This window comes from Balaenoptera ricei, chromosome 11, assembly GCF_028023285.1.
Source record: "Balaenoptera ricei isolate mBalRic1 chromosome 11, mBalRic1.hap2, whole genome shotgun sequence".
In the NCBI taxonomy this organism is placed as follows: Eukaryota; Metazoa; Chordata; class Mammalia; order Artiodactyla; family Balaenopteridae; genus Balaenoptera; species Balaenoptera ricei.
Genome location: NC_082649.1, coordinates 43,852,784 through 44,141,141, shown reverse-complemented (window position 1 = coordinate 44,141,141; position 288,358 = coordinate 43,852,784). Strand labels below are relative to the sequence as shown.

At 37.6% G+C, this 288,358-nt stretch overlaps 1 protein-coding gene and 1 pseudogene across 3 annotated transcripts; both read left to right on the top strand.

Annotated features, from left to right (window-relative positions):
• The first annotated feature begins 33,426 nt into the window (after positions 1–33,426).
• LOC132375301 (ubiquitin-like FUBI-ribosomal protein eS30 fusion protein) lies at positions 33,427–33,853 on the top strand (annotated as a pseudogene).
• Positions 33,854–62,656: 28,803 nt separating this feature from the next.
• COL21A1 (collagen type XXI alpha 1 chain) lies at positions 62,657–255,715 on the top strand. Of its 3 annotated transcripts, XM_059938999.1 has the most exons (30): positions 62,657–62,990; positions 114,019–114,144; positions 119,248–119,799; positions 134,219–134,387; positions 134,479–134,695; positions 137,704–137,877; positions 138,964–139,041; positions 140,813–140,821; positions 141,122–141,205; positions 148,323–148,385; positions 161,748–161,801; positions 161,893–161,946; positions 172,514–172,567; positions 173,064–173,119; positions 173,698–173,749; positions 173,874–173,927; positions 199,259–199,312; positions 235,237–235,281; positions 237,443–237,496; positions 239,109–239,162; positions 242,036–242,089; positions 243,713–243,784; positions 245,466–245,501; positions 248,236–248,280; positions 250,719–250,751; positions 251,333–251,479; positions 251,569–251,623; positions 252,131–252,331; positions 253,141–253,218; positions 254,546–255,715. In XM_059938999.1, exons 2-30 carry the CDS (start codon positions 114,057–114,059, stop codon positions 254,731–254,733), a joined length of 2,874 nt encoding a protein of 957 aa, XP_059794982.1. In that variant the 5' UTR covers positions 62,657–62,990; positions 114,019–114,056; the 3' UTR covers positions 254,734–255,715. The 3 variants fall into 3 exon arrangements, with proteins under 3 accessions (XP_059794982.1, XP_059794980.1, XP_059794981.1); XM_059938997.1 differs by lacking the exons at positions 62,657–62,990; positions 114,019–114,144; positions 119,248–119,799; ... (3 more) ...; positions 138,964–139,041; positions 140,813–140,821 and having other exon boundaries at positions 141,185–141,205; positions 148,323–148,377; XM_059938998.1 differs by lacking the exons at positions 62,657–62,990; positions 114,019–114,144; positions 119,248–119,799; ... (4 more) ...; positions 140,813–140,821; positions 141,122–141,205 and adding an exon at positions 151,704–152,034 and having other exon boundaries at positions 148,344–148,377.
• The last annotated feature ends 32,643 nt before the right edge of the window (positions 255,716–288,358 follow it).

Sequence of the window (288,358 nt, the reverse complement as noted above, 5' to 3'; positions counted from 1 at the left end):
TCCAAAAACAGCAGATTACACTTTCTTCTCAAGTGCGCATGGAACATTCTCCAGGATAGATCACATCTTGGGTCACAAATCAAGCCTCAGTAAATTTAAGAAAATTGAAATCATATCAAGCATCTTTTCTGACCACAATGCTATGAGATTAGAAATCAATTACAGGGAAAAAAACGTAAAAAACAGAAACATATGGAGGCTAAACAATACGTTACTAAATAACCAAGAGATCACTGAAAAAATCAAAGAGGAAATAAAAAAATACCTAGAGAAAAATGACAATGAAAACACGACGATCCAAAACCTATGGGATGCAGCAAAAGCAGTTCTAAGAGGGAATTTTATAGCTATACAAGCCTACCTCAAGAAACAAGAAAAATCTCAAGTAAGCAATCTAACCTTACACCTAAAGGAACTAGAGAAAGAAGAACAAACAAAACCCAAAGTTAGCAGAAGGAAAGAAATCATAAAGATCAGAGCAGAAGTAAATGAAATAGAAACAAAGAAAACAATAGCAAAGATCAATAAAACTAAAAGCTGGTTCTTTAAGAAGATAAAGATAATTGATAAACCATTAGCCAGACTCATCAAGAAAAAGAGGGAGAGGACTCAAATCAATAAAATTAGAAATGAAAAAGGAGAAGTTAAAACAGACAACGCAGAAATACAAAGCATCCTAAGACTACTACAAGCAACTCTATGCCAATAAAATGGACAACCTGGAAGAAATGGACAAATTCTTAGAAAGGTATAACCTTCCAAGACTGAACCAGGAAGAAACAGAAAATATGAACAGACTAGTCACAAGTAATGAAATTGAAACTGTGATTAGAAATCTTCCAACAAACAAAAGTCCAGGACCAGATGGCTTCACAGGTGAATTCTATCAAACATTTAGAGAAGAGCTAACACCTATCCTTCTCAAACTCTTCCAAAAAATTGCAGAAGAAGGACCACTCCCAAACTCATTCTATGAGGCCACCATCACTCTGATACCAAAACCAGACAAAGATACTACAAAAAAAAAAAAAGAAAATTACAGGCCAATATCACTGATGAATATAGATGCAAAAATCCTCAACAAAATACTAGCAAACAGAATCCAACAACACATTAAAAGGATCATACACCACGACCAAGTGGGATTTATCCCAAGGATGCAAGGATCTTCAATATATGCAAATCAATCAATGTGATACACCATATTAACAAACTGAAGAATAAAAACCATATGATCATCTCAATAGTTGCAGAAAAAGCTTTTGACAAAATTCAACACCCATTTCTGATAAAAACTCTCCAGAAAGTGGGCATAGAGGGAACCTACCTCAATATAATAAAGGTCATATATGACAAACTCACAGCAAACATCATTCTCAATGGTGAGAAACTGAAAGCATTTCCTCTATGATCAGGAACGAGACAAGGATGTCCACTCTCACCACTATTATTCAACATAGTTTTGGAAGTCTTAGCCATGGCAATCAGAGAAGAAAAAGAAATAAAAGGAATACAAATTGGAAAAGAAGAAGTAAAACTGTCACTGTTTACAGATGACATGATACTATACATAGAGAATCCTAAAAATGCCACCAGAAATCTACTAGAGCCAATCAATGAATTTGGTAAAGTTGCAGGATACAAAATTAATGAACAGAAATCTCTTGCATTCCTATACACTAATGATGAAAAATCTGAAAGAGAAATTATGGAAACACTCCCATTTACCATTGCAACAAAAAGAATAAAATACCTAGGAATAAACCTACCTAGGGAGACAAAAGACCTGTATGCAGAAAACTATAATACACTGATGAAAGAAATTAAAGATGACACCAACAGATGGAGAGATATACCATGTTCTTGGATTGGAAGAATCAGTATTGTGAAAATGACTATACTACCCAAAGCAATCTACAGATTCAATGCAATCCTTTCAAATTACCAATGGCATTTTTTACAGAACTAGAACAAATCATCTTAAAATTTGTATGGAGACACAAAAGACCCCGAATAGCCCAAGCAGTATTGAGGGAAAAAAACGGAGCTGGAGGAATCAGACTCCCTGAGTTCAGACTATACTACAAAGCTACAGTAATCAAGACAATATGGTACTGGCACAAAAACAGAAACTTAGATCAATGGAACAAGATAGAAAGCCCAGAGATAAACCCATGCACCTATGGTCAACTAATCTATGACAAAGGCGGCAAAGATATACAATGGAGAAAAGACAGTCTCTTCAATTAGTGGTGCTGGGAAAACTGGACAGCTACATATAAAAGACTGAAATTAGAACACTCCCTAACACCATACTCAAAAATAAACTCAAAATGGATTAAAGACCTAAATGTAAGATGAACACTATAAAACTCTTAGAGGAAAACATAGGAAGAACACTCTTTGACATAAATCACAGCAAGATCTTTTTTGATCCACCTCCTAGGGTAATGGAAATAAAAACAAAAAACAAATGGGACCTAATGAAACTTCAAAGTTTTTGCACAGCAGAGGAAACCATAAACAAGATGAAAAGACAATCCTCAGGATGGGAGAAAATATTTGCAAATGAATCAGTGGACAAAGGATTAATCTCCAAAATATATAAACAGCTCATGCAGCTCAATATTAAAGAAACAAAAAACCAAATCCAAAAATGGGCAGAAGACCTAAATAGACATTTCTCCAAAGAAGACATACAGATGGCCAAGAAGCACATGAAAAGCTGCTCAACATCACTAATTATTAGAGAAATGCAAATCAAAACTACAATGAGGTATCACCTCACACCAGTTAGAATGGGCATCATAAGAAAATCTACAAACAACAAATGCTGGAGAGGGTGCAGAGAAAAGGGAACCCTCTTGCACTGTTGGTGGGAATGTAAATTGATATAGCCACTATGGAGAACAGTATGGAGGTTCCTTAAAAAACTAAAAATAGAATTACCATATGATCCAGCAATCCCACTACTGTGCATATACCCAGAGAAAACCATAATTCAAAAAGGCACATGCACCCCAATGTTCATTGCAGCACTATTTACAATAACCAGGTCATGGAAGCAGCCTAAATGCCCATCGACAGACGAATGGATAAAGAAGTTGTGGTACATATATACAATGGAATATTACTCAGCCATAAAAAGGAACGAAATTGAGTCATTTGTTGAGACGTGGACGGATCTAGAGACTGTCATACAGAGTGAAGTAAGTCACAAAAAGAAAAACAAATATCGTATATTAACGCATGTATGTGGAACCTAGAAAAGTGGTACTGATGAGCTGGTTTGCAGGGCAGAAGTTGAGACACAGATGTAGAGAACAGACGTGTGGACACCAAGGGGGGAAAACCGCGGTGGGGGGGGATGGTGGTGTGCTGAATTGGGCGATTGGGATTGACATGTATACACTGATGTGTATAAAATTGATGACTAATAAGAACCTGCAGTATAAAAAGCAAACAAACAAACAACCAAAAGAACTAATACTAAACTTTCTTTGGGTTATTTGTATGGAAATATGTTAATATAAATGTTTCACACATTACATGAAATTTCTAAAGAAAAAAAAAGAGATGTGACATCACTATAGATGCTACAGAGTACATATATCAAAATGATAATAAAGAGATATTATGACCAATTTTATGCCAATAAATTCAATACCTTGGATGAAATGGGCAGCTTCTCTGAAACATACTACTAAAGGTCACTCAAGAAGAAACAGATATCCTGAATAGCCTTATGTCTTCTAAAGTTTTGAATTTATAGTTAAAAACCTACTTACATTGAAAACTTCAGGTCTAGGTGGTTTCACAAATAAATTATAGAAAACTTTTAAGGAAGAAGTAATACCTAATTTTACCCAATTTTTTCGAGAATGCAGAACAGGGTTAATACATCTCAATTCATCCATTCACCCAACTCACCCAGAATTACCCTGATACCAAAACCAGATGAAGATATTACAAGAAAAGAAAACTACAAACTAATATTACTTATAGATATAGAAGTAAATATTGTATAGAAAATTTTAGCAAATTAAACGCAACAATTTATAAAAAGGATAATGCACCATGGCTATGTGGTTCAACATTAGAAAACCAATGTAATTCACCAAATTAATAAACTAAAAAAGGAAAACAGTATTATCATCTCAGATGCAGGAAAAAGTATTTGAAAATATATAACTTCCATTCCTGATAAAAATTTTTGAAAACATAGGACTGGAATGAAATTCTCTGAATCTGATAAGGTGCATCTATAAAAAACAGTTAATATTTCTCTACTATTTCTCTACTATTAAGTAGAGAAAGGTTGAATGATTTACCCCTAAGATCAGTCATAAGCCAAGGGTGTTCACTTTCACTACTTTATTCAAAATTGGACTGTTCTTGCATTGTAAGTCATCTAGATTGGAACCACAAGTCTGTTCTCTATGTCTGTGAGTCTGTTTCTGTTTTGTGGATCAGTTTACTTGGCATACACAAAAATTTTATTATATATTTTATTAAATATTTTTAAGATAGTCCTTAAAGAAACTTGAAACTTGAAATGGCAGTAGATACACATCATTTAATCATGGTAGTGATGGGTAATAGCTCTCATTGTTAGCCTGTACTATGTGCCTGATGCTATTATGAGCAATTTGTAGATAGATGTTGCTTTTCTCATTTTAAAGCTGAGCTTAGAGAGGTTCCATCACTTGCTCTAGCTCACATGGCTGGGATCTGAACCCAGGCTTATTCTGGCCCTAAACCTAGGCTCTGAACTATATGACCCTTCTTTTTTGAAATTGTCTCCTTGAAGCCAGACTCTTGCTGCTGCTGGGGATTTCGATTAGGCTGGCCCAGTAATCAAGGTGGAGCAGCTGTCCCCCCAACAAACACGTGCTGTGGGCTCAGTGAGCAGAGTTTGTTGGTTAGTATTTTTCTCCCTACGTACCATTTGATAGCATGCTTTTCCGTTTTATATTTGAAAATAGTAGGTGGGAAAACGTACTTGAATAGTAGAGATCAATATTTACAAAGTAACTCCTTTCTCTCAAGAATTTGAAAACTTTTTAAGGAAATAATTCTAAACTTTTTAGAGTTGTCATCAATGCTGCAAGATGATTTTGTAGATAAGATCGAAAGTGTTTCTGCCTTTGGTATGTTTGCAAACGTACAGCTTTCATCACACTGAAGGAAGTTTTGTTGTTCTGTGACTCATAGTTATGCTTCAATATGACTTGCCATTCATTCAACGATATTTCCTGGGCTGAAAAATTTGTAAAACATGACAAGCAGAGTCTCTATGTGATTTTTTTTCAGTGCAAAAGACAGATCTATAATCAGCAAATTGTTGATGAATTGTAGCACCTGTGAGTTGTCTAGAGTAGGTGAAGTACTTTATTATGCTGTACCACTCTTGTGATTGGGAATGTCTTAAAACTAATGGCAAATGGAAAGACAATTACACACTGACTTTGGTCATACAAAATCTATTCTGTGTTGTACCTAGTGTTCAGTATGCGTATTGTCATATCAAATTTGAATTGGGTTAGATAAAAAAATACTTGAGTTTTTCATTGAAAAGAACTCAAATTTTAAAAAATAGTTGACCTTAAATGTATTTGCAGCTGTTACCGTGAAGACAAGTTTATATACTTGGTTTATACAACTATCAATTTTTTGGACTCATTTAATGAAAGATCTAGAAATAATTCATGAATTGTTCTGGGGGGAGGTAAATCGTGAACCCTTTAAAATACGAACATTAACATGTTTGTTCCTAAAGGCAGAACATGAGTTACACTTTGAATCAGAATGCCAAGTGTCTGCAGGTACTCAATTAATTATTTTCCATATTTGATGTTGAAATTGGGGGGTAGGAGAGAAAAAAGAGTTTTCACACATAGAAGATAAAGAGGAGCATTTTGCGAAGTTTGATCCCGAGCAGAGCCTAGTCTGTGCTGAGAAAGGCATGAAGCTGTCTTTCCAAATAAGAAGTCATTAAAGCCCATGGCTTAGGCTGAGCAGTTTGTAGAGGATGGAGGATCTAATGAGGAAATGTTCTGGATTTTGGTGGAGGAAGGGGTTCTGCTGTCTGGAAAGCAATGAGTCTGCTTAATTTAGACAAAGCAGGACTTAAAGACATTACATGAAGTTAGGGCTGCTAGCAAAGATGACTCATACTACTTCTTCAGTCACTTTCTAAAAATCATGTGATGATTATGCATCATAGAAAACGAATTATCAGTGTAATGATGTGACTAGAACCAGAAAGTAGGTTGGACAATTTTCTGTATTGTTAACAACCACTGTGTTGAGTTTCCAGGTGTCCTGTGGAAGTAACTTTGGGAATAGATTTAAGTGTGCTTGTCTAGTCTCTATTAGCACTAAAACAGACCTCTGTTGCATACCATCACTTCTGATCACTTAGAAATGAATATGTGCTTTTAACTGAACAGATGATTTGAATCAATACTTATTTTATTAAGGGTTTTTCAGAATTTCTTCTCTAATTTAATCAAAGTAGTTACTTTGTTGTTCATAAATGTTTTGAAGGATTCTAAGAATTGTTTCAACTGATCATCATGTAAGATTATCAACCAGCAAGAAAAACAGGGCTGTCATTTTGACTTGTGATGCTATAATGTCATAATTGTGATGCAGTATCACTAGATTACAATTAGATTAGCTTTTAGAATCTTTCCTCTGGCAAGATTTGAGAGCCTAATTAAATTAGGAAGAAGGCAATTTTATGCAAGGGAGAAACAATGGGTATGCTAGAACTATTGATACATGGCAGCTGTTGCCGCTATGTTCTGACTTGGAGAATTGCAATTATTCTGTTGCTTCTAACTCAATGCATTTTTATAATTTCCCAGGCTGTTTGAATTAGTATATGTGAATTACAAATTATATTTTTAATATAATAAATGTAAACTAACTGAAGAATCCAATTATTCAAAGTTACTGTCATTGGTTACTCCCAGAAAGATCAAAAGGGTTTCAAGACTTAATTATCTTTTCATGTCTTATATATGCACTTAATTAAAATGTGTGAAGAACTTCGATCATGAAAGACAACATATCTAATTAAATATGATATTAAAATAGAACCATGCATTTCCCCAGATTGCTCTTGCTTTTTGTTACAGTTTTTCATCAGTTATCACAACTAATGTTCATTCGATGTCTGTTGGGAGAATGACACAGTCACATAGGGGGTCCAAATTATTGTAGCAATGTGTTAGAGGTGGGTGGGGCACAGTTCCATGGCTGTCCAGATGTGGTGGGGCGTTGGTTCTGTCTTGTTTTCCCTTTCCAGGTGTGGGGGTGGCCTCTGTTCCATGCCACTTTTCTGGCCAGGTGTCTTAGGACCCACTTGCACCTCCAGTTCAGGACCAGTGGATGGAGAGATTGCCCTCTTACAGGGTTGTTAAGCGATGCGTTGTCTTCACTTTGCCCCAGTCTATGGACCAGATGCTAACTGTTTGGGTTAAAGGAGAAAACCCTTAATTCATGATCATTTAATCTCTGAGGGTTTCCTCCTTTAACACAAACAGTCAGTGTTCAGTCCCTGCTGCTTTGAGGAAAGTGCCAGGCCCTTGGACTAGGGCAGGAAAAAAGGGATCATGGGCTGAGACGGGGAGCAGAATGAGGACAGGAGGTTTCCAGCCACCATGGCACAAGCCCAAATCATTGTCCAGTTGCCCTTCTCCTGCAGTCGAGCGAGCAGCCCAAGGATCAGCTTGGATTGTCCGTCAGGAATGACACTCACCTGTGCCTCAATGCATTGCTGAAGGTTCACCTGGCACCTTGGCTTAAATATACACAAAGGGTCAAACCTTTCATCTATAGCCGACTACATGATTGTACAGAGAATCCAATAAGGGGAAACTAAATGGAACACCTGGTAAATTTCATGTTTTCTAAGAATCAGGGATAGAAACTGCTATGATGCAGCACCTGGGAACAGCTTTTCAAGAACTTTGCTGGGGCTGAGATCTACTTGCAAGCTCACAAGTTAGCCTGCCACAGTTTTGGTGATGGTGGCAGGCACAACTTCTGAGTCAGAGACAAAGGACTTTATTACTCACAGCACAGCACGCAGCAAGTTCAAGTTAGATCCCATTGCCCAAAGTTCCATGGGACCAATGTGTTGGGTCCAGATTGTGCCTATACATGTGGTAGGTCTCATTACAGGAGGGAAACCCTGAACTTAGGGAATCCAAACTTTTTCTAATAGGCAACGAGCATGCCTGCCCTTTGTTCTGGAGGCAGATGCCATCTCTAATTTCTAGGACTGATCAGTATACAAATACCCTTGAAATATCCTCCTGTCCTCATTCTGCTCCCCATCTCAGCTCATGATCCCTTTTTTCCTGCCTTAGTCCAAGGGCCTGGCATTTTCCTCAAAGCAGCAGGGACTGAACACTGACTGTTTGGGTTAAAGGAGGAAACCCTCAGAGATTAAATGATCATGAATTAAAGGTTTTCTCCTTTAACCCAAACAGTCAGCATAGTCTGGAGCAAAGGGCAGTCAATGCCTCTGCTCATAACATGCAGGCACACGAGAGACCCATGAGGAACTGAGTCCTAACTATGTCACGATGATGACCTGTGTTTAGCTAGAAGTTTTGCAGTTTCTATCAGTTCTGTACTCCTAGTGGATGAGCCATTTAATGTGCAGTCTATAAAATCTGGTTTTCTCATCTGTAAAATTTAGTCTTCGTTCAGCTAATATTTATTGAATGCTCCCAGCATCCGAGCACTATTCTAGCACTTGGAATAAAGCAATAAATAAAGCAGACAAAAATCCCTGCTCTTATGGAGGTTACATTTCACTGGGTGTATATTGATAAATCTAAAAACTCAAAACTATAGAGTGAGTCATAGATATTCACGTGCTGGAAAAAAAATAAAACAAAGCAGAGAAGATGGAGAGTCCTGGGTGGAGTGTTGGGCGAGAGTGCATTGCCTTTTAGAAAAGTTAACAAACTTTTAAGTGTTTTCTAAGGTGACAATTGAGTAGAAATCTGAAAGAAATGAAGGTACAAGCCATGTGGATATTAAAGGAAAGAGATTTCCAAGTAAAGAAAATAGAAAATGTGAAACCCAGAGACAGGTTGGTGATTGGTGAGTTGTAGAAATCATAAGGCAGTAGGGAGGATGTTTGGCTGGAGTGGATGGAGTCAGGGAAAGAGAAGTACAAGAAAATGTTAGAGAGAGAGAAAAAGAGAGAGAGAGAGAGAGAAAGGGAGAGAGAGAGGGGGGGAGGGAGAAAAGGGGAGAGAGAGAGAGAGAGAGTGAGAGAGGATGAATGGATTGTACAACTGTTTTCATTGAAGTATTTTTGGGGCAGAAGAACTAGAGGGATTGAGCTGGAGAGATAAGAGGGGCTGGTCAGAAAATGCAGTGTTTGTTTGGAATTGAGATTATGGAGAGATTCATATTTGTAATGGCAAACTTGCCACTGGTGTGGCCTTGGGAGTAGAGGGCTGAGAGAGGAGGAAGGACATTGTCCACTGAGGAGAGGAGGGAGGTCAAGGAATGAAGAGTCTGAAGTATTGGAAGAGTCATCCACATGGATTTTGAAATTTCTCCAGGTTATGACAGGAGTAACTGGTGTGTAAGGAACTAAAATCTTCTCACAATGAAGAGGAATTGCTGAGGGGTCTGTTGCTTACTGGTACAAGGAGGCATTGCTGTGGGACAGGGATCCAGGGTGTTTTGGGAGAATTAAAGATATGGAAGCTTAGGAAACATTTTGCCAGGCACATAGTAAGTGCTCAGTAAATCATTTTTGAACTTCCAGTTCTTAGATGTAAAGAGCTTGGAACTCATTACTCCATCCTTGCAACAAAAGAAAGCCGAACAATCAGAAATCAATGGCTTTTCTTGATCCATCAGATAATGGAGGTTGTGGGATGAACCACCACCCTGAGATCTGGAGAGAAATGAATTCAGACAGTCATGACTGGGATCTGCTTACCTGGAGCAGAAGCCACTAGAACTGTGAGGGTAGGAACCCTTAAATGATCATTTTGATGAGTTCCTGGAGGTGGAGTGAGGACTAGTATAAAAGTGAGAAACATCTGGAGGCTGCAGTCTTTATCTCCTAGATGACATTTCTGGAGAAGTAAATGGCCTCCATGAATAGACTGGGCTTGAAATTTGGACAGTCCGTAACCCAGTCTGTTGCTCAGAACTCTTCATGTTAAATCTCTCGGTATTTTTATAAAACTATAATTCAGAAAAAGAATAACTTGCTTGAAAATGCAAGCATGTAATAAAGGTATCATTTGACTCCATCGTAGTTCAAGGACATGCTCATGCAGTGGCAATAGGGGAACAGGTTAGGGACCATGTGCAAAACAAAAACTGGTTCTAGCGACATGAAGATTCCCATGGGTGCGCTTTTAAGCTCTTTTTTCAGAGGGAAGGGAAAATGACTCAATTGACCTAACTCAGATAATTGACAAGATCCCTGCGTAAGAACAGAAGTGAGGAGGATGGGGAGGTAGGGAGGAGGAAGAGGGAGGAAGGGGAGAAAGGGATAGAGGGAGGGAGAGAAATCTCAAACGAAGGTAGGGACAGCTCTACGAGGACTAGGAACGGTAGTTGGGAAGTGGGAAAGATTCAAGACTCAACCCAGATCTAAAGATGGGCCTTTTAAATGGCCCCTCAGGAGAAGGAATCAGAGATCATCACTCTGCATTTTCTTCTCATATCTATTCCTCCCATCAACTGGATGATTCTCTACATAATTCTGAAATAAAATTTCAGAATGAGAGCACCTCATTGGAGCAACAATTCACCCTTGGCCAGGTTTGTGTAGAGTTTTTGTATCAAGCTGTCTCCAGGCTGGTTGGCCTGGCTGTGGGTTATCTGTTCTCCTGGGATCCAACCAAGAAGCGGGGGCGGGGCGGGCGGGCTGAGGACAGAGAGCTGTCACAGGTGGAGGACATAGGCTCCCTGCACAGGGAATAGCTCAGGGCCCTTTGTGAAACAATTGCCCTTAAAAAGGAGCAGAATGGGGACTTCCTTGGTGGCGCAGTGGTTGAGAATCTGCCTGCCAATGCAGGGGACACAGGTTCGGGCCCTGGTCTGGGAAGATCCCACATGCCGCAGAGCGGCTAGGCCCGTGAGCCACAATTACTGAGCCTGCGCGTCTGGAGCCTGTGCTCCGCAACAAGAGAGGCCGCGATAATGAGAGGCGCACCGCGATGAAGAGTGGCCCCCACTTGCCGCAACTAGAGAAAGCCCTCGCACAGAAACGAAGACCCAACACAACCATAAATAAATAAATAAATAAATAAATAAATAAATAAATAAATAAAAAAAAATTGTATAACTTAAAAAAAAAAAAGGAACAGAATGGAGCTGTTCTGTATTGTATATCAGACATCAGGAGGAAAAGAAAAGAAGTCAATTTTTCGAATTTATAATTCAGGCACTTGCCTTGTTTATAGGCAGTCAAAATGTCTACAACATTTATCATGCTAGCATTAAATAATTCCCAGCTGTACTGATTTTTTTTTTTAGTTATATAGTCTGTGTTTTCAGTGACGCCCCATAATACAGCTAGTGCTCAGATATTCCGGTGATTACATCATGTATACAGGTGAGATGCCAAGTACCAAAAATCTCTATCACTGTACTGCCCTCTAGTGGTTTACTCTTGGGTTTACAGTTACTGACCTGCCCTGTTGTAGAACGCAACCTTCTGCCCTAATTCCAAGCTATAAAGGAAACTCTGTTTTGTCCCATTTAAAGACTGCACCAAGAGTCATAATATCACAGTATCTATCTAGTTCTTACCCTAAGAAAATCACAAACTAGGCCCATCAAACTCCAGTAGAAGATCCTGCATTGGAGACCATGGAAGCTGTGTGTTTTGAACCTTAAATGCTTGTCGATGTTGTTAGAATAAAATAACGTAAGGAATGGAACAAAGTTTAAGACCATTGAATCCAACCCAGTCATTTTACAATGAGAAAGCAAGCTCCAAGATTTAAATATCTTGGTCTACTGCAGATAATTTACAATAGAATTTAGCTTAGAATCCAAGTTTCCTGCCTCCCAGGCAGGGAATCTTTCTTTTACAGAACCCACATCATACAATCACACTTATTCAATGGGAAGAGAGCCCAAGATGCAGGCTCAAGATGTTATCAAGAAAAAAGGTGTGATACATTAAAAAAGAAAATCCATCCGTTAGTTGTTTTAAGGGAGGGGAGGATATATGCTCTTTCTCTTTAAGGAAAATAATGCAGTTTAAAAACATTACCTTCTTTATTGATTCCAGAGCACTTTCTGGACAAAGCAGGAGAGGAGGAGAAAATAGACTGAATAGGGTAGAGGCAAGAGGGGGAGGGTATATAAGAATTCCTCTCTACATGTTTCTGACCTCAGGTGCTCTTTCTTATTCAGTGAATAGATTACAAACATGAGTTGGCTGGTGCAACCATTCCCTTCTATCAGGGATCTGAATGGCTATGCTATGGACTGAATTTTATCCCCTTGTCCCAATTCGTATGTTGAAGCTCCAACCCCCAGTTGACTGTATTTGGAGATAGGCCTTTAAGGAGCTAATTAAGGTTAAGTGAGGTTATAAGGATGGGTGGTCATAAAGGTGGGTTCTTAAGAGAAAAAGGAGAGAGAGAGAGAGAGAGAGATCTATTTCTCTGTCATGCAATGACACAGCTAGAAGGCACCATATGCAACCCTGGAAGAGTTCTCATTGGAACTTGACCATGTTGGCACCCTGTTATCATTATTTCATTAATTTTACAAATTTTGGAAACTAAGGCTCAGAAGTTAACTTACCATCCTTGTAAGGGGTGGAACCGCTAATCAAACCAAGGTTTGTGTGATTCTGAAGTCTGAGATCATTCCCTCTGTGCTGTACTTTGGTCATGTTAGCTCTTTAGCAGCTGCCTCCAAGCTGCAACCTCCTCGCCCGCCCCACCTTGAGTAATCCTGAGAAACCAATGGAGATCCACTAAACTTGGTGTAGTAGTCATAACAATTAAAGACATGTGCTGTGGGGTTAGTCTTCCCAGTATTAATGGCTATGGATTCCACTCACTTACTCATTTTTCTGATGTTTTTGCCAGTATGGACCAAGACTCCTTGAAAAGCCCTCTTCCTGTGGTGTCCATGATACCAATTTCTGTTGGCTGCCTTTCTTCCTGACTCTTCCTTCCTTGCCCCTTCAAGGGCGTTCTTTCCTCGACATGCACGTTAACAGCATTGATGTGGCCTAATGGTGTCTATCTATTGTTCTTTTCTTTTAACAATCTCATGTGTTATTGGGTTTTTACTACCACCCATATTCTTCCAAGTAGCTTTCTCTTTCTTTCTTTTCTGTCTTGAAGTCTCTCCTGAGCTTCAGATCCATGTATCAAGTATATGCTGGATATTTCTATCTGAATCACTAATGGATACTTCGATACTAATTATACATCTGAACTTAGATGTTTTCATTCATTAAATGTTCTTACTCAAACTCATCCTTCCCTAACCCAGAAATATCAACAACTTCCCAGTCACCCCAGCAAGAAAGCTGGGGACAAGTCCCAATTTTTTTCTTCTACCCACTCTTCTTTATCCAATCAATCATCAATTTCTATTTATCGCCTAAGTAACCACAAACTCCATCCCTTCTCCCCTTCCCTACTGCCATTACTCTAGTTCACAATCTCTGCATTGCTGGCTTGCATTAACCTTCTAACTCATCTCTCTGCTTCCATTACTTATGCACTTAAATCTTTCCTACCAGAGACAGACTGAATAATCTAAAATGCAAATATGACCAGTTGGAAAGGCAAATATGACCAGTTGGAAAGGAGAACATTCAGTCTCTAAAACAAAGTGCACAGGGTCCTTATAATATAGTCGCTGCCTTTCTTTCCAGCCTCATTTCCAGTCACTATTATATCATACACCATTTTCTAGGTTTGCTAAATTTTTTATAGTTCTTTGTTTACATAAATTCTTTTAGTTCTTTATGCTCTTTTCTCTGTCCATAACTCGCTACCCCTCCAAACCCTCAGCTCTAACCCTCACTCAGCAAGAATGATGCCTATAATTACTTATTTTTTTCAACACTCTGTTGAGGTGTCATCCCCTCCAAGAAGCCTTCCTGATATCACATTAGGCTGGGTGCCCTTTCTTTGTGCTAACAGAATCCTGAACACATTCCTCTGCCCTTGGACCTATCACTTCATCTGTCTTCTCTATTCACTCCTCAAGGGGAGTGGAATCAGAATTCAGCCCAATGCTTAATGGGTCCTAATAAGCATTTGTTAAACTGAAGTATTTTAAGGGCAAGGTTTTTTTGTCAAATTTTTCAGTTTCAATATCTTCTGGGCCACTGTTTTATTTTTACAGATATATGCATATAGGTATCCCCCACTTTTTAAAAGATCTTGTTACACCACTTCACTTTTATGAAAGCCCTATATTAGTACCTGTGTTCACCAGTCAGAGGAAATCTGAAGAGGACGTTTACTTTGGGAAAAATGTGAAAATCGAAAACAGCATTCAGCGTTTGTTTTGCAGCAGCCATTATAGAGGCAGTGTGCACCCCAAACAGTCAAAGTGGTACCACCAAGCTCCTTCCTGGGGACCCACACTCAGCATCTCAGCATCAAGCTGCCAGAGCTTTGAACTGTCTGTGAGCATCTGTGCTTGATCTCGATTTATTTTGTGTAACCTTAGCAAGATGTGTCCCAAGGTATCAAAAACACCCAAGAAAGCCGCTTAGTGTAAAACTAGAGATAATTAAGAGTTTGGATAGTGGTAAACAAAATCAAGACATTGTACATGCTTGAAACTGCCTGCATTTACCATTCATACTGTTTACACAAGAGAAGAACATGGAAAGCTGCCAAGGTTCCTATTGGTTTTGCTAGTATCAAAGTGGCCTCCTTTCATCAGTATCCAGTAATGGAAAAAATGGTAGGTCTATTGCTTGAGTGGGTTGACAGTTATCCAAAGCATGGTGTCCTGTTATCTTATACTTAAGGAGAAATCAATCAGTCTTTTAAATAAACTGAAACAGAAAGCCCTGGACAATGGTGGGGAAAGTGTTGTGAGTGGAAAATGTAGTTAGGGTGGTTTGATTGGTTTTTGAGGAGAGGGAAGCTTCATGGCTTAAAGCTTCCTGGAGGGAGTGTTTCAGCTGATACTGAAGCTGCCAGGAAGTCCGCAGAAGAACTGAAGAAAATAATTACAGAAGGTAGTTACTCATTTAAACAAGTTTTTCAACTGTGATGGAACTGCAATTTATTGGAAAAAGTTGCCAAACAAGACATTTATTTTGATATAAGAAAAGCAGGCTCTGGACACAGGCATCCAAGAAAGGTATGAAGCTGAGTCCGGCCTCTGTACCCCGACACCGAATTAAATTTTGGAGACAGAGTTTTGGGTGAAGTAGAAAAGAATAGCTTTATTGCTTTGCCAGGCAAAGGGGGCCACAGCACGCTAATGCCCTCAAAAACTGTGTGTCCCAACCTGGAGGGGGTAGTGAGGAGTTTTATAGTAAGGGTCCAAAGAGGAAGGTCGGCATGGTCAGCTCGTGGACACTCTTCTGATTGGTTGGTGGTGAGGTAATGGGGAGTCAGCACCATCAACCTTCTGCTTCCAATCAGTCTGCGGTCTGTGTGCTTGTGGGCAACATACAGTTAACTTCTCCCACCTGGTGGGGATTTCAGTATCTGCAAAACAACTCAAAGATATTGTTATGTGTATCCCTTGAGGGGGAACCAGGACCCTGCCCCAAGGCTGCACTATTGTTTCTGGACTGCTCCTCCCTTGTCTCCCTGTCCCCTCCCTTCCCTGATTAGCAACTGTTTGAACCTGCTCCTTGGAACTCAGGGAAGGTCATGGAGGCTGAAGGAAGCCTATTTCCTGTAATCAAGAAAATGTGGGACACAGAAAGGCTTTTGTGTCCAGGAGCCCCACAGGGTTCTGCTCAGTTCCAGGTTTACCCTGATGTCTGTTATCAGTGCCACTTGTGATGCTGCCCTTAGGCACTTACTAGTGTGCCATTCAGAATATCTGAGGGCATTTAAAGACATTGGTAAGAATACACTTTCTGTTGTGTTTTGTTCACATTCAAGCAGTTGGAATATCCAAGTGATTGTTTCTGAGTACAAGTGAGCCTTGAACAACATGAGATTGAGCTGCGGGGGTCCACTTTTAAGCAGGTTTTTTCAATAAATACTACAGTACTATACAATCCATAGTTGTTTGACTCCATGAATGCAGAACCATAGACATGAAGGGCATACTGCAAAGTTATACTTGGATTTTGACTGGGCAGGGTGGGTGTCCCCACCCCCATGGTCATTAAAGTGACCACTGTACCTGAGTGAACACACTAGCCCTTTTGTTGAAAAATACCATAGAGAAAATGACCTTGATAATAGATGTCTTCTGATTGTCAAAATTGTGCTGTTCCTCCACTTGGCATGACCAAGGATGGCAATAACATTTGTGTTGTGATCTTACTGCAGAATATGAGGTTGTTGCTGCAGCCAAGACCTAACAGCCATGATTAAGGCTCACTATTTGCAAACTGAAATGCATTTTTTTGTTAAGTGCCATTGAGAGATAGGGCAACGCTGAAGCATCTTTACGAGAGATCTGAAAAGAAGACAATATAAAATGGGCAATCACCAACCTTGGAGATGTTCTTGGTAGGCTAACAGTCTCCATGAGACATGACTTTTGGAGGAAACTATCCCAAGCAGTGAACGATTTTAAATGCTTCGAACCAGCAACATTAAATAGGACAATAGTGACTTTGGCTACTGAGGCTAGGTTTGTGGACGTCAGTGATGATGATGTTGAAGAGGTTTTGGCATCCCATGACCACGGAATGACAGAGGAAGAGTGGATGAAGTTGCAAGAGGAAAGGATACAAACTGAAACCAAAAACAACAGTGAACAGCCTGAAAGTGAAGTCTTCCAGGGGCAGAACGAGAAGCACTGCATGCGATTTCGCCAGGATCGGCAGTGATGCAAGGATTGCAGGAAAGTCTGACTCTAGTTTTGAAAGGGCATGCACATTCAGAGAGGTTTGCAAGATGTTTTTAGTGCATGCAAAGGATTGCGTGCTAGAAAAATGCGTGGCACTAAACAGGGAAGCATTCTGTCCTGTGTCAAGCCTTCCACACCAGCCACTGCAGACAACGAACCTTGACCTTTGACATCAAGTCAAGAGACAAAGAAAGTGCAGATGTGAGTGACCTGCCTGCCCTGAGGGGTTCAGACAACAATGAAATGAGATGTTAATAGATGACCCTCTTCCTGTCTTTCCTACACTCCCATCTCCTGTACCTCCCGCCACCCCAACCTCTGATGAGTAAGCCTCACACACTGCCATCAGCACCGCTCAGCCTCCCAGCCTGCTAGCTGTGCTCTGGATGCTGGTGAGTGAAACCACACTGCACGTACATTATTTCTACTTTGTACGGGCTGTGTCTTTATCATATCATTTCTGCTTTTACTATATGGTAGTGTTATTTTATGTTTTATGTGCTATTTGGTATGATTTGGTAGGTTATTTTGGGGGTCTGGGAATGCTCAAACACTTTTTCATATAAATTAATAGTAGTTGCTTCTTTATTTTATACCATTTCTACTTACAAAAGTTTTTAGGAACCCTCTACTTTTGGGAAACCAATATATATATATATATATATACAGATATATATATCTGTATATGTATATATTAAGTATAATTATTAATTATATAAGGCAATTATATTAATTATAATGCAATTATTTTGTTATTATTCTATTATTAATATAATTATATTAATTATATAATTATAATACAATTATTAATTATATTAATATACATACATATATATGTAGATGGTCATATAATATACATTTATATATGTATAATGTATGTATTGATAGAGCTATAACCACATTAAATAACTGCTGTCTTCAAAAACACAGTAAAACTCTTATCCAGTTGAAGGAAAATTACTTTGTCAGAGTCCAGCACACTCATGAAAACATGGATTGTAATTTTTCTTTATCCTCATTATAAGGGGTCCCAGCAGCATTCTCCTCAGTGTTCTTTATCCTTTTCATTGTTTATCTGATAAGGAACCAGAGAAGACATTAAAATAAGGAGGGTGGCACTGCAGGGGCCCAAGTGACTCTCTGCCAAGGGGCTCTGATCTGCACCACTCCCATCATTGTATCAGGAACACATGTTTTCAAACAAATGTTCTAATGTAACAACTCATATCCTGGAAAGAGTTTCTACTCACTAATCCAAGAATTGTATTCTCTGGTTTATTCTTTTTACTTGCGATCGTTGTGCTTTTATTTTGGCCAGGAAAAGAGTCATTGTATTTTGTAGAACTGATGCTTGATGGGTTAGCGTTAGGATTTTTTGGAAGTTTTCTTTTTATGGAAATGGTATTTTAAAATAAATTGGCATTTCATTGTTAAACCGATGTCATGTCTTTCAAACACTGATAGCTGTTTATTATTCCTGGCTTTTGTGAGTTGAGTCTATTAATTTGCTACATCTGTGCCAAGGTTCAAAACCCATGTTTTAAATGTCTACTCCTAAAGTGTGCTCATGGGCCAAACAAACAGCCTTCTGGTGAAAGGAAAAAAAATTAATGTCTATACTAATATGAATAGATGTTTATATGGTGTATGGTATATTTTAAATATTCTAAAACAATGTAAATATTAGTAATAGTCAATCCACAAATATATTAATGAATACATATTTCTTCATTTGTTCTGGACATACCCCTTAGCATTGGATGGTAAGGTTTGTGCCGTAAGACTTACTTAACTAGTCAAACACGTTTTTCTGGCTGCAATTACATATTTGTAAATGGCCTCCAAGTACCTTTTATAAGAGTAAAAAGAAAGACCGTTCCAATACCAGCATACATACATTTAAATAAAATTACTGGTCAGTAATGGTTCTATTAAATAATAATGGGGCACAGTTTGCACTGTGGTGAATTGATTTCTACTCCATGAGCCTCCCTGCTTGTCAGACCTTCACATGCCTTTCTGACATCTTGGATCTTGGATGGATATTGGCATTATCTGGGGAGCATTAAAGATATTGATATTCAAACTCTTCTTCTAGAGAGTCTAACCCAGTTGATTTGGATGGGCATTAGTATTTTTAAAAACTCCCCGGTGCATTTTGATGTGCGGACAGAATTGATAATGAAAGGCTGATTGTGATTAACAAGTAATTGAAGGATAAATGGAAGCTTCTGCATCTGCCCCACCCCCCTGTCCTCCACCCTGGCTGAGATGGTAAATCAAAAGCATGTCACATCCCAGGAGAATGGTAGAAATTAATGCCACTCTTAGGGATCTAAAGCCAGGTGGCCCAAGAGAATTTTCTGTAATGATGGGAATGTTCTATACCTACTGTGAATTAAGAATGCCACCTGCCATATCAGTAACCAAAGACGTTGTGGCCATCAAGCCATCACATTACACTCAACCCCCTCCCCACGGCCCCCCACCCCCCACCCCAGGAACTCAGGATGGAAGCAAAGAATACGTGCCATCTAGCAGTCAACTGCTGCAGCCAACACCTGACGCGTTGCACCCTGAGGAGACTCAGAATGGGAAAACACAGGATACTGACCCCAGATAGCTGAGGTGCATATCGAAGGAATGACTTCAGTGAGCCCAGACTCTTGCATTTCAGAAACGCGCTAAATTCCTTAACTTGAGATGTCTTGTTTCTTTAATTAACAGTCATCTTTTGATGTTCTGACTACCTGGTCTTTGTTGCAAAAACTCCTGTATATCCTGGCTCCTCCCCTACCTCTTTGGAGCCGTCCCTTAGAGCTATCTGAGAGGCTGTGTCCTGGGCTTAAGTTCTCAGATTTGTTCACCAAATAAAACATAACTCTCAACTTTTAGGTTGTGCATTTTTTTTCAGTCGACATTATCCTATCCAACAGAGCACCCATTAGTCACTTGTGGTTGTTGAGCTCTTGACATGTGGCTAGTGCAACTGAGAAAGTGAATTTAAAATTTTATTTTTAAAGTTTAAATTTAAATAGCCTCTTGTGGTTAGCAGCTGCTGTACTGGACAGTATGGTTTCTAATGGATGCAGAAGTGGTAAACTCTTCTGCATTTCCAAAAAATAGTTCCTGATGTCTCTGGTTAGAAGTAATCTTGTTCCTATCTGTACTTTTCCTATTGCTGCTGTAACAAATTTCCACCAGCATAGTGGCTTAAAAGAATGCAAATTTAGGATTCTAAGTTCTTAGGTCTGGAGTTTCTGGAGGTCAGAAGTCCAAAATGGGTCTTACTAGGCTACAAGCAAAGTGTTGTCAGGGCCGTGTGCTTTCTGGAGGCTCTAGGAGTGAATCTGCTTCCTTGTCTCTTCCATCTCCTTGAGGTTATCTGCATTCCTCAGCTTGTGGCCCCTTCATCCATCTTCGGAGGCAGCAGTGTAGGGTCTTCAGATCTCTCTCTGACTCTGACATTCCCACCTCCCTCTTTCACTTAGCATGACACTTCTGATTACACTGGACCCACTTGGACAATCCAGAAAATCTCCTCATCTCAAAATCCTTCATTTAATCACACCTTCACAGTGCCTTTTGCCATGTAAGGTAACATACTCGCAGGTTCCAGGGATTAGGCCGTGGATATTTTGGAGGAGCCATTGTTTGGCCTATTCCACCAGTGTTTCTTGCCCCACCTTGCCTGATATATAGTTTCTCGTGTGCTTTCCTATCCACTTCCTTGAAAGCAGCAGGTGAGTCTCAATGATTTCAATCGCTGGGTTAAAGCTGTGTCTTTCATACCATAGGTGCTCAAAATATGTTTGCTGGAATGAATTGATTAAAGAAATAGACATATACATATTACAATATATGATAGATAACTAATAAGAACCTACTGTATAGCACAGGAAACTCTTCTCAATACTCTGCAATGACCTATATGGGAAAAGAGTCTAAAAAAGAGTGGATATATGTATATGTATAACTGATACACTTTGCTGTGCAGTAGAAACTAATGCAACATTGTGAATCAACTATACTGTAATAAAATTTTTTAAAAAAAAGAATGGAATAGGGCAAATAAAAAAATAAAGAAAATAAAAGAACAGAGTATTTGATAGATGCTGACTGAGTGAATGAAGCAACAAGGTGGATCTGATGCAGCAAATTAATTTTGAGAATTTCATGCATTGAAATATTCACCAATCAATCGATCAATGGACCCACAGAACAGATTTTGGAGCAGTATTCATCACTTGCCAATCAAATACAGACTTAAGAATTCTGCCCTGGTCTGTTCATTTCGGCTAAATATGCAGGCATGAAAGCAACAGCCTGTTTGCCTGATTCTCTAGGAATTAAGTCAAGAACAAAGAGGGTGGAGGGATGTCTCCTGATACATTTCATAATATCACCAGAACATTTAAATATTAATACCTTATTTGACAAAGGAAATTAGTATATGAAAATCTATATGATTACTTTATTAAGGCTTTATGTCTACGGGAACAATTTAGGTTTTTTAAAAAGACAGTCCAGGATAGAAAATGTCCAGTTTGATTATTATATCCACAAAATTTAAACATATACAAAAGTAGAAGGATCATATAACAGACCCCATGCTTAGACAACATCACCCAGCTTAGACAACTGTCTCCGCATTGCCCATGTTGTCTTCATCTGTGCTCGTGTCACCTCCTCCACCCCAACCCTATTTTCAAGCAAATCCCAGAATTGTATCATGTTATCCATAAATTTATTCATTTATAAACACATTTGGGCAGATTTGTTAATGAATTTCCTCCTATTCATGCTGGCTTCCTGCACGTTTTGGCCACTCCATCATCTTGCTGACATTTACTGTCTTTTCTTTACCTTATGTGGAATTTTGTACTAAAAGACAAAACATAGCAACTAAACATAGAAAAGGCTAAGTTGGTCAGCCTTGTTTAATTTTCCTATTATTTTAATTCATATTTTAGAAAGTAGCTTACAAAGTGGAAATATGTGAGATTGCACATGAGTTAAAACAATATTTGCATTTTTATTTAGGAGGACAAAGGAAAGGTCTTAACCACAGGGAAAATATGAGTGAAAAACCAAGCTCTGCTCACTTTCATTTCAGGAACATATTAAATGTTAAGGTAAAACATGTATAATCCAGTTTGAGAAGACACATAGAGAGCTCCCAGGATTAGGGGATATTCTGAGGGAAAACTTCTCATAGGAAGAATTAAGTGAAGGCAAAACTAGAAGTGAGAAACAAGATTTTGTTGAAGATGAAAGTTTGGTCAGAAAATATAAAGCTGTATAGAATACAGTTTCATAAAATGTGAAAATACCAAATGTTTCTTTTGGGCACTACAGTATTCTCTTTTTATATATATCTGTATACAGTGATTGTAAGTGGCCTTCCTCAATACATTAAATATGTCAATAAAAGTGCACATCATCAGGGTTGGCTGGCTTGGAGATGATGATAACACCATTGACAGTTGCCTCTGTCTTTCTGCCATTTCTTTCTGTCTTATTATCTTTAACTATCAACCAGAGCTAATTTATCCACTCAATGGACGTGAGTCACAGTACTTTATTCGTAAGGATACCAATTAAATACTTGGAGAATGAAGTAAAATCAATTTCTGCTTTTTCAAATCCAAATCTAGCATTCTAAAATTTATCAAGCTGAAATTCCCTGTTATGCCACTGTTCCAAAGCAGAAAGTGTCTATGCACCTGTTCCATTCATAGACTCATAATGATTTTTAGCTGAATAGAATATATGAGGTGATCTGATTCAGCTCCATGTTTGGACCCAGAAGTCTCTGGATTAAATGAATTGCTAAAGGTCACACAGTTAAAAAGTGTCAGTTCAGAGACAAGAAACCAACTTTCCTGTCTTCCAGTTGGTGTGCCCATCCCATGTATTACAAAAGATGAAGTGACAAATGAAGAAAATTATTTGATTCTGTTAACTATGGTGGTATACGAATCTGTGCTTTAATAAAATGACTTCGAAAAAAAGTTGTTTCAAGAAGTTATGTGAGTTTTAAGGTTCCCTTCAAGCTCTAACATGATGAATTTATCAGAAGAGGTCCTAGTTTGCATTTTTTTCAAAACAAACAACTTTTTATTGAAGTATAGTTTGTTTACAATGTTAGTTTCTGGTATATAACAAAGTGATTCAGTTATATATATATTCTTTTTCAGAATCTTTTCCAAGAAAAGTTATTACGAGATATTGAATATAGCTCCCTGTGCCATACAGTAAGTCCTTGTTATTTATCTCTTTTATATATAGTAGTTTGTATCTGTTAATCCCAAACTCTTAATTTATCCCTTTCTCCCCTTCCCCTTTGGTAACCATAAGTTTGTTTTCTATGTCTGTGAATCTGTTTCTGTTTTGTAAATAAGTTCATTTGTATTGTTTTTTAGATTCCACATATAAATGATATCATATGGTATTTGTCTTTCTCTGTCTGACTTACCTCACTTAGTATGATAATCTGTAGGTCCATCCATGTTGCTGCAAATGGCATTATTTCATTCTTTTTTTATGGCTGAGTAATATTCCATTGTGTGTGTGTGTGTATCACATCTTCTTTATCCATTCATCTCCTAGTTTGCATTTTTAAAAAAATTGAACACTATATTTTTGCATAAACTAACATAATAAAACTTTGCCAAATATTTCCAAAAGATAAAATACAAATAGAGGAAAGAAGAGGAGGTCAGGAGTCTGCTCTGGTCTCTATTTTTTTGATATTAGCGAAGGTGATGATATGTTTATAGTTGTGCTAAGAACATCAATCTCCCCACATCCTCAGCTTTTGCTCTGAAGACTTCCTCACCTCCTGGGCTTAATTAAAACTTGGTTCTACCTTGACTTTACCACCTGCCCATCCACCACCTAGACTCAGAGCTGAGTGTGGAGAGGGTTCTCCTTACTCCCCATGACTGTGTTTAGATAATTTCTCCTCCACCCCAGACCATACATCCAGCTTCCAATCGCACATGTAGGTTTTTTACAGGTATAGCAAAATCAGCTGTTCCCAATGCCCATCTCTCTCATCCCACTGTGGAATCTACCTTTTTCCTATGTTCACTGTCTCAGAGGACAATGCCCCAAGTTTGCAATTGCCCAAGACAAAACCTGGGAACCATACTCGGCCCCTCCCAACTCACCACATTCAGGCAAATTCAAATTCTGCTGATTCTACCAGATAAATATACCTCCAGTCTGTTTGCTGCTCTCCAAACCGATGACTCATATTGTGTCCAGTCACTGTCATTTCTTTCATGACCTGGGGCCACAGCATCCCTCGCCTTTACACTCAGACCTTCCTAGTCTATGTATCTGCTTGGTGACAATCACATGCAAGGTATTTTTTTCTTTTAGCATCCATACTGCTTTCATAATAGAAACTGAACATCAGGACAACCAAAAGATTTGCTCACAGTAACACAACTCTTGGGTGTTAGAACTAGAGATTCTGACTCCTTACTAGGGTTCCACTAACTTCCGGATGGCCCTTCTGCAGGTCTCGAGATGTGTGCATCTCCTAAGGATAAACAGTGCAAAACCGAGGCCTTACCACAGGATAAAATGATAGGAGGCTCTCAACTTCTAAACCCTAATATTCAGCTGCTCAAAGGACAAATTCTGAATCATAATAATGACATTTAGATGCCATCAGTCTACAGTGCTGTGACCTTTTGAGAACCATAACTTCATTGTGTATAGCTTGTTTGTACTTTCCAATATTTTATTTTATTATCATTAAAAATCATGCTTGTTTTTTAAGGACTTTAATTTTCAAATTGCCACCAATGAAGAACTGAGTTATTCTTTGGTCAAAGTTATAATAATCAGTTGCCCATGAAGTCAAATAAAAAGAACTTACAATCAATGAAGAACATAGTAAATATCTTCATTATTCTTGGCTACACTTTTCCCAGGTCAGAATTATTTCAGATATGACGGAACATTAACAAAAGTAAAAATATGTATGTCGCCCCACATACAGGGACCTGCCCATTTTTGCAAGGTCATTGGCTACTGCTTACATTCTAAGGTCAGTGAAAAGTAATCTCACGTTTCACCTGATTTAAGATGGAGAGAGTAAACAAAACAATGGAATGTGTAGAGGGGCATTTTGAGATATGCAGGTTTTGGAGGGGACTTATTGAGCCAACTTCAAAGGGCAGAGAATTACAGAAACTAGTTTTTACTCATCCAGGGTTTTATTCATTCTGTATAACTCAAGTTCATTGTAACTTGATCTATATTCAGTATTTTTTGAAATCAAAGTATGTTGTCATTTTGGCCTATTTTTAATGTCCCCCTCCCTTTAAAATTTAGAAAATATCTGCGTCCATATTGGATCTCTGTGCAAGGTTAGGAAATGCAGTGAGAAATTGGGCTTCATTAAAATTAAAAACTTCTGCTTTGTAAAGAACACTTTTAAAAGAATGAAAAGGTAAGTCACTGACTGGGAGAAAAATCTTTGCAAAGCACATATATGATAAAGAGCTGGTATCCAAAATGTATAGATATCCCTAAAATCTCAACAGTAAGAAAAACGATTTAAAAAAATGAGCAGAAGGTCTGAACAGACACTTCACCAAAGAAGATAAACATATGAGGAGATGATCAACACCATATGTCATTTAGGGAACTGTAAATTAAAACAACAATGAGTTGCCACTACATAACTATTAGAAATGGCCAAAATCCAAAAAACTGACAACACCAAATGCTGGTGAGGATGTGGAGCAACAGGAACTCTAATTCATTGACGGCGGTAAAGCAAAATGGTACAGCCTCTTTGGAAGGCAGTTTGGCAGTTTCTAACAAAACTAAACATACTCTTACCATATGATTCAGAAATCAAGTTCCTTCGTATTTACTCAAAGGAGTTGAAAACTTATGTCCACACAAAAACCTGTATGGGGCTTCCCTGGTGGCGCAGTGGTTGAGAATCTGCCTGCCAATGCAGGGCACACGGGTTCGAGCCCTGGTCTGGGAAGATCCCACATGGCGCGGAGCAACTAGGCCCGTGAGCCACAACTACTGAGTGTGTGCGTCTGGAGCCTGTGCTCCGCAACGGGAGAAGCCACGATAGTGAGAGGCCCGCGCACCGCGATGAAGAGTGGCCCCCACTTGCCACAACTAGAGAAAGCCCTCACACAGAAACGAAGACCCAACACGCCAAAAATAAAATAAATTAATTAATTAATAAAAAAAAAACCTGTATGTAGGTATTTATAGCAGCTTTATTCATAATTGCCAAAACTTGGAAGCAACCAAGATGTTCTTCAGTAGGTAACTGTATAAATAAACTGTCATCTATCTGGACAATAGAATATTATTCAGTGATAAAATGAACTATCAAGCCACAAAGACATAGAGGGGCCTTAAATGCATATTGCTGTTAAAGAAGCCAATCTAAAAATACTACATGACTACAACTGTATGACATTCTGGAAAAGGACAAACTATGGAAACAGGAGAAGGATGAGTGGTTGCTAGGGGTTCAAGGGGAGGGAGGGAGGGATGAATAGGCAGAATACAGAGGATTTTAGGGCAGTGAAACTCATCTGTATGATACTGTAATGGTAGATACATAGTATTCGTTATACATTATCAAAGCCATAGACTGTACAACACAAACAATGAACCCTGTGTAAGCTTTGGACTTTAGTTAGTAATGATGTGTCAGTAATGTATCAATCGTAAGAAATGTATCACATTAATGCAACATGTTAATAATAGGGGGAACTGTATGAATGTGTGTGTGTGTGTGTGTGTGTGTGTGTGTGTGTGTATGTGTAGGAGGAGGAGGAGGAAGGGGGTAGATGGAAACTCTCTGTACTTTCTATTCAATTTTCTGTAAACCTAAAAAGGAAGAGTGTGAAATTACATTTCTTCAGAAGATACATTATGAATTTTTGAATATTATGTATTGTTTCCTTTGTAAAACAACTTTGCTGAGGTATAATTTGTATACAAAGAATGGCACATATTTAGTATATACAATTTTGTGAGTTTGGACCCATGCAAACGCTTGCGATACCATCACCACCGTCAAGATAATAGACATCCAAGACTTCCCAATTTCCTTGTGTCCCATTTTTTTTCTTTGTGGTTAGAACACTTAACATGAGATCTGTCTAGCGCCTTCATAAATATTGAAGAGCACAGAACTGTATAATTAACAATTATAGGCATACCGTTGTACAACAGATCTCTAGAACTAATTCATCTAGCATAACTGAAACTTTATATCCATTGAACAAATCCTCATTTAATATCCAAAATATATAAGATGTTTAATACCTTCTTATAGAATGGGAGAAAATATTTGCAAACCATATATCTGATAGGCATTTTTTTCTAGACCCTTTAAAAGTTCTTGTTGTGTAGAGTTGATTGATTGAGTAAAAAATTTGACTGAAAGGGCAAAAAAGTTAAGCCCTCACACATTGCGTAAACTCACAAGATAGCAGAGACTTGCTACTTATTTCAATCTTGCCCTCTTGTATGATTCAATATCAAAATATAAATTGAACTGATAATTTTATTTAGTTTAGGAAAGCGAAGATAGAAGTTTGTAATGATTATGATTGGTAGAGTAACAAAATAATTTGGGGTCCAATTTTGGTTCAACTAAATTGCTATTTCAAATCAATTTCCTGGTTTCATTTTAATTGAGTTTGATTCACCACATGCAGTTTTACCATACGCACTTTTGCAGTGCACCGGGTAAATTCCAAAAGGAGCCAGCATATTTCAGCTGATATAGTTCAAGTTCAGTTGAAACTTAACACAGTAGAAGCCTTTTTCCTTTTCATCAAAGTTTTTCATGCCTGAATGTACTTTGTGTAATTAGTCAACTGTTTGGAAATTGTCATCTAACTTTCACTTATTTTAATGAAATTTAAAAATCCAAGAAATCTGCTTTTGTGTGTCTTCTCAGTCTTCTTAAATTTTTCTTAATGCTTCTTAGCTTTCTCTGATAATTTTCTTTTTTAAATCCAGAGCAGGATTTCTATGTTTGTTAGTAACTGAATTGGAGCTGCCTAAGGAAATGAGAATATCAGAAGAGTTTTATGTATAACCTCGTGTTTTATTTCATTAATTATCAAAAATTAATGATAAATTTATAAGATGGTATAACACTGGTTTTTCTTTTCCTTTTAATATAGGACACCTGGTTTCTTCATAATGAATGTATGGTTATTGTGAGTTACACTTTTTTTGTTGTTGTTCTCTGAAGAATATCATGTAATATTTTTATCAGCATATTTACCCATCAATTTACTCAAATAAAAGAATTCCAAAATGTCATACGTCATGTATATGTCATGTAGTTTAAAGAACTTGAAGATCTCACAATCCATGCCTGATAAAACTTGTGTGGAAAAATCACCCCATACACAAACAGAAATGATCTGATAAAATCAAGTTGTTTTCTCAAGCCTTTAGCACAAATGTGAACCTTTGAATCAAAATCATTGACACTTTTTATGTTACTCAATTTTTTTTACTTCAAGTGGAAAGAGAATTTTTAATGTTTGGAACTAAAAACTGAACATGTACACATATGTGGAACTGTTAGTGTATCTTTAAGCTATGAAGAATCTCCCCACATTTGAAAAAGGTCATTTTCTTTTCATTCACACTTTCATTAATGTGTTCTCATTATAAAAACATCCTATAAGTTTCCACTCATATAAAATTAAATATGTATGCATATATAGTTATATTAACCCAGATGAGGGTTAATATTCCATTTTAAAGGAAGTTTTAATACACTTATTAGAAGGATTGGCAATTTTCAAGAACAATGACAGCAGAACGCAAATCAATCAGTGTGATACACCACATCAACAGAAGAAAAGACAAAAACCACATGATCATCTCAATAGATGCAGAAAAAGCATTTGATAAAATTCAAGATCCATTCATGATAAAAAGTCTTACCAGAGTTGGTACAGAGGGGACATATCTCAACATGATAAAAGCTGTTTATGACAAACCCACAGGCAACATAATACTCAACAGTGAAAAGCTGAAATGCTTAAGTTTTGAATGAATTAAAAATGCTAGACTTCACAATTCAAGTGTAAGCCTAGGAGTCAGCACATCCACTGGGGGGCAGAAGCGCACCAGGAACGCTCACAAGCAGACCAGCCCTGGAACACAGGGTGATGCCCCCAGAAGATGCTGACGCTCCCAGGGAGGACATTGCTGGCCTGTGACTGTCTCCAGCTATGCCCTCTGTGGGCTCACCCACCTGTTCTCCCTTGTGGCAACAGGGCGCATCTGCAGGGTGCCTGGGAGAGGGAGGCCCTCAGCCTCCAGCCAACAGGGCTTTCTCGGAGAGAAGCTGAGATGCCTCAGGATTTGAGTTCTTGTACCACTAGTGCCCTGGCGAGTTAAAGGACCCTGAGTCTCCTTGAGGGTCCCTCTTTTGTTGATATTAGCTGCACAACTGACGTGTTTGAATTTTACTCAGTCATTTAAGGAAGGCAAAGAAACAAAGGGATGACAAGTTGCTTTTGTTTGTAATACTTTGAAATAGCAGGGGAAAACCAGACAAGGACATACGTTCCTTTTAAGAGAACACAAAGACTGCATTCATCTCTCTCTCTCATTGAAAATACTCTTTACATGTAAGACAAGAAACCACACTGAAATAGTGGTTTGTATCCTTGGCATTAGGGAGTGAATGGCGATTAGTTTAAAGTCGGAGTTGCTGCCAAGCTACAGACTAACTTGGGATAACTTGTCTAGAAGTCAGGATAGATAAAAGAAGTGACCGTCCCTAAAGCAGGACTCTTACTATGATGTGCATGGGGATCCCCTGGGGATCTTGCTGAAATGCAGATTCTGAATGAGTAGATGTGCCCGTGATTAAGCTATGTTTGAGAGCCAGGTATTCAGACAACTTCAGGAGAGAGAAAATAGTCCCATTGTGTGCTTGCTGGGTGAAGAATCAGGCTTTGTTTTCCTTTTAGGTCCTGGAAGTTAACTGCAGTGTGAGGCTTGCTAGTGTACGTACAACCTACAAGGATTCTTTCAGAACCCTACTTTGTCCCATTGTGTATTGTTGGCAAGCACTCAGGTGTCACTCTCAAGAGCGACAGTTCAAAAAAAAGAAGCAGACTCACAGATCTAGAGAACAAACTAGTGGTCACCCGTGGGGAGAGGGAAGGGAGGAGGGGAAATGTAGGGGCAGAAGATGAAGAGGTACAAACTATTAGGTTTAAAATAGGCTACAAGGATATATATTGTCCAATATGGGGAAATACAGCCAATATTTTATGATAACTATAAATGGAGTATAATATTCAAAAATTGTGACTCACTCTATTGTGCACTAGTAACTTATACAATATTGTACATCGACTATACTTCAATTAAAAAAAAAGAATGACTGTTCAAAGTGGAGAGAAAGCTGATCTTTTTCTCTGAGCCTCCTTCTAGCTGCTAGCATGGTACTCAATGCATATCCTTAAGAACTGAGGAATTGGTTAACTTCAGAGAGAATGAATGAGGGCATGCTAATGAAGAACAATTTCCATTGGCTGGACCTCTACTATGTGCTGGGTGCTTTGTTAAGGACTCTACATATATCATTTTTAACCCTTTGAGGGAAAATTTGTTAACTCTGTTGTAAAGTTAGTGGGACCAAGACTTGGAGACCATAAAAAACATGCCAATGTTCCATAGTTTATAAGAGTCAGAGTTTGTGTCACTTCAGAAAAGGATATCCTTGGATATCATTAAGAATATTAAGGATTTCCATCCCAGCAATGATCTTGTGTCAATTGCAGTGGCACAGGCGCTGTGATGTCAACGTCAGAGCTGTAACAGGATTGCTGACGAGCAACCGTAATGCCTTGCATCCCTGTACTGTATCATTGCCCAGCGTTGTGTTTCCCCCAGGGTGTGGGAGCTTCCCCAGGCTCCCACCGCTCTTGCTTGCATGGTACACTGAATCCCCCATGCAGAGATTGAGTGGCCGTGGCGAGCATTTGCTTCCTCAGCTGTTCTCTTGGCTCTTCCACTGCCTCTTGTCCTCTGCTGGCCCCTGGCAAGTGAGTGTGGTGTGCAGACAAGCAGTGTGTCTTCAAAGGCAGCAAACACCAAGTCATTTGAAAGTTCATCTATCTCTAGAGCATGGTTGCAGCAACCATTGTGATGATTCCACCAAAATCGTAGCAGAGTTTCTTCTTTCCTGTTATTTAAACTCTACCAGATCTACCCTTACTTACACCCTAGGGCAGTGTTTTCCATACCAGAAGTGCTGTGAAAACCCTAGTGGGCCATGAAGTCAAATGACCAGCATTTCCTTTTTTGAAAAAAAAAAATGAAATGCACTGGAATAGAATTTGAGAATATCAGAGAGCATTCTGCGCAGTGTTATTTCATGGAACTTTTGCTCCATGAATATGTTTCTATGTGTGGTCTGCACTCATTTCCTGTTGCTCCTGCAACAAATTGCCAAACTCTTTAAGGCTTAAAATAACACAGATTTATTACCTTTTAGTTCTGTAGGTTAGAACTCTCACTGTGCTAAAATCAAGGTGTCTGCTGGCTTTTTCCTACTGGGGCTGCAGAGAGAGTCCAGATCCTGGCCTTTCCCAGCTCAGGAGGATGCCCGCTTTCCTTGGCTCATGCCCAGCCCCCAATTCAGAGCAGCAAAGGTGGATTGAGTCCCTTTCACAGCACATCACTCTGACTTTCTTGTCTGGTCTGCCTCCTTCTACTTTTAAGGCCTCTGTGATCACAATGGGCTCACGTAGCACATGGGTAACGCAGAGTGGGCTCCTTGTCTCAAAGTCAATTGATTAGAGCTTTATTTCCCCTTTGACCTTTAACTAACACATTCAACGTCCTGAATATTAAGATGTAGACATTTTTTGGGGAGCCATTATTCTACCTTCTACAGGACTACAATGTAAAAGAGTTTGAAAAATACAGCCTGATGATGAATTATTCTGCCTCAAACATAGCAGGTGGCTTTGAAGTGCTGTAATGGTAGATCAGGTTCAGGTTCATGTCTCCCATGTCTTTGAGCCTCAATCTGAGGATTATTTTTGGTTTCTACTAACCTGGCTGTGGCCAATCCACTCAGAAGCCTGACTGTCGGCAGTAACTCTCCCCTTTCTATCTATTCTTTTCCTAAGAACAATTAGGATGATACTGTCACATGGAACATGGAGATCAAATCAGCATTGTCTTTGAACAAAAAGTCAAGGAGGAAATGAAACAAGGCTAATGTTTTCATAAAAGTAAATCCAAACTCTCGCTCCTGAGACCCTTCCATCTCTCTGTGAATATTCTTTTCATCTCCAGCCATGAGGTTATGGACCCTTCTCACACTTGCACACACCTTTACGTCATGCACTCAAGGGTCATCAGCTTTGAGAATCCCTGTAACTCTATGAGATAAGCAGGGGTTATCAGCCATGGATTTCAGTTGGGAAAAAATAAGATATTAAGTTATTTGAATAAGGTAGACATACCAATGTAGAAAAGTATGTAAACATTTTGAGTTAACTTGTATTCATTGAGTATTTATTATGGTCTCAGCTGGGTGCCGAGTGCTATGGGAATATACAAGTAGATGCCATGGTACCAGCCTCATGGAATTTATAATCTTGTTTGGCAGGTAAGATGTGCGTGTGTGTACTTGTGCCTGTGTGCACATGTGTGTGCATGGGTACATGGGCCTGTGAAGGTGTGTGTGTGTATGTGTGTGGATGAGTGTGTGCATGTGTGCGTTTGCGAGTATGTGTAAGCACATGTGTATGTGTTTGTGCGAGTGCACATGTTAATGCGTGCCCGTGTCAGTGTGTGTGCATGCATGTAACTGAACGTCAGTGGTAGAAGCATACTCAGGCATGGACATGCAGCTTTGAATCAGACTGACTTCTCCTCAGTTTCTCTTTCAAGGATGTCCTCTTCTCTAACTTGCTTTGAACACTGCCTGTTTAAACTTTGCAGAAAATCATACCACAACCTAGTTAGAAGCTGAAACACTAGCAGGATTTCTGATTGGCCAGTTAATTAAAACTTATCAAGGGAGACTTTAAGTCCTTTGCTCTTTTTGACTTTTCTGTTTCCTCTTGGAAGAGTCAAAAAGGGAAAAGTGTGGACTGCAGGAAGAAAAGAGTAAGCAAACTGTGCTTGGGATGCAAACTTTATTGCAAAGAGTGACTGCACGATGGTGAGAAGGTGGGATGCTAGGGGGGAGGGTGGGGGGTAATGCGGCCCCAGAGGAGGGATGAAGGGCTGGGAAGAGCACTTGGATTTGCGGGATAGAGAAACGGGAGCCGCAGGAGGCTGCTGGCCGAGAGCATTTTCATCTAGATATTACATCATATGAGCTCTTTCTCCTCCGTCTTCACGGGAGCGGCTGCCGTGGTCCATGCTCTGGAGCTACACACCCTCCCGGTGACCGACCGGACATGGTCAGTCGTCTGGATCAAGGCTCAGGTAGCCTGGCTCGAGGGCATTGCTCCAGAAGATCAAGTCGTGCTCATGGCAGACGGGCCCCTAGAGGATGAGGCTGCCCCAAGCTGGGGTGGGGTGGAGACTCTGACACCCTGGAAGTAGCCGACTGCATGCTTGGAGGTTAGGTCCATGGTTCCCTGGCCCGGGCTGGCAAAGGAAGAGGTCAGACTCCCAGGGTGGCCAAACAGGAGAAAAGAAGAGCGTCCAGGCCAAGAGGCAAATGCAGCACAGCCAGCGCTTTGTCAATGTGGTGCCCACCTTTGGCAAGAAGAAAGGCCCCAATGCCAACTCTTAAGTCCTTTGTAATCCTGGCTTTCTCTAATAAAGCCACTTAGCCCCGTCAAAAAAATAAAATATTGCATCACATGGATAATGGAGAAGACTTTTCACTAATTTAATAGAATCACTTTTTTAGCATATGTTTTCTTCCTGGTGTCCTAACCAAAAAGGAATGAGAAGATTCTACTTCCTGTTTAATATATATATAAGTACAATTCCTTCACAAATGACTACACATATATAATATATGTACTTACATTTAACCAAGAATAAAACCATTTGGAAACTAAAGTTTTTAAAAATATGAATTCCTTGTGTTGCCTGCAGAACAAACTCAGAGTTCTATCCTGAGGACATGAGATTTTAAGATCTTTTCCAGATCTAAAATATACCAAGTTCGGATAATGTTAAAAAGAGGCAAGAGCCTCACATCTTTACTGAGTGATACTATTTAACAAGAGGCTATTTAAGATCATGCCTAAAAGGTGAAGGAAAATCCTCGTGGTGATTTCAACGAATTAGAACACATTAAAAAAAATTTATTTTAGTCAAGTATAGGTGATTTACAATGTTGTGTTAATTTCTGCTGTATAGCAAAGTGATTCAGTCATACATGTATATATACATTATTTTTCATATTCTTTTCCATTATGGTTTAACCACACGATATTGAATAGAGTTCCCTGTGCTCTACAGTAGGATTTGTTGTTTATCTGTCCTGTATATAATAGTTTGCATCTGCTAACCCCAAACTCCCACTTCATCTCTCCTCCACCCCCGCCCTTGGCAACCACAAGTCTGTTCTCTATGTCTGTGTCTGTTTCTGTTTTGTAGATAAGTAGAACACATTTCTAATTGAGTTCTTATTCTGTGCCAGGCTTTATGTTAAGTGCTGGGTGGGCAGGAAGGAGGAGGAGGAAGAGGTTAGATGTAAATATGCAAATGCTTGGCATGTAAAAGGCACATAATAAATATCCACTAGACAAGACCCTGCAGTGGATTGACTCATTTTGTGGCGGAGAGGGAGGGGAGGCGCTAGGGAGACATACACAGAAATAAATGGAGATGGATAGAGACTAGATCAGTGGTTCTCAACATTTGCTTGCACATTGGAATCACCTGGGAACTTAAAAAAAACACTAATGATCAGATGCCACCCTGAGTGAGTCTGATTTAGCTGGTTTGAAGGCAAACAAAAGAGGAGGAGGGAAAACCATGCCCGAGGTCCCAGGGACTTGGAAAAGCAAGGCACAGTTGGAGAAGGATGAGTGATTTGGAGTAGGTAAAGTGCAGGATGAGATGATCTTAGCCAGAAGATGGAACTTCTGGACAGAAGATGGACAGGCGGGTAGAGTTCAGCTCCTGAATGGCCTGGGTTGCCATTGTAATGAGATGGATTTTCTTCTGCAGCCATTGGAGAGCCAAGGAAGAATTGTAAGGAAGGAACATCAGGAGATTTGTACTTTGGAATGGTAGAGCTGGAATGGGTGGGGTTCATGGTTGGGGAGGGACAGACATCATTGCCAGGAGGCTATTGCATTGGTCCAGGTGAATAAAAGCTTTGGCACTGGGAATGGAGATGGAAAGCCACATTCCGTAAACACTTCTGGGACAGACTCACACTGTCCTGCTAACCAACTGACTGCGGTTGACAAGGAAAAAAAGAGGATCCCAAGATAACACTAAATCTTCCAGACTATGCTTTCAAATATAAAGATTCCTTTTTAACATCAACTAAGAAACTTCAGGCATCCACATCCTAGTAATTACAGTTTTAGTATCTGTTGATTGAGAAAATCAGAAGAATTGGCAAGTTTGCTCCAGCTGGGGAGGGGTGTGTGTGTGTGTGTCCTGCTCTGCCTTCCTGAGACTGGATCTTTTTTATTGGCATTTCTGAGTTACGGCACTCTCTTCAGCAAGGTTTCTTAACAACATGGTTCCTCCTACAGAAGGCTACTCACATTTGTGTGTGTTTTTCATATGGTTTTCTCTTGGAGAGCACTTACTCCTTATTTGTGGTCCTCTCACTTATCACCAACCATTATTCCTATTTTTCTGTCACTGGGCACCAAGTGACAGAAAGGATTTGTTTTTGGTCTATGTCTTTCTTTAAAAAAATAGTACATGTTCATTGTAAACACTTATAAAAGGTAGAAGAGTTGAAGAAGAATTATTCATATCAGACCTCTCTCATACTGTTAGCATCTTAGTTTCAAGTATGCCTTTGGTTCATGCCTATATTTATTAGTAAAGTTTAGAGATGGCTTCCAAAAGGATTTTTATTCTTCCTATTTTTTCTCTTAACCTTGGATTATGATAATTTCTCCACATGATTATATTTGTTAATGAGATATTATTCCAATAAATCGATTAATAATTTTTTGACTAATGCACCTTTGTTGAACTTTATTTTTTTTTCACTTTTACAAATAATGCTACACTGAGAACCTCGCATGTAAATCTTGCAAATTCTGATTCCCTTAAGACAGCTACTTAAAAGGGGGATTACTGGGTTAAAGTATATTTCTCTTTGAAGATCTTTTATATAGATTGCTAAATTCCTTTTCAAAGATTTTGAGTACATTTACTGAGTGTTAGAATATATTTTTCTTATCTCCATAATATATTTTTAAAAATACATCTTTATTGGAGTATAATTGCTTTACAAAGTTGCATTAGTTCCTGCTGTACAACAAAGTGAGTCAGCTATATGTATACATATATCCCCATATCCCCTCCCTCTTGCATCTCCCTCCCACCCTCCCTATCCCACCCCTCTTGGTGGTCACAAAGCACCGAGCTGATCTCCCTGTGCTATGCAGCTGCTTCCCACTAGCTATCTATTTTACATTTGATAGTGTATATATGTCAATGCTACTCTCTCACTTTGTCTCAGGTTACCCTTCCCCCTCCCTGTGTCCTCAAGTACATTCTCTATGTCTGCACGTCTTTATTCCTGTCCTGCCCTTAGGTTCATCAGAAACAGTTTTTTTTTTTTTTTTTTTAGATTCCATATATGTGTTAGCATATGGTATTTGTTTTTCTCTTTCTGACTTACTTCACTCTGTATGACAGATTCTAGGTCCATCCACCTCACTACAAATAGTTCAAATTTGTTTCTTTTTATGGCTGAGTAATATTCCATTGTATATATGTGCCACATCTTCTTTATCCATTCATCTGTCGATGGACAATTAGGTTGCTTCCATGTACTGGCTGTTGTACATGTCTGTCTGTACCTGGCCTGGTACATGTCTCTTTTTGAATTATGGTTTTCTCAGGGTATATGCCCAGTAGTGGGATTGTTGGGTCATATGGTAGTTCTATTTTTAGCTTTTTGAGGAATCTCCATACTGTTCCCCATAGTGGCTGTATCAATTTACATTCCCACCAACAGTGCAAGAGAGTTCCCTTTTCTCCACACCCTCTCCAGCATTTATTGTTTGTAGATTTTTTGATGATGGCCATTCTGACTGGTGTGAGGTGTGAGGTGATACCTCATTGCAGTTTTGATTTGCATTTCTCTAATGATTAGTGATGTTGAGCATCCTTTCATGTGTTTGTTGGCAATCTGTATATCTTCTTTGGAGAAATGTCTATTTAAATATTCTGCCCATTTTTGGAGTGGATTATTTGTTTTTTTGATATTGAGCTGCTTGTATATTTTGGAGATTAATCCTTTGTCAGTTGCTTTGTTTGCAAATATTTTCTCCCATTCTGAGGGTTGTCTTTTCATCTTGTTTATGATTTCTTTCACTGTGCAAAAGCTTTTAAGTTTCATTAGGTCCCATTTGTTTATTTGTGTTTTTATTTCCCTCACTCTAGGAGGTGGGTCAAAGATGATCTTGCTGTGATTTATGTCATAGAATGTTCTGCCTATATTTTCCTCTAAGAGTTTTATAGTGTCTGGCCTTACATTTAGGTCTTTAATCCATTTTGAGTTTATTTTTGTGTATAGTGTTTGGAAGTGTTCTATTTTCATTCTTTTACATGTTGCTGTCCAGTTTTCCCAGTACCACTATTTGAAGAGGGCTGTCTTTTCTCCATTGTATATTCTTGCCTCCTTTGTCAAAGACAAAGTGACCATATGTGTGTGGGTTTATCTCTGGGCTTTCTATCCTGTTCCATTGATCTATATTTCTGTTTTTGTGCCAGTACCATACTGTCTTGATTACTGTAACTTTGTAGTATAATCTGAAGTCAGGCCGCCTGATTCCTCCAGCTCCGTTTTTCTTTCTCAAGATTGCTTTGGCTATTTGGGGTCTTTTGTGTTTCCATACAAATTGTGAAATTTTTTGTTCTAGTTCTATGTAAAATGTCATTGGTCGTTTGATAGGGATTGCATTGAATCTGTAGCTTGCTTTGGGTAGTATAGTCATTTTCACAATGTTGATCCTTCCAATCCAAGAGCATGGTATATCTCTCCATCTGTTTGTATTGTCTTTAATTTCTTTCATCAGTGTTTATAGTGTTTTGAATACAGGTCTTTGTCTCCTTAGGTAGGTTTATTCCTAGGTATTTTATTCTCTTCGTTGCAATGGTAAATGGGAGTGTTTCCTTAATTTCTCTTTTTGATTTTTTGTTGTTAGTATATAGGAATGCAAGAGATTTCTGTGCATTAACTTTGTATCCTGCTACTTTACCAAATTAGCTCTAGTAGTTTTCTGGTAGCATCTTTAGGATTATCTATGTATAGTATCTTGTCATCTGTAAACAGTGACAATTTTACTTCTTCTTTTCCAATTTGGATTCCTTTTGTTTCTTTTTCTTCTCTGATTGCTGTGGCTAAAACTCCCAAAACTATGTTGAATAATAGTGGTGAGAGTGGGCACCCTTGTGTTGTTCCTGATCTTAGAGGAAATGGTTTCAGTTTTTCACCATTGAGAATGATGTTGGCTGTGGGTTTGTAATATATAGCCTTTATTATGTTGAAGTAGGTTCCCTCTAAGCCTACTTTCTGGAGAGTTTTTATCATAAATGGGTGTAGAATTTTGTCGAAAGCTTTTTCTGCATCTATTGAGATGATCATATGGTTTTTCTCCTTCAATTTGTTAATATGGTGTATCACATTGATTGATTTGCATATATTGAAGATCCTTGCATCCCTGGGATAAACCCCACTTGATTATGGTGTATGATCCTTTTAATGTGCTGTTGGATTCTGTTTGCTAGTATCTTGTTGAGGATTTTTGCATCTATGTTCATCAGTGATATTGGCCTGTAGTTTTCTTTCTTTGTGACATCTTTGTCTGGTTTTGGTATCAGAGTGATGGTGGCCTCGTAGAATGAGTTTGGGAGTGTTCCTCCCTCTGCTATATTTTGGAAGAGTTTGAGAAGGATAGGTGTTAGCTCTTCTCTAAATGTTTGATAGAATTCGCTTGTGAAGCCATCTGGTCCTGGGCTTTTGTTTGTTGGAAGATTTTTACTCACAGTTTCAATTTCAGTGTTTGTGATTGGTCTGTTCATATTTCTATTTCTTCCTGGTTCAGTCTTGGAAGGTTGTGCTTTTCTAAGAATTTGTCCATTTCTTCCAGGTTGTCCACTTTATTGGCATATAGTTGCTTGTAGTAATCTCTCATGATCCTTTGTATTTCTGCAGTGCCATTTGTTACTTCTCCTTTTTCATTTCTAATTCTGTTGATTTGAGTCTCCTCCCTTTTTTCCTGATGAGTCTGGCCAATGGTTTATCAATTTCGTTTATCTTCTCAAAGAACCAGCTTTTAGTTTTATTGATCTTTGCTATTGTTTCCTTTATTTCTTTTTCATTTATTTCTGATCTGATCTTTATGATTTCTTTCCTTCTGTTAACTTTGGAGGGTTTTTTGTTCCTCTTTCTGTAATTGCTTTAGGTTTAAGGTTACGTTGTTTATTTGAGATGTTTCTTGTTTCTTGAGGTAGGATTGTATTGCTATAAAATTCCCTCTTTGAACTGCTTTTGCTGCATCCCATAGGTTTGGGTTGTTGTGTTTTCATTGTCATTTGTTTCTAGGTATTTTTTGATTTCCTATTTGATTTCTTCAGTGATCTCTTGGTTGTTTAATAATGTATTGTTTAGCTTTCATGTGTTTGTAATTTTTTTACCGTTTTTTCCTGTAATTGATATCTAGTCTCATAATGTTGTTGTCGGAAAAGGTGCTTGATATGATTTCAATTTTCTTAAATTTACCAAGGCTTGATTTGTGACCCAGGATGTGATCTATCCCAGAGAATATTCCGTGTGCACTTGAGAAGAAAGTGTATTATGCTGTTTTTGGATGGAATGTTCTATAAATATCAGTTATGTCCGTGTGGACGAATGTGTCATTTCATGCTTGTGTTTCCTTATTTATTTTCATTTTGAATGATTTCTTTCCATTGGTGTAAGTGGGATGTCAAATTCCCCTACTATTATTATGTTACTGTAAATTTCCCCTTTTATGGCTGTTAGCATTTGCCTTATGTGTTGAGGTGCTCCTATGTTGGGTGCATAAGTATTTAAAATTGTTATAGCTTCTTCTTGGACTGATCCCTTAATCATTATGTAGTGTCCTTCCTTTTCTCTTGTAATAGTCTTTATTTTAAAGTCTATTTTGTCTGATATGGGTATTGCTACTCCAGCTTTCTTTTGATTTCCATTGCATGGAATATCTTTTTCGATCCCCTCACTTTCAGTTTGTATGTGTCCCTAGGTCTGAAGTGGGTCTCTTGTAGACCACATATGTACAGATCTTGTTTTTGCATTCATTTAACCAGTCTGTGTCTTTTGTTTGGAGCATTTAATCCATTCACATTTAAGGTAATTATCGAAATGTATATTCTTATTTCCATTTTCTAAATTGTTTTGGGTTTGTTTTTATAGGTCGTTTTCTTTTCTTGTGTTTCCCACTTAGAGAAGTTCTTCTAGCATTTTTTGTAGAGCTGGTTTGGTGGGGCAGATCCATAATGTTTTATAATGGTAATCAAAGTTTCTTCTGACCTACACTGAAAATGTTTTAAACAAGAAGGATTAATCCAAAAAAGTACACCTATGCTGAGAAAGCCATGGGAATAAACAACCATGGGAAAAAAACATGAATAGGCTATTATATAGCCTGGTAAATGGATACAGCAGATTCTTATTTTTTCATATTAATGAAGGGAATCACTGACAAATATTTTTTAAGAAGTAGAGTTTATTAACTCAGTGGCCCTTCAGTAGGTTTGCCCCATGGTTTTGGCTGGTAAGGAATCTTAATTACTGAGTAAGGAATGATCATTTTTGTTGGCGGAACATAATTGTTCATCCAGATAAGTTGGGTCCAGGTAATATCCTTCTTTGAAAGATAATTCAAATCAACCTATACGTTTCTTGGGAAGCCTTGAAAATTTGTGAAGCTAACAAGTGTCTGGATCTGGTTTATTTAATCTAAGACACAAACAATGCATCTGGCAGATGTCTTCATGCTGTGCCTGCCATTCTGACCACAGAGGAGCTTTCCCAACATGAGTTGTGCTGGACACACTTTGAACCATTTATATCATGTATCTGGCATCCATAATTCATCTCTCTGGCCACACATGTTTTGTAATGATAGGACAATAGAAATATGGCTCTAGTCTTTGTACCTTTGTTTGCAATCTTATTTTCTCCCTGGGAATATTTGCTCTAAAGTCATTTTCTCTTATTATGGAAAAACCATGCATTTAGGAGAAAATGAAATCTTATTTTAAAATAAAATTTACCACCATTCCCCAACAGTCACTTATATCTTGTTCACCCTTTCCAGCTTAAAATTTCCCAATTGTTTTCATCTTTCCTTCAGGGTTCCAACAAAATCCTCATTGATACCTATAATACCAAAATTCTGATGGTAAGCAAAATTTCTGAGGTGTTTCTCTAATCTGGGAACACAGAGTTTTGTGTATGGCCTCAATCAGTAGTTCCTTATTCAATATGCCTGGAACTATAATTTGAAGGCACCAGAGCTTTTAGAATATCTACAAAATATTTAGAATGGAAACTTACCACTTAGAAAATAGCAATCCTAAAAACCCACTCTGGACACGTCATCTCCCAAAACAACAGCAATGTTATTCAACATATTGAAGAAGATTTTTCTAAGAGTTTCTAGAATTCAATATTTCTCCTTTTTGAATCCCTAGATTATTTTTATCACATCTTTTTATGACACTTAAACTTTTCTTGGGGTATGGGAATTATTTCACTATAGGCTTTATCTCCCAAGGCCGGGCACCATCTGATTCACACCTCTGCTTAGCCTTCTGTAACTGAATGCAAGTTCCTATGCCCAAGGTACAGTGAGGCTGAACAAACTGAAACGTTGGAGTTTGGATCAGAGAAAGTTTTATTTCAGGCCCACGCAAGGAGATGAGTGGTTTTGCCCCCAAAACCCCATGCTCCCCGAAGGGTTTCAGCAAAGCACTTTTAAATGTAAGATGAGGGAGGCGTGTGGTTAGTTGTTGCAAAGTTCTTGGTGCAGGAATCCTTTGTTCTTGCATCTGTCCATGTAGATCAGGTCAGAGAAGACCAGTGTTATTCTCTGTTCTGCAACTTTTTATCTATATATGAATGGAAAAGTGTTAAACCTTTAAAGGTCATAGCCCTGAGAATGGGCTAGCCTGTATATTTCAGGCTATAGGCAACATTCTTTTACAAAAGGTACAGAGACAGCATGACTAAGCACAGGCAACAGAGCACAAAGGTTAAAGCAAAAGGAACAGATCTAATATGGAGTCAGATTTGTTCTTGCCTATTAAATTTCCATGTAGTCTGTGCTCAATTAGTGCAAGGATTGGGGACTTCCTTAATAATACTGATCTATCATTTCTTATCTTTTCAACCTTAAACCAAGAGGCAGTCACTCAACTCACAGGTCCTGGAAGTGCTGCCCCAGGTTAGCAGCAGGAGGTTACCTGGGATAAAGAGGACATGGATAATTTAGTACAATGATGGCAAAACATTCACTGCCTATGATGAGGAAGAAATCAGCAGAATTGGACATTTTATTTTTACAAAACTCTGAAAGTATTCTTGAAGTCTAGATCTCACATAACATGAGTGCTTGTTTGGGTTGAAGAACCCATTGGTGGTGGTTGGGGATGAAGTTTCTTCCTTAATTTTTCTCATTACTACACTATTTAAAAAAATCTTTCTTAGTACTCTCCCATAGTTTTTACCATGTGTGCATTAAATGTGAAATGGCTTTGTATAAATGTAACTTTATAAGTGTTATTTGATATTGTTGTTATCCATTTAAAGGTAACTATCTTCAAAGACATATAAAGGCTCCCATTTTCTTTCATTCTGTCAGAGCCACCATGACAGGCTGTGGTCCTGCGTCTGAAGTCTTCCCAGCTGCGGACACCTGGGCTGTGAAAGCTGCAGAGAATACAGAGGGCAGGGACACTGAGGTACAAGCATTGTAGGAGAGAGAGTATGGTGTGGTGGAAATATGCCTTATAGTCAGAGAGACTGGGGTAAGTTATTTCACCCCTCTGAGCCTCAGTTTTCTCCCTTGTTGAATGGTGATAACAAAATGTCTCTCATATGCAAGATCACGGGTGTTAAGTCCTGGCCTGGTCACACAATGTGCAAGACACAAGATTTACCATCCTCCTTTCTTAGATACCAGTGGCCTTTGACTGGGTTTCATTCAGCATATTACAGTCACCTCCTAAAATGCTGAGTCCTTCAAGGGTTGGGATTGTCTCTGATCTGCTTTCCATCTCCAGTGACCACTTTAGTTCATGGCAGAAATTTGGAGGCTCTGTAAGTGGCAGTTACACTGAGATGCATTCAATTGTGTAAAAGAATCCACAGTAATATCAGGCATTTGGAGAAGCTTTGGGAAACTTGGAAAGAAGAAAAGAACAATAAAAGCCTGGTCCTGTGCCATTGATTAAAACTTATCTGGATAGTTTGGGGCTTAGTCAATACCTGTTGAATGAGTGATATTAAAAAAAACATTTGTAAGTGAGCCCCATAAGAAAGGTAAGTGGAACGGAGATTAGGGGACCTAGCTGAGTGCTTGACGTGTGTTGGACACTGAATAAACAGTCACTGAATCCATGAAAAAGTGATTAAGTAAATAGAAGACATACAACTAACTCATGGATGGTAGTTAAGTAAGACATTATTTGGGAGGTAATGAGTGTAGGGCAAGGTGGTAACCATTTGTATGTCACCTGCATTGTGTGTGTGTGTGTGTGTGTGTGTATAACAGGGAGAGAGAGGTTGGGGGTGGGGAAGGAAGGGAAGAGGAGGGAAGGGACATCCAGATGAACCATTGAGGGGATTGAGTGATTTATCAGGCTGAGTTTCCTTTCATTGCTGTTAAACATGAATTCAGGTTATTGAAGGAGGTTGGTGGTCTCAGAGACAAAGGGAGAATTCTCACCTGACTCAGACAGTGAGATACAAAGCTATCTTGGTGGACAGAGGAAGAGACTGCCCCTTGTTCTTGCTAGCATCTCTTGTGAGCCCACCTGCTTGCAGACAGTATTGTTCACCAGTGTAAACTAAGAGATAGGAGAAAGAACCTTATTTGATTTTTAAAGCAATTAAATGAACAGAGCTTTCATTTTGCACCTGAGGTCTGTGAGTCATCTGTAAGTATTTCCAGTGTTTTTCCTGCACAAGCCTGTAGTTATCAAATCTTGCAACAGGCTCTGAATGGTTCTCTTGAGGGCTGCAGCAGAGAGGAGTGGCTGCTGCCTCCTGGCTAAGAGAAAGACACTCCTGGCCCTGCTGCTGCTCTAGGTGATTCCAACGACTGCCGGGACCCAGGCAGAGTTGCCAGCAGCCAGCACTGCTGCCAACAAGCCCAGGGATCCCCCTCACCCTCCTTCTACTGCCACAAATCCCTGGCTCAGGGCTAAGAACTTGATTCTCCTGTCTAAGGACTGGGAGATGAGAGGATTCTATTACTATGTCCAGGGAGGAGGTGATTAGAGAATCGGAGGTCTTCAGGTGTTTAGGGGGGCTGTGGAGGTTCACTTGGTCCCCAGGCATTGGCATGATGGGGGGAGTCCCTGCCATTCCCCAGCCTCAATTTCTTCATCTGGATTCTTGTAAAATGTACAGTGCTTTTCATTGTTCTTGTGAAATGTACAAAGTGGTGTGCATGCTCAGTGTATATATTTCATACTGTGCAGATTTGGAGGAAGGGGGCAAGGGCATGGGAAGAGGGGAGCCTCCTGGGCTGTGATCAGGAGTTTGGCCTGTTGTGGGGACAATGGGGTGCAGAGTTTATAGGCTCCTCTGCAGGCAGCACATCCTGAAAGGAAGGGACAAGGAGGGATAAACCTACAAGAATGGACTTCTTTCTTTCTCTCTCCAACACCCACTCCTGTCACACCTCCTGTTCCCTTTTGGCTTCTACACAGGCCCATGTCAGCTCAGATGCTTGTTGAGATCATGAAGTGTAACCCCCAGGCAGTTATTTCAGGGTTTTTCAAACATCACTCCATTGATTCTAGCCTATTCACATCAACGGAGATATGGACTTAATGCCCCAGGGGAGGATGGTGGGGTCAGAATGCTAATGGAGAAGGAAGATGAAAGCTGCTGGGGCTCGTTTAATTTTGTGTTTGCCAAATGGAAAACATACAAAAGAAAACTGCAATCTAAGCCACACCAAATATCCATAATTGTGAAATAAAGTCCAGATTGTGGACAGAAATTGCCACTTTGAACAATATTATCCTTTCATGCTCCAACACATAAAAGATGCTCCAGAGGTCTTTCATTTCGACCAGAATTATTTAAAGACATGAGAATTCACTTAAAATCACTTAAGTAGGATCCCTGTTGCCTTTGTTTAATTAATACAATATCATTCCCTTGTCAGGTGTATAAATATTAGTCCGTGCCTTGTTCATCACCTTCACATCTTATCTGAATTCACAAACAATTATTGGCGTTGCTGTAGTCCATGTGCTTATCTGGAACTTATTTAGTATTCTCTAGTTTTAACAAGGATATTTAATGTCTGAAATGACTTACCCAAAAGGTGATAAAAAGTAGTAGGTGGATTTCTAAGATCAAGGAGTTTCAGGACATTTAAAAAATCTGCTACATGGTTGTAAAGTATTTACATGAATTGGCATATTTTTATAAATTATTGTGTCAATCTTAATAGAAATGACTAGTGCATATGATACACATGACACGTACATAGTGGTGATAATAAAAACCCTCTTGATTAAACAAAATACCTGTTAAAGTTTTGCCAGTTGTGGTAACAAACAAGTCTCCAGGTGTATAATGGGCCAGAGATCACAGAGGATAAATTCTCACTCATGTAAAGTCTGAAACAGGGAATCTTGATTGGCAGGGAGTTCTCTTCCAAATTTTGATTGGGAACCCAGGTTTCTTCCGTTTGGGAGTTCTCCCCTCTTCAGCAGTGGTTTCCCAGGTTGCTGGGCTCATCACCATCAAATCAGTGCAAAGGGAAATAGGAAGGATCATGCACAAGAGTTTTCTCTGGACCAGGAACAATCCATTGGCTAGAACTCAGGCTGTGTCCTTAGGACGAGGAGGATGCAGGTTTGATGAAAAGCTAGTTTTTTGCCACCTTAGCCCATTGTTTTTGCCACCTTAGCCCATTGTTAGCACTCAATCAGTTTTGACTTTTATTAGTATTATTATTTTGAATGTCAATGTAGGCTTTCATAACACCTTTATATTTCAGGAGATATGAAGGATAAAACATCTTGTGTGTATGAATGTGTGCCAAATTGAGAACCAAGATTGGTAATCTAGATCCCTATTTGTAGGAGAAGTTGAAGAGGACACACACTATCTGTTCCTTAGACTGAAGTCAAGCTTAAGTTAACTGGATTTTTAAAGTAACTATATACATTCAGGCCTTGGCTGTATATTATGGAAAGTATATAGACATGACTGCGTCGATAGGAGCTATTAAAGTCAACTTCACAAAGGAAAAGAATGGTGAAATTGTTTCCTTTTCTTGGACATAGTTTGATGGAGATAATCTTCATCAAATACATTCTTTAGGGAATAAAAATGATTCTTAAAATGAGTTAAATAAAACACTGTCCTTTATTATTCATTTCCTTTAGATACTATAAAAGAAAATGTTACATGTGGGTAGAAATTCCTCATATCTATCTATCTATCTTTCTATCTGTGTATGTATGTATGATCTATGTATGTATCTATGTATCTCTCCTCTATGTATGTATGGATGCATGCACATATCATCTATGCATGCATGAATGTGTATATGTATGTATGTGTGCATGTATATATATATATATATATATATATGCATGTGTGTATATATGTATCTATCATCTATGTATGTGTGTACTGTGTATCTATCTTCTAGGTATGTATGTATGTGTCTATGTATATATGCATGTATTTATGTATCTATCTGTCTAAATGAGCCTTACCCAAAAAGGTTCAGGTACTCAGGTACGTTTTCTTTCAAAGGAGAGCAGCCATTTTGGCATAACTGGAGATTTTGCACTGCAGCTGGAGTAGGAGTCAGCAAACATTTTCTGTAAAATGCCAGGTAGTAACTCTTTCAGGCATAGAAGGCCATCCAGTCTCTGTCAGTTATAACTACTCAATTGCGCTATTTTAGTGTGAAACCATCTGTAGATAATATGTAAATAAATCCTTGGGACCATGTTCAATAAAGCTTTATTTATAAACACAGGCAGCAGCCTGGATTTGGTCTGTGAGCCAAGTTTATGGACTTCTTGCTCCAGAAGGTCAGTACTTTCTAAAAAGTTTACATTTGCTAATTTTATGTTAGATGTTTATGACATTTTTGAAGTTGCTATCTCTCTACAGAGTTTGGAATTTTACTTCGCTTTGATTTTTCGTGGGAAGCATCGCCATGATCTAAGATAACATTGACTAATTCACTATGTCTTTTGTCATCAGCATTAATGAAGCTGCAAATCATCATTGTGTTGGATGCTCTGTTAAACCACAGGCCTGGAAAGGCTACTGGTTACCCAGAGTCAAACTGCCCCATTAAAAGCACTGGGAGAAAGTCTTCAGTGACTGCTAGAGAAGATCCCTTTAAGCTTTTCTTATTAAATTTAGTCTTTAATGAAACTTTATTTTTTAAATTATTAAATTTAATTTTATTTAATATTATAGTTGATTTACAGTGTTGTGTTAGTTTCAGGTATACAGAAAAGTGATTCAGTTATACATATACATATATCCATTCTTTTTCAGATTCTTTTCTCATTTAGGTTATTACAGGATATTGAGTAGAGTTTCCTGTGCCATACAGTAGGTCCTTGTTGATGATCTATTTTATATATAGTAGTGTGTATATGTTAATCCCAAACTCCTAATTTATCCCTCCCCCTTTAATGAAACTTTAGTTGTAATATTTGCTTAATTTTCTTCTCACTGGTAGATGGAATTTAATTTTCTTACTTCAAAAGACTTTCACTGTAAGACTCCAGGTAGCATCAGTCATTTTATTTCATGTTTTCAAACTATCTCTGAGGGGATTGTTTCTTAAAATGTTGTCATCTGCAAGTCGAGTGAAAAAATACAAAACAACCCTGTGCACCCGGCAGAAACCCAGAAAGAGACCTAATTAAATGATACAGGCGAAAATAGGCCTACTGCTCACTGAATTAAGATGGTGTTATCTGTCACATATGGGAACCATCAGATGTAAAGTCTTCTTTAAGTAAAGAGATTTGGAATTATGATACCTCTAGCATTCATGTCTAGCATTTCACATGTTTTGAAACTAGACCTTAGTCTTACCCTGCAGTGGGGTGGGGGCCTCCTTGTCTGTCCTTGGGTCAGGCCCTTTTCTAGGTGGGGGTGGGGAGAAGGAAGGGAAAGGACGGTGTCTTTGTTGTGTGTAGCCCTTGAGATGCTGGTTCCTGCTTTTTCTTGGACTAACACTAACCAGCCTCTGGTGACTCATGTGTGAAAAGCAAGCACACTCTGGCTCCTCAGGAAGAACTTGCATGATTCTACGACCTCTTCCAACTCCACATGTAGCATCTGCCCAGGGCAGGCCACCCCAGAGCCTCTGGTGCCTGGGGTTCCCATGAGGAGTTGTGGGACGTCCACTTGACCCATAGGGAACTACACATTCCTTATTTTTCCAAGCAGCCTGAAGACTGTTTCATTGCCAACCCTATCTTAGCCCTATCTTACTCCAGCTGTCTTCTCCTCCTGCTCAAATAAGCACAGTGGGGAAATTGACGAGACCTCTGTGGGAAGCAGACACCCACTGTGAAACGAGATGCCAGCCTCCTCTTCATAAGGCACCTCCAAACTCTTTCAGAGTCTCTCCCTCCCTGGTTGGTGAGAAGTACCTTCCCTTCCCCATGTGTAGAGAAAGGAAAAGATCCATCAAGAACCACTGATGACTCCTGGGCAACACGAAAGTCCTACTCGACATCCTGTTTCAGTGTTGGATGAGGTTCATGGTGGTGGTGAAGGATCGAAGTGGATAGATTAGAAATACTTGGGACATGATATTGACAGGACTTGGTGAGTAGATTAGTAGAGTAGATTAAGTATAGGGAGTAAAGGAGATGGGGATTAGACAAGGAGAACCCCAGAGTAAGGCAGGTTGGGGGTTCATTATCACAAATTCAGGTTTTGGTATGTTGAGTTCTACATGCTATCACAGGCACTGAGATGGAAATGTTACACTGGCAACTAGTTACTTGTGCTTCAGAGGCCAGGTCTTGAAGCAGATATGTGTCCATGAGTCTTGTGAATAAGATCTTCTAGGGAGACAGTCTAGGGTGAAAAGAGATGGTTTAGAATTGACCTTGGAGGAGCTCTGACAATTAATAGTTGGTGGAAAGGGATAGCATTCCAAGGAGATGGAGAAGAAGCAGTCAGAGGGGTAGAAGGAAAACCAGGAGATGGTTTCCAAGGTGGTCAAGATGCTTAAGTCAGAAGGAAGTGCTGGGATCGGGAGTGAGTGGTGGACGGGTGACTTGTGTTTATCCTATTTATGTCGCTTCCACAGATGCAGGAGGACATTAACTAAGTGGAAATGCAAATGCAAATGGAAGCAGTATGGAACTTGTGGATTTTTCGGGAATGTTCATGCTTCTAAATAAAAATTTATTTCAGCTGTTTGCTTCCCATGTGTGTTATAATCAATTCCAGAGAGATTTCATTTATCATAAAGACAATGCTTTATGTATCACAAGGGAAACATTATAAACCGTGGGATAGTCCCATTAAGGAAAATACTTTTATCCTTTATAGATTTTTAAAAATCTTTGGGTGTGTGAGTGTGTGTGTGTGTGTGTGTGTGTGATTCTCTTTATAAAGCTAATGTTATCATTTGATTTCTTATAGTGTCTCTTATGCTATGTGCTGGGTTAATGATCAAATATCAGGAAAATGTTTAAATAACTGCTTGAATTATATAAAGCTTATTATAAAGAGAATGGTAAGCAGCTGTTTTCCATTTCTCCTGATAGAAAACAAGAACACAGCTTCATCTCAAGCCATAGAAACTTGGGTAACAGAAAAAAAATGGACTTTTGCCTAGAACAGAATGAACAATGGCGGGTTCCTGGAGTACAGAATAACACATGGCTTAACGGGACCATGATTTGGGGACTTTCTGGGGCATGTTCTTGGTTTCCATGGCTGTGGACATTGCTACAAGTGGAACTTTCTTTTGAAATACACACAGTTCTTAACTTCTCTCTGCTTTAAGCAAGCATGCATCCTGAAGTTGGCAAAGCTTCTACAGTTTGATAACCATGTACTTTTTAAGCCTTATTTCCCATTTCTCCCTTCGGTTCTCTATTTCAGGAAACCTGCAGTCTCCAAATATGGCCTTTGTGCCACTTTCAGACTTTTCTCTAAATCTTTGGAATATCTGACTCGGATGTCACTTCTACCATGGAAGCTTCAAATAAAATGTGATCCAAAATAAGATCCAAATAAAATGTGATCTCTCCTTCTTATTGATTTCTTTAGTCTTTCTTGAAATACCATTTATTTGAAGCTTTTTCATTCTTTCAATAAATGTTTATTGAGTGTCGACGGTGTCAGGCTCTATATTTGTGATTGGTGCTGGGATAAAGCAGTCCTTGCTTTTCTGGAGTTTACATTCCTGTGGCAGGCCAGTGGTTGACGACTCCATGCTTGGAGACCAGTTTTCCTGGTTTGCATCCTGTTACTCTCGAGCTCTGTCATCTTGTTGAAAGTTTTATATTTCTAGGCATCAGTGTCTTCATCGGAAAACTGGAAATAAATCACAACTACCTGAATTAACCAGACACATGTCTTCACCTTGCTTTCTAGCTGGAGCTGTCCTGGTGACATCTTGTCTCCTTCCCCTGGGCATGGAGCCAGGCTGTGGCCACAACGATAGACCTGGGTCCTGCATAGTGGCTGCTTCTGGTCTAATTGGAGCTGGGATGGACTTTTCAGAGATATAGCAATTAGTACTCTTCTGCCTCTCTTGAGTATCTCTTGATTTCCTGAAATCACCCAGCTTGTTACAAAGACGTGGCCAGCTCTGTATCAACGTCACTCTTATATGTCTCCCTTCTTCCCTGCCCCCCTTGCCCTCTTCTTACCCTCCTGCTTCCCTGGCATTGCTCACCTAATACAGGGCTAGCGTATATATTTTGGGCTCAGGCTGTTTTCTAAGGGAAGCTTGGATGAGGATACCACTTCAGTGGCTTATTGTGAGGATTTGAAGGGAAGTGCCCAGAACAGTACCTGGCATAGAGTAGATGATAAATGCTAGCTAGTATTCTTGTGGGAAAAGTAAATGAGAGAGGAAGGTCTAGGTTTAGGGAAGGAGGGTTCTCTGAGGATCTTCAGAAGAAAGGCTGTCTAAGCCAAGACCTAAAGATTGAGTGGATGGGACGCATACACCAGGTGGATAGGAGATTGGATATGGAGATTGGGATTGACATATACACACTACTATATATAAAATAGGTAACTAATAAGAACCTACTGTATAGCACAGGGAACTCTTCTCAATACCCTGTAATGACCTATATGGGAAAAGAGTCTAAAAAAGAGCAGATATATGTATATGTATAACTGATTCACTTTGCTGTGCAGCAGAAACTAACATTTTAAATCAACTATACTCCAATAAAAATTAAAAAAAAAAAAGCCTGAGGGTAAGAAAGAGCCTAGGTTTGAACTGGATACATTAATAATTAAAATTCATGTCTGTTGTATTCAGTTATGGTTCCTTGTATATTTGCATTTTGCAGGACAGTAAAGTTGATCTTTCCCAGTCCTCTTGTATTTCTGGATAATGACATGTGAGGGTTGACCTGTGTCACTTCTAGCTGAGACAGGGTCAAGTTCAAACTCTTCCTCTGCCTCAGGGATCAGAGACCACGTGCTCCAGAAGGATGGCATATGAGCAAGAAAGAATCCTTTGTTGAGTTAAGCCCTTCAGAATTTGGGGGCCGATTTGTTATTGCAGCATCACCAAGCTTATCCTGACTAATACAGCCATGAATCTTCCTGGTCAAAATGATAGCTCCTGGATCGGGGCCGTGCCTGGGGTGAGACAAGAGAGATGTTCATGGTACAAGATGAGAGGAGGCAATTACTCTCAGGTTTATGCAAGTAAGTGACATCATGACCCAGGCAGAGTGAGCGGGCGGGAGGTGAGGTCTGAGAGGTGTGGCTTCGAAGACCATTGGATCATCTTTGGATTTGTGGTGGAATTATAGTTTACTCCTTATTTTCTATAAAGTAAGGCAAAGAAATTTCAAAAACCAGAAGACTTCATATAGACGTTGAAAACTTGCTTTCATTATTTAAAGCATGGTTGTACTCCCAAAAGGGGCTTCTTTGGGAAGAAAATTAACCTCTGCTTCCACTTTCTAAAACATCCTCACTGGAGATTCCATTTTGTCTGTCGTAATATAATAGCCCCTCAAACTTCCATTGAGTTATTTTCACCTAAGACTTTCTTATGAGTTAAGTCCATAGTTACAGAAGAACCACTCTACCAGGTATAGAGTCATTTCTTGAGGGAGGATGAAAAATAATTTAGCTTAAGCCTAGATTCCTGAATAATATGCTTCTGTTAAACCCTCTTCTTATTTGTTCCAACTCTCTTTTTCACTGTTGTTGAATTTGAAAGAAAAAATTTCACTGTGTGTGTGGTGGGGGAGTAGTGGGTCACGCCTACACTCTGGGTTAGAATCCAAATGTTCATGTGAGAAAGTATGTCATGCAAAATGCCCAGAATGAATCCAGGATATTGCATTGTGGCTTGGAAACCAACAAATGCCAAACTGGCCAAGCATTTCTTTAAAGTTTAGTTATTATGGGCACATATTTGCCATCTGAAATAATTTGTTTTGTGAAAGCTATCCTAAGCAGCAGCAATAGTCTCTTCTGTGTCTTTTGTAGAAACTTGCTTTCGGGGAAAGTACGTATTTTTCTAAGAAGTTACTAACTGACTTAAGGGTCCATGTATAACTGTCCTTGGTGATTGGATAGTTGAAAAATACTGCCAAAAAAGAAACAATAAGGGGCATTCAGAGAAGACTGTATATTGGATGTGCTCAATTCTTAGAAAAATAAATGCAGAAACATCTAATCTCACCACAGTTAGATACATATGTTTTTGCAGATGGAGTGTAATTTTCCAAAAATGTCAGCTGTGTACGTCTCATAAATACTAAAAACATATGCTAATTTTTGACAGCAGCCAAGGAAAGCCACGGGGCCTTAAATTTAAATACACAGTTGGTGAGTGAGCCCTCAGCAATGATGGAAATGTACAAGAGAGATGGCGCATGTGGTGCTGAGTGGGAGATTGTGGAAGGAAAAGCAGCAGGTGGAGAAGGAGGGAGCTAAAGGCACTCAGGGGCCTGGTATAAATGCAAATGGCAGCAGTGCTCAGGCAGCTGGGTGGATGCAGTGGACCCCAGGCCAGGATGTGTCTGATTCAGAGTCTGAGACCATCACAGTCCAATGCAGAATGACTTGAGGGATCCTAGAGAGTATTATCCCATCCCTTCTTTCCAAATCAGCTCTTCTATTGGCCAGGGCAGGATATCCCCAAGAGTGTTCCTTGGGAGTGCAACTTCTGCTAGATGTATCGGATGTTTATGTGTTCCCATCAAAACAAAGGGTGAGGGGTAGGGTGGGGGGAAGGGAGGCTGAAAATAAGATTGGGATACAATGAGTTGAACAAAGTTATATGGGGATTTTTACTTTTGGACTTTGCAAAGCCATATATATATAAATTGTGAGTCTCTGAAATGGAATATTGTACGCAGCATCTCACAAAATGATCTAAACACAGATTATTTTTTTCCCATGCAATATCTCATAGGACAAGTGTTTGTGAAATAAGCTTGGGGAATGCTGGCTTGGATGCCTGAAATTTGCCTGTCAGCTAATTACTCAATTGAGTTAAGATATTAAGATTCCAAACCTCCTTTTAAAATAAATATAAAGCTATTTCCAGAGGTCCTGCAGAGTGAGCCGTTATCTGGTATACACAACACAGTACTGACAGCAAGAGAGTGGTTGCTTGTTAACTGAGTCAGTAACAGGTGAGCTGGAGGTGAGGGAATGGGGCATGCATGTGGGCTTTGAATGGCAAGCCTCTGAGGTCGGAGGGGTGCGTCTGAGATGCTGGGCTTGATGCAGGCGAGGTGAAGAAGTTGGAGATGTTACCATGCCAGGCTGGGGAGTGAGGGCTGCGTGCACTTGCTGGGGAGAGGCGGAAGGGTGTCTGTGGCTGGGAGAGAAATGAAAAAGCGAGGGAGACAGTCTTACTTTGGGGATACGATCTAAGTATTTAAAAGGTATATGCCCCTGAAAATAAATGAATTGTCAGCTTCTGTTGAAAAAAAACTGGTGTTGTTTAAAAGTTATTCCTAAAAAACAGCCTGAGGTTGTCAAGAATTTCAGCATGTCCAGAGTTTCTGAGTAATGTCTAAAGAATGAGAAGAAAAATGAATCTTCTTAGCCAAAAAAGTTCTCCTTAAAATATCATTTTTAATCATAAAATAACATGTACTTATTGTAGAAAAATCCAAAAATATAAAAAATAAGATGAAAAGAAAAATCATCCTTATCATCCATAATCTCTACATCCAGAAAAAACTACTATAAATCTTTTAGCATATTATATTCCAGTCTCCCCTCCTTCTCATCTCTTTACCTCTTTACTCTCCCCATTTCTCAAATTGTGTAGTTTTGACTGATATTGAATATTGAACATAAAATTTTTATAACTTAATTGAAGGGTTGGCAAATCTGGCCTGCCACCTGTTTTTGTAAAAGCCCTGAGCTAAGAATGGTTTTTACATTTTAAAATTGTTGAAAAGAATCAATAATATTTCCTGATATTTGAAAATTCTATGAATTTACATTTCATTACTAAGTTTTACGGGGACCCAGCCACACCCACTTCTTTGCTGTTTCTGTGCTGTTTTCCTGCCACAAGGACAGAGAAGTAGTTGGGACAGAGACAGCAGGGTCTGCAAAGCCTAAAATATTTACTCTTTGGGCCTTTCGAGAAAAATCTTTGCTGACTTCTGGTTTAACCAATCCACAATTTGGGGGCTTCTGTTTGTTTCTTTGTTATTCTTTTGCCCATTATAAATAATATTTTAACTGATATCTTTGCACATAAGTTTTTGCCTACTTTTCTGATTATTCTTTTGGGTATTTTCCTAAAAACCTAATTACTGTGTCAAGAGGTATGAATATTTTAAGGTTCCTGATGTATACATGTCGAATTTCTTTCCAGAAAGCTCAAACTAAGTGTTACTCCCACCGGAAGCATACAAAAGCTGCACAGATTTTCCTTTTGGCAATATAATCTCTGTACTACCCTGCCTTAAACTATTTTCAATTTAATAATGAAACAGTATTAGTCAAGTCCAGCCTTGCTGGTCATGGATTTGCTGGGGAGTAAGTTTTACATGCTTTATAATTTTTCTTTCTCCTTTCAATGCAGCCCTGACTGCTCTTAACACTTTCTGTCGTGAGACCTCATACAACCTGCCTGCTTCTCAGTCACTGTAAACAGGAGTGTTTAATGGAGAAAGGGAAATAGAAGATTCATCAGAATTTGCATCTGAGTCTATGTAAATCTAGGTTAGGTCTCCTTTGCCTGTCTACATGAATGTACTTGTATTTTGTATGATTGATTTTAGAATCAGCCTTACAAATTCCACCTAAATCTGCTCACACCCATTTCTCCTTCAACTGACAAATATTCTTGCCTCCTGCCCAGGGAAACATTGTTAGTTTCACTCCCATGGGGAGCTAAAAAGTGTATAGCTGTGCCCATGCCAAGGGCCTAGTGACCCTCATTTTAATGTTATTTGGTTGGAGAATGGATCTTTAGGCTTCAAAGTCTTAAGTTTAATTTTTACCCATCCTTAATGTGAAACTAATTTATGTTCTAGAGCAGCGGTCCCCAACATTTTTGGCACTGGTTTTGTGGAAGACAGTTTTTCCATGGATGGGGGTGGGGGATGGTTCAGGTGGTAATGCGAGCGATGGGGAGCGATGGGGAGTGATGGGGAGTGATGGGGAGCGGCAGATGAAGCTTCGCTCACTCGCTCACCCACTGCTCACCTCCTGCTGTGTGGCCTGGTTCATAACAGGACGCGGCCTGGGGGTTGGGGACCCCTGTTCTAGAGAGTACAGTTTTTTAAAATTTATTTTTTATTGAAGTATAGTTGATGTACAATGTTTCAGGAGTACAGCAAAGTGATTCAGATATATATATACACATATATATATATATGTATATATATGTTACATTATATATGTAAGTTACATGAATAAAAGATATATATATTCTTTTTCAGATTCTTTTCCATTATAGGTTATTACAAGATATTGAATATAGTTTCCTGTGCTATGCAGTAGGACTTTGTTGCTTATCTATTTTGTACATAGTATTGTATATCTGTTATTCCCAAATTCTTAATTTATCCCTCCCCCCTTTCCCCTTTGGTAACCATAAGTTTAGGTCCCAGGTCCAGCCTGTCTTAGAGGGACTGGGGCTAAAAAGTGTTATGAGACCATTGAATTAATTGCCTCTAATCATTTTATTTTATTATTATTTTTTTACAGCACATCATAGTATATCATAGTATATCATACATAATATGTACTACATAATATAATACATATACTACATTTTAAAAAAATTTTAATTTTTTATTGCAGTATAGTTCATTTACAATGTTGTGTTAGTTTCAGGTGTACAGCAAAGTGATTCAGTTATACATACATATATATATCTATTCTTTTTCAGATTCTTTTCCCATATAGGTTATTACAGAATACTGAGCAGAGTTCCCTGTGCTATACAGTAGGTCCTTGTTGATTACCCAGTTTATACACAGTAGTGTGTATATGTCAATCCCAAACTTCTAATTTATCCCTTCCCCCCACCACCTTTCCCCTTTGGTAACCATAAGTTTGTTTTCTAAGTCTGTGAGTCTGTTTCTGTTTTGTAAATAAGTTCATCTGTTATCTTTTTTTTTTTTTTAGATTCTGCATATAAGTGATATCAGTAATCATTTTAGCCTGGCTTTAAGCTAGTTGTCATCTAGAGAATCTCATTCCTTTACTCAGCAACTATTTAATGGGTTAGTCTCTACTGAAAATACTCTTGAGCCCCTTAACTTTTCCTTTTCAAAAAAATCAGAAAAAAATTCTAGGGAGACTAGAACTATCACATTCCATCCATCCTTACATAGACTCCATCAGTGACTAGATGGGGACCTTGGACGAGGATCTTTCCCTCAGCTGAGCCAAGCAGATCTCCCAGGATCGTCACAGTTCAGCTTTGCAGGGAGCCTGTAGAGATGGTCCTATGCAGGCCTCCCGTCTCAGGGACCAGCTGAGGTGAGGGTGGGGCTGGACCTTTTGTAAACCTTATTTTTAGCAGGTGCATCGTGGCTTTCTCCAGTTCAGGCTCCAAGACATTCTCAAACTTGAACTTTCAGAAGAGCTGAGGGGGAAGCCACATCTCTCCTGTACACAGATTCTAGCAGACGACTGACTCTGCCCCAGCAAAGTAATTTTGAGTAACGGTATCTCTGAAGCTGTGTGCAGCCAGCCAAGTCTTCATCTGGCCCTTACCGCCACAGGCAGCTTCCCAAGTATGCTTTTAGCCAGGGAGAAACCTCAGCGGCAGAGCGTGAGGAAGAGATTTCTCTCCCTGTTCCTTACAAGAGGACGTCATGCAGGCAGATTGCCTAATTTATGATGGCAAGTTCTAGAGAGAGCATCTAATAAAGAAGGCACATACATCCTCAAGAAAAGATTAGCTTCCCAGGGCTCTGGGGCAAAATCTGCACAAACACTAAGTACACACACACACTCTCCCTTCGAAGGACAATGATGGATCTAGAAGGTTAGGAAAGAAAGATTTTATACTGAGCACTGAAAAAGGAAGTGGTGAATCTAGAAGACAGTCTATTAAATTAGCTATGATTTACAGAATACGGGAAGTAGGAAAAAATGCAGGTTATAATGTATGGTTGTAACTATGATGTGATTGTCCCCACAGAGGACACAGAGGTTCAAGCTCTTTAGATCTGGAAAGACAGAGACATCATTTCATCCATCATCCTAATTTTTTCAATGGCATATGATGAAATATCTCTTAAATATGGTCAAAGTGACCTTTATAAAAAGCATTTGGGGGACTTCCCTGGTGGTCCAGTTGTTAAGACTTCACCTTCTAATGTAGGGGTGAGGGTTTGGTCCCTGGTTGGGGAGCTAAGATCCCACATGCCTCGGGGCCAAAAAAACCAAAACATAAAACAGAAGCAATATTGTAACAAATTCAATAAAGACTTAAAAAAAATGGTCCACATCAAAAAATCTTAAAAAAAAAAAAAAGCATTTGGAATGAAACAGAATTAAAATTTAAGAGACTGAGTGCTGAGTCATTTACCTGGGGAAAAAATGCAAGTTGGATAATAAATGACTGATGATGACAGAAAAAAATGTCTAGGGATTATTAGTATGAATTTTGAAGCTAACAGTATAGGATTGTTTTTCTTTTTGAAAGCAAGCAGCATACTGTGGGATGTCTTCTCCAAGTCATCACTGATAATTTCCTGTGTGAATTATTACTCGGGGACTTATGCAGCACTTGAAGAAATCTCAGAGGGGTGCTAAGAAAATGACTGGAGGAATAAAAATATGACCTTTAAGAAAAGTTAAGGAACTGGGATTGTTAGAGTTTTTAGTAAAATATATTAAATAACTTCAATATTTTCAAATATTTCCCATTCTTTCTGTCTCTCTGTCTCTCTCCCCCCCACACACAGACACAGACACAGAGACACACACACAGAGACATACCGACACACACACACCCATTGGAACTTGAAACAATTATTTTGTTATATATTGATATATTAACGTCAAAGTTAATGGAAATTGAACTCTTTATTACCTATCCCAGCCTGTTACTAACAATTTCTATTAAGAATTCAGGGACTTGTAGAGTCCTATTGCTCGGACTCTATTTCCAAGTTTTAATCGTCAAAGGAAAACCAGTCCTGAATATGCACTTTCACTTCAGATACAAAATTTCAATCATAGATGAATGAACCAACAAAGCATTTATTTTCCTTCTACTTTTGAAGATGGCTGTGTATAAATGACTCCAACACAGAGGCCAACCACGTCTCGACTTCCCTCTTCACTGGGAGAACCAGAATGAAGCATCTTTTGAAGAGTTTCTGTGGGAAAAGGCCTCACAAGAAATCATTGGTTAGAAATAGGTTAGTTTCTCACTTCTATGTTATGGTTTAAATCTGAGGAAAGTTGAATTTGCCTGTCAGCCTTAAGATAAAAATACAAGAAATGTGACCCAAACCCTGGGGAACATGAATTCATTCAGTGTTCTCTTGGCCAGGAAGACTTGGGACTCTGAAATTGAGGAAGAAAGAAGCTATAAAATAGAAAGATTATCTCCAAACTCTCTTGGACGACACTTTTGTGTATACTTGTAATTTTCATTCTTGCATCTTTACCTGCCAATGTGAGGGTCTTATAGTTGGATCTAAGAACATGCCCTCAGAAAAAAACATGCAGATAATCCAACCCAATTAGAATATAAGTCAAATTTCCTTGGGTTTTTAAGGGGGCTTACAAAAATATCCATTATTGGTGCTTGGGCTTTTAAGGGGACTTATAAAAATATCCATATTGGTGCTAAGCTGTGATATTAAGCTTTGATAGTATTTAAAGTTATAAATGTAAGCTTAGACATTCTGTTTTCTTAAGGGTCTTTCAGCTCCAGAATTGCTTTGGGTGTTCAATTTAGGGCTCTTCCAGTTGACAGCAACAGAAACCCAAGCCAAATGAGCTTAATGAACACAAAACTGGTTAACCCAGAAGTAAGCCTAGTTTCAGGACCCTTGGTCTTGTTGCATTAGGTTCATTCCTTTGTGCAGTAAATATTTGTTTGTACTTCTCATGGGAATGCACTTTGTAATCCAGGTCTTCATATTGGAAAATTATTAAATTTTCATTGATATGACCCATGAAGAAACATATTTACATGACAACGGACTCTAACAGGAATGTCTGAATGAATGGATGAGGGAATGTGGGAAACGGTGAACATTCTGAGACATTCATGTCTTACCTGAATTCAGTAGAATTCAGTTATTGAAGCAAGGCATTTATTTTTTTTCTGATTTGTATTATATTTTATTTATTTATTAAAAAAATTTTAAATTGGAGTATAGTTGATTCACAATGTTGTGTTAGTTCCTGCTGTACAGCAAAGTGAATCAGTTATACACATAAATATATCCACTCTTTTTTAGATTCTTTTCCCATGTAGGCCATTACACAGTACTGAGTAGAGTTCCCTGTGCTATACAGTAGGTCCTTATTAGTTATTTATTTTATATAGAGTGTGTATATATCAGTCCTAATCTCCCAATTTACCCCTACCCCTCTTACCCACTGGTAACCATAAGTTTGTTTTCTACATCTGTAGAATTTCTATTTCTGTTTTATAGATAAGTTCATTTTTACCCTTTTTTAGATTCCTCATAGCAATATCGTACGATATTTGTCTTTGTCTGACTTACTTCACTCAGTATGACAATTTCTGTTCCATCCATGTTGTTGCAAATGGCATTACTTCATTCTTTTTTATGGCTGAGTAATATTCCATTGTATATATGAATCACATCTTCTTTATCCATTCAACTGTCCATGGACATTTAAGTTGCTTCCATGTCCTGGTTATTGTAAATAGTGTTGCAATGAACATTGGGGTGTATGTATCTTTTCAAATTATGGTTTTCTCTGGATATATGCCCTGGAGTGGGATTGCTAGATCATATGGTAGCTCTATTTTTAGTTTTTTAAGGAACCTCCATACTGTGCTCCATAGTGGCTGTACCAATTTACATTCCCATCTAACAGCATAGGAGGGTTCCCTTTTCTCCACACCCTCTCTAACATTTATTTTTTGTAGATTTGTTTGTAGATTTTTTGATGATGGCCATTCTGACCTGTGTGAGGTGATACTTACAATGAGGTATTTGATTTGCATTTCTCTAATAATTAGTGATGTTGAGCATATTTTCATGTGCTTACATAGGCAGAACACTCTTTGACATAAATTACAGCAAGATCCATTTCAATCCACCTCCTAGTGTAATGAAAATAAAAACAAAAATAAACAAATGAGACCCAATTAAGCTTAAAAGTTTTTGTGCAGCAAAAGAAACCATAAACAAAACGAAAAGACAACCCTCAGAATGGGAGAAAATATTTGCAGATGAAGCAACCAACGAGGGATTAATATCCAAAATATACAAACAGCTCATATAGCTCAATATCAAAAAAACAAACAACCCAATTAGAAAATGGGTGGAAGATCTAAATAGACATTTCTCCAAAGAAGACATACAGATGGCTAAAAAGGAAGGCATTTCTTTGTGAAGGTTCTCCCCTGGGGAGAAATTAATTCACACATTCATTCAGCCCAGATTTATTGAGCACCTACTATATTCCAGGTATGGGTCTAGCTGCAGAGGATAAAGCTGGGAGCAAGACCAAGTCCCTGTCCTCTTAGAGCTCACCTTGAGACAGATGCAAGACACAAGAATGACTTGTTAGTAAAATTTCAGATAGTGATCTATTGAAAATAAAGTGGGGTGAGGGGATAAGAATGGTTGTGAGTGGCTCCGTCTGGAGGGGGGCAGGAAGAACTCTCTGGAAGGGACATTTGAGACATGAATGAAGAGAAGCAGGCACCTGTAATAAGGTCTGGGACAGAGTTTTGGAGGCAGAAGAAATAGCAAGTAATACTAGAACTCACTGCTGTGGATAAGGAAGGGCAAAAAGTCCCATGGGTCGGGGGGAGCAGGGTGAGAAGTGGGGCGAGTGACGGGTGAGAGCCAGCCTCGGCCAGAGCACGTTGGCGGGGAGGGGAGGCGGGGCGGGTCTAAGTGCATGATAGTTAAAGAACTTTCTGGCTGCTCTGTGAGCGATGGACTAAAAGGGGCAGAGCGCAGAGCATCCCCTTATCGGTCACCGTATTCCAGACCTTCCCTGTCACTCTTAAGTCCTCGAAGGTAACTGCCTATTTGAACATGAACTTCCCCTCAGGTTTTCTGGTAGCTTAGGTCAAAGGCAGGTCCACCAGTCAGCTGCTGGGCCGACCAAGAAGTGACTGACCCTGGAGTCCAGAGGCCGGGCAGGGGGCCTCCTTGTATCCACGCAGGTGATGCTCTCAGGTCCTGCTTCCCTCCGCCCTCATTCTTTCCACTTCTGAGTGGCCTTGACCTCTCCTCCTTCCCCTGAGTGCCTCAGCCCGCCTCTCCCCAGTCCTAGCGGGAGAACTGAGCTGACTTCTACCAGGGTTCCCTAGGAGCTTGCACTGAGGATCCAGATCCAAAACCCACCCTCTGGCCGCTGCCCTCGGAAAGGGGGCGGGTGGGGGCGCGAACCTTATCTCGGGCTCCGCCTCCAGGGGCCGGGAGTGTCCCTCGCGCGCTGCACCGGCCGCTGCGGGCAGACAGGCTCCGGGCTCCGGGAGGGCTGCTGATCCGCTCTAGCCCAGGTCGTGTCCGGGCCGCGACCATTCACTCCCGGGACACCACGGGCCCACGCGGAGCGCGCAGCGGCTGCGACGGCACCCCTGACCAGGGACGCGCGCCAGGTAAGGTGGCATCTCCTCCTCCAGTGTCCTCGCCCGAATGACAAACAGGGGACTTCAGGCTGGCCCTCTCGCGGCTGCAGTTTCCAGTTTGCACTCCCGAGGGTGCAGTTTCTTCCCGCGCGCGCGGAGGCGGTGGGTGAACTACGAGGTAGAATCCGCGCCCAGGCTGGAGGCTGGGACGCAGGATTTATCTGGCAAGGTTACTGGGTGGTCATATAACCTTGGGAGCCTCTCTGGGTTCGGATTTCTGTTTGGAGTATTTGGCCTCTGGGAATGAATAATGCGCGGTGATTTACGCCCCTAAGCTCAACCCCCTGGGCCTCGGTCGGTCTTTCTGGAAGGGGCTCTGGTGCCCACACGTGGGGCGCGAGCGCACGGGGCGGTGGGCTGTGCGCGGTGCCCCCGAGGCTCTTTGAGGCTGCTGCCCAGGAAGGTCACTCAGGGGAGCTTAAAAAAATCTGGTACTGCGGCAGCACCCAGATCAATTAAATCAGAATCTCCAGGAGTGGGGCTCAAAACTTCGCAGGTGATTGCTAGGTGGAGTAGTTTGGGAACCAGTGAGTGAGAGCCGTGGTTCTCCAAGGAAGGGCTGGGAGGGTCTCTGGACAGCAGCGGCAGCGTCACCTGGGAACTTTTAGAAATGCAAAATCTGGGGCCGGCTACGGAGGCCTAGACCTCCTGAATCTGAAACTCTGGAGGTAGGGACCCAGCCCTTTGTGTTTTCGTGAACCCTCCAGGTGATGCTAGCACTTGCTCACTTTTGAGAACTCTGGGCTGGATCTCAGTGGAGGGAAGGGCAGACACCTTCGAATTCCCCTTCAGAGGGAGGAGGGAACAAATCCCTTTTCAGAAAATCTTAGGTATTCATCAGTAGGGTTTTGCCCATATTAAAAAAAAAAAATGCCGTGGACTTTGGAGGATCCTATAAAGGGCAGAGACTTAGCCATCATCTCGAGCAATTTTTTGTCGTAGAGAACTTTTTCTTTTTTTTTTTTAAGAGTTGAAGCCAAAGAAGAACTGTACCTAAGAATCTCCTGGCTGTAATAACATGAATGTTTGGCCCCTGATTCGATGCTCCCCATCACCCCTGTCATCAGTGCATGCTACAAGGCTCATATAAAGTATTTTTTTAAAAAGCAATTGGAGGTTTCAGGGATTCATGCCAATTCTCCAGAGTGAAAGGGAATTCAGCATTGCAGGTCTCTGGACTCTCTGAGTGGCTCCTTTTTTTTCTTTTAACAGAGATCTGAGATTTCAAAATTTCGGCGAAGAAAAATTCCAGCTGTTCCTAAGTCATTAGTACAGAAATAGAATGACTTTGCAAATAGGCTTAAATGGATTCAAAAATCTGACGTTGGATAAAAAAGCTAGAATAGGCATGACTGTGGTCCTAGAACATGTGTGCTGGGTGAAGACTGCTCAGTGTACAGAGACTTCCTGCGCAGAGAACATTTATTTTCCGTGCCAATTTGTAATGAGGTAGAGAGACCTTTAAGAGACAGGTCCTAAGCTTGTGTCTAGAGGCTGGCGGGAAATATAGGTAGTGGTGAGGACTAGGAGCCTGGATCTGAGGCCCAAGCTGCAGGTTCAAGACCTACTCTTCTGCCTCTCTGCACTCTGGGGCAGTGGCATAACTCTGCGAGCCTCACTTTCCTCATCTGTAAAATGGGGACTGCAGTAGTACAATGCATACTTCATAATTCTCATGTTGTCAGAGTTAAAGGAAATAATGCTTCCAGCAAGTCAATGAAATATTTGTTAGCTCAAAATGTGCACACACACCCCCCCACACACACACACAAACTAAAAACAAAACAAAAACCTAATCCCCAAACACTTTGGAATGAAAACTGTGTTGATAACATGGTCACATTTTTTTTTTTTTTTTTTTTTTAATATTTATTTTTGGCTGTGTTGGGTCTTCGTTTCTGTGCGAGGGCTTTCTCTAGTTGCGGCGAGTGGGGGCCACTCTTCATCGCGGTGCGCGGGCCTCTCATTATTGCGGCCTCTCTTGTTGCGGAGCACAGGCTCCAGACGCACAGGCTCAGTAGTTGTGGCTCACGGGCCTAGCTGCTCCGCAGCATGTGGGATCTTCCCAGAGCAGGGCTTGGCAGGCAGATTCTCAACCACTGCACCGCCAGGGAAGCCCAATGGTCACATTTTTTATCTACAAATATTTACATACCAACCTCACCCTTAGAATTTACAGTTTTTCCTTCTTACTAGAATGTGAACATATGGATGTCCTCCAATTATCTTCCTAATTTTATTACACGTTTTATATAGAACTTTCTAGAAAAAATTTTTTTAGTAGATTATCTTCAAGTCAACAGCCCAGTTATGTATCTACTCATTGTCTGTGGTAAAGGATTTTACCATCTGGTGGAATTTATAATCTAGTCACATTCAGATTTAAATAGTCTTAAAATCTGGCTCTCCAGAATATCATTCTTTATAAAAGAAAATTCAAATGGTAGGCATGGCATGCTGTATCCCCCAAGAGAACCAGTCTAGAAGTACTGTCTGGTGTTTCCTAGGTACAGAGGGAGAAAGAAATGAAACCTTATTCAGTTACATCAAGGTTTGTTCAAGATAATATAAGAGAAAGCAAATTGAGGACACATCAAGGACTAAACTGGCAAAAAGGGTAGGCGAGGTAGTTCAAGTGTCCTTTTCCTCCTTAAATGCAATAATTTCAAAACGCTTCAAAACCACATACAGAAAAAGCAATTTGATTGGAACTGATCTGGATGATCCTCCTAGGACCAAATATTTCTAGTAAAAAAAAATTTATGGGTATTAATTCCAAAAAAGATGCCAAATGATTCTGTACTTTGAAATGAGTCTTGATTCACCTTTAATTTCAGTTATAAATTGAATATTAGATTTCTAACTTAGGGTGCCTTTTTAGGACTCATCTCCCATCTTTAAATGTAAAAGGTTGTACCCTTGCAGTTTCCAATCTTCTGTGACTTCTAGAAAACTAAACATAATGCAAGTTTCACATATAAACATCTTAGTAACTCCTCCATTCAGGAAATCAGATCTTCATTAGGACACATTTAAAAGTACAATGTAATATTATTAAATTCAATATAATAAGAATGTAAGTTTATTAAATTAAATGTAAACAAATTAATGTAAGTAGGGTTTTCTCTTAGGCTCACTATGTATGAAATGAGGAGTGCCTCTGGGCATGAAAAGGGAAGATCAGAGGCATCTCACTTGATGGAAAAAATGAAGGCGTGTGGAAGCCAATTCAAAGGCTTAGTAATCAAATTATGTATCCTGGATAATTTAACCGAAGAGCTGAGCATCTGTGATGTCGCAATTCAGCGACAAGATGTGGCAGCCCAGTGAGTGGCCAATTAGGAATGATCACTACTGCAATGCCCCACAATGATTTCATGATTCTCCACTTGCAGGCACAAGTCCCGGGGCAGAGACAATCAAAAAGAAGTTAGCTAATTGCATTTGTTTTTCATAATTTGGCTCACTTGGAAAGGCCTTGATGGCCTTCATTTCAGTGCATTTATTTTGAGCGCCCCATTTGTTCCAAAGTTGATGGTTTTACCACTAAGGCCAATCTGGAAAGTCTTGTGAGTAAAAACAAATCACAGGAAAGGGCTATATGTTTTTATTTTGTGTTTATTATCTTTGGATTATATTTCTCAGCATGAGTAGTAATTCTTTAGTTTGATTCATTAGCATTCTTGTGGGAAACAAGTTGAAATATTTATTTCTGGCAAGTGATCCAGTCTCACGCAAAGAGAATTAGCCATGGAGGCTGAGTTCTCAAACTTTCTCCATCTCATGGTTAAGGACACTCGTTCTCAATCCAAAATGCCAAGCCTTGAATCCTGACTCTGTCACTTACTAGTTGTTTGAACCCGGACAAGTTGCGTAACCTTTCTTTGCTTCTGTTTCCTCATTAGTAAAATTGGGGTAATGGTACCTATATCAGTGGGATTATCATGAGGAGTCAATGAGTTAATGTCTCTAACGTTCTACCAACAGTGCCTGGCTCACAGTCAAAGCTTAATAGGAATTTGCTATTCTTTCACCTTGGACGTTAATAAATGGTTTAAGCTGAAGCTCTCTTTTCTCTTTTCACCTCTGAAAACTGGATCCTGAAAAGGCAGTCCTAGTTTAGGTTATGTTCATTTGATGCTTTTTCTGTTTAGCTAGTGGGAGAATTTGTTTCTGAATAAGTGAAGTCCTTCAAGTTTCTCAGAAAATAATACAAGCTTTTGAACAACATTCTAAAGCTTCCCAAATGCTGCTGCTGCTGGCTTGAGACCACACTTTGAGAATCACTGCTTCACTCCACGAGTTCCCAAACTGGACTGCACACTGGAATTACCTGAGATCAGTGTGCTAGCATGTTGATCCTCAAACTGATTAAAAAGTTAACCAGTTGGGTTAATTTACTGCGAAAGTAGTAATCATGAAAAAGAAAAAGAGAGGCTGTGTAACAATACACATTAACTGTATACATGGAATTCCCGTATACTGATAGAATTTTTAGGGATATTAGAATTTGTTTAATCTGAATGAGGAAACAGGGTCTTGGAGACCTTATTCTTGGCTAAGGGCTCAGGAATAGTCAGTGGTGGCACCAGATGACAACAGGTTTCCTGTGTTCTACTCTGTACATTTTTCATTCAACTACCTTGTCTTCTGAAAACAGGTAATGTGACAGTAGCACATAATCCAAGATAGGGTGTCCTGGGAATGCTATAGACCTGCCTGTCTCCCTTGACCCAGTTTGATTTCAGGGTTATTAATTGAAAAGCTTTTCTAAATGAAAAACCACTGATACCAATATGGCCAAGTTGTAAAAAAATAAACCTATAGCTATCAATTGTGAGAAGGATGATTTTTTTCCCACTAGGTTTACCATTTCTAAGGATTCAATTGAGTTTTTCCTCTTTGCTGTTTCTTTAGCATTTTGGCTTTTACTAATGAAAAGCTCAGAGATATCTTTGAAAATTTCAGGAAACGTTGATAATTTCTCAAGTCCAAGTTTGGTGACCTTCTGGGAATCCTGCCAGTTGCTTGTGTTTGATTCATTGTTTAATTTTTGTTTTGACTTGTCGTGTTTTGATCTAGCTCAATATAGCCATGATTGCAGTGTTATGTTACCCGTTAACTGTTTGTTTTTACAGTTATTGGTGTCAAGAAGAAAAGATTAAGGAGCAACAATATTTTCTTTTTAAATTCAAAGTGAAAAGAAGTTCTAGTGAAGTTTGAGCTTTATAGGAAGTTCTAAATATATTTTTCAGAAATTTAGTCTTTTAACTTTTTATTAGGTAACTTTTTATTAGGTAAATAAAAACAAACACTCAGAATATATGTCTTATACTTTTATGTTAACTTTCAAATCCACATGTGATTCAATGATTGAAACAACTTATTGAATTATATACATTTAGAAATGCTAAACCTTGCTGTATATGTATTTTTCTACTTTATTAGGAAGAGAGAGTTTGATTCCACCTCGAGGGCATGTCTAGGCACGTACCAGTACCCAGAATTAGATAGAATATTAAAGATAAGGCAGGGAGGAACATTCTTTGTAAGTGTTCAGCCAATCATCACATAGCGCTGAAGTGCCTACCCAGTGCTTGGCTATCCCAGGGGGATTCAGAGAAGTTGCTATGTTCAGTTTAGTAAGTCTATTAATAGCCAATTGGCAGTTTTCTTTTTTAAATGGAAAAATCCCTTTAATATATAAAAATAACATTTTGTACATATTTTTACGTGAAAAAATGTATAAGGCAAAAATGGTTTTGATTTAAATTTAGAAAAATCAGCAAGCATGGCATGATGTGTCACTTTGTTTCTTCTCAAACCATTTTTGATTCCCATTTAACATAATGTCCTGAAGCAATCTTTAGAAAGGGTTGAATATGAATTAAAAAAAAAATCTCTTGAAATACAGTTGATTTATAATGTGTTACTTTCAGTTGTACAGCACAGTGATTCAGTTACGTATATGTTCTTTTTTAGATTCTTTTCCATTATAGGTTATTACAAGATATTGAGTATAGTTCCCTGTGCTATACAGTAAATCCTTGTTGTTCATTTTATATATAGTAGTGTGTATCTGTTAATCCCAAACTCCTAATTTATCCCTCCCCCCCTTTCCCCTTTGGTAGTCATAAGTTTGTTTTCTATGTCTGTGGGCCTATTTCTGTTTTGTAAAATAAGTCCATTTGTATCATTTTTTTAAGAATTCACATGTAAGGGATATCATATGATATTTTTCTTTTGCTGTCTTACTTCACTTAGTATGACAATCTCTAGGGCCGACCATGTTGCTGCAAATGGCATTATTACATTCTTTTTTATGGCTGAGTAATACTCCATTGTGTATATATACCACATCTTCTTTATCCATTGATACATGCACTGCAATGTTCATAGCAACACTATTTACAATAGCCAAGACATGGAAGCAACCTAAGTCTCCATCGGCAGATGAGTATGACTTGAATTTGTATCTTGGCAAGAAGTGGAGAGGTTATCCCAGAGAGAGGCACTGCAGAGAAGAGAAACACCCACGATCCTGAGAAGGCAGGCAACTCCGTTACCTCCCTGTAGTAACTCCCCCTTTCCCTCGGACAGTTTGCCTTTCCATCCTTTCACAGTTCCTTCGCTTTTCATTCCCTGTTCAAATCACGTGTTAAACAGCACCTCTGGTTTGAAATGAGAGAGAATGAAAGATGCACTGTGGGGTGCAGTGATGCCATGGTAACTGTCAGCTAGAATGGTCTAGGCATTTCCTACTTAGGTCCCTTTGGAATGAGGAGGGAGCAGAGGTGAAAAGAAAAGGTGGGATTCAGAGCTCTTGATGGGATGTGGAGGCACATGGAACGTTATTCAAACTCCTATATATTTAGTGGCAGCAAGCATGTCAGTGTGGAATGTGAGCAAGGAAGTACCCACAACCTAAGTTATGTGTCATTTCTGTTCTACCGTATGAGTAACAGTATGGTAGAATAGCATTTATATATGAAGTACTAAATAAATAGACACCCTCATTATTTCCAAGAAGGCTATGGACCAGGAAATGGGAAACCTGGTTTCTCATTCCAGCCCACCACCAACTTACTAAGTTGGTAGCTTATCAGAAAAGCCTGCAGTAAGAGAGAGCTGGGAAGGTGTGATTGTAAAGTCTTATTTCATTTTGCTGTTCACATATTTTTCTTTTTCTTGGTGAAAAGCACCATTGGAGACCATCATGGAACATGTAAAGAATGGCAGATTAGAGCATCTGTGCCCAGAGTTTAAATCAATGTGGAGTAGCATCCTTTAGGAAATTAGTCTCCTGAGAAATATAGCATTCATTCCTAAAATTCCTATAACAATGTTCTTGAATGTTCACTGAAGATGGACGTTGCTGTGAATGAGAAATAATGAAATAACATCTTTTTATTGCAAGAAAATTGTATTTTCCTTTTCATGAGGCCTAAACAAAAATTTTTTGGCCTCCATGTGGGAATTATGTAAAAATATTCATTGGTCTTTTCAACACTTGAAAAAAAATTTCTGATTCTTAATTATGAGTTTTGTAAGGGGAATCATGTTTATATGAGTAATCAAATTATATTTTTGAGCTCAAAATTGCATGTTTCCCAAAATGTTAACAGTTGCGTTTGGGAGGTAGCATGATAGATATTTTCTTTCCTGCTTTTCTTTGTTTTCTCTATTTTTTAATACATATGTATTACATTTATAATGCAATGATAAATGCATAACTACATGCCTTGTAGAAGGAAACATATGAAATGGTAATTTTGAATTCCTATACAAATGAGAGAGAATGATGTTACAGTGTGATTCATTTATGTTCCTGTAATTCACAAAGTACATGTTGTGCCAGATGTACTTTGAAATACCAGACACACTAATAACAGATAGTAAAATCTGGCTAAAATGACACAAGTAATTTTTCTTAAAATCAGAACATCACTTTATTACTCCTTGTGAATGCCAAAAGAATATTATGTACTCTAATACCTTAAAGCCATTGAAGATTATAGCTGAGATTGGGGTGGGCGTTATGTAGTCGTGGCCCTGACACTTAGCACCTGTGTGACCTTGTGCATGGTTTTTAACCTTTTAAAGCTTAATTTGCCCATCTGTCAAGAGAGGATCATAGGACCTTCTACATACTGTGGTCAGGAGGAGTAAATGGAATAATGCACATGAACCCTTTAGTATAGTGCCTGGCAGGTAAAAGTCCTCAAATTTGCTCAAATTAGTTATTATCATAAGTATTCTCCTTACTTCTAAGCTTGTTCACACGTGTGATTTGGATATCTACCTTGTGGAAAGTGGGTTGCTTCTTCAGATGAGGCTGTCCTCTGGGTAGCCTGGGTCATGGAGGAGAGGCAAATCCAGATTTTTACCCTTCTCTACTTGTGCTGAGAGATGCAGGGGAGGGTATCTCCTGAAGCTAGCAGTGTGCTAGGGGCGATGACAGAGGCTTTGGAGAGAAACTCCTATGACTCTAAGTGTTGATTCTGGAGTCTGGGAGTCTGGCACCCTTTGCCATATGGCACGGTCCCTGGTCACTGCAATTGTTGTGGGGGGTTGAGGGTGTCCTCAGGTCTGTCTTGCAGCTGCAGGTGGTTTTTCATGAGCTCCTGGATTTTAGCAGTTGTAGAGGTCTCTTTGGTCAGGACCCTGGATTGTCTGTCTTAGGCTCTGGGAAAATCAGAAGATCGCTTTGTCTCTGGGCAGAGGCAGCCCTGAGTTTCAGTACCCATTTGCCTCCTCAGCCAGGGGCCTTTGTGCAGCTGCAGCCCAGACTCTGGTGCATCTGTATAGGATATGCATTAATTCATCCGTCTGGCAAACAGTTTCTCCAGCTCTTTCTATAGATTAATCTAGATCCTAGGGATGCAATAAAAAATGACACATTCTGTTTGTAAATTTCCCCATGACTGCTTGGTATGTCAGGGTTGGTTGTTATACCACAGAGCTCCTAACCCTAGTCCAATGCTGCTCACAGTAGAGTGCTTAAAGAGGGGTGAAGTGGTTGACTTCATATGTTAATTGCTCCCACACCCACTAATCTGAAGGTTTATTATTAGGGTCTCTGGTTGGATCTATGTTTTCCTCAAAACTGCGATGAATTTTACATATATAATGTGCATCAGTAAGTTTCTACAAAGTGTTTAGACTAGGCACATAGTCTACCAATCCAAAAACTAAACTAAGCAAAAAACCATGATGAACTGAATTGAATTGACTGAGGTTTGACAGAAGGAAGTTATGGAGATACTGGGAAAATCAGACTCGATTATTTTTAGACTACACATGTCAGAGCCCTGGAAAAAAGTGTAAACATTTTTGAGCTCTGATTCTTCTCAATTAGTTAATTAAATGAATGTCTGGCCAGTTACCAATATAGGATATTGAGAGCCATTTGTGCATCTGTGTTTCCTTAACTGTGCCTCGAAATAATTTTAATTTTTAGCTGGATAGTGTAATTTCACATCGGACACTTTTTGGCCAGACCTATTACTTCATTAAATGCTAAGCTTGAGTAGGGCAATGAGTTTGTGCATTTTAAATGTTTCTACGTTGTCTCAGATAAGGCTGCCAAGTTGAATTCCACATCTTCCTTCTAGTAACCTACCATGTTTTAGATCTTTGGGCCTAAAGCAGTCTAAGTAAGACTAGTGAAGCAATTATGATTTCATATTTTCAAGCTTGATATGAATACTAATGACTTTAATTTAAAAATAAATGTGTGCATGCTTTCCCCTTTCTCCCCTCTTCCAGTTTTTCCCCAAAGATGAGCACATATCATAAAGGTAGCTGCAAGAAGAAACTTTTTCCTTTTCCTTTCTTTCATTGTTTTCATATTGCCAATCCTTAGGCAAGGCCAATCTGCTTTACTCAAGACAGTGTCTTCAAGGAATCTGGTTGTTACAGGACTGCAATCTTCCCAAAATGCATTGAAGAGGAGACATAGCCCTGCTTCTCCAGACTGTAAGACTTTGCTACTATTACTCTAGACTCTAGAGAATTTCAAATTTTGACTTTTTTTTTTCCTTCAAAATCTTTCTCCTGGGATTTCCACTTTCTCAGAGCCGCCTATTGATATGTGCTAAGGCAAAAGGGAAGACGGTGTATTTTATTTTCCGCAAAAGCAGCAAGAATGGGTTTCAGTTTCTATAACCATTGTCTTCATTAGGGAGTTGGGAAGTTTTAAATGCAAAATAAGGAATTTTGATATATCAGGAGGGCAGAGGGGAAACAAGAACTCCCAAGGAAGCTGTTACTGTGTCTTTCATCTCATCACCATCACAAGGAGCTGTTGATAACTGTAAAAACGTTGATTTTGTGCTATATGGGATAAAAGTGATGAGTCAGCAAGTTAAATTTCAATGGCTCCCTGGGTACCGAGTAGACTGAGGTTGGCCATGGTCCCAGGTTGCTTATGATACGGTTGGGAAATGGACTATTTCAAATATAATTTTGGGGAGCAAATAAGACTCTGTAACTGAGCTCCAAATGGTCTAATAGTGGAGGTAGGCACCTTGGAAGATATGGTCTGTTTTTGTGATGATTTGCTTCATGGAAGATGTGTGGCTTGAAGCTGCTCTTGAAATGTGGTTTAGTTTACACACACACCATAGTCAACATAAATCATAGGGCTGGAAATTATCTTACAAGTAATTGTTGTTTATAATACAAATGTTGTTTATACCAATGATGCTTGATGCGTTAACCTCTCCCTATAACAAAACTGATGAGCACATGATCTCCAGTCTGGTCGGCCTTCCCTGGACACACTGAGTTTTGATTCTTTCTGGCCTTTGGTTGCTGAGTAGAAAGGGTGTAGCCCTGTTCTTTTCTCCCTGTAGCCCAAACTAATTTCTGGCAGCCAGCTCACACTAATAACTTCAGTTTATCATTAGCTAAGGACTTTTTGTCTCCTCAGCCCTCCTGCTGTTAGGCCAACAGATTCCTTTTAAACATTCCACAATCCAGATTTTGGATCCCAGGATTTTTATGTGTTTCTTTTGAATTTTGTCTTATTGCCGTTGTCCCATTATTTATCCAGGTGAGATCTTATCCACAGGCTTTCATTCAGTCAGTTAGAGATCTTTCTCAGCTTTGCTTTGTCTAGAAATTTGATTTGCAGGTCATCATTTTCCTCGCTTGAATTGTGAATAACCAATAGACTGGACAGGGCACATGCCAGAATTCTAAAACATCTCACTAGAAACCTCCTGCATCTGCTGTTACTCTCCATGGGGGAGCCATTTGATAAGTCTTATATCCAGATTACATTTATGTGCTTTTACTTTTGAAATACCATTAAGTATAGTATTCTACAGGTCATACTGTACAGCACAGGGAACTCTACTCAGTCTTCTATAATAACCTATATGGGAAAAGAATCTGAAAAGGAATGAATATATGCATATGTATAACTGAATCACTATGCTGTACACCTGAAACTAACACAACATTGTAAATCAAATATACTCCAATAAAATTTAAAAAAAATTAAAACAATGAAATGAAAAAAGTGCAGGTCTGTTTGATGTGATTTATTCTTGGCACTTGACAAACATCGTGTAATGTTTAGGACTCATTCCTTTTGTAAGTTTTTGTAAGTAAGTGCTCACAGACAGGAGTGAGGCTTAGAATATCTAACAACCAGAAAAACCAGGGCATCAACCACCCAGCTCGGGCACAGGGCGGTCAGAAAAGATGGCAGGGCAGCACTGCTTCCTGCCAGCTCACAACTGTTTTAAACCCAGCCTTGGGGGTTTACCAGAGGCATATGTGCTCTTGACCTTCAGAGATATTTCTTTTCTCCTTTCTGTAAGTTCCTGATGTTTATTACTCAGGCCCTGAGCACTGGTTTATATTTCACAAATTAAGATATGTTGTGAAAGAGGCTTAGAACTGGGAATGGGTATGGCTTGTTTAAGGAGCTTGATGGGAAGGGAGGGCTTAGAGTGGGGAGAGTAGGAAATGAGATATTTTGGTACGTGGGGCCTGGAGCCCTTCCATAGAAAGCGGTCACTGAAGCAGTGAGGGTGTCTTTGTTTCTGGGCAAGGGGCAGTGGCCAATTGGCTGAGCACAGATCTGTTAATCACAGGCCAAAAAGAAAAAGTCCAGAAGAAGAAGACCAATCAAGACAAGGGCTATCTTTTAAGAGATAACTGAAGAAAAATTGCCAAGGGCACTGTAAAAGCATTGATTATCTCAAAGAAGAATAACTCTTGTGGAGGGTATGATCTTAAACAGAGGGAGATAAAGGAGCAGGGTATGGGGCGTGGGTGAGGGAAGCCATTCATTTGGGAGATAAGGAGATCATTGATATTCAGGTGAGCATTTCCATTGGTGATGAGGATGTAAGCACAATTTTACTGAATTTTAGAAAAAAATGAATGATGAGCTTTTGAAGCTGTAAGACGTGTATAATAATTGCTTGCAATGTATTGTCAATGGAAAACAGTAGGGAAGAATCAAGAAGGGGCAGATTTAAGCAGAGAAACATAACCTTTCTGCCTTTCTAGTTACCATTACAGTTTCATTGCTACAAAATATTCCTTCATTAAAGAGAATACTTAATATGTCAGTGTGAATGCACGTTTCCCCGCTAAGTACCACACTTGGAAAACACTTGTGGCTCTATTATTCAAGTGCTAATTAATTTGCGGAATATCCTCCAAGTAAAAGTACAAAGATTTGTGTTCCTCCAATTTTAGAAATATTCAGTCCTGGCCATCTCTGAATCTGTGAAGGGGAAGGGATTTTGAATATACAGAAGAAGGAGGGTAGGTATGAGGACGCACCGGAGGAGCTGTCGAAAGTTTTCTGTGGGCCATTGTGAATTCCAAATATGACCTTCCAGATGGTTCTAGGCTATCATTGTACCTCACTTTAATACCTGAGCTACAAAGGGGAAAGGGGGGTGGGGAGAGGGATAAATCAGAGGTTGGGATTAACAGATACACACTACTATAAAAATAGATCACCAACAAAGACCTACTGTACAGCACGGAGAACTATACTCAATATTTTGTAATAACCTATAATGGAAGAGAATCTGAAGTTATCTATACCTATATCTATATCTGTCTGTATATCTGAATCTCTGTGTTGTATACCTAAAACTAACATGATATTGTAAATCAACTATACTTCGATAACAAAATTTAAAAAAAACACCTAAGTTAGAGAGCTCTTCTTCCCTAACATTTGCCTTGTGTTTATTTTATGGAGTTGGTATTCCTATTAAAAGAAATACTGAGAGGGAAGACAAAGGTTTGTAACACATTATTCAGGTTATTGTCAACTCATTCACAGAGATGATACATTTAATAGGGGAGAGCAGAGTCTGGCATTAACTGTGGACTGGTTGGTGTGCATGTTGTGGTTCCAAGCTCCTCAAAAGTGTCTGCGTTGAGCTGGACAATATCACTCAGTTCCCATGTAACCAGCATCCATTTCTCTTTCTGTCTGATGGCCTGAGGGTCTGAGAGTCTGAGGTTCAGTTGGTTGGTGGATCTGTCAGTTGGGTTATCAATTTCACTGCCTCTTTATCTTTCTTTCTTTCTTTTCTTTTTTTTAGAAAAAGTATCTCTAGAAGTGTTTATTATTGTACTATTTGTATAAGATATAGAAAATATCCAAAATGTTCAGTACTAGAGAGAAGGTTGATATTTGCATTGATTATGCAACAGCATTAAAAATGATATTTAACAGTAAACATGTCTTTAGATATAATAGGTAGAAAATAGTAAACAAATTTATATACAGAAATGTTCATGTCAAAATATTCAGAGAAAAATGGATACAGTTTTAGAACTTATTTGTTAGGAAATGGATCTTTTATAAATATGAAATATTCCTTTCTTGGCCCTGTTTAATACTTTTTTGCCTTCAATTCTATTTTACGTTGTATACCTATTTAGTTTTAATTTTATTTATTTTTGGCTGTGTTGGGTCTTCGTTTCTGTGCTAGGGATTTCTCTAGTTGCGGCAAGTGGGGGCCACTCTTCATCTCGGTGGGCGGGCCTTTCACTATCGCGGCCTCTCTTGTTGCGGAGCACGGGCTCCAGATGCGCAGGCTCAGCAATTGTGGCTCACGGGCCTAGTTGCTCTGCTGCATGTGGGATCTTCCCAGACCAGGGCTTGAACCCGTGTCGCCTGCATTGGCAGGCAGATTCTCAACTACTGCGCCACCAGGGAAGCCCCTATTTAGTTTTATTAGCATTTGCCTAGTGAATTATTTTTCTGCCTCTTTATTATCAACATTTTCTGTCACTGAATTTTAGGTGGGTTTCTTGTAAGAAGTATATAGGTGGACTTAAAGAAAGTCCACAATCTGAAATATTTCTGAAATCGAAAGAGTCAAATGTAACTCATTGAATTTTGTTATGATTGCTAATATGTTTCAACTCTTTCTCTGCATCTTTATATTTTCCATGTTTAACATGCTTTCTTATTCTTTATTATAATTGTTACTCTTAGTTTTTCCTTCTTTGTTTGGAATTAATTTTACTTCATTTTCTTCCTCTACCAGTTATTTCTGTAAGTTACATTCTTATTTATATAATAGTGATTACTATTACATTTCTTTATATCAATTAAAACTTGTATTTTCCTACTAATAGCTAGTTGGTATCTATCCCCCTCCCCCAAGATAACTTACTTGTTCTATTTACATGATTTTTATCACCTTCACTGCCCTCCAACCCCATTCCACAACCAGCTCCCAGTTTGAGGGCTTGTGTTTTATTTCCAGAATGTTATTAATATTTTTCTGGTAACGATTTTAGACTGAAGTTTATTTTGAAGGAATGGTTAGCGGAGGCCAGCAAATTTTGTTGATTTAAAAAAAATTTCTATCCCACATTTAGCTCTTTGTTTTATCTTCTTGTAATTTTTTTGAAGAGAGTGAATAGACAGTAGAGTTTTGAAGAGTTCAAATGTTCAAAATATTCAAAAATGAAAGTTTCTTTGGTTAAGTCCAAGCCTATTTCCTTCAGGTACAGCAGAAACTAACACAACATTGAAAGCAACTGTATTCCAATAAACAAAACAAAAAACAAACAACAACAACAAAAACTATTTCCTTCAGAACTTTGAAGATTTTGATCCATTATTGTTTAGCTTCACTTTTGTGATAAGAAGGCTCTAGAAAGCTGAATTTTATTCCTTTTAGATATCCTCCCCATTCCTGCCCCCTACCACTCAGCCTTACAGAACCTCTTAGGATGTTTTGCTTTTTCCTTTGAATTATGATTTTTCACCAATATTTGTATAAAAGGTCTTTTTCCTCCCCATTCAAGCAATTTGGTGATTGTGAGACCCTCTCAATCTGAAGATTCAAATTTTATTTAGCTCCGAAAGCTTTTATTTTACCTTTTCTTCCATTATTTCTACTTATGTGTCATTGTATATTTTTTCCTTCTGAAAACTCTTTTTTAATATTTTGTAAGATCTGTATCCTTTGCATCGTGGTCTGGTAGAATTCTTCAGCTTGGTTTTCCATCTAGCTACTTCCTTCTTCAATTATTTTCACATACATCTCTGAATATATTAATATTCATATTCAAATATTCTTACACATATCTCTAAGTATATGAATGGCATTTAAGCTAGTCTGTCTTCTTCAGACTGTTATTAACTCTTTCTATGGGTGTTAGTTACTACATCTGCTGAGTTTGTGGGCTTCCTCCACAGTGCTGGTTTTTATTGCTCACATCTTTGTGTTTGCAGTTTTGTGTTTACTACCGTACTGGTTTTTTTTCTGTTTACTGTAGCTTACTGCTAATGATTGTGGGTTGGGCAACATACTGGTGCCATGTCATCTGGACATGGCTATTTCCTGTTCCTCCTGGGTTTGTTCGTGGCACACCTAACTGAGACTGGTTCTGCCCATCCAGTCCAAGAGCCCAGACTCATGGCTTCCCAGGGATCCAAAGGAAGAGAGCTGCATAATGTCCAAGAGGCCATGTTCTTCCTCATCTGCACAAATCACTTCCTCAGTCTGAGAGGTATCCATCTCGGTCAGGGTGTTCTTCCTCCTCCTGCTCTGAGAATCCTTTTTCTTCCAGCTCTGAGCAACACTGTTCCTCTGACCTCCCCAGCAATATAGGCAATGGGGTTCTGAAAGGGTCACTTCCAGTGTTACTCTGACAATATTTTAAAGTACCTGTAATTGTGGAAAGGAACAAAAGTCATTTTGGCACCTGGTTTATTACTTCCTCTCTGAAGTGAACATTCTGGACCAAGCAATATCTGGATAGCCATAATTGCTCCTTTGGGCTCTTGGGTGATATGGCTTTAGCGATATCATTTGCAATTTCTCGTGAACAGCATTTGGATGCTATAGAAAAAGAAGAACATCTCCTTTTGAACAATGTCTGACATATTGTAATTCTGAGTCTGCACTTGGCACTTGCTAGAGAAATGTCAGTTTTCCAGCAGGAACAAAGTCCAGTGCAGCTGTTTCTGCTTTCACCATGGAATTTGGAAGTCTGTATAAGAGATTGTAACCAACCATTTTGGGAGTGAACAAAGAGGTATGAGATTTTCCCACCTCATGAGTTTCTTGCATTGTAGATGGCAAATTTGATAGTAATGATACTATCTTGAGTTCGGGTATTATGATACCTTTTAGGGCTCCTTTCTGCAAGAATTTTTTGTAAGTATTTAATGACAATGTCACCTCCTATAATTCGTCACACATAACGTCACACACACACTCGTCTCACATAACAGGGATTTAAAGATATCTTTTTAAACATTGCACACTGTTCTCGTTTGCCAAGTTGTGGACCAAAATATTTACAAAGTAGAACGTTTTCTAGTTCTCTTGGGTTGGTTTTTCCCTAGGAAGTTTTCATATTTACTCAATTTGAGGTACAGTATTGTCACTTTCCAGAATACCAGGCATAGTTTTATTAAACTGTAAGAATAAAACACATTTCAATGCCCAATTGCACATCCTCCACCCACACCCCCCACTCTCTGCCATCGAAGAATATCCAGACTAGTTCTCTCTGCCATCCCAGTTGGCAGAAAATCAAAATTCGACTGTGGTATTTGTTTGCTAACGTGTGTGTGTGTGTGTGTGTGTGTGTGTGTGTGTGTGTGTGTGTGTTGAGGAGAACAATGTAAACTAGTTTAAGAAATGACACATTTTAGGATTCAAAACCCTACTGCAAGCATTCAGCTGGATTTGTGTAATACTTGTCATTTATTTAAAAGGATGACCATTTTCAAGGGATTCTTTTTTGGTCTGATAACTTAGCAATAACGAAAAAAAACTTTCATGGAAAGAGAATGATCAGTGACATTGTGCATATCTTTGGAGCTCTTTGAATGTAATAGAAATAGGTATGCTAATTTTGATTACAAAATACTAACTTAGAGAACATTCAGAGTATATTAGATCTAGTAGATTCAGTTTGGAATAATGGAAAGAAATAACCTTTTGGGGGGATTTGTTTTAAGAAGCTAATTGTTAACCTTGTATTTAATGGAATAAATAATTCGATAAATTATTTAAGAGAACAGAACCGTGGCCAATTTGAAATGGAAGAGATCCTCTAGCTCACTCCTCTCTTCCCCTCTAGTTTGATAGAGGAGATACTGAAGTCCAGCCAGCCTTGTTTTCTTGCCCAGATTCCTATGGTGTCTTTGTGGCCTTGCTGGGTCTGGGATGCAGATGGTCCAGCTGCCAGTACAATCCCTTTTCCCCCACACCTAGCTGAATAAGGCCAGGAAGGAACTGAGTATTGTTGACTCATCACTTTTAAACAAGTTATTGTTATTGAACTCAATATAATGCTTCTTTAATTGGCAAATGCAGATGTTCATCATTTTCCATGCCAGAGCTTCCTTTTATATGGTAAAAAATTGCACACTAGTGTATTTTTGAGGATGGGCTTTTCATTTTCCATTCTTTTAATGCAGCTAATCATGTTTTATTTGGTTCCCTTGAATGTCAGGATGGTAGATTGTTCACGTTGGCTCTTTTTTTTCCTCAGGAAACATCTCTGGCATACCTAGTGAGGTAGTGGAGCCGTCTGGGAAGTAAAAGAAGATTGTACTGCATGAGATATTTATTTGTTATTCTTAGCTGTTTAGCAGTCATTTCCCTCATAGAAACAAAAGGCTGGCTTTTGGACTGGCAGTGCTGTGAAGGGTACATAGGAAAAGAGCATGACAGTGTATTTGGGGAAAAGGGTAAGGAAACACTGAAATTTGTTGAAAATCTTGCATTCAAATAAGCACTTACAAACATTTCACATGGAAGATAGAAAGTAAGAATTAAGATGAACTCATTTTGGAAAGTAGAAATTTGAAACGAAATAAATAAATACTTCATTTCCCCCATAAACAAACACATAGAATGTGCATATTTCACATTTGTATTTTCTTAGTTGAAGATAAAAAGTAGAATATTGGAAATTGGGAATATTAAGTCTGTGACAAGGAGTGAGATACAGTAGTTATTTTGCAATTTTGAAATATGTGCTCTGCCCTTAAACATCAAAACATAAGTAAGCCTGATAAAAATCATACTTGACAATAAGGTAATAGCAATACAAAGTAAAATAATTTTTATTACCATTCATCTTGGTCAAGGGTGCCATTTAAATTAATATAAGAATTGTATATATTCCTCACCAATATAATTAGGCTCTGTAGAATTAAGGAAAATCTTTTGAAGTTTGAAATTTTTTATTTTAGGAGAAATAAAAAGTCATGGAATTCTTAAACCTTGGAAGGTGCTAAAAATATGTCACTTCATGATGGCATTTCATTTTTTAAAAATTTTATTGAAGTATAGTTGATTTACAATGTTGTGTTAATTTCTGCTGTATAGAAAAGTGATTCAGTTATAAATATATACACATTCTTTTTTATATTCTTTTCCATTATGGTTTATCACAGGATATTGAATATAGTTCCCTGTGCTATAAGGTAGGACCTTGTTGTTTATCCCTCCTATATATAATAGTTTGCATCTGCTAATCCCAAACTTCCAATCCTTTCCTCCCCCACCCTTTATGGTATTTCTTAATTGATTTATTATTGAGAGAACATTATATTAAAGAAAGAGTAAAACTTGGACTCAGTTCTTTGAGATTGATACTATGGATGTAATACCATGTTTCCCTCAGTCTTCCATGGTAGTCATAGAACATTGGATTAAAGGAGCCCAGTGTGGATATTATTATGTTTCTATGTATTGGCTTAGTTGGGGCTCCATAGAACAATGGCTTTAAAACTTTTTTTTACAGGACCCATAGGAAGATATTTTATATTGTGGCACATCTGTATTATTTGATAGATGTATACCAAATGTTTCATGATAAATATCTACCTTTTCTACATGTATGATGTTCTGACATTTCCTCTTCCATTCATTCTATTAAAAAAACACTGGTAATGACCCACTAAATTGTTTTCACCATTGACTGATGGATCATGGTTTGCAGTTTGAATAACTGCTGTAAAAGTCCTCCATAATTTTCTTTTTTGGGGGGATGATGAATTTGTGATTATTATTAACTTTGTTTGCCAAATATATTTCGGGTACATGATCGGTTGACACCTCCTGACCCAATGTTAGTTCTGGTCAATGAGTTCAGTGGAAATCAACATATGTTTCTGGACTGGAACATTTAATTGCTGGTTCGAGACCCCCCAGAGCTCTTTACCTCTGTCATGGAAAATGGCCATGCTCCTTAGAAGGGGTCTGAAAATGAATAATGTGGAGTAGAGCCTGTAGCCAGCCCCCAGTGGACATAAAATATGAGCAAAATATAAACCTTTGTTGTTAAAAGGCACTACAGTTTTTGGATATATTTGCTATTCAGCGTAGCTTAACCTTTCCTTTTCAGTAGATGATAATTCAATTACGTGTTCTGCTGGTGGAAAAGAACCTCCGTTTGAAATATTAACTTTGCCTAAAAACATATAGAAGTTTAAAAATAAGTTAATTACTTCGGATTTTAAAACAATATGTGTTCTTTATAGAAAAATTGGGAAAACATAATAAAAAAGTTACATAATCATGATGCTACTACCTAGAAAACAATTTTGACATTTTTATGAAAGATATATATATATATGCATATATTTACAAAATTAGCTTACTATGTAGTTTTGTATTTTGTTTTTTCTCTTACTGTTTTTTTTTATGTCATTAAATATTCTTGGAATACACAAATATCATGCCTCTGTATATGTGTATATCCATCCTATAGATGAACCAGGGTTTATTAAGTTATTCTTATACTCTTAGACATTTTAGTTTGGTTTAATACAGAGTTTCAATGTACTAAAATCTCAGCTCTGGGCACCCAACAGCAAATAGTAAGCCAGAGTAGGACCCGCACCCGCTAATGCTGCTTTGTGTCAATTGCATCTTCTCATAATCCCACTCCTGGCACATAGTGGGTCCACATATTAGCTGTCAAGTGAACAGTTCCATATGTATGTACCTCATATGAAGTTTATACTTAACTTTCTAAAAATTGAGAAGCTTTTTATTTCCTCTCCTCCTTCTCCCATCAAACAATTTGGTTCTGCTTCTGAGTTCTTTCGCTTAGGAAGGACCAGAGGCGGGGTCATTCTCATTTCTCCCCTCCACACCGATATGATCCAGCACATGGCCTATCACAACTCCTGAATGTCTCTCAACTCCAGTCCCACCCCACATCCTGCCTCAGGCCCTCCTGACCGCAGAGGCCTTTCTGTTTTCTTGTACATCATTCTCTCTTTTGCTGCTGCAGTGAACTTCCTAAAATGTGAACCAGACTATGTCTACTGAAAATCTCTCTGTAGAATCCCAGAAAGAGCTTTAAAGACAAAATCCATTGCTCTTCACTTGATTTAAAAGGGCTTTCATGGATTGTTTCTTTCTTTCTTTTTTAAAAAAATTAATTAATTTATTTATTTATTTATTTTTGGCTGTGTTGGGTCGTCGTTTCTGTTCAAGGGCTTTCTCTAGTTGTGGCAAGCCGGGGCCACTCTTCATCGCGGTGCACGGGCCTCTCACTATCGCGCCCTCTCTTGTTGCGGAGCACAGGCTCCAGACACGCAGGCTCAGTAGTTGTGGCTCACGGGCCTAGTTGCTCCGCGGCATGTGGGATCTTCCCAGACCAGGGCTCGAACCCGTGTCCCCTGTATTGGCAGGCAGATTCTAGACCACTGCGCCACCAGGGAAGCCCTATGGATTGTTTCTTGAGGACCCTCTCCATCACTGTTATTCATTGCCCTCACCGCCTGCTGTGGACTGCATTGTGTCTTCTCCAAATTCACATGTTAAAGCCCTTACCTGTATTTGGAGGTAGGGCCACTAAAAAGAGAGAATTCAGGTTATATGAGGACATAAGGGTGAGATCATAGGATTTGTACTCTTAAATGAAGAAACACCAGAGAGCTGGTACCCTACCACCCAACACACACACAGCCAGCAAGATGGCAGCCCACCTACAGAGGGGTCTCAACGGAACCCACCATGCTGGCCCCTCATCTCGGACCTCCAGCCTCCAGAACTGTGAGGAAATAAGTGTCTGTTGTTTAAGCCCCCCAGTCTCTGAAATTTTGTAATAGCAGCCAGAGCTGATGAAAACATTGCCCCTCATCCCCTACAAGTACTTCACTCCAGAAATCTTACTCTAGGAAAGCTGTTTCACTGAGCACATCCTGCTCTTTAATTGTTTTCCAGGCATAATCAGGTACTATCTTCCTCTCCTCCTAAGGTTACCTACAAATCCCTGGTTCTCCCTCAAGTCACAGGTCAGACTTTACCTCCTTCTGGAAGGCTTTCCCATCTCCCCTCCCAGGTGGAGTTAGGTCTTCATTTCTCTGAGCTCCCCTGGTGCCTTACCTACACCTCCATTAACATTTCTCCTCTTCTATGGCAACTGCATAGTTGACGTCTTTCCACTGAACCCTACGTTTTTAAAAAATTTTATTGAAGTATAGTTGATTTACAATGTGTTAATTTCAGCTGTACAGCAAAGTGACTCAGCTATACATATATATGTACATTCTTTTTCATATTCTTTTCCATTATGATTTATCGCAGGATATTGAATATAGTTCCCTATGCTATACAATAGAACCTTGTTGTTTATCCATTCTATGTATGAGAGTTTGCATCTGCTAATCCCAAACTCCCAGTGCATCTCTCCCTCCCCTCCCCTCCTCTCCTCCCCCTTGGCATCCACAAGTCTGTTGTCTATGTCTGTCGTCTGTTTCTGTTTCATAGATATGTTCATTTGTGTCGTATTTTAGATTCCATATATAAGTGATATCATATAGTATTTGTCTTTCTCTTTCTGGTTTACTTTTTGCTTAGTATGACAGTCTCGAGGTCCGTCCATGTTGCTGCAAATGGCATTATTTCATTCTTTTTTTATGGCTGAGTAGTATTTTGTTGTATATATGTACCATATCTTCTTTATCCATTCATCTTTTGTTGGACATTTAGGTTGTTTCCATATCTTGGCTATTGTGAATAATGCTGCTATGAACATAAGGGTGCATGTATCTTTTTGAATTATAGTTTTGTCTGGCTATGTGCCCAGGAGTGGGATTGCTGGATCATATGGCAACTCTATTTTTAGTTTTTTGAGGACCCTCCATACTGTTTTCCATAGTGGCTGCACCAATATACATTCCCACCAACAATGTAGGAGGTGAACCCTACATTTTTAAAGGCCATTAATTGTGCTTTTCCATCTTTGTATCCCCAATGCTTAGGATGAATGCCCCATTGCCTGAAATGGGGTGGCCATAAATATTGTTGAATGAATAGATGAATAATAGTGGTAAGGGAGTTATTCATTTATTAACTTTTATCTTCTGAAGATTTTTTTTTCCCTCTCTCTTACAATCCAAACAACCAAACTACATGTGTTCTCCTTATCAAAACCAGCTGTCAAGACAGGATTTAAAATTCATTTACACTGAAGTATAAATAACTGATTAACAGTTTATGTCTCCCAAGGGAATTTCCATTTTAACAAGAGTAGAATTCTTAATCTACAAAAATAAGTCTTTCTTGGTGGAATTTCAAGCTTAACAAGCATATGGGATTGGTTTTAATTAGGGGTGGGGGTGGGGCTTAAGAAGTTCTCTCTGCTCAAAATTCAGACCTTAAATGTGAGACCAGACCTATCACCTGCTGGCTCACGGAGGAGCTGGCATGTCAGATTACGCAGCAAATTCACTTTTGTTTCTATTGCTCAGCATGGATAGGATGAACTGCACATCTGGTAAACGTTTGCACATGAAATGTGTATCTGCCAAGCATTGTGGTTTCCTGGTACATCCCAGTGGCTCTGAGTCAAGGTCACAAAACCAGCGTTGCAGAGTTTTGGTGATCTGGAACTGCATTCTGCTTTTAGTTATTGAGAAATTTGCTCCCTTAGTTTCTTTGAAGACCCTCCATGTCACCATTATAGGCTTGGAAAAGCCCTTGGGTGATTCAGAGCCCATTCAACTGTTTGAAGCCATCCCACAGGGATGAGAATCTTGTCTCCTTAAAAAAAAATTCTCCCCAGAAAATGTTTCTCAGTTTTTCTCAATGACCCATTTTCATGTCTGATCTCTCATCAAATTTTCATTCTCTAAGAAAGAGGGGATATATGTATATGTATAACTGATTCACTTTGCTGTACAGCAGAAAGTAACACAACATTGTAAATCAACTATGCTCCAATAAATTTTTTTAAAAAGTTTCATTCTTAGTACTAACTTAAATCTTGCCTAATTTAGCTTTGACACCTTGTTCTGTACTTCGTGAATGTGAAGAGCATCTGATTTTCATATAAACTGCAATAGTAGAGATACCAAGCAGTACGTTATTCCATAAAAGCAAAGCAAACCAACGAACACCATCACAAAAACAATTCAAGCTAAATTAAGTTAGGAAAATGGGGTTTTCTGAATACAATGTGACTCAAAGCAGACCTGCTGGTTAGCAAGTCTGCTGGTTAGACTGGAAGGCTAACATTTTGGTGTTGTTTATATTCTCAACATCCCCAATGAATTCTGTCCTGAAAAGCCAGATAACATCAAAATAATTGAGGAACTGGTTTATTTTATATTGTTTTAATTCAGAAAGCAGTTAAAACATTTCCTAGTAGTTGTCTTTTCTCCTCCAGGATTATGAAGGAGAAGGACAAATACTTATCTCTTGAAAAGTGGAATCATTTAGTAGATGCATCCATGTAAATTCAAGGATGAGGGAAATTTAGTAGGAAGTTATCTTTCTCTAGTTTCTAGAAAGAAATAATATGACATTACTATTATTCCAGGTGAGGGAATAAAAGTGACTGATCTTGGTGTAGACTTGACTGAAGCTACCCAGTTGGGTATTCTGCTATGCTTGATCATTTCAGTATTTTTCTATTTGGTGAGTGAATTAACAATTGGTAACTTTTTGGATGTTGGGTTTGAAAAGTAAAAGTCAAGACATATGGATTCTTTAAACAATTCTGTTTAGTATTTGTATTGTATAAACAATTCTGTTTAGTATTTGTACTCTGTCTATTCTTGGGAAGAGTATTTAAAATATGACAGAAAAAAGCACAAAATAGCAGGCATAATACTGACGCTAACTTGTATAAGTATATACACCTTGAAAAATATAAGATGTTCTGTTAAATGATTAATGTATTTGAACATTAAAAGCCATGAATATATTTAAAGTTTTCAAAATTTTGCCTGTGATTCATATTAGTGATCCCTTCTTACCATCTGAAGTCCTTTTTTAAAAAAAGGTCTTTTTGTGCTTAGTCTTGACCAGATTCTTGTATAATGTAGTTGATTTTCTTTTCATTAAGTACCTGAAAACAATACCTCCTTTGGCCAGGAACAAGCTGAAAATTCTCCCAACTGGCAACTTGAGGCAGCCAAGTGCCAGGACTCTGTGATCAGAGTAGGTTTTTGTTGCCCGCATTCTACCAATTACTGTAGGTTCTCTCTGTACTTGAGCAGAGAACTTAGCTACTTAAAGCTTTCCAGTTTCCTTACTTGATGAACCAATAGCAACTGCTGAAAGTGAAGCTCTGTAAAGGGTTTCAGAAACTTTGAGTCATTGTCTCACTCAACGGCAGGTGTTCTGAACCAATAGTGATCAGTTGACCCAGTGATGAGATAGTTTCTCGTCAGCTCAGGGTTTCAAAATGATTTAAAGAAATGGTCATTTAGTACAGAGGAAGATGTTTGCTTGAATAGCAGCCTTATTGTAACTTGCATAACGTTAAAGGAAAATGGAATCTTTTAAGGGTTTTCTGGGGAGAAAATTTAAATTGTGGCTTCGAAGGAGTCAGTGGTGTTTAAACGAATTTAGTGGTTAGAATGATCATTTTTGGAGTTTTGAGGAAAAAAAATCCTGGAGGGTCAGGATTTTGTCTTTTTTTCTCTGTTTATTGGCTTCAGTAGTTGTGTTATGCTATAATTTACGTTGCATGGTGTCTTACTCAAGAGCCTGCTATCCTCCATCATTGTCAGTTCCGAGAGAGTTAGGAAAAGTGGTTGGCGTGATTTGGTTCACTAGCCGTGATGTTTAAAGCACTATTTTTTGTTAAATACATTTATTTAAATACTGGAGTTACATAGAATGGGATACTGTCTAACTATAACATTTCAGCATAGTTGTACAAATGAAATCTATCAATAATATGTCATTATTTTCATCAAATGGCTCATCCTGATGTGTTTTTTCCAGTAAAGGACTTGGTAAAATAGAGCAGTGTTAGGAAAACAACAGCCCATAGTGTCAACTGTTTTTATGCTTTGATTCGGTCAAATCTGCTGATTTTTAGAAACACAATCCTTTTTTTGAGTATTAAATATGATTTTTTTGTTTATGTCTACCATGTTCCAAAGAGATTGAGACTTGTTAAGTACCAGTCACTTATTGAAATAAAGTGTGTAGATATCAAAATGAAAAATATTAAAATAATCAGTATATTTTGTTTTAATTGTGCCTAAAAGTATAGACTGTAATGTATAACTTTGCTAAAGAAAATTGTAAATCTACATAATAAATAATGGAGTTCAGTTAGACACAGTAATTTGGCCTCTTCAACCAATAATTATTGTGTGTCTACTCTGCTTACATCAAAAATTGTGAAGAGTCTGAGATTTTACCCTACATGCAATCTAAGAAGTTAGTCTGCCATAGTTTCAGATTGGCAGACTGGAGACTCTTGGGTCAGAGATAAAGGACTTTATTATTTACAACACAACAGACAGTATGAGCTTCATATTTGCATTGGTTCCTCTTGGTCCCCTGAGTCCCATGAGAGCCATGTGGAGGGACCCAGGTAGATGCTGCTTACACAGTGGTTTATGCCACAGCTGAGGAACTCTGAACTTAAGAAATACTTTTAATAAAAAGGATGCTATAAAACTTGCCTAACATTTGTACTGGAGGAAGAAATCATCTTTACTAAACCAGTCAGGAAACAAATCCCACATCTCAGGAGGGAGATACTATCTATCACCCAAGGCTATTTGGGATATTCCCAGCATCCTTGGAAATAGTCTGAACAAAAGCTGATTCAAGAGGCACAGAAACACCATGCAGAATTGTCTTTCAGTGCTTTACAGTTGAAAATTAAAATTCAAAATTTTAATATATATCAATTAATTTAGTTCTGATCAGGTGGAAATGTTTTTGATGATTGTCCAGAAGAACCATGGTGCATTTTGTTACTCTGGAATTAGCTAATGATATCATATTCCCGAGTATCTTTGATTTAAAGGTAGTTTACCATGAATACATTATGCAACTATAGTTTTACACTGATTAAAAATGTTATAGAGTTTTTGAAATTAGAATTATTCCTTTGCCTGTGAAAACCAATGTAATAACTGTACCAGAAAGCATTTACTGGTGGCCTCCAGAAAATTTTAATGCACTTTGTTTGCCAACATATACAGAAAATGACATAAACCTAGTACCTAAATTCCTAGAAGAATTTCATATAATTTTATGTTAAAATTTAATGATTTAGTTTCTTGGAAAAGCAAATAAACCAGTGTTTCTGCAAAGCATGTTATAGAATAAAGACTACTGCCTATCACGTCCAAATAAAGCATGAATAAAAATATGAAATAAGAAATTACAGGCCTTTTCATTCATATTGCCTTCATGGAGGACACTTATACACTTCAGTGGAAAGGGAAAGATAAAATCAAGATGATAATTAAAGAAGCAAAGAGTATAGAAGAAAACATGTTACTGTCCTCCCTTCCACAATGTTACTGTCACCATCAGCCCTTCTTCAAATGAACACAACTAATACATGGATTGATTATCATGGAAAGTAATATTGGTAGGACTACTGTTTATGCCAGAGATGACTGGCTGCACCATAGCTTAGCTAGGGATTGCAACAGTTTTTTATTCTGAATAGACCAAGGATATGTCTCTCCTCAATATGTACCTTCTCAGCATTTAATAAAAAATAAAGGACTTCCCTGGTGGTCCAGTGGTTAAGACTCTGCACTTCCACTGCAGGGGGGCACGGGTTCGATCCCTGGTTGGGGAAGTTCCACGTGCCATGCAGTGTGGCAAAAAAACAAAACAAAAAAAAGCTCTCAAAAATAAATTATAAAAAATAAAAAAGTAATAAATAAATAAATAAATAAATAATAAAAATATGAGCCACTCACGTGGGATCTCTTTGGTATTAGAACAAAATTGCAAAGGATGGAAAAAGGAAAGGACATAGAATTACTGTAGTTCACTCACCTACCATTGCTAAAGTCATCAAGTAAGCTTAGTTTTTTGAAATCTGGGAGCTCTAATCTGTGTGATCCACTTTGAAATTCCTCTAAAACCTCTCAGAGTCCGTTTTTTTGAAAAAAAAATATGGGCTTAAACTTAATGAAAATATATCCAATTGACAATCACACAAAAATCCTCTAGGCTCAAAGCCAGAGAATCTTTTTGTACACGATTTTTTCTGAACCTTAAATGTAATCAGATGAATTTTTGTTTAGTACTATCCTACCCAACTGATTTAAATGAATAATACGTCTTCCAAGGAGAAATCTGCATTTCATCACAGAGATGGATTACATGCCTTAAACTTTACTCCATAGAGAAGCAGTACCTCTTTTGTATTATACTCTTTAAATATACTAGAGACTCAGATAATATAACAATTTTATTCTAGGCATGATATCTTAGAGCTTTGCAGATGTATGGATTGAGAAACATGAAAAATATAACCACCATTATCATGTGAGTGAAGAATAAAAAAAATTCTTACAGGCAACATTATTATAATGCTTTACAATTAGTTGTCTGTGAAACCAGAATAAAATAGAAGGAAAATACTTTCAATTTTAAAAGGACTCTCTTGTTCATGGTCAAAAAATGAAAAGCAAATACAAGTGATGGAACTGTGTGTGGTAGGTTTCTTTATTTCCTTTTAAATTATTATTATTTTTTGAAATATCGTATCTACTGTTTTAAGAACATTTGATTCTGAAATACAAGCAAAACCCTAGAAACCCTGATAGTAAAAGAATAGAGCTTATGCCAAGTCTGCAACAGAAAGGCTAACCAACAGATTCTTTTTAATGTCTTAAACAAAGTGTTGTTTTTACCTTATTGCTTTATTCTTTGGGCAAAGGATTATAAACATGGTGGTTGACTCCTAGTATGAAATCTAAGACTTACAAAGTTCAAATGCAGTTTCAATCATCAAGGTCTTCTAAGTGCCAATCCTTGAGGCAAGCCTGTATTGACTAAATTGATGATTTTCAGTGGGGTTGATTTTGTCCCCTAGCCCTGTCTGGGAACACCTGTAGTTGTCACATTTGGGAGGGGGTACTACTGGCATCCAGTGGGTAGTAGTCCAGGGATGCTGCAAACATCTTAAATGCATAGGACAGACCCCATGTTAAAGACTCATCTGGTCCCAAATGTCAATAGTTGAGAAACCCTGGACTAAATAAATAGTAGTGCATTTACTGCATAAAGAGGAACCACAGCATATCAATTAACAAGAGGCAGACTTTTGCCTCAAATGCAGCATTGATGGGTGTGGTAGAAAGCAGGGGCCATATGGCCTCAGAGGGACTTTGCTCAAACTTTTAGTTCTCCCTTTGTGTGACTAGGTTTTTAAAAATCTCTCTGAGACATGCTGTGCTATTGTAAATAGAACCAATAGTATAGTTGCTACTTCAAGGGCTTGTAGGATTAAGTGAAGTAATGTATATAGTTGCTTAGTCCATTGCCTGGTTCTTATAGGATCTCAGTGAAGTTAGCTATTATTCAGGAACTATCAGGAAGAACCTCGTAGCAATTAGAACTGTCTAAAGATTGATGTTTAGGAGGCAGCAAGTTTCCTGTTATTGAATAAGTTCAAGCAGAGTGTGGACAACATCTTGTGTTCCTTCTGACTCTATAAAATGTTCCATTTTTCTTAGTTATACAAGACTATTACTAGCTAAAACATAAAATGATTGATGGTTTTCCTTGAGTCTTTAAGAAATTTTAGGTAAGGTTGAGTAAGCATAGACAGCACTGATATTGTTACCGAAAGCAAGTTTGTGTTCCCGACACACAGGGAGGCCTAACAATATTGAAATGTCGGAGTTTGGAGCAGAGAAAGGTTTACTGCAGGGCCATGCAAGGAGACAGGTGGATCGTGCTGCCCAAAGCCCCAAACTCCCTGAAGGGTTTCAGCAAAGCACTTTTAAAGGCCAGGTAAGGGAGAGGCCTGGTTGGTTGTTGCAACCTTCCTGGTGTAGGAATCCTTTGTTCTTGCAGCTGTCCATGTAGGTCAGGTCACAATGTTCCTGCAAACCTCCAACGAGACAAAAGTTATTCTCTCTTCTGCAACTTTTTACCTTTATATGAATGGACCCTTAAAAGTCAGAGCCCTGAGAATAGGCTATCCTGTATATTTCAGACTATTGGTAACATTCTTTTACAAAAGGTGCAGAGCCAGCATGACTAAGCACAAGCAGCAGAACAGATCTAATATGGAGTCAGACTTGTTCTTCCCTATTACAGCATTACTCAGTGATATTAAACTTGCTTTGTATTTTGATACTGAGATGATGACTCTCATTTCTTGCACACATGTTCTCTGAGTTCCCTCTGCTAACTAGTGTTAGTTATTTGCTTGGATTCCCCCAGACTGTTTTCTGTGTTTCTACATCATCACATTTCTTTGTACACCTATTGTGTGCCCCTTGCCTAGTACTGATACAAGTCATGGCTGGCTATTTATCTTACCATCTAACATGACATTTATTGAACTCCCCTGTGTGCCAGGTGCCATGTAATGCACTGTACATGTGTTATATCATTAGTCAGACAGGCAATAAATGTTTGTTGAATGAACAAATTAACAAATATTTTAACAGTAAACACATTAAGTCTTTACTATGTATTATGTAGTATTATTAAAAATAAAAAAAAAATGATACATATCAGCCCATACCTTAAAAGCTCTTAATTTCATCGGAGAAACAGGATGTATTCATAATAACTTCCTCTACACAGTTAAGTGCTTTGATTAAAATGTGATTACTACATCTTCATAATACCTTAGTGCTTATCAGGCTTTCAATAAATATCAGGTATTAAATAAATCAGGTACTCGATAAATGTTTTCTCAAGAAAAAAATAATAAAGTGCCATTCAGTGGATAGATCAGCAAAATATTCATTGGAATAAAGGTCAGCTGCTCGACAAACCATAACTGTGTATCATAATTGTGTAATGAAATGGAATTTATCCTGATGATATAACAAAGGATAGATATGCTTCAATAAAGCAATAGATATTGCATTGAAATTTTTGCTAATTACATTTTTGTAAACCAAATCAGATTTCTTTATCTTAAATGATTTAAGTTTGTAACAGCTTTCACCACTTTGGCTTGCAAACTCTGCCCATGTAAGTTGACTTTTCAAAGCAAAATTATAATGGGGACAACCTCCTTCCTCTAGAATGGTTTTTCTCCAAGAGTAAAGTGTCAGTTTGATGACCCTGCCATTAACCTAATCACTGATTTTAGTCAGTCACTTGGAGTACTTAAATACATACTTAAACCTAAACCAATTTAATTTTTTTCTTCCCACTTTATGTGGACAGATAGAAATACTAAACTTATGCCTGAGATAAAGACAGCACAAGAAGGAGAATCCCTTTAGTGTTACTTCTGAAAATAATACAATTCCAAGATTTAAAAACAAGTATGAAATAGTAAATACCAGTTCAAAAGCCCCATACAGATGTGTTCAATATTTTATACTATATGCAACATAAAGAAAGGAGACATAATACTCCAAGAATTAAAAGACATTTCAAGAAGCTATGTAACACCCCTCACTTCATACAAGGAAAAACAATTATTTTATTTATTTATTTTAAAAATTAATTAATTAATTAATATCCTTGGCTGCGCTGGGTCTCCGTTGCTGCGCGCGGGCTTTTTTTAGTTGCGGCGAGCGGGGGCTACTCCTCGTTGCTGTGTGCGGGCTTCTCATTGTGGTGGTTTCTCTTGTTGTGGAGCATGAGCTCTAGGCTCATGGGCTCAGTAGTTGTGGCTTGCGGGCTCTAAAGCGCAGGCTCAGTAGTTGTGGTGCACAGCAGGCTTCCTGGACCAAGGCTCGAACCCGTGTCCCCCGCCCTGGCAGGCGGATTCTTAACCACTGTGCCACCAGGGAAGCCCAAAACAATGATTTTAAAATGGTGATATGTGATAGGAGCTACAGAGTACTATATATATCCAGTGTTTTCTCTGTGATTGAAATGGATGAGGGATGCATTCTATTTCCATCTAAGAGGGAGATGTTACCTTGTAGATCTATAGCAATGACAACCCATATGGTGATTTTAATGCACAGTTAATTTAAGGAAAAGCTTTTGATTTTAAGAGGTGTTGGGAAAGGTACTAAGAACAAAATAATGATACGGTGAACAACTTTCATGAAGTTATTCTGATGTTTTACTTATAGTTTCTTTTTTTTACAAAGAAACTGCTTTTTTTTTTTTTTTTTTTCTTACTTTTATGCTTGGAAATAATATTAGAGAACAGTTAGACGTATAAAACTACTGAATATTCATCAAGTATGTTTTCTCTGTACTTTGAAAGCATGGTACCTTAGAAAAGTTTGGATACCTTTCTAATATTTTGTACCAAGCTAGTGTTCTATAAATATTTTTAATGCATTCTTCTTTAAAGAAAAAGGTACTAAATTGTATTCAGATAGTTTTATAGTACAGATCAAGGACTGGGTATCTTATCATTTGGGGATACAGAATATTTAATACTTTGTATAGCATGTCACCATATGAGAAACTAAGATTATCACCTTTGGTCCTCATGGACTAGGATTGCCTCCTATCTCTGGATGCACCTGTGGCCTCTGGCTCTTAGAGGGGCCCTGTGACCAGGAGGATCAGGGATCTGATGCTTGGCAGAGCCTGGGCTAGAGTGTGATGTTTCTGCTCAGTCTTAAGGAATGGGTGGAGTTTTCTTGAGGTATCTAGAGATACTACAGGTGTATAAACCATAGTCTGACTCCTACAGGTTGCTTCTAGAACAAGAACATTGAACCTTTTCCCAGTTAAAGGGGGCAGTATGGTAGATGGGGGAGAACCCTATTTGGGAACACAGTTTCTGATGTTGGCTCTGTCACTGCATTTAATATTAGTTAGAATATTTAACCTCATTGAGTTCCAACTTCTTAAATCAATGAAATTGGGTATGAGGGACTTTCTAGTACCTTTCAGTCCTTTGGTTAATTTTTCTTAAGGGCCATTCCCTTTATTTTTCCCTTCCTAGGGAATTTCTTGTTCATTCAATGTATTTAATGCATACTCTTCTGAGTGTCTGAGAAAAGTCAATCCTTGGTTTTCACTGCTGTGGTGCCCACAGTTGGACTGGATTTCTATTCTAACCTTGTGATTAAGTTAACTGAGATAAAGTCTGGACTTCACTAGTAATTTGTCTTCAGATGACCCAGCCGTGGGACCCCACCAAATGGAGTCCAGATAGAAGACACCATTCAGTGAAACTTATATAGTGTCCATTCATAGAAATCTCATTTTAATTAAAAAGCTAACATCATACTTCGATCACTTTTGAGACTATTCTCCAACACTAGTTCTTCTTATTTTGTAACTTAATATATTTTATAATTGGCACTCAAACTCTACACCTTAAAAAACGGACTGGCCATATTTTTATAAGAACTCACACATTTGAAGAATATGTGTACCACTGAATATATGTTTGATTAATATAGGAAATACTTGTAAGTTGCTTTGGAATATGTAATTAGGGCTCTTCTTCTAAATACACAAATTTATTTTCTCATGTTCTTAATTTTCGGAAAGAAATGACTGTAATTATCTTACAATTTTAAAAATAATATGAAACAGAAACAGACTCACAGAAACAGAGAACAGACTTGTGGTTTCCAAGGGGAGGGGGAGTAGGGGAGGGATGGATTGGGAGTTTGGGATTAGCAGATGCAAACTATTATATATAGGATGAATAAACAACAAGGTCCTACCTTATAGCACAGGGAACTATATTCAATATCCTGTGATAAACCATAATGGAAAAGAATATGAAAAAGAATATATGTATGTATAACTGAATCACTTTGCTGTACAGCAGAAATTAACACAACATTGTAAATCAACTATACTTCAATAAAATTTTTAAAAATAAAAAATAAAAATATGAAGAATGTTGAGGCAAATGATCTCATACTTTAAAAGATTTTTTGTTTACAAATGCAAACAGATGTGGAAGAATGCAGCTTAGCTCTCATGTGTTAAGAAGTTTTGACAATGTCAAGAAAACATAGCTTCAAGACTCTGCAGGTGGTTAGGGATGGGACTTGAACTGGAATCTTCCTATAGTCAGAGGCAGTGATAATGCTGACCCAGCACTGGCTACGTCCAACTGTCCACCCTCACATCTGTGTGAGGTTGACTGTAGTCAAGAGGCTCTGTGAGTATTCCAATGGGAATTATTGGGATAACAGAGCACAGAGTAGAAGGAGAGAGAATGGGATTCTCAGCATTTCTTTGAGTCATCCTAGTGTGGATTGGGTTTTAAGTCATCCTGGGCCAAAAAGGAAGTTTATGTGTATGTGAATAGGGAATGGATATCTTTTTGCTGTTTTTATATTTTGTTTATTACCTTTTGGCTCTAGTTGGTTTACAATTTCAAAGCTAAAATATAAATTTTATAAAAATAAATTCTTATCCAAAAATAATAATGTTGATCTTCTTTGTGGAGTTGGATGGTATCTGGGCTGGCTAGGTTGGTTGGTTGGAACATGGCCACTGGTGTGGGAAAATGTCCCATGTGCCAGTTGACTTTGTAGCCCTCCACAACTGCATTCTGTACACTCTGTCCTAGCCAATCGTTCCATGGATGTGTGACCCCAAAAGAAATCATCTCAGAAGGTGCAGATGGATTAGCATAGATCTATCACCATTTTGAAAACAAATAAAACTCAATACCAGTGGTGGATGAGCCATCAAAATATTAACTGATGGCCTCTAACATGTAAAGCATAGTGTGGTTTAGGGAATTAGTGGTTTTAAACCTTGCCCTCTAGGAACTCATGTTACCAAATGCAAGTTCATGTGCCCAGTGCACAGTGAGGCCAAAACGTCTGAGTTTGGAGCAGAGAAAGGTTTACTGTAGGGCCATGCAAGGAGACAGGTGGATCATGCCCCCAAAACCCCAAACTCCTCAAAGAGTTTCAACAAAGCATTTTTAAAGGCAAGGTGAGTGAGGGGTGTGGTTGTTTGTTGCAAACTTCCTGGTGTAGGAATCCTTTGTTCTTGCAGCTGTCCATGTAAATCAGGTCCCAATGTTCCTGCAAACCTCCAACGAGACAAATATTATTCTCTGTTCTGCAACTTTTTATCTCTGTATGAATGGACCCTTAAAGGTCAGAGCCCTGAGAATAGGCTATCTTGTATGTTTCAGGCTATTGGCAACATTCTTTTACAAAAGGTGCAGAGCTAGCATGACTAAGCACAAGCAACAGAACAGATCTAATGTGGAGTCAGATTCGTTCTTCCCTATTACAATCTTGAGAATTGCATTGAACTTATAGATTAATTTGAGGGAAGATCTGTCACCTTTATATTAAGTCTTGCCATATGAATGCACTTATTTTTCCATATATTTAGAACATTTTGTCCTTCAATTATAATTTTGTTGTGTTCACCTAGATGTGCCATTATTTTTACTGCTACTGTGAATAAAGTCTTCAAAAATACATTTTTGAATTTCTTGCTGCTAGAATAAGGGATGGTATTTGATTTTAAAAAGCTCAGTTTTGTATGCAACAACTTTGCTGAACTCTGTTCTTATTTTAAATTATTTTTATGAGATTTTTTAATTTAGGTAATTTCCCTTAATAATGTTGATAATTTTATTTCTTTCTCAAACCTTACACCTTATTTTTATCTTATTTTCTTAGATAGAATGTCTAAGTGCTAAACAGAGATGATTGCAGGCCTCCTTGTATTACTTCTGACTTTATTCAAAGAGAATTCTTCTAACATTTTACCATTAATTATTATGGTTCCTAATGGTTTTTGGCTTTGTCATATTAAAAAATCTTGTCTTTTTATTTTAAAATAAGGAATGGGTATTGTATATTTCAATATAATGAATGTATTGAAATTCCCAAATGTTTCTTCTGCATCTATTTCAGTAGTGTGGTGGATATGAAATGATAAACCCCAAGCCTACAACAGTGACAGTGGATGTAGAGGATAGAGTCTTGAGGTTTTTTTTGTTTGTTGTGAGAGAGGATGGACAGAAAATAGCTTTGGGAAGATATTCGTGGTTCTGATTTAGGATAGCTGGGTAAATAGTGGAGTCATTACTTGAATAGAGAGTAGAAAGACAATAGCCATTTTTCAGGAATAGATTTTAAGCTCACATCAAGATTTGTTGAAACTTTGAAACTGAGATGCATGTCGCTGTATAAAAGTTGATGTTCACTAGACTTTTGGATATAATTATTTAAAAATGGACTCTTGAATGAAAGAGTGAAGTGTGCTCTGGAGATAAACATTTGTGATCCAGTGGTATCAAAGTGGATGTTAGAGCTGTAGGGGAGGATACATTTCTCCAGTGACAGTCTGCAGAATAAGAAATGTAGAGACTCTGGCTAAACTCCAGGAACCTAAACACACAGTGGATAGTAGGAGGGACTTTCAGAGGAGTCTGGAAATAAGTCACTCCTAGGGTGAATGATGTCAGGAAGACTTAGGGAGAAAGTTAAAAAAAAAAAACCAAAAAACACCTGTATGAGCCTAACACAGAGAGGTTAAGAAAGATGGCCAGAGAGAGTTGATTTACTTTGGCAATTAGGAAATCACTGGTGCCCTTGACAGGAGCAGTGTAGCAGTAGCACACTGGAGTCAGACATTGGATTGTAGTGGGTGAAGCTTTAGCAGGAGGTCGGGAAATGGAGGAAAAACAGATGAAGACCTTGCTCATGACATTTGGCCATGAAGGGAAGGAGAGAAAGGAGCATGCACGCAAGACAGTCAAGGGAAGAGTGATCCTTTGAGAATTAATTGTTAGTTTCCCAGCTTTGAAATTGTTGGGTGGATAAAACCTAGAAGGCTCAACTTTAGTTACGTATGATTGTGAGCTGGTTACTGGATGCAGTGAAGAGCTGAGCTAGGTTGTGTGACTGGACAGGTTCCTTTCCCTTTCTCTTTCTTTCTTTCTTTCTTGTTCTTTCTTTCTTTCTTTCTTTTCTTTCTTTATTTTTTATAGTTGATTAGCAATGTTGTGTTCATTTCAGATGTGCAGCAAAGTGGTTCAGTTATACATATACATGCATCTATTCTTTTTCAAATTCTTTTCCCATTTAGGTTATTACAGAGTATTGAGCAGAGTTCGCTGTGTTATACAGTAGGTCCTTGTTGGTTACCTATTTTATATATAGCAGTGTGTACATTCAGAGTTGATTGTTTGGGTACATATTTGCCTGGGCTTTGGCTCTTCTGACTTGTGTCTGAAAGCTAGAGTGATGCAAAAGAAATTCATAAGAAGCAAATTCAAAGGCTGGGGCCAATCCTTGTATGATAGTGAAGTCCTTAAATAAGAGTAAAGCCTTTGGGGCTTCCCTGGTGGCGCAGTGGTTGGGAATCTGCCTGCCAATGCAGGGGACACGGGTTCGAGCCCTGGTCTGGGAGGATCCCACATGCCGCGGAGCGGCTGGGCCCGTGAGCCACAACTGCTGAGCCTGCGCGTCTGGAGCCTGTGCTCCGCTACAGGAGAGGCCGCGATGGTGAGAGGCCTGCGCACCACGATGAAGAGTGGCCCCCGCTTGCCGCAACTGGAGAAAGCCCTTGCAGAGAAACGAAGACCCAACACAGCCATAAATAAAATAAAAAAAAAAAAAAAAAAAAGTAAAGCCTTTAATGAAAGTAAAAAATAGGACAAAAATATTTTTTAAATCATTACTATAAAACATAAACATTTTGGTGACTTATTTGTGGCCGAATATGCCCGTGATCAAATGGATCTCTAATTTGAACAAAATAATCTACATGAAAAAAAGTAGCCTTGCTGTTTGGGATAGGATTGTGAGTCTATTTTGGTTATCATGATTCAGTGAAAGCTGTTAAACCCACAGACTCTGCTAGTCTGTAATAGAGGAAGTCTTTGTCCTTGTTCTTGCTCTAACATTAGAATCAGAGGAGAACCATATTCTAGATTCTGTTTATTCTGGCACAACTTAGTTCATTGGATTTGTTTCCAATTTAAATGATATCTTTGCCAGGTGAAGTTGGTAATGATTAAAGACATTTAAAAATATGTCTTAAATCCAGTGAGGTGATTTCTATGTATTTAAATATTATTTGAAAATGATATTCATGATAAGATGGGGTAAATTTTTTTAAGTTGCTACATTTATTTTTATAGTTGAAATTAGCCAAAATTGCCAACTTAAGTTGGGCTGTAACAAACCATTTCAGGGTTTCTATGGAAACATGATTTCATCCCGTCTATGAAAACCCATTTTGTTTTTTCTCCTTTATCACGGAACTTGAATCACTGCAATGTTTTTCCTGTGAGTCCCGCTCCAAGAAAAAGAAAACAGGTTTCCAATTAGACAAAAATTTACTTTTTGCTCATTAGAATTTAACTCTCAGGGACTTTCATCTAGGGTTATAAACAATGGCTATAACCTCAAATCTTTCCTATTTAGGTATGAATATGCATTTTTGTTATTTTTGTATTGTATTTTTAAATACTCTGGTCAACCTCTAGTTAAAATTGTTCCAAGTTATGTGAGAATTACTTCATACTTCTAATATCCTTATGTGGTATCTAGCTGATTTACAAATCTCCAGTGAAAGAGCTGTAACATTCTTCTTCATTTTTACTTTCTCCCCATGCCTACCCCAAAGCCTGACACAAGTTTATTCTCAATAAATTCTTATTGAGTCAATGATGCTACAAATATTTCAGTGCCTTCTGAGAACTTAGTGCTGTTGAGGGCTCTGCAGGATACAAAAGACATATGTAAAATACTTTCTTGTTTGTAATTAGGAATCTAGGGAGGGTAAAGAGTGAAATGTAAAGTGCTTGTGACTTGCAATTTAACCTCACATGAGTGAGAGTTTTACTATCTCATGTAATCTTTACAATAGTCCTAGAAGGGGTGTTTCTTGTTTCAGATGAAGAAACTGACTAAACAGGGTTTGAGAACATGCCCAAGCTAGTGATTGGTGGACCAGGGTTTGAATACCAGCCCTGCATTAAGTACACGTACTAGTTGTAGAGACGATTCTTCTACACAGAAAACCATTAGTGAAGTTGGAGATGTTACTGGTTGGGAGGAGATCAGACAAGGAACGATGAGGTGGATGAGAGTAATCATGAATAATTGTAAATGAAAGCACTATTTACTACATGGTGAACTTTAAACTGTATCTAATCAACACTGCATATTTGTATTTTATGCACTGGAATATAGTATCTTGGCTCTGATACTTGTTTCTTAAATGTCTATGATTTGTTTTTTTGTAAAGCAGCAATGCAATGGTATAATTATACTTTTGTTTAACCGCATGCTGCAACTAAGGAGTCTGCATGCTGCAACTTAAAGATCTTGCATGCCACAACGAAGATCTCGGATGCTGCAACTAAGACCCAGTGCAGCCAAAATATAAATAAATAAATAAGCAAACAAATAAATAAATAAAAAACACAAAAGAATACATGTAAATTGATTTTGCTGATTATCACAGATTCATAGAATTTCAGACTGGTCAATCCTTTTCTTTTTATAGAAAAGAAACCAAGTCCCAGGGAGCAGTTCCAGCTGATTTTTTTCTTTCTCTCTTGCTTAAATTCTTATGATGGCAGAATCAGGCTAAATATCATCTTCCAACACCCAGTCTAATATTTTTAAGCCACATAATGCTTTCACTCATTGATTTGTAGCAGATAGGTATACATCATTAATGGATAAAGATAATTCTAATAATGTTTGAGTATATATCCTTTGTTTTCTCATGCTTCGATAAGCTACTGTAGAAATATCTAACTATGGAAACCATGCGTATAACATCTTTATACAACATATTCTTAGAGATCACTAAGAACTTTAAGTACTGTATTAAATTAGATGACAATGATGCTTTGTGTTTATCCTTTGCCTATTTTTTTTGTGTGTGTGCCTCTTCCTTGGTGATATTTTGTTTCTTTGTCAATGACTTTAAATTTTAGTTTTTCCCTGTGTCTTCTCTTGGGTTCCATGCTAAGTGTCACGCATTTTTATTTTCCGTGATTAGTTGTTTTCCTTGAAAGGGAAAAATTGTAAGTTCAGAGAGGTAATTATAATCATATTCTAATTAACTGCTGTCTTTATCAACATGTTATTTGTCTAACAAAACTAGAATTTCTTTTGTAAACCTAGAATACCTCAGAGTAGGATCAGTTATTGTATTTGTAGCAAAACTATAGTATAAAATCACTTAAGTGCTTCATATTCATTATAGAAATCTTACTATTTTGTAAGGGGCTCTGTTTCTGACTAGCAATTAATATTAAATAATATATCAGTGGTTAACTCTCAATAGCAGTCATAGAGCCATGATAATTCAAAATAGAAGAATAATGATCTAAACCTTTAAAAATGAACCTAAATACACAGTACATATCAATTATATGAGGCCCCAAGTTACTATAAAGCATTTCTAGGAAACCCTCTAATGTATCATAACTACAGTTTGAGAATAAGGAATGTTAATGAAATGCTTAGCACTAATTCTTTTAGAATTAAGAATGATTTAGGAGTAAATTATTCAGGTTAAACCAAGTCTCTTAAACTCTCCAGGAAATTTGAATTGGTGCCGTCCTTTTCTCCAGTGTTCACTTGACCATTTCACAATCTTTGAAACTCATCAAACTTGGTTAGAAAAATCAGTAAAATAACTACTCATATAGCATCATGCTTAGAATTGCTGATGTGGGCATAAACAGTCATTGAGTTTTGATAAAAGTATAGAGGTATTTCATTAATTAGGCAGCTTTAAATTAGTTTAATTTGAAACTAGTAACTGTGGGGGGGGCAACTTAATGAAGAAAAATAAATTTGAATTTTCAGAGAACGACCCACTGAAATAACATTTGTTTTAAAAAAGGGAGGATAATTACACTAATTACTATGCATATCACATATACATTTAAGCTACAGCCCTCCCAATCCTTACCCCCAATTTGGTTAATTAGTTTAGAGTAGAAACACTGCAAACTAGATGAGGGTTTTTTTTTTTTTTGAATGGAGGTAAATACTTCAATATATTGCTTTCTTCCCTGCCATGGCTGGTGGTTACATTACTATCACACATGCTCTGTTAGTACAGTGCTGCTATTAGCCTCACCTAGGAATTTCATGGCATATTTTTTAGTAAACTGTGGCCATTAAAAAGATTTAAAGTAAGAATAAGACAAAACAAATTGGGTTTACTATTCATCTTAGAAAACATTTAGAATAGACAATTTGTGTTCTGGATACAATTTTGTGTTGATTATATCTGTTACAAATATTTTCCCCACTGGGTGGTTTATATTGATACTTTTATTATATCTTTTTTTCTTCAAACACCTAAGAAGCTAAAGCAAAAAAACTACCATGCTACTATCACACCCAATGAATTTTTAAAAATGGTGCATATCATCTAATACCCAGTCCATGTTCAATTTTCTGTCTCAAAAATATGTACAGTTTGTTGTTTAAATCAGGATTCCAACAGAGTCCACAACTGCATTTAATTTAAGTCCCCTTACTTTTATTTTCTTGCCACTGATATATTAACTGCACAAGTTTTCACTTTCGCTGATTTCATCCTCTTGGTGTCATTTAATAGATGCCTGAATTTCTTATAACTGGGCGGATACAGAGAATTGAGTAGATTCAGGTGTTACTTTTTATTGACCAAAAATTATTCACAGATAGACATGTGCTCTTATTAGGTCATGTCTGGAGGAACATACGTCTTATTCTACTTTAATGATGCTAAGGAAGGTGAGTGGGTTCAGGTGTAGTCAAGTAATGCATCTGTCCTGATTTCCTCTCTAACCTTTCACCCAGTCATATCGGCACACTGGTGATCCTTGCCTACATCCATATTTCATTAGTGGTTGCAAAATATGATTTTCTAATTCTAATTACATTCTTCTGGCATTTATCATTAACTGTTTTATTACCCTGAAGTATTATCCATGTAGGAAAAGTAGGACAAATGCTTGATTCTTTTTCTTTATTTGTACCCTAGCAACCTCCAAAGGTGACCAATGGTTGTTTTTTGTTTTTTGTATTTATCATCATGAACTTATAGGTTTAGTAAATTGTTGTAAATCAGTCTATTGTAGTAACTATTATTTCTAATGATCAGACAGTTTTCTCTTTAGCTCATGGGAGCCCCTCAACTTAGCTCTTGGGTCCTTTTGATCTAATCCCAGTCGCTTTTGAGACATTCCTTGTTTTTAGAATGACAAGATTTCTCTGTCTCATGTCTTATGTCCCCCGGATCTGGAATCTGCTATTCTCCCTAAACAGCCTCATTTCTTTTGATGGGAAATGGTATTTAGAAATCATAATTGGGTGCTAGAGTTGCTTATTTTCTTCATATCACTTGAACATTAATTGCTTATTTCCACCCATTTTCTTTCACCCCAGCTCCTCTTTTATCTATCCATTTATTTTCCATTTATTATCCTGTATTGCTATTTAGCTTTGTAAATGCTTACATTTTATTTTCTAAGCAGGTAAACAAGGCACAGCTAGGACCGGAACTCACATTGCATGACTTGTTATCCAGCATTCTTTTTTGTGTATCATAGAAGAATTGGAAGATTAGGAAGTTGGAGAACAATTTGACCTGAGTTCCAAGATCAAAATATTATTAGCTTTCCCTTTCTGAATGATGTCTTTGCTTTCCTGATACTTTATTGTAAAAATTAGAGCTGAGTTAAGAAAAAAAAATAATAAAAATTAGGTTAATATATGTTAATATAAAAGGAATTTAGGGATAGGAAAAAGAGCTATATTTATAAACACAGCATAAAATTACTAACAGAATCCAATGGCCTGATTTTAGTGGATTTGCTGGCATAGGCAAATAAAGTACACTGTACTCCATGTTCCTTGGCTATTTTTTACTGGTCTCATTTCGAATGATTACACAGACATGTATATTCTTTCATTGCTTGAATATTTAGAAGCTGCTATGGCTTCTAAAGAAGAGATGGGAGTTTAAACCTCTCCACCAAACTACAATAACTCCACCAAGTTACTGCCATTCACTTTTTCTTGTGCAGCTTTAATGGATGCTATGTGATATACTCTATAAATGGATCAAGAAAGCAGTCATCCACTCTGCAGTGTGAAAGCAAACTCTGCAAAATGTAAAATAATAGCTTCTTGGAATCCCTTAGCCTCCTGTCTATAAAATGGGGATTTATAATTACCTGTCTGGCTACCATATTAGATTTTTGTTTAGAGAAGTATGATAACAAATGTCAGTTGTTTAGTTGACCATGAACTGTTAACACAATAAAGGTGACATTGATTAATTACATATTTTGAGGGGCATATTTTGACCTATGAAATTCCAAAAATTACGTTTAGTTCTGTTATTTCAATGATCACTCAAACGAACCAAACTTTACATACATACATATGTACATGAACCCATTCTTAATTCTTTCACTGGTTTGCCAGCATTTTGCCTTTCTCAATTCTACCTGTCCCAATTGATGCTTCCTCCTACCACCTTAATGTTAAAAATATAGAACACAATAGGTGTGTGTGTGTGTGCATGTGTGTGTGTGTGTAAAAATGTGAGGACCAGAATTTCAGTTTCCCCACCTTTTCCTATTTTACAGTTTAGTTCAAAGACAGAGCATATAAAGAAGCATGAGTATTAGTGTCTCAAGAGGGGACTATTTTTAGTCTTCAAATTTATTTGAAGGTTTTACAACCAAGCTCAGCAACCACATTTTGAGATGGCATTTTTCCTGACAGTCCCTCGTTTGCAAAGCTTTTATGCATTCCTGGTGGCTCCTCATGCGAATTCCCATGCCTTTCCAGCCAGTGGACCCAATGAAAGATGCATTCATTGCAAGGAGACAAGGAAGTTGCTTTCATTTGTACCCACTGTTCTCAGAAACTGACTTACAAGTATTTATTTTGATTTTAATAAAATATTAGTGACAGTGGCAGTGGAATATGATATGACAGATAAATTTAGGAAATGGAAGAGAGAAGAAAATTAAAAGAGGATAATTATCAATTGATCTCGTTTCTCTGAGAATCCACTAATTCTTAAATTTTAGAGAGCTCTTTGATTTTGAAAGTGGGATGCTCTGCTCAATGTGAAAACCTCATCATGGTGCACATATGCTTCACACCCTCCATGGATTCACTTTGCATTTAAGGGAAACAGTTCAAAATGTAACATACCTCGTGGGGTCCTGCTACCTCCGTGTAGCTCCTGCCCTTCCTCCTCTTCCTCCCTCACTCCTTCACTGACCTTCCTTCTGTTCCTAGAACAAGCAAACTTGCTCCATCCACAGAAGAAAGTTTGGTTCCCAGTTCCTGGCAAGGATGGCTCCTTCACATTTCTTCAAGTGTCAGCTCACAGGTCATCCTTTCAGATGCTTTCTCTGAACTCCAAATTGAAAGCAGCTCTTCCTCTGCTCCTGGCCCAAGTTTACATTATTGTTTTCATTACTTTATAGCACCCACCACTATCTGAAATGATCTCACTCAATCATATATTTAAAATCTGGCACATAAACTCCATGAAAGCAGATCCCTTATCTAGCTTATCTGGGTCACTTCTGAATTCCCAGCACCTAAAAGAGTATCTGTCACATAATAGGTACTTGATAAATATTTGTCATTGAATGAATAGAGTGGAAAGAATTCTGGAGTGAGAGAACCTGCGTGTAAGTTGTGAGCCTGTTTCTTAGAGGCAAGCAGTGTTCTCTAAGTCAGCCTTATTTTCCTCAAACACTTGCCGAGACTAAATGACATAGTGTTGTCTCACACACTGTACATTGTAAATTTTCCTTATCACAATAATCCTATGAGGCTGTAGTATATGGATTATTGTCTCTGTAGTTAAAAGGAAGATTACAGATCACCAGTTTCATCTCCTTTTTTTCTGAACACTATAAGAAAGATATGAAATTATAGTGGGTTGGGGGCAGTGTTAAATCTATAACCTGGATTGCCTGGTGGATGGATAGTTAGCCTAGTATATATTCCACATTAGCAGGTGAGCTCAGTTTAAATTCCTACATTCCTACATTTTGTTAAAAGTAGTTTCCTTTTTCATTATCCACAAAGAGCTCTTTATTTAGCATTAAAAAGTTAAATTTTTCCAAAACAGAATTTTCTATGTTGAAAGATGGCATATGTTCCTATATTCCTTAGAGGCCTTCATTCAAATGAACGATCTTAGGTGGTAAACCAAACCTACTGAATCAGAATGTGCATTTTAATGAATTTCTAACAGATTTGTATGCATATTAACATTTGAAAATTGGGGATGCTAAGGTTGCCTGACTACTCTCTGAGTAGCCAATCTTTAGAAAATTTTGATTGTAGAGATTCTCTGAGTTATGCTTTCCTATTTGGGGTTGCTAACTTACTTCTCTACTGGAGGAATAGGAGTTTTTTTTTTTTCTTTTCTTATCATTTCTACATTGCCTTATACCAGAATTTCTAGAACTTTGGTGGACATTAGCCTATGGGAGCCTTTTTACTTTATTTTATTTTAAATGTTTGGCCCTTTCCTTGCCCTGCAATCTGAAGCTAATGGGTAGGGCTAAGGCATCCATATGTTTAACAAGCTCCCCAGGTGATTAAAGTAAATGGTAAAACTTGATATGCCTCAGTTTATATGCATCGTGCATAAGCATATGTACAATTAAATAGCCGTACAATATATTTATGAAATATATGAGTTATGTTTCAATGGTGAGGTAACATGGTGGCAGTATTTATTTAATGCCCTTTTCATATGGTCTACTTTAATGATTGTCAATCTAGAATATAATACAAGTAAACAATTCACTTTAGCCCGAGGATTCTGAAGGAATTAGATACTACATAGAAATAATGAGGATATTTTTGGTAGAGGAGCAGAATAACTTAATTTTGAGGCTTTTGGGGAGGAAATTAGTCAGTATTTATTAGTACACATTGTTGCCATAAAACAGTACATCCTGGTGATGACTCACCAAAAATGCTTCTCACTGACATCTTTTGACCTTTATAGCCCTTTGTCCAGAGGGCCAGCCTAATTTAAAAACTGGCAGTGATGATTTTGGACTCACTGTTTTTCACTGAGCTATAAATTATATACAACAATTTATATAGTTTTTAAGCCTTCAGCCTAATGGCCTTAGACAAATTTATGCACACAAATATCATCACTGCAAATGTAGACTATTTCTAACACCCAGTAAGTTTATTTGTGCCACATTCCAGTTGACTTCTCCCATCAAAGGCAAATGTTTCCTGATTTCTAACACTGCAGATTAGTTTTCTATCTTGGGACTCTGTATACCTGAAATCATGCTCTGTGTATTCTTTTGTGTTTGGCTCCTTTCATTAAATAGAATGTATTTTAAGTTATTCATGTTGTTGGGTATAAAGAAAGTTTATTATTTTTTTGTTGCTCTCTTCCATTATGCGAATATAACCACACAACTTGTTTATCCAATATTTTTCTGTGGATAGCATTTGAGTTATTTTTAGTTTGGAATTATTATGAATAAAACTACTATAAACACTGCTAAAGTCTCTTTGTTGGCACATGTTTTCATTTCTCTAGGTTATATACTTAGCAGAAGGGTTGCTGGTCATAGTTTAATTTTGTAAGAAACTGAACCTAACACTTCTCTGAAGGGGTTACATCATTTTTCACTCTTACCAAAAATATATGAGTTGCAATTTCTCCACGTAGCCTCATAAACATTTGATACTGTCGGTCTTTTAATTTTAACTATTTTAGTAGGTGTGAAATGATATCTTATTGTGGTTTTAGCACACACTTCTCTGATGACTAATGATGAGAACCATTTAATATGCTTATTGGCCATTTCTGTATTTTCTTAAGTAATAATTTAAAAAGTCTGTTGAAGACTTTTACTCATTTAAAAAATTGGATTGTTTTCTTTTTTATTGTTGATTTGTAGGAGTATTAAAAAATATATTATCTTTATGAGAGTCATTTTTTGTAAGTATTTTATTCTGAATATTGACTTGTTAATGGTATCTTTTAATTTTGGTGAAATCTAATGTGTATCTATTTTTAAAATTGATAGTGGTTTTTGTGTCCTAAGAAATTTTGCCTAATCCCAAGGTTGTGAAAATAGTCCCACGTTTTCTTCTAGAAGCCTTATAGTTTTAGCTTTTACACTTAGATATATGCTTCATCTAATTTTTGCATATGGAATGAGATGGGGTCAAGGTTCATTTTATTGTTTATTCCATTGATCCAGCACCATTTATTGAATTTCCTTTCCTATTCAATTACCTTGACACTTTTATTGCAAATCAACTGACCATGTAAGTGTGGGTCTATTTCTGAACTCTTATTGTGTTCCATTTAGTATATTTATCCCTACACCAAGACACACTTTCTTGATTCCTGTAGCTAGATGACTGTAAGTCAAAATCAGATAGTATAAAGTCTCTCACTTAGTTCTTCTCAATCATGATTGTTTTTTATTCAGATTGTTCTTCTTCATTGAAGATTGTTCTTGTAATTCAAAATCATTTGTATTTTATAAGAATTTTAGAATGAGTTTGTCAGTTTCTTTTAGAAATCTGCTGGGATTTTGATTGGGATTGTGTTGAATCCTTAGATAAATTTGAGAATAAAGATGGAACCAATACTGAGTCTTTTAATCCATGAATATAGATTTCTCCACTTGTTTGCTTTCTTTAATTTCTCTCAACAATGTATTATATATTTTAGTGTAGAGGTCTTTCACATTTTTCATTCACTTTATTTCTAAGTTTATGATGCTTTGATACTATTGAATATATTATATCCCCCCCCCACCATTTTGTTGCTATTATATAGAAACACTTAAAAAAAAAAACTATTAACCTTGTGTCCTGTGACCTTGCTAAATTCACTTATTAGTTCTAATAGTGTTTTGGTAGATTTCAAATTGCTATGTAGATAATCATGTTGTCTGTAAATAATTACAGTTTTATTTCCTCCTTTATAGTCTTTATTTCTTATTTTGAATATGGCACTGGCTAGGACTTCCTGTACGTTTTTGAATAGAAGTGATGTGAGAATATATCCTTAACTTTTTACTGATTTGGGGGAAAAAACATTCAGTCTTTTACCACTCAATGTGATCTACGCTGTAGATTTTTCATAGCATTTTATTTTGGCCTCATAGTAAAAGTTGAGAAGAGTTCCCTCTTCTATTTTCATTTAATGTTATTTCATAAAAATGTTTGATTATTATTTTTTTCCTTAAATGTTTGTAGAAATTACTGGTGAAACTATCTGGCACTGGAATTTTCTTTGTGGGAAAATTTTTGGTTAAAAATTCTATTTCTTTAATAATTTCAGTTTAGACCAGTTTTAATAAATAGTGTATCTTAAGACTTTGTCCATTTCATCTGTCTACTTATTATCCTTTTAAGGTCTGTAGGCTCTGTAGTGGCATCTCCTGTTTCGATATTGACTTAGGTAATTTATGTTTTCTGTCTTATTTCTTGATTATTCTTGCTAGGATTTATAAGCATATTTATTTGTTCAAAGAATTAACTCTTTAATTTTATTGTTTTTCAATTTTCTATCTCATTGATTATAATTTTCTTTCTTTTTTTCTTCTTTTTCTTTTTACTCTTTAGTTTTAATTTGTTGTTCTTTCTCTATTTTCTTAAGGTGGAAGCTTAGATATTGATTTTTCATTTTTCTTCTTTTCCAGTATATGCTTTTAAAGCCAAACCTTCTCTCTTAGTAGTGCTTTAGCTGTATCATAAAATTTTGATTTTTTTAAACAATTATTGATCAGTTGAAATATTTTAAAATTTCCCCTCTGATATTTTTTAAAACCATGGATTATTTAGAAGTATATTGGTTAATTCCAAGTATTTTGGGACTTTCTTCCTTTTCTAATTAATACCATTTAGGTCAAAGAACATAATTTGCATGATTTCATTTCTTTGGAATTTGAGTCTTGTTTTTTCTCCAGCACATGGTCTATTTTGATGACTTTCATATGCATTACAAAAGAATGTATAGTCTGCTGTTGTTAGGTGGAGCATTCTATGAATGTCAACTAGGTGAAGTTGGTTGATAAAGTTTTTCAAAACTCTGTACTGTTACTAAATTTTTTTAATCTACTTCAAAAATCATTGAAAAGTGGATGCTTAAAATCTCACATTATGATTTGAATTTGTCTATTTCTTTTGTTTAGCTTTTTTTTCCATTTTTTCTTCAGGAATTCTGAAGCTTTATTATTAGATATCTACATATTTAGGATTTTTATATCTTTCTGATCCATTGCCCATTTTATTACCATGAAATTTCCATCTAAAATTCTTATTGTTGTTCCTCCGTATGTCATGTGTCTTTTTTTCTGTGGTTTGTTTCAAGAATTTACTCTTTTATTTTGACTTTCAACTGAGTATGATGTACCTAAGTATGACTTACTTTGTATTTTGCTTAGGGTGTGTTTGATCTGGTTGTTGGTAGCTGTTGTCAATTTGAAAAATTCTTGGCCATTATATTTAAAAATATTTCTTCATTCACTTTCTCCTTTCCATCTGAGAAGCTAAATCAAGACCATTTGATACTGTCCCACAGATTTCAGATGCTCTGTTCCTTTTATTTCTCAACCCTCTTCCCCTGACTTTGGGTTTCATTTTGGATACTTTCTATTGACTTATCTTCAAGTTTACTGATCTTTCCCTCTGACTATGCATGCTCACTGCATGATTTCTTTTTTGATATATATTTTCATTGCAAGCATTTCACTTGTATCTTTTTTTAATAGTTTCCATCCCTCTTTTGAAATTTCACATATTTTTGCAATTGTTGTCCATCTTATTCATTAGATCCTTTAACATGTTCATCATAGCCTTTTTATAAACACTGCTTGATACTTCTGACATTTAGATAATCTCTGGATCTGCTTATATTGAGTGTTTTTCTCCTGATCAGACATAAAACTTTGTATCTTCTCATATTTTGGGAGACCCTTGGGAGATTTCTCTCAGCTTGTCAGTATGGTTTCCAGCTTTTTGTATTTGAGTTCTATTTTTCTCTCTTGTCCTTTCTGCTTTTTGAGATATGTCTGTCCACTGTAGTGAAGGACTGGAGCACCTTGGAGGGACTTTTCTCGGTTCTGTGGCTTCTCCCCTAACCTTCAGCAAGACAAGGATTTGTATTTGAGGAATTCCCTGGGGACTTGAACAGGGAGAGGGAAGGAGAGGATCTCTCTAGACTGTTTTATACTGCTTTCAATATTCTCTGTGTTACCTGTCTATTCCGTGTATCCAGTTAAGGCTCCTGGGGAAGAATTGCCGGCTAGGGGCACCCTTGCTCTGTGGCTGGGACTCCTTGGGATTCTAATATGTCACTCCAGCTTTGACTGGTTGCTTCTGTACTGTAGCAAATTCTTCCTCCTCCTGAGCAGGGTTCCCTTTCTAGTAGGGACAAAAGCAGCCTTGAATCTTTTCTGTCCTATAAAGTATTAATAACTTTTGGAATTTAGCTCTTTTAGGTTTCTTTAAACCCTGTCTTTTCTGCTGGGTCTTAAAAGCCTATAGTTTTATAGTTTATCTGACATGTTCTCATTGTTGAGAGTGACAGTCTTTGGCAATGTTCCACATTCTAACCAGGAGTGAAGTCCTTGGACTAACTTAGAAAACATATTAGTCTCATAACTGAGTGTTGATGAATTAAATAAAATAGATCCTAATGTTTATAAATATAGCCCATTAAAAAATTAAATCCTATTATTCAGCTTTATCCTATAGATATTTTTTACCAGATACCCTTTGAGTGTTTCTTAAATGCAAATACACATTTAAAAGAAGGGTATGTGCTACCACTGAGATAATAAAAAGAATGTGATAGGGCTCTGCAGGCTATGCTAAAAGGTGGATTCTAGTAAATATTTTGAGCAAAGCTTAAAGTTTTAGAAAAGTTTTTGCTTTTCCAAGATGATTATGAATTAAAAACTTGTCACATTCATCCTCAGCTCCCATTCATTGTTGTCTTGTATTATATATTTGAAATGTGGCTATTTTGGGCACATAAGTTAATTTTAAGGTTAGCAAAAATTAACTGTGCTTTGACTGGGTGTTGCAATTTAACAATTCAAACTTATGATTGTTAGGTATTTGTCTTATTTTTCTAATATATTTAACTTTCTTTTTTTTTCTCTTTCTTTTTAGGAATCCTAAAACCAAAACATTGGAACAAAAACAGAAACATGGCTCACCATATTACATTTCTTTGGATAATTTTGGTCCTGCTTCTTCAGAATTCTGTATTAGCTGAAGATGGGGAAATAAGATCAAGTAAGAACTATCAGCATTGTCTTTTTGTTATCAACACATTGATTGTGGAAATCAAATTAGAGGAGCTCTAGCAATGGCTTTAAGGATCTTATTCTTAATTGTCTTTGATGCTGTGATTCCCTAAAATAAATGAATTGCTATGTTACACATTAACTGGGAGGAAAATCTATCAGAAGTCATTTTGAGAAAATTCTATGGTAATAGTGCATTTTATTGACCCAGGCTTTGGAATAAACACTCTGGTATTGAGTCCATGTTCAGCCATTTATATAAGCTTCATAATATGGAGATAAAGTACCTCCTTCACAGGATGGCTATCAGGACCATCCTGTGAGTTTATCTCATAGAGATAATAAGATAATGCATATAAATGACTTAGCATGGTGACATTCAGTAAGTGGTGACTGTTATTCTGATTGCCTGTAGGAAAGCTTGCATGAGAGAAGTAGGCCATCCTACTTTTAAAAAGACACTTTTAAAAAGACAGCCTACTTCTTTTTAAAAGTGTGCTTATATGCATATTTTAAAACTCATAAACATAAACCCCCTAACTATAAATGAATTATGGTTTCTCTAACAGTTAAATCAGATGATTTGACAATCTGATTCAATTTGGCTTAAAATTTTTAAAAAATATAATATTTAATGTTTGCATAACCCTTCTATAGTTTAATCCACCCAAGCACTTTATGGGGTAGATACTCTTTGTTTTTTGAGTGGGAAAAGAGAAGCATAAAATGTATGGGCCTTGCATAGTGTCATACATCTGGTTGGAGCTGTAACTAGTATTTGAACACTTCTTTTCATCCTCAGTGCATTCCTTTTCTATGACACTGGTGATTCACCTCTCTGAGGAGGAGGTTTCTTGGAGTGGTATTTTGTCTGGGGTTTATAAATGGCAGTACTTGCTTTTGTGTGCATGCTCTTGGCTAACCTTGCAGTTATGAAATATATGCCCCATGGCTCTGGAAAGGGGTAGAAAGGGCCAAGAATAACCCTGTAAGAATTTGTAACCACGAATCGAGTGATACACAAACACTCGCAGGTCCAGGCAATAGTGAGCCTCATAGCATCGAGGAAGGGCAACCTCGAAGAGTCCTGCAAACACAACCTTCCTGTCCTTTTGTCTCTCCCACAAAACCCCAATAAAAGCATAACCCTGTCATCCCTGTTCAGCTTCCAAAAATAACAGGAAAACTTCATTCCCTTGGGTTAGAAAATATGCCTTTGGGCAGAATCCCATTTCTGCCTTCCCTACCCCGATGTCTGGCAGTGGTCACCATGACAGAGGTTGTTGGAATAGTGTCCCTCACACCCCCTGCACTGAGACACCATCTGACCTATAGCATCTTAAGATGGTGTTATAATCACAGTTATATTTGTGAGACAAACCCATGTTTTGGCAATTTTTTTTTTTTGGGAGGGGGGGAACTTCTTGACTGTGATACGTGTTCACCTGACAATAGTGTTTACTTCTGCTAGTTACTGTGATAAGTGAGTTGAGATAATGGTGAAATTGAGGCCTCTTCATGGGAGCTTTGTCATCCTCCCAAATATGTAAGTGGACAAAGATAAGGAAAAGAATGGAAAGGAAGGAGAGGAAAGGAGGAAGTGAGGGAGGTGAAGAGAGGGAGAGGTTGGTTGATTGATTGACTTACTCCAAGGAGTTGCAAAAATACTAATTGTCACCAAACATTTTTTTCTCCGATACCGATCTTTGCAATTATAATATCTTATTTGCAATATATACAGAAAATAAACCATCCTTATTAACTTTAAATTGGGCATCCAAACACTACTTAAGGGAGACCATTAACCTGGGTAAAACCACAGGATGTAAAATTTGTTATCTCATTACCTTGACTCACCTCATCCTCTTCTAACTCATCATGTCCAAGGACATGGGATCCTTGTCCCATGTAGTATTTTGGCTGCTTTGAGTGCAGAAGTTAGAGAAGAAGGCAGCAAGTACAGCTGTTCCTTCCTGTTGGCCACTTCAAACTGATAGAGATAGAGTAGGATAATTAAATAGTCAGTTTAGAAATCCCACTAGGGGATTAAAGACAGAAAGGGAATTTTAAGGGAGTTTGGGAGACCATTGTAAGCTAATGACCACTCAAGAAAAATATCCAGTAACCTAGCAACAATCTACCCTACCTTGAAGGAAGACCAGGTGCATCCAAGTGCCAGGCACACTCAAGCCACAAACTCTGATAGTTAAAATACAAGACAATAGATATGGGCTCTGAATCTTATTACATGAAGTCAGGGAGTTAATAGTCCTTGCAGAGTAGCGTTTCTGCATGTAACCAAGACAGAAATAGAGGTGAAAAGGGAAAGAAACCAGGTGAAAGGGGATATTATACCCAAACCTGAGATGAATTACCATATTTTAGTATATGTCACCACCCTTTTGCTAATATACATATGATTTAAATAGTGCCATGGCAGTTAGACCTGGTTAGACCGTATAGGGCCAAAGGAGGAACTAGTGATATGAGTCTTGACATCTGCCCAAGAAAGAGGAAGAAGGTGGTCTTCTCCCCTCCCCACTTTTTCTTTGATTATAAAAACGTAGCCCTCTTTGTTCCTGGGGCTCTTTGTTCCTGGGGTTGCACTCCCTTGCCTGCCCGCTTATCTCTCACAAGCGTCCTATGCTAATAAACTCACTCTTTGCCTTCCACTTTGCCTCACGCTGAATTTCTTCTGTGAGGAGACAGAAGAACCTGAGCTTCAGTAAGTCCTGACCCCAGGTGAGTGGTTTTAATCCAAAGACAGTGGTTTCGAGTCCCCTCCTAGTCAGGGATCACGGGTTCAAGTCCCACTCTGAGGTGTGGGTGGGTTCAAGTCCTACCAGAGAAGGAGTGCAGTTTCAAAACCATTGGAATTACCCAAACAAACCAGTTTGTCTTTGGGGCTGTGTCTGTCTCTCACCTCTGGACCTTTGCACTTGCTGCTCCCTCTGATTAGAATGTCGTCCTCTTGACCTGGTTAAAACTCTGCTTTCTGATCTCAGCCTTCCAATAAAACTACCCCTGGCTTGACATAGTTAGGTTGCCACCCTCTCCTCAATGTTATCATAATTATTTGTACTTTCTCTAACCAACCAGTTGTCCATCTTAACTAGGCTGGGAGCTTTTTGAGATATCTCAAGTATGTTTGAAGCCAGTACCTAGCATGATATCAAGGACAGAACAGGTATTCAATATATACCTACTGAAAGAATGAGATAGGGTTAGAAGCATGTTGTGTACTGTGGAAAAGAGAGTTAAGGAAATCTTTTTTTTAATTGAAGTATAGTTGATTTACAATGTTGTGATAGTTTCTGCTGTACAGCAAAATGATTCAGCTATAAATATGTATACATTCTTTTTTATATTCTTTTCCATTAAAGTTTATCATAGGATATTGAATATAGTTCTCTGTGCGATACAGTAGGACCATGTTGTTTATCCATTCTATACATAATAGTTTGTATTTACTAAGCACAAACTCCCAGCCCATCCCTCCCCCACCCCCCTTTCCCCTTGGCAACCACAGGTCTGTTCTCTATGTCTGTGAGTCTGTTTCTGTTTCGTAGATAAGCTCATTTGTGCCATATTTTAGATTCCACATATAACTGATATCATATGGTATTTGTCTTTCTCCTTCTGACTTACTTCACTTAGTGTGATAATCTCTAGGTCCATGCATGTTGCTGCAAATGGCATTATTTTATTCTTTTTAATGGCTGAGTAATATTCCATTGTATGTATGAACCACATCTTCTTTATCCATTCATCTGTTGATGGACATTTAGGTTTTTTCCATGTCTTGGCTATTGTGAATAGTGCTGCTATGAACATAAGGGTGCATGTATCTTTTTGAATTATAGTTTTGTCCAGATATATGCCCAGTGGGATTGCTAGATCATATGGCAACACTATTTTAAGTTTTTTGAGGAACCTCCTTACTGTTTTCCATAGTGGCTACAAAGAAGATATTTTTTTCTTTTCACACGTGCTTAAAACTTGCCTGGGTATAACTTACACCACAGATAGTCTTTTTTTTTTTTCCTGGTAGAACTCTAAGATGTGCTGATCACATGTTTCCTGGTATCTTGAAACAAGAATCTTTACAGAGAAAGGAATAGCTTTATGCCCTTGAACATAGATTCACTTCACACGAGCTATTCTTTTGGCTACATTTGTGACTGAAGATGAGCAATCAGACCTTTAAACATTCATCTTGCATGTAGTGCAAGAGTGACTGCTTTCGTAATCTTGGTTCATTTACATTTTCTCAACTATATCAAGAAGGTGGATCTTTGCTGGTTACTTCAGTCCTGAAGATGGCAGAAAGTTTGTTTTTAATTTCTTCCCCCCATTCATTGGTTTATATAAATTTTTGTAAATATTTCAGGTTAGCATTAAACTAAACATATTTCACTGATAACTTAAAACAATGATGTTAGTCTATAGCTGAAAATCATTCATTTATTAAAATTTTTTGTGTTTTCATTTATTCAGTGGAGAAATACAATAAAATGTTGCTTTATAGTAATACCTGCCCCTACAAAGAGGTATCTAGATATCATATTCATATACAGCATCCATTTTTTATTCCCTATTTTTATTTTTTTTTTATTTGGCCACATGGTGCAGCATGTGGGACCTTAGTTCCCGGACCAGGGGTCAAACCCGTACCCCCTGCAGTGGAAGTGCAGAGTCTTAACCACTGGACCACCAGGGAAGTCCCTATTCCCTATTTTTAAAGCTGAATCATTAATATTTAAATTAAGACAAGCTAATTAAAAAATATCAACAAAAATCATAGCCCTCATTTATAAAGTATTTTCATAAGCTAGGCAGTGTATCATAGTTAATCTTTACAAAGCTCTTATGAACTAGTTACTATTATCTTTTTTTAAAAAATTGAGCATTATTGAGGTATAATTGACATATAAAATTATAAGATAGTTGAACTATACATTGTGGCAACTTTATGTATATACATGTGAAAGGATTCCCCCTGTCTGGTTAATTAAAAATTCATGCATTTAAAGCCTCTAATTTTTGTTTTTTATGTAACACATATACTCTGATGGTTTTCTTTTTCACTTAGGTTGTCGTACTGCTCCAACAGATTTAGTTTTCATCTTGGATGGCTCTTACAGTGTGGGCCCAGAAAACTTTGAAATAGTGAAAAAGTGGCTTGTCAATATCACAAAAAACTTTGACATAGGACCAAAGTTTATTCAGGTTGGAGTGGTTCAGTATAGTGACTACCCCATCCTGGAGATTCCCCTTGGGAGCCATGAATCAGGAGAGAATTTGATGGCAGCCGTGGAGTCCATACACTACTTGGGAGGAAACACAAAGACTGGAAAGGCCATCCAGTTTGCCCTTGATTACCTTTTTGCCAAGTCTTCACGATTGCTGACTAAGATAGCAGTAGTCCTTACAGATGGTAAATCCCAAGATGAAGTCAAGGATGTGGCAGAAGCAGCAAGAGACAGTAAAATAACATTATTTGCCATCGGTGTTGGTTCAGAAACAGAAGAGGCAGAACTTAGAGCTATTGCCAACAAGCCTTCATCTACTTATGTGTTTTATGTGGAAGACTATATTGCAATATCCAAAATAAGGGAGGTGATGAAGCAGAAACTTTGTGAAGGTAAGCCTTAATATAATGTGGAAACAAGTAATAATGATGCTTTCTTACATTTTGGTATAACCTGTTCATTTGGGAACTGGGAAAGATGGTTATATTTAATGTCAAATTATTTAAGTTAGAAATGAGGTGAGCATACATTTTTGTGTTATATTTTTCTGGATAAATTTTGTTTTTAGAAACAATTGTTTTCTTATAAAATCTACAGTTGGAAAATATAATATTTTGTGTTTTCCTTTCAATTACAATATGTTTATTGTGGAGATGGTAGAAAATAAAACACCTAAATAATAAAAATATATGTAAACCACACATGATCACATCGCTCCTGTTGACAAGTTTTTGTCTTTTTCATCCTAATCTTTTCCTTTTTTGATTTCAGTGTGTCTGAGAGTTTATTCATGTGCCTAAATAAAGATAATATTGTATATATAATTTCATACTCTATTTTCGTATTATTTATACTCTTATTGTGTATATAATTTTAATACTCTATTAATATGAGTGGACAATCTTTTAAGATAATCTATTTAATAATTTCTCCATTTTTGTATGTTTGGTTTATTTCTAAGTTTTTCTAATACAAATAACAGTGAATATTCCTCTATCTAATTCTCAATGGGAATCTCTCATCATTTCTTCAGAAAACAAAGATCAAATTACTAACATTTTTAAAACTTTGGAAGAATGTTAAAAATTCCACTTGAGAAAAACTTAAACTCCCACCAGCAGTGAGGGAACATTTGAAAATACAGTACTTACCAGTCTATTAATTATGTTTATATCATTTCATAAAATCTGACTTCATGTGTATGATAGGTTCCCATGGGAAAGTTCCAGTTTTTGGTAAACATTAATCCTGTTAGTGTATAGACATGCTTGTGTTCACATTATTTTTGGGGAAGAATAATTTATTCATATCTTTTATTTTTAATATTATAGGCATTTAATATACTGTATACCTAAAAATAATGTTCATGTAGATGGAAATGCTTTTGTCCCAGTTTACCTACAAAATAATACACAAATAGTTTGGTTCACATTTGATAGAAAAATTTCTAAATGATTGTGGCTTAGAAAACAAATCAATTCCTTCATTTTCTTCATATTTGGGGGGTATGGTAGAGAAAAACATTTTAAAGCTTTTTGGATTATTTCTTTTAAAAAACATGGAAATATTAAACAACTACTTCAAAACAAAGAGAAAAAAAAGCATAGAAGATTATTAAGCATTTCTTTAATAAAACTTTAAAAAAGGTACTAACAAGTAAGTACAAATGGTCATTACAGTTATTCATTTTATGAATCTCTAACAGTAAGACTGTGTTGACTTTTGTTGTGTTGAACAGGTCAAAGGGATTTATATTTTTAATATGTTGTTAGAATTCTTTGGTTTTGAAGCTAGGTATATTTCATTATTAAAATAGACTTTTCATGGTGAAATTTCACTTACCATTCATCTTTTTTCTTTTTTTATAAATTTATTTATTTATTTATTTATGGCTGCGTTGAGTCTTTGTTGCTGCGCACGGGCTTTCTCAGGTTGCGGTGAGCAGGGGCTACTCTTCGTTGCGTTGTGGTAGCTTCTCTTGTTGAGGAGCATGGGCTCCAGGTGTGCGGGCTTCAGTAGTTGTGGCTCATGGGCTCAGTAGTTGTGGCTTGCAGGCTCTAGAGCACAGGCTCAGTAGTGTGGCGCACGGGCTTAGTTGCTCCATGGCATGTGGGATCTTCTGGGGCCAGGGCTCGAACCTGTGTCCCCTGCATTGGCAGGCGGATTCTTAACCACTGAGCCACCAGGGAAGTCCCACTTACCATTCATCTTAATCCTAAAATATAAATTTGATTAAATATGTTTAGTATTTGCTTCAGAGACTTTTCCTGTAGATCTGTATTTTGGTAAATGCATTCTCTCTATATAAAAATTTTAAAATACACATGAAAGAGTTGCTGTGTGAAAACGGGTATAAATTCTTTCAGCCAAAATGTATGATCTGTAAAAAAAAAAAATTCAAATTCGAAATCTTGCCAAATATTTCTTCATCTACACTCAGAAAAAGAATGTAAGTAATGTCTGTGTCTATTCAGTTCACATATTCACTGTACAATAGACATCTTTTAAAATGTACTTTTTGAAATTGTACTTGTGGAAGATATGGGCTTTTTTGCACTTGACTTTTTGTACTGTATTAGATTATGATTAATGCACTAAATTAATGCATTGCTGTATTGCAGCTGCTTCAAATCATGTAATTTGTGTTTGATTATTTAACAAATTCATTTTTTTTTTTCGGACAAATAGTTAACTTCTACTTTGAGGTGTTTAGCATATAGGATTACTATTTCCTAATATCGTTCCCTTTTATACTGTACTGTGGTTGATCCATGATGTACAAAATATTATACACCTCTTTGTTCCCACATGGATTATTTCATCTTCATGGACCTACTGTTTCCTCGGAGGTGTATTCTGCAATACACTCCTTATTTCAGGACCACTTAAGAGTGATGCACAATGATTTCTTTGTTTATCTGAGAGTCTTTCTTCTAATTTGGGCTTAGTTTGTTCTTTCTTAGTTCTTTGACTTGTAAAGTTAGGCTGTTTATTTGAGATCTTTATTATTTTTTAATGTAGATTTTTATTGCTATGAATTTCCTTTTTAGTGCTGCTTTTGCAGCATCCCATAAGTTTTGGTATGTTGTGTTTTAGTTTTTGTTTATCTCAAGATAATTTCTAATATCCCCTTTGACATAATGATTGTTCAAGAGCATATTGTTTAATTTCCACATATTTGTGAATTTTCCAGTTTTCTTCCTGACATTAATTTCTAGTTTCATTCCATTTTGGTTGGAACATATACCTGGTACGATTTCAATCTTCTTAAATTTGTTAAGACTTGTTTTTTTTTTTTGACCTAACATGTTATCTATCCTGGAGAAGTTTCATTTGTGCTTGAGAAGAATATGTATTCTGCTGCTGTGGTGGTGGGGAGTGGCGGTGGGTCGCTGTTCTATATGTCTGTTAGATCCATTTGGTCTATAGTGTTGTTCAAATTCTCTGTTTCCAGATCTGTTTCCTGACAGATCTTCTGTCTGGATGTTCTATCCATTATTAAAAGTGGAGCATTGAAGTCCCTTACTATTATTGTGTTGCTGTCTATTTATCCTTATTTATCCTTTCAGTTTTGTCAACGTTTGCCTCATATATTTGGATGCTGTAATGTAGAGTGCATATGTATTTATAATTGTTATGTTTTGCTGGTGAATTGACCATTTTTCATTGTTTAATGTCCTTCTTTGTCTCTTTTGACAGTTTTTGACTAATATAAGTGTCACCACCTTTGCTCTCTTTTGGTTAGCATTTGTATGGAGTATCTTATTCCATCCCTTTGCTTTTATCCTGTGTGTGTCCTTAATTCTAAAGTAAATTTCTTGCAGATAGTGTAGATCTTGTCGTTTTTTTTTAAATCCATTTAGCTACTCTATGCCTTTTATTGGGGATTTTAATCAATTCACATCTGAAGTAATTTCTGATAAGGAAGGATTTAATACTGTCATTTATTGTTTTCTGACAGCTTTTTTTTGTCACTCTTTTCTCTCTTGCTGTCTTCTGTGTTTCATTGATTTTTTTTGTAGTGACATGCTTTGTTTCCTTTTAAATATACTTTTGCATATCTTCTATAGGTATTTTCTTTGTGGTTACTATGGGGGTTACATAAAACATCATATAGTTATATCAATCTATTTTAAGTTGATAACTTCAAATGCTCTGTATTTTTGCTTATTCCTGTCCTCTTTACACTTTCTAATTGATGCCACAAATCACATCCTTTTATATTGTGTATCCATTAATACAATTTCACAGTTATAGTTTATACTTTAGTCTTTTAAATTCTGTATCAAAATTAAAAGTGATTTAAATACCACTGTTACAGTATTACAGTATTCTTGAGTTTGTCTCTATATTTACTTTTATCAACAAGTTTTATACTTTCCAGTGCTTCTGTGTTGCTGTTTAATATTCTTTCCTTTCAATTTGAAGGACTTCCTTAGTATTTCTTATAAGGCAGGTCTAGTGGTAATAAACTTCCTCAGCTTTTTTAAATCTGGGAAAGTGTTTATTTCTCTTTCTATTTTGAAGGACAGTTTTGCCAGATATAGTATTTTTGGGTGGCAGTTTTTTTTCTTTGAGCACTTTGAATATATTATCCTGTTCCCTTGTGACCTGTGAGATTTCTACTCAGAAATCTGGTGATTGTGTCATGGGGTGCCCTGTACATAGTGAGTTGCTTTTGTCTTGCTGCTTTCAAAGTTCTCTCTTTGTCTTTGGTTTTCGACAATTTGATTATAATGTGTCTTGATGTGGATATCTTTGAGTTCTTTAATCTGCATGTCCATTTCCTTTCCTAGATTTGAAAAGTTTTTGGCTATTATTTCTTTAAACAAGCTTGCTTCTTTCTTTCTTCTTCTTCTGCAGCTCCCATAATCTATATATTGGTCTACTTGATGGTGGGCATAAGACATTTAGGCTGTCTTCAATCTTTGTCATTCTTTAAAATTTTGCCTGGATAATTTCAAAGGACCTGTCTTCAAGTCTGCTGATTCTTTCTTCTACTTGATCAAGGCTGATTTTGAACCCCTCTAGTCAATTTTCCAGTTCAATTATTATTTTCTGCTCCAAAAATTTGTTTGGTTCTCCTTTACATTTTCTGTCTTTTTTCTCACTTTGTTGATGCATCATTTTCTTGAGCTCATAGAACATCCTATGATGTCTATTTTGAATTCTTTGTCAGATAATATACCTCCCTTTCTTTAGGGTCAGTATCTGGAGAGTTATTTTGTTCCTTTGATTGGGTCATGTGTCTCATAGTTTGTTTCAAGATTCACACATTTGAAAAAACCGTTATGTCTCCCAGTCTTTACCAACTGGCTTTGCACAGGGGAAATCCCACAGCAATCACTCTGGCTAGAGATTCTGAAACCTTTTTTGGAGAGATGTGATTTCTCTGTAATTGTGTGAGCAATTCATTAATTAGAGAGACTGGTTTCTTTTTCAGGAGCTCATAATCTTTCACTCCCTTTGGTGTCTGTCCCTTTGGTGTCTGTCTGTAATACTTCAAGTTCTCTAGTTTTCTAACCACAAGTTTCCCACTCCTTTGTTCTCAGTCCACATGTCCAGGTATGCTGGTTCCCTGTCACCACCCTTAGTCAGGCAAGACCAGTATCATTCCTTCAGGTAGCCCTTTGAAAATCTAGAATGCTGAATACATGCTCCACTCTTTTCTCTTTCTGAGGGAGAAGTCTCAGGTTGTGTGTCTTCTCTTGATCATGCTGAGCCATGCCAGCCACAACAAGCCACCCTCCCACTTTTATTTGTTCTCAGCAGTCCAGTATCCAAATGATTCTGGTTCCTTCAGTGCTGCAAATGAGGCAAGACAAGCTGAAAGCTGGAGCACTGGATGCATGCTCCCCTTTTCTTTTTCCCTCCTGTGGGAGTCATTACAAGCTAGGGCATCTCTCCTGGCACTTATTTGTGTCAGCTTGGAGAGGGACTGATGTGGGTAAGGTGAAATTATTCTTAATTACCTGTTTCATTGAGGCTGTTCTTGGCTTTGTGCTCACCTGGGGAACTTCAGCTTCCTAACCAGAATCTCACAAAGGTATTTTGGTCCAATCTGTGTTTCAGTGGGGGAATGTGGGTTGGGACTTTCTATTCTGCCATCTTGCTGACTTTGCTTCTCTGTTCTTTTATGAGTCAACCAGGCATGGGCTTGGTGCAACAGAATGAGGAGGGAAAAGAAAGTAATTTCCCCTTGTTCTCTGGAAGATACCTTCCTTAGGTGTCTTCAAGGGCTTCCAACAGCTTGTGGCTTGAATGATGGGGTTTCAAGGCCCATATTTTGATTCAGGTGAGCTGAACTTGCCTGTGCACAGGTGTGGGTAGTTAAAAGAGCAGGCCCTAGAAAACTGCCTGTGTATTCTTACTGTTCCATTTTCCACTATCTTGACTTTTGGATGAAGCAGGAAACTTATCTATTTCTTAAAAGAGTATAGGTGTTGACCCAAGAGGGACCAGAGGTCAGAATTAGCAATTAGCTGTGCAAATGTAGCCATATCTTGAGAGACAGAGAGATAGAAAGATGAAGAGATAGAGATAGATAGAGAGAGAGAGAGAGAGAGGGAGGGAGAGAGAGAGGGATACCACTTGCCCAAGTGGAACTTTGGTGTCTTTCATTCCAAAAAACTTAGGGACTTTTTTCCCTCCAGTGCTTTCCACCATGATGCACTTTAACTTGGAATGATGTTCAGGACTTCTGAATTTCTTTTTCTCTCACCGAAAATTACTCATATTTTCTATGACTCTTTGCTTGGTGATTGCTGGATAATTTGATTATCTAATTTAAGTCTTATAATACTTTGTAATAATGGCCTGGTATATTACTCTACCCTACTCAGTTTAACTTGCATTTCAGTAGAAGACATAAAAGGTAAAGGTACACATATCAGGTGCCATGGCCAGGACAACTGAGTTGTTTTTGGAGGTAGTGAGTATTTTAGCTTACATGATTTCATAACATGTATGTGATTAATTTGTCTGCCCTCACATGAAACTCATATTCTTCCCTTCTGCCTCTCCACTATTGGTACACATATGCTTGAATTCACAACCACAGAGATGGGACATGGAAAAATGTGAGGTGGGAGGTGGGGTGAAGTTTGGCAGATGGGATATGATGGAGTATAATATTTCATTAAACCTCATAGAATATTCAATAGCTTTGTATTCTATCTGTAGATTAAAAGAATTTAAATCTAATCTGAATTGGTGAAAACCTACATTGTCAAGGGCTTGTAGTATATCCCAAAATATGAATTTTCCATTCATTTAATTAGAGAGGCTAGAGCTATGTTTCAAATAAAGGAATATGATATGTTTATATTTTATGTGAAAAGCAATGTTTGGGTATTAAATTGGAAAAAGTAGGATGACTATGGCATGATTCAGAAAATATACAAATTATAGCATACAGACTTTTCTCTCAGTGTTTATGATTGGATCTAGATGCAGCTGTATAAGTTAATTATTTCTAGGAAAGGAACAAACAAGAAAACATTCACAATAATTTTCTTAGGAATATGTAAAGCTTGTATAAAATGCTCATTCTCCCATCCTTTCTCTCTCTCTAAAATATGATGTATAATAGCTATCACCTAATTACCTATTTTATGCTCACAAGAGCTTCATCCTTTTTAAGTGACAGTTGGCATGCCAGTAGGAGTGAAAATTGGTACAACCACTTTGCGAAAGTCTTTGACATTATCTATTAGGGCAAATGTACTGCTATCTTATGAAACAGTAATTCTATCCTAGATATTTAACTATGAGAAATAAGTTCATATGTTCACCAAAAGACTATTCAAGAATGTTTATAGCAGCTTTATTTAAAATAACCCCAAACTGGAAACAACTCAAATGATTGCCCACAGAAAAATGGATATAAGTACATCATAGTATAATTCATATAGTAGAATACTACAGAGCAATACCATCAACAAAAACCACATCACTCTTATGTGCAAAACCATGGATAAATCCACAGGCATTATGTTGAGCAAGAGAAGTCAAATTTAAAAAAAAGATACTGCATTGTTCATTTATATTAAGTTCAAGAACAGACAAAACTAAATTAATCAATGGGGACAGAAATCATAACAGTGGTGGCTTCTGGTGGTGGTGGTTATCCTCTGTGAAGGATGATGAGGTTTCTTTCAAGGTGTTAGACAGATTCTGTGTCTTGTCTGGGGCTAGCTATGTGAGTGTAGGCATGTGTGGCAATTGAACTATTGTATACTTGAGATTAAGTCATTTTAATGAATGTAGGTTGTATCTTAATAAAAAAGTTTAAAAAAATTCAGTAAGCACAATGTCTATTAAAGTAAAGCACTTGAATGTTTTTTCTTTAAACCTGGGGCCATATGAATATGGTGGCCCAGCCCAATCTCTGGAGTCAGAATGAGATCCGGGTTTGGTTCCTGACTTTGTCAACGTCACTTTCTTGAAGTGAAATCCTAGGCTAAGTGGCTGACTCCAACCTTGGTGATAGAGACCTTATTTTATCTCATTTTATTTTTTTGCAGTTTAAATAATAGTAACATTTATTATCTCATACAGTTCCTGTGGATCAGGGACATGGGTGAAGCTGGGCTGAATGGTCCTGATTCAGGTTCTCCCAAGGAATTGCAGTCAAGATGTCAGTTGAGGTGGCAGGCCGCTGAAGGCATGACTGGGGCTAGAGGGTCTGCTTTTAACGTGACTCACTCACAAGATTGGCGAGTCAGTGCTGGCTATTGGCAGGAGGCTTCAGTTCCTGGTCACATGGACGTCTCCAAGGAGCTGCTGGAGCATCCTTGCAACATGGCAGCTGGCTTCCCCCGAAGTGAGTGGTCCAAGAGAGCAAGGGGGAGCTGCAGCATCTTTCATGGTCTAGACTTGGAAGCCACACCCCTTCATTTCTACAATATCCTATTGGTTATGAGGGCCAGCCCTGTCAGTGAGAGAGACCGCATCTCATGAACGTTAATATCAGTATGCTAGATGTTAGAGCAGCAGAGGGACATGTTAAGATGCATGGATGTTTGTTTAAAAAAATAGAGTTTGTATGTTAAAATGATGCATAAATGTAATATCTGACAAAAATTCTTCCCATTCAAATTAAAAATGGAAAAGAAAAGGAGTAAAGAATGAGTTTCAGGAATTGGACACAGACTATTGTCTGGAAAAGTGTAAAGGCAAGACACACTACCTTTCTCCGTCTATAGTATGTAGTCAGAGGAAAGAATAACTTAGAAACATTTCAGACTTCCCTGGTGGCACAGTGGTTAAGAATCCACCTGCCAGTGCATAGGACATGGGTTCGAGCCCTAGTCTGTGAAGATCCCACATGCCACAGAGCAACTAAGCCCGTGTGCCACACTACTGAGCCCGCGTGCTGCAACTACTGAAGCCCATGTGCCTAGAGCCCATGCTCCACGATAAGAGAAGCCACTGCAATGAGAAACCCGCACACCACAATGAAGAGTAGCCCTCGCTCACCGCAACTAGAGAAAGCCCACGAGCAGCAACAAAGACCCAATGCAGCCAAAAAAAAAAAAAAAGCATTTCATTACATAATCAATGGTTTTACAATGAAAAATGGCAAAACCAGATGAGTTATTCTGTAATTTTGTAAGCCTTTAAAATTGTATTCTCCTTAGCTATTTTTTAAGACAAGGATGGGTTTCCATTTCTTATATTTTTTTCTTAGTGTTGAAAAATAATATATTCTATGTTGGTGAGGCTAATTACTGGTGAAAAAGATTTTGACTTTTCTGGTTTATGCATAAGTTGTACTTAAGGCTAATTGGAGTTTATTGATCCCATTGACTCATCACTGAAAGGAGTGTTATAAAAATCTGCACTTACTATGTCCTACTGTCAGCCATGCGTTTGGCAGACATCTTCCTCTGATGAAGGATTCTAAATCAACCTATATTTCAAGACAGTGGGATTACCTGCTGGTAAAAGAGAATGAGATCATTCAGTCATGTGATGAGAAAAGAAACTTTGTGAAGTTGGGCTTTAGTAAGAGAATTTCTGCTTGGATAATTTATTTCAGATTTGCTATTGTTATTTTAGTGTATTTCCAATATGATGGGGTGGAATCTAAGTTATCACAATCTTGGTGAATGTGCCTCCTTTTTTATGAATTTGTACATGATATTAAAGTCCATGGTGATATAATAGACCTTCAGGAAGGCAAATGTTTTAAATTGCCACTGCACGCCATTGAGGGTTGTGTATCTTTGGCACCTATACTCATGTTTGCCTTACCATTAAAACCAAGTTCAATCCAGGAAAGTTTAAAGAAGCTGGCTTGCACAGACCTAAACTGTACCAGGGGCACCATAGACAACTATGTTTTATTGGATTATCGGGTCTGGATCACTAAAATTACTTTTGGTCTCTGACCACAAATCTCCTTATAAAATTCCCAGTTGTCAGTAAAATATGTGACTTCTGCAGAGGGCTGACTTACAAACAATCTTGCAATTGGATTAAGTAGGCACTTACAAATTAGGCTAGGTGTGATCTGGAATAATGTGTTCATTATTAATTAATATGATAGTCCCCCTATCATATTAACTTACAAGTAGAAAGCTGTAGCTAGACACATGTGATTTCCCTGGTTAGACTCAAGAGATACACAGTTTTTGTGTTCTTGTCCATGGCAGGATTTTAAATAAAACACATTTTTATGATCCTAATAAGACTGAATTACTTATACTATTAAGCCCTGGGATTTAACAGAAAGGAAATTATTACTGGACCCCAGTGTTTAAAATAAGTGGACTAATGTGTGCTCCACCCCAGAAAGTGTTCCTTTTCTGAATACTCTCTGAACATATTAGAGTCAAATAAAATTATAACTGTGTAGTCTGTGTAGGAAACCATTTGTGAACTTAGGGCTTTGAGGTTTTTTTTTTGGTTCTTGCTTCTGAAGGCACTCCTTTAAACTAACTTGCTTTATCTAGATTGTTCTACTTACCTGTTATATGTGTTATAGCAAGTCCCAACTGACTCTCTCTTAGCATTTGATTTTCCTGGTACTTAAAATGACAGCTTCCAAGTTCCAGTTTTTAATTCCAGTTTCCATTCCCCTCTCTGTATGTGTTTGTATAGTTATACATAGATTTCTTTTTTTCTACACAATAGGGAAGTTAATTATCGACCTCTGTTTCCCTAGAAGTTTGTGGAAGAATTGTTGGTTGGTAATCAAAGTAGCTTTTTATATATGGAAACTTTCTTTTATCTGTTTCCTATAGCTAGGTATATGCAAACATACAAACTGTATTTGAGCATTTTATCTACATTTTACTTTTCAGTTTCCATGTGTAAGGGTATTTTATTATTCTTGTAGGTGAGCAAATTTGGAAGAAAAATTATTTCTTCAAAAAAATATGGGTGTACCAGGGGCTGAGAGGAGAGAGGAATGGGGAGTTATGGTCTAATGGGTATAAAGTTTCTATTTCTGAATAATAAAACTTTTCTGGAAATAGTGGTGATGGTTATACAACATTTGAATGTAGTTAATGGCAATGAATTGTACACTTAAAAATAGTCAAAATGGTAAATTTTATTTTACGAATATTTTACAATTAAAAAAAATTGAAAGCCAAAAAAAAAAAGAAAATATAATTATCTAAATACATTTCTCCTAATGAGATGTGCTAGATGGTAATGAAAATGTGGCTGTATCGTGATTGTTAATTTACATTCCTGATTTCATGAACCATGCCACACTGTTTCCTATACAATTCTGGGGATTAGAATACCGTGCAAAAATTTGATTAAAGAGAAAGGATGAACACAATACTTACTTTATCCCTCCCACTTGCATGCTATTTTGAAGTTACAAAGCATTTTTACATGCATCATCACATTTGATCCCCAAAAAACCCTGTGAAGGAGATCATTATTCTCACTTCACAGATGAGAAGCCAGAGGTTCATGAGAGGTTAAGAGAGAGGCTGAGGTCTAAACCTCAGGTTCTGGTCTTCAGTTGGAGCTCTTTGTTTAACATCTTATAACTTCTCTTTTGTAAAGCAAATCAGAGGAGCAATTCAAATCTGAATATTCGTATGATGTAATGTTTAACACATTTTCTTTTCAGCTGAACTTCTTTCTTTTGCAGTTTTAAATCAAGTGCATTTGAAGTGAGGCTTCCTATTGTTCTATATTACCCTGCCCCTTGCTAGAAACAAACCCTGCATCATAATGACAGGAAAAATTTAATTTAGTTTATTGATTTGTGATTTCAACTCAGTCATACAGTATTATTGGGACACTTATTCCCTGCTTCTTATGTTTTCATGTGGAGGGACTTCAGCCAGACTGACTTTTTTTTAAATAAGTCATCTTGATTTTATATTAAAAAGTTTTAAAATTATAACAAATCTCAGTTTTAAGTAGAGGTGAAAAGGTTTACTAAATAAAACACTAGTCCAGTAATGTAGTAAAGGAATAATATTTGTCAGAATAAGGATTATTTCAAAATGCAAAGATGGTTTAATAGCGAAGTCTGATTTGACACTCTTCTGCTCAAAATTCACCTGAATTGGCTTTTTTCTTGACTCAGGCAATTTCTTTTTGGTTCTCATTCTTCAAAATTAAAACCAATGCTGCAATGAGTATGTAGATTGACTTTTCTGATCTCTCCCCACCTTCTTTCACTCTTTACCACTGATGAGAAGATGCATTTTCGGATAAGGGAGTTTGATAAAAGAAGCTGGTCCTAGCTGGCAAAGTGCCTTAGACATTCTTCCTTTTGGATCAGCAGGTCTGTGGAGCTGGTGTTCCGTTTCCTCTTTAGATCATATGTGAACTTAACAGGCAGTCCTGCTCCTGAGGTGGGTGGGGATTGAATCAGCCCTGCTGGGCTGCCAGGCAGGGGTGGTTAATTACAGTGTACAGTCTCATCAGACTCACTGGATCACACCTCTAACCAGCATCTTCTGTTTGCCTGGTTCCTGTATCTTCCCATCAGTTGGCTCTAAGCTTCCCAGAGGAAGAAGAATGTGATTGAATAGGTCCCTTCAAAATTCAGCATCCTCAGACCTGAAGATGAAAATACCCCTCCTTTCCCAGGAACACATCTACTTTTATTTATATCAAACCTTTATTTTATTTCCACTATTAATGTTCCAAATGTCCATCAATAAGTATGCAGATAAATTGTGATGTATTCATACAATAGACTTACAATCAGCAGCAAAAAAGAATGAACTACTGAAACACACAACCAGAGTGGATCTAAAATAATCATGCTGAATGAAAGAAGCCAGACAAGAAGGAGTACATACAATATGCGTCCATTTTTATAGAACTATACAAAATTCAAACTTATTTGTAGTGACAGAAGGCATATCAGTGGTGCCTGAGAATGGGGATGGGAGTGGGGTAGTGAATGGTGACAGACAGAGATTGCAATGAACATGAGGAAACTTTTGGGGGTGATTCATATGTTCGTTATCTTGTCGGTGGTGATGGTTTTACAGGTGTATACATATGTCAAAACTAATCAGATGGTAAACTTTAGTTTACTGAGTATCAATTTACCTCAGTACAGCTACTTAAAAAACAAACAAACAAACAAACAAAAACTCAGCATCCTCAGACCTGAAGAGGAAAATGCCCCTCCCTTCCCAGGAATACAGCTAATTTTATTTATATCAAACCTTTATTTAATTTCTAATATTCTATGGTACAAGTTATGACAGTATTATTGGGCTAATAAAATTCATCTCCTTACTTTTTACTGTTTTACAAATATGATACTTTTCCCTTTTCTTAACGTTTTGTAAGAGAGTGATTATCTTAAAGTACATTTAGTGGAGTTTGTTGTTTTATTCTCTTAGCTGCTCTATAAAATATAAGCAGTCAGGCTCAATGTGTATGTTATACGATGGCTTTGGAAGAATCTGAAAATATTGCAACATTCTTACAGTATAACAGTTTAATAGCATTGCAACCAAACAAAATTTTCCACATAATTTGAGACACTGGTTTCCCAGAGAATTGAAAAGAATATCACATTTTTATAATTTATATAAATGACTGTATAACTAATAAGAACCTGCTGTATAAAAAAAATAAAATTAAATTTAAAAAAATGACTGTATAATGCAAACCTTAATGATTCTTCTTAAGGAAAAAGTCTTTATTCATTTATAAATGTGATTAATATAATATATAATCTGATTAATCATAGATGAGATAATAGGCCCATTTGAAGAATTTCCATGAACAGAAAAGACCTACAGTTAAGTTTTTTTCCAGAGTGAGAGAACCAAGATATTTGAACTGTAGGATTATAAACTGCTAGAACTGGAAAGGATATTGGGAACAACACACATTTTTTACCCCTCAAATCCTGGGAATGCAAGAAAGCAATCAGAATTCATCTCCTAGATCCAAGAAATTTAAGAGCATTATCCAAGTGTGCGTGACTACCAGCAAATCTTGGATGAGAATCACGAATCCTGCTCCAGCCCTCTCCTACTGGCCAGGTGTTAGGTTGCCTCATATTCAAAATAGTGAAGTGTAAATTTCAGCATAGTGTTGCCCTTAAAACAATCCATGAACAAATGTGCCTTTTACATTTCTGTTTTCTTTCATCCCCCTTTAGGGAGAAAGAAGGCAATTGAGACTTCATTCTCAAATACCAAATACACTCCCGCATGTTTTCTCAGAAATACATTTACATACATTTGTGTGCATATAGAAATTTTGTAATTCTATGTTCTTTAATATTCCTCCCTTGATTTTCTTTTTGTTGAAGTAACGCATGATTAATCAACTTCTACCCCTTTTGCTTTTGCTTTATAGAATCTGTCTGTCCAACACGAATTCCAGTGGCAGCTCGTGATGAGAAGGGGTTTGATATTCTTTTAGGCTTGGGTGTAAAGAAAAAGGCTAAGAAAAGAATTCAGCTTTCACCAACAAAGATAAAAGGATATGAAGTGACATCAAAAGTTGATTTATCAGAACTCACAAGGTAAACGTTATGTGTTGATACAGCGTTTTCTTGATGTTTCTGTAGACATGTTGAGAATTCTTTAAGCTCATACATGTTCTTCTTTTTCCAGCAACGTTTTCCCAGAAGGTCTTCCTCCATCATATGTATTTGTCTCCACTCAGAGATTTAAAGTCAAGAAAGTGTGGGATTTATGGAGAATTTTAACCATTGATGGAAGGCCACAAATAGCAGTTACCTTAAATGGAGTGGATAAAACTTTATTATTTACAACAACCAGCATCATTAATGGCTCACAACTGGTCAACTTTGCTGACCCTCGAGTTAAGGTAAAGATGCTTGGGTATGATTATGGTATTCACGGGGAATGACCATCAGGCTTGTGTGTTTTGGGAGAGGAGAGCCATAATTTGAACCTGACAAAAAATATTGATTTCATATTTTAATTTTGCCTCACTGACTAAAAGGAACAAAGGAAGAATATTTGTTTCTTTTTTAATTGAAGTAGAGTTGATTTACAATGTGGTGTTAATTTCTGCTGTACAGAAAACTGATTCAGTTATACATATATATACGTATTCTTTTTCATATTCTTTTCCATTGTGGTTTATCACAGGATATTGAATACAATTCCCTGTGCTATACAGTAGGACCTTGTTGTTTATCCATTCTATACATAATAGTTTTATTTACTAATCCCAAACTCACAGCCCATCCCTCTCCCACCCCCCCTTTCCCCTTGGCAACCGCAGTTCTGTTCTGTGTCTGTGAGTCTGTTTCTGTTTCATAGATAAGTTCATTTGTGTCATATTTTAGATTCCACATATGAGTGATATCGTATGATATTTGTCCTTTTCTGTCTTATTTAGTTCACTTAGTATGATAATCTCTATCTCTAGGTCCATCCATGTTGCTGCAAATGGCATTATTTTGTTCTTTTTTATGGCTGAGTAATATTCTATTGTGTATATGTACCATATCTTCTTTATCATTCATCTGTCAATGGATATTTAGGTTGCATCCATGTCTTGGCTATTGTAAATAGTGCTGCTAGGAACATAGGGTTGCATGTATCTTTTTGAATTATAGTTTTGTCCAGATATATGTCCAGGAGTGGGATTGCTGGATCATATATGGCAACTCTATTTTTAGTGAAAATTTGGTTTTTAATTCATATGAGATTAAGGGGTGCAGGAACTAACACTTTTGAGTGCCTGCTTCTAGGTGCCAGGAACATTTAATTATAATAATCACCCAGGGAAGAAGCTATTGCTCTCATTTCAAAGACAAAAAGCCAAAGTTCAAGGATATTAAATTCTCTTTCCAAATAACATGGCTAGTAAGTGGTGACATCAGGAATTTAATTTAGGTCTGGTCACTTTCAAAGTCTGTGTTGGTCTATTTTGTACTGCCATGTCCTACAGAATATTGAGATAAATTCATATTTGTCAGAACATTAAATACAGGTAGGAAATATGTACAGAATTCACATTTTTTGGAGGACAGTTTATATTCCCAAAAGGAGCATATATTTAATAAAATTCATAAACTAAAAGTGTATTTTTCAAGTCAAATGTGTTCAGACTATAGATGTCATGATAAAAACAGTTACATTTTGATTATTACTGTAATTATGATAGTCAAATCATACATTATATAATTTAGGAAATATACAAGGCTGTACATGAAATTATGCATTTATTCAATTTCTTCATTTGGTAAGCAAATTAATAAAAAAAAATTGTTGTCTACCATTTTCATTAAAGGCAATGTGCTAGAAATGACACATTGTGTGTAAGAAATGACAAATGAATAAGGCATGTTTCTAATCTTCAAGGAATTTATTTATAATGGAATATTCAGTGCTTCTGGTATCTAATAGAAGTATGAAAAGTTAGTGGACTGTGTAAGGAAAAGTGGATTCTAATACAAAATGTGGGCCAGTCTTCATAAATGAGATGGTTTTTGGACTGGACTTTGAAGGATGTACAGGATTTTGATGGAGAGAGAGAGGGACACGGAAGTCAATGGTTCATTATTGAGTAGTCATGTGTAGTGAAATGCAGGTTTTTATTTAGAGAATAGAATGTGGTGCCCCCTGTGTTTGGAGTATAAGATACATGAAAGCAAAAGCTAGAAAGGTATAAGCTCAGTTTGCATGGACGTGGGAACCATACAAAGGGTTTTGCATTTCAATCAGTGGATGACGGGATTCCATCAAAAGGTCTTGATCACAGGCGTGTCATGGTCAAAGTAGCTCTCTCCTCTCCTTCTTTCCCTTCTTCTTTCGTAAAGAATACTTTTGACTCTTTCCTGGAATTGGGCTAAGTCCTAGGAATACAGAAATTAATAATATTAATTCTAGTAGAGGTAAGAAGGTTGGCTTGGAGAGGGAAGTGGTAGGGATTGAGATGTGTTTGAACATTATTCAAATAAAGCAGGACATCTATGAGCCTAAATTATGGCAATGAGAATGTCAATGGAGAAGTGAATTTGAGTCGTGTTTCAGACACATCCTTGATAGAATTTTGCATCTATTTGTTATGGCAACTGAGGGCAGGGGAAAGAGGTAAAGGCACTTGTATGGTTTAGAAGCTGAGGATACTATTATCCCAGGGAAATCGGGAGAGGAAGAAAGTTTGGGGGATAGTTCAAGTTCATTTTGTTACATACTCTGTCAGACAGATTGTGAAACTCCTGGCAAAATTATTCTAGCCAATGTTAGAATTATAGGTACCATATGTGAGAAAGAGGTCCAGGCTGTCAATGTGGATATGGGAGATATTCCATAAAAGTTATAACTGAACTGTCGGAATGAATGAGATCATCGAGGGGAGAATGGAAAAGGTCAAGGACAGGCCTGTAGGGAATGCCCTCATTAAAAGGCAGGTTGAGGAAGATGAGCCCTCAAAGAGATAGAGAATGGACAGTTGGAGAAGAAGGAATGAAGGTGACCAAGATGGTTTGAATCACGGAAGCTGAGTGAGATGCGGATGGACTAGTTACAGGGTCCACAGTTGCCATGAAGTAAATAAAATGAGGGAATGAAAGAAGCCACTTGGATTGGGACACTAGGAACTTATCTGTGACCTTGAGGGAGTTGTTTCAGTAAATACTTTGCTACAGCCACTTTGGGATGTGAAATGGAAATGCAGCTAGGGATTAAAATAATTGCTGGTTGGCCTTTGAGACCCAGCTTGGGTCAGGGTGAGTTAGAATATGGTACAATCAATCTGTGTGGTGTGGATTTACACTTGATGACAACAGAATAGAAACAAAGAAACAAAAAGATTGTTTGGAGCTCTATTTATGAATCTGCTGTATTTTCTTCCTACAGACATTATTTGATGAAGGCTGGCATCAAATTCGTCTCTTAGTAACCGAACAAGATGTAACTCTGTATATTGATGATCAACAAATTGAAAGCAAGCCCTTACATCCAGTTTTAGGGATGTTCATCAGTGGGCAAACCCAAATTGGAAAATACTCTGGGAAAGAAGAAACAGTTCAGGTGGATAAAAATGATCTGCTTTTCATATTATATAAAATGGAGCTTTGGTGATAGTATTTACTCCATTTAACTGTATTTAACTTAATTCCTTTAAGAGACTTAATGAAAATGTGGTCAGTTCATTAGTGAAATTGTGTGTTTGTGTGTGTGTATGAAAATGAAAAATCAAACTTAATATAATAATTCTTAGAAATTTGTTCCCCTAGGTGCAGGGTAGAATTCTGTGTTCTTATGAACCATCAATTTCATATTTCCCAGGAGAAGCATAGAATATATCATGAATTTGGAAAAGGATTAGAGCTGTGAGTGGGGGTTATAAAAATTTCTTTGCAGCTGTGAGGATAAAATTAGATGAATGCATGTCAGTGTTCTTCATAAACAAAACGTTGACTTTTTTGGTATATCTTTAAACTAGAGTATCTGTGTGTGGGTTGAGAAGTGTGTATGTAAAAGATAGCCATTTCTTGAAAAATCCTTTATTTGAAAAGGTATGTCTTTCCTACTCTGTTTCTATTAAGGGAAGACCGTGTCATATTCAAATGTAGGATTACACATATGGTCTCTATGTATTAATGTCACACGTCAAATTGTAGTAAATATTTATATAGTGACAGGTGCTGGGCTTACTCATCACACAATACTCCGTGCCAAGAACTAAATCTCTGAAACTAAAGATGGTTTCTTGAGCTGACTCTATGCAATCAGGGATGTGAAGAGATGTAGGGTAAACACAGAAAGCCTGGGAAAGCTTTTAAGTTGTCTAGGAAATGCTGTCTAGATGAACTCTTAATAGAAGGATACTACAAAAGCTCCACTGGGTTTCCCAAAGAAGTCAGAGGTTTGTTTTTGGTGCTAGGGAAGTTTTTCGTAGGAGTTTTGTTGCGTCACATCTTTATACTGTATGTTAAGTATTTACATTTTGTATGTTTATTGCTTATTGTATTTTTATTGTTAACGAAGCTAAGTGTTTCGATCTATATCTTACATGATTGCTAACTACACTGGCTGCTTCTGTGTATCTGAGTTGCTTTTATAAAACAATTTGCTTGGGCCTCAACTTTAACTTGATTGGTTTTATGTTTCTAGTTTGATGTCCAGAAGTTACGAATCTACTGTGACCCAGAGCAGAACAATCGGGAGACAGCATGTGAGATTCCTGGATTTGTGAGTAGGATGGGTTATCTTTTCCTAAGTGTTGCTTCAGTACTTTCAAAGCAAGAAATAAAACGCAAATAATATACGAGCTTTAATTTAACATATAGAGTTAATTTGTTTCTTCATTGTCAATGCAAATAAAATGACACTGACTAAAACATATTTTGAGGTTCATAATTGAAATAAAATTATAATATATGCTTGTACAAGTGTAAATGGAAGACCACGGGAACTATTTTCTCATCTCAGATTGATTGTTCCACTATGCAAGTGAAGCAGGGATAGATCTGCTCTACAAAAACATAGAATTCGTTGTCTGAATGTCCAGTATGTAAAATACATTTCTATACTTTATTAAATGTGTGGGTGAAATACCTCATGTGACACAATTCTGAAGAGTGGAAAATTATTCATTTTCCTGTTTACTAGCACGTTTTCTCAAACCATAATGAATATAAATTTTTCTTTTAGTTGTTGTTGCCACCCAAGCAGGATTTTCTTATAATTCTAGGATATAAGCAAATTTCTATTTATTTAGCTATCTTCATTAATTCGTTAGGAAGAAAAAGATTATAAGCTAAAATGTTATAGAGTCTGATCATATACGTGTGTATGTGTGTGTGTGTGTGTGTGTGTGTGTGTGTGTGTGTGAGATCAATCCCTTTTCCCCTGGGCAAGAAACAGTATATTGTTGCTAGTGAAAATAAGGTAAAATGTTGTAAAACTTTTTGACAATGTGGATTTCCAGTCATATTTGAACCTTACGTGGTTCTTTTCATTTGTATAGTCATGCTGTCATCATTTTCTTATTTCCTATCAAACTGAATAAATTATGGATCCATATTCTGAAAATTTGAGGATGTAGAGCAGCACATTTGAAGGATCTGTAATAAAATCAAAGATGGAAGCTTCTAGAAATGATTCATTCTGGATTTTCTACTTAAGTAATTGTTTAAACACTGTAACATTTATTTTATATACTTATAATTTGGAAAATAAACCTCTTTTAACACTATAATGTTTATTTTAGATACTTATAACTTGGAATATAAATCTCTCCTAAAAGCATTAAAAGTTATTTCATTTTGGGAGTCCATTGTACATACCTGATTTATTGCTATTTCTCCATTGATGTTATGACATGACTATGACCCCCCATATAATAGAAGCACAGAGTGAGATTCTAGATTCTGTGTTCTCACATCCACTTTTCTGTGTTTTTATGGCTCCTTCCTCACTCTCAGGTATGACTTCTTCAGGCTTGTTTACCCTTTTCATCTTCATTCCCACCTTCTCATTTTCTGATCTAATCTGTTATTGTTTGGAAAGATTATTAACCTATTTTAAAATTGTGTGTCATTCAGTAAGAAATAGATTGCTTAGTAAGAAGCTTTTCTAAAGTAAATTGCATAAAATTGAATGCATGCAGTTTGTGACTTGCTTAGATGTGTTTTGGCTTTTTCTCTGGTTAAGTGATTCCCAGAAAGTTCAAGAGAGCATATAAACCCCACCTTGAGGTATTTTTGTTCCTGTGTGGCCGTTATACCAAGCACGCTCTCCATCATTGCTAATTTCCTTCCTTTATCCTATCATAAATGTAGGAATAGCATAAATAGGTAATTTTTTAGGATCGTTGCAAGCAAATGTTTTAGCTCTTGCTGGTTTTGATACTTCATTTATCTCTACCCTGGACAAGGAAATATCTGTAAATTAGGAAGATAATTTAGAAATTTAATTAGAAACATGTCTTAAAACACATTTGTTGTTGTTTTTCTTTCAGAACGGTGAGGTAGGCTTGGATACTATTATTCTCCTTAAGGTAATATTTGCATTGTGGGACTGTTTAGCTTCCTTCCAACAACTGTAAGTATGTTAGATAAATAGAACCCATTTTTATGTAGTTTGAATGTATCTAGTATTCATAGCTTTTTTGTGATTCTGAATTTCTTATTGGATTGGGCTAAATAAAATTGGACAGTAAATATAAGATATCTTTACCATTTCACACACACATACAGACATACACAGGCGCATGTGCACATATGTATGTGTCTTGCTGTGTGCCTTTATCTCCATTTTTGTCTTTTAGTGCCTCAATGGTCCCAGTGATGTAGGTTCAACGGCAGCTCCCTGTATTTGTCCTCCAGGAAAACCAGGACTACAAGGCCCCAAAGTGAGTAATACCTAACATGCTACTTTTGATAAAACACACAAATAAGAGCTGAGTAGACACTGAATTCCTAATCACCATTGACTCTGTTATGAAATTTCTGCCTAATACCTTAGAATAGTTTAAAATGTGAGTTTTAGTGATTTTTTTAAAAAAGTGATTCTAATCTGTAATTGCCTTTGAACCTAAAACTGATACCACGTAAAGTGAGGGAGTGTTATTAGTTTGTTTGCTTGTTTGTCTGTTTGTTTTTTCCCCTAATACCACTACTGTATCCCAGGAATGACACCTCCTTACAACCTGGTAAAAAATGAAGAGAGGTCATTTGTTAAAATATGTTCTAAATTCTTCAATGTCTAAATGCTTATTCTGTCAAAATGATTTTCAGATAGAAAAATGAAGTAAACAATTTTAAATTGGTTTGAATGTTGTGTTTGATGTCCAATTCTACAAAGAGAGGCAAGTGTGTATATGTGTGTACATGTATATTGATTTATTTTACTTAATCATGTAATAATTACTTTTAGTCATATTCATACATGCATATCTCCCAGTTACATTTACATATTTATTTGTGTGTGTATCTGTATATATATTATTTGTGTGTATATGTGTTATTTGTCTGTGTATATATAAGAAAACTTACATATTCATCTGTGTACACATTTGTATATGATTGTCACCATGATGTGCATACTATTTTATAACTAGTCACTTTTTAACATAACAAATACTCTGAATATGTTTCTGTGTTATTAAATATGAATGACTAATATTTTTAAAGTAAGTTGATACTAATCGTGGCATCACTTAGACACAGCCTAAGATACTGAGATGTTAAGTGGTTTGTCCACTATAGATAAATCTTGTTTATTTAATATTATTTAAAAATATCATCTAGATAAAAATGTCTAACTTGAAAGCAAGTATGACTTCCTAGCCAGAAAGAATGTTTCGTGTATTGATCATCTATTACTTGAAGTGACCATAATAAAGTTTGTTAAATATGAGTTATAATGTTCATTTAGATGGAATTTTCTGAGAGTTTTAATCATCACAACTAAAAATTTATAGTTTTTAGACTGATAATCTGAGAGTCGGATTCTTCCTGACTTTTGTGCATGTTTCCCCATCTATTTTCAAGTGATAGTTCATGACCTACTTCAAACCTAGCTGTTAAAATCAAGAAAGAAATGCAATTTAAGAAATAAAAGAATGGGATTTCCCTGGCGGTCCAGTGGTTGAGACTTCGCCTTCCAATATGGGGGTGTAGGTTTGATCCCTGGTCAGGGAGCTAAGATCCCACATGCCTTGGGGTGAAAAAACCAAAAACATAAAACAGAAGCACTATTGTAACAAATTCAATAAAGACTTCAAAAAAAAAATGGTCCACATCAAAAAACAAATCTTAAAAAAAAAAAGAAATAAAAGAATACATTCAATACTTCATTCAAAGTAAATCTGTCTGGCTTGGAACTTGACTTCATTCCATTATAATCAATTTACTACTGTGAACAATTTTTAGATTGCCTTTAGGAAAGTTAATCCAAGTGTTCTTCTGTTAAAGTAACCGTGTTATTTAGGATGCCTGATACAAAGGAAAAATACCTATAAGATGTTTCTGGGAGAATTTACTTTGCAAGGCAGCATGGTGTGACCTACCAGCAGACTATCTTTTGAAACATAGTTATACAGCTTATTCAACTTGGGTTGTTATACATAGAAATGATTTGATCTACAAGAGATCAGAGTCCCATGACATCTGACTTCTCTAAGCCCAGAGGACCTTCCAGCCCCTCAGGCCACCCCCAGGGGCTCTAAGGGGCTGTCCACTTCTGGGTGGGGGGGCACCTGATGCCTTTCATGTTTCCTGATTCATCATTAGTGGTCCATTAGGCATCTTGAAGTGACACCAATTTTTATGCCTGTATGTTTCTATAGCAAATTTTTAGCACACCCTTTGTCTTATCTGGGAAAGCCTCTGATTTTCAGTATTTCCAAGTTTCATGTGTTCCTCATTTTCATTCTCTTTTCTTAGTCATCATCTAGCCCCACTGCCACCTACTACTTTAAGTGAAATTGCAGTTTTCCACAGATCTTCCAGTTGGCGTGCCTTCTGAATCTGCTTTCCATTTTCTTCAGAAAATCTGGCAGGAGGACAGGACACACACACACTCTTCCATCCTTTTAGGGCTCTTTCCCCTGGAGGTGGTTCCTTATTCACATCAGGGACCTGCAAGTGAAAAACAGAATCCCTAGCAACACCCTGAATTGTTCTTCCTTTAGAGAATTTCTGGCCTGGGAAATTGATAGAGTTTTAATTAGTTCAACGGAATCAGAACTAAAACAGATGAATCGATTTTACTATACATCTAACTGAGACGTATTGGCTGTTTTTGTGAGATGCTCTCTGGAAAGTTTTACAGATTTCCATCAAGCAGACTTACCTGTGCAGGAGAATCTAGTCTTCCCATTAGCCAGAAATCGGGTTCTTGGAGCTGAGAGTTTTGTTATAAAACTGAAACAGAGGAGAAATTTGTGTGTGGATAGGTGGGTAAGTGCTTATTCTAAGATAAAGTCGGTCATCTGCTTCAAGTTCTCTCAATTTCCAACAAACATGACATGCCTATTGCAAAACCAGGTTAAATTAACTATGGTATCCCATACTTGGACTTTTCATGGCATTATAACTCTTCAGTATTCATAGAAAAATATATTTGTCACGGGGCTGTGAGCCCCTGTATGAGGCTGGCTTATTTATTCTGTGTCCTTAATGTCAAAGGGAGTGATTAAATTAATGACTCTCTGGGAATGATTTTTATATGCAAACACTTCACAATGAAGGTTAATACAAACTAAATTCTCCTTTGGAATTCCACTGTCTAGCACAGTGCTTAATAATAATGTATTTTTTATTTAACATTGAAAAAAAAAGATTCACCCCTCCTCCTGATTAACCTATGTGGAATGCCTTTGTTCTATGTGAAAGATCCAGGCAATTCCCAATTTACAAACAGCTGCCTTCCAAAAGACCTATCCATGCAAGTGGCAGCTTCTTCTCCCACTTCATAGCTGGAGGAACATTTATGGGGACAAACTCCCCACATTTGATCTAATCTTAAATGTTAGATCTATGAGTGCAGAAGTGGAAAGAAAGCATTTTTTTCCCCTTTTTTAGGAAGGAGCAATTTCTTAATAACTTATTTTCTCTGAAATAACATTCTTTCTACAACTGTATTGATGCCCTTTGTTTCACCCTGATAATTCTTCTGATTAGAGACTCCTTTGGCTTATCAAAGTAGCCTCTGTCTAAAATACAAAAGCATTTGGGAAATTTCAGGAGCCTCTGGGCATTCACATTTTTATGTTAATTTTCCCAAACCAAGTGGATTCCTTCTAGCTGAAGAGAATGTTTGAGTTTTGAGGGAGGGAAGAGGTTGGTTTTCGAGAAAGGAATAGGTCTTAGGTCAGATACTTTTGTGGAGGCCAGTAGTTAGTCTGAAGGCACAAGGGTTTTGAGAAGAGAGCTTGGAAACATGGGATTTGGACCTAGGAGGCATTTGTTTTAGATGAGCAACTTAAAATATTAGCTTACTTTTGCAAGCATTACTGTTTCTCACTTTAATTATTCATATTTGCACACTTGCAAGGCCATGTGCAGGGATGTTTTAACTTAGTCCATGATGTTTCCATTCCTGTCAGCAACTCAGAAATCCTGTGGCACAAAATCAATTCATCATAAGTAAGAACTGCTTTTCAGCTGAATACTTATTTTTTAAAATTGCAAATGTTTGAACTAAATTAGAAGAAAGCAGATTGAGAATTTAGTCACAGTTATATAATTATAGGTCATATGTCTAATTTGATGTATTTGGAAAATTTTTTCCATGTTAAATTTGCTAGCTCTCCCTGGGTAGGGTTCTGATCAGTGTATGCATTTTGATTTGGGCAGAGAGAGCAGTGTTTAGGAGCATGGAGTCTGGAGCTGAATTGGCTGAGTTCTCACCTCTACTGCTGCTTTGTGACCTTGGGCAAGTTACCTAACCTTCCTGGGTCTCAGTTTTCTTATATGTAAAATGGGAACAGTAAAATTACCTGCTTCGTGGGGTTATTGTGAGGATTAAGTAATTTAATACATGTAAATTTCTTAGAGCAGTGCTTAGCGTATAATAAACAGTCAGTAAAAGTTGGGTGTCAGATTTTATTACAGTAATAAAATTGAATTTTTATTCTAATTGGGCTTCTCTTCGAAAATCAGTTAGGGTTTTACTTTATTCTTCCAATTTTATGGAAACAACGGCAAACCTACCCGAGTTTTTGCAAATAAACCAGTAAGACAATAGTCAAAATAACCAGTAAAACCTACCAGAAATAATAGAACCTGCAAAAGAGATTATTTTCCCTCTTGGGGCTGTTGACCTGTTCCTTAAGAAGTCACATTGGATTTATCTTGTGGGTGATTTTTTTCTCTTGGAAACTTAGTTTTGATTCATTTAAAATATTATTGTTAAGTATATTTTGTACTTTTATGCAGCATAAAAACACAAATCCGGTTTCTTCTCATGCCAAAACTTTATTTCAGCCTCATCATCGTAGAAGTTAAAGCCTCTCAGATCCTTTTGATGTCCTAGATTTTGCTGATAATTAATATTCTGCAAGTAAAGAGGTCATTAACAGGAGGTTGGATCTGATTGGAAATAGTCAGCAAATAGTTATTGAACTTCTACTTGGTACCCAGCATTGTCCAAAAAAGGTGAAAATTTGACCATGTTTTCAAGGAGTCTCAATCCAAATGATAAATGAAGACCCATCAAGGGAAAATTTTGAGAAAATTCTTGTTATGAATAAATGATCAGTGATATGGGAGCTGCTGTAGCATTTCAGTAGAAAAAGACATCAGGAGAAAATGCAGTAACAAGGAAGGTGCAGTGATTGGAAATTTTGTTATATTAACTCAAATGGAAAAGGAAGAGTCTTCCCAGGAGAAAAAAAAGAGATCGAATCTGTTGAAAGGCAGTGAGGCCAATCTGCACATGTTTAAAGAGAGATGGCAGGGAGGCCAGAAATTAGTGTGGAACCTCTCAAAATAAGAAGAAAAAAATCTAACACCCTAGAGAACAGGAATGCTGCCCCCTTAATGTCTGGCTGACACTGGGTGCCTTTGGATTAGAATTACAAATTGTACCTCTTCAGCAAGAAATTACATGTTCCTGCGTTATTTTTCTCCCTGGATTTACAGCTATTCTTTTTCTATCTCTTTTAAAAATGGCATTTCCCTTCTTCTCAGCCCTTCCACAAGCTAAACCTCTTGGGCAATCGTAGGTGAAAAACCCATCCTTTCTTCATTGGGTCCTTGATAGAGTTCACACAGTTCTTTCCATTTTTCCTGTTATGTTTCAGGAACAAACCTCCCTCGCCAGTAGCCTGAAGTAGAATTTCAGATCAGCATATTTGGCTCTGTGCAAATACCCTTAGCACTGGTGTTCAGTTAATGTATAACCACTGTGGTATGTGTGAATGATTTCTTGATGTAGATATGAAGCACTGTTGAATTGAAATCAGTTGTCTGTCTGTAGTAGTTTATCAATACTGATGGCCGAGACATGATGTTTTTTGGTGAAATACCCCATGTGGACCTCATGGACTCCATAATACATGGATATGATATTATTATTATTTTTATTATTACTACTACTATTATTATTATTTTGGCTACACCCCGCAGCTTGTGGGATCTTAGTTCCCCGACCAGGGATCGAACCTGCACCCTCGGCAGTGAAAGCAAAGAATCCTAACCACTGGACCACCAGGGAATTCCCTCATATTATTTTTTGAAGTATTTCTTAGAATTAAATGATAAAACACCCTCACTTCACAAAAAATGTTGCTTTCATTGCCTTTTTTCATGGGTGGTGACCATCTGACTGATCAGTACTGACCGTTGGGCCTGGGCTCATTGCCAGGCTGTAAGGAATAATGTTCCTTGAAGGTCTCTGGTTTGTGAGGGCAAAGGTCCTTTTTTAGGTGTGAAATGTACTCAGGGACTCTGGGGGTTGTGCAGAGTTCTTTGGCTTGGGCCTCGCTTTCATGAAAATATTCAAATCTAGAAGTTTATCATTATGTTAAAATGAGATTATAAATGTAGGCAGAGACACACTGACTGGACTGAAAGAAATAACTGTTGTGCAGCTGTAAACTTGAGTCCCACATGGAAGATCACATAGCCTATGGGCTGTTTTTTAAAAAAATCCTTTTTTTTTAAGGTAGAGATTCTTGTTTTTTATTGAAGTATAGCTGATTTATAATTTTGTGTTAATTACTGCTGTACAGCAAACTGATTCAATTAAACATATATATATACATACACACACATATATATACACATTCTTACTCATATTCTTTTCCATTATGGTTTATTACAGGATATTGAATATAGTTCCCTGTGCTATACAGTAGGACCTTGTTGTTTATCCATTCTATATCTAATAGTTTGCATCTGCTAATTCCAAACTCCCAATCCATCCCTCCCCCACCCCCCTTCCCCTTGGCAACCACAAGTCTGTCCTCTATCTATATCTGTGAGTCTGTTTCTGTTTCATAGATAAGTTCATTGGTGTCATATTTTAGATTCCACCTATAAGCGATATCATATTAAAAAATAATTATCAATTGAATTATTATATCATAGGTCATGGATATCTGTAGTGTAACATCTAGAATAGAATTAAATCTATAGATTTCTGAGTGAAATACTACTGTCGTTGAAACCATAGTTGTTCTGACATTGCACAGTTTGTTCAGAATTCTAAAAATGTCTCTTGCTATAAATACTGATGTTTTACATCAGTGAAAAGTACTTCCCTTGTTATACCTGTTGTGCTCACAGAATTAAATCCCTGAAAGTTTTACATAATAAAAAGCCTTTAATTTTTAAGGTAGATATGATATCATTTTTCTAACCCTATTTTGGGATTTCCATCTTTGTTTGTTTATTTTTTGTTTGTTTGTTTTTCAATATACAAAAAGCTGCAAATAATGGAATTGGCTTTGAACCTTGATGGGCTCTGGCTGAATCAGTGTGGTTGGTTGTTTTGGACTGAGAACTTTTTTTCCTCTCTAGGGTGACCCTGGACAGCCTGGGAACCCTGGATACCCTGGACAACCTGGTCAAGATGGTAAGCCTGTGAGTACTGAAAGCTTAGTCATCTCCAGTACTGGGATTATAGGGTCAATGTAACATTGCACTGGGCGAAATTCAACAGGCAGGGAAGACTTTACTCAAGACTATTGTAATAGGGGAGAGAGGCTCAACTCCACGCAGCTGAAACAGGGGGAGGGAGGGCTCCTGAGGGCTGCGTGAGCTGGGAGAAAAGTACTGGAGGACTTTGAGGGGAGATTGATCAATGGGATGAGCAAATGGAGTTATTCCTGAGCATGACAAATGTCTTCCTCAAGGTTAGGCCATCTGTGTTTGCTACTTGGCACCTGTCCAAGTTAGGGTCATCTCCTCTGTTTCCTTAATGGGTGTTGTGGTGCTGTTTCCTTAATGGTTCCATTTCAACGGGATGGCTCTCAGGTCCTGGAGAAAGACCTGGGTTGTAAAACTGGCAAGAAGCTTTTTAAAAGATTTACATCTCAAGGGGGCAGATAAAGAATTTACGATTGATTTTCAGTTTTCTAAAGTAAATGCTGTAGGAAAAGGGAGATCAGGGGTGTAGACTTGGGAGGAAGGCCGCTGAAGTTTAGTCAAGCTGAGGGCCATGTTAAGGCTAGCTTGGTCAATGGAAGTAGTGTTCTAGTCTCCTTTTAGCTATCTTCACAACTGCATACATCTTTGCTACATTAAAAAATTGCCCAGTGAGTTCTCAATATCAATGAATATACGGGCTCAGAAATCCTTTTATTTTTTTCCCTTTGTGTCTTAAAGTTTTCAAGTTAAAAATCTTTCCAAAGGTGATGTTATTTTCCTAAGAATATATGCACTGGAGTATACTTATAATCTGACTTAAACAAATATCCTCTAAGGTTCAAGAGAATTTTAGGGATATTTATGAATTAAGGAAACAAAGCAAAACCACTTTAAAGCAACGTAGGCAAATTTTTACAGGTAAGTCAGCTTGTTTATCACAGTAAATAAACATGAGGTAATAGCTTTTGAATGTTAAATAATTGTCGCCAAAAAAAGGTATCTCCTGGGAGACTTTATCACAACATGTTAACTCTTTCCATGAAGCACGGGAAGGTTTATATACTGTGTGTCAATAATTTTCAAGGCACGAAAGAACCACAGGCCTCATATTAAACCACCAACACCCCAACCATCAGGATAGAAGGGAGTTGGTTCAGTCCCTGAGAGAGGTTTGCTGACAAATTTAATACAAAAAATACAGCCAACTTTCGAAGTGACAGTGTGTTGGCGCCTTTCACACCCGTGTTGCATGGGAAAGGGGTTAAATATACAGGTGAGCCTCTCTGAGAGAGATGTCAAAGAAAGGAGTCTGAAGAGGTGACAAAGTGGTGGCCAGCTTGGAGCTGAGGAGCTGCCAGGAGATGGGGATGGTGCTGTTGAGCCAACTCAGTGGGATTCACTCCAAGTGTGATGGATCCATGAGGGGGCCTGCAGAAAGGAAGTGACGTGGTCTGACTTACTATTTAGAAAGATAAATATGAATATTCTGTGGACAGCAGATTATATGTGTCAACTGAAAAAATGCACAACCTAAAAGTTGAGAATTATGTTTTATTTGGCGGACTTTCTGAGGACTTCAAGCCTGGAAGGCAGCCTCTCAGAGAGCTCTAAGGGACTGCTCTGAAGAGGTGAGGGAGGGGCCAGGATATATAGGGGTTTTTGCAACAAAGATCAGGGAGTCCAAACATCAAAAGATTACCGTTAATTAAAGAAAACCAGACATCTCAAGTTAAGGGATTTAGTGCTTTTCTATGTATGGGAAAATGCAAGAGTCCAGGCTCATTGAAATCATTCCTTTGATATGCCCCTCAGCTATCTGGGGTCAGTGTCCTGTGTTTTCCCACCCTGAGTCTCCTCAGGGTACATCATTGGGGGTGGCTGCAGTGGCTGAGGGCTTGATGGTGGGCATCCTGTTTCTATCCTGAGTTCCTTCAGGGATTACAGTCTGGGTGGTTGTAATGTGATGGCTTGATGGCTGCAACATCCTTTGTTTACTGATAGGGCAGGTGGCATTTTTCATTCACATGGGGCAAGAGTGGGAGCAGGAGAACATGGAGGAGGTTATTTCAACATTCTGAGTGAGAAGTAAGGGTGGCCTGGATTAGGGCGATGTGCTGGAAGAGGGGAGAAGTGGTCAGAGTCTGGAGTATTTTTTAATGTGAAGCTGAGAAGAATCACTGTCAAGTTAGATGTGAGGCATGAGAGAAAGTGCCAAGGAAGCCTCAGAGGATCTTAGCTTGGGCAGCCGAGTGAATTGTGGTGCCATTTCCTGAGCTGGGCGACACTGGCAGAGATGTAAGTTTTTTGGGGAGACATCGAGAATGCATTTGTGGACCTGCTGAAGGTGTCTCCTAGGATATTAGAAACAGGAATCTTGAGTCAGGAATGTGTTGGAGAATGAAAACACACAGTTAGGACTCTGTAGCATGTGGATGTATGTAAGCCTGCCAGAGCCGATGAGATCATTCAGGGAGTAAGTACAGATAACAGGAGAAGAGAAGGGGGCAGGGAGTTGAGCTTAGAGCTCTGTTACAGAGAAAAATAGGAGGAGGATCCAGCTGAGGAATTTGGGAAAGAATAGTCAGTGAAGTAGGAGGACCACAGGGAGGGTGTGGAATCCCAGAAGCCAAGTGCAGAATGCATTTGAAGAAGGGAGCCATTCATTGTGTCACTGCTGCCATGAGGTTGATAAAAATGAGCTCTGTGCCTAGACCATTGGATTTCCTTGATAGAGGTCATTAGGGACCTTGATAAATGGGGTTTCAGGGAAAAGCAGGATTAAACAATGGGTTCAAGAGAGACAGTGGGAGATAAAATGGTAACAGTGAACATAGATACTTCTGAGGGGTGTAACGGGGAACAGAGAACTGGAGCAGTAGCATGGGGAGAGTGTGGGATAAAGGGTTTTTTGAAACAATAGGAGATGTTAGAACATGTTTTTATGATGATGAAAATGAGGCAGAAGGGGAAAATTCGGTGATTTGGGAGATAAGGGATATTTACAGGAAGAAAATCCTTGGGTAGGTAAGAGGGCATTGGTTCCAGTCACAAGAGGAAAACTGTGGCCTGGATAAGAGTCTAGGCAGTTAAAGCTTCAAATGGGGGTTAGAGGGCCAAGCCAAAAAGTACAGAAATTGTTAGGTGCAAGGATAAGAAGTTTATCATCAGATTGATTCTATTTGAGTTGAATGAAATGAATAGATTCCAAACCTAACATCTCCCCCTTTTGCCTTTATCCTCAACTCCCATTATGTGCCAACACTTGCCTTGTCGTTTCTCTTATAACCCATCCCTTTCTTGCGATAACTGCAGGTGTCATGTGACCTTGGTGAATTCCCTCACTGCAAACCCTTCATCCCGCTGAAGATACTGCCCGAGGGCCTGGGGGAGTTCTGCCCTGATCATACTGAGGGGGATGGGTTTTATGAAGATGAGCCCTCTGCCTGGAGACCCCTTCCATGGGACATGCTCTCTCTGTTGCTGGCAGCTGCAGTGCTGTCTCAACTCCAAAGCAGAGACACTTCACATTTCGACTTGTCACCTGCTGGCCTCTGGTGATGACATGGAGCTCCACTGACAGCACTGCCAAATTATTTAGGCTTTTGTCTTTCTAGTGGTGCAAAGTCCTAGGCAATATTGAGAGGTGAGTGCCTTCCACAGGCTATCAGCTCTAGTTTGCCCTTTTTGCCACGAATGAAGTACTGGAAATTAGTTATAATTAGCTTGATACAATAATCATGGATATTATACTCTGTGACTCTCATTTAAGCTATAGTAGGCTCATTGTCTCATCTCATTCAGTACATGTATATTTGTGTTTTTGTGTGTGTGTATGTATAGATATAGCTCTGTAGTATCTGACATTAGATGTTAGATGCTATTAGGTAATATCTGATGTTAGAGAAAGAAGAAACCTACTGTAGTAGACAGAATAATGTCCACATCCTAACTCCAAGCCCTGTGAATATGTATGGTACCTTACATGGCAAAAGGTACTTTGAGATGAAGACATTTTCTTGGTTAATCTGAGTGGCCCAGTGTCATCACAAGGGTTCTTATAAGAGGGAGGCAGGAGTATCAGTCAGAGAAGGAGATGTGGTGGGTGATGGAAGCAGAGATGAGAGGGAAGCAGCTGCGAGCCAAGGAATGCAGGCAGCTTCTAGAAGCTGGGAAAGGGAAGGGACAGATTCTCCCCTGGAGCCTCTGGAAGGAATTCAACCTCCCAGTGACACCAAGAATTTAGCTCCCTAAGACCCATTATGAACTTCTGACCTCCGGAAACATAAGTATGTGCTGTGTTAAGCCACTCTGTTTGAGGTAATTTGTTACATCAGCAGTGGGCAACTGATACACTACCCCAATCCTGTTTACCTAAAGGGATGACTTTTTTCTTAAATATCTCCCCTTTCCCCTGTCTTTTTCCCTCTGCAGGAGATAAGAGGTTAGGTGACCAGGCAGGAAGAGAAAGTGAGCCTGGGAGCCAGAACAGCTGAGGGTCATTAGTGTGTGTCCAGGGCCAGCGCAGTGGGAGTGGGGCAGTGTGGGTGGGGCCTCTGGCTGGTGATTGAAGCCATCTGGCCAAGGAAACTTGGATGGAACAATTCTAAGGGAATTCTGCTTTGTTTGGATTTGGCTCTGTGCAACCCCCCTCAATCAGTAATTTGAATCTTTTTCACATAACCAGGCCAAGTCAACTGAAGCTTTAAATAGGAAATTATTCCACTCTGGAGAAATACTAATTTTCATAAGGAAAATGCCTTCAACCAAAATTAAAGAACTATTTTCAAATCCTTCCACTGCTTTCTAATTTCTCTATCAGTTAAATAACTTCTCTCAGCACAGTGTCTGAGCATATTACTATTTTACTATTTTATCATTATCAAAAAAGAGGCAGAGGAAATATTTATATATCCTGTTAGGTACTTCAGAGTAGTACAGCTATTAAAGGCACTGCACTGCTATGACATTGATTTTTTTTTTTTAAGAAGGCCATTTATGGAAACATAATAGGACTATTTTATGATTTTGTAGAAGTTTGTATTTTTATGGTGCTCATTTCCATCTGTTTTCTGTCGTCATTAATTACTCTTCATGAAGGAAAGTACTTCCCTGAACCCAAAGACCCAGCTAGTTGTTGGAGAGATCTGGGGCTGTTTTGCCCTCTTCTTTGCTTTTGAAAGTTGGTTTGCTTTTATGGGCCTCAGTTTTTTCATCTGGAAAATAAGAAGGTTCTCTCCAATGCTGATTTTCTAAGATTTCATTAAAGTCATATTTGTTAAGAGAGAAAGGTGGGCTAGACCAAGCTTCAGCATTTTGGAGATGATTTTCATTATTGGCCTTAAGAACTGATTCAGGAAGACTGACCATGCTGAAGACTGAAGACTGACTCACGTCTACTTCCAATAGACAAGAGTGCACTGGTCAACAGGTCAACCTCAGTGATGCAGTGCCCCCCTCCATCCCCACACCCATCAGCGTGCCCCTGGATGGTCCAGAGATGCCAGAAGGGGCCTGCTTTCTCTGTGGGATTAAACCTTGTAGAAGTGGTAGTCAGCACAGGTGGGGAATTTCAAAGTTACAGGGCCTTCTCAAACCACACATAGAGGGGTGGGGCAGGTACTCGAGATGAAGGTGTAAGGTAGGTGGGAGTAATGAGGGGCCTCCTAGAGCCTTCAGGCCCTTGTGACCACTTGACTTTGGTTTCAATTGGAGTGAACTCAGGAGCCATGGGAGGGTCTTGAATAAAGCTGTGATGTGACATAACTTATTTGTAAAAGAAATGACTCTGACTTCTGAGTTGAAAATAGATGTTAGGGCGATGAGGGCAAAAACAGGGAGATGAGGACAGGAGGCTCTTGAAATAATCCAGGAATGAGATGAAGGTGACTGGCGTCAGGATGGTAGGAGCGAGGGGAAGGGAATTGCCTACACTCTGGGGATATTTTGAAGTTAGAGCCCCCAGGATTTACTGATGTATCAGATGTGAGTTTGCAAGAGAGCAGTCAAGGGTGACTCCAGTGAGATGTGGTAGAGAAAATCGGGGAAGGGGAGTCAGGAGTTTGCCTTTGGATAGATCAGAATTTTATGTTAGATGTTCAAGTAGAAATTGTAAGTGGGTGATTGAGGATAGAAGTCTGGCATTCAGAGGGAGTTCTCTTTGTGAACTGTCCTTTCTTGTATTTTGCATCTCAATTAATGCACTTCTTATACATTAAGATAATGAATCTTTTGCTATAGATGTTGTCAATAGTTCTTCTCTCTATTTGGTTTACAAATTTGGTTTTAATTTTTAGAAAAGTAAAATTTCCCCACAATTAAATATTTTCTCTTGCTGTTTCTTCCAGTGTTCTTTTTTTGAGCATTCGATACTCTATGTTCATTGATTTAATATGATTTTCAAGAATTTTTGATTCTTGATTTCATTTTGGGAATTTATTTTGGCATTTGGGGTGACATGACGATCCAAAAAGCTCTGGTCAACTTGGAGAATGGCCATTCTAACAAACTGAAATTCAACCAGAATATTTGTCTGTGAGACAGTATTTAAATTTAACCTTGTCGAAAGAGGAATTAACATATGTAATGTGTGGCCTCAAAGGCTAATGCAATTTTTGGTCTTCTTAGTAATATGTGATGTATGTATTATGGAAGACTACAGTCCTGCTTTTGCAGTGTTGGATTTGGTTTGGGATACTACACTTTAGGAGTATGTAGGATCTGGAATTCATTCAGAAGAAGAGAGTAAACTCAGAAGACAGCCGGGTGGGGAGGGGGGGCACAGTTACTGAGCTTCAGGTGTTATCCCAGCAAAGATGCTCTTCTCAAATTCTAAAATCCTCCAGAATGGTGGCAGAGAGAAGGAGGAAAGGGAGGAGAACTAGGCTTGCAGAGTAAGTTTGACGGGGGGTGGATAATTAGTAATAGAACAATAGGACCCAGCAGACAAGCTTCTTATGCTTTCCTCTTTTCAGACTCTGAATTGAATATGGTAGCAACTGTGGACTCAATCTTTTAAGAGCTGTGGGGGTTTGGGGGCCAAGTGCCATGAAGATGAAGGACCTGGAAAATGGGATACATTAGGATACAGGCCAAAGAAATGGCTATGATGTAGCTTGGAATAAAGACTAACAGGAAGTGGCCTCATTATGAAATATATGAAACATCCTTCTAGAGAGAACAGTTTCCACCTGAACTCACTTCCCTTCAGTCTTGGTTCCTTACCAAAACTGCTTATGGTCTCCCTGTCTCCCGCTGCCATTAAACAACCCCCCCCCCCCCGCCCCCTGCCACACACACCTTCTGAACGTCTCACTGATAGATTAAAATGTGGACCATTTGCATCAAATGAAGTATCCACTGCTTGGGCAGTTTATCTTCCTTTTTTCTAATAAAACGTTATTTAAAACTCATCTCTTCTATAAAGTTTTCCTAGACGAAGCTTAGTGGATTAGCTACTTCATTTTCCTTCAACACATCCCTTATGTAAATCTCATATATGGATCTTTCCATGTTTATGTCATGCGTCTCTTAAATAGATTACATTATATTTTATATAGGTAGTATATACAATAATAATAATATGTGCATAATCATTACATGTATATGAATGCTATCTGTATATTTAATTAAATTATTCAAGGAATTGTTTGGTGGCACATCTAGCACTTGTGATTTTAAAGGTCAATTCATGCCGGCATTGTGTCTTCTTTTTTTTTTTTTAATTCTATTCTTGTCTGCTTACATTCTTTTTATTTATGTATGTATGTATGGCTTTGTTGGGTCTTCGTTTCTGTGAGGGCTTTCTCTAGTTGTGGCAAGCGGGGGCCACTCTTCATCGCGGTGCGGGGGCCACTCTTCATCGCGGTGCACGGGCCTCTCACTATCGCGGCCTCTCGTTGCTGAGCACAGGCTCCAGACGCGCAGGCTCAGTAATTGTGGCTCATGGGCCGAGTTGCTCCGCGGCATGTGGGATCTTCCCAGACCAGGGCTCGAACCCGCGTCCCCTGCATTGGCAGGCAGATTCTCAACCACTGCGCCACCAGGGAAGCCCCATTGTGTCTTCTTTTGATTGTAATCTATATGAATGCAGGGCTGTTTCTACTATTATTTTTAGAGCCCTAGGTACTGGTGACTGGTTGGACTCAATATTTATATATTTGCTTATTTATCTATTATTTCATTCATCCACTCACATACTAGATATTTGTTGGGTGTTCTTCTAGGCTAAGGGAATATAGCAGTGAAGAAAACAGAAAAAATATCCTGCTGTTTTGAATATCACATTCCACTGGGGAGAGACAGGTAATAAATTCATAATTATAAAATAATAAATACGTAAATAATATCAGATGGTGGGAAGTACTATGAAAAAGATAGGACAGCAAGAGAGGGAATGAGGTTTAGCTATTGGTCATCGTCCTTCGAACATAAAGCATAACTATAGAGATTTAGGGTGGGAAATAAGAATTACTAAGAAGGTATCAGTTACCTTAAAAAGCTGTGCATTCTCCTTTTGAAATAAGCTTAGTATAACTTTAAGTGTAACCTCACTCAGGGAATGAGGCAGTTTAGCTAAGTTTAATTGCATCTGTGAATCTGAGAACAGAACCGTATCTGCAGAGATTACTTGTCAAAGGCAGGCAGTGTTTTCCTTTCATGTGCAAAGCTCAAGTCTGATTGTGTGACCCCCTGATTGAGTGGCTTGGATAGAGATCAAAGTCCTTCATCAGACCCACAATGCTGTGTGCATAGCCTCCATCCTCCCATTTTGGTCCTGTTTTGCAGGCTGCTTCCTCATGCTCTCTCTCTTCTTTCTTCTCCATGGATGTGTCTCATCCCGTCACACTGCAGGACACGTTGAAGGGCTCCCTCTGCTGCACTGTGCTTCCTTGACTGTTCCTTTGAGCCTGTGTCTTCTGGAAGCTTCCCCTGACTGCTACCCTTTGACCCTTATGGCATCACAGTTCTTCCTTAGATCTCAGCGCAGGTGAAATTTTACAGATATTCATGTGATCTATTACTCAAGTAATTTGAGCAATCAGTTAAACCCTATAAACTCCTTGACTCATAGTTGGGTTAGGTGACAAACAAACTAGTTTCTATAGTAGATATACCTGGAAAGACAGATTTATGAATATTCTTAGAATTTAGTTGTGTAGACTTATAAACTCTGCCAATGCCTAGAGGAATCCACAGTGCACATTAAAAGTATACACTTAATTTTGGTTACCTAATTACCCTGGCTGGGTACATAAGAGTCTCTGTTGGAACTCTGGGAAACATTGAAGAAAATTATGTAATAGTATAAAATTTAAATCACCTTCTTATATTTTAAAAAGGAGAGTGACATCCAAAGAGATTTCTCTAGATTTCATTCTCGTTTTTAAGTTTAGAATATTTAAAGGAAACCAACGACTCTATCCTCACTACTGAAACAAATCTGTACATTTAGATTGGCAGAATATTTTGGTATGGTTAGAACTGGGCTCAGAAGAGATTGTGACCCTTGCACATTTGATGATTTTATTTTCTTAATTTCCTTTTCAAAGCTATACATCTTTCCTGGAGCATCGGAACTCTGAATCATGGAAGAAAGTAAATTGATTCTGTATTCTTCAACCCTACAATTTGGCAGCGAGAATATTTTTTTCCTAAAAATGACTCATTTACAAAGAGACTTTGTGTGAACATGGAAAAGACTTACATACTCTCAGAAATCTTGCAGTTGGGGGTAGGGTGGGTATTTGGGCCTGCTAATAATTGCAAAATGGCAAAATTAATGTTGAACAGTATTAGTTGGTCACTGATCATGTGAAAGCTACAGTTCTACAAGAAAAGACAGACACTTGTATATTCAGAAAAAGAAAAACTCAGTAAGCTATATAAAAAGCTTATCATTTTTCCTGTTTCAGGGCATTTTTCTTGTTTTAATGTACCCTGCTATGAGTCAACCAATGTTTTATTTTTTGCTCCTCTCGGAAAGTGTTCTGTGTTGTAATATTCCTCCCCATTAACCTTTATTTTCCTGATTTTTAGTCCAAAATTTGTTGTTCTGAATTTCATCCAATTTCTTCTGGTGATTTGCCCTGGGATTTCCCAGCTTGAATGTGGTTTTGGTTTTTCTTTATTTTGTTGCTAATCACGCTTCCTCTAACTTCTAAAATAATCATTGAATATCTTGACACAACTAAGTTTTCAAGAATGCATCTCATTGTACGTTAAGAAAACAACAACAAGCTGGTTCTTATAGTGTGGGAAGCATTGATTATTCCTGTATTGCAGTTCTTCTAAAGACAAAGTAAACAGGGCCATTAAAAAATACACAGAGACCTTGTTCACACGTTCAGCATTAGATCTGTATGCATGCTGAAGAAAGGTTGTCATGATGTGATGCCCAGCCATGCCATTCTTCATGCTCTAACGGTGGCCATTAAGACTACAAAATAACATTCTGCAGAAGTGTTCTCATGGCTTTGCACAATAGTCACTGAGTCTGAAGACAAGAAAGAAGCTCACCTTTACTGAGTTCCTTACGCCTGCCAGACTTTTTCACCTGTGAGTCCATTTGTTTCTTTTCAGAAGCAAAGTGGGTATTATTATCCTAGTTTATGGTGAGAAACTGAGGCTTAGCTAGGCAAGATGACTTAGCCCAAGTCCCACAGAAAGTCAAGGGAGGAGGAAAAATTCAGCCCCAGGTCTTTTCCAATTTCAAAATTCATTGCCTTTCCACTTCACTGTGTTGCCTCCCAGGATTTGGGGATGTGATGAGTCTGCCTGAGGTCACATTATAAGTCAGAGGTGAGCTGGGAACATTGTTTGGGGCATCTCCACATTGCTTTAATCCATTAAAATATGATGTGTCCTCTCTAACAAATGCAACACGTTCACTTATTTCTTCTTCGAAGGGGAGAGATGGCATGGCAGCTTTTGATCCTCTACAAAAGATTAACTTTCTGAAAAAAAATTAATAAAGCAGATATGACATTTGGCTTAACTTTTGAAAAAACTGTGAAAGCAAATAATTCATTAAATGTGAACTTTTCTGATGACCAACCATTTTGATACATAGTAACTTTCTTTTGAGTAATTTTATGAACATTCCTTTCCTCTGGGTCTTCAGAATTCTAACCAATTTAAAACTAGTCTGGCAAACGGACTCCCTTGAATCCAATGAATTGTTCTAGAATCCTAAGATTGGATGTGCCATGATGCATTTTCTGATAAGAGGGTATTTCCATCTGCTCTGTCAACTTACTTGTTATGCAACTTTTGGCAAGTTCTCAGTTTCCTCATCTGAATATTGGGATAATGTAGAACCTACATTAAAGGGTGGCTATGAGGATTAAGTGAATTAACATATATGAAATATGTAGTCTGGAACATGATAAATACTATATAAATCATTGTTACTATTATTTATTCCAGTTACAATAGCATGTTGCAAGTCATGTCAGACAATCCAGAGAGTGCACATGGGTTTTGAAGGATCTAAAGAACATCCTAGGAGGTGGCATTTATAGGTAACCTGGTTCTGTGTAGGCATCTGCTAGCAGTGACAGCTGAAATACAATTCTAGGCCCATCTGATTCCAGAGTGAAGGAGATTCAGTGATAACTAGACTGGCAGAGATACCAGGCTGAACAAACTGTGTAGCTTGATTTTCTTCTTTCTCCTCACTGATCCTGAGAACGTGAGCCACGCGGTATTACTAACAGTTTCAATTTGCAACCGGAAGCAGCTCAAGCAAACGTGGTTCCTTGGGGAGAGTTTTTTCACACTTGCGTGCAGCATGGATGACTTGGAAGTGAATTCTTCCAACGTTTGATTAACAAAATATGTAGCAGATGCTCTGTTCAATGCTCTCTATACCTCTATAGAGATATAGAAATAAATGATACCTGGTCCCTAATCTCAAGGGAACATAATCCAGTGACACAGAGACAGTGCCAGCCCAGAGAGCAGATGATGAGTTTGAAAATTGCAGGTTGTTTTGTATGGAGTATGAAGAGGTTGGTTATGAGACTCGTTCACAGTGAAGTAAAATGTTTGAGGATGGGACCAATGGACTCGAGAAATATTTGAGTTTGAGGAATATAGGAGAAAACATAATTCTGTGAACAACTGAATGGGGAAAGGCTGATGGTTGGTTATGGAAATTATATAGTCATCCTCATTCTGGGAGTAGCTGAGAGCATTTTACAAAATGAGAAATGCAAGTGCATATAAAAGGAGAAAAACAATAATCTAAGACTGATCTTTCTGGGACAACCATTAGTATTGCTATTATTGTTAGTACAGCTAGCAAAGAATAGTAAGAGGAATATTTGAAAATGGGACTGGAAAAGCAGGGCATTCTGATGTTTCTGATGTTTAACTGAAATTACAGCTAAAAATGTACTGACAAGTGGGTGGGTGAATACAAAGATCCATGCAGACACCCATGAATAGCCACATGGAAACGAAGGTTTTAGATTCAAGAATGAAGATGTTATTGGAAACATTAATGAGATTTGTGTAAATAACTCTTGACAACAGAATACTGTACCCAAACAGTAAGATCCAAGGAAGATGGGATGTGAATAAGAGAGGTAAATGTTTGCCGGTGCCAAGTGGTCCAAGTCAACCCGACATTGACCCTGGTAAACCTAGATAAATGTTGAGGGACTGCAAGTTTGTTTTGGAGTTTAGTTGCCGTGTGCTGAGTGAAGATTGAATACTTTGCCTCTGTCTGAAAAAGTTGTGCTGTTTTACCAAAGCTCCAGATTCTGGAGGGATGCGTAGGAAGAAGTGGAGATGAAAGTGACCTCAGCAGATGGTTCAGCCTTGGAAGGTGTGGGGACATGTCACAGCCATGTTCGGGGGGTAAACTTTCTAAAATGGGCAAACCAAAGGCTGTTATAGACTTACCCTGAAGAATAATATTCATTCAGGTGTAGTTTATTCCAGAGGTTAACTCGGATGGCCATAAGGTAGTTTAAAAATGTATTACATTTGTTTAATCCTCCAATCCTAGATGTTTTTCTTTTGAATACATTGAATATGTTTCTAATGTGCAGAACATTTCTCCAGGAACTGTGAACATTGGCTCTCTATTTCCCTCCCAGAGCCTGCCTTTTAATCAAAGCATTTCTGGATAATTTTATTGAGCTAGAGATATTTCAGACCTTTTTTCCTAAAGACTGAAGGATGTGAATTCCTTATTAAGCATTCTGCCACTTTGTTATTTTGGTTTCTTAAACAGTCACGAAGTGAAGTCGTAAGGTGTGAGAAATGTGAGAAGGAATGAATTCTGAAATGGAGGGCTGCTCTGTGTAAATATGATGAAATATTAATTACTTCTTGTTTCCTCTTCTTCAGGGATATCAGGGAATGGCAGGATCACCAGGTGTTCCAGGATCCCCAGGAGTACAAGTATGTGATCTGTATATACATATTTTAGAAATACCATTTCTAGTGAACCAAAACACCTAACTAACAGAATTTTATTTTGTGGTTAATTTAGGGAGCACGAGGACTGCCAGGTTATAAAGGAGAATTGGGGAGAGATGGAGAAAAGGTAAATACATACAAGCAAAGGTGTGTTCAGTTGTTTTAGTCACTCAAAGACAAAGGATGCAATCTGTGATGACTCCCATTCAATAGTGTTCGTCTTGGTGAATTCCAAGATGTCAGCTCAGAAGTGGTCGTTGGCTGATCAAGCTCACAGGAGGCTTTTATCACCAGATCAAAGTGGTTATCACTAGATGACCACTGTCAGATGGTACAGGTATTGGTATTGTCCTGGTACCATGTTCCTTCTCTGTGATTAAGCTCTATAGGGAGCTACCTTCTTAGAGGGAAGAGCATTATGTGAATGGAGTGTGTTCCCGTGTTAGCCGCAGACAGCCATGTGTCCATCTCCACAGCAGAAATCTATCTTAGCCTTACTGGACTTCTTTCTCTTGTAGGGATTCAGTGGGTACAGACAACATTTGTCTGATTTCCTTTTTTACAGCTCTGAGATTTGCCATGTTCTTTAAATATGTTCAATATTTTAGTACCTCCCCAGGGATCTAGTCCTGCATCCAGGTAGCTGGTCCACGTCCAAGATGCCCATTGGAATTTGCTCGAATCCCCATGATGATTTGTTAGCTTAATTCCTAAAGCACAGTCTTATTTCTACGTTTTTTGAAGACCTTCTGTTTGCTCTTGATAAAAACCTGTACTAATTTTCTAGCTCCAATCCTTGCAAAATGATTGCCTTTTAAAAATAGTGTGCACAGCATTCACACCTGAGAAACACTGATCTTGACTCCATCTATTTTATGTTTTTATGGTTGCTTATGCTAGTTATAGAAAATTGTAGCTGCTCAAGTATCATCTCTGGATGGACCCCTGGCAGATCTCATGATGGGTCTGCTGCTTTCAAACTGTTTGATCTTGGCACATGACTTGATGTCTTTGAATCTTATTTTCTACGTTGACTCTGGGGATTTCTTTATAGCTTTGTTGTAAGGATTAAATGCGATAATATATGAAAAATACTTAGTGTGGTCCCTGGCACAGGGTTTTCCTTAAATAAATGCCTGTTGTTTTGTTCTGTTTTACTTATCAAGGAACGAGGTTGTGGTTGGTATGTCACATGGGGTGGGCTGGCATGTGTCATGGGCAAGAAATGTTAGAGCAAACAGAAGGGTTAGTGTCTGGAAAAGAAACAGAGAAGATGGAATAGGTCAGGGCAGCTCTGTAATGTGGGGAGAGCCAGGGAAGGCAGAACAACAGCAATAATTGATAGAACTCTGGAAGAAGTGGTACAAAATCCTCTTGTCTCCTCAGTGGCCCTGGGCCTCTATGAATCTTTTTAGCCACTGGCAATCTCTGCCTATTTAAAATGATGGAGGTGCATCTTAAGAGGTGCTGGAGAGCAGGCCAGGCCCACAGGAATGGAGAAGTCTTATATTGTTATGCTCTGGGGGTATCATGAGAGACCTCCAACCTCCTCTAGGAGAATGGGGGATTCCACTAGGAAGGTGTGGATACCTGTTCCTAGGAGACCACATGTCAGGCACCTCACCCACATTCTAGTCTACAAGATTGTTGCTGTTGCTTTAACATTCTCACAAGTAGCCTGATTTGGGGATGTGAGGAATATATAAAAGTATGCTTGTATGAATAAGTGTATTTAGGAATGGATGGATGAATACATTTATTTGTTTTTGTGTTGACTTGGGTTTTAGAGACCCAAAATAAAAAGGAGGCTTTTTATTCATTTATCTTAAAAGAATTGGAGTAAAATACTTTATTTAAAAGTAAAGAACAATAATCTATGAAATAGAAGCAGACTCATAGACATAGAGAACAGACTTGTGGTTGCCAAGGGAGAGAGGGATGGATTGGGAGTTTGGGATTAGCAGATGCAAACTATTACATATAGGATGGATAAACAACAAGGTCCTACTGAATAGCACAGGGAACTATATTCAATATCCTGTGATAAACCAAACTGAAAAGAATATGAAAAAGAATTATGTATATATATATATAAAATCACTTTGACATACACCAGAAACTAACACAACATTGTAAATCAACTATACTTCAATAAAACAAAAATTTTTTAAAAAGAACAATACTTCTATTAGTCACATCTTAAGGTAACTGCTCTATCGTTTTGGGTCATTGCACTGTGTTTAAAATAGAAGTGGGTGACTTTTACAAAGCCACACATTCTATTAAAGAAGATAAGATGAATAAGACGTATGTTTATGTAAAGTTCTTTGTTTTCAGTCCAGTGGTGATTTCATTCAGTGTTGTTCTCTGAAGTTCATTGCTTGGGTGTCAGCTCTGATTGACATGGTCATTGTGGGCCTAAAATCACCACGTGCTGCCTCTAAATTCCCTCCTTATATTCCTTCTGGATGCAGGGATTTCTTTATTTAGAGCTACAATAATTTAGTGAGTTAGTTAAAGGCGTTTCCTTGGGTGTTCCTCTAGAATACAATTTGTTAACTTTCAGAAATGGGAAGGTTGAAAACATACCCTGGAGATGGCCTTGACTTGTGATCGCTCAGGGCATTTTTTCCAGGCATCACCCATGGCCTTTAGGGGATTGTTCCACATGGTAATGTTCTCTGTTAAGATATTTTCCCAGAATAATTTCCATTTTGTGGATTTCCACTGAAACTCCCATAGGAGTTTCCACTTAAGATAATTAAAATTATATGCACTTTCTTGCTGACTGTAACATTTGTTCCTCACATATCAGGAAATAGAATGTGTATAGATTTTGCATAGGGTTTTTTCCCCTGAATTTACAAAATTGAAAGGACCCTTTATCCACCAAATTGTCTTCAACTGGTAACTCATTTTATAACATGCTTTAAAGATATTCCTTGCACTCTAAGAAATACTTTAAGTACTTCAAAGAACTTCCTCAGCTTTAAGGAAACCTAATATATTTAAATCGTGTGGAGAAATATATTTTGTTAAAACTTACATTAAGGTGGGTTGGTTGGGTTTTATGGGTTTTCTAATTGAGTATTTCTAATTGGTTATATAGGTTTTGTAATTGAGTATGAAACGTTCTATGGCAATGCAATTCTGGAGACACAGGAAGTATTAATAATTTTTTTAATCTAGCCAGATTTGTACCAACTCATCACTTGGTTTCTCTGGGTTTAAGAAATAAAATATATTAATTCTATCTAAGATACATTTTGTTTAGTTTCTTCATTACAGTGTTAAACATTTGAATTGTCCTTTCAAGATCTCACTGTCCCGTTGCTCTCAGCATCCAGAACAGAGTATCATGTAATGAGCGAGCCTTTCTTACATGAATAAACCCCATTATCTGCACTTTGAAAGGCAAAAGCTGAAGTGATGTTATAGTGATATCTATTACATAGTTGGTCATAATCAAGGAACTCCAATATATATGTTGAGAGAACAGTAATAAAGGACCAAGCTGAAAAGAGTTATTAGAGAATAATATGTAAAAAATTTAACATGCTAGTGCCTTTATTTCTTGCAGAGTTCCTGAAGACAAAAAAAGAGTTTAAAAAATTAAAACAAAGCCAGTAATGACATAAGAGGGAGAGACAGAACTAACTTAGGGAAGTGGCCATCTTTCTCTTATTTCTCGAATAGGGAGAGTAATCTACCCGTGTAGCTTTCTGATAGCACCATGACCCAAACACGGGGTTATGTGTGTGTGTTTTGCAGGATGGAGAGGCTTAATGCAGTGACAGGTTCCAGGCTGTGCCCTGATTTCAGACTGCTTCACCTTCCTAGTCATACTTCTTAATCTCTTTAAACCTGGTTTCCCAAATCTAGAAAGTGGGACTATAAGTATTTCTTCATAGCCTTGCTGTAAAGACTAAATAAAATCATGCATGTACCTAGCCAAAGTTAAACACTGTTAGTGGTGATGACGATGATGATGATGGCGATTTGTAAATGTTTCCGAAAATATCTTTAGTTTATCCCTTATTGTTTCTCGCAGTGTTGAAGTGCCCCTTATGAAGCAATCAGACAGGAATTCCCTAAACCTCTTCCCACCCCACTTACCCTCTTTGCTGTGTGTGTACCTATATTCCACCCTCTCTTCTGTTAATATGGATGAACTGTCCATGTATAATGTCCAGCCCTCCTCTGTGCTCTGGGTCTCATCCTTCTCCATTACTTTGTGTTATTCATTAGCCCCTCTCTTCTGTGTCACTAGTTTTTTCTTTCCATTTTAAACAAATTATTTTATTCCTGTCCTAAAGACGCAGATGTAGAGAATGGACTTGAGGACACGGGGAGGGGGAAGGGTAAGCTGGGATGAAGTGAGAGAGTGGCATGGACATATATACACTACCAATGTAAAATAGATAGCTAGTGGGAAGCAGCCGCATAGCACAGGGAGATCAACTCGGTGCTTTGTGACCACCTAGAGGGGTGGGATAGGGAGAATGGGAGGGAGACACAAGAGGGAGGAGATATGGGGATATATGTATACATATAGCTGATTCACTTTGTTATACAGCAGAAACTAACACACCATGGTAAAGCAATTATACTCTAATAAAGATGTTAAAATTTTTATTTTATTGAAATATAGTTGATTTACAATGTGTTAATTTTTGCTGTACAGCAAAGTGACTCAGTTATACACACACACACACACACACACACACACACATATATACACACATAGTCTTTCTCATATTCTTTTCCATTATGATTTATCACAAGATATTCAATATAGTTCCCTATGCTCTACAGTAGGACCTTGTTGTTTATCCATTCTCTGCTTAATAGTTTGCATCTGCTAATCCCAAACTCCCAACCCCTTCCTGCCCCACCGCCCTTGGCAACCACAAGTCTGCGCTTTATGTCTGTGAGTCTGTTTCTGTTTCATAGATAAGTTCATTTGTGTCGTATTTTAGATTCCACATATAAGTGATATCATATGATATCTGTCTTTCTCTTTCTTACTTCACTTAGTATGATCATCTCTAGTGTTGCTGCAAATGGCATTATTTCATTCTTTTTTATGGCTAAGTAGTATTCCATTGTATATGTACCACATCTTCCTCTCCTCCCTTAATAGAGTTTTTTATTGTAATATTATTAAATATAAATGTATATGAGTTTAAATGTATGTGTCAAATATATATACATATTTGTGATAAGCATAGCAATAATTGATATATTGGTATAATTAATGGTATAATTCACATAATAAATAATAAAATATTATTAAATACATATCTATATGCTCTTTTTTTCTAATAAAATATTTTGTTTCATCAGAATCTGGAGAAATTGTGAAATTGTTACAAGCAGGGATTTTTCAGAAAACTTTCCCTCCTTCTTATGGAAGGAGTGGTACCACATTTTCCTTCTTTCCTACCTCCTTTCCTCAGAGGCTTTTCTTCCAAAGCAGCAGGGCCTCCCAAAATGTTCTCTAAAGTCAGGCTTGGTTGAGCATCCCTCTGTCTGTCCATGTGGTGCTGACCTGTGTGTGCTCAGGTTTTCACTACTTCTGTGGACGTTTTTTGCAAAGTTTTGATTGTTTCCTGATCTTTCAGCCTCTTTTCTTTTAGGGCCCTATAATGGATTCAGCATCTCAGTTTATGGTGATGAACCATTCATTCTATGTCCTGCCTCATTTCTTGGCTGCTCTGCTGCTTTCTGTCCTGTTTCCTTTTTCTCCACTGGCATCATTGGGAAACTTACAACTTTTATTGAATTTTTACAGGATGCTTCATCTTGGTTCTAAACTCTTATTTCTCATCTTCATTTTGGGTGTGCTCTGTTTTATGGTCATTGATAAACTGTGGCAGGGATCGTATATTAGGAGCTTAGGAATCTACTTTTTTCCTAGACCTGAGTAGTCCAATGGTGATGCCCAAACCCAAGGGGAAGGCCCATCGCACGTTAGAGAGGGAACATTTTAGTAGATTTAAACACTTCTCAGGAAATCATTATTTGTCCTGGTCCTGTGTGACACTTAGTGGTTTTTAACTGAGAAGAGAAGGAACAGGAAGATGTGTAAGGCTTTTGACATGTTGGGTGCTGAAGGTGTTTCCTGTTGTGTGTACATTTTTCTGTTTTATTTTTAGACATGTCTTGTGTGGATATTATCCACATGCATTGCCTATCACATGCTGTCCTTGCAAAAAGTCCTATGAGGTTAGTAGAGTAAGTCATGCTCTGCCTGTTTTACATTAATTGTAAAGTAAATGAACCCTATTGTACAGTTTTGAAACTGAGAAATGAGGAACTTCAATCGTCTGCCTGAAGTTACTCAAGGATCAGGGGTTGAAATAAAATGTCTGGATCTCAGTCTGGCTTACTTTTCTTTTCTTTTCACCATATTTTTCTGCTTTGGCCAGAATTATTTTTAACAATGTGATTTCTTCCTCTTTTGCTCTATGCCTGCACCATGAGAAGGCCCAATGCCTGTGAGCAGCTGAGGAGGGGGAGGAGAGGGGGGAAGAAGGCGGGGGAGGAGGGGAGGGAGGAGGAGGTTGGCTAGATGAGTGATAGTTTGCACTGATTGTGCCATGACCGTGGATTCATGGTCTTACTTTTGCATGTGTACCTGTGAGATGTTTCCTCCATGTCTCAAAAATAAAGGCTTTAAGAAAGAAAAAAAAACTCTCTCAAAGGAGGAGGGATAGTTCCCTGTATATTGTAGGTCATCAAACTTTTAAACTGCAAAATCTTTGCAGTGAAAGTCTTTGGGGCATGTAGTCCCATATATATGTATGAATTATATGCTATGCTACTGAATAAAAGATTATGTGCATTGAAAACACAGACACACTGAGAAATTTTGAAAGAATGAGATTTTTAAAATATTAGTTTTCATATTCTCTTGCTACTCAAATAAATAATCTTGACGTAACTTTGGAGACTGAGACTCTAGATCAACCTGTGAAATTGGCAGGCTTATCAAAGGCTTGTTATCAGTCAGGAAGCTTCGAGGCAACCTGGGGAAAATGGAACCAACTTACTGCAAATCTTGGTTTCTCTTTGATTCTAATCTCTTGTAAACTCAGTGGGAATCAAGAGTGTGACTCCTCAAAATAATTTTTTTAATTGGAATTTTCTTGGAGGACTCAAGAATGTTTACTATATTTTAGAAAATGAAAGTATTTGCATATTCAGTAAATTATCATTAATCACAAGCAAGACATCAGCTAGGATAGAGTAGGTTATGTTGCAATAACACACAAATGCCAAATGCCAATGCCTTAAAACAAAAAAGGTTTATTGCTCATCAAATTGCACAATTATTAGCAGACTCAGGCTAACAAAAGTTTCACCCTCTAGATTATAACTAATTACAGTAGCAGGTCCCTAGAGAGTCAAAGAGTGGCTCATAAACCACTTCCATTCATCTTTAATTAGCTAGAGCAAATTTTGTAAACCACACCAACTTCAAGAGTCAGGAAAGTGTGATTTCCCCCCCCCCCCCATATGCTTAGAAGTAGAGAGAATCTGAATATTGATAAATAATAATCATGTCTACTAAGACGAAATAAGAATGCATCAAGAACGGATTATTTTCAAAGAGATTGGTGTCTAATAAAGCACACAACACATACAAAGTAACTATTTTAAGAGAGTAAATGTTAAGTGCCAAAGATGAGAGTTGAATAAAACTCTAGGAGTTGAGAGGAAAGTTGAAAATTCAAAAAGGCTTCGTGAAAGAAACTGTAAACCGAAGGTTAATCATAGATACAGACTTATAGGGGCTGTTCTTACCTAATTTAAGAAACCTCTAACTTAGGGAGACTGTGGTTCCTTACTGTACTTTGTGTGTGCGTGTGTGTGTGCGCACAAGCACGCGCATGTGTGTGTGTGTGTGTATTATCAACAAGACTGTATGAACATCTTTGTATATATTTCTCAATAACTTTTTCTGAGTGTATCCATAGGAAAATTTCCCGGAAGTGGAACTGATTAGAGAATCAAAGGGTTAAGTTCATAATTAAATTTTGAGACAAATTGCCTATTTACCTTCCAGAAAATGTGTACTCCCCCAACAAGTGTGTGAAATATCTTTCTTCACACCCTTATCAGCACTGAATTTCATTAAATTTCTGATTTTCATCAATATATGTTAAAAATGGTATTGGTTTGATTTGCAATCCTTTATTAGTGAATAAGGTAAAGTACCTGTCATATGATTTTTGGACATATTGTTACTTCTCTGTAATTTGCTTTGTATTTATATCCTTTATTTTTTCCTACTGGGCTGTTCATATTTTTAAAAATTGGTTTTTATATGCACGTCATAAATTGTGTGAAAATATTTTTTCTGGCTTATGTGTTTTGATTTGGGTTTTGGAATTTTAGACATACAGAAATTTTAACTATTTATATATATAAAGTTTTACTTCTTTTCTCCTATGTTTGTATCTGTATAGAAAGATTCAGCATTCTAACGTTTTGAATATAATTACTCCTGCTTTGATTTTTGCAATTTTTATTATTTTATATTTTAATCTTAAAATTTTCGATATTTGGAGTAAAGTTAGATGAGTATTCATATTTTCCCCTTTCTTTTCCTAAAAGGATAGCCAGTTGCTAAACAGTATTTTTGAAATTTCACTTTTTTTCTCATTTATTTGTAAAACCATCATTATCACTGAATTTCCTTTCTCATTTGGGTCTGCTGTTTTTGGCTTTCCGTTCTGTTCCATTTACCTGTCTACACCTTCTCCACTGCCAAACAGTTTTAATTATTGTCTCTTCATAATATGATTTAATACTGGCAGGCCTAGTCCTTCCTCATTATTCTTTATGATCAAAATTTTCCTGGCTATTCTTACATGTTTATTTTTGCAGATAAAGCTCAGTATCTTTTCTTACCACTTATTGCTACCCATTACTTTTAAACCTTGGACACAACTTGACTGAGTATATTGTGTTTGGGTCACATTTTCTCATGTTTTGTATTTTGTAGGTATTGTCTTAGTATTCCCCAAGCATTTTGGTAAATTTCTCTGCCCTTCCCCCATTTCATTGCTGTATGTTAACATGGATGCTCTGCCTTTTATTTTACTTAAAAGTCTTGCTTATGCCCATGTGGGTAGCTTTGTCCAGATTATATATTTTTTTGGTTCCAATGTGGGTTAATGCTCCTGGTCTTTTCAGTTCATCTGAGATGAGTTTGTCTTATCTCCAGGAAAATAAAGTTTGAAGATGGTGTCTTCTATAAACTGTAGCCAGAGAAGGGAAGTCTTAGCTGGGACTTGGTTCATCCTTAAAGGGAATCCTGCTTTGCCCCTTTCTTCTGTACTTTTAAGTACTCATTGCCCAGCTAAGTTCCATCTTATCAAGAGTGTATCTTAGTCTACCTGGCCTTCAACTGCTCATCTCATTTCAGCCTGAGTTAGCGCAGGTGGTTCTCTCACCATTAATTTATTAGATAGTGCTGGAAACTGAAAATTGAGTAGTAATATTGCCTTTGAAGGGTTCTATGCCTTGAATAACTGTGTCACTCTTTAAAACATGGGGATAAATAACCTTCATTAAATTAAGATTTCTAAGAATTACATCCATCATAGATAACTGGTCACATCCTCTTCTCTCCCTACCAGACAAGCTAAGAAGATCATGAATTGTTTGTAGGCAATGATCTTAATTTGCCTAAATAAAAGTGAATTGAGGGGCTTCCCTGGTGGCGCAGTGGTTGAGAATCTGCCTGCCAATGCAGGGGACACAGGTTTGAGCCCTGGTCTGGGAAGATCCCACATGTCGCGGAGCAACTGGGCCCGTGAGCCACAATTACTCAGCCTGCGCGTCTGGAGCCTGTGCTCTGCAACGAGAGAGGCTGCGATAGTGAGAGGCCCATGCACCGTGATGAAGAGTGGCCCCCGCTCGCCGCAACTAGAGAAAGCCCTCGCATAGAAACAAAGACTCAACACAGCCATAAATAAATTAATTAATTAATTAAAAAAAAAAAGTGAATTGACCCAAATCTTGCTGTGCCAGCCATCGGGCTTCTCTTAACTGTGTCTTGACAATTAAGATTTTTGAAGCTAGGGCAATAGCACCCAGTATGTCCCACAGAAATAAGTCTTAAAACGATGTCCACTAAATATCAAGCTGTTGTGATTTTCTCCATCTCTCCTCCTTTGGAGAGATGGCCTTTCCTCTTCATAAACTCATCTGGATAGATACCTACTATGAACAATTTCCTAAGACCAGCAATTGGAAAAAAATTCCACAGAATCCTAGAGTGTTTTGAGACCTTTGGCTCAGGGTTTGTCCTCACTGAGCTGGGACCTCAAGAGGCTGGCTCTCTTCACAGAGTCTTGGCACTTGATCATTTCTATTAACTCCTAGGCCTTGCCACTGTAAGAGCCTAAATATTTTTAGAATAGGTGGCTACTCTCTAAGGTTGGAGTCAGCATTGCTGATGAGATTCCCCTGGCCCCAAATACTTTCCTTCTCTGATTATAAATGAAACCCTGATAAATGAGGATTGGTCTTTCATAGAGATAGGGTTTTAATGTAGATGTGCACTGAACAGTTTGCAGATTTATTTCCAATGAATTTTGACAAGAATGAGGTGGAAGAATATATGTTGATTTTTTTTTGGCTGAAATGTGTTTTCTTTAATTAAGTTGTTTTATTTTCAGGGTGACCGTGGACTTCCTGGTTTTCCTGGGCTTCATGGAATGCCAGGATCAAAGGTTGAAGAAATCTGTTCTTCTTAAAATTAAGCAATGCCATATTTTATTTCAAATTTAAAGTACTTTATGTTATAAATGGGTTATAAATAAATGTTGATATATAAATTAAAATATATTAAAGTAAATGACTGGGTTAAGATTAATAATCATAGTTTACATAAAGCTTTTACAAATTTCCTTTAAAATTTTCAGCCATAAATCTTATAGTATTTAAAAATTGGTGAGTAGTTTTCATTATATAGAAATTCTCTTAACTATAAACCTTTTACTATAAGGCCCTGTTATAGTAACAAATGCCCTGATTTTTCCTTGCTTTTGGTTATAAAGCCTGGGAAATAGGACTTTTGTAAACAAACGTTAAATAATTTATTTCTATTTTATTTTGATGTGGACATATTAAACTCTGTTGTTTATAATTGGAATTGTTTTTTCTTTAATATATAAGCGAAATATTAATATTTCTCTAAAATTCAGGATTTATATTTTTATCTTTTAGGGTGAAATGGGTCCCAAAGGAGATAAAGGATCACCTGGATTTTATGGCAAAAAGGGAAGTATAGATCCCAAAACAAAGTATCCATATTGAACTTTCAATACAATGGAAATAGAAAATTTGAATTTCAGTCCCAGCCCACTGTTGTAGCAATTAGCTTTGTTCACCTTTCTCAGGGGATTTATTCAGAACAATGGAAAAATAACTGTTGACTGTTATGCATGGTATTCTATAAGAATACTTTGTGTTATTGAGCCTTCTGAACTTTAAAAATATTTACAGAGAGATTCCTTGGAAGTGATAGCTGTTTAACAGTGTCCATTGAGAATCCTATTTTTTCACATTGAAGGAAAGGTTTAGTCTCTTTATATTTAAGATGCTCATTGCTTTTTACTTTTGCCAAGTAGTGGTTTCTGTGTTTAGATGCTTGTAATTCTGCATCCATCTTATCCTCAATGTCATGTTGTGTCCTGGTAAAATAATGCTTTGCTGAAAGCTGCAGGGCCAACACAAGCTGTGGTTCCATGAATTCTGTCACTCCATAAGGAAGTTAGCTTACTTTCCTATTTAAGTTCAAGTTGGAATTTTAAAGCCTTATTGTAAGGATTGTTTTTAAGTGTTTATTTTTAATACAGGGTGCAAAAGGTGAAAAGGGGAATGCTGGTTTTCCTGGCCTTCCTGGACGTGCTGTGAGTTTGACAGAAAAAGTTCTTAAGTATTTTACTTTAAATAAAATGTAACCTCTACTATCTTCTTTTAAAAAGAAAAATTAGTGCAAAAAACATATTAAAATACTTGCATTTATTTTTTCAGGGAGAACCAGGAAGACATGGAAAGGATGGATTAATGGGTAGCCCTGGTTACAAGGTATTTACAAAAAAAAAAAAAGATTTCTGTAACTTGTGAGTGAATATGAGAAAAATGTACAGATATTAGACTTTTTTAATGTATCACATTGGTATAAAATGAATGAACTAAAAGTTGTTTTAGTGTAATTTTAAAATGATTCTAAATTTATTTTGAGTCTATCATGAATTCTTCTGTGTTGGAAATAAAATCCCAGGATATTAAAAGGTTGAGCTTCTTTGATGAGTCATTCAGATGGGTTTGTTTGGTGGATTAGAGGCAGAAGTACTTAGTTGTGTCTCCCAAGGGATTCAGTTTTTTTTCAGAGAGTAGGGACGGAACCCTTAACCCTAACAATTTCAACCTTAACCCTGACAACTTGTGTGGTATGAATATGGGAGAATTAGAGCAAGAAGAACAGCAAAAGTGCCAATCACTCACCAGTCCTGAAAAAACTCAAAGGCACATGCCCTTACGATGGTGGGTTAACATCATCTTATTCTTACATAAAAAACTTCTTTGGGTCAATTATCAAATAGAAACAGGCTTTCTGTAGTGTGGCTTATTAAATAAAAAGACATCAGGTAGGTATATGTATTCAAGTCAGTGTATCTGGAATGAGCCAACAATCCACCTCATTGTCCTACTGTACATTGTTTTGTTTTTGTTTTTGTGTTTTTTGATCCCGAAGGAGAGAATTTGTGTAAATCCATCAACCACCGAGACCACTTGATCAAGCGCTGGATTTAGAGATGTCATCATTTTTCCTAATGGTCAGCACTTTGAAGGCCAAACTTGCTCAGAAATTCAGTCCAAATTTTCTTGGTCTATAGATATTTTCCCTTCCTTTGGAAACATTGTCCATTTTTCCACTTAAAGGTTATGAAAGTTCTCCAAATATCAATGATTCCTTAAAGATTATAGATAGTACTTCCTGAATGTAAAATATGGGGGTCCATTTTCAAGAGCTCAGTCATGTGTTGTTAATTATATTTCACTGGTTTTGTATTTTATTTCCCACTTGTTTGTTGATTAAACAGATATTTATTGTTATTTATTAGGTGCTGGACATATAGAAGAAAACAAAACTCTCATGGAGTTTATAATCTAGTTTCTCTAGGTTAGAGAACACAGATTCTTCTCCTTACCTGCAGATTAGGGATTCATGTAATTTAATTTTTCTTTGTCTTCTGTTATCAAAAGGCCCTGTGCCCCAAGAAATGAGATTATACTTTTTTGGGGGTGGTAGAGTTTAGAGAATAGAAGCGAGTTGGAGTTCCACCTCTCAATGACTTTTTCTAACTAGCTGTATGTTGTATGTCAAATTCTTTGACCTTCAGTTTTCTCCATTTCAAAAATGGAGTAAATGTTACCTACTTAGGATGGTGTGGTAGAGACAGAGTAAGATAAAGGAATAAGTGTTCAATAAGGAATTCATTTACTGCCTATTTTTTGATTTGAACATAGCCTTAAGGTGCCTTTTTGAGCTTTTTAAAAAAAAAACACTTTACTGAGGTATGATTGACATACAAAAACCTGTACATATTTAATGTAGGCAATTTGGTGAGTTTGTATGTAAGTATACGCAGTGAGCCATCACTGCAATCAATGCCATAAACATATCTGTCACCTCCAAAAATTTCTTTCCTCCCTCTTATTATTATTATTATATTAAAAAAAAATAAATTTATTTATTTATTTATTTTTGGCTGTGTTGGGTCTTTGTTGCTGTGTGTGGGCTTTCTCTAGTTGTGTCGAGTGGGGGCTACTCTTCGTTGTGGTGCACTGGCTTCTCAATGCGGTAGCTTCTCTTGTTGTGGAGCATGGGCTCTAGGTGTGCAGGCTTTAGTAGTTGTGGCACGTGGGCTCAGTAGCTGTGGCGCACGGGCTTAGTTGCTACGCTGCATGTGGGATCTTCCCGGACCAGGGCTCGAACCCGTGTCCCCTGTGTTGGCAGGCGGATTCTTAACCACTGTGCCACCAGGGAAGCCTTCTCCATGTCTTTTCATGACTTGATAGCTCATTTCTTAGTACTGAGTAATATTCTTGTCTGGATAGTCCACAGTTTATATTTCCTTTTTGGAATCTTTGGATAATGAATCATACCTAATTTTCTCTGACCGTATTAATATCTATTTTCTTCCTCCCACCCAGATTTTTGTTTTGGAATTTTTCAGTCCTACAGAAAATTGAACCTCATAAATATATGAACATTTACTTCTATAATTTTTTTTTGTTGAGCCACTGGAAAGTAAATGAGACACCGTGCATTTCTCTCCTAAACACTTTAGCTTATATCTCCTAAGAATACTTTAATTCCATTATGATGCCCAAGAGATTTAATATCAATACAATACTATTTTCTAATATGAGCCTATATTCAAATTTTTCTAATTGTTTAAAAATTGTTCTAAATAGCTATTTTTTTCACCTGATACAATCAAGATTTGTGCCTTGCATTTGGTTGTGTATTAGTCAGGGTTGCTCCAGAGAAACAAAACCGATAGGATGTGTGTATGTGTGTGTGTATTTACATTATTTATAATGTATTTGTCAATATATAAATGTATATTTTTATACCATATATATCAAAATAAATATCTTTTCATGTGTGTATATATATATATATATATATTTTATATATAGAGAGAAGGGTAAGGGGGTGTTGGTGAGGGAAAGGGCGAGGGACAGGGAGGGATGGGGATTGATTAATTTATTCATTCATTCAAAGGAATTGTCTCATGCAATTCTGGGGACTCTGCTTTCCATCACTATAGTTTTACCATTCTCACAATGTCAGTTAAATATAATCATACTGTATTTAGTCGTATGGATATATGACAGTTGGTTTCTTCATCTATCAGCTGATGAACATTTGAATTGTTTCCTATATTTGGCACTTATGAATAATGTTGATATGAATATTCTTATGCACATCTGAGTTGAACAAGTTTTCATTTCTCTTGGGTTGATACCTAGTAGAATTGCTGGATTGTATGGTGAGTGTATATTTAACTTCCTAAGAAAATTCCTAACTATTTTCCAAAGTGGTTTCATTCTTCTCTATTGCCATCAGCAATTCAAGAGAATTCCAGTTTTACCACATCCTGCCAACACTTAATATTTTGTATTTTAGCTATTTTAGTTGGTACATCATGGCATCTCATGTGGTTTTAGTTTGCATTTTTCTGATGACTGACAGTGTTGACATCTTCTTATGGGCTTGTTGGCCATTTGTATATCTTCTTTTGTGAAGTATCTATTCAAAATATTTGACCATTTAAAAAAACTTTGGGTGGTTTGTTTTCTTATTGATGAATTGTAAGAGTTCTTTGTATATTCTGGATATTGGTCCTTTATCAGATATGTATTTGTGAATATTATCTCCCGATCTTTGGATTGCCTTTCTTCCTTAATGGTGTCTTTTGATGGGAAGAAGTGTTTCTTCTGGATGAAGTCTAACTTCTTAAAATATTTTTCGGTTCATGCCTTTTGTGTTCTATTTAATCTTTACCTAACTTAGGGGCAGAGATTTGCTCGTATCTTTTCTTCTAAAAGAAAATATTATCAAAGTTTCTAAACGCACATATAGAACATCATATTTTCTAAAACTGTATCATCTTAGCTTACAAATTTAGCTCTATGATCCATTTTGATGATTTTAATTTCTATGTATGGTGTGAGGTAAAAGTTAAGGTTCTTTTTTTTCCCCATTTGGAGACCTGGTTTTTCCAGCACAATTTATTGAAGAGAGTATCATTTCCCATTGAATTACATGAGCATTTTTGCCAAGTATCAATTAATCAATATACGTGTGAACCTATTTTTGGACTCTTGATTTTGTTCTACTCATCTATACCTCTATCGTTTTGTCAACAACACGCTGTCCTGATTATCATAACTTTAAATTAAGTCTGGGAATCAGTTAGTATAAGCATCTAAATTTGTTTTTCTTTTTAAAATTGTAATAGTCTAGGTCGATATAAATTTAATATAAGCTTTAGTATCAGCTTGAAATTTTCTTACAAAAAAAGCCTTCTGAAACTTGTTAAAGAAACTTTTTAGTTTGGAATACTTTTAGATTTACTGAAAAGTTGTAGATAAATAAAGTTGTAAATAGTACAGAGACGTTTCCTTATACACCTTACCCAGTTTCTCCTGATGTTAACATCTTATATTACTATGATGCATTTGTCAAAAGTAAGAAATCAGTATTGTCAAATTGCTGTTAATGGAACTCCATACTTTATTTGGATTTCATCAGTTTTTCCTCTAATGCCCTTTTGCAGTTCCAGGATCCAATCCAGGATATACCACATCGCATTTATTTTTGTCATGCCTCCTTAGTCTCCTCTAATCCGTGATGATTTATCAGTCTTTTCTTACTTTTTATGACTTAGTTTTGCAGAGTGTTAGTTAGGTTTTCTGTAGAATGTCACTCAATTTGGGTTTGTCTGATTAGACTGGAATTATTTTGGGAGTGGCAGAGAAGGATAACACAAAGGTCAGTGCCCTTCTCATCATATTAGAGAGTAAATACTATCCACATGTCTGATCATTGGTATGTTAACCTTGGTCCCTTGGTTATGGTATTATCCATGTTCAGTTTACCCATGATCAACATGGGGGTCAGGGCCACTGACCCTCCCCACAGTTGAAAATCCTAGTATAATTTAAAGTTGGCCCTCTGTATATGTGGTTCCTCTGTATCCATGGATCCGAATCTGTGGATTCAACCAACCAGGGATCACGTGGTACTATACTATTTATTGTTGAAAAAAACCCGCATATAAGTGGACCCCTGTAGTTCAAACCTGTGTTGTTCAAGGGCCAAATATATTTGTCAGGTTTCTCCACTGTGAAGTTACTGCTTTTTCCTTTCCACATTCCATTTGGAAGCGAGTCCACAAATCCAGCCCCTATTCAAGATGGAGAAGTATCAACACAGCATATCATTCCGCTTATGTTGGTTTTCTTTAATTTATCTCAACAATGTTATGTGGTTTTCAGTGTACATGTCTTGTATGTCTTTTGTTAAATTAATACCCGAGTATTTTATTTTTTATACTCTTACGAATAGTTTATTTTTAATTTATTTTTGTTTGTTGCTAGCATATGAAAATACAATTTGTTTTGGCATATTGATCATATATCCTGCAATATTGCTAAATCTGTTTATCAGTTCCTGCAACTTTCTTTGTAAATTCCTTATGCTTTTCTGCATAGATGATCATACTGTCTGCAAATCAAGAGAGTTTTCTTCTACTATACCAATTTATATTGATATGACTCTATTTTAATAGTTTTATTGCACTGACCCAGCCCTCCAATACAATATTGAGTAGAAGTGGTGAGAATGTACTTTCTTGCCTTGGTTTCTGACAAGGTGGAGAACCTTCAGTCTTTCACCAGTGTTACTTGCTGGTTTTACATAGAAACCCTACATCAAGTTGAAATTCCTTTTTATTACTACTCTCTTGAGCATTTTTTCTCTTTTTAATTATGACTAGGTGTTGAAATTCATCAAAAACCTTGTTTACATTTATTGAGTTGATTATATTGTTTTCCTCCCTTATCTCCTTAATATGATGTATAACATTGATTTTTGTATGTTATATCAAACTTTCATTATTGGGATAAACCCCAGTTGTTCATCTTATATTATTATTCTTACATATTGTTGGATTCAATTTGGAAATATTGTTTTTTTTTTTTTTTTAAACATCTTTATTGAAGTATAATTGCCTTACAATAGTGTGTTAGCTTCTGCTTTATAACAAAGTGAATCAGTTATACATATACAATATGTTCCCATTTCTCTTCCCTCTTGCATCTCCCTCCCTCCCACCCTCCCCATCCCACCCCTCTAGGTGGTCACAAAGCACCGAGCTGATCTCCCTGTGCTATGCGGCTGCTTCCCACTAGCTATCTATTTTACATTTGGTAGTGTATATATGTCCATGACACTCTCTTACCCTGTCACATCGCACCCCACCCCCTCCCCATATCCTCAAGTCCATTCTCTAGTAGGTCTGTGTCTTTATTCCCGTCTTGCCACTAGGTTCTTCATGGCCTTTTTTTTTTTTTTTTTTTTCCTTAGATTCCGTATATATGTGTTAGCATACTGTATTTGTTTTTCTCTTTCTGACTTACTTCACTCTGTATGACAGACTCTAACTCCATCCACCTCATTACAAATACCTCCATTTCATTTCTTTTTATGGCTGAGTAATATTCCATTGTATATATGTGCCACATCTTCTTTATCCATTCATCTGTCGATGGACATTTAGGTTGCTTCCAGGTCCTGGCTATTGTAAATAGAGCTGCAATGAACATTGTGGTATATGACACTTTTTGACCTATGGTTTTCTCAGGGTATATGCCCAGTAGTGGGATTGCTGGGTCGTATGGTAGTTCTATTTGTAGTTTTTTAAGGAACCTCCATACTGTTCTCCATAGTGGCTGTATCAATTTACATTCCCACCAACAGTGCAAGAGTGTTCCCTTTCCTCCACACCCTCTCCAGCATTTATTGTTTCTAGATTTTTTGATGATGGCCATTCTGACCGGTGTGAGATGATATCTCATTGTAGTTTTGATTTGCATTTCTCTAATGATTAATGATGTTGAGCATTCTTTCATGTGTCTGTAGGCCATCTGTATATCCTCTTTGGAGAAATGTCTATTTAGGTCTTCTGCCCATTTTTGGATTGGGTTGTTCGTTTTTTTGTTATTGAGCTGCATGAGCTGCTTGTAAATCTTGGAGATTAATCCATTGTCAGTTGCTTCATTTGCAAATATTTTCTCCCATTCTGAGGGTTGTCTTTTGGTCTTGTTTATGGTTTCCTTTGCTGTGCAAAAGCTTTTAAGTTTCATTAGGTCCCATTTGTTTATTTGTGTTCTTATTTCCATTTCTCTGGGAGCTGGGTCAAAAAGAATCTTGCTGTGATGTATGTCATAGAGTGTTCTGCCTATGTTTTCCTCTAAGAGTTTGATAGTGTCTGGCCTTACACTTAGGTTTTTAATCCATTTGGAGTTTATTTTTGTGCATGGTGTCAGGGAGTGTTCTAATTTCATACTTTTACATGTAGCTGTCCAATTTTCCCAGCACCACTTATTGAAGAGGCTGTCTTTTCTCCACTGTATATGCTTGCCTCCTTTATCAAAGATAAGGTGACCATACGTGTGTGGGTTTATCTCTGGGCTTTCTATCCTGTTCCATTGATCTATATTTCTGTTTTTGTGCCAGTACCAAACTGTCTTGATTACTGAAGCTTTGTAGTATAGTCTGAAGTCAGGGAGCCTGATTCCCCCAGCTCCATTTTTCGTTCTCAAGATTGCTTTGGCTATTCGAGGTCTTTTGTGTTTCCATACAAATTGTGAAATTTTTTGTTCTAGTTCTGTGAAAAATGCCAGTGGTAGTTTGATAGGGATTTCATTGAATCTGTAGATTGCTTTGGGTAGTAGAGTCATTTTCACAATGTTGATTCTTCCAATCCAGGAACATGGTATATCTCTCCATCTATTTGTATCATCTTTAATTTCTTTCATCAGTGTCTTATAATTTTCTGCATACAGGTCTTTTGTCTCCTTAGGTAGGTTTATTCCTAGATATCTTATTCTTTTTGTTGCAATGGTAAACGGGAGTGTTTTCTTAATTTCACTTTCAGATTTTTCGTCATTAGTGTATAGAAATGCAAGAGATTTCTGTGCATTAATTTTGTATCCTGCTACTTAACCAAATTCATTGATTAGCTCTAGGAGTTTTCTGGTAGCCTCTTTAGGATTCTCTATGTATAGTATCATGTCATCTGCAAATAGTGACAGCTTTACTTCTTCTTTTCCGATTTGGATTCCTTTTATTTCTTTGTCTTCTCTGATTGCTGTGGCTAACACTTCCAAAACTATGTTGAATAATAGTGGTGAGAGTGGGCAACCTTGTCTTGTTCCTGATCTTAGTGGAAATGGTTTCAGTTTTTCACCATTGAGGACAATGTTGGCTGTGGGCTTGTCATACATGGCCTTTATTATGTTGAGGAAAGTTCCCTCTATGCCTACTTTCTGCAGGGCTTTTATCATAAATGGGTGTTGAATTTTGTCGAAAGCTTTCTCTGCATCTATTGAGATGATCATATGGTTTTTCTCCTTCAATTTGTTAATATGGTGTATCACATTGATTGATTTGCATATATTGAAGAATCCTTGCATTCCTGGGATAAACCCCACTTGATCATGGTGTATGATCCTTTTAATGTGCTGTTGGATTCTGTTTGCTAGTATTTTGTTGAGGATTTTTGCATCTATGTTCATCAGTGATATTGGCCTGTAGATTTCTTTCTTTGTGACATCTTTGTCTGGTTTTGGTATCAGGGTGATGGTGGCCTCGTAGAATGAGTTTGGGAGTGTTCCTCCCTCTGCAATATTTTGGAAGAGTTTGAGAAGGATAGGTGTTAGCTCTTCTCTAAATGTTTGGTAGAATTCACCTGTGAAGCCATCTGGTCCTGGGCTTTTGTTTGTTGGAAGGTTTTTAATCACAGTTTCAATTTCAGTGCTTGTGATTGGTCTGTTCATATTTTCTATTTCTTCCTGGTTCAGTCTCGGCAGTTTGTGCATTTCTAAGAATCTGTCCATTTCTTCCAGGTTGTCCATTTTATTGGCATAGAGTTGCTTGTAGTAATCTCTCATGATCGTTTGTATTTCTGCAGTGTCAGTGGTTATTTCTCCTTTTTCATTTCTAATTCTATTGATCTGAGTCTTCTCCCTTTTTCTCTTGATGAGTCTGGCTAATGGTTTATCAATTTTGTTTATCTTCTCAAAGAACCAGCTTTTAGTTTCATTGATTTTTGCTATTGTTTCCTTCATTCCTTTTTCATTTATTTCTGACCTGATCTTTATAATTTCTTTCCTTCTGCTGGCTTTGGGGTTTTTTTGTTCTTCTTTCTCTAATTGCTTTAGGTGCAAGGTTAGGTTGTTTATTCGAGATGTTTCCTGTTTCTTGAGGTAGGCTTGTATTGCTATAAACTTCCCTCTTAGCACTGCTTTTGCTGCATCCCATAGGTTTTGGGTCGTCATGTCTCCATTGTCATTTGTTTCTAGGTATTTTTTGATTTCCCCTTTGATTTCTTCAATGATCACTTCGTTATTAAGTAGTGTATTGTGTAGCCTCCATGTGTTTGTATTTTTTACAGATTTTTTCCTGTAATTGATATCTAGTCTCATAGCGTTGTGGTCAGAAAAGATACTTGATACGATTTCAATTTTCTTAAATTTACCAAGGCTTGATTTGTGACCCAATATATGATCTATCCTGGAGAATGTTCCATGAGCACTTGAGAAAAATGTGTATTCTGTTGTTTTGGGGTGGAATGTCCTATAAATATCAATCAAGTCCATCTTGTTTAATGTATCATTTAAAGCTTGTGTTTCCTTATTTATTTTCATTTTGGATGATCTGTCCATTGGTGAAAGTGGGGTGTTAAAGTCCCCTACTATGATTGTGTTGCTGTCGATTTCCCCTTTTATGGCTGTTAGTACTTGCCTTATGTATTGAGGTGCTCCTATGTTGGGTGCATAAATATTTACAATTGTTATACCTTCCTCTTGGATCGATCCCTTGATCATTATATAGTGTCCTTCTTTGTCTCTTGTAATAGTCTTTATTTTAAAGTCTATTTTGTCTGATATGAGAATTGCTACTCCAGCTTTCTTTTGATTTCCATTTGCATGGAATATCTTTTTCCATCCCCTCACTTTCAGTCTGTATGTGTCTCTAGGTCTGAAGTGGGTCTCTTGTAGACAGCATATATATGGGTCTTGTTTTTGTATCCATTCAGCCAGCCTGTGTCTTTTGGTGGGAGCATTTAATCCATTTACATTCAAGGTAATTATCGATATGTATGTTCCTATTCCCATTTTCTTAAATGTTTTGGGCTTGTTATTGTAGGTGTTTTCCTTCTCTTGTGTTTCTTGCCTAGAGAAGTTCCTTTAGCATTTGTTGTAAAGCTGGTTTGGTGGTGCTGAACTCTCTCAGCTTTTGCTTGTCTGTAAAGGTTTTAATTTCTCCATCACATCTGAATGAGATCCTTGCTGGGTAGAGTAATCTTGGTTGTAGGTTTTTCTCCTTCATCACTTTAAGTATATCCTACCACTCCCTTCTGGCTTGCAGAGTTTCTGCTGAAAGATCAGATGTTAACCTTATGGGGATTCCCTTGTGTGTTATTTGTTGTTTTTCCCTTGTTGCTTTTAATATGTTTTCCTTGTATTTAATTTTTGACCGTTTGATTAATATGTGTCTTGGCGTGTTTCTCCTTGGGTTTACCCTGTATGGGACTCTCTGTGCTTCCAGGACTTGATGAACTATTTCCTTTCCCATATTAGGGAAGTTTTCATCTATAATCTCTTCAAATATTTTCTCAGTCCCTTTCTTTTTCTCTTCTTCTTCCGGGACCCCTATAATTCGAATGTTGGTGCGTTTAATGTTGTCCCAGAGGTCTCTGAGACTGTCCTCAGTGCTTTTCATTCTTTTTTCTTTATCCTGCTCTGCAGTAGTTATTTCCACCATTTTATCTTCCAGGTCACTTATCCTTTCTTCTGCCTCAGTTATTCTGCTATTGATCCCATCTAGAGTATTTTTAATTTCATTTATTGTGTTTTTCATCGTTGCTTGGTTCCTCTTTAGTTCTTCTACATCCTTGTTAAATGTTTCTTGCATTTTGTCTATTCTATTTCCCAGATTTTGGATCATCCTTACTATCATTATTCTGAATTCTTTTTCAGGTAGACTACCTATTTCCTCTTCATTTGTTAAGTCTGGTGTGTTTTGACCCTGTTCCTTCATCTGCTGTGTGTTTTTCTGTCGTCTCATTTTGCTTATCTTACTGTGTTTGGGGTCTCCTTTTCACAGGCTGCAGGTTCGTAGTTCCTGCTGTTTTTGGTATCTGTCCCCAGTGGCTAAGGTTGGTTCAGTGGGTTGTGTAGGCTTCCTGGTGGAGGGGGCTAGTGCCTGAGTTCTGGTGGATGAGGCTGGATCTTGTCTTTCTGGTGGGCACGTCCACGTCTGGTGGTGTATTTTGGGGGGTCTGTGGCCTTATTATGATTTTAGGCAGCCTCTCTGCTAATGGATGGGGCTGTGTTCCTGTCTTGCTAGTTGTTTGGCATAGGGTGTTCAGCACTGTAGCTTGCTGGTCATTGAGTGATGCTGAGTCTTGATGTTGAGATGGAGATCTCTGAGAGATTTTTGCCGTTTGGTATTACGTGGAGCTGGGAGGTCTCTTGTGGACCAGTGTCCCGAAGTTGGCTCTCCCACCTCCGAGGTACGGCCCTGATGCCTGACTGGAGCACCAAGAGCCTTTCGTCCACACGACTCAGAGTAAAAGGGAGAAAAAATAGAAAGAAAGAAAGAAAGAGGCTATAATATAGTGAAGTAAAATAAAGCTATTATAAAGCAAAGCTATACAGACAAAATCTCACCCAGAAGCATATACATATACACTCACAAAAAAAGGAAAAGGGGAAAAATTAATATATCCTGCTCCCAAAGTCCACCTCCTGAATTTGGGATGATTCGTTGTCTATTCAGGTATTCAACAGATGCAGGCACATCAAGTTGTTTGTGGAGTTTTAATCCACTGCTTCTGATGCTACTGGGAGAGATTTCCCCTTCTCTTCTCTGTTCGCACAGCTCCCGGGGTTCAGCTTTGGATTTGGACCCGCCTCTGCATGTAGGTCGCCTGAGGGTGTCTGTTCCCTGCCCAGACAGGACGGGGCTAAAGGAGCAGCTGCTTCGGGGGCTCTGGCTCACCCAGGCCGCGGGGAGGGAGGGGTACGGAGGAGGCGGGGCGAGCCTGTGGTGTCAGAGGCCGGCGTGACGTTGCACCAGCCTGAGGCTCGCAGTGCGTTCTCCCAGGGAAGTTGTCCCTGGATCATGGGCCCCTGGCAGTGGCGGGCTGCACAGGCTCCCAGGAGGGGCGGTGTGGAGAGTGACCTGTGCTCGTACACAGGATTTTTGGAGGCGGCAGCAGCAGCCCCAGCGTCTCACGCCCGTCTCTGGGGTCTGCGCTGATAACCGCGGCTCACGCCTGTCTCTGGATTCTGCGCTGTTAGCCGCGGCTCGCGCCCGCCTCTGGGGTCCGCGCTGATAGCCGCGGCTCGCGCCAGTCTCTGGAGTTCGTTTAGGCGGCGCTCTGAATCCCCTCTCCTTGTGCGCCACGAAACAAAGTAGCAAGAAAAAGACTCTTGCCTCTTCGGCAGCTGCAGACTTTTTCCAGGTCTCCCTCCCAGCCAGCTGTGGTGCGCTAACCCCTTCAGGCTGTGTTCACACCGCCAACCCCAGCCCTCTCCCTGGGATCCGACCGAAGCCCTAGCCTCAGCTCCCAGCCCCGCCCGCCCCGGCGGCTGAGCAGACAAGCCTCTCGGGCTGGTGAATGCTGCTCGGCGCCGATCCTCTGTGCGGGAGTCTCTCCGCTTTTTCCTCTGCGCCCCTGTTGCTGTGGGGTCCACGCTGATAGCCACGGCTCGCGCCCGTCTCTGAAGTTCGTTTAGGCGGCGCTCTGAATCCCCTCTCCTCGCGCACCAGGAAACAAAGAGGGAAGAAAAAGTCTCTTGCCTCTTCGGCAGCTGCAGACTTTATCCCGGACTTCCTCCTGGCTAGCTGTGGTGCACTAACCCCTTCAGGCTGTGTTCACGCTGCCAACCCCAGCCCTCTCCCTGGGATCCGACTGCAGCCCGAGCCTCAGGTCCCAGCCCCGCCCGCCCCGGCGGGTGAGCAGAGGAGCCTCTGGGGTCGGTGAGTGCTGCTCGGCGCCGAGCCTCCATGCGGGAATCTCTCCGCTTTGCCCTCCGCAACCCTGTTGCTGCGCTCTCCTCCGTGGCTCCAAAGCTTCCCCCCTCTGCCACCCGCAGTCTCTGCCCGCGAAGGTCCTTCCTAGTGCGTGGAAATCTTTCCTCCTTCACAGCTCCCTCCCACTGGTGCAGGTGCCGTCCCTATTCTTTTGTCTCTGTTATTTCTTTTTTCTTTTGCCCTACCCAAGTACGGGGGGAGTTTCTTCCCTTTTGGGAGGTCTGACGTTTTCTGCCAGCATTCAGTGGGTGTTCTGTAGGAGCAGTTCCACGTGTAGATGTATTTCTACTGTATCTGTGGGAAGGAAGGTGATCTCCGCGTCTTACTCTTCCGCCATCTTCTCTCAGGCGGAAATATTGTTTTAAAAGACTTTTGTGTCTATGTTCATGAGATTATGGTCAGTAGTTTTCTTGTCATATTTTTGTATGGCTTTGATATCAAAATAATACTGTCTTCTATTTTCTGAGAGAGTTTTTATAGAATTCGTATCATTTCTTCCTTATTTGGTACAATTCATTAGTGAAGCCATTTGGACCCGGGCTTTGTGGGTGTGAGGAAGATTTTAATTACTAATTCAATTCCATTGCTAAATATTGGGCTATTTAGAGCTTCTCTTTCTTCTCAATTAAGTTTTGGTAATTTGTACCTTTCAAGGATATAGTCCATTTCATTCAGTTTTCAAATTTGTTGACATATTTTGTTTATAACATTGCATTATTCTTGTCCTTTTGATGTAAGATTTGTAATGTCCTATCTTTCATTCCTGATATTATATATTTTATAATAATGACTTATTATTGGTAGTTACAGTTGAAATCAAACACCACAGGGTTTTTCCTTCATCTGGGCCTGGTGCTTTTTTGTTGAGTTTTTTCCTTGATAACTTCCTCTTATTTCTTACGTGAAAATTGCTTGGCTTAAGCAACGATAGTAAACTTCATTTTCTTAGAAAATTAACCATTCCATCCAGATTTTTCAAGTGACTTCTATCAAATTATGCAAATTCTTCTCATGATTTTTAAAAAGTTTTCTGTTTCAATGATTATTCTGTTGTTTCTTTGAATATTTATACTTTCCCTTTCTACTCTTTTTTGTGAGATTATGTAAGCTTTTGGTTTCTCTACTATGTTGGTTTTTATTTAAAGATCTAACATTGTAATTTATTTATTAACTTCATTGATATTTCCAGTTTTTTAAACTTGTTAATCTATATTCTTTCTATCTTTTTTTCTTATATTTTTTCTATATTTCATAATTGGGAATTAAATTTATTTATTTTCATTCTTTCACTATTTTTTGCTCTTAGTATTTAAATTATAAATTTTTTTCTGATCATTCTGCAATTAAACCCCCTTGATTTTAATGTGTAATGTTGTCATTAATATTGTTTTTTAGAATTTTTGCAATTTTGGTTTTATTTTTGTTTTTCCAAGAGTTATTTAAAAGTTAAAAAAAAGGGTTTTTTTAGGTTGAGAGGTGTTTAATTTTGATTCTGTTATCAATTTCTGGTCTTCTTACACTGCATCAGAGAATATTATTTGTATAATTTCTTCTTTATGGGATTTATTGAATTTTAGTCTTTGAACTATTATATGTTCAGTTTTCAGGAGTGTTCCCTGTGAATATGAGAAGGTGAATTCTATTTTGAGATGTGAAACTCAGTATCCATTCATTAGATCTATTTCACTGACTATCTTTTTGAGATCATCTATATACTTAATTTCTGGTTTGTTTGACATGCTTTGGACAGAGTGTGATTTGTTAGTGTCCCTCTTAATGCATTTCCATCAACTTCTCCTTCCATCTTCTGTTTCATGAAGGTGGTTTTTATGTTGTTTGTTGCATAGTTATTCGCAACTGTTAGAACTTCATTTTGAATTGTGGCTTTAGCATTATAAAATGTCATTTTTGTCTCCTTTAATAATTTTTAGCTTGAATTCTGCCTTGTCTTTACCAGGATTACATTCATCCTTTCTGATTATTTGTATTGTTTGCAGAAACTTTGCCCGTCCTGCAGTTGTGTAGCTTTAAGCTTTTTGAATCACTTTGTTCTAGTTGTTTCTCTTCTATCAAGCATAGAATTGGTCTTTCCTTTCTAAAGCAATCTGAAATATTTTTATTATTGACTGATAGGATTGGTCTTATCTCTGTCATAATGATTATGTTATAATTTTGTTATACTTACTATGTGCATTATGCTGTATTTACTATACTTCTTTCTTAATGTGATCTGTTATATTTTCCTTTTTGCTTTTATTTTCTTTGGGATTTAGGAAAATTTGTATATTTTTCTCAGTGGTCTTTTTTTTCTTCCAGTTTTATTGAGATAATTGACATACAGCACTGTCTAAGTTACATATTGTGAGATGTTTACCACAATAAGTTTGGTGAACATGCATCAACTCATATAGATACAAAAATATAGAAAAAATTTTTTTCTTGTGATGAGAACTCTTAAGATCTACTCTCAACAACTTTCAAATATACTATATAGCAGTGTTAACTACTAATGATCTTTATACCAATACCTTTAGCAGTCTATAAAAAATACATTTTAGAGTTCCTTTATGCCCCCTTTGCCTGACTTAGGCATATATTATTTGTTTTGTTAACTTTAAATGATACCCTATCATCTATGTGGCAATTAATCAATTTATTCTATTTTCTTCTTTCCCTTTTCCTTTTCTTCTTAATTGTTTAATCATACTTTTACTTTGTCAGATCATATAATATTTATAAACTATTTTTCCACTCTTTCCCCACCTTTGTTTCAAATTTGCAATTAATATATTCAGTGTTCATCACCAGCCCCTTCACCAATATCCCATAGTCATCATTTGGGCTGGATGAAACTTCTCCTCTGGTATGTTCCTTAGGAAGGGCTTGTGAATACAGTATTCTCTGAATTCTTGTATTTTAACATGTTTTTCTATATTCTTGTTACTTTAATAACAGCCTGACTGTCACTGTTTTGCCATTGCCACTATCCTTTTAAACACTTATCTGCTGATTTTCACTGCTTTTCTCTGAATTTCTTTGAAATGTTGCTTCATTGCTGTCCTGTATGTTGCTGAGACCAATGTAATTGTCTTTCCCTTGTAAGTGGCTTTGTCTTTTTGTATGAAAGCCCACAGTGTTAAAAAAATACTTTATGTTTAAAGTTTAATAGTATAAGTTGTGTCTCAGAATTAAGAATTTCAGTTATCCCAAATCCTGTCAATAAGTAGATTCAGGACTATTAATTCTGGACTATTCTCTTGGATTATAGTTTTAAATAGGCATTCTATTACATTGTTTTTGTTTATATCTAAGAACTCCAATTATAGACATGTTAAGACTTCTTTGAATGTCTTCTAAGGGAGAAAGTGACAATAATACAATAATATTAGGGGACTTTAACACACCAATTGCATCAATGTAAGATCATTCAGACAGAAAATCAATAAGACAACACTGTTCTTAAGTGACACCATAAATCACTTATACTTAATAGATATCTATAGGACATTCCATCTAAAAACATCAGAATACACACTGTTTTCAAGTGCACATGGAATGTTCTCTAGGGTAGATCACATGCTAGGCCACAGAACAAATCTCAACAAATTTAAGAGGATAGAAATTGCATCAAGCAATTTTTCTGTCCACAATAGTATGAAATGAGAAATCAATTACAGAAAGAAAATGGGAGAAACACAAACACAGAGAGACTAAACTTTCTACTAAAAAACCAATGGATCAATGAATAAATCAAAGAGAAAATCAGAAAATATTTATCTTGAGACAAATGAAAATGGAAATAAAATTTTCCAAAAGATATGGGATGCAGCAAAAGCAGCTGAGAGGGAAGTTCGTAGCTATATAGGCCTTCCTCAATAAGCAAGAAAAATGTCAAATAAGCAACCTAATCTACCACCTAGAAGGATAAGAAAAAGAAGGACAAATAAAGCCCAAAGTCAGCAAAAAGAAGGATATAAAAAAGATCAAGAGGAAACAAATAAAATAGAGACCAAAAAAAAATGAAGAAGAAGAAAGAAAGAGAAAATCCCAGAAAACATCAATGGAAACAAGATAAAGAAAACTGATAAATCTTTAGCCAGCCTCACCAACAAGGAGGGGATCCAAATAAACAAAATAAGAAAGGAAAGGAGAAATAACAACTGATACTGCAGAGAGAGAAAAAATCATAATACAATACTATGAACAATTATACACCAATAAATTGGACAATGTAGAAGAAATGGATAAATTTCTAAAATGTACAGTCTCTCAAGACTGAGTCAGAAGAAGCAAATGATTTGAACAGACTGATCACTAGAAGTGAAATTGAATCTGTAATAAAAAAAAAAGAAACTTCCAGTAAACAAAAGCCTAGGACTGGATGACTTCCTTAGGGAATTTTAGCAAACATATACAGAATAATTTATACCTATCCTTCTCAAACTATTCCAGAAAATTGAAGAGGAGGTAACATTCCCAAATTCATTCTATGAGGCCACCATTACCCTAATGCTAAAATCAGACAAAGTCACTCCAAAAAAAAAAAAAAAAATTTACAGGCTAATATCTTTGATGAATGTAGATGCACATATCCTCAACAAAATATTAGTAAACTGTATTCAACAATACATAAAAAGGATCATACACTATGCAAGTTGGATGTATTCCAAGGTCACAGGAAGCTTCAACATATACATATCAATCAATATGATATATCACCTTAACAAAAGGAAAGACAAAAATCATATGATCATCTCAATAGATGCAGAAAAAGCATTTGACAAAATTCAACATCCATTCATAATAAAAAAAACCCTCATCAACATGAATATAGAGGGAATATATCTCAACATAATAAAGGACAATTATGACAAACCCACAGCCAAAATAATACTAACAGTGGAAAGCTGAAAGCCTTCCCACTAAAATCAGAAACAAGACAAGGATACCCACTCACACCACTTCTATTCAACATAGTATTGGAAGTCCTAGCCACAGCAATCAGAAAAAAAAAAAAAAAAAAAGAAATAAAAGTCATCCAAATTGGAAGGGAAGAAGTAAAACTGTCACTATTTCCAGATGACATGATACTCTATAGAGAAAACCCACAAGTCTCCACCAGAAAGCTATTAGAACTAATAAATTCAGTAAAGTTGCAGGATTCAGGATTGATACATAAGAATTCTGTTGCTTTTCTATGTACTAATAATGAACTAGCAGAAAGAGAAACCAAACAAAAATCCCATTTAAAGTTATACCAAAAAGAATAAAATACCTAGGAGTAAACTTATCCAAGGAGGTGAAAGAACTATACTCCAAAAACTATAAAACATTGATGAAAGAAATTGAAGATAACACAAAGAAATGGAAAGATGTTCCATGTTCTTGGATTGGAAGTGTGAATATTATTAAAATACCCATACTACACAAAGCAATCTACAAATTTAATGCAATCCCTATCAAAATACCCATGAGATTTTTCACAGAAGCAGAACAAATAATCCTAAAATTTATATGGAACCACAAAGTTCCTTGAATTGCCAAGGTTACCTTGAGAAAAAAGAACAAAGCTGGAGGTATCACACTCCCTGACTTCAGACTACACTACAAAGCTACTGTAATCAACACTGCCACAAAAACAGACATACAGATCAATGGAACAGAACTGAGAGCCCATAAATAAACCCACACTCCTATGGTCAAAGGAATCAAGAATTTACAATGGAGAAAAGAGAGTCTCTTCAATAAATGGTGCTGGGATAACCAGACAGCTACATGTAACAGAATATAATTAGACCACTCTCTAACACCATATACAAAATTAACTCAGAATGAATTAAAGACCTAAATGTAAGACCTGAAACCATAAAACTTCTAGAAGAGAACATAGGCAGAACTCTCTTTGACATAAATCATAGCAATATTTTTTGGACCTGTCTTCTAAGGCAAAAAAAACAAAAGCAAAAATAAACAAATGGGAACTAATTAAACTTAAAAGCTATTGCACAGCACAGGAAACCCTCAACAAAACAAAAAGACAACCTATTGAGTGAGAGAAAATATTTATAAATGATATGATGTACAAGGCATTAATATCTCAAATATATAAATAGCTCATACAACTCAATATCAAAAAAAAACCCCAATTAAAAAATGGACAGAAGATCTGAATAGACATTTTTCCAAAGAAGACATACAGATGGACAGCAGACACATGAAAAATGCTCAACATCACTGTTAGACAAATGCAGATCAAAATCACAATGAGATATCACCTCATATCTGTCAGAATGGCTATCATCAAAAAGAACAGAAATAACAAATGTTGGAGAGGATGTGGAGAAAAAGGAACACTTGTACACTGTTGGTGGGAATGTAAATTGATGCAGCCACTTTGGAAAACAGTACGGAGGCTTCTCAAAAAACTAAAAATAAAACTACCATGTGACCCAGCAGTTCTACTCCTGGGTATATATCTGAATAAATTAAAACACTAATTCAAAAAGATACATGCACGCCGGTGTTCATAGCAGCACTATTTACAATAGCTAAGATATAGAAGCAACCCAAGTGTCCATCAACAGATGAATGAATAAAGAAGATGTGGTGTATATACACAATGGAATATTACTCAGTCATAAAAAAGAATGAAATTCTGCCATTTGCAACAATGTAGGTGGACCTAGAGTGCATTATGCTTAGTGAAATAAGTCAGACAGAGGAAGACAAACACTATATGTTATCACTTTTATGTGGAATCTAAAAAAATAAAATAAAAGCATTTATATAACAAAACAGAAACAGACTCACAGACATAGAGAACAAACTAGTGGTTACCAGTGGGAAGAAGGAAGAGAGGAGGGGCAAGATAGGGGTAAGGGATTAATAGATGCAAAGTACTCTGTGTAAAGTAGACAAGCAACAAGGATATATTGTACAGCACAGGAAAATATAGCTGTTATTTTGTAATAACTTTAAAGAGAGTATAAACTATAAAAATATTGAATCACCATGCTGTACACTTGAAACTAATATAATATTGTAAATCAACTATATTTCAATAAAAATAAATACATAGATGAGAAGGAAAAAGACATGAATATATAATTCTCAAAACCAAAAAGATGTAAAATGGCTCTTGAATGTATGAAGATGTTCAACTTCACTCATAATAAGAGAAATACAAATTGAAACCATGCCAAGATACAATTACCTACCCATTAGGTTGGCAAAAGTTCAAAAGCTTGATAGTACAGTCTGCTTGGCAAGGCTGTGAGTAAACAGGCATTTTCATACATTGCTGGAAGCAAAGCAAAATAGTACAACCCTTACAGGGATATGTGACAATAATTGTGCCAGGCAGAACTGAAAGTGGCCACCACCTCCTGGTGCTCCAGCTTTTTCATAAACCCCTACCTTTGAGTGTGCCCAGGACCTATGACTTGCTTCTAATCAACAGATGTCACTCCTATAATGATGTTACATTATGAAAATCTCCACTTAGAGCCTGCTTGCTCTGGGGAATTTCCTTGCTGTCTTGATGAAGTAAGTAGCCATTGGTGGCAATGAAACAAATTCTGCCAACAAAGTGAGTGAATGTGGACGAAGATACTTCTGCAGTCAAGCCTCTAGGTGAGAACACAGCCCAGCAGACCTCCCAATTAGCACCTTATAAGACCCTACACAGAGAACTCAGTAAAGCCATGCCCAGACTTCTGGCCCCAGAAATTATGAAATAATCAATATGTGTTGTTTCAAGCAGTTAAAAAATAATTCACTCTGCCTAAATTATAATGCCAAACCATAGCAGTACAAATTAAAAAATAACATTATTTGAAAATAGTGTATCCTGAAACAAATCGTAAGAGTAAAGAACCATTAAAACTCCCATTCTTTGGTGGCAGCAGACTAGCTAACTTTTCTGGATCTCTCCTTCTGTTTCTAGAGCTGTGCAAGGCACTTTCGCAAAGGCTCTTATTTTATTTTCCTAAAAAAGAAATCTATGAAGTTGGGAATATCAATGTCATTTTGACATTAAGATCAGATTAAGAGCAATTAAAGAATTTACCCCAAAGTGCACAGTCAGTTACATGGCAGAGCCTGAATTCCGGGCCTGGTTTGTGTGATTCCCTTTATGCATGATGCTTTCCAAACTTCTTGTTTGTTTATTTGGTCAGCCAGGAGAAGCTTCCCCAGTCTTACATCTTCAATATATTCTCTGGCATGCTAGAGATGTGTTTACATACTAAGAATAAACCATGCAGTAAGAGCAAAGTCAAATTAAAGTATTTAATAACAAAGTAAGGATCTTCTTCCAAATTAAATTATATTTTAATGGTCACACACCTTCCACCAGATTTTGAGGATTGCAATGGCCACAAACTAAATTAATCCCCATCCCCATTCTTTTATTTTTTTGTGGGTGAGTACCAAAGACCACCACATGAAAGGAAATACACAAGCAATGCAAGTTTCACATCTCTGTTTCGGGTTAAATTTGCTTTTTAAAAATAACTGGTTTCTTGTGGAATAAATCATCTTTGACATTAGCTGCAGAGATGGGATTGAGGAATAATGTTAGCATGACATTTTCTCAATTATCTTATATCAAGAAGGAATTAATAATAGAATAGCAAAATGATAAATTAGAGGTAGAGACATGCTGTATGCCTTTTTTTCCACCAGCCAAACATACTGGTTTATACCAGGATCTCCAGGTCATAAAAGCAATCAAGTGATCAGATTAAGTTCTGGTTACAGTACTGAATTTCATATACTAGTTGTGTATCACACTGGATAATTTTGTGGAAAATGACTAAGCAGAAATCATCCTTTCGTGTCCCAATGAAACATTATTAAAAGAATGAAGAGAACATTCCTAGGTAAAGATTACTGGCCATCATCTTGTTGTAATTACACTGCATAATCTTCCAACAGCATATGCAATAGCCCTATCCGCAAATGTTTTTCCCATTTCCTTTATCTTCTCAAAATCGAGTATTTAAGAATAAATCATCCATTCCTCCTTCCTTGATGTGCTCCAATGGTTGTAAAGCAGGGAACATAGTCTTACCTATAGTCGTATATTGTGTTCAGCACTATTTTAAGTATTCTGGGAGATTAAAAAACAAACAAACAAACCTCATATAGGATGTGTTTCTTGCCTTTAAAGAATGTGCAAGCCAGGAAAACAGTTCCTACATAGAGACACCTGCTGAACAATCTGGCCATTGTAAAACTCAGTACCAAGTGTAAAGCCATACAAAACCACTGTGGTTCCACAGAAAGGGGTGGGTGAGGGCAGAAAGGGTGTGGAGTCTCTTTCTTAAGATCTGGGCTAGATCAGTGGTTCTCAAAATGTCATTGCAAGACCAGCAGTATCAGCACCTCCTGGAAACTTGTTAGAAATGAATATTCTTGGAATTCACCCCAGAATACTGAATTAGAAAGTCTGAAATGGGGTCCGCCATCTGCAGTTTACCAAACACTCCAGGTGATTCTGATGCAGCTAGAGTTGGAGAATCACTGCTGTATATTATAAAGAGTAGATGCTGTTTTATTCATACGATTCTGTATCATTCTGATTATCTGTCCTAACAAGAAGCAGAAAGAATAAGAAGAAATTAAATTCTCAAATAATTGTGGAACTCCATTATTGATATATATTGCTGATGGTTACTTTTTAAAAAAAAAATCTCCTAATTAGAATAAAATATTAAGACTGGGTTAATGGTCGCAAAAGTAAAAGGAGAGATCTTTACCAACCAAAGTAGCTATGTAATCCCAAATTAGTTGTTTCTGCTGTTGGACAAGTCTCCTCCCGCCTTTAATTTATATACAGATGATCTAAACTACAGATCTGCTTAAGTATGACAGTCACATATGACAGTACCTGGAGGTGAGAGAAGTTAAGCGACCTAATGACTTACAACTCTGCCATCGTTCTCAAATCATCAGAATTAGCTGTTCACATAAATTTCTGGGCCCCGCCATCCAGAGTTTCTGACTCAATAGGTCTGCAGCAAGGCCTGAAAGTTTGCATTTTGAAGTTCCCAAGTGAGGTGAAGCTGATCTGGCTGGGGTGGGGACCATCCTTGAGAACCACTGACACGGGTGATTCCACCTGATGTTATCAAATTGGTCCCGCTGTTCACCACTTACAAAGTCAATACTCATAAAATGTTGGTAGAGAGGAAAGTTGCCTTTAATCAGAATGCCAGCAATCTGGGGAGATGATGGACTCAGTGTCCTCCCAAAAACCACCTCCGAAGATTCTGCTCAGCCATAAAAGCTTTTAAAGGGAAACAGGAAGTAATCTCAGTTAATCATTGGGCTAGGGGGTCAGAGTGGTTGCCAGCCCCCACTGTATGCCAGCTTGAGTGCAGACTTGTCAACTCCTCGTGATCTTTCTTTAGATCCTATCTTGTTCACACAGTGTGTGAGATTACTGAATGGGAAGCTAGGGAAAAGTTCTGGTCATCTGTTAATTACTTATTCTTCATTTCTACTTCTTTGATCTACAGAAAGAACCAACAAGTTAGGCAAAGTATTATGTGATCTAAAGATTTGAAAGGTGTGCTAGGGCCAGAGATGAGTAAAGCACAGGGGTGCCTGGTGTAAGGTTAGTGTCAAGACAAAGGGGTGCCCCCTGCAGAAAGCTCTTTCCTGCAAAGAGTTTTTTTCTGCCCAAAGCTGCTTACACTGACTATTGCTGTGAGTGTCGAGTTCAGGATTGTTATTGTATAATTTCCCTCTGGCATTAGGACCTGCCATAGCCCTTTTCTCTAATCGTTTAGGCTTTTTAACTTGTGGCTTTTGTGAATCTAACGTCCATCTCTGTTTCTCTGATATTTTCATAAGATTTTCTGTAGAACCATTGGGTAGGCAGGACCTCCCTGCCCTCTAGTTTGGTTGATTTACAGGAAAACATTATCCTTTTCCCCTTCTATCCTCAACTGTCATCTAGTGTTTGTAAATAAAATTGGAACAGATGAAATATTTGGCTTTAGCTGGTATTTCACTGTGCCAATGAATTGCAAGAATTCATAAAAGTGGGGGAAGCAGTGTTTATATAATGTGATATGGCTGGATTTTTTTTTTTCTAAGGGCTGATTTTGTTAGACAAGTGTTATTGGTTCTTCCCTCTGTGGTTCATTTTGTACAATTTGGGGAGTTCATTAGAATATGAAACTATGGAAAATGGTGTTGCCATATGCTTCAGCACATGTATTCTGAGACTTTTTCCCCCTTAAACTTATTTTGACTCAGGTATTTGAGTTATTTACAAGAAAAATATTTTCATTTTTGTTTTACTTTCTCTCTTGCTCTCATGTAGGATGAAATGTTCTCTCTGGTACAATGCCAAGTGTGGCACAATTGTTTGCAGAGAACTTTGCTTGTTAAGATGTAATACTTTGCTGAGAAGACACACAGCATCAAGGCTCTTGATGACTGATAGGTTTCAAAAAGTCTAAATGTTTGAGGATGTGTGTGTGGTGTGTGTCTGTGTCTATTTCAAGGGACTCTCCCCAACTGCTCTTTATTTTCGTCCAGGCATTTTAATAGCTGTATTGATCTGTGGATATTATACATTTTAGGATTAAATTCAGCTAATACTTATTGTTTTAGTAGGCATAGTGTCAGATACGTTTTTACATGCTAGCAATTGATTCATTTGGGAAAAACTTATAGCGTTCCAGAAAGTGGGTGTAAAATAAGGTGCATAAATAATTTGAGAAGAGTAATTTAAAGATATATAACTGAAAACTATTATAATTTGAACAGCTACTTAAAATACACATTTTAGATGTTTATTTTAAATAGATACTGGATTACAGTGCCAAATAATTTCAAGTAATAACCTATAAATAGCTGCATTCTTAATGAAAGTTTTCTTTTGATTTTAAAATGCAACTCTTGAGAGGCAAGGTCACATTATGTCCGACAGGTGAAAAATTTTAAAGTAAAAATAAAAATAGATATGAAAAAGACTGATATAAATGTGATATGTCACATTTACTTTGAAGAGAAGCATAATCCTATTCTCATAAGAAGGAGTATACAAGTACCCCAGTTATTTTATAACAACTCAATTATCTGCTGTCATGTATAGATTTGATATTTATATAGTCACCTTATGAATTTCAGAATGACTTATCTGATGTCAGGAAAAGTTGATATCAATAATCCAGACAACAAGGACCTACTGCATAGCACAGGGAACTATATTCAATATCTTGTAATAAACTATAATGGAAAAGAACCTGAAAAAAATATACATAAAACTGAATATATATGTATAACTGAATCACTTTGCTGTACACCTGAAACTAACACAACATTGTAAATCAACTATACTTCAATTTTTAAAAAAAGAAAGGAAAGAAAATAATACAGAAGTAATTTTTGTTTTTGTTTATATTTAATATGCTTTAGTATGTAATGTCACATATTACTATTTTAGTGAGCATATGTGCAAATGGAATTCTCTCTTTCTTTTTATCATTAAAAGGGAGAAGCAGGACCTCCAGGTGCTCCAGGGCAGGATGGATCACGGGGTGAGCCTGTGAGTACCTTCTCAATTCAGTTCTAAAGGATGACGTCCTTCTCTTGTCATGAAATCCTTTGACTATTTAAGTTCTCCTCCCAGATGCCCTATGCTTGTTCAGTGACTTCCAGACTAGGATTGTAGAAGCTCTTTGTGGAATACTGTAAAATATTAAAATATTCAATCCTCTTTTACAAACTGGGAAGAGTTTTGCTAGCAGGAAATTTATGTGATGAGTCTAAATCACAAAGTTCTAAAAAAAGACAAGCACGGTGCTGAAGCAAGGAATCATGGCAGTAGGATAGTGGAGGTTATTTAGATACAATCTCTCCTCCTAAACCAGCAGATAGAAAACTGGGAGTTACTGAGTGAGACTTTATCCCCTCTCCCACCCCACCCCATCAGCTCAGAGAAGGCAAGAAAGGATCCCTTATTCCTTTTTCTCTGACTCCTCTGTCTTTCCTGCTGAATGGTGGAGAGGAAGCCAGGTTTGCTGTGCCAGGAGATGTACTCTGTTAGGAAAGTAATTAGTAGATTATGTGTCTAAAGTTTGCCCATGTTATCTGTATATAATTGTTCTGGGTTGCACTCTCTTCCAATTTAGAACATATAGCATTATGTTATTCTGTTATTTTGACAATTAATGAAAACTTGGTTGTTAGTAATATATCTCATGAAGATTGATCTTTACCATTTGTGAAAAAGCTTTGAAAACAGGAAAAAAAAAAAAAAAGAAAATTTATATATTTGGTGATGCAAAGAAATGAAGACTCTTGTGTTGTGTGTGCATGCTGGTTTTAAGTGTTTGTAATGAATGTTTTGGCCCCACTAAAAAGGATATATTTATTTGTTCTATAATGTGGCAGCCAAGAAAATTAGTGGTGCTTAAGTTGGAAGGATCAACACTCTTAGAAAAATGCTTTAAAGCTAATTAAACGCAGCTTATAGTAGCCAGATGGTGATTCATTCCTGCATGCAGATTGATAAATATGAACACTAACTCTTAGAATTCAAATTGAGGACAAAGGATGTATTTCATTGGGAAATGATTACATTGCTTTAAAGTACAATTACATGTACATGCCTGTGCTTTGAAATTTAAAGGCTGGTGTTGGTCAATCCTAAGAGTAATTTAGTCCTTAGGGTAATTTACATTCTAAGTGACAAATGATACCCAGTTGACTTCAATCCAGGTGACAAACTCAGTTCTAACACTTGCTGGATTTATTAGAATTTGTTTCAACTGTGTATCACTGCGTTTAAGGATTATAATCTTTTAGTCGTTCATTCAACAAGCATTTACTGTCTGCTTTGTGCCAGACATTATATTAATTGAGGAGAAAATGTAGATGAATTTGTCATGGTCCTGCCCTCAGGAGTCAGATGAGCCAATAGATACAAACATCATATAAATGTTATAGAGGGAGGTGCGGGATGGGGGTGGGGGAGGCTTGCAAAGTTGTAGGAGATGTATATGATGCTAAATGAGTTTTGGGACATCATTGAAAAGGATGCATTCTTCTTGTTTAATAACCATTTATTGAGATATGATTCACATACTACTGTATAAAATTTACCTATTTAAAAAGTATAAGGATACATTCTTAAACAAGATGTTCTCTTAGCCAAATTGTGGAGTATAAATAGGAGTTGTCTTCTTGCTTGCCCCCTAAGGCAGGAAACTGTAACATGTTCCAAAATATAGAAATGAAAGAAATCGTGATACTTTGGGAAAACTGAAATTAGTTCAAATTGCTTAGGATAGATGGAGGGGATGAGATAGAAATACTAGATGAGGTTGCAGGGGTAGGGAGAGGCCAAATCAAGAAAGGCCTTGTATGTCTGTGCTATTTGGACTTAAATCTGAGAGTAATTGGAGGCATTCAAAGGTTCTAAGTAGGGAAGTGAGGTGTTCAGATTTAGAAAGTTTTAGAGAGGTCACTTGACAGCAGAAAAGAGAATGGGTAAAGGGGGACAGAGGTGGAGGGCAGAGCCCAGCAGCAGGTCAGCTGAGCCCTGCCACCTCCAACTCCAGCTAAGACAAGAATATTCAGAGTTGGGAGAGGGAGAGTGGGACTGATCTGAAATGAACTAAAAAAGCATCAGCAGAGCTCAGGGATCGATTGGATGTGGGTAACATGAAAAAGGATGACTCTCAAAGTCTTGCTGTGTGGATGGAGGCACAGGAAGACCAAGCAATAAACAAGAAATAGAGCAAGAAGAATTCATTTCGTCTGGGGAGGTGATCCTATGATATCTTCACATGGGACAATAGCAAAGGCATTCAAATAAGAGGCCTATACTTTGCATCCTTAGAGTAGACATGGAAACATGGGGACTAATATAGTTCCAATAAGAAATAGTGGGTCAGTTTCAAGACAGTTTTAGAAGAATTTCTGTGAATACTAGGTGTAGTAGGTTGAAAAGTGTTCCCCCACCAGGATATCAGATCCTAATAACTAAAACTGATAAATGTTATCATATTTGAACAAAGGGTATTTGCAGGTGTGATTAAATTAAGGGTCTTGGGGAGATTATCCTGGCTTGTCTGAAGGGAGGCTGATCTAATCAGTTGAAAGTCCTTAAGAGTAGAACTGAGGTTTCTCAGAGGAGGCAGTGAAATTGGAGTGATGTGGCCGCAAGTCAAGGAATGCTGGCAGAAGGCAGAAAAGGCAAGGGATGGATTCTCCCCTAGAGCTTCTGGGGGGAGTACAGATTTCCATCCTCCAGAACTGTGAGAGAATTACATTCTGTTGCTTTAAGCTACCAAGTTTCTGGTAAATTTTTTACAGAAGCCATGGTAGATGAGTACACTGGGCTTCTCATCTAGTCTAATCTTTAACAATCATTTATGTAATGAATCTATGTAAAAAGCCTGTGAGTCCTACTGATACATATCAAACTCTTTGTAGCACATGTGTTGATCAAAAATATTTGGGCTTAAAGCATGTAGATAAGCAGGTTTAAATGACAATTTGGTTAAAAGTGAGACTCCTCAATCACTAATATTTTCTGATTCATCAGTTTGTTAAACTGTCATATGTTTTGCAAAACTTCTTTTGTCCACTTCATATTTTTCTACATCTTTGCATTATTCTATTTAGTAACTTTTAGCCCACATGTCTTCTCTGTACTATTATTCATCATATTGCAAAACTGGAACAACTTAAATGTCTGATACTTAATGTATTATGTATGTAAACAGTCATGTAAAAATATAATACTCTATGAATATATATAAATAAGGAAGAATCTACATGGCAAACATGTGGTTTAATCATGTTTTGGTTACTTTGCTTATTTCCAGCCATGTTGCTTTTTGATGTCTGTTATGTGCCATTTTTTGCTTGTCTGTGTTTTATTTTCTCCTGTGAGCATGTTATTGTTTATGTAATACATTATTTAAAAATTAAGACCTGGCTTTTGAGTGTTGTGCAGTGTTTCTTTGTTTTTCAAACATATTAAGCTTGGCAGACTGCATTTCCATTTTTGTGCCAAGGAATGGAGAACCATCAGATTGCTCCAAGGAATGCTCAGTTGTTGGAAATGTGTTCCTAACTTGCAAAATCATTCTGATTTTACCTTGTGCAGTTAGGTGGATGGGGAGACAGGGCAATACAGGAGCAGCAGCACACCAAATTTACTCATAGTTGAAAAACAATAACTGCACACATTCATTTTTGACCAAATCAGCTTTTTGACCAAATTATCATATTGAACAGCTACTTGGCTTTGGCCAGTGGTTGTTGACCAAGTTACCTGAACTGTCATCATTTCCCCTGATGTTCATCATAGCTGTTCTATGCTGGTCCAAGCCCGATGACGTCCTATGTTTAGTGTAGCATTTCTTCTCAGGCGTCTGATCCATCAGATCCCTAGTTTTCTGATCACCAGCCTGCCCACTGTGCACAGGGCATGATGACTCATGGTGAAGACTTGTAGGCAGGACTTGGGTTCTACTCTTGGAGCTGAGATCCCTGGAGCCCCATGGAGAGAGAAAGGATGCCACATTTCCTGGACCTACAGAGGTGGTGAGCACATCTTTCTTAGTTAAGGATGCCTTAAGTCATTTTATTTTGGACACTTTTGCTGTATCATTTTTCCAGGGATGCAGATGTGAGGATCACTGTACTGTATTTGAGGACATTGGCTCATAGAGGCTTTTGTTTCCTTTTCCTCATGCCTTTCAAATTCTTTCAAATTCTTTAGAAAGGCATGCCTTTCTAAACCACATCTTACGCTTGTCTTTATGGTGTGTATTAGCTGCTGAGGCAGTTCAAGTCGTCATTTAGTTAAGAGACAAGTAGATCTTTTGTTTAATCACCTTTTCTATGGATCAATTATGTGACATGCCATGTTATGCATAGAGGTCAAAGGCATAAAATCCTCGGGGGAAGTTAATGTTGACTTGCTGTGGTGGTTTCCCACGTGGAATAATCCACTTTGTTATACTAGCTTTGTGGAGGTGTCTTTATTTACCCACTTCACTGTACTTTTTTATTTCGATTGAGGAGAAAGGTAGGAGGAAAAAGCCCCACTAGTTGTGATGCTGTTCTTATTTGATTTGCAATTGTATGGCAAGCTTTTTAAAGTCGGTACATGTTTGTAAGATTTTTTTTTCCCACTCCTCTTTCAGGAACCAGGAGGGGCACATCCTCTGTATGTGTTGAGTGAAAGAACCTTAACCTGATATCTGCCATTAGGAATTTCATATGGCACTTAGTGTGAAGCCAGCCCACATTTAACAACTAAGAAAATTTGGAAAATTCAATTGTATTTATTTTTGTAATAATGCTAGTTCCAGGGTTATGTTTTAAAACCTGATTGAGAATAACTCTTAGAATGCATTTTGAATTAAACAACGCAAATGTCCAGTTTATCTACAGGAGTGACTACATTTGTAAGCAATATCTACAACTTCTTGGTCTCCCAAAGCTTGGCATTTGGCATTGTCATGACTGCAAAAATATTATATCTTTTTCCTTAACCTTACTAAGCAACTGTTGGCCCATTATCTGTACAAATTAATCAAGTCCCACTAGGTTTACTTATGGATCTGTTTCTTTTATACCATGAATGATTTTATTGATATAGTAAAACCAGACCACCATCAAATGACTTTAAAAAGCAACATCATGGATTTTAAATTTAGAAGCTCTGTGCCTATGGTACTGATCATTTTTTTACTGTTGTTCTGAAGAAATCTTTTTATCTGTGATCATTGTAAGACCATTAATAAGCATCAAAAGAATACTTATATGAATCTTCTTTATTCATTTATTTGTTATTTGAAAGAGGCTTTATTGAACCTTGAAATGACAAGAGGAATTAATTCAATCAAACGTATGAAATGATGCATGATTAATTCTCAGAACGGGTGACATATCCTCCAAGTCAATAGAATGTCATTGCTGCTTCCAGGGGCTCTGTGTTCCCGTTGGCATGGGAATTGATGATGCCCATCTCTGTTTTGAAGAGAGTGGGTGAGAGGAAAATTGGTACAGGATATTGAGTCTAGATTTCAAGCTTTTAGGACTTCGACTTTAAAATTATGTTCTGTAGTCATATGGGGGCCAGGGGTGGTTTTGCACACTTTCATTAAAAACCTTTGGTATAAGGTCCTTATACGATATTCTTGAATTAGTCCCAATACGTTCTCCATTTTCAAAACATGAAAATACAGAATTAACAAAACAGTGTTTTTCAAGACAAGGCATATTTTATTTTAATACTCGGTTCATGATCCATATAGATGGCTGTGTTAGTAGGTGAAATGAGAAAGTTTTGCACTCAATCTACTTTCATGAGTGTGGAAATTATGTTATTTTATATGATTTGATTAATGTACCCTTTGGTAACTAGATTGTTTCATTCTAAAGATCTCTTTCTTGGTTTTTATGTTTAAAAAATATTTTCAAAATGCTTCAGTGTGTACCACTCTGAACACTACACAAATGTTTGATGCCTTGAAAGTTGACACCAGAAAATCACTGATGTTCTAGGTGTGTTTAAGTGATGTAAAAACACAGATGGGGAATTTCTGGGAAAGAGCACTTGAAAATTTTTGCTTATATCAAAATACATTTTTATTTCTGAGAATCAGGGAAGCATCTAATAATTAGGTAACTGATTGCCAATAGTTCTAGATACTTAGATATCTATAAAATGATTTTTGTAACTTTGAATACTGAACTGAAGTGTTCCATTGTTTGAAGTAGAAATAGTTAAGTCATAGTTAGGTGTGTTACTCGGTTTTAATTTTGTTTCTTTAAAAGATTATGGCTTTGAAATGCTTTTGGCAAAGATACACACTTTGGGGGTTGTAGAAAAAAAAAACATGGTACGTTTTAACAAAAGATTATATTAATCATGAGCAGACTAGTATTTATGAATACATTCCAGAAGTCCTGTAGTACTCTAATGGTTCACAATGAATTTAATCCAACAGAAATTATCAACACGAGATATTAGAATATAAATTTCTTTTAGTAACTAATTAGAACATAGGCACTAGACTTTTTCAATGAAAATATTTCTTGCAAATGAAGTATAAAGAGTAATTTGATGAACTAAAATTAAAATTAAACCAGGGGAAAGGAGTTGAATGATGATTTATTTGTTCTAAGAACTACGAATAATTTCTTTGTTGTGATAGAATTTTCTTCCTTTCTGCTGTCTACATAAAAAGAAGGCACTTACTTGGTGGATTTAGGTGAAATGTGAAGAACTTCTGAACAATGTATCTCAAAAACGGATTGAAACCGCCAGTAGAGAGCTTTAAAATTGTTGCAGATTCTTATTGAGATATGTAGTCAGGTGCTAATACTTGCTGAACAATCACAGAATGTACAACATTGTACCAGGTGGTTTTGGATGGGACATTTATTCTCCAGTTAGGGAAGTAGAAAATTCACTCAAGAAACGTACTGTACAGAGGTGTATATCAAATTCCTACAGTGGATTAAGACTCTTAAAAGCCATTAAAGACAAGTGAAGTTAATCATGAAAGTCAGACTACTAAGATTTTTGATGAAGGTTTAAAGACTGGTAGGAAAATGAACTGTAGTAGTTTTTAACCAGAGGCATATGTAAATTATATGAAAATTCAATTGGTAGAAAATTATAAATCAAACAAGAAAACCCCTGATAACTATCCTAGCTTAACCCTCAACACAAATAATTTTCAAGGGAGTCTTAAAAGAAATAGTGAGTACTGTGATCCAGAGAACTTTAGCCAGAATCACCAGAGATGGCTATTAAAATTCAGTTTCTTGGGACCATCCCCATCTTAATGAGTCAGAATCAGGGACTGAATCACAGGAAACTGCATTGTTTTGGGTTTTTTTTTAAAACATCTTTATTGCAGTATAATTGCTTTACAATGGTGTGTTAGTTTCTGCTTTATAACAAAGTGAATCAGTTATACATATACATATGTTCCCATTTCTCTTCCCTCTTGCGTCTCCCTCCCTCCCAGCCTCCCTATCCCACCCATCTAGGTGGTCACAAAGCACTGAGCTGATCTCCCTGTTCTATGCGGCTGCTTCCCACTAGCTATCTACTTTAAGTTTGGTAGTGTATATATGTCCATGCCACTCTCTCAATTTGTCACAGCTTACCCTTCCCCCTCCCCATATCCTCAAGTCCATTCTCTAGTAGGTCTGTGTCTTTATTCCCGTCTTGCCCCTAGGTTCTTCATGACCATTTTTTTTTCTTAGATTCCATATATATGTGTTAGCATACGGTATTTGTTTTTCTCTTTCTGACTTACTTCACTCTTTATGACAGATTATAGGTCCATCCACCTCATGACAAATAACTCAATTTCGTTTCTTTTTATGGCTGAGTAATATTCCATTGTATATATGTGCCACATCTTCTTTATCCATTCATCTGTTGATGGACACTTAGGTTGCTTCCATGTCCTGGTTATTGTAAACAGAGCTGCAATGAACATTTTGGTACATGCCTCTTTTTGAATTATGGTTTTCTCAGGGTATATGCCCAGTGGTGGGATTGCTGGGTCGTATGGTAGTTCTATTTTTAGTTTTCTAAGGAACCTCCATACTGTTCTCCATCATGGCTATATCAATTTACATCCCCACCAACAGTGCATTCTCCACACCCTCTCCAGCATTTATTGTTTGTAGATTTTTGATGATGGCCATTCTGACTGGTGTGAGATGATATCTCATTGTAGTTTTGATTTGCATTTCTCTAATGATTAATGATGTTGAGCATTCTTTCATTCATGTGTTTGTTGGCAATCTGTATATCTTCTTTGGAGAAATGTCTGTTTAGGTCTTCTGCCCATTTTTGGATTGGGTTGTTCGTTTTTTTGTTATTGAGCTGCATGAACTGCTTGTAAATTTTGGAGATTAATCCTTTGTCAGTTGCTTCATTTGCAAATATTTTCTCCCATTCTGAGGGTTGTCTTTTGGTCTTATTTATGGTTTCCTTTGCGGTGCAAAAGCTTTTAAGTTTCATTAGGTCCCATTTGTTTACTTTTGTTTTCATTTCCATTTCTCTAGGAGGTGGGTCAAAAAGGATCTTGCTGTGATTTATGTCATAGAGTGTTCTGCCTATGTTTTCCTCTAAGAGTTTGATGGTGTCTGGCCTTACATTTAGGTCTTTCATCCATTTTGAGTTTATTTTTGTGTATGGTGTTAGGGAGTGTTCTAATTTCATTCTTTTACCTGTAGCTGTCCAGTTTTCCCACCACCACTTATTGAAGAGGCTGTCTTTTCTCCACTGTATATTCTTGCCTCTTTTATCAAAGATAAGGTGACCATATGTACGTGCGTTTATCTCTGGGATTGCTATCCTGTTCCATTGATCTATATGTCTGTTTTTGTGCCAGTACCATACTGTCTTGATTACTGTATCTTTGTAGTATAGTCTGAAGTCAGGGAGCCTGATTCCTCCAGCTCCGTTTTTCTTTCTCAAGATTGCTTTGGCTATTCAGGGTCTTTTGTGTTTCCATACAAATTGTGAAATTTTTTGTTCTAGTTCTGTGAAAAATGCCAGAGGTAGTTTGATAGGGATTATATTGAATCTGTAGATTGCTTTTGGGTAGTATAGTCATTTTCACAATGTTGATTCTTCCAATCCAAGAACATGGTATATCTCTCCATCTATTTGTATCATCCTTAATTTCTTTCATCAGTGTCTTATAATTTTCTGCATACAGGTCTTTTGCCTCCTTAGGTAGGTCTATTCCTAAATATTTTATTCTTTTTGTTGCAATGGTAAATGGGAGTGTTTCCTTAATTTCACTTTCAGATTTTTCATCATTAGTGTATAGGAATGCCAGAGATGTCTGTGCATTAATTTTGTATCCTGCTACTTTACCAGATTCATTGATTAGCTCTAGTAGTTTTCTGGTAGCATCTTTAGGATTCTCTATGTATAGTATCATGTCATCTGCAAACAGTGACAGCTTTACTTCTTTCCAATTTGGATTCCTTTTATTTCTTTTTCTTCTCTAATTGCTGTGGCTAAAACTTCCAAAACTATGTTGAATAATAGTGGTGAGAGTGGGCAACCTTGTCTTGTTCCTGATCTTAGTGGAAATGGTTTCAGTCTTTCACCATTGAGGATGATGTTGGCTGAGGGTATGTCGTATATGACCTTTATTATGTTGAGGAAAGTTCCCTCTATGCCTACTTTCTGGAGGGTTTTTATCATAAATTGGTGTTGAATTTTGTTGAAAGCTTTCTCTGCATCTATTGACATGATCATATGGATTTTCTCCTTCAATTTGTTAATATGGTGTATCACATTGATTGATTTGCATATATTGAATAATCCTTGCATTCCTGGGATAAACCCCACTTGATCACGGTGTATGATCCTTTTAATGTGCTGTTGGATTCTGTTTCCTAGTATTTTGTTGAGGATTTTTGCATCTATGTTCATCAGCGATATTGGTCTGTAGTTTTCCTTCTTTGTGACATCTTTGTCTGGTTTTGGTATCAGGGTGATGGTGGCCTCATAGAATGAGTTTGGGAGTGTTCCTCCCTCTGCTATATTTTGGAAGAGTTTGAGAAGGATAGGTGTTAGCTCTTCTCTAAATGTTTGATAGAATTCACCTGTGAAGCCATCTGGTCCTGGGCTTTTGTTTGTTGGAAGATTTTTAATCACAGTTTCAACTTCAGTGCTTCTGATTGGATTGTTCATATTTTCTATTTCTTCCTGGTTCAGTCTCAGAAGGTTGTGCATTTCTAAGAATTTGTCCATTTCTTCCAGGTTGTCCATTTTATTGGCGTAGAGTTAATTGTAATAATCTCTCATGATCCTTTGTATTTCTGCAGTGCCAGTTGTAACTTCTCCTTTTTCATTTCTAATTTTATTGATTTGAGTTCTCTCCCTTTTTCTCTTGATGAGTCTGGCTAATGGTTTATCAATTTTGTTTATCTTCTCAAAGAACCAGCTTTTAGTTTTATTGATCTTTGCTATCGTTTCCTTCATTTCTTTTTCATTTATTTCTGATCTGATCTTTATGATTTCTTTCCTTCTGCTAATTTTGGGTTTTTTTTGTTCTTCCTCCTCTAACTGCTTTAGGTGTAAGGTTAGGTTGTTTATTTGTGATGTTTCTTGTTTCTTAAGGTAGGATTGTATTGTTATAAACTTCGTTCTTAGAACTGCTTTTGCTGCATCCCATAGGTTTTGGGTCATCGTGTTTTCATTGTCATCTGTTTCTAGGTATTTTTTGATTTCTTCAGTGATCTCTTGGTTATTAAGTTGTGTATTGTTTAGCCTCCATGTGTTTGTATTTTTTACAGATCTTTTCCTGTAATTGATATCTAGTCTCATAGCATTGTGGTCAGAAAAGATACTTGATACGATTTCAATTTTCTTAAATTTACCAAGGCTTGATTTGTGACCTAAGATATGATCTATCCTAGAGAATGTTCCGTGAGCACTTGAGAAGAATGTGCATTCTGTTGTTTTTGGATGGAATGTCCTATAAATATCAATTAAGTCCATCTTGTTTAATGTATCATTTAAAGCTTGTGTTTCCTTTTTTATTTTCATTTTGGATGATCTGCCCATTGGTGAAAGTGGAGTGTTAAAGTCCCCTACTATGATCATGTTACTGTCAATTTCCCCTTTGATGGCTGTTAGTATTTGCCTTATATATTGAGGTGCCCCTATGTTGAGTGCATAAATATTTACAATTGTTATAGTTTCTTCTTGTATTGATCCCTTGATCATTTTGTAGTGTCCTTCTTTGTCTCTTGTAATAGTCTTTATTTTAAAGTCCATTTTGTCTGATATGAGAATTGCTACTCCAGCTTTTTTTTGATTTCCATTTGCATGGAATATCTTTTTCCATCCCCTCACTTTCAGTCTGTATGTGTCCCTAGGTCTGAAGTGGGTCTCTCGTAGACAGCATATATACAGGTCTTGTTTTTGTATCCATTCAGCCAGCCTGTGTCTTTTGGTGGGAGCATTTAATCCATTTACATTCAAGGTAATTATCGATATGTATGTTCCTATTCCCATTTTCTTAAATGTTTTGGGTTTGTTATTGTAGGTGTTTTCCTTCTCTTGTGTTTCTTGCCTAGAGAAATTCCTTTAGCATTTGTTGTAAAGCTGGTTTGGTGGTGCTGAACTCTCTCAGCTTTTGCTTGTCTGTAAAGGTTTTAATTTCTCCATCAAATCTGAATGAGATCCTTGCTGGGTAGAGTAATCTTGGTTGTAGGTTTTTCTCCTTCATCACTTTAAATATGTCCTGCCACTCCCTTCTGGTTTGCAGAGTTTCTGCTGGAATATCCGCTCTTAACCTTATGGGGATTCCCTTGTGTGTTATTTGTTGTTTTTCCCTTGCTGCTTGTAATATTTTTTCTTTGTATTTAATTTTTGATAGGTTGATTAATATGTGTCTTGGCATGTTTCTCCTTGGCATGTTTCTCGTACTTATCCTGTACGGGACTCTCTGTACTTCCTGGACTTGATTAACTATTTCCTTTCCCAAATTAGGGAAATTTTCAACTATAATCTCTTCAAATATTTTCTCAGTCCCTTTCTTTTTCTCTTCTTCTTCTGGGACCCCTATAATTCGAATGTTTGTGCATTTAATGTTGTCCCAGAGGTCTCTGAGACTGTCCTCAATTCTTTTCATTCTTTTTTCTTTATTCTGCTCTGCAGTAGTTATTTCCACTATTTTATCTTCCAGCTCACTTATTCGTTCTTCTGCCTCAGTTATTCTGCTATTGATCCCTTCTAGAGAATTTTAAATTTCATTTATTGTGTTGTTCATCACTGTTTGCTCTTTAGTTCTTCTAGTTCCTTGTTAAACGTTTCTTGTATTTTCTCTATTCTATTTCCAATATTTTGGATCATCTTTACTATCATTCTGAATTCTTTCTCAGGTAGACTGCCTATTTCCTCTTCATTTGTTAGGTCTGGTGGGTTTTTGCCTTGCTTCTTCATCTGCTGTGTGTTTTTCCGACTTCTCATTTTTCTTAACTTACTGTGTTTGGGGTCTCCTTTTCTCAGGCTGCAGGCTCGTATATCCCGTTGTTTTTGGTGCCTGTCCCCAGTGGCTAAGGTTGGTTCAGTGGGTTGTGTAGGCTTCCTGGTGGAGGGGGCTAGTGCCTGTGTTCTGGTGGATGAGGCTGGATCTTGTCTTTCTGGTGGGCAGGTCCACGTCTGGTGGTGTGTTTTGGGGTGTCTCTGGCCTTATTATGATTTTAGGCAGCCTCTCTGCTAATGGATGGGGTTGTGTTCCTATATTGCTAGTTGTTTGGCATAAGGTGTCTAGCACTGTAGCTTGCTGGTCCTTGAGTGAAGCTGGGACTTGGTGTTGAGATGGAGATCTCTGGGAGATTTTTGCTATTTGATATTACATGGAGCTGGGAGGTCTCTTTTGGACCAGTGTCCTGAACTTGGCTCTCCCACCTCAGAGGCACAGCCCTGACACCTGGCTGGAGCACTAAGAGCCTTTCATCCACACGGCTCAGAATAAAAGGGAGAAAAAAAAAGAAAGAGAGAAAGAAATAAAATAAAATAAAGTAAAATAATATAAAATAAAGTTATTAAAATAAAAAAGAATTATTAAGAAAAAATGTTTTAAAAGTAATTAAAACAAACAAACAAACAAACACAGACAGAACCCTAGGGCAAATGGTAAAAGCAAAGCTATAAAGACAAAATCACACACAGAAGCATACACATACACACTCACAAAAAGAGAAAAAGGGGGAAAAATATATATATCATTGCTCCCAAAATCCACCTCCTCAATTTGGGATGATTCGTTGTCTATTCAGGTATTCCACAAATGCAGGGTACATCAAGTTGACTGTGGAGATTTAATCCACTGCTCCTGAGGCTGCTGGGAGAAATTTCCCTTTCTCTTCTTTGTTCGCACAGCTCCCGGGTTCAGCTTTGGATTTGGACCCGCCTCTGCGTGTAGGTCACCTGAGGGCGTCTGTTCTTCACTCAGACAGGAGGGCATTAAAGGAGCAGCTGATTCAGCGGCTCTGCTCACTCAGGCCGGGGGAATGGAGGGGTACGGATGTGGGGTGAGCCTGCAGCAGCAGAGGGCGACATGACATTGCACCAGCCTGAGGCACGCTGTGCATTCTCCTGGGGGAAGTTGTCCCTGGATCATGGGACCCTGGCAGTGGCGGGTCGCACAGGCTCCCGGGAGGGGCAGTGTGGATAGTGACCTGTGCTTGCACACAGACTTCTTGGTGGCTGCAGCAGCAGCCTTAGCATCCCATGCCCATCTCTGGGATCCGTGCTGATAGCCGCGGCTCGCACCCATCTCTGGAGCTCCTTTAAGAGGCGCTCTGAATCCCCTCTCCTCGCACACCAGGAAACAAAGAGGCAAGAAAAAGTCTGTTGCCTGTTCGGCAGCTCCAGACCTTTTCCCAGACTCTCTCCCGGCTAGCTGTGGCGCACTAGCCCCTTCAGTCTGTGTTCACGCCGCCAACCACAGTCCTCTCCCTGGGATCAGACCGAAGCCCGAGCCTCAGCTCCCAGCCCCCACCCGCCCCGGCGGGTGAGCAGACAAGCCTCTTGGGCTGGTGAGTGCTGGTTGGCACCGCCCCTTTGTGCGGGAATCTCTCTGCTTTTCCTTCCGCACTCCGTTGCTGCGTTCTCCTCTGTGGCTCGGAAGCTTCCCCCTTCTGCCACCCGCAGTCTCCACCCGCGAAGGGGCTTCCTAGTGTGTGGAAACCTTTCCTCCTTCACAGCTCCTTCCCACTGGTGCAGGTTCTGTCCCTATTCTTTTGTCTCTGTTGTTTCTTTTTTCTTTTGCCCTACCCAGGTATGTGGGGAGTTTCTTGCCTTTTGGGTGGTCTGAGGTCTTCTGCCAGCATTCAGTAGGTGTTCTGTAGGAGCTGTTCCACATGTAGATGTATTTCTGATGTATTTGTGGAGAGGAAGGTGATCTCTGCACCTTACTTTTCCGCCATCTTGAAGCTCCTTCTTGGAAACTGCATTGTTAATGGCTTCCCTATGTGGGTCTGATGTAAAGTTTAATAACTAGCGAAATAGAGGCTATGTTACAGAATGATCAAAAAAGAGGAATATGAAGGTAGTAGAAAGATGAAAGTCACCTACTCGAGTAGGTTAATTAATGTCACTAAATTTAATTTTAGTGACATTGGTAGAGGAAAATGGAATCATGACATCTTATTACCCTTTTAGGCCATATGTGCTTTAATATCTTTCTCTGGCTAAATAAACTTTAATATTGCCATAAGTGAGACTATGAAATATATTTCCAAATAGATTCAGTTCTCTTGGTATGTTTAAAGTACCTTATTAATTTTTGACAAAATCACAATTCTGTCTTGTATAACAAAGATGCATCTATATGCAATTGAACAAGACTAAATTTGTTTATATGACGATAGATAAAGATAGGAATTCAGTCATTTAAATTTGTTTTATTATATCTTCAACTTTACATGAATTTTTAGGCTATCAATTTTCCTGGAAATTTACTTTAAGATTATGTAGTATTTAAAGATATAACAATCTTTAGATCTGATGTATTAACATTTTTATTTTGGGAAAGTTAACCACTCTTACTGTAGGGAAATAGGTACATGCTCCCTGGTAAGGCTAATCTTGTCAAATGCCAAATTCCTAGCCTTTTTTATTTTTTTTATGAAATAAATTGCTTCTTAAACACAGTGTTGTCCTTTCCTAAGAAATATTGATGCCTTTGTCTAACAGTGTATCCTTAGCAATGTGTGAAAAATTGTCCGTGGAAATAACCTCCCGAGGCATGAAAACTAAACAAATGTGTTACTAGTCTCTGAGGTCACAAGTGTGAGTCATGTTAAGAGGCTTCCAGCATTGATCTTCCAGCCTGCAGTATACTTCTTGCTTGTTGTTTTAGATTTTTTGTTATTTTTCTTTTAAGCAAATGATAGCCACAACCATGAAAAAACTTGAAAGACTGATGTTTAACAATAATTTCTTGGATGACTTAAGTGTGAGGAAAAAAAATCTTAGAATTTTTTCTGAGAATTTTTTGAAAGATAAAAATTTTACAGGTTATTATTTATTGTACATTTTAATCATATTTTATTCTATAGTTATATTTATTCTTTTTATTCATTATATTATTTATTATACATTTTTATGTATTTAACTGGTCTTAAATGGGCAAAAAATAAAGAAGTTGTGTTGTAAGTTTGAAAATCTGCCTTCACCTACCCAAATCCTATTCCCATCACCAAAGACAATAACTGTTACTCATTCAAAGAGATTCTTTCTAAACTTTTTCTTTGCATATGCAATGAAAGAATATTAGAAGTAAATTTGAAAATATTTTTAAAAACTACATAAAGCACACGTTTTTAAAATAAAAAATTGTGTCTTTTGAAACTTTAACTTCACAATATTATGGACATTCTACCCTATCTGGTTATAAAAGAGAGTATAAAATCAATCTCATCTCATTTTGTTTAAGCATGGATGCAATTCATTCAACTTCTATTGATGTCACTTATGTTTTCCTTGCCTGAGGCCACAGTCAGCCCCCAAATTTTCTTCTTTTAGAGTTAGGGTTAGGGTTTTATTGCATTAAAAAGTTTATGCAATATTTTTGGGAAGGAAGTATTCCTGTAAGTCGAATTTACAACTTCAAAATATAGCCTATGCTTTATTCCTGATTTTAAGCAGGAATGTCTAGTGTTTCATCAAGTATGATGTTTACAATTGGTTTCTGATTGATTCAGATTCAGGTTTACAAAGTTCTAATGTTAGATTAGTAAGAGTTTTCACTAAATAATGCATGATAAATTTTACAAAATGCATTTTTGGTATCTTTTGAGAAGATTGTATAGTGTTCTTCCTCTAAATTATTAATATAGTAACTTGCATGAACATAACATATTAATTGGATATATTTCTTGATGTTCAACACTCATTGCATCCTGAAACAAGCCCTATTTAATCATGCTTTACTTTTGTTCATATGCTGCTATATTTGATTTACTAACATTATAGTAAATCCATTTGCATTTGTATTAACAAATTAGTTTAGCTTGTAGATTTCTTTTTTAGGTATTATTCTTTTTTTTTTTTTTTTTTTTTTTTTTTTTTTTTTTTAAATTTATTTATTTATTTATTTTTGGCTGTGTTGAGTCTTCGTTTCTGTGCGAGGGCTTCCTTTAATTGTGGCGAGCGGGGGCCACTCTTCATCCCCGTGCGCGGGCCTCTCACTATCGCGGCCTCTCTTGTTGCGGAGCACAGGCTCCAGACGCGCAGGCTCAGTAGTTGTGGCTCACGGGCCCAGTTGCTCCGTGGCATGTGGGATCTTCCCAGACCAGGGCTCGAACCCGTGTCCCCTGCATTGGCAGGCAGATTCTCAACCACTGCACCACCAGGGAAGCCCTAGGTATTATTCTTGACTGGTTTTGTTATTAGGGTTATGGTGGCCTCATAATTTGGATTTCGATGAGCTCCATCTTTTTTAATGCCCTGGATAAGTTTAAATAACATGGAAACTATCTGGTCCTAGGATATCAGGTAATATTTCTGTGGTAGGGAATATAATGACTCCCCCTCCCCCAAAAAATATCCATATCATAATCCCTGGAACCCTGGAGCATGTGAATATGTTACCCTCTATGGTAAATGAACATTGCAGATATAATTAAGGTTAATGACCTTGAGAGGAGGATATTATCTTGGATTATCTATGGACCCAAACTATTCATGACTAATTAAACGTGGAAGAAGCTGAATGAGGAACGGGTCAAAAACATTCAACTTGAGAAGGACCTGACCGGCCATTGCTGGTGTTGAAGATGGAGGAAGGGGCCATGAACCAAGGAATGTGGATGCCTCCAGAAGCTGGGAATGGAGCTCTGCTTGCAGCCTTCAAGAAAATGGAGACTTTGGTCCCTTCAACTGCAAGGAATTAAATCCTGCCAGTAACCTGAATGGACAGGAAATAGATTCTTCCCTAGAGACTTCAGAAAGCTGTGCAGCCTTGCCAACTCCTTGAATTTAGCTCCGTGCTGGACTTGTGACCTACAGAACTGTAAGATAATAAATGTGTGTTGTGGTAATTTGTCATGGGTTAATAGAAAAGTAATATGAGTCCCTTAAATTTTTTTCCTTTAGTGAATCTATCATCTCATTATTTTTCAATAGGAAAAATGGGGATATGTATTACATAAACATAAGATTCATGATGGGCTGAGTTACACAATGAAAAATACAGTGATATAGATGTAACAGTATAGATAGACATAATTCAAAAATATGAGGTTATAGAAGATAGCAAATTAGATACAATTTTCAAATAATTAGTTATTTACTTTTTACCATATAAATTAACTAAGGTTAAAAATTCATCTGTTTGTTTTCTTCATCAAACTAGCTTCACCTTTGATTTGGTGATTTAAAATATTTTTATTTGGTGACTTCTATCACATGTGAAATTGCAAAAAACTTAAAACAATTTGCAGATTTCTCTGAAAAATGGTGTACAACTTCTACTTAGTCATTGAGTCAGCTAGAAACGTCTTTGAAGCATCCATTTTCAGTTTTCTCCTTAAGGAGAAATTCACCATGATTTGTTTTGAGTTATACAGTAACATTCCATGGACCCAAAAGTATAGTCTGCACTTTTCAGATTTTCAGAGGGTCAAAGCTCACTTTAGAACAACTCTGGTATGATTTTGGAGTTTTTTTTTTCAAGTGGAATTGTTTTTCAGTTTTACATACATCTACATGCATATGTTCCTTTAACTCACTAAAGTACTTTACATGCTTGATCTCGGTTGACCGATGTAGAGGGGTAAGTTACTTTCCCAGATTTGGGGGTTCAGGGCAGTTATGTGACTTTACCACTATGTGGCAGTGCTGATTCTGTCCCTGGCACTCTCATTCCTCTTCCCCACATCCTCTGGGTTTTCAGGTATGTTATTTTAATTTGCTAAACATTTTTCTTTTTTTCTTGCCTTGAAAAATGATATTTTTACAACAGCAAAATTGGTTAGAATATCTTCTTGGCTTTAAAAAAAATAGGAGATTGGGATTAACATAGACACACTACTGTATATAAAATAAATAACTAACAAGGAGGGACCTACTGTATAGCACAGGGAACTCTACTCAATATTCTGTAATAACCTGTATGGGAAAATAATCTGAAAAATAATATATATATATATATATATATATATACACACACACATATATATATACACACACACACACACACATATGTGTATCTTCACTTTGCTGTACACCTGAAATTAACACAACATTGTAAATCAGCTACATTCTAATAAAAATTTAAAAAGAAAAAAAAATGTAGAGATGTCTTTAAGTGCAAAAGAGAAATGCAAGTAACATGAAACAACTTTACATGGGCTCCCAGGTAGTCTTCCTTCCTATGATAGCCCTGGTCTCATTCTGTAACTTACTATGTCAAACTGGTGGTATTTCTGTTGTCTATAAACACAAGTAGATCAAAAATATTTACCAAGGCATTTTCTATTAAAATTATTTATCTTTGGGTAATTTGGGTCCAGTCCCATGTGAGTCCTGGTCTGTAGGCTGGGGAGAATAAATTCACCCATTATTACTTAGGTTACTTTTTTCCCCTTAAAGATGAAAGGAGGTAGTAAAACTGTATTAAAGTATTAAAGGGAGTAGTAAAACTGGTAATTTCCTTATTAAGGGTTTATTGCAAGTACTTGTATATTGGTTTCTTTTTGGTCTGGCAGCTATGATTTTGAATTACTTCTCTTTAGAGTTATCTTACCACAAAATAGTCTTTTGTACATCATTCATGATGATCTGTCAGTTAGTGTGGAATTTTAAAAAATTGGAAAACATTGTGGACTTACATGTTTGAAGCTTTTAGCCATATTTCTTTCTGAAAAAATAGTAATGAAATATACTTACGATGTTTAAAAAGCAAAAGTTATTATAGTATTTTTTCCCTTTTAAAAAATGAAGTATAGTTGACATGGAATATTACATTAGTTTCAGGTGTACAATATCACTATACTATATTACTATTAGACATTTATGTACATTATGAGTTGATAACCACAATAAGTCTAATAACCATTCGTCACCATGCCAAGTTATTACAACATTATTGACTATATCCCCTGTGCTGTACAATACATCCCCACATCCCTGTGGTTTATTTATTTTATAACTCAAAGTTTGGGACCCTTAATCCCCTTCACCTATTTTGCTCAGCACCCCACCTCTCCCCTCTGCTGACCACCACTTTGTTCTTTGTTATCTATGAGACTTTTAATGTTTTGTTTAGTTTGTTCATTTGTTTTGTTTTAAGATTCCTTGTATAAGTGAAATCATATGATATTTGTCTTTCTCTGTCTGACTTATTTCACTTTAGCATAATACTCTCCAGGTCCATCTATGTTGTTGCAAATGGCAAGATTCCATTCTTTGCTTGTAGCTGAGTAATATTCCATTGTGTACACATACCACAACTTCTTTATCCATTCATCTATTTATGGGCACTTAGGTTGCTTCCACATCTTGGCTGTTGTAAATAATGCTGCTGTGAACATAGGGATGCATATATCTTTCCAAATTAGTGTTTTTGTTTTCTTTGGATAAATACCCAGAAATAGAAGTGCTGGATCATATAGTAATCTATTTTTAATTTTTTGAGGAACCTCCATACTCTTCTCCATGGTGGGTGCACCAATTTACGTTCCCAACAACAGTGCACAAGGGTTCCCCTTTCTCCACATCCTTACCAACAGTTGTTATTTTTTGTCTTTTTTGTAATAGCCATTCTGACAGGTGTGAAATGATACCTCACTATGATTTTGATTTGCATTTCCCTGATGTTTAGTGATGTTGAGCATCTTTTTATGTGTCTGTTGGTCTTTCTTGGAAAAATGTCTATTCAGGTCCTCTTCCAATTTTTTAATTGCATTATTTACTTTTTTGATGTTGAGTTGTATGAGTCCTTTGTATATTTTGGATATTAACCCCTTATCACATATATAATTTGCAAATATCTTCTCCCATTCAGTAGGTGACATTTTCATTTTGTTGATGGTTTCCTTCTGTGCAAAAGCTTTTTAGTTTGATATAGTCTCATTTGTTTATTTTTGCTTTTGTTGCACTTACTTGAGGAGACAGGTCCAAAAAATTGCCAGGACCAGTGTCAAAGAGCTTACTGCTTTTGTTTTCTTCTAGGAGTTTTATGGTTTCAGGTCTTACATTTAAGTCTTTAATCCGTTTCAAATTCATGGTGTAAAAAAGTGGTCCACTTTGATTATTTTTCATGTAGCTGTACAGTTTTCCCAATATCAATTATTGTAGAGGCTTTCTTTTCCCCACTATATTCTTTACTCCTTAGTTGTAAATTAATTGACCATGTAAGTGTGGGTTTCTTTCTGGGCTCTTTTGTGCCAGTACCACACTGTTATGATTACCATAGCTTTCCAGTACAGTTTGAAATCAGGGAGCATGATACCTCCAGCTTTGCTCTTCTTTCTTAAGATTGCTTCAGCTATTCGGGGTCTTTTGTGGTTCTATGTACATTTTAGGTTTATTTGTTCAGGTTCTATGAGAAAGGCCTTTTGATATTTTCTTAGAGATTGCATTGAATCTGTAGATTTCTTTGGATAGTATGGACATTTTAACAATATTAATTCTTCCAACCGTGAGCATGGTATATCTTTCCACTTATTTGTATCATCTTCAATTTCTTTCCCTAATGCCTTACAGTTTTCAGAGTACAGGTCTTTCACTTCCTTGGTTAAAATTATTCCTAGGTATTTTATTCTTTTTGATGCAATTGTAAATGGGATTGTTTTCTTAATTTCTGTTTCTGCTAGTTCTTTATTAGTATAAAGAAATTCAACAGATTTCTGTACAGTTGACCCTTAAATAATGAGGGAATTAGGAGCACCAACACTCCACACAGTCAAAAATCTGCATATAGGGCTTTCCTGGTGGCACAGTGGTTGAGAATCTAACTGCTAATGCAGGGGACACGGGTTCGAGCCCTGGTCTGGGAAGATCCCACAAGCCGTGGAGCAACTAGGCCCGTGAGCCACAACTACTGAGCCTGCACGTCTGGAGCCTGTGCTCCGCAACAAGAGAGGCCACGATAGTGAGAGGCCCGTGCACCACGATGAAGAGTGGCCCCCGCTTGCCGCAGCTAGAGGAAGCCCTCGCACAGAAACAAAGACCCAACACAGCCAAAATAAATAAATAAATAAATAATAATTAAAGGTGCTAATAATTAAAAAATAAATCTGCATATAACTTTTAGTTGGCCCTCTATATACTCAGTTCCTTTGTATCTGTATCCGAGTTCCACATCCTTGGATTTGGCCAACTGCAGATCATGTAGTACTTACTATTGAAAAAAATCTTCATATAAGTGTACCTGTGCAGTTCAATCCAGTGTTCCTCAAGGTAACCGTATAGTAATTTTGTATCCTGCAACTTTACTGAATTCATTGATGAGTTCTAATTGCTTTTCAGTGGAGATTTAGGGTTTTCCATATATAGTATGTCATCTGCAAATAGTGACAGTTTTACTTCTCTTCCAATTTGTATACTTTTTTCTCTTTTTCTTATCTAATTGGACTTCCAGTACTATATTGAAAAAAAGTGGAGAGACTGGGGATCCTTGTCTTATTCCCGATCTTACAGGAAAAGCTTTCAGCTTTTCACTTTGAGTATGATGCTAGCTGTGGGTTTGTCATATATGGCCTTTCTTATGTTAAGATATGTTCCTTCTATAACCACTTTGTAGACATAGGAACATTTGTTCATTTACATTTAAAGTAATTATTGATAGGTATACTTATTGCCATTTGGTTAATTGTTTTCTGGTTGTTTTTATAGTTCTTCTCTGTTTCTTTCTCTCTTGTCTCTTCCCTTTTGATTTGATGGCTTTCTTTAGTGTTATGTTTGCATTTCTCTTTATTTTCTGTGTATCTCTTACAGGTTTTTGGTTTGTATTTACCATGAACTTCATATATAAAAACCTATGTATATAGCAGTCTATTTTAAGTTGATGGTTGCTTAAGTTGGGGCACATTCCAAAAGCACTACATTTTTACTCCCCCAACCATGTTTTATGTTTTTGATGTCATATTTTACATCTTTTTATTTTGTGTTATCACTTAACTATTTTAGATATTATGATTTCACTGCTTTTGTCTTTAAAATTCATACTAGCTTTATAGTCGGTTGATCTACTACCTTTACTATGTTTGCCTTTAACAGTGAGAAGTTTTTTCTTTCATAATTTTCTTGTTTCTAGTGATGACCTTTTTTTTTTCTATTTAAAGAAGTCCCTTTAGCATTTCTTGTAAGGTTGATTTAGTGGTGATGAACTCCGTTAGCTTTCACTTGTCTGGAAACTCTTTATCTCGCCTTCATTTCTGAATGATAACCTGGCAGGGTAGAGTATTCTTGGTAGTAAGTTTTTTTCCTTTCAGTACTTTGAATATATTGTGCCAGACCTTTCTGACCTGTAAAGTTTCTGTTGTAAAAGCTGATAGTATTATGGAGATCCCCTTGTGTTTAACTATTTGCTTTTCTCTTGCTGCTTTTAAGATGCTCTCTTTAATTTTTGATATCTTAATTATAATGTGTCATTGGATTCATCTTGTTTGTGACTCTCTGTGCTTCCTGGACTTGGTGTCTCTTTCCTTTGCCAGATGAGGGAAATTTTCAGCCATTATTTTTTTGAATATATTCTCTATCCATTTCTCTCTCTCTTCCCCTTCTGGAACCCTTATAATGCAAATGCTAGTATGCTTGATGGTGTCCCAGAGACCCCTTAAACTATCCTCATGTGTGTGTGTGTGTGTGTGTGTGTGTGTGTGTGTGCGTGTGTGTGTGTGTGTTTCTTTTTTGCTGTTCCTATTGGGTGATTTCCACTACCTTGTCTTCCAGATCACTGATTCTTCTGCATCCTCTAATCTGCTGTTGATTCCCTCTAGTATATTTTTCACTTCAGTTATTGTATTCTTCTGTTCTGATTGGTTCTTTTTTATATTTTCTGTCTCTTTATTGAAGTTGTCACTGAGTTCAACCATTCTTCTCCAGAGTTCAATGAGCAGCTTTAAGACTATTACTTTGAACACTTTATCTGGTAAATTGCTTATCTCTATTTCATTTAGTTCTTTTTCTGAGGTTATGTCTTCTTCTTTCATGTGGAAGGTATTCCTTCATCTCTTCATTTTACCTAAATCTCTATGTCTGTTTCTATGTATTAGGTATAACAGCTACATCTTCTTGTCTTGAAAGAGTGGTCTTATGTACAAAACGTCCCATGGGGCCCAGTGGTGCAGTCCCCTCTGTTCACCAGAGCCAGGTGCTCCTAGAGTATCCCCTGTGTGGGTCACATGTGCCCTCTTGTTGTGATTGAGCTGTGATTGCTGCAGGCACCCTGGTGTGCAGGGCTGGCCCCCAGGAGCAGGAGCTGCTTTGGAGGGGAGCTGGGGCAGTCTGCTGGGTATGATGGGGTGGGAGCTGCTTTAAAGGAGCTAACCTGGGCAGGTACTCTGGGGAATGCTGGGCTGGGACACATGGTGTTAGCTAGGTTGATGGAGAATGACAAAAGTAGTGCCCACCACCCCCAGGACAGCTAGGTAGAAGGAGAGTAAAAAAGAATGATGCCTCTCAGTGCCTCTGTCCCCAGAGCAAGTTCGACCAGATCCCTGTCCTTCCAGCACCTGCCATAAAATTAGTCAGTGAACCTCCTTCTCCTATGACCCAGATACTTTTAAAGCTGCTGTGTCTGTGCTAGGATTTGGAGTGAGTGTAACCCCACTGTTTTTTTTTTTTTTTTAAACATCTTTATTGAAGTATAATTGCCTTACAATGGTGTGTTAGCTTCTGCTTTATAACAAAGTGAATCAGTTATACATATACAATATGTTCCCATTTCTCTTCCCTCTTGCATCTCCCTCCCTCCCACCCTCCCCATCCCACCCCTCTAGGTGGTCACAAAGCACCGAGCTGATCTCCCTGTGCTATGCAGCTGCTTCCCACTAGCTATCTATTTTACATTTGGTAGTGTATATATGTCCATGACACTCTCTTACCCTGTCACATCTCACCCCACCCCCTCCCCATATCCTCAAGTCCATTCTCTAGTAGGTCTGTGTCTTTATTCCCATCTTGCCACTAAGTTCTTCATGGCCTTTTTTTTTTTTTTTCCTTAGATTTCATATATATGTGTTAGCATACTGTATTTGTTTTTCTCTTTCTGACTTACTTCACTCTGTATGACAGACTCTAACTCCATCCACCTCATTACAAATACCTCCATTTCATTTCTTTTTATGGCTGAGTAATATTCCATTGTATATATGTGCCACATCTTCTTTATCCATTCATCTGTCGATGGACATTTAGGTTGCTTCCATGTCCTGGCTACTGTAAATAGAGCTGCAATGAACATTTTGGTACATGACTCTTTTTGACCTATGGTTTTCTCAGGGTATATGCCCAGTAGTGGGATTGCTGGGTCGTATGGTAGTTCTATTTGTAGTTTTTTAAGGAACCTCCATACTGTTCTCCATAGTGGCTGTATCAATTTACATTCCCACCAACAGTGCAAGAGTGTTCCCTTTCCTCCACACGCTCTCCAGCATTTATTGTTTCTAGATTTTTTGATGATGGCCATTCTGACCGGTGTGAGATGATATCTCATTGTAGTTTTGATTTGCATTTCTCTAATGATTAATGATGTTGAGCATTCTTTCATGTGTCTGTAGGCCATCTGTATATCTTCTTTGGAGAAATGTCTGTTTAGGTCTTCTGCCCATTTTTGGATTGGGTTGTTCGTTTTTTTGTTATTGAGCTGCATGAGCTGCTTGTAAATCTTGGAGATTAATCCTTTGTCAGTTGCTTCATTTGCAAATATTTTCTCCCATTCTGATGGTTGTCTTTTGGTCTTGTTTATGGTTTCCTTTGCTGTGCAAAAGCTTTTAAGTTTCATTAGGTCCCATTTGTTTATTTGTGTTCTTATTTCCATTTCTCTGGGAGCTGGGTCAAAAAGAATCTTGCTGTGATGTATGTCATAGAGTGTTCTGCCTATGTTTTCCTCTAAGAGTTTGATAGTGTCTGCCCTTACACTTAGGTGTTTAATCCATTTTGAGTTTATTTTTGTGCATGGTGTCAGGGAGTGTTCTAATTTCATACTTTTACATGTAGCTGTACAATTTTCCCAGCACCACTTATTGAAGAGGCTGTCTATTCTCCACTGTATATGCTTGCCTCCTTTATCAAAGATAAGGTGACCATATGTGCATGGGATTATCTTTGGGCTTTCTATCCTGTTCCATTGATCTATATTTCTGTTTTTGTGCCAGTACCAAACTGTCTTGATTACTGAAGCTTTGTAATATAGTCTGAAGTCAGGGAGCCTGATTCCCCCAGCTCCATTTTTCATTCTCAAGATTGCTTTGGCTATTCGCGGTCTTTTGTGTTTCCATACAAATTGTGAAATTTTTTATTCTAGTTCTGTGAAAAATGCCAGTGGTAGTTTGATAGGGATTGCATTGAATCTGTAGATTGCTTTGGGTAGTAGAGTCATTTTCACAATGTTGATTCTTCCAATCCAGGAACATGGTATATCTCTCCATCTATTTGTATCATCTTTAATTTCTTTCATCAGTGTCTTATAATTTTCTGCATACAGGTCTTTTGTCTCCTTACGTAGGTTTATTCCTAGATATTTTATTCTTTTTGTTGCAATGGTAAACGGGACTGTTTTCTTAATTTCACTTTCAGATTTTTCGTCATTAGTGTATAGAAATGCAAGAGATTTCTGTGCATTAATTTTGTATCCTGCTACTTTACCAAATTCATTGATTAGCTCTAGGAGTTTTCTGGTAGCATCTTTAGGATTCTCTATGTATAGTATCATGTCATCTGCAAATAGTGACAGCTTTACTTCTTCTTTTCCGATTTGGATTCCTTTTATTTCTTTGTCTTCTCTGATTGCTGTGGCTAACACTTCCAAAACTATGTTGAATAATAGTGGTGAGAGTGGGCAACCTTGTCTTGTTCCTGATCTTAGTGGAAATGGTTTCAGTTTTTCACCATTGAGGACAATGTTGGCTGTGGGTTTGTCATATATGGCCTTTATTATGTTGAGGAAAGTTCCCTCTATGCCTACTTTCTGCAGGGCTTTTATCATAAATGGGTGTTGAATTTTGTCGAAAGCTTTCTCTGCATCTATTGAGATGATCATATGGTTTTTCTCCTTCAATTTGTTAATATGGTGTATCACATTGATTGATTTGCATATGTTGAAGAATCCTTGCATTCCTGGGATAAACGCCACTTGATCATGGTGTATGATCCTTTTACTGTGCTGTTGGATTCTGTTTGCTAGTATTCTGTTGAGGATTTTTGCATCTATGTTCATCAGTGATATTGGCCTGTAGTTTTCTTTCTTTGTGACATCTTTGTCTGGTTTTGGTATCAGGGTGATGGTGGCCTCGTAGAATGAGTTTGGGAGTGTTCCTCCCTCTGCAGTATTTTGGAAGAGTTTGAGAAGGATAGGTGTTAGCTCTTCTCTAAATGTTTGATAGAATTCGCCTGTGAAGCCATCTGGTCCTGGGCTTTTGTTTGTTGGAAGGTTTTTAATCACAGTTTCAATTTCAGTGCTTGTGATTGGTCTGTTCATATTTTCTATTTCTTCCTGGTTCAGTCTCGGTAGTTTGTGCATTTCTAAGAATCTGTCCATTTCTTCCAGGTTGTCCATTTTATTGGCATAGAGTTGCTTGTAGTAATCTCTCATGATCGTTTGTATTTCTGCAGTGTCAGTGGTTATTTCTCCTTTTTCATTTCTAATTCTATTGATCTGAGTCTTCTCCCTTTTTCTCTTGATGAGTCTGGCTAATGGTTTATCAATTTTGTTTATCTTCTCAAAGAACCAGCTTTTAGTTTCATTGATTTTTGCTATTGTTTCCTTCATTTCTTTCTGACCTAATCTTTATGATTTCTTTCCTTTTGCTGGCTTTGGGGGTTTTTTGTTCTTCTTTCTCTAATTGCTTTAGGTGCAAGGTTAGGTTGTTTATTCGAGATGTTTCCTGTTTCTTGAGGTAGGCTTGTATTGCTATAAACTTCCCTCTTAGCACTGCTTTTGCTGCGTCCCATAGGTTTTGGGTCGTCGTATCTCCATTGTCATTTATTTCTAGGTATTTTTTGATTTCCCCTTTGATTTCTTCAGTGATCACTTCGTTATTAAGTAGTGTATTGTGTAGCCTCCATGTGTTTGTATTTTTTACAGATCTTTTCCTGTAATTGATATCTAGTCTCATAGCGTTGTGGTCGGAAAAGATACTTGATACGATTTCAATTTTCTTAAATTTACCAAGGCTTGATTTGTGACCCAAGATATGATCTATCCTGGAGAATGTTCCATGAGCACTTGAGAAAAATGTGTATTCTGTTGTTTTGGGGTGGAATGTCCTATAAATATCAATTAAGTCCATCTTGTTTAATGTATCATTTAAAGCTTGTGTTTCCTTATTTATTTTCATTTTGGATGATCTGTCCATTGGTGAAAGTGGGGTGTTAAAGTCCCCTACTATGATTGTGTTGCTGTCGATTTCCCCTTTTATGGCTGTTAGTATTTGCCTTATGTATTGAGGTGCTCCTATGTTGGGTGCATAAATATTTACAATTGTTATACCTTCCTCTTGGATCGATCCCTTGATCATTATATAGTGTCCTTCTTTGTCTCTTGTAATAGTCTTTATTTTAAAGTCTATTTTGTCTGATATGAGAATTGCTACTCCAGCTTTCTTTTGATTTCCATTTGCATGGAATATCTTTTTCCATCCCCTCACTTTCAGTCTGTGTGTGTCTCTAGGTCTGAAGTGGGTCTCTTGTAGACAGCATATATATGGGTCTTGTTTTTGTATCCATTCAGCCAGCCTGTGTCTTTTGGTGGGAGCATTTAATCCATTTACATTCAAGGTAATTATCGATAGGTATGTTCCTATTCCCATTTTCTTAAATGTTTTGGGTTTGTTATTGTAGGTGTTTTCCTTCTCTTGTGTTTCTTGCCTAGAGAAGTTCCTTTAGCATTTGTTGTAAAGCTGGTTTGGTGGTGCTGAACTCTCTCAGCTTTTGCTTGTCTGTAAAGGTTTTAATTTCTCCATCACATCTGAATGAGATCCTTGCTGGGTAGAGTAATCTTGGTTGTAGGTTTTTCTCCTTCATCACTTTAAGTATATCCTGCCACTCCCTTCTGGCTTGCAGAGTTTCTGCTGAAAGATCAGATGTTAACCTTATGGGGATTCCCTTGTGTGTTATTTGTTGTTTTTCCCTTGTTGCTTTTAATATGTTTTCCTTGTATTTAATTTTTGACCGTTTGATTAATATGTGTCTTGGCGTGTTTCTCCTTGGGTTTACCCTGTATGGGACTCTCTGTGCTTCCAGGACTTGATGAACTATTTCCTTTCCCATATTAGGGAAGTTTTCATCTATAATCTCTTCAAATATTTTCTCAGTCCCTTTCTTTTTCTCTTCTTCTTCCGGGACCCCTATAATTCGAATGTTGGTGCGTTTAATGTTGTCCCAGAGGTCTCTGAGACTGTCCTCAGTGCTTTTCATTCTTTTTTCTTTATCCTGCTCTGCAGTAGTTATTTCCACCATTTTATCTTCCAGGTCACTTATCCTTTCTTCTGCCTCAGTTATTCTGCTATTGATCCCATCTAGAGTATTTTTAATTTCATTTATTGTGTTTTTCATCGTTGCTTGGTTCCTCTTTAGTTCTTCTACATCCTTGTTAAATGTTTCTTGCATTTTGTCTATTCTATTTCCCAGATTTTGGATCATCCTTACTATCATTATTCTGAATTCTTTTTCAGGTAGACTACCTATTTCCTCTTCATTTGTTAAGTCTGGTGTGTTTTGACCCTGTTCCTTCATCTGCTGTGTGTTTTTCTGTCGTCTCATTTTGCTTATCTTACTGTGTTTGGGGTCTCCTTTTCACAGGCTGCAGGTTCGTAGTTCCTGCTGTTTTTGGTATCTGTCCCCAGTGGCTAAGGTTGGTTCAGTGGGTTGTGTAGGCTTCCTGGTGGAGGGGGCTAGTGCCTGAGTTCTGGTGGATGAGGCTGGATCTTGTCTTTCTGGTGGGCACGTCCACGTCTGGTGGTGTATTTTGGGGGGTCTGTGGCCTTATTATGATTTTAGGCAGCCTCTCTGCTAATGGATGGGGCTGTGTTCCTGTCTTGCTAGTTGTTTGGCATAGGGTGTTCAGCACTGTAGCTTGCTGGTCATTGAGTGATGCTGAGTCTTGATGTTGAGATGGAGATCTCTGAGAGATTTTTGCCGTTTGGTATTACGTGGAGCTGGGAGGTCTCTTGTGGACCAGTGTCCCGAAGTTGGCTCTCCCACCTCCGAGGTACGGCCCTGATGCCTGACTGGAGCACCAAGAGCCTTTCGTCCACACGACTCAGAGTAAAAGGGAGAAAAAATAGAAAGAAAGAAAGAAAGAGGCTATAATATAGTGAAGTAAAATAAAGCTATTATAAAGCAAAGCTATACAGACAAAATCTCACCCAGAAGCATATACATATACACTCACAAAAAAAGGAAAAGGGGAAAAATTAATATATCCTGCTCCCAAAGTCCACCTCCTGAATTTGGGATGATTCGTTGTCTATTCAGGTATTCAACAGATGCAGGCACATCAAGTTGTTTGTGGAGTTTTAATCCACTGCTTCTGATGCTACTGGGAGAGATTTCCCCTTCTCTTCTCTGTTCGCACAGCTCCCGGGGTTCAGCTTTGGATTTGGACCCGCCTCTGCATGTAGGTCGCCTGAGGGTGTCTGTTCCCTGCCCAGACAGGACGGGGCTAAAGGAGCAGCTGCTTCGGGGGCTCTGGCTCACCCAGGCCGCGGGGAGGGAGGGGTACGGAGGAGGCGGGGCGAGCCTGTGGTGTCAGAGGCCGGCGTGACGTTGCACCAGCCTGAGGCTCGCAGTGCGTTCTCCCAGGGAAGTTGTCCCTGGATCATGGGCCCCTGGCAGTGGCGGGCTGCACAGGCTCCCAGGAGGGGCGGTGTGGAGAGTGACCTGTGCTCGTACACAGGATTTTTGGAGGCGGCAGCAGCAGCCCCAGCGTCTCACGCCCGTCTCTGGGGTCTGCGCTGATAACCGCGGCTCACGCCTGTCTCTGGATTCTGCGCTGTTAGCCGCGGCTCGCGCCCGCCTCTGGGGTCCGCGCTGATAGCCGCGGCTCGCGCCAGTCTCTGGAGTTCGTTTAGGCGGCGCTCTGAATCCCCTCTCCTTGTGCGCCACGAAACAAAGTAGCAAGAAAAAGACTCTTGCCTCTTCGGCAGCTGCAGACTTTTTCCAGGTCTCCCTCCCAGCCAGCTGTGGTGCGCTAACCCCTTCAGGCTGTGTTCACACCGCCAACCCCAGCCCTCTCCCTGGGATCCGACCGAAGCCCTAGCCTCAGCTCCCAGCCCCGCCCGCCCCGGCGGCTGAGCAGACAAGCCTCTCGGGCTGGTGAATGCTGCTCGGCGCCGATCCTCTGTGCGGGAGTCTCTCCGCTTTTTCCTCTGCGCCCCTGTTGCTGTGGGGTCCACGCTGATAGCCACGGCTCGCGCCCGTCTCTGAAGTTCGTTTAGGCGGCGCTCTGAATCCCCTCTCCTCGCGCACCAGGAAACAAAGAGGGAAGAAAAAGTCTCTTGCCTCTTCGGCAGCTGCAGACTTTATCCCGGACTTCCTCCTGGCTAGCTGTGGTGCACTAACCCCTTCAGGCTGTGTTCACGCTGCCAACCCCAGCCCTCTCCCTGGGATCCGACTGCAGCCCGAGCCTCAGGTCCCAGCCCCGCCCGCCCCGGCGGGTGAGCAGAGGAGCCTCTGGGGTCGGTGAGTGCTGCTCGGCGCCGAGCCTCCATGCGGGAATCTCTCCGCTTTGCCCTCCGCAACCCTGTTGCTGCGCTCTCCTCCGTGGCTCCAAAGCTTCCCCCCTCTGCCACCCGCAGTCTCTGCCCGCGAAGGTCCTTCCTAGTGCGTGGAAATCTTTCCTCCTTCACAGCTCCCTCCCACTGGTGCAGGTGCCGTCCCTATTCTTTTGTCTCTGTTATTTCTTTTTTCTTTTGCCCTACCCAAGTACGGGGGGAGTTTCTTCCCTTTTGGGAGGTCTGACGTTTTCTGCCAGCATTCAGTGGGTGTTCTGTAGGAGCAGTTCCACGTGTAGATGTATTTCTACTGTATCTGTGGGAAGGAAGGTGATCTCCGCGTCTTACTCTTCCGCCATCTTCTCCCACCTCCCACCCCACTGGTTTTAAAAGCCAGACATTATGGGGTTCATCTTCCCAGCGCAGGGCCTCAGGCTGGGAAACCTGACATGGGGCTCACACCCCTCACTCCCCGGGGGCACCTCTCCAGCTGTGATACCCCTCCTGCTTGTGGGTCTTCACAATGGGGATGTGGGTTCTAACTAGACTGCTTCTCTGCCCCTCGATGTGTGGCCTTTTCTTTTTGTTCTTAGTTGTAGAAGGTCTGTCAAGCTAATCTTCAGGTTGTTCTCAGAGATGGTTCTTCCATATGTAGTTGTGGTTTTGGTGTGTCCACGAGAGGAGGTGAGCTCAGGATCTTTCTAATTTTCCATCTTGCTCCTGGAACCCCATAGTAGTATTTTTCTATAATCAAAGTCAGCCAAACATGAAGAGGCAAGGATAATGAATGAGGGGCAATGAAAACCTGTTGGTGCCTCCCAGTGGGAAGCCTAAGATTGCCAAAGTCATCTTGAATACAATGTAAACTTTGGGGAATGAAGTAGACAAAGGCAAGGTGGAAAAACATGTTAAAAAAAAAAAAAAGATATCCTCAAAATGGAGGAGGACAAATTTTGAGACATGAAAAAGAATTGACTTCATCTATTTTGTGACTTTCAAAGGTCAGGAAGGAGCTGTGAAAAGTCTTGAAAATTTGTTCATTTTAGTCCCGGCACTGAGCTAAGTGCTTGCGAGAGCTAATTCATATAATGTAACAACCCTAGAGCTAAGTTCTATTATTTTTTCCCCATGTATAAGATGGGGACACTGAGATTCCAATTTAAATAACTGGCCTGGAGTCGATCAGCACGAGATAATTGGCTAGCTGACTCCAGCCTCTAAACTTTTAACTACCTCTACTATGATCTTTATTAATAATGATTGTAATCTTTGTAGCTAATAAGAATGATACTTTCAACATATGTGTTTTGTATTCATTGCATCTTTAATAATGAACAAATCACTTCTTAATAAAAGAAAACATAATATGCTTCTAATATTTTGACAACTGTATGATATTAAATATCTCTACAACTGTGTAGAAAGGTTGAAATTTTTTTATTTAAAAATACCATTAGTTGATAAGATTTGTTTTAAGCACATTGAAATTATTGCATTACTTAACAGCAGATTTGATCCAAGATGCTCTAATTTCACGAGTAAAGTATTCCATTGCATGTGGAAAAGTATAAAGTGATATCCTGTGTTTTCTAAATGCATCACAGACACATTTCCTTCATTATAAAGTGGTCTCTAGGAAATAGGGGCCAAACCCTTTATTCTAAATTATGCATTTCTATTTTTAATGACTTTTTTGTTACACAACAATGGTTTAATGGTTACAGAGAAGCTTCTAGAACATTTTTTCATGTCAGCATTCTTTGACCACAACATTACACAGATTTTCCATTTGACTTTCTTCTCTTCCTCAAACCCAAACTGAAATCACAGAAGTGGAGGAAATATGTCCCTTTATTCTCACCAAATGAAATTCTTGCTTCTGTCTTTACTTACACATGTTCACAGTTGCCTGAACCCAAAACCACACAGGCTGAAAATGAAATATAAAATAGTTTGCTTGGAAAAACATTTACCCTATGAAGTAATTGTTGCTAAATACTTTTGGATCAACAAACTGGTAACTTTCAAATGGTTTTGAATAATATTTCTACTAATGTAAAATTGGCAAAGTTTAGTCAATTTCAATGAATGTATTGGGAGCCCAGGAAAATATTGTCTAGGAGAATTTTATTAACTAATATAGCTATGAGTGATTTCAGTTCTTCTGGTGAACCTCTCTCTCAACAGTTTTTTATTCCATGCATGCTCATGGCATTATATTAGTTTTGCCAAGAATTGCTTTTATAAATCAGTTTTACATTTTGTTTTTTAATATTATATAGTTTTATGTATTTTTTACTTGGTATTTATAAAGTAAGTATTTAGTAGTTCTTGGTATAGTTGGACCTAGAGGATATTATGACTTTTTTTCATATCTATGACGTGTATTCATGCTTTACTAACTTATGAACACAGGCAGTAAGAAAAAGAATCTTTTCTTCCTAATCTGAGATTCCCCCCAAATACTCTCAATATCGCATATGTTGAAATAATGTAAGATTTGTGGCTATGTCCTAATGCAGACCATGCTCAGAATTAGAATTATTCAGATAAAAGGTGTTAAATCAAATTCAGGGAGTGACCTCGGTGGGGGGGAGGGGGTGGCTCTCAAGATCTGCTGGGAGGTGAGGCCAGGGCACTGCTTGGGCATAATTTTATTTTTCCCCAGAGTGAGAATATAGCCTTGCTGACAGTGGGATTGGCTGCAAAAACAGGAGTAACTAATTCCTACTAATATAGATTGTGTAAGAGCATAGAAACTTGAATAGGGTTGAAACCTTAAGTAACAAAGAGTTCTGTGCAGCACGAAATTCAGCTTCTCAGGTCTGACGGTATCGGGGCAATTGCAGGATCACTTTAGAGATTCTTGGGGCCAAGCAACATGGCACTGACACAGCTGCAGAACCATGTATGGCCACCTTGCATCTGATAAGATTCTACAGACAGATTTTATTTGAATTTTATTTAAATTCAGAACTTAATCATTATGGTGAGTTTGTATGAGTGTGTATTTGAATGGGAGTTGGTTCTGGGTGGTTTCATGCCAAATCATGGTCTATTGAAATGGAAGCCTTTATTTTGAACAATATTGACTTTGATTGTGTTGAGAGTATGCATTTTCTGCTTTAGAAAGGATACAATTCGTTTCACTCTGTTTTTTTTATACTCGTAATTCAATTATTTACTCTTGCTTTATGTTTAGAGTGCTGATAGGGTATACTGTGCTCATGTTTTATAATGTTACTTTAAATTTTTATGTCGTTTTATGTTATTCTCTAGTTAGTATGTTTATAAAGCGACCAGTATGTTAGTCCCTTGTTGATGGGCGTTGCTCTCATACAACTTTTCTCTGCAAAGGAGGTAGTGCCATGGTGAACGAATTGAGCCAAATAGGATCAAACTGAATTCCAATTTATCATTTAAGTTTGGATCTTAAAACTAGAACTGTGTGCCATATCTTGCACCGTAATTGTGGCTACCACATGGGCCAGTATTGTATTAATAGTCAAAATATGAAAATCAAAACAATGGCAGACTTTCCCTGTTGTTGAAGATACTTGATCTAGTTGCCCTGATTTACTGAGGACCACTGCTGTTCTTTGAAAGCCCTGAAGATGCAGAGGGCTTTCAAAGAAATACTGATGGTGCCCACTTTCCCGGTCCTTTGAAATCCCTTTTCTGCCAAAGTCAATACATATATATATATAAACAAATGTTATTCATTATTTCAATTGAAGTATCATCAAGAAAGGAGCTAAGAAAAATGAATAAGAAATAAAAATTAATTAGTACCATCACTGTTTGATCGGGGTGATAAATGATCATTTTGGAAAATGCAGTGAATGACAATAGAACTGCTTTCCCATTATTAAATGTGCTCACGTCATTCTCAAATTCAGACAATTAGCATTAATTTTCTCTGAATCTTGCTAGAGAACTCATACATTTGGGCTCAGCCATGTGAAAGAGTTCTCTATTTCTTTCTTTCTGTCTCTCTACAAACTGGTCTGCATATGCTCCACGATTTTATCAGCAAGGGAATCATTAGGAGAAAGATTGCCATATCTTATACAAGGAGTTATGTTCCTGGGTGTTTCAAGGCTCAATTTGGAGGAAATTATTTAGTTTCATTAGTTTTCAGTTATGGTTGTGAGACTATGAGGGCCTTTGGAACTGTTGTACTGAATCTGAACTCCTATGATTTGACAGTCTTTTTGCATTAATCATTATAATAACATAAGAAAGTGTTCAAATGAAATATTCTTATTTTATCACTTATGTTGGTCTGAAAGAAGAGCCAAGATTAATATCTTCATAGCTTTTTTTTTAAAGCCTGTATTTAAAACTTTAAATATCAGTAGATGTTCATATAATATTAAATCTCATAAAATTTTTCTTTTCCAAAATTTGATTAATATAAATAGTGGTTTCATGTAGTCAAGAGATATGTTTGATGATTTGCATTATTTACAAGTTAAAACTCCAATTATGGCCTATTCTTCTTTAATGATACAGTCTAAATTTTTTAAATTAAAAATCTACTTTATTTCTTTTTAGGGAATCCCAGGATTTCCTGGAAACCAAGGATTAATGGGACAAAAAGTAAGTACTAATGAAAGTTGAAAGATTTGGGCCTGGAATCTGATTATGAAAAGGGCAAAGTGGTGATGTCTCTTCACATAGAATACATTTTACCACATTCATGGCAACAGTTAATGGTTCAAACATGATATAATTTCAGAAGCTCTTATTTTGACCTTACAATTAGTTTTTGTTGTTGTTTTATACAGATAGTATAAATTTGAATTTACATACATGCTTTCTATTCTACTTAGTTACTTTCTATCTTGTGCTCTTAGACCATACTTTTGGGATAATTGTACTACTTCCTTAACTGTATTTTTAGAAATTCTTTTAGTACAAATACTTTGGTTATAAACTTTCAGTTTTTATTCAACTACCAGTATGTTTATTTTACTCTTGTTTTTGAGAGAGGATTTTGTAGAGTATACAGTTCAAGACTGATGATTATTTCCTCTTAATACACTGAAATTTTTCTACTGTCATCTCCTGGCTTCCATGGTTAACTGAAAAATCTGCTCTTGTTCTAATCATCATTCCTTTGTAAGTGATCTGTCCCTTCTTTGGGGATTCTTTTAAGGTATTTTATTTGTTTTTAGTGTTCTTAAAACTCACTGCGATGTATCTAGATATGGATTTCTCTTTATTCAGCCGGGTGGGAATTTAGTTTGCTTCCTGGCTCTGTAGAATTATTTCCATTATCTCTGGAAGACATGAGCTGTTAATCTCCATGCTACTTCTCTTCATCCTCTGCTCTTCCCTCTTTCTGGAATTCTAGTTAGACATATTTTATTCCTTCTAATTTTGTCCTCTACATCTCTAAATTGCTTACTTCCATATCCTTGATTCTTAAATTCTGGTTAAATTGTTTGGATATATTTTCCAGTCTATTTATTCTCCCTTTACTATGTCTAATCTGCTGTTTAAACCATCAATTGATTTTTAAAAAAATCTAAATGATCATATTTTTCATTTCTAGAATTTCAAATTTTGATAACATCTTTTTATTCTTTTTTTATGGAAGTATAGTTGATTTACACCATTGTGTTAGTTTCAAGGGACAGCAAAGTGATTCAGTTATATATATATATATATATATATATATATATATATATATATATATACACAAATACATCCCTGTGCTATAACATCTTTTTATTCTTGATAGTCTAGTCTCTTGTTCTATCTTCAGTCCTAGTAATCATTCATGATTCCATTTTTTCATTTGTAAAGATTTCACATATAGTTCTAAATTCTCTTTCTAGCCATTCTGACAGCTGCGATTCATTGTTATTCCTCTTGATTCTCAGTCTGTGGTTTTCTGCCTCTCCTGTCTTAATTGTTGATGCTGAGCTCATTGCTTCATCCTAGTTAGTGGGTGTCCTGTCAGCCTAACTGGGGCATGGAGAGCCTCCTGCTGGTAGCCACGGGTACCATTTCAGTGCTCTTTGAGGGTCTTGAGCCATTGTAGGTACTAAAGATTCCTGCCCTCTCCCCATGGCTGGCCCAGTGTTCAGTTTCCTAAAAGCTGAGCATGTCCCCTCAGACACCTCCAGCCCTCTTATTTCCTGCAGCTCAACTTCTAGCAAGGTTTCTGCACACTTCCAAATCCTCATAATCACAATCTTAACCGAGCATATATTTTATTAAAGTGAGGGATCTTTGAAGACTTCCCCTGTTTCTCAAAGAGGATGTTCTTTCCAGGGTTTTTGTTCTGGAACCAGAAAATCCCTTGGAGCATCAGGTCAGCCACAATCCCAAAATTTGAAGTCTAAATGCGATTAAACTGTGTCCTAATTTTTCTTAATCTGTACTTACTATCATAGTTCTTAAATTATGGTAAATAAGAAATTTTTCCACTTGATTTTTTTCCCTCTGTTGTCTCACCTCACCAACTGTGTGTGAACTGCTAGGTCTTCCTTTGAAAGAATAACAATGCCGCTCCTGATTTCCTAATGAAAATATTTTCCTTAGTAATTCCACAGACCCTAGGCCTACGTCTTTAAGGTGTTAGATTCCTGATTTTTTACCTTGCATTGCTTCGTCTTACAGTAGAGGAAGGAAAGGCAGACACATTGGGCTGATTGAAATTGAGTTTTCATTTCATAATGCTTTGGTAGGAAATTTCTAAAGATGAATTGATACTCTGCAATTTTAAACTTGATCTGTATTTGATTTTTAGGGAGAAATTGGGCCTCCAGGACCACTAGGAAAAAAAGGAGCTCCGGGGATACCTGTATGTTAATGTCATTATTATTACTGGGGTGTTTGAAATATTGTCATTATGTACCAGGAGTTCTTATTCTGAAATTCACAAAACTGGTGGGAGGATTCAGCAATGAGATTTTTGGGATCCACAAATTCCATGCATTTGTATGACAAAGATTATGCCCATTTTTCCAGAGGAGTCTAGATTTCTTCAGATTCTCAAAAAGTTGGCTACTCAAGTAAGGATTAAGAACCCTTACTGTAGATAAACCAGAAAACAAATATCCTAGCTAAAAGCAAATACTGAGTACCATGAGAAGATCTAAAACTCAATAAATATTCTTTGTTATTTTTTAGAAAATTTACAAATTTATTACACTAATGAGGGAGAACATATTCAGAACAGGTAGTATAGGAAGATCCTAAATTAGTGAACAAGTAATTTTGGAAGTTCTGGGAGTAAAGGGACATATGAGTATGACATTAGAAATTATGATAATCCTATGGTGTATAGGACTCCATAAAAAATTTCTAAAAGTAAATTGTTAGAAGCGATGTGTATTTTAATCTATGAATCAAATTGCCTGTAATAGCTTTTTTTAAGTAAAAAAAATGAACAGTTTATGACTTTTCATTTAATTATGTAAGTTAAAAAAGCAGATATTTTACCCAGTGAAAAGATTTGATAAAATCTTGGTGAAAGATTTGAATGGAATATTCTTCCTCTACCTCCATCATCAAGACCAAATTATTTTTTCATTGAAATATTAAACGAAACTTGATTATTTACCAGTATTTAAAAGTTAGCCTCCAGAAAATGAAGGCGTTGACTAGAACTTCATTGAACTTCAAGAATATCTGTATTTAATATTTCTAATATTTCAAACACTATGCTATGACTAGTATATTTTACATTTTATAGTTGTAATAAATCCTGAATTGATAGCAAACCATAGTAGTGATGACATGCTGTTTTCAATGTGACTATACTGAGATTCTGTTTTCTGATAATACTAATTGAATATTTTTTGCTCATCACATTTCCTTTGCTGTGATTAAGAGAAAGCAAATGTTTTTTCATATATGTAATAGTATTTAAATGGAATCTAAATTAAATTAGTTCCTTGTTGCTAGAGTAGTTATCAGTGTCTTATTTTGAATCATATGGTTACTAAAATATGGCCATTTGTAACTTGAATAGACATTCTTACATTCAGAGAAATTATTAGATTTTAATTCTTTAAAATCATTATTCAAGAAAATAGGAAATGTAAGTACAATTGACCAAAATAACATCTATGCAGAAATCTAATTCTTGGCCATCATGAGAACGGAAGCAAGTAGAGTGTAGAAAAAAGAAACTTTTCTTTACATTTGTCTCTTACTAGCTCTCCAGTCATTTTTGCTATTTGTAAGTGATTTAAGCAACCAAGTTACAAGGGCTTTGCTAGCCTTCATGTTATCTTGCATAGTTTGATTCTTTATTATCCCTTATTTGAATGTATGTAGGGACGTTTCCCATATCTTGCATTATATTTTAGTGGATTGATTATTATGGTAATGTATAACTTGAAAACTGATTGAATATTTTAAAAATATTATTCTCTAAATTGCTCTTGCAATTTCCACTTAAAATGTAGGGTTTGATGGGAAGCGACGGCTCACCAGGTCAGCCTGGAGCCCCAGGATCTAAGGTAAAGAAAATTAACAAGATTGAGGGCTTTGTGCAAAATGACCATTTAGGTAGTTCAGTCAAAGTTTTAACTACATTGATTTTATTTTGAATGTGGTTTGAATTCTGTGAACAAGCACTTGTAGGAATGAAGTCTTAGGCAAAAACTAAGCATATTAAACACGCTAACGTAAAGCAGGCCTGGTTTAAGCTGGAAAAGGTCCACGATCCTGCATGACTCAGCCCTCTTCCCTTACTGGCAGCTCAGGGGACTGAGGAATACCCAGAGCTCTATGGGGCTCTGTACCCAGCCCACCATCTAGAACATCTGTAGTGACCACTGAGGGTAACTTTACCAACTTCCAAGTCCTTTTCTTGGTTTTTTATTTAGTGGAATGTATGTGGAATTTTTATTTGTAAATGCCTTGTAGTGAGTTTTATCCTCCCTCAGGACTGTGGATAAGATGGCACATTATCTTAACTTTCACATTTAAAAAGTAAGGCACGCTTGACAATATATTTAGGTGTCAGGTGAGGTTATTCTTAAGGTAGAACTGGAACTCTGAGTGCCATGATTCGACCGTTTTCTAGGTGTACAGAGTCATGTGTAAGAGAATTTCTTTTTATTAGAGGATCAGATTTTTATTAGAGGATCAGACCGGGTACCTTCTGGCTCAACTCAAGAAACTATTCTCGACTACTTAATAAGTAGATTCTAGGATAGCCTTCCAAAAGGAAGTGATGGAATTGCTGTTTTGGAAGCATTCAACCTTTAACTAGACCAGGGAAATAGATCCTGGCATACAAAATGAGTAGATGGCCTAATCTACTCTACTTTTAATTCTAAAGTACCTAGAGAAAGAGATAGGATAAAATGTCATGGGGAGCCCAGTGATTAGGGAAAAGTAGCTGCCCTCTCACCAGAGGTGGACCCTGTGGGTGCTTGGAACACTGTGAGTCCTAGCAGTAGTAAGTGTACACTTGCCAAGTGGAGGTTCTCCATCATGTTGCAAGGTCATGTTGTAAGAAAAAATAGAGTAGTTGTATATTCCTTAAATAACTGGGGTACAATGGACTCTCCTATGATGTTCTGGATACTCTAATTCTTAAGAACGCAGCCTAAGATTTTGTCAGCATTTTTAATTAGCCACTTAACATTGTTGGCTCACACTGAGCTGGAGGTCAACTAAACCTGCCAAATTTTCCATAAAAGACATTAGAACAATGTACTTGTGGCATCCACCACTTGGGTAGGTCTGCTGTTGTGGCTGGGGAGTCAAGTGGCTGATTCTGACATCACAGTTTGTTTTTACATAAATTATTATAAAGTTTGATTTCCCTCATCTTGTCCTTCTACGATTATTTTGTTAAAAATAGATTCAAGATGTTAAAATTATACCTTTTAAATGTAATCTTTTCAGTGAAACATTTCAACTTGTTTTCATGCAGTATATTACCTCAGGTCTTAGAAAGTTTTTCTGCCAAGGGCCAGATAGGACATGTTTTAGTCTTTGAGGGCCATATAATTTCTGTTGCAGCCACTCAACTCTGCTATTGGAATGCAAAAGCAGCCACGGCATGGATGTGCCCATGTTTCATACAAGTTTATTTACAAAAGGAGGCATTGGGCTGACTTAGCCCACAGGCCGTAGTTTACTTGCCTCTATGTTACCTTATCCCTCTGGTTTTGTCAACTAATGTATTTGTGAACTATGCCTTCAATATCAATTGATATAAGTTCAAGAGTAAGACAAAAAAGCTGTGTTAAGCAAGGCAGGGATGAGGCTGAAATTCTGTGGTAGATCTTTAGAAAACTTCCGATTTAGATTGTAATACCTCTTTTTAAAATAGCCATTGAACCATTTATAAGTCTATTTTACCGTATCATATTCCAGTTTTATAAAATATTATCTAAATGACATCAGGGTATATTAACATAATCAAGTCATGTAGCTTTTGGCAAGTCCTGTCACCTTTGAGTTTCAGCTTAGTCACTTGTAAAATTAGAAAATTTAAGGAACCATTGTTCTATGGTATAATCATGCTGTTATGTGCTAAATGCTCTAATTAAGTCCAAATAGTATGCTCACGTGGTTCTCAACGTGAGCTGAGAATGAAAGTGGTTCCCTTTACTGATCAGTGAGCCTGACCTGGCTCTGGGTGATCATCGCCCCCCACTTCTAAGTGTCACACCAACCTCTTTAATTATAGGTTTTTGCCAGACATTGATTAGGTTGTGATTTCAGGTGTCCAAGTATATTTGAAAGCCAGAACCACCACTGACAATCTCTCCTGATGATCCAGGAGGCAGGTTGTCGTTTATAACCAGTCCTCTTTTCCTATCTTACATTCTTTGCTCTGACAACTTGGTCTTGCTTTCCAAATGTCTGTTAGCAAGGACTGCACTGGAATCCTGAAAAAGAATGCAAACTAAAAGTTTTCTGATTCATGCTTCTTCCAAAAGCCACTCAAAAGTGCATTTGAGGCTAATTTTCTTTTTTCAGTTGCATACTGAAAATGAGTCATACAGAGAAAGCAAAACAGAGAAAGATGAAGATTTCCAGCCTAGAGCATGCTATTAAGATACATGGGTCTGGCTTGTGCAGCACAAAGACCTAGCTAATTAGTGCCTGTTCCTAAAGATTGGAATCTCTCTTTTTACTTGGAGCTGCCAACATCAAACAGGCTGGCAGAAAGCTTTATAAATATGTGGACTCACTTCTCTGCTTAAAAGAGTTTTTCTTAGTAAGTAGGCTTAACATATAGATTCTATATTTCAAACAATTGGCAAGTTGAAAATGTAAAAGTTGTTTAACATGTATTCCCTTAAGTGTCTGTATCAGATATATGGTGACTAAATTCAAAAAAATTCAAATGGTTTTGATGCATTGACAGGGAAATAAAGGAGAACCTGGACTTCAAGGGCTGCCTGGGGCTTCTGGGCTCAAGGTAATTAATTTGTTTTGAAGCATTTGGAAATTTTTTCAAAGAAGTATGAGTTCCTCTCATTATTTGATGAGATTAACATTTGTATCCCTTAAGAAAAGATAGATGAAATGAAGGATTACCTTTTATCATAAAATTAGGGTACCTGAAAGCCAGTGGTTAATGTGGGCCAATTTCACTTCTGTTTTTTGGATATTTTATCATAGTTTGGGTAATAAAGCCATGAAATATGCTTTAGTTTGGTTTTTCTAGAATTGGTAAAATTTGGATGCTAGTATGAACATCTTCTCTGGTCCAGAGAATATCACCCTCTTATGTGGCTGAATGAGTGTGTGTCTCCCCTGGTGGTGCCATTTCTTTGTTTGCTGATTGATGGGACTTTATTTTCAGTCTGGGAGTCACAGTTGCCTTTACCAGTTTCCTCCAAACCAAATAGTTGATGTTTATTTCAATCAGATTTTCAATTCTCTTCTAGCCTTTAAAAATCTAGAGTAATATTCAACAGCTCACAGTGAGCAAAGAGAACAGAACTTAGTTTCCACAGAAGAGAGTTGTTTTTAGTTAATGTGACAGAGTTTGGGACTAATGGTAAAACAAATAAAGCAAAACCAAAACTCCATGAAGCATATTCCAGACCATGTCTTATCTCTTACAATTTTAACCTAAATATTGTTGATACATCATCATTATATATTTCACACTTTAAGTCTTTCTTATTTAAGACTTTTAAAAAAAGGAAATATTCTCTATGACATGATAGGGAGTAGAAAAATTGAGTTAAGATAACTTATGGACTATTCCTTGTTCTGAAAACAGCTCAAGAATTTATGTCTAAGAAAATAATATTCCACATACATAAAGTAAAAATCATAAACTTGCATATCTAACTACAAGGGTGTTCACCCCAATATTGTTTATAAAAATAAAAACTGTGAAAGTAAATGTTTAACAATAGAAATTTTATTAAATATGGTAAATCAATATAGTTGAATACTATTCTGTAATTTAAAATTTAAAAAATCATATAATGGCATATAAAGAACTCACAATATTAATATATTTTGAAGTAAACGATAAAAAATTATGCATACATAGCACATTTTAGTATCTAAGTTGTGTATGTGTTTGTGAGAGGTAGAGGGAAAAATATATAACCAAATAAAAATAGTGGGTAATGAGATTTTTAATAATTTTATTACTTCTCTTTACTTACCAGTTTTGTAACAATAAAATAAGTTTTTTTAAAGGAGGATTATGAGAAAAAGCAATTTCAAGGAGGACGGGAAAGTATTAGTAAATACAAAGAGAGATACATGTGTTTATTATTTTCACTGCTTTATTATTTATTGTTGACATTATAAATATAATAAAAATACCAAATGTTTATAAAATTTAAAAATATGATATGATCTCAGAATTTCTTAACTAGCAAAGATAGGAAAAAAATATAAGAAGTTTTATTGGGACTTCAGTGAACTTTACTATTCTTTACTATTTCTATAGTAATAACTCTAACAAAATTTTTAACTATCAGTTTTAAATTTGAGATGTATATAGAGATAAAAACAGTGGGGTTTTTCACAAGCAGTAAGCCTGTGATCTTCATGTGAATTCTGTGTTACTTAGGGAGAACCCGGAGCAGTGGGTCCGCCAGGAGAACCAGGATACCTGGGTTTACCTGGAATTCAAGGGAAAAAGGTATGATATTTAGGACATACAATTCAATGTTAATCAGCTATTACCATGTAAGTTTTCTTTTTGTGCACATAGCATAGAAGGGCCAATTATGCATTCAATGATGAGCTGACCTATGTATTTGGTGTACATATAATGTGTTCGACCTCATGCTAAGAGCTGTGGCACCTTTCATGTCCCCACATAGGTACTGTCTCCTAGATGAGGACCTTCGAAGAGACAGATCAAAACATATAAATGTACAATTAAATAATATCTTGTAAATTCAGATTGTTCTGTGGTCAATCCAGATGTGTCAAGAACTTTTTAGGGAAAGTATTCCATGTGAGGCACTCTTACCAAAATATGAATATCACTCTTACCAAAACTGAGGCAAAAGTCTGAGACAATAAAAATTACAGCCAGAATGCTTGACCATGGCATTCCTATCTGTGAAACAATTATATTACATAATAGTTCACTTAAAATTAATTTCAGGAGTTTAAAGTACAAAGCATATATATTCATATAAAATGTTTTGGTGAGATAAAACAGCATCACTTTGGGTTCTCTCTCTCCTGTTAAGTAAAGGAACTCTGAGCTGTATCTGTACAAATATTATTGTTGGCTTGAAGGCTTTGAGCAAGAACTGACTGCCCACCTGTCAGAGAAGTCCATGCCCCTGCAGATATATACAGTTCAGGTTAAAAGTGGTTGTGTTTGCTTTTGTTCTGCAAAGGATACAAACTGTTATGTCTCCGTCTTTGTATCCCTTGCTCTTTCAGTTTTTCTACCATTTCATTTTTTCTATCCCTCATGTATTATCTGCTTAGCCCCTAGATTACTGTACCTAGTGTGATCCGTTTTGTTCTGATGAGTGGCAGGCAGTACTTGCTGACACAGGAATGACCCTCACAGTAGCAATTAAGTGTTAGACCATCAGTGAATATTAAGTAAATCTACTGTGAATATGTTTGGATTTAGAGAATTTCCTTGTTCAGAAACCTGCCAGTTAAAAGAAAATCTGTATTTTATTCGCCGTAAACACAAAACTCTACTCTTTGTGTTTGGATAGCATGGTAGAAAGGAAATTTGGAAAGAGCGTCCAAGTTCAACCTTGGGCAAATGCTTACCTTTCCTGATCTGTGGGTACATTATAAGAACAAAGACACTGAACTAGTTGGTTTCAAACATCTCTTCTAGCTGAGAAATTCCAGGAAACAATATTAGGGAATATGCATTTCCCCCCAAAAGTTAATTTTTGAAGCATATGCTTTCTAAAATATTTTTTCAACATTGTTTTATTTCGTTTTTTCCTATAAATTTGTGGCCATTATTAGCTTAATAGTAGAAGACTTTTCAGTTTGATTTCATAAAACAAGATTTGTCAAAATAAGTCCTCTCTTTGTTTAACTTCAGATTGTGATCAATATAGAAAAGTTTTCTTCTTCCTTATAAAATAGAAATTGTAGTAAATTTTCTTTTGAATGTAAGAGCACAAGAAAGTATTCATTTAGAACATCATCTTGACATAATGTGTTTTTACTCTCTTCTCAAATATCATGTTGGAGTCAACTTCTGTTTATAAGGCACTTGTCAAATTTGCATGAGACCATATATTTTTCTTGGCTGAAGAACAGCATGTTTATTTGAAAGGATACAAAATGTATGACATTATGATACATATTAAATGGCCTTTTTGCAGGGGGACAAAGGGAATCAAGGCGAAAAGGGCATTCAGGTATGTTACTGGCTTTTTTATTTTTTTTAGCTTGGCAAAAAACTCAGGGCTTCATTCTTTTTAATTTTTCCATGGCTTTTCCAGCTCCTTCCTGTTTTACCGTCAATATCTGTTAAATCCCAGCTTTCTCATTTTACTAAACTTCTCAAAACACATCAAATCTAACTTTAACATTCTTCACTACATCACTATTGTAGGAAACTTGGGAACCAAGCAATTCAACAAAATAATATACGGATTTTATCACATGCTTGTAATATCTATTTATTTATATATTTTATGGTGTGTTGGTTTCCACAAATGATTTGACATGGCTTATGGCATAAATAAATTTGATAAGAAACTGTTAACACCATATATAAAACATATTCAAACTAATAAACAGAAGGAGAATTATACCAGAAAATTAGATCAGGCTGAGGAAATCTAGGGTGATTTAGAAGGACGTTTGGTTTTGGGTGTCTTAGCAACAAAGGCAAAGGGGAGAAACATGCTACAGCTTTGGGAGATGAGGACAGTTTCACCTCAGTCCGAGTGGCCCTCAGACGGTTTTTTCATTAATTGAACCCTGACCCATGAGTAGGACACCACTGGCTGAATCAGTGACACACGGAGCAGGAATAAATTATATCTGTTGGTCTTTCAGTCTTTTAAGTTCTAGAAATGTAAGACTTTTCCAACCATCAATTACAAATCAAGTGTCCAGACAGTACTTTAATGATGTTTTTAAGATTACAAAGCTCAGCTATAGGGACTTCCCTGATGGTCCAGTGGTTAAGAATCTGTGCTCCCAATGCAGGGAGCACAGGTTTCATCCCTGGTCAGGAACTAAGATCCCCACATGCTGTGCGGTGTGGCCAAAAAAAAAAAAGTTCAGCTATAGTGGCTGAGTCTTGCTACGTAAAACACTTTGCAAAATTCGCAGAACTTTGAAAGCTCTAGAATATCTGGTGGCATAAAAGGAAATTTCAAATTTAGGTAATAATAGCATCAAAATCTGCTAAGGTCACAGTCTGAACACTGTTTCAGACAATGAAACTTGAACTAAGCCCCTTGCCCCCATCCCACTGCCCTGGCCATTTCTTGTCATGGGTCCTGGGTGACTGTAATATCCTTCTAACTGGTCTCCTTGAGTCCAGTCTACCCCTTCCCCCCACACTTTTACCAGCATCAATAACTAAGTTACACAACTTCTTAGAAGTCCTTCAGTGGTGCTCCACACACATTTCAAGATAAAGTCTGGCCCATAACGTGCCTCCTTGTTGGACTGAATCTTCTTCTTTAGTCTTATCTCTTTGCCAGTCTACCCACTATTATCCACTCCTGCCCTGCTGCTTTAGCAGGAAGAAATTACACACCTCTGTCCTGTGTCTGCTCTCCCTGCCACACCCCCCCTATCTTCTCCAGTTGGGTACCACTTACACATCCCTGAGGGCTGCACTCAAGGTGCAGTCATTTTTCCTACCCTCTTTATCAGATGCCCCACCCTATGTCCCAGTAGTATCCATTCCAGATATATAATTATACACTGTATCCTTATCAGACAGTATTTTCGTCATTCTTTTTTAAAATAGAATTCCAATAGAATTTAGCTGTATATATTTTTATTGATATAATTAACATATAACATTGTATAAGTTTAAGGTATACAGGGCACAATGTTAATATATAATAATGTATAAGTTTAAGGTGTACAAGGTGTAAGTTTAAGGTGTACGAGTTTAAGGTGTACAAGTTTAAGGTGATATAATTAACATATACCATTGTGTAAGTTTAAGGTGTACAAGGTGCAATTTATATATTGCAATATGATTACTACTGTATGGTTAGATAACACCTTTATCATATCATGTTAGTTTGTTTTTGTGTTGAGAACAGTTAAGATTTAGTATCTTAGCCACTTTGAAGTTTAGAATTTAACTGCTTATTAAAGAGATTAATTGCTTAGCTTTTGCACCACACAGTAAGCAACTTGAAGGCAACATGGGGACACTGCAACAGTGTCCCTACAGCAAATAGGGCCCCTGGGAATTCACTGATGTAAGTAAGTAAATGAAAAAACCTCTATGCAGGAGTGATTTACAATTTCAGTTACTAGATTTTTAATTGATTATATATCTAGGTGTATGTTTTGCTAGAAACTGCTAATTATCCTGTTCAACATAGGGATGAAATAGTAGAGTTTCAGGGTCTGGCCCAATGTCTTATACAAGGAGTATGTCCCAAAATATTAATTGAATGGACAAATGTGTTTATATCTTTATTAATTTTTTCTCTATTTGTCCTAATTTAAAGATCTTCATTCAAAATGTATTTTACAGTATATTTTTAATTTAAAAATGTCCTTCAAGTGATCTTCTTGCCCTCACATGTGTATAATCAACACTGAACATAAATAATGTCATTGAAATTAAGAAAATGACCACAGCCACTGGATTTTTAAATGATTTTCATGCTGTGAACATGGACTCAGCAGAACATCCTCAACTGTCTAACATTATTTACATGTTCCCCAAAGTCAGTAGTTTGTTCCTTGTCTTTATCCATTTTAACTGTAAGGTTAGGTTGACGTTCCTCTTACTTCTTTTTTTCTTCTCTTACATCATTTTACATATTTGCATCACTGCTCTTGTGACCTTTCTTCTAGACGACAGCACAGTACATAGTTTGTGTTGTATATGTGATTGCATCATATGTGTGCAAACTAATGAATAACGTTTATCCAATTTTAAAGGGTCAAAAGGGAGAGAATGGAAGACCAGGGATTCCAGGGCCACAGGTATTTTTTTTTATGGAAAATGAAATAATGAATCACATAACGAACAATACTGAGAGAAGGTTACTTGCAAATAATAATAGGTGGGGAGAAGGGGAGATGTAGCCTGCATTCTAAGTGCCCAAGGATGAGAATTCTAGTGGTGATGGTGATCACAACTTTACTCTTTTGATTTATATTTTCATTTTCCCATGATGATACTCTCAGTGGCTGTGAAACTTGATTTTCAATGCTTTTCTTCTGACCAAATAAATGACTAAAGGTAGACAGTTCCACCCATTTCTTGGAGTAGTATTGGCCCAAGGCAGCCATACATGGCAGCATCTCTGTACCTACTGTTGAGTTTTGATTTTCTTCTTGAAATGTGAGTAGTTGAGGCCATACATAGTGAAGGAATGTCCTTGTTTCCCTCTAGTTTGTTCAAAGATATAATTTACTACACTAGAGATGAATTAAAATGCCATCTTGAGGAACGGTGTTGTGCAATAGATACATAATAAGATTGCCTTGCTTCTTCTTTGACTAAACTCTCCTCATGAAGCCATGTTTCAGTGAGATTGCCAAGTGGCATGTAGGTTCAGCCAGAGCCAAATTGGACAAATAAAAGCATCCAACTGATTAGGGAGTGTGGGTGGGAGAAAGATTCAGTGATTACACTGACTCTGGAGGTAGGGGGATAAAACTGTGAGGTGATGTCTCCAAGGACAGGGGTCTCTGGGTCCCTCACTTGGAGGAATGGGGGAGACCATTGGTGGCGGGGGGGAGTCTTTGAAAGCACATGGCCCCAAGGTTGTCTAAGATGGAGGGTGAGTGTTACATGTCAAGAAGTTGAGAACTTAGCAGTGAACTTCAGAGCAAGAGTCACTGAAAGGAGAAATGGACAGAGTTTGCCTGTGCACAGTTATGTGCAATACAAAAGGTCTTCATTTTCCTGTCCCTTCACTCTGCTCACACCACTGGATGACAACCAGCTCTGTCCCTATTCCCCTCTGACCTGCTCTGTTTCCCTGAGTTAATCACACAGCATCTTTAAACAGCTCTACTCGTCGGAGGACCCTCACCCCTTCATCCATCACCCTCCACAACCTAGGCCTTTTACCCCAAATTGTTATTCACAGTAACTCTCTGATAGAAGGAGATTCTCTTTGGATTTTGAGTTCACAACTTGGCTAGCTCACTGGTTGACAGATGTCACTCTCTGCAAGTTTCCCCTAACTTGTTTTTTTTAATCTCACTTCTCAAGGAAAAGAGGAAGTCTGCTCCCCCAAGGCAGGATTTGGGTTCCCTAGAAAGCTTCTGTCCTGGGTGTATTGGAAGCTGCGTTTTCCACCACCAGGAACTGAGTCTACAGGGAGAATGGCGGGGGGGCGAGGTGGGGGAGAGCAGGACAGCCATTGCCTCTCAGCAGCTGAATAGTTGTCCCAATCTCTCAAAGTAAACAAAGTCCTAGTTAGCTGTCATCCTAGCAAGGGCTGCACGTGTGTGATTTTTCTGGCGTTCACGTTGTGAATGGGGTCCAAGCGAATGTTTCCCTCATGAAATCATCTTAGTGGATTCTCCGATGACAGCTGTTTTCAGTTTTAGCTCTCATTTGGTTCTAGTCCAGAGAGCTTACTATTTTATCTTTCCTCTTACTCTGGCTCCATTTGTAATATTCTGTCTGGTAGAAATCCCTGCATTTCTTCAGAAACTTCCATATTTAAAGAATGGCCTTACAGAGAGTGTTTTACTTGCTGATCGATTTTTTTTTATACATCTTTATTGGAGTATAATTGCTTTACAATGGTGTGTTAGTTTCTGCTTTATAACAAAGTGAATCAGCTATATCCCTATATCTCCTCCCTCTTGTTTCCCCCTCCCACCCTCCCTATCCCACCCCTCTAGGTGGTCACAAAGCACAGAGCTGATCTCCCTGTGCTATGCGGCTACTTCCCACTAGCTATCTATTTTACATTTGGTAGTGTATATATGTCCATGCCACTCTCTCACTTCATCCCAGCTTACCCTTTCCCCTCCCTGTGTCCTCAAGTCCATTCTCTACGTCTGCATCTTTATTCCTGTCCTGCTTCTAGGTTCTTCAGAACCATTTTTTTTTTTTTTTAGATTCCATATATATGTGTTAGCATACGGTATTTGTTTTTCTCTTTCTGACTTACTTCACTCTGTATGACAGACTCTAGGTCCATCCACCTCACTACAAATATAGCAAAGGGAGGAACACTCCCAAACTCACTCTACGAGGCCACCATCACGGTGATACCAAAACCAGATAAAGATGTTACAAAGAAAGAAAACTACAGGCCAATATCACCGATGAACATAGATCCAAACTGAAAATTAAAGTTTGATTAAATGTGTGGTAAAGGGTGCATGCCACATTGCTAGTACTGTAGCTTGCACATTTATTTATTTATTTATTTTTTCCCTATTAATTTTCAAAGGGAATTCAAGGCCATCATGGTACAAAAGGAGAGGTATGTTTCTTCATGTATTATGCTGTCTGTTCAGTCCTCATGGCTTGATTTTTAATACTGTATAAATCTAGCTATTGACATCACAAACAGAAAATATCTTTCATGTTCTTTAGTAGTTCCTAAATAGAGATTTTCAGAATATGTAGATTCACTGAATTAGGTATGAAATATTACATATTTGCCAGTAATATTGATTCTTCTTCTAAATTAGGAGCTAAGTTTTTCTGCATGTTTTTCAGTGAAGAATATTGTGTATTTCTACATCTGTCTCTCTAGGATTTAAACTCCTTGGGGACAGGACTGTGTCACATTCATCATTGTATCTCTGGCACTATGCATATTGCTTAATCAATATATGTACTAGGTAGTAGTTATTTGTAGGGTTGGATGGATGGATAAATGACAGTTTAATATAATATGAAATTTCCTTCCTGATCAATTACAGAGTTTCCCAACAGTTTCCTATATAACTTAGATATATGTTTGTATATTTTCATATCCATATCCTTAAGACTTTTATGATGCATTAATACCTCCTGAAATATTTAAATAGAACTTTTGAAGATTTCTTTTGTTTTTAGAGAGGTGAAAAGGGAGAGCCTGGTGCCAGAGGTGCCACTGGACCCAAAGGAGAGTCTGGAGTGGATGGTCTGATGGGGCCTACGGGTCCCCAGGGGCAACCCGGGGAAGCAGGTCCTCAGGGACCCCCAGGACTGGATGGGAAGCCCGTATGTATTCTGCTTCTTTCACAGTTTTCATATTTCTGTTGCTTTTTACTTGGTATGTCAATGTTATAACCCTTAATAATTTGATGCAGGGGAGAGAATTTTCAGAACAGTTTATTCGACAAGTTTGCACTGATGTATTAAGAGGTAAGTCTCCAACATAGAGATTTTAATAACTTTCAAATTTCAAAAGTAATACAAATTCTTTGTAGAAATTATAAAAGATATAAGTAAGATGAAGAAAATAACGGACATTTATCAACCTCTGGTTTTTTTTTCCAGATAAGTATTTTTATAAAGGTAAAATGTTATATGTACCCTTTGTAATCTTTTTAATAAAGCAATTTATCATTATTTTACCATTGATTAAATTTTCTTCCCTGACATAATTCTGGTAATTTTATTCATAATGTGAGGTCTATAATTTAATTTACCAGTTTCTATTAGAGGGGCACTTCCTTTTTTTCCCTTACTTGAAGTAATTGCCACAATAAAAGTATTGCATCGAGCAATGGATATTTCCATAGTTAAATTTCTAGAAATGAAATTATTGGCCAAGAGATATGCATCTATAAATTTAGAAAAAATATGAGTGATATTATTAATGCTCATTCACCATTTAAACATAAAGGATGGGGTTTCTTTGCTTTTAAGCCCAGCTACCTGTCTTACTTCAAAGTGGAAGAATTCAGAGTTGTGATCACTGCCAGTCCCAGCACGGCTCCCCTGGTATCCCTGGGCCACCTGGTCCCATGGGCCCAGAAGGTCCCCGAGGATTCCCTGGTTTGCCAGGAAGAGATGGTGTTCCTGGATTAATGGGAGCTCCGGGACGCCCAGGTGCCAAAGGATTAAAAGGTACTTAGTTTGTATGTGTAAGCAAATAAACAACAGAAAAGGGTATTTTTTGTATTCACATCCTAAACTTATTTAACAGGCAAGAGTTTCTGTTTGTTTTCTTGAAGACAAAAAATTTTTCTATCCCTAAGTCTTTAAATAATTTGTCAGCTGAGTTAAAGAACAGTCATTCTATTTCATGAAAGAATATCCTAAAGTCAAGAGAGAGGTCAATGTTATGAAGCATGTGAACCTGTAAATCAGAAAATGTTGACAATGCACTTAGAAATTTTGCTTGAGTCTAATTAAGTCTTTAAATAGAACATGACAGACACCATTTCCTTTATTTTGACTTTGGTAACTTCTGTAACCATATTCAAAATTGTTTTCTATAAATTTCTATAAGAAAAATGATGCTTTGCAACCAAACTTCCTAATAGCCCACAACTTACTGCTCTTTGTTTTTGAATATTTATGTGAAATGTTGGTTGATAATTCTTTCCTTTTAATTTAATATTATAGGAACAATTTAGATGTTTCATCAAAGTAATAAAAGAACAACTATGAGTAACAAAAAGAGCTAATAATTCCAAACCATTTTCCTTTCTTAATATTTAATCTTCATTAAGTTTTTCTAGACCACTGATCATTTTATAAATTTTTGCTTCAAAAATTCTGTGTCCTGTTAATAATAATAAATAGGTGGCAGGCTAATTTTTAAAGATTTATTTTTCTTTTAATGTATGTATTAACAGCTTTGAAAGAAACAATCTAGGAGGAAGTGATTTTATGGGAAAAGTAAGCTTACTCCCCTCTCTTACACTCTGCAGGCCTACCAGGACGAAATGGGGCAAAGGGGAGCCAAGGGTTTGGGTACCCTGGAGCACAAGGTCCTCCTGGTCCCCCAGGTATGAACTGATGATGCTCATAAGTGTTGCTGCACATTTTGCGTTAAGAAAATCATCATAAATCTCTGTCCAAAGATTTGAAACCAAGACTTTCGTTTCCTTTTTTGAGTGATTCACATTCAACACATTGAGTTCTAACTACTAGAAGTTTTATCCTATATTATATTCATTAATCATTCAGGATTCTCTCTCACTTATCATTTAGACTCCTTAGAATACTACTCCTTAGAATAGTTCTCGGATGGTTCCAGTCGCCCAGGCTTACCTAGTGTATATCACTGTTTAATCTTTATGATTCTCAGGGAAGCAGAATAATGCTGAGATGGACTTGTAAGCCAGCCTCTGCTAGCTGCATTATTTAACTTCTCCATGTGTCAGTTTCCTCATTTGTAAAATAGTGATGAGATGTCTTTTGCATCATGACATTGGTGGAAGATTAAATGAATTAATACATGTCGTGCTTTCAGAACAGTGCATGAAAAAGTTATGTTTTCAATAAATGTGTACTATCATTATTATTTTAGATGTTATTACTGCTCGAGGCTTTTGGGTGGATCAAATGATTTAATACTTTGTATGTAAAGCATTTTGAACAATACCTACAATTGTAGTTTAGTGCTGAATAAATGTTTATTAGTAGTAGTAGCAGGAAGTATTAGTGGTAGAAAGTGCCCCAGTCCACTCTGCTCCATCCCCAAACCTAAATATTTTGTTTTTGTTATTTTGGGTCATCAACTTTAAAAGACCAATATCTTGAGTTAGTTTTTCTTTTTTTGAACATGCTCATTGAACTAAGTTATGGTTCACAAATTAGTGTTATAATACCTCTGTGTATTGATTACTAGTATACTATGGTAATGACAATGTATTTCATTGTGGAAACTAAAAAATATATATATATGTATATAGTGGAAATAGTCATTTTGACTACAAATATGGCACAAAAGTGAGTTTATTAGAGTTTTAACTTACTGATATATTACCTACTAATTTATAATAATATTGGCAAAAGATAAGCTGAGAGGAAGAAATAGTTTGGACAATCCACAAATTGAAATATTAGAATGTTAGCTCTGTGTCTTCAGCAGCAGCATGATTGCATATTAACATAGCTTGGCCTAGTTTTACAAAAATTACTTTTGGATAGTTCTTTTCAAAATGGAAGGTGTATAGAATTAGCAAGAGGATACCTCCTCTTTTCACATTAGTGCAAATATGTAAAATTTTCAAGGGAGTCTTTTTACCAGTTTACATGTTTTGCAGATTCAGCTGTGTCAGCAACAAAACCAAACTCCTCTGTTCATATATTGTTAATGTCTCATCCTAGGTCCAGAGGGTCCCCCTGGAATAAGCAAAGAAGGTCCTCCAGGAGACCCAGGTCTCCCCGGCAAAGACGGAGACCACGGAAAACCTGGAATCCAAGGGCAGCCAGGACCCCCGGGCATCTGTGATCCATCACTGTGTTTTAGTGTCATTGTCAGAAGAGATCCCTTTAGAAAAGGACCAAACTATTAGTGTCTGATGCCTCATTCAGCAGCCTAGGCATGGTGCTCTTCTTTTGTGGTCTTTGCATCTCAGGAAGATAACAACAATAATCCCTTGAAAAGAAACTCATGTACCTCGGTGTTTTTATTATTGTTTTTTTCCTTAAGGAAAAATATAGAAAAGGTCACATATACTGATTTTAAAGGCTCCTCAGTTCTTCAGAGCCTTTAGATTAGTAGCATTAACTAAATCTCAAGGGTTTCTTGTAAGTCCATTCATTTTAATCAAAGTCAAATATAAAAAACCACCATTGCCTGTCAGCCAGTCAATTTCAGTCACTGTGAAAAATTTCACATTCAGCCTCCATGCAGCAGAGTATTTGAGTTCAACTTCCTGTCTGTGTGAATTTCATGTTTCATAGCTCATAGCTCACACTTCTACATCAGTCCACACGTGCATCTGGACATGGGAGATGAGATCAGGGCTGATACACAGTTTGGGAACAGACCGTATTGCCATATCAGCACTTACTCCAGTATCTGTGCTTACCAGATAGGGGTGATGGACTGTTGGTTGTTCAGTGTTTTGAATATCACCTCTGAACATTCTGGAAAAAAAGTTTCACTGGACCTGGTCGATATGTTCAAAGGAATTGTAAGTTCAGAAATACCAAAAAGACTTTCTTCTTCATACTTGCTTAGTAATTGGAATGTTTGTTGCATGCCTTCATTTTCCATTTCAGTTATTACATGTGTACATTCATATATGTTAACTTTTATTGTAGCAAAGCTAGTGGGAATCAATGCTCTAGTTGACAGGAAAGGTAACTCCACAAATCCTAGGATGTCTTGATATTTTTAGCAGACTTTAAAATATTATAAACAGTCTTTGTGTACTGTACTTAATGCTTTTGTAAGGAACATAATTTGAGATATTCCATCCTTTATCGTGCTCTAAATTTTGTTACTTTGCTTATTATTCAAAGTACAATAAAGTTTTGTACAGGCCTGAATGCAGTGTCTTTTTTTTATACTTAATTTTAACTGATTCTTGAGTATATTATCCATTTGACATGGTCATTTATTCAATGGGTATAATTTATTAAATTATTTACCCTATTTTTAAATCACTGATTCATACATAATAAGAACTTAGAAATTGGGTTGTGTGCTACTCACCTGGATGGGTACAGCGTCTGCTTCCTGGCCCAGGAATGGCTGGTAATCAGAGTTTAGCCTAACTGATGACGTGTCCTTCTGTGACTTTGATGAGAACCTTGGAGGTGACTGAAGCCCATACATTCAGCAGCTGAATTAGCTTAAGGCTTGTTTTGATGTTCTGTCTCCAGCAAAGCCCCAGATATCTGTTAGACCTGACCAACCTACTCCCCCTGATAGTTACAGCATTTCCTGGTAGACCTGGTGAAGGGGCAGAATAGGAACTTCCTTCTGCCCCTTGTTCATTCGACCAGCTTTGAGCACATGTGATGCCAAAAACTTGGTCTCTATGCACCAGTGCCAAATCGAATCTCAGAGACAGAGTTTTGGGTGAAGTAGAAAAAAATAGCTTTATTGCTTTGCCAGGCAAAAGGGGACACAACAGGCTCATGCCCTGAAAAACTATGTGTCCCAACTTGGGAGGATTTAGTGAGGAGTTTTATAGCAATGACTCAAAGATGGGGTTGCTGAGAAGATTAGGGTATGTGCAGGGCCTACACTCCTTTAATCTGGCCTCTTGATGAGCTTCTCTGGTTCTTTTAATCTGGCCTCAGGGGGTCTTCTCTGGAATGAAGAATGCTGACATATCCCATTTATTGGGAGTTTTAGTTCTGTAAAGAGCTCAAAGACATTGTTATGTGTATCTCTTAAGGTGGAACTTGGACCCTGCCCCAAGGCTGCACTATCGTTTCTTGACTGCTCCTCCCTTGTCTCTGCATCCCCCTCCCTTCCCTGATTAGCAACTGTTTGAACCTGCCCTTTGGAACTCAGGGAAGGTCATGGAGGCTGGAGTCTATTCCCTACAAACAAGAGATGGGGAACAGAAAGGCTTCCATGCCCAGGAACCCCACAGGGTCCTGCTCTGTTTCACATGGCCATGTAATGCCTGGGACTGGGCCAGGGATACAATGGTGACATAGTCATGTGGTCTGGCCTGAGGACACTCATGTCTAATGAGGCACAGATAGGAAAACAGGTGATTGCTATACATTCTAAGAAAGGAGAAAGTGCTATAGAAATGTATAGGGTGATGCTATGGACTAAATTGTGTTCCTCCCAAATTCATATATTGAAGCCTTAACCCTCATGGGACCCTGTTTGGAGGTAGGGCTTTTAGACTCTGATTAAGGTTAAATAAGGTTGTAAGGATGGCGTACTAATCCTATATGATTGGTGGCTTTATAAAAGGAGGAAGAAGGAAATCCCTTTTTCTCCACATGCACACATATGACAAAAGACCATGTGAGCACACAGTGATAAGGTGATGATTTAAGAGCCAGGAATTATCATACTAAGTGAAGTAAGCCAGACAGAGAAAGACAAAAATGATACAAATGAACTTATTTCAAAAGAGAAATAGATTCACAGACATAGAAAACAAACTTATGGTTACCAAAGTGGAAAGGTGGGAGGAGGGATAAATTAGGAGTTTGGGAGTAACATATACACGTACGACTGTATATAAAATAGATAACAAACAAGGCCGTCCTGTATCGTACAGGGAACTATATTCAATATCCTGTAATAACCTATAATGGAAAAGAATCTGAAAAAGAATAGATTCATATGCATAGCTGAATCACTTTGCTGTACACCTGAAACTAACACAACCTTGCAAATCAACTATACTTCAATTTTTTTAAATTGCATTAAAAAAAGAAAAAGAGCCAGGAAGATCACCCACCCTGATGTTGCACTTCTGGCCTCTAGAACTAAAAGCAAATCCATTTCTCTTGTGTAGGCCACCCCATGTGTGGTGTTTTGTGTGGGAGCCCAAGTCGTAAAACAGATGAGCGTGGGGAAAGCTTCCCTAAAGCAATAGTTATAAACTGAGATTTGAAAGGCCAGGAGGCATTAGCAGTCCTCCAAGTCATGTCAAGGGAATAAAAATGAGCAAAGTCTAGGGGATTAGAAATGGCCTGGAGAACTGAGAACAAAACCTAGTGAAACCGAGTAGGACTCTGTGGGGCTTCTGGGCACGGAAGCCTTTCCGTGTTCCTTGTTTCTTGTTTGTAGGGAACAGCTTCCAGCCTCCACAACCTTCCCTGAGTCCCAAAGGGCAGATTCTAGCAGTTGCTAATCAGGGAAAGGAGGGAGATGCAGAGACAAGGGAAGAGCAGCCAAGAAACCACATGAGGCCAGATTAAAGGAACCAGAGAAGCTCATCAAGATTAGGAGATCACCTGGCCAGATTAAAGGAGTGCAGGGCTTGCACACACCCTAATCTTATCAGCAACCCCACCTTTGAATCACTGTTATAAAACTCCTCACCAAATCCTCCCAGGTTGGGACACATAGTTTTTCAGGGCATGAGCCTGTTGTGTCCCCCTTTGCCTGGAAAAGCAATAAAGCAATTCTTTTCTACTTCACCCAAAACTCTGTCTCCAAGATTCGATTAGCCACCAATGCACAGAGGAATCACTAGGGAATATAAATCGTATTTACTTTCAGTATCTGCTTTTAAAATTGGTACCTCAAGTTGAAATATTTCTGTAATTTATCATGGTATATATGTCCTAACATATTTTTGCCTTGTACAAATTCGAGACTAACTCATAAAACACTGATGTTTAAGAATGAATAGGTGAATGGTTTTGTCCTGCAAATACATTTTGACCATAATGGTGTACCAGCATCTTACATGCAAGGCCTTTTAGCGTAGTTACAAGGGCATGGCTTCCATAGTGAGGTTGCCTGTGTTCAAATTCCCACTGTTTTTTTCCAGTAGGAGCCTTCAGAAAGTGTATTTATCTTTTTGTGCCTAAGTCTCTTCATATATTAAATAAGGAATATTAATAGTACTCACCTAATAGTAAGGATTAGGATTATGAGGATTCAATGAGATAAAACAAAAAAATTAATCCATAGAATAAAGTCTGATCATCTACCAGAGCCACACAGAAAATGTGAGATTAGCAAATTTTGAGATGAAATATTTTAAAAACTTATTCAAAACATTTTATATTTGTACAACTAACACTGATAAAGTTAATTTGATTCATTCCCATTAAGAATGAAACTCTCAGTCTTAAGGGTAACAACAATTCTCAGTAAAGGCTCTCGACCAGATTTTGATTCATCCTGGTCTAAAACGTAAAGTGGGAACAATTTAGGGGGAAAAAAAATCAACAAACCCCTGAGGTTTATAGTCTTTAGTTATTTTATCTGTCTTTTATTCTATTAGCTGTATTTATATCAACTGTATTTTATCCTTGGTTCTTAAAACTTTACCAGGTAATTATTTCATTTCCATCATGAAGAGATTTTCAATTGAGATGGAGCTGCAGATCATTCTTTTTATCCCCAGTAGAGGGCAGCAAAATACATATATACCCACATACACAGAAATAAGCTATGATAACTTCCTCTCATTATATTAATCATATAAACTATCACTGTGTATATTTAGCCTGAGCATTTTCTCGGTTTTGTAAGCATAGTTAGATTTATATCCTTAAAACCTTAATTATTCCAAAGGAGAGAAAAATCACAAGTTTTTTATAAATTGAACACCTAAGCCAGAGTTCATGAAGCCGTTTATATTTTGATACCTTGCCTATCTGCTTTACCTTGGTATTATTTAGTTTATTGACTTAAAGTGCTCTGGCTAGGACCTTTGATTATAGCTTCAGAGTGGTAACTTTATTGTCAGGGAGCGGTTCTGAAGCTCGATCCTGGGATTACTCAGTTGTAGATCCGGCCCCTTAGCTGCTATTCAGCTGTGTTGTGTCTGAGGCAGGCAGAAAACTGTCCTTATCGTTATACAGAGATTACAGTGAAGAGTCAAACCACACATCCTATGGTCTGGTACAGTACATGGTGTAAGCTGTCAACACAGCAAAGTACCCACTCTGTGGCTGAGACACTGAGAGCCTAATCTTCGAAGGCTCTGAGGCGTGATGGGGAGACAGAGGGAAATTCAAATGAACAGTCTGTCTGTAGTTTACAAAGACCAGGTATAAACCTGTACTTTAGTAAAATGGAGCTGCAAAGGTTTTAACAAAATTTTATCTTTAAAGCTACATAGAGAATATTATTTTGCCCCGCATAACACATTTGAAATAAGGAACGTTACTGTTCCTACTCACTAAATTATGTCTGGGTTCTGCCTTCCCCAAGGTAGGTTTCACAGAGAAATTTTGAGTAAATAGATTTCAAAAGGACAACTTGAAGTAGCTGACTGGAGTGTCATTCTGAATAAGCGAGAATGACAAGCAGCAACAAGGTTTTTCCATCGTGTCCCCAGTTCAGTTGCCATTTCAAAATAATATTAAATCAAATTTGAAAAGTATCTATAGATCTTATACATTGTAATTTAAAGTGAAATTTTGAAATAAATCTTTTGACAAAAGAAAAAAAAAAGTTAAAGAGTGGTCTGTGATATGTGACCTTGGATAAATCTGATAACTTCCCTGAATTTGTTTTTTTAATCTTTAAAACAAAGGGTTTAAGTTACTGTGTTTTTTAACCATGGCTGTACATTAGAATCACCAGGAGAGCTTTAAAAAATTCCCTTGCTGGGGTTCCACCAGATATTCTGGGATCACTGCCTTGCCTTGGAGGCTTCCAACCAGAGAACACAGCTCCATGGGAGTTATAGTCATTCTATATTTTTAGGTTTTGGAAAGCTGGTGTTGAGGGTGGCAAGAGATAAGAGTAGAGATATAGGGAATGGGAAAAGGGTTGGAGAAGGAGAAGGCAGATACCAAAGAATCTTTCAAGATTGTAATGAAGAAATAGCAGGAAGAGGTGTGCATTGCAGATAAATCACCCTGGCTGCAGTGAGAATAGATGAAACCAGACCAGATTGGAAGTGGAGAAGCTAATTAAATACCATTGCAGTGGCCCTGGGGATAAAAGGATAAGACAGAGGCAGAGGGGATAGGGGAAAAGAACATCAACATATTGATGACAAAAACTTGGCCTCTGTGTGCCAGTGCCGAATTGAAATCAAAGAGTTTTGGGTGAAGTAGGAAAGAATAGCTTTATTGATTTGCCAGGCAAAGGGGGACACAACGGTCTGGTGCCCTCAGAAACTGTGTGTCCCAACCTGGGGGGGATTTGGTGAGGAGTTTAATAGCAATGGTTCAAGGGCGGGGTTGCTGATAAGGATCAGGGTGTGTGCAGGGCCTGTATTCCTTAAATCTGGCCTCAGGAGGTCTCCTGATGAGCTGTGGTCCTTGAGGTTATCAAACTGTGACCTTCTTTCTGGAATCAAGTAGTTAACATCTTCCATTTGGTGGGGGCTTTAGTTCTGCAGAAGAGCTCAAAGATATTATTATGTGTATCCCTTAAGGTGGAACCAGAACCCTGCTCCAAGGCTGCACTATGGTTTCTTGACTGCTCCTCCCTTGTTTCTGCATCCCCTCCCTTCCCTGATTAGCAACTCTTTGAATCTGTCCTTTGGAACTCAGGGAAGGTCATGGAGGCTGAAGCCTATTCTCTGGGAACACAAAATGGGGGGCACAGAAAAGCTTCTGTGCCCAGGAGCCCCAGAGGGTCCTGCTTGGTTTCAGTATTAGTCCTACTAAAATCATGGAAAACTCCCAGAATCTACCCACCATGTCCTCGGTGACCCCAAGGAGGTGAGGGCTTATGAAACAGGCTTCCTAGGAATAACCTGCCATCACGCAACTGTGAATGTGTAGAACAGAATTCCTGTTTTTCACCCTTGCTACTTTAATGCCAGCAAAACCATTGGTAACACCCCTGTTACCCTAGCCAACTAGGGAACTGCTCTCTTTTACACTAACTAAACAGGCTGCCTGCAGTCCAGATTGTGGCTTCTGTGGTCCCTTGTCAGCAGTGCCAATGGGCAATGCTGCACAGTTCCTGGAAGAGGTGATAACATTTTTTCCTGAATAAATGCATCTGACTTGACTAAGATTGTGTGGAATCAAACCTCATTGTTGTTGATAATTGCCACTATTTCTCCTATTTCATCTATTTACTCATTCAATTCATTCATTAAATAACTCCTTAGAAGTAGAGTACTTACTTTCTTCTGTGCTTCTGGTGAAACTGGTTTTTATTATTTGAGTGAAACTTGCTGTATCTAGATAACAAAAAATGTACTCGAACATATTTTTTTCCATTTTAAATTTTGTGAAAAGCAAAAAACACTGTGATGTCTTTGTTAACATACCCAAATCCCATATTGTTTTAAAGTCAATAGGAAAATGAGGCTTTGAAGAATTTTAAGCATTCAAGCTAATTAAATGCCTTGAAACTAGAGGCATTTGAAAATATTGAACACTAGATAGAAAATTAGTCAGCTTGGGGAAAAGGAGGGGGCGGTGGATAATAGGAAAAAAATACACATGCTGTTAAGGAAAATCATAATTTCCAGTTTCATTTTTTCTGAAGTTTAATGTTGGTGCTTTCTAAGGACGTGACCACATTATCTAATTGTCAGTGGAATAATGTGGCTTTCTTGGCCAAATTCTGAATTCCACAAGACCAACTGCTGATGAAATTAGAAGAGCTTATTGAATTTAGAGATACTGGTCTTTAGGCATGGAAATTTAAAAAAAGTATTTAACCACATAACTTTTTATGCCTAGTATTATCTAATTTCTGTGTTGGAAATTGGCAAAGAAACATTATTTCCCAAATATATGTATTTATATGAAAATCTGCATAAATGCCTATGAAATGAAATTTGTGCATAATATTACTCAGGGGAAAGAAAATTCTGAGGGCAAAAATAATTGCAATGGTTTTGTATTTCTGAGTACACAAAAGATCTTCAAATAAAAATAAACAAATCAAATAACTATTTCACTCTCCCCTCATTTCACAATTTCAAAACTGCCTGAAATTGATCTGTATTCTATTTTTTTATCTCCTGCCTTTCTCGTTTCTCTCCTTTTCTTCCTAAAGTCTAAAATATAAACTAAAACTTGATTTTGTTTACTGTATGTATTTAATAAATATAATAGGCTAACTTTAAAAACAACTTGATTGAGGGATAATTTACATACAATAAAATACATCTGTTTTTAAGTCTATATTTTGATAGGTTTTGACAAATGTATGTGCCTGTGAAACCATCACCACAGTTAAGCTATAGAACATTTTCATCACCCCCAAAACATTTTCTTGAGCCTTTCTCTAGATAATTTACCCCTCTTCCAGCTGCATTAACCCCTGATCTGCTTTCTGACACTATTGATTGAGAATTTTCTTTTCTAGAGTTCCATATACACGGAATCATACACTACATATTCTTTTGTTTCTGGCTTCTTTCATTAAGCATAACATTTTTGAGATTCATCAATGATGCTATATCTACCAATAGTTTATTCCCTTTTTTGTTGCTGAATAGTATTCCTTTGTATGACTACATTTCAATTATTCATTCACCTGTTTATAGAAAGTTGGGTTATTTCCAGTGTGGGACTCTTCTGAGTCACATTGCTATGAATATTCATTTACAAGTCTGGATGGAGATGCTTTCATTTCTCTTAGGTATTAGGAGAAGAGAGAAAATTGACTGTGAAAGGAAGAAGGGAGAGAGAAACATTTATATAGAAGTACTTTCAAAAGTCAAGTGAAGTACCATCCTGTTTGTGAATTTCAGTAAAGAGCAAGGGAGCTGGCTGAACTCTGAAATGAGGACACTGGGTATCTCTAAAGTCGCTGCAACTTCACAACACTGTATTTCAATTGGTGTGTGGAGAGAATGGTGAAATCCACTTGGATGTGGCCGCGGCTGGAAAGAATGACCTTACTCCAATGTGGAAGGCCATGTTTCCCTCAATGTTTATAGCCACCAAACGCACCATGTACTGAAAACTCAACATTACGAGATTTTCTTTTCAATTCAAAATTAAATGTGCGTGTCTATAGTTTTTGTAAAGAAAAGGAAAGAAAAGGAGTAAGTTAGAAAACACTTGTATTTGTTGAAAACAGCTTGTCAAAAAGACAGTACGTTTGGAAGGAAAATGTTACTGGTATCTTTAGAGAAGTCTTCTTTACAAAGAAAGCTTGCTCCCTATGAAAACAATAGGGTGAGGATTTTAAACTCATTTTAGAGAAGGATACTGAGGCAAAAAATTGTCAACGTCACGAATATAAAGTATCTGGTTAAAAATAGAGAATATACCAACGCTTTGATCTCTTAGTTCTCAGTGCAATGTACTTTCTTTCTTCTTATCTCTGCTGCCTTACTCTGTGCCCATATCAAAATAATCTTTAAAAATCTTGCATAAATCTATATTTAAGGCTGTCTAAGGCAATATCAATAAACATTTTATTAGTTTTAATAGCCTTTGAATAGATGCACATAATGTAGACCTTGGATTTGAACAATAAGAATTTAATACATATCTTTTAATGCATGCAAGTTAATTTCTTGAAATAGTCATGTTTCCCAATTGTGAACTTCATTATACTGTTCTTTCTTAATATGAAGATTAGAGCATATTTGATTATTTTTATTGACATATTTTTCACACTGTAGCACATTTGTATGAACTTTGAAGCTATCCACTCTGGGGATTACAATTATTTTTTCACTTGGATTTTCAAGAATTGAGAATCTTGGTACATCATCTGTAGCTCTGCATTCCAATAAATAGTCTGGATAATCATGATATTGAAGAAAGATCATATTTGGAACTAATTTTTACTTTGGCTTCTGCTTTCCCAGAACATGTACTCACAATTCCTCTGAAATGCATATAATCCCCAGGTTTTTGAAATAAAATTAAAAGATACAATGAATAGAGCTTGAAGCCTAGAATAACTGGTAAAGAAGTAGTCATTGATTACTTTTTCAAACCTTGTTTGGACCTTTATTCAAACATAACTGAAACAAAACGTCTTTGAGACAACTGGTAAATTTGAATACAGACTGGTATTACACAATACTGTTGATGTGTTAAATTTGGTGATGTCCTGGTGTCTTTGATTTTTTTTTAAGTACTTATTTAAAAATGCAAGCTGAAGTATTTATGGATAAATAAAAAAGAATTATAAGAGTTGGTAATTATTGATGTTGGATAACAGATGCATGAGGGAGAGTATTTATACTATTCCTCCTCATTTTGTATATGTTTGAAAATTTCTATAATACAAAGCTTTTTTAAAAAGTAAAAGGCAATGAATGGGGGTGATGGGATGGGTAAGAGGTGTTCCAAGACCAAGTAGGGAGATCAGGGAGGCCTCACTAAGGCGAACTTGAAGCAAAGATTTGAAGAAAGGAGCTGTGTGGATCTCTGGGGAAGGATGTTCCGGGCAGAAGGAGGGGTTAGTGCAGAGCCCTGAGGTGGAGGTGGGCCTGTCATATTCCAGAAACAGGAAGTCCAGTGGCTGAACGGGAGCAGGTAACAGATGAAATAGTGGGAGGTGGCATTGAAGAGTCACCAGGGATGGGTGGGGAGGAGAGGAAATGCATGCAAGATTACATCCGACAAAGAGTGCATATCCAATGCATATAAAGAACATTTCCAAGGCAAGAGGGAAAACAAGGCAGGCAACTCAACACAAAAATGGGCAAAAGATTTGAACAGGCCCTTTACAGAGAGGAAATGGTCAATTAGAATATGCAAAGATGCTCTGCTTCATTAGACATCAGAGAAATGCAAATTAAAACCACAATGCTACATCAGGACACATATGCAGAAAGGTTAAAATTAGAAAGGCAGGCAATACTAGGTATTAGAGAGGAAACAACTCACACACTGGTGTTGGGTGTTTAAATTGGTATAAACTGTGGTATCTATTAAAATTAAAAATATGCATCCTTATAAACTAGCAAATCCATTGCTAGGTATATATACAACAAAAAAGAACAGATGTGCAAACTGAAAGAGCTGGACAAGAATGTTTAGAGCAGTATTATTCTTAATATCTTCAAACTGAGAACCACTCAAATGCCCAGGAACAGTTGAATAGATAAGCAAATTGCATTACAGTCACAAAATGGGCTACTACACAGCATTTAGAATAGCCAAGTAAACAGTATAGCTAAATCTCACAAAAATATTGAGCAAAGGAAACAGACACAAAGGACTTAATGCTGTGTGATTCTATTTGTGTAAAGTTTAAAAATTAATCATCTATTCTGTTAACAGCATGGTAGATACTCTTGGGGAGGATGTGACTGAGAAGGAGGCTGGGGGAAGCTGGGGAGCTGGTATCATTCTATTTCTATTTCTTGATCTGGATGCTGGTTGAATAGGGAGTTCAATGTGTGAACAGCTATCAAGCTGTACTGATGATTTGTGCACCTTTCTGAATCTAGATTATACATCAATAAACAGTTGCAAAAAAAATCATGTAGGAGCATCTTGGTTCTCTCCCTTGAGGTACTGGTGCCATGTCCATGACCCTGCTACCCATGCTGAATAAAAGGGATGTGGGGCATGATGGATTGTACATTTAAAGAAGAAAGTGTAGAAGACTTGCTTTCCCAACTTACAGCTGTAAACTCTATATTTAAAGATACTGAAACGTACATACATAGCGTGTTCTTTGGCCCTTGAAAAGGAGTAATCTATTCCAAGGCAACTGGCAAATCTGTAAATAAAAAATGAAACTATGATGAAAGCTGTCTTTCCTTCAGCTTTATGGATGTCAGTCATGCACCTTCTGCAACAGAACATTCTCATATGGCATCATGATGCCAGTTAAATGTTGGCATCATTTTGACACCAATCCCTCAGAGTTTACAGAGAAAAAAATGGAAAATTTTAAGTATAGATATCATGAGCTCTTTGAGAGCCAAAAATTATTACAGATTTTCAATCTAGAAATGAAAAGGCCACTGAAGCATCCTATAGGTTTTAATTCCCAATAAAGGAGATACTGATATCTACAACCCACATAAACCAAAAAATCTTTGAGATCCTTGATTTTTTAAGAGTAAAGTGTCCTTGAGACCAAAATATGAGAAAACCATTGTGGATTATCCCAGGCTTGAAAGGTCCATTCCCTGTTCCTTTCTAGACCATTGTTATGGAATTCCAAGGCCCTGTTTTAAGGCCGTGGTTGGGCCTACGTGTGTGATCCTTCTAACTGGTTTTTGATGACCTGAGGGACTTTGATTCAAGTCAGCTTTTCTCCTCCTTGGCATGGTGGGTTTCTTGTCTGTTTTATTATTATTAGTTTGTGTTTTTCCTTTACTCTTTTTTTTCTCCTCACTTTATTCTTCTATTCTTAATTAAAAAAATTTTTTTCTTTGTTCTTTTTCTCATTTTTTCCTTTATCTTTTATTTTTATTTTTCTCATTTTTTAAATTTAGTTTGCTAGTACATTGTTTTGACTCCATTATGAAGATGAGTTCATCAGGTGGGCTTTGGAAGTGATTTTCTTTTAAGGTGATTTGGACCAAGTTTTTCACCAGTTTTTTCAAATTTTAAGATGACCCTGGGACACGACTCCAAGGTCAACAGTGAGTCCAACATGCTGCAGTGCCTCTCAGCTACGCTATCTGCTGAAGAGGAGACCCATGTGGGCAGCCCCTGATTTCTCAAGAACATTGGCAAGGGTAACCTCACCGAGGTAACCTCACCAAGGGCAGCTGAGACAGGTGAGTGACCAGCAGGATTTGCCCTGTGGTGTGACCCCACCCTCTCCCTCTGACAACAGCCAAGGCTGGCAGGGGCCTGTTGGGAGCTCCTTCAACAAGTTCAGCTTCAAGTTTAAACCCAGAAATCTATGTATCAGGTTTGCCAGAGGGAACCTGAATGAACCTGAAACCACAGACCAATTAGAGATGCTCCAACCTCACGGGGTGGATGCCAAGAAAATGACTGGGTGGGGGGTGGGGGGAAGAAGGAAGGAAGGAGGAAGGAAGGAGAAAGGAAGGAAGGAAGGAAGGAAGGAAGGAAGGAAGGAAGGGAGGAAGGGAGGGAGGGAAGGAGGAAGAGCAGAAGGAAAGGAGTTTTCAGAGGCTACCTGTGCTCACTGCACTTTACACGTAATATAAAAATCCCCAGCCCATGGAACCCAACGAGATGACTGGGGAGATGAGCCGGGGCTGCCAGCTCAGCTGAGACAGAAATCCCCGCTGCTGCGCAGGCGTGGTGCAAAGTCCAGAAGATTTCCTGCCACAGAAGACAGATGTGCAAACAGCGTGGGAGGTCTCTCAACCAGGTTCACTTTGAGTATCCGCATCGCCATGGCCTTCAAAAGCATTGCCTCCAAAATAACCAAGAACTTAAGATTTTTAAGGCTGCCAGGAGTTGCCTGCGAGACCAGAAGAGGGGCCAGCTGGCCCTGGCTGCCCTCTGGCCACTCCACCCCTACCTGGGCCAGGTGGCAGAGACTAACCAGGTGTGTTTCCCCTGAGACAAGCCCGCCCCCACAGCTTCCTCCCCACCCCCTTCTCCCTCTTTTTTTGTGTTTGTGCGGGAGGGGAGATGTTTCTTCCAGGCAAAATGATTCATCTAGTCATTGACAGAGAAGGGGGTCTCTTATTTCCTCAAAAGAAAGGAGGCACTGGAGTAAGAAACATCTCGATAATGTCACAGCATCTCAGCTTCAGCCACTTCACCCTTTGCCCACACAGCTGCTCTCCACTGAAGAGCTTTTGGGGTGGAAGGATGGGATGAAGATCATGTCCATCCTCTGAAGATGAATTCTGAACTTACGTTTTAGATCAAAATGTAAAACCACAGTAGGCAAGGATTTTTGTGTAGTCATTTGTGTATCTGAAAATTTCCAGTGTGCTTTGCTCATGACAAAATCGTCCAATTTTTTCCCCCTCCTCAAAACGCTTTTGGATCTGTGTTAGAGACCACAAAATCTCCTCAGTCTATTTCTGCATCTTGCATGAGAGGCTAGTAAACTCGGAGGAGCCAGGGGGCGGGAGATATTCCATGCTTTTGTGCTCAGATCAAGCCCTTCGTGTCCCTGGTAGAATTTCTAACCCCGCTCACCACTTTTGATAATTGCTACTTGAGGGGAAAGGGTTGCAAAAGAAGGAATTGCTCCCATGAAGTGGAATGATGAGTAGCTACAGCAGGAGAAGTCTTGTCTTTGCTTCTAGTTACATACATTCCCTTCTGCCATGAGAGTTAAGGGCCATCCAAGTGCAATGAGATGTCAGAGGAGACAGTTCCTTCCCTGGAAAGGAATTTGTACCAACTTGCTAGCACTTTGCCACTCCTTTCTCTCTTCTCTTTTTAAAAGTAGAGAAAGGAGCCACTGGGAAGTATGACGCATTTCTACATCTGAAGGCACCTAAGATGATAGAGCTCTGTCACCAGGATGATTTGCTTCTGAACGTGTTTGTAACATCACCTTTCTTACTCAGAACCATGAGCTTTCCATTTCTCTTTTACCAACCTTCCCCAGGTGAGTTTTTGACCCTTGATGTTTGGCTAAATTTTCTGTCCTTATCAAAGTTGCAAGCTTAGTAAACTGCTGTTGCTCAAGGCTTTTTTTTTTTTTTTTTTTTTTTAAGATATTTAAAATCCAACATCACTTTTATAAACTGTCATCTTTGTCCCAATTCAACTCCTAAGCTGTACCATGCTTCCCACAAATGACTTTCTGGACCACTGTTCTTTCTGTATCATGATGCTAATAAAATATTTGTTGCCATTGTTAAACGTCTCACTAATCAACAATGGAAAGAGCTGCTTAAAGGGAAACTTGATTTGCACCGAGGTGGGAAATCTTTGGGGTCAAGGTTCTCAGCAGGGAGTTTGTTAAAGGGTCTTGTGTTGTAGAGAAAGCCCAAGACAGAGACTGAAAATGCACAATTGCATTTTCATGATGATTTAGTTGGCATCATCCAGTCAGCAGCTGGTCCTGAAACTTAGAGATGCTCATTCCCTCGTGTGGAATTTAGTTGCAAAAATCTTCAGGCTAAACATCATTTGTAGATCAAGGACCTTCCATTTATATTATTCTTCTCAATGGAATAGGCTAAAGACATCTAAAATGGTGTTCTAACTTCATGTTGGATTTCCTGGAACTTGAGATTACATCGTAGTGTGTGTATACACCTCTTCTGCCCTAGGCTCCAAAATCATCACATTGCCACCAATGTGGGCTAGAGCAAAAAGGGAAGAGAACCAGGAATCAGGGAACTTGAGTGCTCGTACTAATTTTTCAACTTTGTGACTCCAGACAAACCAATTGTAATATGGACCTTCCTTGTGATGATTAAAAGAAAAAAACAAAACTCTACATCAAGGGCTTAGTATAGTAACTAAGTAGGTGCTTCATAAATGCAGGTCTGACTGTCCACTATATTCCACAGCCCTTCTTGTGGTTCTGTGTGGCCATGTGACCAAGCTCTGCCCCCTGGGATGTGCTCAGAAGTGACTAGGGGCTATTTATAGGTTGTGCTCACACAGGGGGAGAACTTGCCCTCTCTGTCACCTTCCTCTATCCTGTTTCTTGGAATGTGGACATAATCGCAAGTCCTCAGACTATGTAGATCAGGCCAGTATGCTAGAGACAGCAGACCAATAGATGACTTGGTGAAACAGATTCTTCATACCAGCTTTGGACCATTCATGGCCAGACTGTTACCAGGCGACAGAGAAATAAATTTCTTGCTGAGTTTAGAAATCTACTGTATACTCCCGAATGTGTATTCTAATAAACATTAAATTAACTACCAAAATATTTGGTTTGTCAATATACAAATAATACCAATTGTTCTTTCATGTGAACCATACTACCTTTTTACATGAAGTACAACAATACATGTGCACATTTTAAATACAAGTCATTACTTTATTCACTTTGCATATGACACTAAACACATTTTCTGTGTCCTCTGTCATAACTGTTGCTTGTTATTCCTATATTAACACACACATGTACGCACACACATACACACCATATAGTATTATATATATATACATATATGCACCAAATTTTAAATAGCTTTTAGTCTTATCTTTCTGTATTTGATACCATACAACCCTCATGTAAGACAAGGTTTGCAATTCACTTAAATTACTACAAATTATAAACATTTTTGAGGTATTGCTTTATTACAGGAAACTGATGTTTTAAAACCTTATTACAATTAGAGATTTGTTTTAGCCAAGTTTATATTGTTCCACTTTCCAATAGTCTAACTCCATTTAGCCACATAATGTAGGCTTGACATCTTACCAGTTTCCCAACCCATAGTTAGTTCAAAAACCCAGAGCTTCTGTAATGAAAAAAGATCAGTCATCCTTGAGAAAGTACACTGTGATACCACCACAAGAGGATGACAGGAGAGGGCTGCTTCAGAGGGGGAGTCAGAGAGAGTCAAAGTATAAGAAGTGTTGATCGGCCATTGTTGGCTTTGAAGATGAAGGGGGTCATGAGCCAGAGAGTGCAGGTGGCCTCTAGAAGGTGCGAGTGACCCCTGCATGAAAGCCAGCAAGGACCTGAGGACCTCAGTTCAACAAGTGCATGGAACTCAACTCTGCCAACAACTGAATAGAGCCTGGAAGTGACATCTTGGTTTTAACCTGCTGAGACCTCTGTCATAATTCTACCCTACTCAACTGAGAGATTATAAATTTGCATTGTTTTAGGCATCTAGATATGTAATCATTTTTTACATCAACAAAAGAAAACTGACACCGATACCCAGAACATCTTTTTGGTTCACCAGTCATGATGGGCTAAAAGGGAACAGAGGTTAGGTGATAAATGGAATTTTGGCTCAGGACCATGTCACTGTGGGCCAGTCAGATGTGGAAACACAGCTTTCTGTTATTCATTCTATTTCTTAAGTATATTGTTGGATTAGACATACTCAGCCGATTTCCAAAATGGTTTTAAGACTGTTATGGAGTCAAGTGGTAAATACTGGAATATTAGTTCCCCACCAAAATATAAGCTGAAGAAATAGTGTCCCTGGGGAATCCCAGAGATTAGATGCTCTATCAAAACTTGAAAGATATAGGTGTGATTATCCTTGTCACAGGCTCGCTTCTTGTTGTACTTGGGCCTTGGAGAATAAGGGTTTGAATATAAGCTTAATCAAGTGGGGATTCCACCGAAGATGTAGTCGTTTTACCAGAGCAAACTGACACAGCCCCTTGTACTTGATATGCAGCTATTGATCTGGAAAATACATCCTCCTCACCCTCATTTCAATAATTGAACGAGAAAGAGTTGGCTTTCCCCCTGCAGAGACAGCTGTACCACTTCAAGTTCAACAGGAGTAGGATCTGGTACCATGACTCCCAGATGTAATCTTTGCTTCTTAATAATAATCATTGTTTCTTAGCTCTCATTTTGGGAGAGAACCAGGGAGGCCAAAGGTGATGAATGAAAAAGGTGACAATGAACCCTCTGATTGAACTCTGCTCTATTCTATGATCTTGTTTTATACTGTGTAGCACCCACATTAATGAAGTCTGGCTGGCTCAGATGATGCAGTTCCTGGTACATATCCAGACTAGCCTATGTGAAGAGCTTTTCCGGGTTTAAATATATGACATTGGGATAAAGGGGAGCATTTGAGCTTTCTGGAAGTTTGACACAAATATCAATCAGACTTTTCACCTGCAATTATTCCCGTTTTTAGGAGATCATGTGAATTCATACTGAAATCTGTTAAAAGATGATGTTACTGATTTCTTGGCAATATTCTGATGGCACTAACTTCTTTCTATGGCAAGATGAGTAAACTTTACTAGATAAGTAAACCTTATTTTATTTCCCTATGTCATGTCTGTGTCTGCTCTCATCATCCATCTGAAATTACTATTAATATTTGTTAACATGGTGGTCTCATCGCTCAGTGCAGATGTTCCTCCATAAAAGCTGGCCAGGCCACTGGCACTGCTAAGTGCCTAGGTTTCCAGCAGCAGCACCCAACCCTGACGCCAGCCCTCTCCTTCCCGTCCCTGCCACCTCCACCCTGTCCTACACAAAACATGGATGACTGGCTGCCAACTGAGGGCAGGCTGAGTATAACGACACCTTCTATCAGGGACAGGAAAGCACTTTGTCTTTAATGGAATACACATTTGGATTTAGGTATGCCTTTACTGACCACCATACTTCTGAAAGTTTCCTCCCATCAGACACGTCCATGTGGACCTTGGATTCAGAAGTGAGCAATGTGAAGAAGAAGTGATCAGATCCCACCCTTGAAGACTAAGTCTCCAAGTGTAACAGGGACAGACAAATCTGACTCCATACTGGATCCCTTTCTTTTACTTTAACATTTGTGTACTATTGCTTTTGCTACAATTTAATCACTAAAGGGATGTTGCCTATAGCTTGAAGTATACATAATGGCCCATCTCAGGGAACCCTGTCTCCCATGCCTGAGTATTAAGCTAAAATACCTTTGTTTAGCTCACAGGAAGCATCCTGACCATCCCTCCTGTGAACATCTGCAGGAAAGAAGAAATTAATGCATCCCCTCCAGAGTCTGGTTGGAACCAGAAAATGTTTGCAACAACCTATTGCCTTTTCTACTTTACCTCCTCACCTCCCCCTCTTTGTTCTATAAAAGAGACTAGCATCCAAACCTGGGCAAGATGGGTCTTTGGGACACTAGTCCCCCATCTTCTCGGTCTGCTGGCTTTCCAAATAAAGTCACTATTCCTTGCCCCAACAACTCACCTCTTGATTTATTGGCCTCTTGTGCAGCCAGCAGTATGAGCTTGGACTCAGTAACACAAGTGGCCAGGATGTTGCTGCTGATAGCTCTCAGCTGAGTCTGTTTCCAGGAATTACCCACAGTGGGCAGCCAAAGCCCCCTCCTGAGAAATAGCTTGTATGTGATGACTGGTTGATTCTAAGGGTCTAATCTCTTGGTCTGAATCTGGGACAGTTCAGAACGTCCAGAGCTCCCTAAGGGATAGAGTGAGGTTTCTGCTGCAACTTTATTACAGTTCAACTTCTCCCTCTGTTCAATGTGACTGCCCTCACTCTCTCATAGGTGCTGTTCCCCAGTGTATTTCCCAATAAACTTCCTGCACCAAAATCTTTGACCAAGGGTTTTCCCCAATAACTGGACCTAAGGTATCAGATTAGTACAGCATCTGTGTACAGTGTTCTGTGGGAAGTAGTGTTGGACTTTCTAGAATCTAGTCTCAGGCACTTGTTGAGATTTTAATAGTCATCTTTATTAATTCTGAATGTGTACGTGAGGTATTTTTGATCAGAGACAGATTTCATGTTTATTACCTTACCATTAATACAAGTGTGATTCTCTCTCACTTCAGTCCTTATCCATGAGGGGATGTGATGGGAGCCAGATGGAAAATCCTCCTCCATAAGCAGCTGGACACTCCATTTGAGTGGAGTGGACTCTCTCCTTATACACAGGACAGCTGCCTTCCCTGAAAGGAGGGAGAGAAACCTCTGCCCTGTGGAGATGGGATGGGGAGGACCCTAGGTTCTCACTGTAACCTTCTGGAATGTACACACATCTCTCCAGGGGCCGCATGAGCCTTGTGTATCTCTCTGACTTTTTACGACCTACAGATGCCTCCAAGGTCCTGGGCCTCATTTTCTCTTGAAATGTAAACATATACCTTCGGGGTTAGGTCAATCTTTCAGGAAGTCTCTCACCATAATATCCCAGGATCCCAAGTTTTCAGCAAAATGTATTCAGGAAACCCAAAAGATGCAGAAACACAAAAAATATTTTCTCTAGATCCCACGGTATCACAGATGCTGCTTAGAAACATTGATGTTTTCATTAAAGCAAGTTTTGTGATGTGGTTGGATTGTGTAGTTTCACAATGTAGTTTCTGCATTTTTGAGAGTTCTGGAGGATTCTATGAACTACTTAATTTTCAACCTTAATTCCTTTCTGCTTGAATGAACCTAAGTAGATTCTTTTGTGTTTGCAACTAAGATTCTCAGCTGATGAAGATACTATTTATATAATATTATAAAATGCAAATAAATCTATATATTGTTTAATTTAACAGACATGTTTAGTAAAACTATAAAGACATATCTAGGAATAATAAACATCAAATTCAGGATTACTTGATAGTTACTTCAGAGGTTGGGTAAAGGAAGAATTTTGACTGGTAAAGAGCACAAAGGAACCATAACCATGTTGGTAATGTTTCATTGATTATAAGAATGAAGGGTATGAGGGTGGTCACTGTTTTATCATATATATGATATTGCTCAATACATATAAAAATACCTGCAGAAAATCTTGTAATGTAAAACTTCAGTTGCTAGAACAAAGAGCCTCCCAAATGCCACAGCTTAAAGAAAAATTAATTTATTCCTCTCTCACATAAGAATCCTTAGAGAAACAGTCCAGGTTGTTGGGGAAGCTCTGCTCCACAGAGTCATGCAGGGCCTTATTCCTACAAGGCTCTGTCTTCATTGGCACAGTGTACACTGGATCACAGGTGTGTCCACTCCAGCTCACAGGAGGGAAGAAAAGACCATGAACTTGCAAGGTTAAAACAAGACCCAGACCAGAAAGAATGGATGCCCATTGCTAGAGCAGACTGGAAGGGCATCTGGGAAGTGTCTTTCCAGCCCAGCAATGAGCCCATCTTCAACTTTCTTGCTGAGGAAGAAAGAAGGAATAGATTTTGATGAAAACCAGTCATTTTTTTCTGAAGGGACCTTTTGAAAACTGTGTACAAAGAATGATTTAATAAGACATCAATGCCTATGTACAATTTTCTTCGTTGCTCAAAAATCTACAAATACTATCAAATACAAATAAATCTACCATTTATTCTTCCTTGAGAGGAGAAATTCTGCATTTTAGAGTCAGAATAACTTCAGAGAATATGCCTTGTCTGGCTCTGTAGGCTCAAGGACTTTATCTGAGAAACAACCTATTTAAGACTTAAGAGAAAAGTAATTAACAGCTTTTATAACCCTCCTCACTGGATCTCTTCCATTATTTACTAACTTCTTTGTGAGGAAACTTAGTTGTCTGCTACACGTCTTTTGCTGGTCTATGTGGTTGGTTTTAAATTCACCTTTCAATCGCATGTTCTCACTTATCTTCTCACAACAAAGAATGAAGAGCGGGGAAAATTGTTTCCTTCTTACACGTTAGAACTTGTGAACATCTTGCCCAAATGAGAAAAAGTTACCTTGGCAATGGTGTGTCTAAATTATTTTCTCCAACTAACTAATCCAGATTGCCATCTATGCTTAAATAAAAACAATCATTTGCTGGAGCAGAATTACAGCTGTTTTACAAATCATTTGGTGCATGTAGCACAGATTTTCTCTTTTAATATTTCTGGTTTTCTTTCTGAATCTTAGAACCATTTTTGAATAAAACAGTTTCTAGGTAGAAAAATGTGGTTATTTCCACATCTTCTACTCCTTTCTTCTGTAAAAGAACTAGAAAAAAGAAGATCAAAGTAATAGAGGCAACCCCCCCCCCCATCATCTCCATTTTACCAGTAAGGTTTCAATAGGTTGGGGCTTAAGTTGGAGTCATAACTTCAGGTATGGGTTAACACAAATCAAGATACCAAGGATTCAGGTTTGATTTAAAACACTCCATATTAAGACATCTTACCATAATCACTACAGCCTTTCTTTTCTGTCATATCTTGACAGCATGCTTTTCCTCCTTTTTAAAGTTGGACATAAACAAAATATTGATGGATCTGTATCTGTGGTTAATAGCGTCTTCCAAACATGTTACACGTGGCATATAATCCTTAATAGCTGGAGGAGTAGGTAAACACTTAGGCAGATCTCTAAACTGTGCTCAACCTTTCATTTTGTTAAGTCATGAGACTTCTTTATGGAATTATTCTAGCTACTGATGTGAAAACATTCAACAATGATTTCTTCTTGAAACACGTTGACATTTTGTTTTTGTACATCCATATATGGAGGATGATTGTAATGTTCCCAGTAAGCAAAACTCTTAACAGGCTTTTCAATCAGATTTTATGACAATCCTGAATTATGTCTTCTCATTCAGTTTTTCGAAGAAAAATCATCATGTTGGGTTATATATTTACAATGTTTTCATGTTCTTAATACTCTTAAAGTGTTGATTCCTTAAAATGCATGCGTATACTTTGCACAGACTTAAAATGATAAAACTGAAAATAAATTTCGATATAAGATCATCCAACACTGTTGTTTTACAGCTAGTGAAACTGAAAAAAAGACATGGAGAAAATCACAGAGCTGATCACCTGTGGGCAATGTTGCTTAGGACTGAGATGCCACACATTCAGGACTCCCTCCCTCCACCTATAAACACACTTCTTCCCATACCTATCTGTGGTAAAAATTGCTAATTAGTATTGAAACCAAGCAGGACCCTGTGGGGCTCTTAGGCACAAAAGTCTTTCTGTGTCCCCCGTTTCTTATTTGTAGGAGATAGGCTTCATTCAGCCTCCATGACCTTCCCTGAGTTCCAAAGGGCAGATTCAAACAGTTGCTAATCAGGGAAGGGAGGGGATGCAGAAACAAGGGAGGAGCAGTCAAGAAACAATAGTGCAGTCTTGGGGCAGGGTCCTGGTTCCCCTTCAAGGGATACAGATAACAATATCTTTGAGCTATTTTGCAAATACATTAAGTCCCCTACGAACAATTTCCGTTCTGAGAGTGCATTTGTAAGTCCAATTTGTTCATAAGTCCAGCAAAGTTAGCCTATGTACCCAACTTTTACAGATAATTTCAGACACATGAACTAACTTACGTGATTGGACATGCAAATGCACGTTAGCATCTTTGAAAGTTCTCAACTTGAAAGTTCGTATGTAGGGGACTTACTGTACTGAAACCCTCACCAGGTGGGAGAAGTTAACTGTATGCATCCCACAAGCATTTAGACCCCAGACCAGTTGGAACCAGAAGGTTGATGATGCTGACTCCCACTTACCTCACCACCAACCAATCAGAAGAACGTCCACAAGCTGACCACACCCTCTTTGAACCATTACTATAAAACGCCTCAATACCACCTCCAGGTTGGAACACACAGTTTTGAAGGCATTAGCCTGCTGTGGTCCCCTTTGCGTGGCAAAGCAATAAAACTATTCTTTTCTACTTCACCCAAAACTCTGTCTCCAAGATTTGATTTGGTGTCATTGTACAGAGGCTGGATTCAGCATCAGTATTTGTCTTACTGAACCCAGCTATGGTCCATAACTCATTCTCAACAAAAGGTTCCAAGTGGTTCCTGTTATTTGGAATTAATACTTGAGCTGAAGCCAGATCTAGTCTAATTCCTTGTCTTTTGTACTGTAGTCCAGTACCTTTATATTTACTACACTGCAATTTTCACTGTTATACAAATGATTTAGATGTTTTATTTCAGGCTCTATGAATGTTTTCTATAAATCAAACTACCTTTGTTTTATCACATTATTCTCAAGCACAATTATTTCATTGATAAAAAATAAAGTTTAGAATTCTGCCTCACAGTTTTTACACTTGAATTATATGACACTTGAATAGTTTTGTTCTTGAATTATGTTTCTCTTCTTGAGTTATTTTAACAATGGATCCCTTAAATAACTGGGTACCCTACGACCTTTCCTGACAGGCAAAATGTATTTGCATAAACATGAGCTAGTGATGATTAAATACATACATGCCCATACACTATAGAAAAATATGTCTGAACTGAATAAATTCTTAATATCTCCTATTTTCAAAATGTGTTGCATAATTCTAGCTTTTTTTCCAGAATATACTAACAGATATGCCAACAACTGACAGTTAAGGCAATGGCTGTTGAACCAGAAAAATGTGACAAACAAACAAAACTGGATCCGCCTAAGATAGGATATTGGGTCAAATTCTACCATAAATCCACACATGAGACTTTTTGTAAGGCATCCTTTCCACAATTAAGGGCACAATTTAGATTTTGGTGGTTACGTCTGTGTACAGCCTGAGGGGTTAAAAAAAAAAGAGGTTGAAATAATTTAGTTCCACCATTGTTCTTGTCTATGTTTTTGGTAGACTTTGCAAATAGTTTGAATTAGACTTCAAGAAGAAAGACCACACAGAAAAACAATCTTGCATCTTATTTCAACTTTACAAGTCAGTTTCTCCATCTCTTGTGATAATGCGTACACATTTAAGACAAGGAAATTGGCTATTCAAATTTCCATGCTCTCATCACCCAGCCAGGAATGCCATGCTGCTCAGATTACAGCCTCCAGAGTCAGAGGGACCGCTACCTCCTGGTGCCTTGAATTAACATTGACGTTTTGAGTATCATTTTATGCCTCCCTGTGAACCAAGAATACTGCTTCTTTTAGAAAGGAAACTGATATTAATTTAAGGCCTCATTAGATTGTTGGTGATTTTCATGTATTAGTAATTGTGTTGATGGATGATGCAGGATTAATTATAAATCATAGTAAATAAGGGCTTCCCTGGTGGCGCAGTGGTTGAGAATCTGCCTGCCAATGCAGGGGACACGGGTTCGAGCCATGGTCTGGGAAGATCCCACATGCCGTGGAGCAACTAGGCCCGTGAGCCACAATTACTGAGCCTGCGCATCTGGAACCTGTGCTCTGCAACAAGAGAGGCCGCGATAATGAGAGGCCAGCGCACCGCGATGAAGAGTGGCCCCCACTTGCCGCAACTAGAGAAAGCCCTCGCACAGAAACGAAGACCCAACACAGCCATAACTAACTAACTAACTAAATAAATAATTAATTAAAAAAAAAACATAGTAAATAAGAATTCAAGCTTATACCTTTGCATTATGCCCACAAATAACTTTCTAAATGTTTTATCTGAGTTTTTCTTGGATCCAAGCATCTTTCTTTTAACGTGGTTTATTTATGGTATTAAATGAGAAGGCTTACTGTGTTGCATCTTCCATCCTGTTCCTTAGTGCTGCCCTCTTCTGGTGGAGGATGGAGTGGCAGCAGTATAGATAAGGGAGTTTTCTCACTGTCATTTTTTCAGTTTTGTTATTTTTCCTTATAGTGAGTTCTTTGTAGGGTCCTAAACAGTTAAAACTTCAAAAGAGGTTAGGAATACATTCTGTCTAATCTATTTATTTTACAAATAGAACAATGGATTTTTATCACACTTTATCTTTCCTTTAGTTTCCATTTTCCTGAAAGAAAGAAGACACCTCTGCATTTTCCATATTATTCTTTCAAAATTACAAGTAATTTTAATCTTCCTCCACTTCCAGCTTAAATTCTTATCACTTATTGTTTTCTTTAATCACAGTCCCATGATTAAGGATGGCATCCTGTATTTCCAAGTTTCCACAATGAAAATTGTTGACAAAAAAAATATTGTCTACAAATTTAACACAGTTCCCTTAATATAATATGAAGGGCTATGTTTATGGGACCAAAAATTTCTAACATTATATTTTCACACCTGAATTATGATTTAAAAGGTTGTGTAAATTCCAGTTTTTTGTCTAAATCTGTAGGACATTCTTTGAAATTCACCCACCTTGCCATTGCCATTGACAGAAATATAATTTATTGACTTGTACCTTCAGCAATGAATATCTTATTTCAACCTTTTCTCTAGAGTGGCAGTGGTAATGTGCCATTATCTCTCTTTTCCAACTGTCAAATTCTTGGAAGACAGATTCCAAGTGGCCCAGTTCAGGTCAGGAAATGACCCATGGAGTAACTAATATTGTGGCCAGAGTGCCTGGTGTCTTAGCCCAAATACAGCCCCTGAACACCCACACCTGCATGGAAAAGATATCCTCAGAGCAGAATGAATTAATGTGAATTGAGTGTCCCCTCCTTGTAGTACTATGTATCTATTGTCCTATAATAAATTGCTACAATGTATAGGCTTAAAACAATATACATGTATTATTGTACAGTTTCTGTAGGTCAGGAGTCTGGGCAAGGTTTCACTGGGTTCTCTGCTTCAGGGTCTGTCATGAGGCTGCAGTCAAGATGTCAGCCAGGGCTGGGGTCTCATCCAAAGGCTTGACTGAGGAAGGAGAAACTGACAGATTAAGGGCTGTTGGGTTGAAGGTCTCAGTACCTAGCTGGCTGTTGGTGATACCTTGTCCTATGGATCTCTCCAACACAACAGCTTGCTCCACCAAAGTAGACAGAAAAGCTACATAGTCTGCTAGCAAGATGGAACTTGCTAACTTAAGCATGGAAATGAGTTTCCATCACAAATGGAAATTTTGTTGGTTAGAAACTAGTCACAGGCTCTGTCTACACTCAAATGAAGAGGATTACAGAGGGTATGAGCACCAGGAAGCAGAGATCATGGAGGGTGGTGTCTCCCACATGCCCCATAAGTACTATCAATCAACCACAAAAGTATTTACTTACTTCAGCAAGTCCCATATATCAGGCACTATTTTAGATGATTGGGGATTAAAAAAAAAAAACAAAAAAAAAACGATGAAGTTCCTGACACTGCCCTTAGAAAATCTGTAGTTTAGCACATGAACCAATAGACAGTGAAAACAATATAGAAATAATAATTCAGGCCATATATCCCTCTGCTTTAAACTTTTTAATTGCTTCATGTTGCTCTGAGACTAAAATACGATTTCTTACCATGACTCAGCAGAACCTGTGTTATCTAGTTCTTTTTCTACTTTGACATTCTCATTGTGTTTCCCCCATTTTCCCACTAGGTTCTACCCACCTTAGCATCTGACAAATCCCAGGACATGTGCATGTTTGAAAACATTAAAAAAATAAAGTTAAAAAAGTTATGTCATTAAATTCCCACCATTAAAGCCTCAATCATCCAACGAATGTCTAGCTTTAAACCTTATAATTTCATGTTGTGACCACTAAGAAAAACTAGTTGTCAAAATGTACCCTTTGATAATGAACTTTACCGAAATGCTTTGTAGGACTGTTAGCTGTATGCTGGCTGATTGTTGAAAGCAGCCTTCCAAAGACGAATGCTTTGATTTAAAGAAGTAACCCACTAGACCTCAGAGTTCTTGGAACACTCTGGAGGAGTTGGAAAGATTCTTATGGGTTATATCTACCAATATCTTCTATTTATTGTTTAGTTTTTCTCCCTCTGCATCACATAATATCTTCTTACTGAGCAACCACAGAAGAAATTCTCTCCATTTCAAGAGAAGTTTCTTCTCAGTAACTGTTTTTAGTTCATCTTATGGATACTTAATTGTGTAACTGATCAGAATCCTGTTTTTCTTTGTCAAAAGACAAACTTGGAGTCATAGCCACAACTGAAACCTACATAGTGACTCCAAAACCTGTGATCTTTTTTTATATGGAGGTCACATCTTTTTCCCTAAATTGCTTTATCTTCATCTTAACGTTCACCCAAGTCAATACAATGTTCCTATATTATAAAAGCCCCTTTTCCTTTCTAGTCCTTCTCCTCTGTAGTATAAAGTCCATCAAAGTATGACCATGATCTATCTAAGGTTCTGGAAGATTTGGGGTGACACACAATGTCTCTCTTACACATTTTCTCTATTTTTTCTTTGTCACTTTGATGTAAAGAGTCGGACTCAAGAATTACGAATGGATAAGTAGAAGAAAAGTCTCTCTCTCTCCCCCTCTCCTCTTCCCTCCATCCTTCTCTCTGTTCTCCTCCTCTTTCTTCAATTTCTTCCTCCACCATCTACTAGATTTTTGATATTTTTGTGGTATGGTACCTACATTCAAGGTAGAATGCATAAACTTTGAACAAAAACCCCTCAGGTTCTATCAGAAAGTCTATAAATTGGCAAATTGTACATTTACTTCTTGCCCTCCTTCCTTCTTCGTATAATTATCTATGTCACTTGGGGACATCTATAAAACATTATAGATGTCTCCTGGTATAATAGGGAAGAACAAATTTGACTCCATGTTGGATCTGTTTCTTTTACTTTAACCTTTGTCCTCTGTTGCCTGTCATGCTGGCTCAGCACCTTTCATAAAAGAATGTTGCCTATAGCCTGAAATATACAGGATAACCCATTCTCAAGGCTCTGACCTTTAAAGGTATAAGTAACAATTTTCCATTCATATAGAGATAAAAAGTTGCAGAACAGAGAATAACATTTGTCTTGTTAGAGGTTTACAGGAACATCATGACCTGACCTACCGGGACAGATACAAGAACAAGCGATTCTGACACCAGAAGTTTGCAACAAGCAGCCACACTCCCTCCCCTTTTAGTATAAAAGAAGCCTGAATTCTAACTCCTGGAAGATGGTTCTCTAGGACGTTAGTCTGCCATCTTCTTGGTTGCTGGCTTTCCATATAAAGTCGCTGTTCATTGCTCCAACAACTTGTCTCCCGATTTATTGGCCTGTTGTGCAGTGAGCAGAAAGAGTTTAAACTTGGTAACACTGGTATAGGAGAAAAAAAGGAGGAAAAGGGAAGGACAGAGAAGAATGACTTCATAATTAGCCCGAGGATATGGGCTTTCTGAGAGTGAGTTACACAGGGAGCAGCATTTCCAGTCAAGTGAGAACTGATTTGGAAATGGATTTGGATACACGTTTTAGGTCTCTATGGGACTTTGATTTTATTTTTGCTATTTAAAGAGGATCACTCTCTGGGTGAGCCAAGTTGAGGCCAAAAGAAAAAGGCTCCCCTGGCTCTCCTGAAATTGTTGAGATTTATTTCTCTGGGGTGGCCTAAGTGTGTCCTGATTCATTCCAACAAATCGTCCTGTTTTCAGTTAGAGATGAATATGTTACCATATATCACCCAAAGAAAACTGGCGGAATTTGTAATGATATATTTGAGAGTCATCTCACCATAAAATAAATTGGAAACATAGGGCCTTTTGTATGAGTAGATATACAGAGAATTGCATGGGATTACCTAAAGGAATAATTTTGAAGCATAGGTCAGAGTGTCACAGAATTAAAATATCTCAGTTTCACGTAAGTTTATGAGAAACCACCCGAGGAGTTGCATTTTAGGACTAACAATCTGTGTTATATAGATTTCCACTTTCACTGTTGGGATTTATTTACATCAATCCCTTCCCACTTAAACATGATTTGTTCACTTATTCAGTCAACTAATTTAATAAATATTTATTGTGTGCTAAATGCATGCTGTAGCTTAGGATAGAAAGATTTATAAGATGTGATACCTGCCTCAAGGAGTTTGTAGACTGTTGAGACTCTGAGGAAGCCTGTTCCCCTTCCTCACCACCCCCATGGGAGGAGTGGAGGAAAATAATGATGAAGCAAGATTTAATGCTGTTTTGCAATTAAAAGATTGATCTAGGGTGCAATCCACTCATATGATCATAATATTTAATTTTCTCAAAACTGTCCAATTCTGTACTTACGTACTTTAGGGCAGATTCCTCCCCTTTCCTCCTTGAGATCTATTCCCAGCGTCAATGGTTTCCTTGATTTCTGGCTTCTTTGAGCTGGTTTTACCAACAGGAGCCCCAGCAGATCAGAGGGAGGCAGGCAGTGAGGTAGGCATTGACCCCTTCCTCCCTGGGGGTTCATCTTGAGATGATGGTGACTTTCCACCAAAGGTCATTTCCCTTCCCCATGTAGATTTCCCTACAAGACTCTGGTCCTGGGCTCCGTGTCCTCTCACTGCTGTATTTGAGCTTCTTTTCAGTAAACTCTAAGTGCTGTAATGTTCCTGTGCTTCCTTTACCCTCTGCCTGCCCTTTTGAAAATAGTTCCTTTGTGAATCAACACTCCTAGAATTTTTCTATTTTGAATGTTGGGATTGATTATTACAGTGGTCTTTCAGTCTTCTTACTGTATCTTATTTGAGTCTTGCCTTATTCTAAAAAAAAAACCCTAAGAATATCTATGTGGTTTTAATTGTTTTTAAATACAAAATTATAATTTTTAAACTATCTGAATCTAACTAAATATTACAAACATAAAAATAATATTCTTTTCTTAAACCAAAGTATTTTCTTACACATTTTCATGTACTTTATCATGATTATCAGTATAAACAACAAAAATACAGATCTTACATACAAAATGAGATGGATAAAATTGTGTTGTAAACAGAAATCATTTACTCTTTGGGCTTTCTTGGTGTTTCTTCTTCTTGTTTTATTCTCTTCCGTTCTTCAAAAGAGAAATGAAATAATACTTCTTTGAGTTCTTCTCTGACTTTTAATGGAGCAAGTGTAGGCTCACAGCCTGACAAATCTGGCCAGATTTCTTAAAAGAAACAGAAGTAACACAACAGGTGTTTTGTTATTCTCACAGGCCTGATCAAATGACTGAGTTAAAAGTTCAGATGAAGTTTAGCAGACTGGTTTCAGTCTAAAGAACAGTTTCGTTAAAATGGCTCAATTAAAATTTCTGAAAGTGGAGTATAAATCATGGTAGATTCAAAGACTTTGTAATTTTCATGTATTACAAATGTTTAATACATTCATGTTTATTCACTCTATGGAATATTTTGATATGTTTACAAACAGATTTGTGTTTATAGTCAACAGAATCAGAGTACATTCTGGTTTTCTCAAAATATGACCTTTCAATTCTATAAAATTTATGGTAACCTGATAAGATTTCTCCTTGCCCTAAAGCTATAGACATCAACGTTATGTAATCAGGGGCTCTTAACCTAGAGTCTCTGGCCTCTGGTCCTTGGGGACAGTACAGAGATTTCACAAGGCCTAGGATATTATATGAAAAATATTCATGTTTGTTACATATATATATATATATATTTTTTTTTTTCTGGGAAGATGCCATCAGAATTCAAAGGAGATTAAGAACCACTAGTTTAATTTTTATTGAGCATGGTAGATTTTACAATTGTTGAAAATATTCAGGAAACTTACAAGTGGGGCCCTCTTTACAGGGACTTATATCCAGACATGGGACTAGTTTTGGTCAATAAAATATGGATAAATATCCTGTGAGCCATATCTGAGCAGAAGCTATAAAACATTTTGCTGTTTCAGTGCCTTCAGATTTACCTCTGCCATCAGACTAGCTATGTCCCAGATGGAGGGCGCTCAGTCAGCCTGGGTCCTGTCATGCAGCAGTAAGTGGACTTTGAGGGTTTTCTTTGTTTCTGCTGCAAAAATTACCCTAAGCTGCCTGATAAGTAAGATGGTCAATTTCCCCGTTTCTAGAGCAGACTAAACACATTTTCCTGTGCTTGGGTTAAACAGTAAATCAGTTAAATTTTATTCATTATTTTCCATGCTATTCCACAAAGCCTGGAGTGTCAGCATCTACAATTATCTCAACATAAGGCTTTCCTTCTTCCAAAAATATTTCATGAATCCTTCCTTGTTAAAATCAGTTCAATCACTTTGCTTCTAGCAGAGAATGAATAATAGGGACCATATTTATCACCCCCTCCCCGAAGCAACAATAAGAAAAATATAGACAAAATGTATGAAACAAGTTTTCAAGATACTGCACATCAGACAAGAAAAGACAGTGGTCCCTGAGAGACAGGAAACAAAGGAGGTGAGTCCTATCTGATAAAAATCCTTCAACTGATCTATTAAACTACTAATATTTGACGTTGCAAATTAGTTTAGCCCATGAAATAGTAAGTTTAAACCCAGAAACATTCATTTCTTTCATACTGAAGGTATTTTCATTGCTTGGCTAGCCTCATCAACAGAATCTTGAAAGTGATTTAAACATATGTTGATTTAATACTAAAATAGCTGAAGTCATTTATTCTGCAGCCAAACAATTTGCAGTTTATTGAACTGTAGGAAAATTACATTCAGATGACAATTATACAGCTTCTGAGTGTGAGTGAGATTTGAGGATTCTAACTTGAAACTCTCATCAAAAAGGACTTCCACAAGAGTTGGCTTGCAAAATCCAGCTTGTTTCTTGTTCATTTGGAAACTCACATTTCATCCTAATATTAAATTATGACACTTTTTACAATAAAAAGAGTAAGAACAACCGGTAACCTCTTTGTTGAAATTAAAGATTTTATATACTCTGGGATTCTATTAGGAAATGAGACAGAGTTTTCTACAAGAATATGTTTAAGGGAATTCTTATTTGATATTTTTATTTAGAAAATTGCAAAAGTAGAAAATATACAAGATATTTTGATGCCGGAAAGTTGTTCTCAAACATGAAAATTATGTACATATAAGTTTCAAAAATCAGAACACAAAATTATTTAAAAATTTTTGAGATTTATTTCAGAATAAGAATATCTTTATAATGAGACATAAAGCAGGAGAGAAATGGAGAAGCAAGAATTAGAGTCTGTTCTCAGATTTGCCACCAGCTTCTCTAAGGCTGTGAGCAAGGCAATTAATTTAGCTGTGCTTTGTTTCTGCAGTCATTTATTAATTTATTCAGTTTTCTAAAGTATAGCTGATTTACAATGTTGTGTTAATTTCAGGTGTACAGCAAAGTGATTCAGCTGTACATATGGATGTATTCTTTTTCAGATTCTTTTTCACTGTAGGTTATTACAAGGTATTGAATATAGTTCCCTGTGCTATACAGTAGGTCCTTGTTGGTTATCTGTTTTATATATAGTAGTATGTATCTTTTAACCCCAAACTCCTAATTTATCCCTCCCCCCTTTCTCCTTTGTTTCTGCATTCTTTAAATTCCCTCCTAATTAGAAAATCCTCTTACATTATTAAATAACCTATGAAAGCTTTGCAAAGGAATAAAATATAATTGTCAGCAATGTCAAGATGTGACATAGCTTTCCAACAACTGCCATGTCCTCATGATACATGAGAACAGCTAAATGAGGTTTGTAGTTTGCATTTGGAATTCTAACTCATTCTTATCCATAAACAGATTTTTCCAGAGCTAATAAATTCTAGATATTATAATATATGACCATGTTATGAAGGATGAATTCAATTTTAAACATTTTGGTTTTGTTAAAAACATACACATATATGTACCCCCATAGACAATAAGCATTTGTTACAAACATTAGTCTGACACAGACTTTGGTTGTATGCCTCTGACAGCATTTTCTAGAAAATACAGAGAGGCATCCCAACAGCCATACACTTTGGCCAGCCTAAAACCCAGGTATGTTGGGGTTCCCTTCTCTGCTTTCTCTGGTATTGACTCAGATTTTTAGCATTTCATTTAGATTCCAGGAAGCCATTATTATTATTATTATTATTAATAAATGAACATTTGGGGGGTTGCTATTGCATAAATAAATGTACAGCTACCAGGAATATTATCATCAATATTTTGAGGTGTTGCTTGAAATAAACAATCAGGCAATTCAAACTTATACCTAAACTGACAGATAAGACTCTACAAATGCATTTTTCAGTTTAATCATGAACATAATTGTGACTCTAATGAGGTCACTTTTTGGACTTACCAAATATTTGAGCATTTCAGCTTAAAATTATGTTTCAGATAACTGTGATGGGAATATATTGGTCTGGATAATTAATGCCAGCAACCCCCCAAACTCAGTTACTTAGCACAATAAAAGTTCATTCTTTGCCGACATCCAATCTCATGAGGGTGAGGCAGCGCTTTTGTGGCTTTCCTGCCGTCACTAATTCAGGGGTTCAGGTTTCTTCTGCTGGGAAGCTCCAGCATCCACAAAAGAGGAGCGGGGTGTGGGGTACATCACTGGAAGATTGCAGGGCAGGCCTGAGGGTGT

Coding starts and splice junctions, on each gene's coding strand:
- COL21A1 (XM_059938999.1), top strand. CDS start 114,057: ATGGCTCACCATATTACATTTCTTTGGATAATTTTGGTCCTGCTTCTT. Junction 141,206..148,322: donor CAGGACTACAAGGCCCCAAA/GTGAGTAATACC, acceptor TTTCCTCTCTAG/GGTGACCCTGGACAGCCTGG. Junction 251,480..251,568: donor CAGGACTGGATGGGAAGCCC/GTATGTATTCTG, acceptor AATTTGATGCAG/GGGAGAGAATTTTCAGAACA.